This window comes from Bos javanicus, chromosome 9, assembly GCF_032452875.1.
Source record: "Bos javanicus breed banteng chromosome 9, ARS-OSU_banteng_1.0, whole genome shotgun sequence".
Lineage (NCBI taxonomy): Eukaryota > Metazoa > Chordata > Mammalia > Artiodactyla > Bovidae > Bos > Bos javanicus.
Genome location: NC_083876.1, coordinates 56,698,344 through 56,986,701, shown reverse-complemented (window position 1 = coordinate 56,986,701; position 288,358 = coordinate 56,698,344). Strand labels below are relative to the sequence as shown.

The following is a 288,358-nucleotide window of genomic DNA, read 5'->3' as shown; positions in this document are numbered from 1 at the left end:
CAAATATATAGATAGCCTATTATCACTACTTTAAATGTCGCTAAGTTGTGTCTGAAAGATGATGCTGTGAAAGTGCTGCACTCAATATGCCAGCAAATTTGGAAAACTCAGCAGTGGCCACAGGACTGGAAAAGGTCCGTTTTCATTCCAATCCCAAAGAAAGGCAATGCCAAAGAATGCTCAAACTGCTGCACAATTGCACTCATCTCACACTCTAGTAAAGTAATGCTCAAAATTTTCCAAGCCGGAAAGCTTGGAAAGGCTTCAGCAATACATGAACTGTGAACTTCCAGATGTTTAAGCTGGTTTTAGAAAAGGCAGAGGAACCAGAGATCAAATTGCCAACATCCACTGGATCATCGAAAAAGCAAGAGAGTTCCAGAAAAACATCTATTTCTGCTTTATTGACTATGCCAAAGCCTTTGACTGTGTAGATCACAATAAACTGTGGAAAATTCTGAAAGAGATGGGAATACCAGATCATCTGACCTGCCTCTTGAGAAACCTATATGCAGGTCAGGAAGCGACAGCTAAAACTGGACATGGAAGAACAGACTGGTTCCAAATAGGAAAAGGAGTACGTCAAGGCTGTATATTGTCACCCTGCTTATTTAACTTCTATGCAGAGTACATCATGAGAAACTCTGGGCTGGAAGAAGCACAAGCTGGAATCAAGATTGCCAGGAGAAATATCAATAACCTCAGATATGCAGATGACACCATCCTTATGGCAGAAAGTGAAGAGGAACTAAAAAGCCTCTTGATGAAAGTGAAAGAGGAGAGTGAAAAAGTTGGCTTAAAGCTCAACATTCAGAAAACGAATATCATGGCATCTGGTCCCATCACTTCATGGGAGATAGACAGGGAAACAGTGGAAACAGTGTCAGATTTTATTTTTTAAGCTCCAAAATCACTGCAGATGGTGACTGCAGCCATGAAATTAAAAGATGCTTACTCCTTGGAAGGAAAGTTATGACCAACCTAGGTAGCATATTAAAAAGCAGAGATATTACTTTGCCAACAAAGGTTCGTCTAGTCAAGGCTATGGTTTTTCCAGTGGTCATGTATGGATGTGAGAGTTGGACTGTGAAGAAGGCTGAGCGCTGAAGAATTGATGCTTTTGAACTGTGGTGTTGGAGAAGACTCTTGAGAGTCCCTTGGACTGCAAGGAGGTCCAACTAGTCCATCCTAAAGGAGATCAGTCCTGGGTGTTCATTGGAAGGACTGATGTTGAAGCTGAAACTCAAAAACTTTGACCACCTCATGCGAAGAGTTGACTCCTTGGGAAAGACCCTGATGCTGGGAGGGATTTGGGGCAGGAGGAGAAGGGGACAACAGAAGATGAGATGCCTGGATGGCATCACCGACTTGATGGACATGAGTTTGATTGAACTCCGGGAGTTGGTTATGGACAGGGAGGCCTGGCGTGCTGTGCTTCGTGGGGTCGCAAAGAGTCGGACATGACTGCGTGACTGAAGTGAACTGAACTGAACTGAACTGAGGTTGTGTCTGACTCTTTAAGATCACATGAACTGTAGCCTAGGTGGCTCCTCTGTCCATGGGATTTCCCAGCAAGATTACTTGAGTGGATTCCCATTTCCTTCTCTTGGGGTTTTCCGACCCAGTTATCAAACCCAAGTTGATGTTTCCTGCATTGGCCGATGGGTTCTTTACCACTAGTGCCACCTGGGAAGCCCACACACATTCCTTAATGCTACTTAATTTTTTTTTTTTTTTGAGTCATAGCCAAATGAGGCAACAGATAATGTTATTTCTAAAATCATAGTAATCTCAACTTCCCACTCACAGCGTCATTTACGTGTGCCACTAAGTGGAGAGAGGTTTTGCTTTTGTCCTTGAACTTCATTCCAGGTATAGAGACGTGAACAATGTGACAGCTCTATTTAATTATTGTTATGTGTTTCCACAAAGAGCAGTAAGCTCTAGGACCGTAGATTCCAGTAAAACGTGTATGAAAGTTCATAGTGCAGTCTGTTGGTCCTTGAAGAATTTGAACTTGATATGGTTAAATGGGAGAGAAATAAACAAAATAATCCCCCCCCCAAAAATGACTATTTCAAAAGGAATGTGACAGGTGATAAATATAAAACAAGCAATGAAGTTTATTATTTGGCTGGTGACTTAAAGTACATACTAATAAATTAAATCTTACATAAAATTTGATTTGTTAAAATCAAAACTATTGAGTTTCTGGAATGGCATGGATCTACTAGTCCAGGTTTCTTTTCTTATCTGTTTTTTTGTTTTTGTTTTTTTAATTCTGGTACTTTAGAGAAAAAGGTAAGAAAGTTTCTAAGCGAACATTTAGGATACCTTGCAGAAGCAAGTCTTTTAAGAGAAGAAGCTTTCATATATGAGAGAAAAATGAGCATTTCATTTTCAATTTGAAATACAGACACTCACCTCACATTTTTATAGAAGAATCAAGGAGCCGTTTGAGAAGCCACCCACATATATGCTGTACCCAGAAATACACCCAGAGGAAAAGAATTGTAGAAGTTATAAATTCAGATATTTTTCTTTTCCATCATTTCTGCCATCAGCAATTGCTTAGGGAGAAAGTCTTTAACTAGGATTAAAAATATCAAATGTTCTATTAGGTGACATTAAGTGTAATGGAATCTCAAGGTTGAATTAATTTTGTAGCTTCCCTTATCACTCCAAAGATTACTATCTCAATAACTGGCATCAACAGTGAACACAGGAAGAGTTGAATAATTGGTGATCAATCTTGACAACCAGGTGACTGCATCCTCCCCAAACCTTAAAACCTTAGAGATCTTATTTAGAAAGGAGTGAAGAGACAAACATAGCTATGTTCAGTATGAATTTAATTCGCCTGTTTAAAAGTATGGTCTAACCTTGCATTTCAAATTTTCATTATACTATGCTAATAAGCACATGAGAATTTTATGGGCTTGGTAGTTACTCATTTAGGAATGTTTCATATCACTGAAAGTAATACATTTAACTACTAGTCAAACAACCTCATAAAATTCTCAGAGATAAGATTTCATAAAACTTGGACAGCAGTAAGGGATGAAAAAATTTTTCAACTTAATGCAGTTCCAAGACAGGCATCATATTTCTATGTGAAATAGTTTCCCATAGAAGACACTTCACATGGAAGAATCTAAATGAGGGTGGGTGCATCTTGGGCCAGAAGTCCACCATTGAGAGGGGTTTCAACAAATGCTCTTCTCAAGACCAACCCTCAATGAAAATAAAAATATTTACACATCTATTTAGTCAGTGACAAACAGAGGGGAAACCATCTGGCCATTTGAATCAGTGCAAATTGCCCAACCACTCTTGTGAAAAGAGGAAGCTAGTCAAATTAAACGCTTATTTTGTTTGGGAGCTAAACAATTGTCCTAAACTGTAATCATAAAATCCACATTTGCAGTATCAAATAAACAAAAGCAAATCAGCACAGAAAACTTGTTTTTGTGTAGTAATTGGCAGGAGGATTAGTATTTCACTGGATCCGATTTCCTAAACCTCCTCATTCCTGATAACAGCTTCAGCAGTGAGGTGACACACCAAAAAGCATAAATTATCTAAAGCTGGAGATAAGCAGAGGCCATTTGGGGGTTCTGAGTGCAATATAAATAGATTCAAAACAGTAGGAGAACGGGCCCATCCAAACCCTCAAAGGATTAACTGTGTGAGCTCTGACTCCTCTGCCCATTGTGAGCTGTGATTTATCATCAGACAGTAACGGAGACTCAGCCTTATCTGTGATAATTCAATGGCTTAATGGCAGTGCCTTTATCTGGAGGTCATAATTAAGCTTGTTTGATCAGCCTGAGAACAAGCACCTATGCTGTGCCTAAGCCCATACAATTGCTTTTGGTGTCAGGGGTATAACATAATAAGAACATCGTTGGATATGGCATTAGTAATTTTGTTCAAGTGCTGTGGCAAGTTATTGTACATCTATAAAACAAAACCCCCCAAATGGGAGGAAGAACAACACGTTCCAAATTTAGAAACTTCTGTATCATTTGGAGTTTAAGAATACTAGGTATTTTTGGTCTCAGATGAGTGAACTTAAAACCAATTTGAATAGAAAACTGAAAATGAAGAAATACTGTAACATTATCTTTGACTAATAAAATGAAATGCTTATTAAAAGGAAAATGAACATTTATTGCATCCTACAATTGAAACATCTTAACAAACCCCAGCATCTCTTCAAAAGTAACAGAAATTATAGACATTCATTCAAATAGGTGTAATAAAACCTCATTAATTTAAAATTACTGAATGGAAGTTTCATTTGATTTTGAAAAATGTCTGAGCTATTAAATATTTTCCAATGAATTATATTTTATTACTTTAAAGTACTTAGCATAATTTGAACTAGTTGTTATAGGTTTCCAAAAGAAGATCATGTCAGGCCTAAATTTAATAAAATGTATTGAATTTAGCAGTGCCATTTGGTGGCAAATGAGTATGTTTAAATACACACAAAGAGTTCCTTTAACTTTGTTAAAGATATCACTTATGGTTATTTTACATACAATGCTCTTTTCTTCAAAATGTGCACAGGTAAATTTTATCTAGCTTAGGTATAATTAATTACAAATTCTGAATTAAGGTATTATAAATCTGTGGTATCTTTCAGTATTTGAGTTCAGGTTTATGTCACTGTTGAGTATTTTATAAAATTCAATAAAAACTCCTTTATAAAGTATTTTCACATAAAACTGAATTTGTTTGATAAATACTTGGTCCCATCTCTTTTTATAGGTATTACTGAGCTTTTTCAAATTTCTCTTCTACTGATGTTTAACAAATTCCTATAGACTATAGATTCATGGCAAAGTCAGATCTTTTGGGTTCAAACCACACTTTGTCATACCCTAGGTGATCTTGGGCAAATTATTTAATTTTCTGAGTTTCATCTTCCTCGTGTAAAAGGAAGATAATAGTAACAGTGATGGAGGAGTTGTAAGGTTCTAATAAAAAATTGTTGTGAAGTTCTTTGCAAATGCCCACCACAGTATAATTCACATTGAAAGCTCTCTCTGGTTAGTCTCCCTCCTCCTCTTCCTGCCTCTTTTCTTCAACTAGCCAAGAACTTGAGGTTACTGTCTTTAAAAATGAGGAAACTGGGAAGTTTAAGTAAACTAGATATTGCTGTTGTTCACTTGCTGTCATGTCCCACTCTGCAACCCCATGAAGTGCAGAACCCCAGACTTCCCTGTCCTTCACCATCTCCCAGAGCTTGCTTAGACTCATGTCCATTGAGTGAGGGATGCCGTTCAACCATCATCCTCTGTCACACCCTCCTCCTCCTGACTTCAATCTTTGCAGCATCAGGGTCTTTTCTAACGAGTCAGCTCTTCACATCACGTAGCCAAAGTATTGGAGCTTCAGCTTCAGCATCCGTCCTCCCAGTGAATATTTAGGATTGATTTCCTGTAGGATTGACTGGTTTGACTAGATATTCTGGAGAAGGAAATGGCAACCTACTCCAGTACTCTTGACTGGAAAATCCCATGGATGGAGAATCCTGGTAGGCTACAGTCCATGGGGTCGCAAAGAGTCGGGCATGACTGAGCGACTGATTGATCAAATAGATGAAGGAGTCAAGATAGTCAAGAGACTTTCCTTGTGGACCAGTGGTTAAGACTCTGCCCTTCCAATATAGGGGCACGAGTTCAATCCCTGGTTGGGAAATAAGATCCCACATGCCATGTGGTGTGACCAAAAAAATCTTTTTAATTATATTTCTTTGTTTACTTATTTATTATTTGACTGTGCTGGGTCTTAACTGAAGCAACGAACTCTGAGTTGCAGCATGCAAACCCTTAGTTGCAGCATGTGGGGTCTATTTCCCTGACCAGGGAATGAACCTGAGCCCCCTGCATTGGGAGCATGGAGTCTTAGCCACTGGACCACCAGGGAAGTCCCCCCTAATTTTTTTTTTAAAGATGATAATCAAATCGACAGTTTCACTGCCTACTGATTCATAACTCATTTCAAAAGCTTGAGTATTTTTTTTTTTGGTAGTCAAAGATACCTTATTTTCTTTCTGCTGCCCATAATTATATTTATAAACACCTGGAGTAAATTATCATCAGGAAAGGGATATGTACAGAGCATTATACATATATTAATATACATGCACATATGTGGACCAAATGTAATCTTTTTTTTCACTAAGTATTATAAGGAATTTTCCATGTTCTTAGTAGGAAAATCATTATTCATATAATCATTGAAATATATATGTGTGTGTGTATATATATATAATACAATGGGCTGTTTGAATGATGGCATATGCTTACTTGCCTCGAAACCTCTGTTCTTGCCAGACCCCAAGTAAATGTTACAGCATATAGGATCAGAAAATTTAGTCATCTTTGTTCTTAGCAAATAATTGAAGCATCAGAAATGTAGGGCTTTTTAAACTGCATATTGCCAAACCTCAGGCCTGTAGGAGGATGTGCTACAATGTTCCAAAGCACCTGAAATAACTAAATGACAGAGGGACCGCTAAGTGCCTGAGCTCTAAAGCAGAAGTGTGGCGTAGTCCACAAGCTGAAGGAAAATCTCCACTCATTCCCAAGATGGAAAGTATGTGGTTAAATGCACCCTGAATGGTATATTCCTATTCTCCAAGTCCATAGTTGGAGAGATCAAGAAAACCATGTAGAAACAAGCAATGAATGCACAACCAGATTCTGAATATGATGTGTTTTGTTTTTGTTTGTTTGTTTGTTTGTTTTTTCAGGAGAAAGCCTTAGTCAGGAATTCTTAGAGTAAAAAAGAAAAAAAGGTGAAACGGAAGATTCAGTTTGAACTGCTAGCAGCTGTCCTAGTATCACATTTTCACAGGTCATTGTAAGGTCATCTATTCCATCTATCAATCTAATAGCCTGAATTTTTCTCTACAAACTGTACCAAGTTACGTGCTTTAATATTTCCACTAACATGTGGCTTTCTATATCATGAAACAGGTCATTCCTTCTTTGGACGCTATTTCCCAAAGTTTTTCCCAATGTGTCTCTGCTTACCCCATTTATTAATAATTGTCTTCCTTTAGATTCGCAATAGGCAATCTAATCTTCCTCTTAATAGTCCTTTGGACATAATACATTTTATAGCACATCGCACATGATATTTCTCTACAAGGTGAAATCATAGGCATGCATGTGAAAGTCTATTTCAAATAAATCAGAATGTTGGGGTGGGAACCAGGCACTAGGGTGCTTCAAAGACCCCAGGTGATTTCCATGTGCAGCAATGTTTGAGAATCAGTACCTTATAGCTTTGCCAACACATTAATAATGTCAGAATTTATAGCTTTTGGTGATCTGATAGGTGAAAATATGTTCTTAAAATTAGTATCTCTAAATATTAGTGAGGTTGACAATAGTTTCATGTGCTTATTGGCATTCTAATGTCTTCTGCAACTGGCTCTTTATATCATTTGACCATATTTCTAACAGATTGCTTTCTTTTTCTTATTTAAGTTTTATATTGTATTGATATTGACTCTTTGTGTTGTCTGTGTTACAGATAATTTCTACTTGTCACTTATCTTTAGATTTTTATTTTAAATGGGGCATTTTGTTTAGTATGGTAGAATAAATGAAGATTTTTTTCATTACTTGTACTACTGTGGCTTGTTTTAAAAAGCTTTCCCTACTTCCAAAAAAATTCACTTCTTCTGATGTTAAATTGGCCAGTTTATGAACATAATGTAATTCTCCATTTCTTCAGGCCTTATATAATGTGTTTTAATAGAATTTTGTTAGATTAAATGTCACATGTTTATTGTACCTTTTCTATTATATTATCTGCTTATTGCTGATGTAGGAGGATATTGCTGACTTTGGGTTACTTTGTTAATTCAAATATTGGTCTTGAAGAATCTTATTGGTTTTAATAGCTTTTCTGTTTATTATCTTTGGTTTCTAGATAAAACCACCAAATTTTCTAGAAATAATAACAACATAATCTTTTCTGTTCTATATGGGTTATCATACAACCTTCTGTCGAGACCTTCCACAATATATTGTAAAATAGGGGCAATAGCAAGGATCCATTTATTCTCCCAAACCTTAGATAATATTTCTAAAATTCCTTGTCCATATTTTTGGATTTTGGAAATACAACTTCTACCAAGTTAAGTAATTTTTGGCCTGTTCTTTCTTTCTATAAGCCTAATTTCTACAGGCACAAATAAGTGCAGAAAAGTTTCAAATGACTTTTTCATGTATGAAAAAGTATATGATTTTCTTTTCCCATTAATGTGTTGAAAAATACTGGGAATTACTCTGCTAGTTAATTACCCTTGCATTTCCAAGAAAAAAATATACTTAATTATAATGTATATCAGCTAGTTTTAAATTAGAATTTTTGTATCTATTAGATTATTGCAAAGTAATTTTGGTTTTGCATTGTTGAACTTCACCATTTGATATTGGAATATATTCTTAAATGTGGTTTTGTTGTACATCATTTCAATGCACATTTCTTGCTTTATGTTTTTGCTAATGAATTATTATTTGCTGTTTATTTTATATGTATTTTAGACTAGGGAAATGATTTTAAAAAGCAAATTTGAGCAATTTTCTTATTTTAGTTCAAAATGGGTCATAAGACAGCAGAGAAAACTCACAGCAATGCATTTTGCCCAGGAACTGCTAATGAAAGTACAGTGCAGTGGTGATTCTAGAAGTTTTGCAAAGGAGACTGCTGCTGCTAAGTCACTTCAGTCATGTCCTACTCTGTGCGACCCCATAGACGGCAGCCCACCAGGCTCAGCCATCCCTGGGACTCTCTAGGCAAGAATACTGGAGTGGGTTGCCATTTCCTTCTCCAATGCATGAAAGTGAAAAGTCAAAGGGAAGTCTCTCAGTCGTGTCCGACTCTTAGCGACCCCATGGACTGCAGCCTACCAGGCTCCTCCATCCATGGGATTTTCCAGGCAAGAGTATTGGAGTGGGGTGCCATTGCCTTCTCCAGCAAAGGAGACTAAAGCCTTGAAAATGAGGAGCACAGTGACTGGCCGTTGGAAGTTGATAAGGACCAACTGAGTGAATCATTGGATCTGATCCTCTTACAACTACATGAGAGGTTGTGCAAGAATTCAGTGTTGACTATTCTGCAGTAATTTGGCATTTGAAGCAAATTGGAAAGGTGAAAAAGCTCAATAAGTGGGTGCCTCATGAAAGTGACAGTCACTTAGTCATGTCCAACTCTGCAACCCCATAGACTATACAGTCCATGGAATTCTCCAGGCCAGAATATGGGAGTGAATAGCCGTTCCCTTCTCCAGGGGATCTTCCTAACCCAGGGATTGAACCCTGGTCTCCCATATTGCAGGTGGGTTCTTTACCAGCTGTGCCACCCAGGAAGCCCTAGAATACTGGACTGGGTAGCCTATCGCTCCTTGAGTGGATCTTCCTGACCCAGGAATCTACCGGGGTCTCCTCCATTGCAGGTGGATTCTTTACCAGCTAAGCTACCAGGGAAGCCTCATGAGTTTATCACAAATCAAAAAAAATAGTTTTGAAGTGTCATCTTCTCTTATTCTATACAACAACAGTGAACAGTTTCTTGATCAGATTATGAAGTGTGATGAAAATTGGATTTTATACAACAACCTGCAATGACCAGCTCAGTGGCTGGACTGAGAAAAAGCTCCAAAGCACTTCCCAAGGCCAAACTTGCACCCTAAAAAAGGGTCATGGTCACTGGTTGTCTGCAGCTGCTCTGATCCACTACAGCTTTCTGAGTCCCAGGGAAACCATTATATCTGAGAAGCATGCTCAGCAAATCAATGAAATACACTGAAAACCGCAACTCCTGCAACCCCAGTATTGGTCCATGGAAAGGTCTCATTTCTCCACAGTAAAACCTGATCACAGGTCACACAATGTGCTGTGCTGTGCTAAGTTACTTCAGTCATGTCCAACTCTTTGCAACCCCATGGACTGTAGCCTGCAAAGCTCTTTTGTCCATGGGATTCTCCAGGCAAGGATACTGGAGTGGGTTGCCATTTCCTCCTGCAGGGGATCTTCCAGACCCAAGGATCAAACCTGCATCTCTTAAGTCTCCTACATTGGCAGGCAGGTTTATCACTAGTACCAAATGTCACATATAAAATACTTCAAAAGTTGAATGAATTGGGCCACAAAGTTTTGCCTTATTTTCTATATTCACCTGAGTTCTAGCCACCTCAACAACTTTTTGCAGGGAAAGTGTTTCCACAACCAGAAGGACACAGAAAATCTTCCTAAGAGTTCACTGAATTCTGAAATATGGATTTTTGTGTGTGCTAAGTCACTTCAGTTATGTCTGACTCTGTGCAACCCTATGGACTGTAGTCCATCAGGCTCCTCTGTCCATGGGATTCTCCAGGCAAGAATACTGGAGTGGGTTGCTGCGCCCTTCTCCAAGGAATATTTCTGACCCAGGGATCAAACCCCCATCTCTTATGTATGCTGCATTAGCAGGCGGGTTCTTTACCACTAGCACCACCTGGGAAGCTACGGATTTTTATGCTATATGAATAAACAAACATTTCTCATTGGCAGATTTGTGTTGATTGTGTAATAGTTCCTATTTTGATTAATAAAGAAGTGTTTGAGCCTAGTTTAAATGATTTAAAATCAGGGTACCAAACCATAATTACTTTTGTACCAGTCTATTTTGAAATTTGTCTATAATTTTGTTTTCTTAGTTTAGTATCAAGGTTAAACATACATAATTAAAATAATTGGACATTTTGCCCAACTTAATATATGTTGCCCAACAGAAGCATGTTGAGAAAGACATAAAATCTACTTATTGACATTTTGACAGTGTTTACCTGTAATATTCTCTATGCCTAGAACTATTTGAGGCATATGACTTTTTATTACATTCAAATTTCTTTATTTTAAGCCTATTCATATTTAATATTTTTTTCTTGCACCAGCTTGAACATTGTATTATTTCTCCAAAATTTACCCGTATTTTTAACTTTGACATATAATTCTACATATTTTTGTATTTTATATATCTTTCTTACCTAAGATATTTCTCCTTTTTATTCAGTATTTAGCCTATTAAGTCTGTTTAATGAGGTGCTTAGCATATTAACTCTGCTTCATAGGGCATTCCATGGAATTTTTAATGTCTTTTTCATGATATTGACCTTCTTTGTGAGGCTGATGATTCTTGATTATGGGCTAATGTTCTGCAATAGCCTAATCTTATCCTGGCCTTTGGCCAACTCATAAACGGCACATGAAGGAGCACCCACCACCTAGGACTGGAATTCCTTGCTTTGACAGCTAGTTCTGAGGAACCATGCAAAAAGTGCTTTTATCTGCTTTATCAAAAGCCAGGAAAAGTGCTTAAAACAGAAGAGATACTAAATATTTGTTGAGAGCATAAAGCATCACTTTATGTTCTCTAACTACACTAAATTCTGATTTCAAATGAGATGGCTGAAAATTTAACCTCAGTCAGGTAGCATTTTTTTTTCACTAGATTTGTGTCAGGGGCTGGAAGCAAGACAAATTCAAGACATAAATATCTATGCTGAGCCATGGCATAGACTTTGAGCTAAACTAACATAATAATGATTTTCAGACATGCACACTTCAAAATGGAACCCAAACAAAGATGAATATTTGTCAAGTTAAAATCTAGAATGTCTCTCCCTTCTACATCTGGGTTCATAGAGGAGTGTGTTGCAAATAGATAAAGAACCTTGGTGGAGTCTTCATGGATGAGATGTTAAAAATGGAGAGGTCTTGTTCCCACCCCTATTGAATGGGACAGGGTGGCCTTCTCTATGTAGGCTGGCATGGTGTGCGTGTGTGCTAAGTCACTTCAGTTGTGTCCAGTTCTTAGCAACTCTATGGACTCTGGCCCATCAGGCTCCTCTGTCCATAGGATTCTCCAGACAAGAATACTGGAGTGGGTTGCCATGGCTTTCTCTAGGGGATCTTCCCAATCCAGAGATTGAACTTGCATCTCTTATGTCTCCTGCATTGGAAGATGGGTTCTTTACCACTAGTGCCATCTGGAAATCCCCAGGCTGGCCTGGATCACTACATAATTACTGTACTAGGAATGAGCTTATCATACAGATGGTTATATATGATTTTACAAATATTTGTCTATTTCTTTCTAATAGGCAGAACAAAGAAATTCACGTAGTAGTAACTGTTCCTTGAATTTGAAGGACACAGTCCTTACCCAGTGAAAGTCAAAGAAGGTGATTTATGACAGCTCTTTTTCTTCATGGCAAAATTTAGAAAGAAATAAGAACAAAGTGCTCTGACACCTCTGAGAGAATCAAACACCCGCAATTTACAAAATAAGTGCTTTAAGTGACCTATGACCAAACTGACAGCCTCTTTAAAAGCAGATATAACTTGCCAAGATAGACAGAGAAGTTACGACCTGTTTAGAAGGATACCGGTCTCTAGCAGGAGGGGGTGAAGTTTTTGACACCAGCAACATCAAAGTATCACCCTAAAAAAAGACCAATTAGTTCTCTGGAATATATCTAAATGCAAGTGCAATGACTGATTGGCATCAGACCACTTATTTTACACCCAGCAGTCTCTGAAATTGCATGGGTCAAAAATTGGAAATGTAAAGGTTGGACTATGTGATTGAGGTATTCCTGGGGACACTGAGCTCGAGGATGCTCTCTCCAAAGGTTTCTTTGAAAGAATGTTTAGAGATGTTTTTCACTGATGCCTATTCTTTAGTACAGTTAACAGGAAAATCCATTCTATGCATTCTGATTCGGTAACTAAATGAACAAAAAGTACCATTTGAAAATATAGAAGGGAAAAAAGGAGAAGCAGGAGGAAGTGGAGGGGAAGAAAAGAAGAGGAAGATAAAGGGAAAAAGAGGAAGAGGGACTGGAGGTGGTACAGGAGACTATCATGATCACAATCAACATTAGAGCCTGAATCCCTCTTGTGAATATCAAAAGTAGAAGATGAGCTCTTATTTTGAGGGGGTCAATCTAGACAAATTAATTGCAATGATAATATAAAATAAAACCTAGTTAATGAATCTCCCTCTTTTATATTGTTGGTTTAGATCTTTTCATGTGAATGGTTGCAAAAAAGGAAATACAGTAATTATATTTGCTCTCTAGTTTTTTAAAGAAGACTAATTGCAAATGGTAAAACTGCTTCTTTGTACAGGCAAATTAGACTTTTAAAGAAAATTTTAATCATGAGAATATTATTTCATTATTCTCTTTAAACAAACAAATTGCAGTTAGGATTTGAGTCCTCATTTTTTCATCTGGTTATTATCATGCTCTTTGAGACCTGGCTTAAAGAAGAATCCGTCTCTTGACCAATGACTCTGAAACTGAAACTGAAGTCGCTCAGTTGTCTCCGACTCTCTGAGACCCCATGGACTGTAACCTACCATACTCCTCCATCCATGGGATTTTCCAGGCAAGAATATTGGAGTGGGTTGCCATTTCCTTCTCCAGAGGATCTTCCCAACCCAGGGATCGAACCCGGGTCTCCTGCATTGTAGGCAGATGCTTTACCATCTGAGCCACCAGGGAAGCTCTGTGTTTGTCAATTTATACTTTAAACTTCCACAAATAATATCAGTATTATTTTTCATTATTTGTTATTTTTATACTAGATACACATTTGTGCATTTTTGTTTAAAAGTCTTGATCAATATAGAAATAATAATAATAAAATATAAATGTCCCATTCATTTCACTAGTACTGATTCCCTATTCTCTCATCAGAGATCATACTATCAAAAGAGTAAGTACTGAATGAACTTATTTACAAACAGAAATAGACTCACAGACATAGAGGACAAACTCATGGTTACCAAAAGGGGAAGGGAGGTGAGGATAAATTAGGAGTTTTGGATTAGTAGATATAAATTGCTATATATAAAATAAAGAGTAGGTTCCTACTGTACAGCACCGGGAACTATATTCAATGTTCTGTAATAAACATAATGGAAAAGAATATATATAACAGAATCACTTTGCTGTACGCAAGAAAATACACAACAGCATAAATCAACTATACTTCACTGAAAATGTAAAAGGTAAAATAAAATTTGAATAGAGTAAGTACCATCTTCTAGCCCCTATTCCTATGCACTCACACACACACACACACACACACACACACACACACACACTTACTTTCATATGTCCATTGTCCTTTTACTTATATTATTGGAAGTATACAGTACCAAGGCTTTATTTATTTTCTAAGCTGTCTTGAGATCTCACCAAGTCAATATTTATAGGCTCATCTCCTTATTGTTTACTGTTACATATAATTCCATTGTATAGATGTACTGTAACTTATATAACCACTCCCTTAAAAGCACAATTTTATTTTATTTGTCCAATTTCAAACAGTGCTGTAAAAAGCATTCTTTTACATTTATCTTTATGGGGCCATCATTCTGCAGTTAAGATTCACAGAAAGAGAAACCAAAGACATAGATAGTCATGAGAACATGGTTAGATATGCTTTCTATTTTCATTTTATGAGAAAATGTAGGTAATGTAAAAGAATGAGTTGGTTTTTTATTTTCTCTCATCAAAAAGCATAAATATTAATTGTTAAATGTGACTAAGCTATTTTTGTTTCAAAATAAGTATATAGCCAACATTCAAAATATAAACAACATTATATAGTATAATATATGGAGAGTGGTTCCACTTCTCCATATAATATATGGAGAGTGGTTTTTAAGCTAATAGAACACCAAATATTAACAAAGTTAGAATCATAGTATGCATATATTTTGCTTTAGTTATGGTGATATCCAAGCATGAACAGGATGAAAAGTAAACATTATGTTTTGAGCCAGGGAGCAAGAGATCAGAGTGATATTTATGGAGTTTCTATTTTGTAACAAACATGTCCACCTTTAATCCTCATATAAACTTTTGAAGTAAATGTTTTTATTTCATTTCGTACCTATACCTATGGTTCACAAATATTCTAATAATCCTTTTTTAGGTCAAGAGTCCCTGTTACATTACAGGAAAGTATATTTATATCAACTGAAATTCTAAATCTCCTTCCAACTTGATATCAACCCTTTAAATCTAGATTCTTATAGAGTATTTACTCAGCCAGTCCAAACCCTTCTAACCAACCCTCAAAGTGGTATGAAACAGCTAAGAAATGTCTTATGGAAATCAAGATATAATTTTCACATAAAATTCTCCTGATTTACCTGTCTAAAAACTCAATGACGCAGTGAAGCAAGGCTGTTCACATGACTTCATATAGCTGGGTGCACGGTAATTCCTTTTTCTTGTGTTAAGGACTCAAATTTATTTTCTAATTTTATCCAAGGTTGCCATTGGCACAGAGTTTCTGAAATCTGCTTCTGCCATTTCTTTGAATATTAAGAAAGAATTTGGCAAACCTGTCAACTGGCAGTTTCTTGTTCCCTATGACATTTCACAGAGTTAAGATAAGGTTTTTGCAATCACAATTACAAATAAGAGCACTTAGAGGAAAGGATCTTTGTCTCTTTTTTCTTCCAGCTCCATGAACATATGCAGAGAACAGTGCTGGCACTTGGTAGGCGCTCAATAAATATTTCTGGAATCAATGAGTGATTTGTTACAACTAAACTGGAATTTAATTTGTTTCTGCCTAAAGACATGAATTTAAAATATTTAAGTGCTGTCTTACCATCATGCATAATATTTTTCTTTCCTGTTCTGAATTTCAATTTACTCTTAACACGGCCTGTTTTACTCTTTCAAGTTTGATGATTCTCTTTTGTAGAAAAGTCTTGACACAGATATTAAGACAGAAATGAAATCATGTGAGAGCTTTCAGGATGACAACCCTGTTCGCCTTCTCAGGTGTTCCTCCCAGGAAAGGTTTCTTGACACCTTAGCTGCCTGTGACTGCTCATTTTAAGTAGGTTTTTATCCCTGCTGAGTTCAGTGTCAGAGACCAGGCCAGGGCCATTTATTTCACAGACTGTCAGCAAAGTGCAAAGTTACACTTCCCCTGCTGACTCTTGCCTTTACCTTTAAACTAAAGAGTTCCTGCAGCCATGAACACAGGTGCACCTCTCCCAGGTAGGGTGATCTTAGGGGGAAATATGCAGTGGTCTTTCGGGACTCCTGCCTTCCTGTCATGCCCCATAGAAATACTTCCTGTCACTCCAGATTTCCAGTCCTTGAAAAATGCCTTCAGAACCACATGGAAGGATTGGAAGGCATCCAGTGAGGGGAAAAAAAAAAAAAGTTTAAATCTGGGAGAGATCTTCCCAATCAAGAAACTAGAATCAGACAGACTTTTTATGTGTCTAATTACAAGTGGTTAATTAAGTTTGCTACTCTTCTAAACTTAAGGTATCAGTTCAGTTCAGTTCAGTCGCTCAGTCGTGTCCGACTCTCTGTGACCCCATGAATCGCAGCACGCCAGGCCTCCCTGTCCGTCACCAACTCCCAGAGTTCACTCAAACTCATGTCCATTGAGTCGGTGATGCCATCCAGCCATCTCATCCTCTGTCGTCCCCTTCTCCTCCTGCCCCTAGCATCAGAGTCTTTTCAAGGTATAGGATACATAAAAATTTGAGAAGACATATTCATAAATTTTTTCTCACAAACTTATGAACATTCACACATATACACACAGCACTTTATGAGGAGATTTCTGTTTTTACTTCTTTTGAAGGCAGGTCTTTTTAATCTGTATCAATGAGGCAGCAGAGAGAATTTTGAAAGAAGACTGGAAATTCTTTATTTATTTACATTAGAAAGGCAGACACATCAAACATCGTAGGTGGGGAAAGAAAGAGAAGATCCTGCTCAGTCTGGGTCTGCGGATGGTTCCAGGGCAGAATTTGTGCTGGGGGTTGGTGTTCAGCCAAAGGGGGACTTCAAGGAGGCAAGTCAGTAATAAATGGAGTTCCATGTCTGGTTCCTCCCAGATTTCTCTTAACATGCTCAAAATGTTTTAAAACTCTCTTTTAAACGTTGGGTAATACTAAGGTTTATATTTATGTATTTTCTTAGTTAAAAACAGATAAATGACAATCTGCCTGCACTGGATAGAGGTGGGCATTGTATTCTAAATTGTAAAAGAAAATGTGAAGACTTCCACTCAGGTCCATATGGAACAGCAGGGAACAGATTTATGTTTCTACTGAAGCAAACGCCCCAGTGGAAAAATGTATGAAACAATGGATTTCAAGACACTGGACATCAGGCCACAAAGAACAGTGATCTATAAGAGATGGAAATAATGATCATGCCACTTCCTTCTAGCCTACAGGTTTCCCAGTTTTCTGGTTTAGAAAGTTGCAGGCTACTGCCCAAGAAAGGGGGATGCAGGCAGAGCCTGGCAGACTTTCTGAGATGGAGAGATCAAGCTGAGAGTTTGGAGACCAGCATGTCAGACAGAGTTGGTAAATGAGAGAATGCCTCACAAGGGAGAATTCTGGAGATCTAAACAGGGCATCCTTACTTACTCAACATGGTGTTAATACACTACCTGAGTAAGGAAACTACTCAATACCAGAGAAAGAAACACATAAAAAGGTTAAAGAGCACAGGACCCAGTGCTCAGGCAAACTTGATTTTGTCTTTTAATCTTCTATTAGATTTATAAATGGTTGATCACCACCTGCCTGCCAATGCAGAAGACACGTGAGACTTCAGTTTGATCCCCGGGTCAGGAAAATCCCCTGGAGGTTGGCATGACAACCCACTCCAGTATTTTTGCCTGCAGAATCCCAGGGACAGAGGAGCCTGGAGGGCCACAGTGCATAGTGTTGCAAAGAATCGGACACAACTGAAATGACTTAGCATGCAGTATCTTTAATGTATATTTGCCTTTACTTAGGATATTTTTCCTTTGGTAGCTCTCATAGTTTTTGTTGTAGAGTTTTCTTTTCCACTTAGAGAATTCACTTAAACATTTCTTGTAAAGCTGGTTTGGTGGTGCTGAACTCTGAGCTTTCACTTGTCTGTAAAACATTTGATCTTTCCTTCTAATCTGCATGAGATCCTTGCCAGGTAGAGTATTCTCGGTTGTTGGTTTTTCCTTTTCATCACTTTAAAATGATCATGCCAATCCTTTCTGGCCTAAAGATTTTCTGCTGAAAAGTCAGCAGACAATATTATGAGAGTTGTCTTATATGCAACTTGTAGATTTTCCTTTGCTGCTTTTACTATTTGTTCTTTTTTGCCATATTAATTACACTGTATCTTGGTGTGGGCCTCTTAGGGTTGATCCTTTCTGGAGTGCTCTGTGCTTCCTGGATTTGGATGTCTATTTCCTTTTCTAAGTTAGGAAAGTTTTCAGCCATTATGTATTCAAATTTGTCCTCTGCCCCTTTCTCTGTCCTGGGATTCTGTAATGCAAACATTAGTACACTTGATGGTAGTGTCTGATGGCTGACTGCTGGACCCTGAAGGTCCCGGAGCTAGTATTGGTCCCCTGGATGGTGCAGCCAGGTCCTGGGCCCTCTTGTGGGTGGGGCTATGTCCCAGGGCGAATAGTTTTGGGGGGTCCTGTGGCATCCTACCTGCAGGTGGATGGAACTGTGTGCCAGCCCAGGTGGCCACTTGACCTGGGATGTCCCAGGACCAGTGAAGACTAGCTGGTGAGCAGAACTGAGTCCAGGCACCATAACCTAAAGGGAGGATTCCAAAATGGTACTTGCCAACACCACTATCTTCATGGTAGGATGAGTTCCCTGAAGTGGCTGCTCCCAAAGTCTGGGTCCTCAGAGTTAGTCCCAGTTGCCTCCTGCTTCCCAGGGAAACATTCCAACATTCCATTCAGCAAGGGAGTCTGACTCAGGCTTTGTTCAAATCACTGCTTTTGCCTTGGGTCTTGGAAAGTGTGAAATTTTGTATGAGCTCTTACACAATAGAAGTCTCTATTTCTCAAGGTCTCTGGCTCTCTTCAAAATAAGCACCACTGGACTTCAGCAACAAACATTCTAGGCTTTCATCATCCTGATGCAGGATTCCTGGTCTGGGAAGCCCAGTGTGGAACTCAGACCTTTTACTCTTTGCAGAGAACATCAGCAATTGTAATTATTCTCCTGTTTGGGGGTTGCTTACCTAAGGGCATAGGTTTTGACTATACTGCATCTCCACCACTTCTACCCATTTCATTGTGGTTTCTTCTTTTAAAAAAAATTTTTTATTTGTTTATTTTTGGTTATGCTGGGTCTTTGTTGCTGCATGGACTTTTCTCTAGTTGCTGTGAGTGGGGGCTACTCTTCATTGCATTGCTCAGGCTTCTTATTGCAGTGGCTTCTTTTGTGGCAGAGAGCAGGCTCCGGGGCATGGAGCTTCAGTAGTTGTGGCGTGTGGGCTCAATAGTTGCAGTGCCTGGGCTCTAGAGCACAGGCTCAATAATTGTGGCCAACAGGCTGAGTTACTCCATGGCAGGTGGGATCTTCCTGGATTAGGGATCTAACTCGAGTCTCCTGCATTGGTGGGTCAATTCTTTACCACTGAGCCACCAAGGAAAGCCATGTTCTTCCTTCTTTATATCTTTAGTTGTAGAAGATCTTTTCTGCTAGTCATCACATTGTTCTCATCTATAGTTGCTCTGTAAATGGTTATACTGTAGGTTTGCCCCTGGGGTGAGGGACACTCAATGTATTTATTCTAATACCACCTTGGCTGCCATTATATGTTTCCTTTTTGATGCAATTCTAGAAAATGCAAACTAATCATAGTAACATCAGATCAGTATTTGCCTGGGATGGGAGGAGAGGTGGGGTTTTGGAGGGATTACAAAGGTACAAGGGGGAAAGTTTAGAGTAATGTGATATTTATTATTTTTTTGTGGTAATGGTTTCATGAATGTATACATCTACCAAATTTTTCACATTTTATACCTTAAATAAGTACAAATTATTGTATGTAAATTATGCATTAAATCAACTATTTTTAAAGAAACATTTTAAAATATTACAAGATAGGAGAAGAGAAGGGGCAGAAGAAGAAGACCTTAAAAAAAAAAGACTCTTAACTCAGTAAGATAAAGGGTAGAATGTCTGGCATTATGGGCTTCCCAGGTGGCTCAGTGGTGAAGAATCCACTTGCCAGGGTAGGAGACACAGGAGATGCGGGTTTGATCCCTGGGTCGAGCTAGAGAAGGAAATGGTAACTCACTCCAGTATTCTTGCCTTTTTGAAAAGTTCTATGGACAGAGGAGCCTGGCAGGCACGAGTCCATAGGGTCTCAAAGAGTCGGACATGACTGAGTGACTGAGCACACACACACATACATGTCTGGCATTATGCTTTCCAGATCCCAGATGGTCTCTACTTATACTATACAACAGAGCTATCTGATCCATTGTTCCTATGCAAGCTACTAAATTCTCTATGAAATTTTACTCCCTAAAATTATAATAGCCTGGTCTTTTACTGGACCAGGCAAAGTTACGTTTGCTTTTCAGGTGGTGCACATCAGCCTAGCATTTTTGTATATAAATTATTCTTTCTAATGGAGGCTAAGATAAAGAAGCAGATTCCAATCAACATACCTTACATATTCTTATTTTCTTTAGATTACACCTAAAGAAATTCAGTTTTCAGAAGAAAGTAGCCCAGACGAATATTAAGTTTTGGGACTAGCGAATGTAAAATAAGGAAAATCATATGTATTATTTGGGCTTCCCTGGTGGCTCAGTGGTAAAGAATCTGCCTGTCAATGCAGGAGAAATGGGTTCAATCCCTGGGTCAGGACTATCCCCTGGAGAAGGAAATGGCAACTCACTCCAGTATTCTTACCTGGCAAATCTTATGGACAGAGGAGCCTAGCAGGCTACAGTTCATGGAGTTGCAAAAGAGTCAGACACAACTTACCAACTAAACAGCAACAACAAATATATATTATCTAGATACTGGGGCAAGTATAAATTAATCTTGATCAATGGAAAAAAGACAACAGTTTACACATATTTTCTTTCATTCTTTGAAAGCTATGAAATGTTATAAAAATATTATAGTTGAAACAGAGGGAAGTTAGTTTATTTGTGTCCACTGCATAGTAACATCCTCTTCAAGTCCAAAACTGTATTTTGCTTCTATGGAAAATTTGTATCATTGTTTAAATAAATTATTCTTCAGATCAGAAGTTGAGAAAAAGTAAAAAGCAGGATGTGAAGTTATAATAAAATATGTAGATATATGCTAAATATTGTGCATTTCACAGATTCCTTGGCAATCTTCTGATTGTTAAAATTTCTTCAGAAATAAATGCAGATGCCAAGTTTTATCAAAGAATTTGTACATTTCCCTTTTCATACAGAAGTTTGTAAATACTGTTTTACATATTACAGTAACACTGCATATATCTAAGGTCAAGAAAAGACATGGTCTCATCTCATTTAAACTGATATTTCTTGTGTTTCTTGATGTTTCATCACATTTGGGAGGAATTGCAGATGAACAAGTATTTGATAGAGCATAGAACCTACTTTTAACACGAAATTGTATTATTAAAAAATACAGTTTTAAGTACAATAAAATGTTTCTGTGACATGAAAGTTTCCACGCAACTAGTTTTCATGCAAATAGGGGTACTGCTGCTGCTGCTGCTAAGTCACTTCAGTCGTGTCCGACTCTGTGCAACCGCATAGACGGCAGCCCACCAGGCTCCCCCGTCCCTGGGATTCTCCAGGCAAGAACACTGGAGTGGGTTGCCATTTCCTTCTCCAATGCCTGAGAGTGAAAAGTGAAAGTGAAGTCGCTCAGTCGTGTCTGACTCTTAGCAACCCCATGGACTGCAGCCTACCAGGCTCCTCTGTCCATGGGATTTTCCAGGCAAGAGTACTGGAGTGGGGTGCCATTGCCTTCTCCAAAATAGGGGTAAGATAGCATCAATTTTTCAGTATGGCATTGAGCAGGGTAAAAAGTGGAAGAATATGACCACAAAGTGTGATGGAGTGCAGTTTTGGTAGGAACAGCAAAGAAAGTGGCAGACTGTACTTTCAAACATGCCCACAGTCTATAAACCCACGTGCTCTTCTGCAATGACACCTTGACATTGCACACCAAAAAGTAGAGACTGTTTCTCCACTTCATAGAACACGGTGTGCCCTGTTACTTCTTTAACAAACACAAATAATTGCAGAAATAATGACGTGCCAATTCCAGGCTTTGACCTCACCTGGGGATCTCCTGCTTCCTTTCTCTTAGAAGCCATGCACCATGTAATAAGTGGCACTACCAAAGAGCACCATGCTGTAAAACTCCCAAATCAGACAACCCAAGAGTGGGAAAACATATTTTCTAATGATGAGACTGACAAGGAATTAGTCTCTAAAATTTACGAACAGCTCCTATAACTTAATATCAAAAACCCAAATAACCCAATCATGGGCAGAAGACCTAAAGAGACATTTCTCCAAAGAGGATATAATGATGGCCAAGAGGCACATGAAAAGATGCTCAACATCACTGATTATGAGAAATGCAAACCAAAACCAAAATGAGTTATCACCTCACACCAGTCAGAATGGCCATCCTCAAAACATCTACAAACAATAAATGCTAGAAATGATGTGGAAAAAGGGGAACCCTCCTACACTGTTTTTGGGAATGTAAATTGGTACAGCCACTATGGAAAACTAAAAATAGAGCTATGATATGATCCAGCAATCCCATTCCTAGGCATATATCCATAGAAAAACATGGTTCAAAAGGATATGTGCACTCCAGTATTCATTGCAGCACTGTTTACAATAGCTAAGACATAGAAGCAACCTAAATGTCTATCAACAGATGAAAGGATAAAGAAGATATATAGTGGAATATTACTCAGCCGTATAAAAGAATGAAATAATGCCATTTTCAACAACATAGATGGCCCTGGAGATTATCAAACTAAGTGAAGAAAGCCAGGCAAAGACAAATATCGTACCATACCACTTATATGTGGAATCTAAACAAATGTGATACAAATGAACTTATTTACAAAACAGAAACAGACTCAAAGAACAAATTTATGGTTATTGTGGGGACAGTTGGGGGGAGGGATAGATTGAAGTTTGGGATTGACGTGTACTATATTTAAAATAGAGAAGTAACAAAGACCTATTGTATACCACAGGGAATTCTGCTCAATATTCTGTAATAACCTAAACAGGAAAAGAATAGACACATGTGTATGTATAACTGAATTACTTTGCTGTCCGCCTGAAAGTAGTGCCACATTGTTAAGCGACTATGTGTTTAATCACTCAGTCATGTCTGACTCTTTGTGACCCCATGAACTGTAGCCGGCCAGGCTCCTCTATCCATGGAATTCTTTAGGCAAGAATACTGGAGTGGTTATTCTCTTCTCCAGGGGGATCTTCCTGACCTAGGGATCGAACCCAAGCCTCCTGAATTGCAGGTAGATACATGACTGTCTGAGCCCACCATGGAAGCCCACAATTATGCTCCAATGTAAAATGATTTTTTTTTAACAAAAGCCCAAGTCAGGTGGTTAAGACCCTTAAGGGTGAGGAACCACATGGAGAGGGAGAAAGAGAACAAGAAGCACTGAGATACTAGATGCATGTGGGGAAAACTTACTTGATGCACATCTTTTAGCCCAGCTACCTGAGATAACATTATGTGGATCAAAAACCAACCTCCAACTAAGTTCTTTCCAAGGTCCTATGTACAAAGTTGTGAGCAAAGTAAAATGGCTGTTTTAAATCACTAAACTCTGAAGTAATGTTTTTCGCAGCAATAAATAATGGAAAGAAATTATGTCTTGAAATGAGGTTCTGAAACAAATAGCATTTTCATTGAGACTATAAAACAGGCAGAAGATAAAAGAGCCTTGAGAAGACTGTTAGTAAAGAATGAAGACATTGTTATCACAGCTGGAGGAAAGACACCCTCTGTTAGAAATACCCTCTGTCATAATAATATTCCAATACTATGGATGAATATTTGGCAACACTGTCACCTCTGACAACGTGGAAAATAGAATTATACCTACTTGCCACGCTTTGCTAAGGAGATTTCCAGGCAGAATGATGAAAGCACCAACATTTTTTGGAGTCATGATAGAGAAGTGAGTTTAAAATGGAATTATAGAGGCTTCAAGACAGTCTTTTTAGCCAGGGAAAAGATTATCAAAATGAGAAATGGCCTCAGGGTAATGATAAAGTTTAGGATACAATGGTTACCGAAGAGTAGGGGCAAGAGAAGGGATAAATTAGGAGTCTGAGATTAACATATACACATTACTATATATAAAATAAATAACCAACAAGGACCTATTGTATAGCACAGGGAACTATACCCATATTTTATAATAACCTAGATAGGAAAAGAATCAGAAAAAAAAGACATGTGTAGGTATAACTGAATCACTTTGCTGTATACCTAAAAGTAACACAACACTGTAAATCAACTATACTTCAATTAAAAAAAATAAAATAAAAAGTAAAATGCTTGGACCACAAAAAAAAAATGATATAACAGTAAGACCCTTTGTTGAGAATTCAGGAAGATTTAAGGGTCTGCTCAAAGATTCTCTAGAAATAAACAATGAGGCCCTTAAGAATCTTGAGGATATGGTTTGTATATGCTCAGCTAGACAAAAGAATTTTTATGGATCCTAATGGCATTGTCCAACAGCACCCTGATTCTTGGAATAGAGGAACTTGAATCTAACAGATGGACAGATCTTACTTTTGTCTAATAAAGTGAACCCCAATGTTGTTTTTAAGCAACTCATAGTTTGTAAGAGAATTTTACTTGTTAGTTTGGATTGAAAAATACAGTTCAATTTAAAAAAAAAAAAGAAAGAAAGAAAGACCTCTGGGTCCTGTCTTCCAGGGCTGGAAGTATGCTGAGAAAACCACACAACTGCAAACACAGAGCAAAAAGTCCAGAGAGCAGAGTCTATCCATATCCACAGAGAATGTTTCTCAGGGAGTGGAATCAGAGCCTGTGTCAGGAAAAAGCCAACATGTGCCTGGTTAATTCTCAGAAATGCTTTAGGACAATGATGCTACATACATCTCATTTCACACCCCTCCACTTAGGGCTCTGGACCATTATTACTTTATCCTACTCTTGTATCAGCATTGTATGTTGGATGTGAGGAAGGGAGATAACTGCTCTCCAGTTCACAGTCTCAAGTTGAGAGTAACTACACTTGGGAAACCTCTACCACATTTGGACATGATTTAGATGGCGAGCTCCTGGACTTTGAGCAGCTGTCATGTTGGAAAGGGAACCCTGGGCTTTGAGGTGGCAAGAGTGTGTTTTACATGTGGGAGAGATATGAATCGTAATGACCAGGGGACAGACTGGTAGGTAGATTCCCTTCATGAACACAGGCTGCTGTTCATATAAAGAGGTGGAGTCTAATTCCCTGCTCCTCAAATATGATGGCCTAGTCCCAGTGGCTTAATTGGCTAATAGAGAATAGTTGAAATGATTATAGAGCTTCTGAGGTTATAATAGAAGAAGCCTTTTAGTGCTACTTGAGCTTCTTGGAATCAACCCCACGTGGCATCATATGGTTCATGGACAAACGTCCCACCTAAGTTCTTCCTAAATTCTTGACATAAAAAGTTTGGAGTCAAGGAAAATGATTGTTAGAATATACTATATAATATATGAAATGATATAATCATATATAATGTATACCATAGATAACCATCATAAATTATATGTAATGGTTAAAATCCCTTCAAGAACTTAAGTGCTATGCTACTGGGATCCCCAAAGCTACATCAAATGTCCATGTATATGTGTTCCTGTCAAGACCCGGGAGGATCTCTCAGCCCACAGCCAGCCTAAATCTGAGAGATGTGAGGGAACCATCTTGGATATTCAACCCAGTTGAGACTTCATTTGACTAAGGAACCAAATCCTTTGCGGTATGGAAAACAACACTTACACAGGTTGCAAAAAGAAAGAAAGAAAAACTGAATTATTCACATGACTCATGGTCTGAGTAGCACACATGTTTGCATATTCAATACTCCTAGAAATAGCAATAATATATTTTAAGGTTATTTTCCTTGGTTTTTATTTTAAAGTGAGACATATATAGAAAACACATGGGGAAAATATTTTCAGGATAAGGTGTTGGAAAGGCAAATATTTTAATGCACACCTTTTAAAAGAAACACTTTCCATTTCTCTTTTTGAAATCCAGTAGGTTTTAGGATTTGTCCCACTGATGTTTCCAGCCTATGAAAACTCTCCCAGGATAACTGCAGTTCTTTAGGACTGAAACCAAAGCAGCCCAAGGTAAACCACTTATTTGTGGTCTTTGGGATTCTTAGCAATGCTCTTGCTCCTAAAACTCCTGCTGCATTGGCAGTGCTCACATCCACCCCACATCCTGTTATCATCGTTCCTGGCATTTGCCATGTATGCCCAACTACACAGCTCTTCCTTCAGGCCACTGAACGATGAGGAACCTACTTCTTTGTATTCCTCCCAGAACCTGGCCCAGTGATGCGTTCAAAATAGCTGTTCAGACAGCAGCTGAATGAGAGTGTATCTTCAAAATACAGAGAATGGAAAGTCACACTGCATTTTCTTTCTACCTTGGGCAAGTGTTCTTTACATGTGCTTTCCTGTTAGTCTCTGTTCCCAGAGAAGGGTGGCACATTAGCAAGAATCATTGCTTCCAAAGAAAATTTCCAGCATTCAGGATATCATTCCACCAAAAATATACAAATGAAGGTTAGGAAAGGAGAAGTGACAGGAAGGTGGTTGTTCAAGGAAAAGTTGGCTTTGGTCACTCAGCTTCAAATCACAAAATGTCATGAAAAGGCCTGGGGGATCCTTGAAAGTGAAGATTGTGGAAGCAGAGGTCAGATTATTAAGAAACATGTGGGACTAAGTTTAGAGAAAGCAGGAAGACAAAGACTGGAGGATCAGCAAGAGCCAGAGGAGACATAAATGGCAACAGAGAACCAGTAATAGGTGGATGAGGAAAAGAGCCAGGTGAGCGGTGAATGCCAAGCTAGCAGAGGAGACACTTATGTACATCTGCAAGGGTTCCCAGGCAGTTCTGGAGGTAGTCTGTCACGTGGGTAATTCCAATTCACCATCCAGCACAGATAAAAAGCTCTTCCTTCAGCCTATCTATTCATAAAAATAATTATATATCAACTGCCTATGGTGAACTCAGCTTCCAGATGGCTCAGTAGCAAAGAATATACCTGCCAAGCAGGAGACATGGGTTCAATCCTTGGGTTGGGAAGATTCCCTGGAGGAGAAAATGGCAACCCATTCCAGTATTCCTGCCTGGGAAATCCATGGACAGAGGAGCCTGGCGGGCTGCAGTCCCTGGGGTCACAAAAGAGTCGGACACAGCTTAGAGACTAAACAACATGATGAAGTCATCACCAGGGTGCTCTGAATAGAGACATAGGTAGACAGACCTAGTCATTCCTTTCACATAACTTACATTCTAGAGCAGATATACTGAGTTGCATGCCAATCACCAGCCACACAGACTTGTACAGATACTGAAGGGTGGGCAGAGAGAGTTCTTCTGGGGCTGTGACAGTTGCCCCCAATGCAGGGGGCCATTCCACCTGCCTTTGTCTCATCTCAAGATGCCCACCCATTCCCAATGGGTGGTGGAAGAATCCTCACCCACTGTAGAAGCACACCAAGAAGCCAGTGGAGGCCAGCCTAAGATCCCTGTTCCCTGAGAGCTCTCACTGCATGGCCTTGAGAAATCACACATCTCAGCATAAGAAGATCCCCACCAGCAGGTGGGGAGCGAGCGCTGCTCTGGGTCCGGCCCCCTGGCCCCTCAGTGAAGACTGAGCTGTTAGCTGCTCTTATCAGGGTGTCAAAGCAGAACTTTCTCCAGGGATTTCTGAACATGGAACAGGAACATGAACATGGCCTGCTGCGTAATTTTGTCAAGAATAAAGAGACCAGGGCTTGTTGCCCTCCATGAAAGGTCAACTGTGCCCCTGCCTGATTCAGAGCCTGGCTCTGTGGACCTGATATGCTCCCTAAATCTCTTCTAAGCTCTCTACTCTGGTTTCAACCTAACCAGACACTCCCATTTCTCACGGCAGGTTACTATGCAGGCAGAGGTTGCTTCTAAATGATTCCTTTAAAAAAAAAAAAAAAGGAAAGAAAGAAAGAAAGAAAAGCCTACAAGCAACCGGTATTGACTGGCATTTCTCATAAGTTCAGTGTATAATGACAGCCTTCTTCCATCATGTGCATTGTTTGGTAGCTTCTTCTTATTGTCACCTGAATACTAATGAGAAACCTGTTCTCAATATCACAGCAATCGAGAGATTTTGAAATATAAATAGGGCCTAAAGAGAGGACCTGCCCATCACAGGCAAGATCTAAAGTAATGAGGTAGGAAAAAAATCTCCAAACAAAGGAAAATACATGCATCTTTCCTCATATGCAATCTATGGATGAAAAGTAATACTCTTCTTTTTTTTTTTTTTTTAACATAATAGTTTAGTAAGCCGTGTAAGTTCTCATTCTGAGAAATAATTAGTGGGTAGAATTTGAAATTTGGAATCTCTGCTTCATTTGTATCTCAGCTCTGTCACATGGTAGGTAGCTGTGTGAATTTGCATGAGATATTTAATCACTTTTTTCTATCTCAATTTTATCATCTACAAAATGGAGGAAATAATCTTACTATGGGGCTTCCCTGGTGGCTCTATCTGTCTGCAGTGCAGGAGATCCAGGTTTGATCCCTGGGTTGGGAAGATCCCCTGGAAAAGGGAAAGGCTACCCATTCCAGTATTCTTGCCTGGAGGATTCCATGGACAGAGGAGCCTGGCTGGCTACAGTCCATGAGTTCACAAAGATTAGGACACGACTGAGTGACTAACATTTTCACTTTTCAGCCCTACTATATTTGAAGCCAAAATAATATAGAAGAGGTTTCTGACATGCACTGAGCCCTCAAAAACTGCTAGTTAAACTGTCATATGAACAGTCACCTGAGCCAGGGATAAAGGTAGCTTCTGATCTGTGCTCATTCCCTCTGGTATCAGTAGCCAACGGGTGCAGGGAGCAAAACCCTTCACAGAATCCTGCCTTCCCAAGGCCTATTCATTCTCTTCCACATCCTCTGCATCTCCTCATTACATGTTATAGATAGCTCCCACTCTCCAAATGGGCACTGGAAGGAAATAAAATTTCCCATTGCAGGAGTGTGCATCTTAATAAATAAGACAGAGACAAAGAAAATAGGCTCTGTTGATATCCATACAGTCTTGAACCAACACCCTCACTCATATAATGTGAGAGTGTAACCTAGCAGGACCTTATGGGCCCTTCCCGAACTAACCCCTCAACGCCACGTCCTCCACCTGCCTCTTGTCTGTAGAAAAATTTTAGCCTCTTAGGCTAAAATAGGGAGACAGATAAGTCTAACTGCTGTTAAAACTGCTAATGACAGCACAAGAGAACAACCAAAGTTCTGGGTAAGAGACCTCTACTGTGAGTCCCCTGGAAGGCCACCCAGTGTGCCATCAGGGCTGCTGCTGCCTGTCAGAGTGGTGAGCATGGAGCACCTCTCTGGTCTCCTCTCAAGGAAGAGCTTGTATTGAGACTGCAAGGAGCTAACAGCCCCCAGACATTCCTCCAGCAAGGTCTGCTGCTCTTCTCCTCCAGGGGCCCAGCAATAACAGAGTACTGGCAGAGGATAGGGCCTGGCTATTTCTGCCCAATGCAATCTGTCTCCAAGGGCAATCCCTGCTCTGGTGTGCCCGCTAGGAGAGAGACACTTTCAGATGTACAACTTGGTCAGAGGTGCCCCCTGCTCAATCCTCCTTCTCCCAACCTCCATCCCCCCACCTACTCCTTCCCTGTCCCAGGAGTCAGCCTGGCACTGCTGCATTGAGGTCTGAAGGATTTTTTGCTGTCTTGCTTCATTCTTCTCCTACCTTTCACAAGCCTTACCTCCCAAAAGCTTGTGAACTCCTAACTTCAGCTCAGCCTCTGCTTCCTGGAAAACTCAAATGACACAGAAGGAGTCTCCTGGATCTGGAAATTGGGTTTTGCTTCTCGGTGGCTCAGCTATAAAGAATCCACATGTAATGCAGGAGACTGCCTGTCTCCAGTATTATTGCCTGGGAAATCCCATGGTCAATGCAGACTGGGGTAGGCTACAGTCCATAGTGTCACAAGTTGGACATAGCTGAGGGACTAAACCACTCCCACAGAAACTGAATGAACTGGGTATCTATTCTTCTTTTGTTTTTATATATACTTATTTAGTTGTCTATTTTTTGTTTCCTTGTATCTTTAATCATCAACATCCCACTTATTTTCTGCAGATTTCTCATTGCTTATATCAGAATTGTTTTCATGTTATTGTTCACATAGAATCTTTGTCCATCATATCTTTACAATTCTTCCCTAACTTATCATCACACTAAACTGCTTTTCAAAAGATAAAGAACATGGAGTTATTTAAATGGCACCCCACTCGAGTACTCTTGCCTGGAAAACCCATGGACGGAGGAGCCTGGTAGGCTGCAGTCCATGGAGTCGCTAAGAGTCGGATACGACTGAGCGACTTCACTTTCACTTTTCACTTTCATGCATTGGAGAAGGAAATGGCAACCCACTCCAGTGTTCTTGCCAGGAAAATCCCAGGGACGGGGGAGCCTGGTGGGCTGCCGTCTATGGGGTCGCACAGAGTCGGACACGACTGAAGCGACTTAGCAGCAGCAGCAGCAGTATTGATTTTTTTACTCTGTATCAGGTACTGCTAAGGTACCAAGGTATCTGCCTTGAGACTGACAGCCCAAATGTCCTACATCTGTGACATTTAGAGTTTCATGAGGGAGGAGCTAGATCACATAGCAAACCAACTGCCATCCTCAAGCACTGCTTGAACCTTCCCCAGGCTTTGTCCTTCACTTTATTCTCTGCTGGTGGGCTGCCATCTATGGGGTTGCACAGAGTCAGACATGACTGAAGAGACTTAGCAGCAGCAGCAGCAGCAATGTAACCTTACAGAGGTCCTCTATGCACATTCCAAGCAAACAGCTCTTTTCCTTTATCTGTCTGAGTCTTTCTTTCTTGCACTTGTTGCATCATCATATAGAATCTGGAAAGATGGTACTGATGAACTTATTTGCAGGGCAGCAATGAAGATGCAGACAGGAGAACAGAGTTGTGGACACAGTGGAGGAAGGAGAAGGTGGTCTGAATGGAGAAAGTATCATGGAAACATATACACTACCATATGGAAAATAGACAGCCGGTGGGAATTTGCTGTATGAACACAGGGAGCTCAATCTAGGGCTCTCTGATGACCTAGAGGGGTGGAAAGGGGTGGCAGATATGAGGGAAGCTCAAGAGCGAGGGGACATACGTATACCTATAGTTGATTCATGTTTATGTATGGCAGAGACCAACACAATATTGTAAAGCAATTATCTTCCAATTAAAAACAAATAAATTTTTAAAAATTTTAGAAAAATAAATAAATTAAAAACCACAGTTGACCCTTGAACATCAGTTTGAACTTCATGAGTTCACTTATATGCAGACTTATTCCAATAGGAAATACTACAGTACCACATAATCTGGGGTTGTTTGAATCCACAGATATGGAACCAAGGATACTGAAGAACCACATATACAAGGGGGCCCGCTGACAACAACATATACTCAGAATTTTGACTCTGCTGAGTGTCAGTGCCCCTAACCCACATATTGTTCAAGGGTCGACTGTATATATATTTGTTTATTGTTTAATCTGTATTCCTGCTAGAAAGTAAGCTTCATGAAGCCAGAAATTTTGTTCAAATCTCCAATTACTAAAGCAGTGACTTTCCCCTAGAGCAGGACTCCATCCACACTGTGACATGAAAATAATAACAATTTATTTGCTTCCCTGGAATAAAAGAACAAGATTATCTGAAATATAAAATTATATTCATCATTGACATGACAGATCTCCTCTTACATGCATATTACTCTGAAAACTTAAATAACGATAGTATGAAACCATGAAAAAGAGAAAACATTTTGAAAACTGCAATATTTTAATAATTACTTCACATAAGTTTTTAAACTATCCACTATTATGTTTCAGATGTCTCAATTTATCAGTCAATAAAAGTATTATATAATATGTATAAAATTCATAATATGTACATGTATATAAATATGAAATGTTTGCTTGTATATAGGTATGTGTTGAAAACATTTTTTCTGATAGATTATGCACTCAAATATATTTAATAACCATTGATCTAGACGTGAGTTTTAAATTGTCTAGTACAATAGAAAATGTTAAGAGCTATATTGAATCTTCCTTTCACTGATATGTTGAATTCTTAACCTCCAGCACCTCAGATATGACTGTTTGGTTAAATGATATTTAAAGAGGTAATTAAGGTGACCAATGTGAGGCGCAGGTGGCTGCGACGGGCGCGCCATAGCGCCCGAGAGGAGTTACCCCACGTCCGAGGTCAGGGGCAGCGGCCGAGAGTACCAGACTGCAACGCGCAGGAACACTGAGAGGAGCTACTCCGCGTCCGAGGTCAGGGGCGGCGGCTGGGAGGAGATAACCCACGCCCCTAAGCCCAAGGCCAAGGGCGGCGGCGGGGAGGAGCAACCCCACGTCCAAGGAGCCATGACTGCGCGGGCGCAGGAGGGCCCAGAGGAGCTATCCCACATTGAAGGTCAGGAAGGGTGGCGGTGAGGAGATACCCCTCGTCCAAGGTAAGGAGCAATGGCTGCGCTTTGCTGGATCAGCCATGAAGAGATACCCCACGCCCAAGGTAAGAGAAAACCAAGTAAGATGGTAGGTGTTGCAAGAGGGCATCAGAGGACAAACACACTGAAGCCATACTCACAGAAAACAAGTCAATCTAATCACACTAGGACCACAGCCTTGTCTAACTCAATGAAACTAAGCCATGCCCGTGGGGCAACCCAAGATGGGCGGGTCATGGTGGAGAGATTTGACAGAATGTGGTCCACTGGAGAAGGGAATGGCAAACCACTTCAGTATTCTTGCCTTGAGAACCCCATGAACAGTATGAAAAGGCAAAATGATAGGATACTGAAAGAGAAACTCCCCAGGTCAGTAGGTGTCCAATATACTACTGGAGATCAGTGGAGAAATCACTCCAGAAAGAATGATGGGATGGAGCCAAAGCAAAAACAATACCCAGCTGTGGATGTGACTGGTGATAGAAGCAAGGTCCGATGCTGTAAAGAGCAGTATTGCATAGGAACCTGGAATGTCAGGTCCATGAATCAAGGCAAATTGGAAGTGGTCAAACAAGAGATGGCAAGAGTGAATGTCAACATTCTAGGAATCAGCGAACTGAAATGGACTGGAATGGGTGAATTTAACTCAGATGACCATTATATCTACTACTGTGGGCAGGAATCCCTCAGAAGAAATGGAGTGGCCATCATGGTCAACAAAAGAGTCCAAAATGCAGTACTTGGATGCAATCTCAAAAACGACAGAATGATCTCCTTTCATTTCCAAGGCAAACCATTCAATATCACAGTAATCCAAGTCTATGCCCCAACCAGTAGCACTGAAGAAGCTGAAGTTGAACGGTTCTATGAAGACCTACAAGACCTTTTAGAATTAACACCCAAAAAAGATGTCCTTTTCATTATAGGGGACTGGAAAGCAAAAGTAGGAAGTCAAGAAACACCTGGAGTAACAGGCAAATTTGGCCTTGGAATATGGAATGACTAATAGAGTTTTGCCAAGAAAATGCACTGGTCATAACAAACACCCTCTTCCAACAACACAAGAGAAGACTCTACACATGGACATTACCAGATGGTCAACACCGAAATCAGATTGATTATATTCTTTGCAGCCAAAGATAGAGAAGCTCTATACAGTCAGCAAAAACAAGACCAGGAGCTGACTGTGGCTCAGACCATGAACTCCTTATTGCCAAATTCAGACTTAAGTTGAAGAAAGTAGGGAAAACCACTACACCATTCTGGTATGACCTAAATCAAATCCCTTATGATTATACAGTGGAAGTGAGAAATAGATTTAAGGGCCTAGATCTGATAGATAGAGTGCCTGATAAACTATAGAATGAGGTTCGTGACACTGTACAGGAGACAGGGATCAAGACCATTCCCATAGAAAAGAAATGCAAAAAAGCAAAATGGCTGTCTGGGGAGGCCTTACCAATAGCTGTGAAAAGAAGAGAAGCAAAAAGCAAAGGAGAAAAGGAAAGATATAAACATCTGAATGCAGAGTTCCAAAGAATAGCAAGAAGAGATAAGAAAGCCTTCTTCAGCGATCAATGCAAAGAAATAGAGGAAAACAACAGAATGGGAAAGACTAGGGATCTCTTCAAGAAAATCAGAGATACCAAAGGAACATTTCATGCAAAGATGAGCTCGATAAAGGACAGAAATGGTATGGACCTAACAGAAGCAGAAGATATTAAGAAGAGATGGCAAGAATACACAGAAGAACTGTACAAAAAAGATCTCCTCGATCCAGATAATCACGATGGTGTGATCACTGACCTAGAGCCAGACATCCTGGAATGTGAAGTCAAGTGGGCCTTAGAAAGCATCACTACGAACAAAGCTGGTGGAGGTGATGGAATTCCAGTTGAGCTATTCCAAATCCTGAAAGATGATGCTGTGAAAGTGCTGCACTCAATATGCCAGCACATTTGGAAAACTCAGCAGTGGCCACAGGACTGGAAAAGGTCAGTTTTCATTCCAATCCCTAAGAAAGGCAATGCCAAAGAATGCTCAAACCACCGCACAATTGCACTCATCTCACACGCTAGTAAAGTAATGCTCAAAATTCTCCAAGCCAGGCTTCAGCAATACGTGAACCGTGAATTTCCTGATGTTCAAGCTGGTTTTAGAAAAGGCAGAGGAACCAGAGATCAAATCGCCAACATCTGCTGGATCATCGAAAAAGCAAGAGAGTTCCAGAAAAACATCTATTTCTGCTTTATTGACTATGCCAAAGCCTTTGACTGTGTGGATCACAATAAACTGTGGAAAATTCTGAAAGAGATGGGAATACCAGAACACCTGACCTGCTTCTTGAGAAATTTGTATGCAGGCCAGGAAGCAACAGTTAGAACTGGACATGGAACAACAGACTGGTTCCAAATAAGAAAAGGAGTTCGTCAAGGCTGTATATTGTCACCCTGTTTATTTAACTTATATGCAGAGTACATCATGAGAAACTTTGGACTGGAAGAAGCACAAACTGAAATCAAGATTGCCAGGAGAAATATCAATAACCTTAAATATGCAGATGACACCACCCTTATGGCAGAAAGTGAAGAGGAACGAAAAAGCCTCTTGATGAAAGTGAAAGTGGAGAGTGAAAAAGTTGGCTTAAAGCTCAACATTCAGAAAACGAAGATCATGGCATCCAGTCCCATCACTTCATGGCAAATAGATGGGGAACAGTGGAAACAGTGTCAGACTTTATTTTTCTGGGCTCCAAAATCACTACAGATGGTGACTGCAGCCATGAAATTAAAAGACGCTTACTCCTTGGAAGAAAAGTTATGACCAACCTAGATAGCATATTCAAAAGCAGAGACATTACTTTGCCAACAACGGTTCGTCTAGTCAAGGCTATGGTTTTTCCTGTGGTCATGTATGGATGTGAGAGGTGGACTGTGAAGAAGGCTGAGTGCCGAAGAATTGATGCTTTTGAACTGTGGTATTGGAGAAGACTCTTGAGAGTCCCTCGGACTGTAAGGAGATCCAACCAGTCCATTCTGAAGGAGACCAGCCCTGGGATTTCTTTGGAAGGAATGATGGGAAAGCTGAAACTCCAGTACTTTGGCCACCTCATGCAAAGAGTTGACTCATTGGAAAAGACTCTGATGCTAGGAGGGATTGGGGGCAGGAGGAGAAGGGGATGACAGGATGAGATGGCTGGATGGCATCACTGACTCGATGGACATGAGTCTCAGTGAAGTCTGGGAGTTGGTGATGGACAGGGAGGCCTGGCATGCTGCGATTCATGGGGTCACAAAGAGTCGGACACGACTGAGTGACTGATCTCTGATCTGATCTGACCAATTTGACTGATGTCCTTTTAAGAAGAGAATATTGATATGCAGAAGTAAGACCACATGAAGACACACAGAGAAGGTGATTATCTATAAGTGAAGGAGGGAATCCATAGAAGAAACCAATTCTGCCAACAGCTTCATCTCAAGACTGCTGGCTTCCAAGACTGTAGGGAAATAATTTCTGTAGTATGGTATTTGTTATAGAAGTTCTAGCAAACTAATAGAGAAGGTTATACAGATTTAGGTAAAATTCTACATTCTGTCCTTACTCTTCTCATAATAGTAATTTTTTAAAATAATTATGTTATACTTGGGATTCCTTGGTGGCACATATGCTAAACAATCCACGTGCAGTGGGGGAGACCTGGGTTCAGTCTCTGGGTTGGGACGATCCCCTGGAGGAAGACATGGCAACCCACTCCAGTATTCTTGCCTGGAGAATCCCTATGGATAGAGGAGCCTGGTGGGTTACAATTCATGGGATTGCAAAGAATCAGACATGACTAAGTGAATAACACTCATGGACTTGCTCATGTATGATACATATATATAAATTATCTATACTTGCATTTAGAATTCCCTAGAAATAACAGAGATATCACACAGTTTGAGATTACCAAATACCTATATTTTAAAATACCTTTGTTGAAATTCTTACAACCTATATAATTATAATTTTGTCTGCCCTTACTAATTATTTAAAGTGGAAAACTTTAATGCTTAACCATAACAGTTTAGGTACAAAGTAAATATTCATCCTCAAGTTGTAGGTTTGTTTTGTGTTTATTATTGAAACCCATCTGTTTGTTTGGAAATTAAAACCCAGTAGATTGCTACTTGGACACATTGCTGAGAAGAGCTGGCCTTTCCTGGTCTATCTGGTGATACACTGGGTTCAGGCCCATGAATGTGTGTTATCACAGTGCCTCAGCCTCAGCCACAACTCAACATCAAGCATCTTGTAGATGCTATGGAAATACTGGCATTGCCAAATGAAACTGATACCTCAAAACAAAGAAAAAGATTGGATTTTATTCTACTTTCTGTGACAAACCAGTCACAAAATCTGTAAAACAATACAGCTCCAAAACTGATGGATTCTAGCCAGAATTTAATAAGAAATATATACATACATCTGGTTAGAAATGCTCCAGCTAGATTATTTTCAAATTCCTGGGTAAAAATCAATCTTACAACAGATATAGAGATGAGCCAAGCTAGCACTAATACTGAAGAAAAAATAAACCAGCTAAGGAATGTTCTTTTTTACCCACCAATATCCTTAGGACCCAGTCCAAGGTATTGGTTGACATTTTGACTCACAGATTAGAAGGTTATTTAATGGTGTGAATCAAGGAGTAGATTCTCATTTGAAAGGATAACATTATTAATAATTTTATTGCATACCATACATCTCAGTAATCACAGTAGACAAAAAGGCACAGATGTTTCATTAGAAGCTAGAAAGGAATTTATTAAATTAATTGTCATGTAAATTTTACATTTAGTTAAGTGTCTAAAAGCAAGTAAATCTTTCCAAAAAGATTAAGCTGGACCTTTCAAGGGGGAAGCCTAACATCAATGACTATCAACAGTTTCTCTTCTTTCATTCTCCCCTGAATCTATACCAATAAACATTTTACCATGCACCCCAAATCTCAAACATCTAAGTGGAAATCAACCCTAAATATTCATTGGAAGGACTGATGCTGAAAGTGAAACTCCAGTACTTTGACCCACCTAATGTGAAGAGCTAATTCATTGGAAAAGATTCTGATGCTGGGAAAGATTGAGGACTAGAATAAAAGGAGGTGAAAGAGGATGAGATGGTTGGATGGCATCAGTGACAAAATGGACATGAGTTTAAGCAAACCCCGAGAGATAGTGAAGGACAGGGAAGATTGGCATGCTGTAGTTTACGGTATCACAAAGAGTTGGACATGACTTAGCAACTTAACAACAACTATGAAACTAGTACAATATTGATCATTATTACTTACACTGATTCTGTCAAACAGCTCTTATCAAGTCCACTCCTGGTCAATTTCCAGTTCTCATTATTACATGACTCATCAATGACTTGGACAGAGTTGTTAACTCCTTCCTGTGTGGAGCCCCCTTTCCCCCATCTCCTAGGAAACACCACCTTCTTCCTACTCTTTGATCTCCTTGGGTGGTTCTTCATTTCTCTGGACTCAGAATTGCCCCAGGTTTGTCTTTGGTCCATTTCTTTATCTCCATTCATTCCTGATGATCTCATCTGGTTTCTTGGCTTAGCCTGTCATCTGCATGCTGCACCTCCAAACTTAAATCCCAGCCTCTGTGTGCTCTAAACCACAGATCCATTGATCAAACTACTAGCCACCACCACTTGGATATCTAAAGATATCTAATAGCCCCAAGGGTTAACGTCTCCCAAAACTAACTGATTTTTACCTAGCCCCAAACAGACTCCTCTTCCAATATTAGTATCCCTGCCTGTTAATAGGGCGTTCCTATTTTTCAACTGCTCCACCTTTCAAGCCATTCTTTCCTGCTCTGCCTCCTTATCTCACACCTTACTTCTATTCAGTGTAAATAGTGTTGCCTATATCTTTCAAATATATCCATAATCTGATTCTCCTTACCAACTGCATCACTGTGAACTGCTCTATACTACCACCATCTCTCTCCTAAGTACTTGTAGGTTGTTAGGGTGCAGATAAGGTCAAAAGGCAGATAAGTGACAACAAGGGAAAAAGTCAATGCATGGCTTGAGGTCATTGAGAAGTAAGCTAGTTGTGTGGGTTCTTTGGATTGGCAGACCACTAGGATCACAGGAAGTAGACAGGCGGCAGTTCCCCCAAGGAAGATTGTGGGCAGTAGGAAGACATAAGTCATTTGTCTACTGTCACCTAATTTATCAGGTTGTTGTTCAGTCTCTAAGTTGTGTCCAACTCTTTGTGACTTCGTGGACTTATAGCATGCTAAGCTTCCCTTTCCTTCAGCATCTCCCAGGGTTTGCTCAAACTCATGTCCGTTGAGTCGGTGATGCCATCCAACCATCTCATCCTCTGTCCTCCCCTTCTTCTCCTCCCCACACTCTTTCCAAGCATTGGAATCTTCTCCAGTGAGTCAGCTCTTCATATCAGGTGCCCAAAGTATTGGAGCTTCAGCTTCAGCATCAGTCCTTCCAATGAGTATTCAAATATTCAAGGTTGATTTCCTTTAGGATTGACTGGTTTGATCTCCTTGCAGTCCAAGGGATTCTTAAGAGTCTTCTTCCTACACTACATTTAAAAGCATAAATTCTTTGGTGCTCAGGTGGTCATGGTGTAATACATATATTTATTTAAATTTTGATAAATACCAAAATAATAACAGATTCATAATTAGGCCTTTGAGATATTGGGTTCATGGGTTCTTATTACAGTATTAAGTTATTTAAGTAACTATATGTATAGAGGTGGACCATGCTTAGATCAATGAAAAAGTCAAAGACCATTAATGCTAACCTGTGTACCTAAAATATAAGATAAGATGAAAAAGTTTAAGTAAATAGGGCCTTCCTCTTGGAAATAGAATGCCAGGAGGATGAAGCAATTAACAAATACTCAACAAGGAAGGATATTATCCTCAGGAGGGATATCAGAGCATTTTTGGACAAAACTTGAAGTGTGTAAATGTTGAATTCTTGCCTTCTTTGTCCCAAGCCTGTGTATACTCTGTCATCATGCTTTCTCTCTTGGCCATCTCTCTACGAAAAACTTCTCAGGGAAAGACTCTAAGGCCACAGGTACGTGTGTGGTTATTAGCTCAGTGTTATATTCCCAAAGTGCTTAGAATCATAAACCTTATATGAAGCTGGGACTGAATGTCCATCACTCTTAAATTAACTGCTAGAATATTCATGAAAGTATAGAATGGAAATATTTTCAGATATGAAGTTTTCCCTAGTATAAGAAAAGTCACAAAATCATGTATCTGTACACATATGCATGCATTTATGACTAGATTTACCTTTGTTATGCTGATAAAGAAAAGTGAAAGTGACGTCGCTCAGTCGTGTCCAACTCTTTGCGACCCCATAGACTGTAGCCTAGCAGGCTCCTCTGTCCATGGGATTTTCAGGCAATAGTACTGGAGTGGATTGCCATTTCCTTCTCCAAGGGATCTTCCCAACCCAGGGCTTGAACCCGGGTCTCCTGCATTGTAGACAGACGCTTTACCGTCTGAGCCACCAGGGAAGTCCAGAGATAATAATTCTCTAACTAGTACAGTTCAAACATGAAGGGGAATCTGCAAAGGGTTTTAAATTAGAAGATCCACTCAGTCAATTACTGCCACTCTCTATGATAATCTTTATAATCAAGCCCTACTGTGTTTTTCTTAATAATTTGTTGTTCAGTCACTGAGTCATGTCTGATTCTTTGCAACCCCATGGACTGCAGCATGCCAAGCCTCTCTGTCTTTCACTATCTGCTGGAGTTTGCTCAAATTCATGTCCATTGAGTCATTCATTATTCATATCCATTATTCTTAATAATAAACAACATCTGTTTATTGTGCTCTATGCAGATAACTTATAAACCTTAATTTTAATTCCTTGTGTAGCAGGTATTATTACCTCCTTTTTTCAGATAAGAAAACTTTGACTCATAAGTGCTAAATGAATTTCTCGATCACAGAGCTAGTTTGTGGTAGAGCTGAGAATTGAACTAGTTAGTTCGAAAAACCCTATTTAAATGCCTGTAAGAGAAGAACAAAATGTCCTGGGAGCTGTTGACAGGAGGTAGGGGGCTGTCCAGTTAAGAAGGAAGAAGTGCTTTTGCAGGACCAGAATGGTCAGGATGTGTATGACAACCACAAAGGGAATGGGAGCATTCTAGTCCAGGGGCCCTTTGCAGGAAACATGTTTAGCTGAAGCATGGGCTGTGCCCAGAGGTGATATTTAGCCTGATTATAGAGAACTTTCATCACAAATAAGTTTATATACCTAATTGGATAAGCATGGTAATTGGCCTCACTTATTAAACATTTGCTCCATGCCAGGCAATTACTGTGTTTTTACTCATGTGATGATAATCTAATAGGAGTATATCCTGACACTGAGCAACATGAGTGGAACTGTCATTACCCTTGACTCTTTGCAATTTGTGCCACCATTCTGAGGTCAGAACCTATTTATCCCCTCCTCCAAAACTATCACAGTGTGTCTGAAATCACCAGCAATCAGTTTTTACTTTTCATTTTTCATTATTTATTAGAATGTTATTTATAATCAGGAATTCTACCAAATTACCAGCAGCAGACAATTATGGCAAAGGCCAGATGGAAACCAACGGACACCAAACTTTAAGAATAAATGTCCAAGTCAGCACTCAGGAGCCTGAGTAGAGTACAGCAATATAAAATCAAGTACAAGGGCAACATAAAGACTGGTTGAGGGCACAAGGCTTTCTTACTTTCTAACTTCCTGGGAGGGTGGTACCCCTCCCACTCAGCCCTTCTGACAGAGCCAGCCCAGGATATGGGGCTGCACAAGCAAAATCTCATAACTGCCTCAGAATATTAAGAGATAAAAAGACTCTTCCCCTGATGAGACAGTATCTTAAATTATACCTGTGTTCCTCATGTAGAAATAAGATGGTCTAAATTCAGACATCAACAATTTGTGTGAATTGATTGTAAAAAGGGCAAAATGCAATGTAATATTTTCATGTTGACCTATACATGTGCAAAAGGTAATTTGGATCTGCTGTAAGCAAACTGACCAGAGCATCCTGAACTCTGCAGCTGCCATGAGAAAGGAACACTCCTGGTATGTAGGTCTGCCCTTGGATTTCTCTTCTGGCTCCTTGCTGACAATTATTTGCTAAGTATTGCAGTACAAGCCGGGTGACAAGAGAGCGGCTGAGATATCAGGCAACTATATAACCTTGTCCCAGCCTCATGACTGCTAAAGAGCTCTTGTTGAACTTGTCTTTTTGAAAGGGGAAAAAAAAGCATTATGGAACTGATATGTATACCCAGAACTCATATCAAAGCTGACACATCAGATACACATTCAAACTACTATGCTGGGCTGTGACGATAATTATTCTGACGGTTGGTATCATTGTGTTCACACTATTACCCAGAAAAATTGCACCTTGAGATTGTTGTGTTGATTCAGATTTGAATCTATTCATATCTAGAGCATAGAGAGATACCAAAATAATTTCAAAATCCTTCCTCGGTAGAAGATATAATATCAGGCACATCTCTAAAACAAGATTGAACTAAAGCATAATTTAGTGACCCAGGAGAAAAGAACTTGAGTTAAATCTGAGAGTTTTTCACTAGCAAGCTTTTGAGGAAGTTAACTTCTCTTTCTTCGTATCTGTTAAAATGTCAATAATAAGAACAATAGACAAAAGAGAATAGATTAGGTACAGTGTAGATTTCATTCTCCTTAAAAAAAAAAAGGTTAGAAAATGCTATGAAGCAAATGAGTGTCCAGGATAAGGATGTGTCTATTTTATTATTTATGTATAGAAATGTGAAAAGGTCAAGATTAAAATATTGTTGAAGGAAATTCGGGGGAAATATTTTGAAATCTTCCCATAGAAAAGTCAGAATGTTAGACATAATAGAGAACTTAGACGCCATCCAATTCATTGGTTCCCAAAATATGGTCCCTAAACCAGCATCATCAGTATCATTTCAGAACTGCCTGCTAATGAATTTGCCTGTAATGCAAGAGACACAGGAGACTCGGGTTCTACCCCTGGGTGGGGAAGATCCCCTGAAGGAGGAAATGGCAACCTACTCCAGTATTCTTACCTGGTAAATCCTGTGGACAGAGGAGCCTGGAGGACTATGGTCCATAGGGTCGCAAAGAGTCAAGACATAGCTGAGCACCCAAATGCATGAACAAATTCATGATTATATGTATTAATATAGTCTTTTTTACTTTCTAAAGTTTTAAGTTGCTTATAATTTTTCTCATACTTTATGCCATTTATACCTGTTTCTCAAATGCAATAAAGCATCATGCCTCCCGGCATCTGAAAGACTAAGTCCAGATGGTTTTTAGAACATATACTAAGAAGATAAAATCATTTTTCTTAATTTTGTTGCTTTTCAAAATATTTCATGGTGCTCACTGAATTTTATTGAATCTTCTTTCAGAATTTTAAAGTTATACTTCTAATTTGAGAACTGTAACCTTTACTTATCGTTGGAAATGGAAAAAAAATAAATCCATGACTAAATAAGCCTGAAGTAAGGGTCATTTAGAATAAAATAATTTTTTTAACGTAACAGTCTTTTCAACCATATAACAGAGAATGTAAGATAATTATATTCTATGATTCTGGAAAATATTTATGGCAAGATTCTATAGATATATACCTGGATTTCTCTCCTCTTCAGGCAAGGGGCCATTTAGAACCAGGAAAGCAAAAGAAAAAAGAAAAGCAATTAATTTCAGTTAGTGTGGTATTTTCCTGGAGAAGGAAATGGCAACCTATGCCAGTACTCTTGACTGGATAATCCCATGGATAGAGGAGCCTGGCAGACTATAGTCTATGGTGCTGCAAAGAGTCAGACACAACTGAGTGACTGACTCACACACACACACACACACACTATGTGGTATTTAGGAAAGTGTCAGATGTTTCAGAGTCAAAGATAGCCACAAAGGCTGTAAAACATTGGCTATGTTGCTCAGTTGCTCTGGAAGTTGTCTTTCCCATTTCTGGACTGAGGATGATAGTAATATCTGCTTCATAGAATTACCATAATGAATAAAAAGACACCACATACTGAGTCTAGCAATGTCGTCCATATCGATAGCTATTATGTACAGACTTCAACAGTAAATATCCATTCAAGTTTAGCTATTAGATTCAAATGCTTTTTTATTCTTATCAAAAGACTACATAACCCTACATGAGTGTTCCTAACATATATGAATGTGTATACATGTAGGTGTATGTGTGTTTGTGTGTGTGCATGTTTTTGTATTTTCAGCACCCTTGACTATCCCCTCTTTTTCTCTGATTTGGGGACAGTTTTTATCCTTGTAATTTTGTTTATATTTATTAATATTTCCAATATGTTTTTCAAACTGTATCCAAATTGCCATATATTCACTTTTAAATGGTAACTCATCTTCTTAGAATTTATAGACAGTTTATGAGACATTCCATCTAAAAAGTATGCCAGTTTTCTATCTGAAATTATGTAATGACAGTTATTTACAAGCGAATTGTTCAATTTTAGGTATTGCTTTAGCACATCAGAACACTTATCACCTTGTGAATGTAGCTACTAGGAAAACCTAAGTGTTGTTTGGGGGTATTTATGGGATGTCTTTGAAAGAAAACAGTTACGGCCTAAGCTATTTGAACTTGATGTTATAAAGAGCCTGACCCTTGGTAATAGTGTGATTGTAAGTTAGAAGATAAAGGATGGATATAATGTTTATACTCAAAATAAGCAATGAGTATCTCCTTATTTTTAACTTATTCAACATTTTTAAGAAAAGAAAGCCTCATTAATTAATATCCAGATGGTGGTAATTCACATAGTCTTTCATATTCAAACATTGATACACTTATTCTGAAAACACTTTGGATTTCGCTAATTGTAAATCCATTTATGTAAAAAGAAAGATGCATGTAAATGGCACCAAGTTTTTGGTTAAAAATAAAATCAATATGCATTCATGTTTCTAAATATCTGGATAGCACATCACTTTGGCCAATAACTACTGCCTGGCTTTTAAACTTTTCTTCTGGATGTTTAAATGTCACACACTTGGCTAAACTCTGGTGTTAATTTTGTTACATTATAATGAGCATGGATTCTGGAGATAATCAACCTAAGTGTGAATCCTAGCTCTCACAGTTTATGCTCTGTGTAACTGAAGGAAATCCATTTAGCCTCGGCAACCCCATTTCCACATCTAGGAAGTAAGGATAACAAAATTCTCACCTTACTGAGCTTCAGAAGACTTAATTAAAATAATTCCATACCATGTTTAGTATATTTCTGGCAAACTGTTACCTGTTATTATTACTAACAGTACTTTAACTATTATTTTTATTATTAAGTATTTAAATACATTTAGAAAAATGTTTAAGAATATTTAAAGAAAGAATAACAAGCTCTAGAGTTCCTGATGTAGCCAATAAATTAAATTTGCAACATTGATTATGTATATCTAAAGAAGATTTCTAATACTGAAAATATCAGAAGTCACTAACCAACATCAGCGCTATGAAATCTCTGGAAATACCTCTTGCCTAGTTTTAGCCCATGGAAAAGGGCCCTGAATATATTTACTTAATGCACAGGTGTCCAATAAGAATCAATCAAACTTCATAAGCATTTTCTAAATTTTTCTTGTAAATATATTACAAAGCACTATTATTACCTGTTTGAAAATTACCACTTATTTTAAAGTCTTGCTGAAGAGATATAGCCGAAAATATTTTCCATGTAGAGGCAAAACCATGATGACTATTATAGAGTTAAATTGGTGTACTCATACTGAATAACTGAGAACTCTGAAATAATAGCATTTGAAAAAATAAAAAGCAAAGTCACAGCCTTTAGTATTCTACATGGTATAGAGTGACCCACAGGGAAATATAGTGCATTTCATGAATCTTTTACGAACCCAAAGGATGTATTCAAATTACCTCCAAACAATTTTAAGGCAATGATAAACATATCTCTGTTGATCCAGAGGGATGATCTCAACTTTCCATTTCTTGGCTAAGGAGGATTAACATAATCAAGATGAATATCCTTTCCTGTACATTTCCCTATTGTAGACATGTCTAAAGCTTTATGAAAAATCATGAGATAGAGGCAACCATTTCATTTTTCCTGGGGTTATGAGGGATGGCGGTGGGAAGGAGACTTGTGAGCAATTATCATTTATAAAAAAAAAATTAAGTGAGCAAAGAGCTAGAAGAGTATTATTTGGGCCCATCTTAAAGTGTATAAAAGCTACAGGGCAAGTCAGTGACCCTCAGAGTTGCTGCACAATTAAATCACCTGGACTTAAGAAAAGAAAGATTGTGATCTACAGCTTGTACCCCAGACTAATTATATCAAAATGTTACAGGTGGGAGCAAGGCATCAGTATTTCTAAAAGATTTCCAGCATATTCTTCTGTGTGTCCAAGTTTAAACTGACCACTGATTTAAGTGTGAGCTTACAGACCTCTGCCCTAGACTCTGCCCTCTTTTCTTATATATAACATCAATTTGCTAACTAAAGATTTTTACACTAAAGCAAATATTTAGGCAAAACCATCTGGGATTGGCTCATGTCCATGAATTTTGGCTATTCTATGAAGTAATACTTAAGTAAAGTGGGGATTTTTTAAAAAGATACCAGTATATCTGGCAAGATTTCAAACTTTGTGAGTGACACGAGCCGGACTGCTGCAAAGGAGGTGGGGTGCCAGCAATGATGGGACCAGAAAGATCATTAAAAGAGGGAGTTTAGATTGTGCCTTACACTGATAGTCACGTAAAATAATTTTAACATATCTTATTAAGCAATGGAAATGTTATTTCCAAATATGCACAAAAAACTATTCCATTCAGAATTCTCTGAAGCAAAATGTTTTCTTGTTTTACATTCCAGTGTCCCTCAAGGTTTTTGACAAATGATACCCAATCTGATGAGACTGTGTGAGAAAGTGCTACTTAATAGAGAAGTTTCTGTTTTTGTTTTGTTTTTAATTAGAGTACAATTATTTTACAATGTTGTGTTACTACTGCTCTACAACAACCTGAACCAGCTATGTGGATACATATATCCCCTTCCTTTGGAGCCTCCCTCCCACCACTCATCAGAGAAGTTTGGATCTATCATGTTTCTACTTATTTCTAAAGACTGATAAGCAATTTGCCATGAAAATTATGTGAGGTAAAATGGAAATTGTACTTCTCTCAAGATAATCTTAGGTTATCATCCATTGTGTGTGTGTGCTCAAGTGCTCAGTCTTGCAACCCCATGGACTATAGCCCACCAGGCTTCTCTGTCCATGGAATTCTACAGGCAAGAATACTGGAGTGGGTTGGCATTTCCTTCTCCAGAGGATCTTCCCAACCCAAGGATCCAACCCACATCTCTTGTGTCTCTTGCATTGGCAGTTCAGTTCAGTCGCTCAGTCATGTCCGACTCTTTGTGACCCCATGGACTGCAGCACGCCAGGCTTTCCTGTCCATCACCGATTCCGGAGCTTGCTCAAACGCATATCCATTGAGTCAGTGGCAGGTGGATTCTCTACCACTGAGCCACTTGGGAAGCCCCTTAGGTTATCTAATACTATGTAATTTAATTGTTGTGTGTGAATTTTTTTTAATTAAAACTACAAGACTAGCTCTTCTTTCTTTTTCATTTTTAAGATCCCTACAGCTAAATTAGAATGAACATTCCCTGAGAAATATTTAAGACACTGACAGTTTTATAAAAATAAATTATTTAAATAAATCATTTCAAGCAAACCTCAATGACTACCCTCCAAATTAAAGAAAAGAATTAGATAACACACTGTAATGAAAGTTTGATAAATAAGTAAAGTGAAGTGAAAGTCATTCAGTCATGTTCAACACTTTGTGACCCCATGGACTATACAGTCCATGGAATTCTCCAGGCCAGAATACTGGAGTGGGTAACCTTTTCCTTCTCCAGAGGATCTTCCCAACACAGGGGTTGAATGCAGGTCTCCTGCATTGCAGGTGGATTCTTTACCAGCTGAGCCACAGAGGAAGCCCCAAAATACTAGAGTGGGTGGCCTATCCCTTCTCCAGTGGATCTTTCCAACCCAGGAATCTAACTGGGGTCCCCTGCATTGCAGGTGGATTCTTTACCAACTAAGCTATCATGCTTCCAAATAGGAACTCCCTTTTGGAATTCTACAATATGGAAGTCATGACAACACTTTGTATCATATTACATAGTAAAAGCTGAGAAGGCCAACTATTGGAAGTTGAAAAACAAACTTTAAGCTTTTTCACAATATTTTGCCCAGTACAACATGAGCTTGGCTAGGATTATAACTTTAATGACTCTTGTGATCAGACTAGAAGTATACGTGCTCCCATTTTAAAACATTCATAAAAGGATGGGATATAGATACTTTCTTGACTTGCATTTTATTGCTTAGCTGTAGCTCTTTGCATAGTTATTCAAATAGATTGCCTTTTATATGCTGAACTGTGCATGAAGGCAAGATATTATTTTTCCCACCGGTGACACAATATAGAATGCATATCAAGATAAAATAGAAGATTGTGTTTTTCTATAATTTTCATGATTCTGCCTGCAGCTATTTAGAAAATAGGAAAGAAATGGGTTTTGTAAACCTATGCAGTTTTAGAAAGGTAGGCTGCTAGAACACTTTCTTAAAAATAAAATAACTTTCAGCAGGTTGTGGAAGTGAATGGGAAGGGAATTTGGGTAAAAAAGGAAATTAAGTTTATGAAAATAAAAAAGATTAGTTATTTCTCTTTCTTTGGCTTACATTTTTTTACTATTAAATACTCTCAAGTTTTGAGAGATAGTTAAACTATCTTATCCACACTATCTGTGGATCAGTTTATGACTGTAAGCACGGGGCTATCATGTGCACCCACAAATGCTCCATTCAATGAGGATTTCTTGTGTGAGTGTGTGTATGTGTCCAGTATGTACCTCTGTTTCAACAACCAATTAGCTTTTTAATATTTCACCTTGACTGGTTTTTTTTTTTTTTTCCTTCTTCTCTTTTTCTACACAGATTCCATACATTTGTGGTTTGTGGTGTTAACTGAGTATTAAAATACACTGTTTGTTAGTGTTTGGTTGCTAAGTAGTGTCCAGCTCCTTTGCAAGTCCATGGACTGTAGCCCCCCAGGCTCCTCTGTCTCTTGGATTTCCCAGGCAAGAATACTGGAGTGGGCTGCCATTTCCTCCTCCAGGGGATCTTCCCACACCAGGGATCCAACCTGTGCCTCCTGCATTGTCAGGTGGATTCTTTACCACTGAGCCACCAGGGAAGCACTACAGTAGTGTTAATTCCAAATAATTCAAATATTTCTGCTACATCATTAAAATTTTGGTAGCCTGATTATACCTTGGATTTGGGAGCCTTTGGTGCGGACTGGATGTTTTGTTTCCACTTCTCTCCATGAAGATTTCTGCTAGCCAAAACAAAAGTCAAGCATGGTAATTATAAGAGATTTTGCCTGTATCACACCTTGGCCACTCCTTAACTAGGAGGGCTAATTTGGGTAGAGACAAATCACAAACATTTGATCCTTCATTTTCCTTGGGAAAAAGAGATTAGCCAGAGTTTCTGCACTGTGAAGACAGAGTCACTACCACAACTTCCTGGGCTACCAGCATTTTACCCTTGGGGACAGCCACTTGGTAGACCAAGGAAAAGGCATACTTTCTATTTCAGTGTGTTCTAGTGAGCCCGTGGCATGGTCAAGCAAAGGGTCAAGCAAAGGGAATTGTCCTATATTATCAGACAGTGTGCCGTTTTTTTTTTTTTTTTTGCTTTTTTCCTCAAAGCAGTACTTTTATGCAAGTATTTTATTTTTTCTTGAAGTAGAGCTGATTTACAATATTATATTAGTTTCAGGTATACAGCGTAGTATTCAATATTTTTATAGATTATATTCCACTTAAAGTTGTTTCAAAGTAAGGACTGTGTTTCCCTGTGCTATGCAGTTTTTTTTTTTTTTTGATGCTTATGTATTTTATACATAGTAGTTTGTGTCCCTTAATCCCTCTCTCTCACCCTTATCTCCCCTCTCCTCTCCCCACTGGTAACCCTTAAATCTAGAGAGTATTAGGCCCTCTAAGTGAAATAAGTCAAAAACAAATATTGTATGATATCTTATAGGTGGAATCTAAAAAATACAACAAACAAATGTATATAACAAAACAGAATTAGACTCACAGGTACGAAGCAAGTATTTAGTTTCATTTGACTAGTGATGAAACATATTCAAAAAGTTTGAGAGGTTTCCTCAAAGTCACAATTAGTGAGCAGCCAAGTCAGCATTGCAAGGAAAATGTGTCTTGCTCCCACATCTGTGGAACTGTCTCATTTGCAACTGATTAGGAAGGGATTTAAGAAATCCACAGTCCACTTTTGTGCCCTAAGGCAGATCCTAAACTGGTTTTCTCCCATTCTTTCTGGAGTCCTTGCTTTACTCTGGAAATCTGTGTATTCAGGTATAGATCTTTCTTTCAAAACTGTTCTAAAGCTGTTTCGAGTTCTTTACATTTTCTCTTCTATAGTCCTGGGTTTCAGAGGGCTAGCAAAATGCTTGGTATTTAAATGGCTTTCAACAAATCTTTTTATTTTTTCTTACTCTATCTTCCATCTGTTCTGCTACAGGTGCTCTTTATTGTTCAGAGAATCTTCTTAGAAGTTCAAAATGAGGTAGATCATCCTCCAATGGGCTCCTGCCACTTAACTGACAAACACTGAGGGGTCTTTCATCACAGAACTTAATGACTGAAATAATAATAGCCAGGTGCTCTTCTAAGATCTTTACATATTGGTTTGGTTGACCAAAACATAAGATGTTATGGAAAAAAAACCCGAAAGAACTTTTGGCCAACACAATGTATAAATTTATTTAATTCTAAGTACAACCTGATGAAACAGGTACTATTTATCATTCCCACTCAAAAAAACAGAAAATGAGGCAAAATGCTGTTAACTAACCCAAGGTCACACCACTAGTAATTGGTAGAACTGAGATTTTAAGGAAGGAACAAACATTACTCACCTTTTCCTCCAGCCGAGTTCTAGTATTTGTAGATACCTACCTTGCTCAAACTTGTAGTTTTCCTAAGGATAAAAGAGACTTAGCTGTTGTACATTGGAATAGCAGGAAGGTAACAACTTTGCACATCTCTTCTGAAATGGAAATGGGGAATACTCTTACCATTTGCCATCAGATTTTGAAAAGTTAAATTGATAAAAGATGCTGAAACTTGATAACAAAAGGTGTGAGTTTGGGGAACTGAATTACAGGTGATTTGGGAAACAGTAAAATGCAAATCAAGACACAATGTGTCATATATTATAAAAAAAATTATATGAATTTACACATGATAGCAGCTGTAATTTTATTGTCAAAGGTGGAGAAAGTCAGAGTTTATTTCAGTAACTCTTTGAAATGTATTTCTTTAGTCTCAATAGCAGTTATATATTAATTTATTCAGTCATAATAGTTTTGAAGTGGTTAGCTTTAAAGCATTGCTATTTATACATATGCATACATATTTCTACCTGTATGAAATACATTAAAATCAGAAAATACTAATGCAATCTATTTGATTTTAAAGGGAGTGACTCATTTAAAAATCCAAAGAATTGTTGCACAGCAAAATTAACATGTTAAATCAATTATACTGCAATAAAATTTTTTTAAATCCTAAGAACAAAAAAACAGTCTCCAAAATGCCAGTCATCTTCTTATCTGTTTTTCAAATCACCTGAAACCTGGTGAGAAAATTCCTATCTTCCTTGAGTCCATTGTGAATATTTACATCCAACACATAAATCTCTAAAATTACACAGACCCTAACAGCAATGCTGACCCAACCTTAGTCATGTTATTTCAACTCTAGGCCTCTGGCTGACATTCCAAGATGAGTAAACCCTGGATAATAACATTACCCAACACTCTCTACACAGAGCTAAACCAACAAGTGTAATTAGACATGCGTACAAACAAGATTAAAATAAAGAAATCAAAATTTACTATACCCTGGAGCACTACAGAATGAGCAAGCAGCATTTATTCATGCAGAAGCTGCAGGCCTTTAATTCAGGCAGCTTACTCCTGTGCTGAGTAACACCCACCACTTGTAACCTAGGGGCCAACATAGAGAATTCACGATGGCCATGAAACTCCAGGTGGGGCTGTAAGAGCAGAAAAATGGTATGTAGTTTAGATGGTAGGAGATGTGATTTAGAGTTTATAGGATTAAGAGGCCTTGCAGGTTACATGATGCAAGATTGAAGGAAGCTTTAGAAGTTACAAAGAAAAACTTGAATTTGACATTGTGCCTGACTGCAGGCCACAGAAGTAAAAGTAAATCAAAAAGGCAAATTCTTGGACTACGGGCCATGAAGCTTGAAAAACTACAAGGGAGGAACTTCCCTGGCAGTCTGGTGGTTAAGACTTTGGCTTCCAACACAGAGGGTACAGGTTCAATCCCTATTTGGGGAGCTAAGATCCTACATAACTTGTGGCCAAAAAAACAAAACATAACACAGAAGCAAGGTTGTAACAAATTCAATACTTTTAAAATGGTCCACATTAAAAAAAAAATGATAAGGAAGTTAGAAAATATCGGATCAGATCAGAAGCATGTATCCCATAATCACTAAAAATAAGAAGGCATCAAATCCTTCCCTACGTGCCTATATTTGAATTTTACCAAGTTAAACTGAAGCTATGGAAAAGCATTTGGCAAGAAGATGAATGAAATCTGCAATTTCATTTCAAAGAAAAATAGTTTACATAATGTTATTTAACATTTGTTCTATATTTTTTAAAGTTCATTTGTCTGTTTAATTTCATGTGCTCTTCTTAAAGTTACTGTTTATAAAAAGCAAAACAGATATTCCCAATCTGATGAACCAGAAAACTGAATTTCACAGAGTTAACTTGCTTTCCCAATGTCAAGGAATTAGTAAATGGTGGAACCAGGACTAACACTTCTATAACTGAGAACTTCTAATACTGAGAGCTTCTAACTCTTCCCTCTACCTTAGTTATTTGTATTCTTTTTAAGTGTAAAGATTTTTCTTTGATAGTAAATACATATGGCGATATCCATGATGGTTGTTAAAACTCTGTAGTCAAAACTGAGTCCCTTGTATATGAAAGATTGTATTTCAGTTATCTCTGAAATATATTTTTTTAGCTTCAATTGCAGGCACAGTTATTCATTCAGTCAAACTTATAGATTATGTGCCTACCATATGTAAGCCAGCCCAAATGCAGTGTCAGAAAATATATGGAAAGGAAAATTCCTTACAATAACTCCATGGCCATAGCTCATGCATAGAGAACATTTGTACTGCTATAATGGAAAATTGAATATTCATGTAAGGAAAGAAAGTAAAAAACATGATGATATGTTTTCTACTGAATGATGGAAAAATGTATGTCTTTTAACACAGATTTTGGCTCCTATTGTTAACACACTGAATGTGTGAGGGCTGGGTAACTGAAAGTGGGGTCCAGCTATTTGGCACTCACATGCCATTAAAGCAATGAGGTTGGTAGAAAGGAAAGTTTGCTTTACTCTGGATGCCTACATCGGTGCACGTTGGGGAGGCAGACTTCTGCCAAAGACTGACTATACCCCACCCCGTACCACAACCAGTGGGCAAGAGCTTTTACACATGAAGTGAGGAGGCTACATGCAGAAACATATAGTCATCTCTGACAGTTATCTTGAAATTGGTTATGTGGAGGTCTGAGCAGTGTCATCTTGCTTGTTTTAAGTACAATTAATCTTCAGTTCTAGAGTGGTTTGTTCCCATTTACTTCAAGCCAGTTCTTGGAATTGTGGCAGCTTATGTCACAGCTATTGCCTGGTCATCATGTAGTTAACTTCTTCCACCTTTTATAGATTTCAGAATATATAAGACAGCCCACAGGTTATGGCTCAGAATATTATTTATAGTCCTTAGGAAGAAATTGAAAGTCTTTGACTATGCTTAAGGACTAAACTATTATTATTTGGTTTCCTTTTTCTGTTATCCTTCGTTTCTCTGTTTTCTCACTTCTCTGATTAAACTTATTTTTTCACCAAAGTTTTCCCACAGACAAAAGGCAGGTGGAGGACATGAGGTGGGCAAGGACTACAAGGTCTTGCTCCATTTCAGCAATAGATAGGAACCCTCTTCAGCCCTCTTTTCAAACACATTACCCAGGCAGGGAGCAAGGTCTGCCGCTGCTCTGCTGCTCTGGAAGCAGAGAATAGAGGCAGAGTGAGAATTCTAGGACAGAAATGGTATGGACCTAACACAAGTAGAAGATATTAAGAAGAGGTGGCAAGAATGAGGTGGTACAGAAAAACTACACAAAAAAGATCTTCATGACCAAATAATCACAATGCTATAATCACTCACCTTGAGCCAGATATCCTGGAATGCAAAGTCAAGTGGGCCTTAGGAAGCATCACTATGAACACAGATAGTGGAGGTGATGAAATTCCAGTTGAGCTATTTCAAATCCTAAAAGATGATGCTGTGAAAGTGTTGTATTCAATATGCCAGCTAATCTGGAAAACTCAGCAGAGGCCGCAGGACCAGAAAAGGTCAATTTTTATTCCAGTCTCAAAGAAAGGCAATGACAAACAATGTTCAAACTACCACACAATTGCGCTCATCTCACATGCTAGTAAGGTAATGCTCAAGATTCTATAAGCCAGGCTTCAACAGTACATGAACCATGAACTTCCAGATGTTCAAGCTGGTTTTAGAAAAGGCAGAGGAACCAGAGATCAAATTGATAACATTCTCTGGATTATCGAAAAAGCAAGAGAGTTCCAGAAAAACATCTACTTATGTTTTATTGACTATGCCAAAGCCTTTGAATGTGTGGATCACAACAAACTGTGGAAAATTCTGTAAGAGATGGGAATACCAGACCACCTGACCTGCCTCCTGAGAAATCTGTATGCAGGTCAAGAAGCAACAGTTAGAACTGGACATGAAATAACAGACTGGTTCCAAATTGGGAAAAGGGTACGTCAAGGCTGTATATTGTCACCCTGAGTATTTAACTTATATGCAGAGTACATCCAGAGGAATGCTGAATGGGATGAAGCACAACCTGGAATCAAGATTGCCAGGAGAAATATCAATAACCTTAGATATGCAGATGACACCACCCTTAGGGCAGAAAGTGAAGAGCGACTAAAGAGCCTCTTGATGAAAGTGAAGGAGGAGAGTGAAAAAGTTGGCTTAAAGCTCAACATTCAGAAAACTAAGATCATGGCATCTGGTCCCATCACTTTATGGGAAATAGATGGGGAAACAATGGAAACAGTGGGAGACTTTATTTTCTTGGGCTCCAAAATCACTGCAGATGGTGATTGCAGCCATGAAATTAAAAGACGCTTACTCCTTGGAAGGAAAGTTATGATCAACGTAGGCAGCATATTCAAAAGCAGAGACATTATTTTGCCAACAAAGTTCCATCTAGTCAAAGCTATGGTTTTTACAGTAGTCATGTATCATATGAGAGTTGGACTATAAGGAGAGCTGAGTGCTGAAGAATTGATGCTTTTGAACTGTGAGGTTGGAGAAGACTTGAGAGTCCCATGAATAGCAAGGAGATCAAACCAGTCGATTCTAAAAGAAATCGTCCTGAATGTTCATTGGATGGACTCATGCTGAAGCTGAAACTCCAATACTTTAGTCACCTGATGTGAAGAACTGACTCATTTGAAAAGACCCTGATGCTGGGGAAAATTGAAGGCAGGTGGAGAAGGGGACAACAGAGAATGAGATGGTTGGATGGCATCACTGACACAGTGGACATGAGTTTAAGTAAGCTCCAGGAGTTGGCGATGCACAGGGAAGCCTGGTGTTCTGCAGTCCATGGGGTTGCAAAGAGTTGGACGTGACTGAATGACTGAACTGAGAATTCCAGAGGGATGTGTTTAACTTACTTAACTTAGTATACCCGCATAAACAAATGATAAAGCATGAAGGTATGCATTTTAAGAATGTTAACGTCAAACACAGCATTGTAAAGCAACTATACTCCAATAAAAATCAATTAAAAAAATGTTAAAGTCAAGGAATCGGGCTAAATACTAAGTATGATATCACCTTGTGCTAAGGTCATATAGACTTCTTGCTAAAGGAAAGGAGTAGCTATAAGGCTAGGAACATATGTAAAATTTTTAGCTCAATTATTTGGAAAAAGGTGGGGAGAAGGGATGTATGACAGTGGCGATATTTTAAATAATCAGACTGGTGTTTCGAAATGATGAAGTTACAATTCCATGTCTGTTTCAGTCAAAGAACTTTGTGAGCAGTTAGTGGAATATAAATATGATGTTTTCTCCAATCAGAAATTAAGTTGTGCGCATCAGTTGCTGATGTCATTTGGAGTACGTGCTGGGCAAGGGGTGGAGATCATTGTGATACTGTGGACTGAAATCTTCAGGTGGGGTTACGTATATGTCTTAGGTCAATGAAGATGAAGACTGCATGAGGCACGTCATAGCACAGCATCTGGAAACATCTGTGACATTGAAAAGAGACACTTCAATTGAAGCAGAGTGATTCAGTTTGGTAGAGTGGTCTTCATGGCTTAGGTTAAGACATACTGCTAATACACTAGATTTTTTTGAGGCAATGAAGAGCTTGAGAATCATGTGACTCTCAACCACTCAACACACACCTGTTAGGAATCTGAAAGTTGCTAGGAACTGTGCCAGGCTTTGGAATAGAAATGTGAATTACACAAAAATTCTGGTTCCTATATGTGAGGCAATGTCACTGACAGATAAAGAAACAACAGTATAAAATATTATATAACATCAGTGGGTAATGATAGCAAGGAGAAAAGGTTTTCTGACTCCTTGATCAGATGGCAAAATAAAGTCATGTGGACTGCTCCTCACCACTTCTCTAAAAAGCAGCAATGAAAGATAAAATTTAAAGCACATATTTAAATAAGAGAAAATGTAAATTTTGATATAAACACATAGATATATAACTTTCTATTATAATTCAGAAGGCATTGCTTATTAACAACATAATTTGTTTTGTAGATTCTAGATGTGTGTTTTGTAGTCTCTAGATGTGTTTTCTGGTCATTAAAGAAGGTGAATAAAAAGTGATAAAATTACATTGTGATATCAATTGTGAATTGAGGGAGTTTGTGTATTTTTCCTCAAATTTCCATTTTTGCCCAGGATTTGTTTTAAAGATACAGGCATCGAAGCTACCATCAGCTTTTAAATCTGTGCTGGGCTCAATAGATACTAAGAGGAATGAAACACATTCAGTTGCTTCCCTCAGAAAACTCATAATGACAGGGAGTATGAAAGAATTTTGTATGTCAAAATCACAAGTGGTTTATGAAATCCAGCAGGAGGGATAATGGTGAAGATCAAAAAGGCAGGATCCCAACTGTTGGTGTTATGTTATATAGCTGAGTTCACTTCTCTGATCAAGGAGGGGCCATTAAAGTGTTTTAAACTGGGGGAAAACATGATCAGATACGTGTTAGAGAAATGACTCTGAAGGTCGTAATTAAAAAGGATTAGAGAAAGAAAAACACACTGGAGGATGTAACATTAGTGTAGGTGAGAGATGATGAAAAAGTAATTTAGGGCAGTGTCTGTGAAAATGATGCTAGATTCCAGTGATAACAGAAAGCTAAAATCTGTTGGAGGTAATGAATAATTGTCTATGGCCAGATGAGTGAAGTTTGACTCTCTGAGTACTGATTTGAGAGATATGATCAGTAGTCACCTTTTTGAAAACTGAGAAAAAAGATAAGGATAAAATTTGGGAGGAAAGTATAAAATTAAATTCTAAAATTTATTTGTAAGTGAATTGTTTCAGCATTCACAATGGTGTGTTTGTATGTGTGTTAAACAGACAGAAATGTAGACAAAAATACTTCCCAGGGAAATAATAAGAGCTAAATTGTACTGAGCACTTATTCTTGTGATAAGTACTTTCCAGCTCTAGAAGTGGGACATATTAATGTTTAGTACCATTTTACGGGTAACATAGAAGACAGGAAACATAGAAATTAAATTGTGTCCTTTGCATTACCCACAGAGTGATAGAATTAGTCCCAAGTGGCCTGTATTCAAACCCTCTGCCATCACCCACCACACTCTGCTGCCTCTTCCAGCTGTAAATGGTAAGTAGACTCACATTGTTGGCCCACAAAATCCCACTTTATTCTATTTTTATTTAACTATAGAATTACTGAGATAGTCTGGATTTTGAGAGCTGGAGTGGTGGACTTTTCCATTCTAGAAGAAGAAAAATCTTCTTTTCCCCTTGTCTAGGTCTAATCTTAAAATGTCACAATCACAGCTCCTATCTTTCTGCAGATTACTGTTCCTTAAAAAACATTCTCACCATGTCTTTGCCTCGTCTAACCAGGTATTGGTAAATAGCCCTTCCTCGTTTCTCACATCAAGTCCAATTTCTTCTACTTGATTTCAAATTCTTCCTTAATCTTTCTCGGTTATTATAACCGGTGATATCTCCGACTCTTTTCAGCATCAGGAAGGTGCTGCTGTTTGGCCTTGTTTGCTAATTATCTCGTCCCTGCCTCCCCATTTCACCTGGGTCCCCATGGCTGTGCCCTGTTGCTCTGTCTCCTGGGCGTTCCTGCTGCCCTAGCCTATCACAGAAGCATCCATCCGTGCTCAGCAATTAGTTTTCTCCCTCAACACCCGTCTTACTACTACCTTCACTGTACCCCATTTATCCTTCAGAGCACCTGATCCACACTACCTTTTAAGAAAAAAAAAAAAACAATTTGAATTAATTTGCACTTCAAGGATTCTAAAATATTTATAAAGTGTCTACCAAGTGCCAGAAACAGCTGAGTCCCAAAGGACACAAAACAAAGATTTCCATTTGGCTTCTGCCCTCCAAGAGCACTTGATCTAGTGGGAGAGACACACACATACAGAATCTGACAGAACACAGTCGGGAAGTTGCAGCACCACCAGCAGAAGCAAAACACAGAAGATAGAATTCTGGCCGTTGGGTGTTCAGTGAAGGCTTGGAAGAAAACAGCTTCCGAGTTGTGTGTTGAAAAGAGGGAATTCTCCCATGTAGGAAAGTGGAGAGAGAATGTGAGAAAGGAGCACAAAGCTATGGAAGCAAAGATGTCGATTCTATTGCTCTGACTCAGAAAGAGAGCATAATTAATTCATCCTTCAAGCATCATGGCCAGGTGTTGGTTCTATAAACTCCATTCCCACCACATCCTTTTTTTCTGGTCAGAACTGCCAATAGCTCTTTATTGCCTCTTCCATTAGACTCAGCTTCTCTGAGCTTACTCTCCAGGTTTCCTGCAGTTCATCCCTATTTTTTTCTTTTTCTTGTTTAAAGTGAACCATTTTAAAAGTCTTTATTGAATTTGTTACAATATTTGCTTTTGTTTTATATTTCGGGTTTTGGGCCATGAGGTGTGTGGAATCTTAGCTCCCTGATCGGGGATCAGATTCGCTCCCCCTGCATTGGAAGGTGAAGACTTAACCACACAGGACTTCCAGGGAAGTTCTCATCCCTGCATTTATATATATCATAATACACAATATTACTGGTTCCTTTGCAAATCTGAAGGATGATATTCTTTGGTGTTTGCTGGTTTTTGTTTTTCAGTTAGATCAGAAGAGGTTTAATTGCTTCTGTCTGCTGGCCCTGCATCACACCTAAGCTCACAGGTATTTGCTCCTTTAGGAAGAGTGCAGCCATTGAAATAGCCACAGGAGCCCATGATTACCTCCTGCCTATTTCTCAGGTCAAGCTAAGTAGGTTTGTTTGTAGAGTCAGATTCCTGTGGTTTCTGTTAAGTTGGGTTCCAGTGAATACACCTGGAGCTCAGCGTGCAGGTGGTGACTATTTAAGTGGAAACACGAAATTACAGTAACACATGACCAGCAGATACCCGGCCCAGTAGATCCCTAAAACACTCCGTGCAAATATCAGAGCTGAAGAAAGATGTGGGTCTCTTTTGTATGGAAAGAGGACATTTTAGCCTCATATTCCATCCGGTTTTCTCTTAACAGTGCTTATTTCTAGCTAATTGACAGAGACACACCAGATTAACTTTAGAATTTTCTCTTGTAATTTGCTATAGGTCTTACCATCTGTGTAATAAGTATCTGCAAATTCACGTCACTTTAAAAAAGTGTGAGTTGTTTGTCTCTTTTCTGTGAATTGCAAAATGTAGAAACTATGATGTGTATGAATGCTAGTTCTACATAAGAAGCTTATTTATCTCTATTTGTTTTTCTCGAGTTTGTTTTCCAGTCATTCACTTTATTTAGTTTTGGTTCCATAGTGAAATGGTGAGACTTGAACAGTGAGTGTTTGTCTTCTGTTAAACTAGAATCAGCATTACTTAAAAACAAATGCTTCCTTTGTTTTTTCTTCTGAGCATCTTTAATTAAGATCTATGATCAATCATTCATTAAAAACATACTGTGTTTCTTTAGTTATATATAAAGTCTACAAATATACTTAAAGTCCCTGAACTTAAAAGGGAAAACAAAGATAATCTTCAGTAGTAAAAACCTGGGATATCTAAAATAGAAATATATGTTGTAGTGTACATCTTATGGAGCTTTGTTATTCGTGGAAGTTTGGAATAGACAACACCTCACTTGTTACTCTCCCCAAATCATCAAATGTCTGCAATTTGAGAATCCCTACTACTGTTCCACACCTAAGGGATTTCTAGTGCTGTCACAGAGCCATGGAATACTAGACTAGAGCTACTTTATTGCCACTTACCAACCTTTGTGAAATAGGCCCAATTAAATTAGATCAATTAATTACATTTATTTTAACCTCAAGGTCAATCAGAAGAGGTCTTTTATTATTTAATTATACATTTAATTACATTCAATCACTGAACTTGAAAAAAAAAAAAAAACCCTTACAGCACTTCACTCTAATGAGACTTACAGAAGCATCCTACTGAAATATTTTCTTCTCCTGTTCATAGTCTTCAAGCTGTGCTGTGATGCATTAGACAATAGAGCAGTTGTGTCGGGGCTACTGAAGGGCCATGGCCATAAAGCCGAGAACATGCTGTTCCCTTCAGAGCAGCTTGTATGTTTGCAGTCACCATGCACTGTCTTTTATCATTTATTAATATCAGTAAATATAATCTTTTGGATTGAATTTAAGAATTTGATCACCTCTTTGATTTCTCTCAGAAATTCCTCTCGAAATTGGTATTGAGTTTTCATTGCAGCTAACATGAAACAAAGGGTAACAGTAGGAGATAAAAATACTCCAAGAAAAAAATTGTTACTGATTATTGAAAGTATTACAATCTGATTTTTATTTAGCAATAGAACTTGTACATTCATCATAATGGCTTTATTCTTTTGGAGGAAAAGAAGAGTGTTGGTAGAATAGTGTATTTTTGTATCCCTTATGGATCCAGGACTTTAAGAGATCATTTGACTGCCGGTCAACGTTTCAGGCTATGTTATCATCACTGTGTGAACTTAGCAAGTGCATCCTTGCTTGTTGGAGAGTTGGGATAGCCAAGACCTCACGATTATCTTTCAATTTCAGCGTCGCCTACCCTGAGCCTCAACATCAGGAGCGTGATAACTAGTGATAGCATGTCACCTGGTATCTGCCTAGTCTCATTTTTTGAAATATGTTTGGATATTTGTTCAATGTTTGTAGACCTTACAACGGTAATGCTGGAGAAAAAGGGATGATTTAGTTTTCTTCATTTCATGTGCAAGCTGGTCTGATCACTGTCAGCGTCATTGATAAATAATCAGACAACCAGATTGATTACTTTTCCCATTTTCTCTGGACTCTGTGTGTTTGTTTCCTGCAGCACCTTAAATGCAGAGACTCTCCAAGTTGCTGCATGATACTAAATGTATAAGATATTTGTCAGGGTCCCATGACCCTGACATTACCTTTCCCATGCAAATATTCTTGTTAGCACCATGCCATTGTAGATTCAATAAGGAACAAAAGAGCTTTAATTAAAATATTTGATAGTATGGCTCTTTGACGACATAGTCTTGTTATTCTGTAATAATTACAGTGGATTTAAGTCTGTGTGCAGAAGGAGGCGATGCAAAGGATATTAATTTCTTTGTATTCTGATTAGCCCCCTGAAATATTTCAATAAAACCTTTACTCTAAACATCTCCTTTCATGATACTGTGTAAAAAAATAAAGAATGCATAAGGGACATAAAGGAATCCACCAATGATTGGAGACAGGATTTTCTTTACATTGTCTAATAGACTCGTTTATTATTGTAAGCTGGTAAAAAGAGACTTATGATTCGTGTTGAAGAAAGAGTTATTTGTGCTTGATACATTGAAGACACTGTTCAAAAGCAGTTTGTCCTTATAAAAGGATGACCCCTGTAGTAATTCTTAGGCAAGGAGGGACAAATTCAACCAACAAAAAGCACATCTCGCCCCGAGTTCCCCATGATTTCTCTACATATAGCAAAAAAATACACATCAGTAATTTATTTGAACATGCACATCAGTGAGTAGCACAGTTCTAGGCTACTCAGGAAACAAAAGGGAGAATATCAGCATTACCTAAATAAAAAAGAGAGGTGAATTACACCATTTTAATTGTCTTTAAAACACGGATAGGAGGAGCAATTAAAATAGCGTCCTAAATAGTACTAGCTAATGTAGATTACATAAGTATACAATATGATTCAACTCAGAGTGCTCTGACAAGCATAAACCACCAGTCCTAGAAAACAAGGCCCAGATCAACTGCTGAGAAAATGTTAGATCCAGATGTAATAAAAGTTACTTTTATTTCAGTCCTGAATGCAAAACACAAGTCACATGTGAAGACAGCATTCTAAAAAAGGTGGCTCTGTTAAAGCAAGGAGGCCGTTTCCTTTTGCATTTTTATAACGTTTGAGTTCTCTTGCCAACATTTGCTTTCTCTACCCTTCCTCCCCTGAGCACTAATTTATCAAAAAAATAAAAAAAGAAGAAGAAGATTTCAAGGTGCAAGTTGTACATTCTTATCATTATACCGTTTCATCTCTTTCTGGAAGACAGTATTACAATCAGTATTACAAGGTTAATTACTTTTCTCTGAATATCTGGTTCACATACATGTATTTCAAAATCAAAATGTTGATTGGGAAAAGAAACCTACCAACGAGAGAGTGATGCATCATACCCTTCCTATTGTGCTGTGTGTCTTTCCCATCCCTTCTCCCTTTCCCTGTAAAGAGCTGTAAAAAATTTAAGGCAGATGAGGTATATTGCTGAAGGAAAAAGTTATTTTTGAAAAAAAAACTCAAAAAAACTTTTATTCTGCCCTTCTACTCAAGAAAGACTACTCAACTATAAATCTAGTGCTAGAAAAAAGCAGGAAAGACACCGTTTGCATGTACCCTACTATGTCTTCTATTTCTAGAATGGCTTTTTGTTAATTTAATAGAAAAAATAAGCACCTTAAGCTATGAACAAGAAAAGAACTTCATTATTAGTGAGTCTAGAATCCAAATGGAATTAAGAACACTCACTCAAACTCTTTCACTCATTCTCACAAAGGCCAATGCTACTGATTAGAATTGTAAAGTGCTGTACTTAGTATAAACACTTGTATACACTGCAGACACTGAAAAATAACCCTCAAGCACATTGTGTTATAGTTCCAAAAATATATTTACAGTCTATTACAAAGATTACAAATGGAAGTGTCTAGGTGACTGTATTATGCTAATTAAAATTATTTTACAGATTATTTTTCCTTAGGGACAAAAAACATTTTAGTGAAATTAAAATGATTTTTTCTAGTCAATCAAAAAATAAATTAAAATATCAAATAACACTGTACAGTGATTTAAAAGGAAAAAAAAGGGGGTGGGGAGGGGCTTGGGAAGCAATCAGTTTGAGTTTTTCTATAGCCATCTTTGGTCCTAAATGTGGGAAAACACATTATGTAGCACTGAAAATACCTGTTCTTTTGTGATGCTCTGCAAGTAAAATAGAAAAATATAGTGCATTTTCAATGTATCCAGAGCCCACTACAGAGAAATGTGTGTACAAAACAAGACAGTATAAATAAAATTTACAAGTTTTACAAAGGAACATTTACAGGTTTTGTTTCTGTTGTTTGTTTGTTTGTGGGTGCCCACATTATCAAACAAGACCAATTATGACCGATCCCTGGGATCTTTCTCTATTAAAATAATTATTATAAACAGCCCAATTCTCTTTGGAAATACAACAGTTCAATTCTGGGGTAGTTCATGATTTTCCTAACTTTTGAAAGCATTACTCACAATAGGTATACATTCCTGAAATAGCTATAAAGACACATTTAATTATTGCTTATGAAATTCTAACACAGTAATCAAATAACATGGTTTAATAAATAAAGCTTTAAAAAAAAGCCAGATCCTTCACCTCTTCCTGACATGGTAAAAAGAGTTCTTTCAACTTCTCACATCAGTGTTCACAAATAAAAATACTTTTTTTTTTTTTAAACTGCAATGGTGATATTCTGTGCAGCAACTTTGTTTTTGAAAGGTGAAAATTGTGAACTGCCCCTTTTATCATGCTTCAGAGTTCTAACATAAATCTTAATTCTTCCCTTTAATGTTTGGACTGCATTAAACAGAATAGGATATAAAATATATGCCAACTATTTCTCCTAAATTTCCTAAATGTTTTGATATTGAAAAAATTGTGATGTGCTCAGATTAAATTTTAGATAACACTGGATAGTTCTTGCTTTCAGAGATTTGCCTTCACCAACATTCTTTAGATGAAGTGCCTTATCTTTTTTTTATATAATCATAAACCTACAATTTGAGTGTTTATTAAATTCTGTCTAGTAAAATCACTCTATAAACAATCTGTTAAAAGTGCCTTATAGTATTTATGGATCATTATTGCTATTTTCATTGAAAAGATAGTGTTGTCAGATCTTTACAAAAAAATTTCTTTTTAAAAAATATCAGAGAGCTTGGCAACTTGCATTTTCTCAACTACCTGCCAATTAGCAAACAATATCAAAACAGCACTGATTAAACAAAATCAAATGACATAAAAGGGATACCAATGTTCTGACAGAGATATATCTTCAATCATGCTATTTCTTTTTAAATTTGAGATTCTTTCAAAGGTACCCAGTGTAGTAATGTGTCATAGATTAACACTACAAAGGTCCAAGCTATAAACAATTTTCTAAAAGAAAGTCCTTATGAAGAATAAACACAAATGATTTTAAAAAGGAATAGTCTGAAATCACATATTTAAGGAAAATATTTCATTGATTTTAACAATAAGATCATGATTTTATTTGACAAATATATTCTTTCTTAAATTCTTTATGTACATTTTAAAAAGTCTATCAGATAAAAAGGAGGTTAGAGAGCTCAAGGTGTTTGGATGTTTTCAGGTAGTACTTTGTTTATTGTCACTGCTGTTTGCCTGGCCACCGGTGGTGGATCCTCAATTCCCTTTTTATATATTCTGGTGGCACTTAGGAGTTCAAGTCTATAGGTGCTTCTTAAATCTTCAGTTCACTGTAGGAAGGACCCAGGACATCAACTGTCTGCTAGCAGCATTCTATGCATATACTGAAGGCCAGTACTGTTCTCTTGTGGTCCATAATCTCCCTCATAAGGGAGAAACGCTTATCACACTTGGATGCCAGTTCCATGTAAATGGAGCATTTGCGCTCTCATAGTCTGAATGCTGCTCATGATTTTCTTCTGATGGCCCACCAGTGTGATCCCTAAACTCATCACATCCCTGAAAAAGACAAATGCATTTTATTGTTAGTTATCGTACAAACATTTTATTTCATACTCAACTGTCATTAACTTTTTAATTAATCTGTTTATCTTAGGGGAACAGGATCTTATCTTAGAGTTCTTGGATATTAGGATTCTATTCCTTCACTGAGTTGGATTGGCAACCTGCATCTACATTCTCCTTTGTAAAAATCTACTGCTCAGGCTCTCAATGTGTCAGTGACAAGTTATTTTTAAACTGATTTGACCTTTTATATAAGAAAGTATCTTCTAACAGTTTTAATTCTGTTTTTTTTTTTTTTTTTTTTTTTACTACAAGTCTGTTGTACTTTTTGGAATAAAAGAGAACAAAATTAAAAAAAAAAAACAACAACAAGCAGTGTCATTCTAATTAAATAGATATTCCCTAAGTTTCTGACTGTGGATGTCTCAGATACAAGGTGATTCAACATCAGTAAAATCAAATTGATGACAGAAAAGTAGAATTTTACAATTCTTGAACTGAAAGAAACTTAGGGACCATAAAGTTCAACCGTTCACTTTCAATATAAGGAAACTCAGGTCCCACAACAAGTTCAAGGTAGAGCTGGGACAAGAACATTTTCCTAAATTCCCTGTCCTTATTTCAAGTCTTTATAGAAGCAAAAGTTTCATTTCTAGTATCCTATATTCCATTTCCCAGAGCCTCTTGGGATGGTATCTTTGTCTGTGTGTGTGTTTCTGTGTGTGTGTATATATATATATATATATATATATATATACATTTTTTCTTGTTGTACATAAGCATATATGTATGCACACTTAATATTGTACACAAATAGGGCCATATTGTGTAAATTGTTCTGTAACTTGTGGTTTTCACATTACAACATATTTTGGCAGCTTTCAAAAGAAAAGAGAGTATCAAAGTCCGAAAGTTATTATTAACTTAAGGTAAAGTTATATATATGTGTGTGCTCAGTCGTGTCACTCAGTTGCAACCCCATGGACTGTAGCCTGCCAGGCTCCTCTGTCCATGGGATTTTCCAAGCAAGAATACTGGAGTGGGTTGTCATTTCCTACTCCAGGGTATCTTCCTGACCCAGGGAACCCACGTCTCCTACATTTCCTGTATTTCAGGCAGATTCTTTACTGCTGAGCCATAAGGTAAGGTTAGGAAATATTATTTGCAATGTAGTATTCTTAAGTCTATGTGAAGTTTAAAATGTTTAATTGTTAAAATAGGATACAGTATGAATGGAAACATTTTTTGGCTCTAGCAGATCAAGAATCATCAAGGATCAAGCAAAGTATTATCTGAGTTTAATTAGCATGTTGTAATTCTGAGCATATTATTGCTTATGTTCTTACTTTAGTTCAATCATTTGACTACATTTTGGGAAAAAATATTCCTTAAAGTGTACAATACCTGTGTTTGATAGTTTGAAAGTGAAAGTGAAATCGCTCAGTCTTGTCCGACTCTTTGCGACCCCATAGACTGTAGCCTACAAGTCTCCTCTGTCCATGGGATTTTCCAGGCAATACCACTGGAGTGGATTGCCATTTCCTTCTCCAGGGATCTTCCCAACCCAGGGCTTGAACCCGGGTCTCCCTCATTGTAGACAGACGCTTTACCGTCTGAGCCACCAGGGTAGTATTTGATAGTTTAAATTTGCCATAAGTCAGCTGTATCTGTGTATGGACTGTGCTACAGACCTCTCCTAGTGGGCCAAATGACTGAGCTTAGGTATCTACAAGTAGTTCAAATATAGCAACAGTAGAGTACTGCAGTATTTCCTAGCTGTGGTCTAATAAGACTTTGAGAAGCACAGTTTTTCAGGAGAGTAGACTGCTTTGGAGAGACAGGTGTAAATACATCAGCTCTACCCACGTGGTGCTTAGCAGAAAACCAACTAAGAGAGCAGGCACATGCCAAAATTCACATATGTGCCATTTCCTAACATGCCAGGAAAGACTACATGATTGCCAGCTTTCTTTTTATGTGAAAAAATGTGAAACACTTCTCACAACAGTACATAAATAGCATCCCGCTAATAGAACCTTCATAACTGTTTCCCATTTTCAAACACCCTGACTGAGAGGAACTGCGTTGCCCACAAGAGCTATGCTGCAGCTAAGGTAGCTGAGGTCCAGAGATACTAAATGTATTTCTACATAATCAGTGATGGGGCTGGAAAGAAAAATTTAGTTCTTTATACTCCCACTTCATAGCAATTTCAGTTTTTTTAAAATCAGGTCATTCTTCAGGTTAAACAAATGAGTCAATCAATCACATAACTTTCAAAGCTTAAGTTAAATTCTTATTATGGTTAATTGAATTAAGCTTTCTTGAACTTCTCAGAAAGTGATCATACTGAATTTCATAATGTACTTAGATAATGAAACTTTGAAATTTTTTTAACGTTTGATACAAACATGATGAAAAAAAATTCTCTTTTGCAATGGAGAAAATTTCCCCAGTGACTAGGAATCTAAATAATAAAAGAGGAAGTCTCACTGGTTGATGTGCAGAATACTGACTGTGGAGAGAAATTAGACACCACTTACTACTGAGACAGTTTAGGGCAAATATTTAAATTCTCTGAGCCTTAGCCTTGTTGTGTGTAAAACTATTGACCATTGACTTAAGAAAATTATTGCCATGAAGGTTGAAAAAGATATCATGTGTTCAGAAGTTTATTAGCAAAATGCCTGGGACATGGTACACACTTAGATAATTTTCTTCCTGCTTTTGGGGTTCATATGTCTTTAATAGATGGAAGATGACCTAATGTATAATGCTTGACTTGACCTGATATATTCACAAGTATAATTTTAGAAGTTGAAGCTTACTCAATAGTCATCCTGGCCACTGATTCAAGGGAGTTGTAGCCGGCTGCTGTGAAGTTATCTTTATATCTTTCCATCTTAATAGCTTGTAGCCATTCTCCAACTGAACAGAAGGTAGTGAAGTCAGGAGTGTTTTGATCCAAAAGAGGGCTTATTGGCCTGGGTGAGAATAAAACAGGAAAGCAAATTTTTCCTTGAACTACTAAAGAAAGCATGTCTTGGCCCCCAGAAAAATAAGGATATATGAAATAAAATTACATATTTTAATTGATGTTATAGTAACAAATAAACAGATATGCTAATAAAAATCTAATGTGTAAAGGTTGGCCAATAACTACAAACTCCAAATGGATAAGCAACAAAGTCCTAGTGTGTAGCACAAGGAACTATATTCAATATCCTGTGATAAATCATAATGGAAAGGAATATGAAAAAGAATGTACATACATGTATAACTGAGTCACTTTGCTATAAGGCAGAAATGAACACAACACTGTGAATGAACTATACTTAAATGAAATAAATTAAAAAAAAAAAAACTACTAACTCCAAAATTTCTATTTTATTTAGATATGATGAGTATCTTCCATGTATTTTTCAAAGTACAGCCAATGATATTTGTAACCAGTAAATATTTGTTAATCTGCTTCTCTGAAACTAACTGGGAGTAAAGAAAACACAGACTTTCTCAGAGGGTGCTTTTGAGAACATAATGCACCCACTGTACTAATGGGACTCTTATAAGCATCTTGTGAGTTCATGCTTCTTCATAAGGGCCTGACTATACTACAGATACAGTGCAACAGGTTTACCTGACAACTGGAGCTGAATAACTACTAATCTACATTATCATGGAGCAAGCCAAGTGTAAAACATAAATGGGGTGGTTAGGCTCTTTTTAATGAGCATACCTCTTAAATCATGTATTGAATTACCTTTATAAACTTTAACTTCATGGAATCATTTTACTATTAAACTTGAAACCAAACAATCCAACAGAGAGTATGGATATAATAATAATAATAATGATAATAAAAAACTAAGGCAACAGCAATAAAAATACATGTAATAGCAATGGTTTGAAAATATAAAATGCCACTAAATCACACACATCCAGTTCAGAAATTTTTCTAAAATGATGACCAGTGATATTGATTCTAAATATTTCAAAAAGCAATAATAATTAATAAGTCTCTTTTAAATTGATTTAACTAAGTTAAGCCATCTGAAAAGAAAAAAAAATTAACTTCTATTAAAATAACAAATTTATTATGAACTTGAATAATTTAACACAAATGTCAACATGCTGTTGGGGTGGAGCTGTGGAAATAAATGATTCATGTGAATGTTTGAATTTCTCCCAGATTTCATTTCCTTAGCTATTTCTTACCTACTACATGTTCCCAGGGGTGTCTTCAGACTATTTGGGTTTCGAATCATTTTGTCTAGAATTCCAACTATCTGTTCAAACTTTGGCCTTTCAGCACGTTCCTTTTGCCAACAATCCAGCATCAGCTGGTGAAGACCAGCTGGGCAGTCCATGGGTGCTGGCAGACGATAACCTTCTTCTATTGCCTTTATAACCTAATAGCCAAAGGATATTAAAATATTACTGACTGAGGTTCAACTAGAATAAAATCAACTGCCCAGGAGGCAGAGTGATTTATCCACATAAGAGTAAAGCACACTGCTATGTGAAAGACTTACTTTTTTTCCCCCAAAACATCCATGAATAGTAAGCATGTTATTAAGGGATACATGAAGTTCAGGGTATGATGACATTTCCTAGTTAATTCAGCAATAGGGAACAGCAATTAAGTTCACCCAGGGTGCAACAGATGGAAAATTTTTTAATGTCATCCCAGAGGTTTTCAAAAGGGAAGATGTTATGGAATGATTTTATTGTATATAGCTGTGCATGTACATATCTTTCTGTACATTTATGAATTCCTCAAGTTGTAAAAAGAAGTTTTGAGTTACCCAGAAGTAGTCCTGCCCTGAAAGTTTCACTTTCTGCAGAGTTCAAATGATATTATTTCAACAAGACATCCAACTATGTGAATGTACTATGACGGAAAATGCTCCAAGCACACTATTGTTTTAAATAACATGAAGCGCATGTGCCTATGGAGTGTATAGTGTTACAAGATACAGTTTTGTTCTAGAACTGATTTGTATTGTTCAGAAAGCTATTGGATCGTTTCTCAACTCTGAGTCCAGTGACCTCAAACAGGCAGATTGAAACCACCCTCGGGGCACGGAGTAGAGAAAGGATTATACCAGGAAATAGGGAAAGGTTACAAATCAGAGTTTGCCCACTCAGAGCGCCTGGCTGTTCAACTTCATCAGCACATTACTGTCTATTTACTGTCTATTACTACCTAATAACAACCTAAGAAGCTTTGAATGGTAGTACAAAATAAGCCTTCATAAACACTGTGCATGGAAATTAGCCCCCAAATTATTTATTTAGACGGGTTTTTTGTTTACGTGGAAAGCAAAAGTAGATTTTATTTTATTTTTTCTTTTGCAGCGCTTTTATTGATCTGTGTAGATATACAATTATCTTAAGTTACAATTATATAACTTTTAGTAATTAACTGGACTACAGGAAAAATCATACAGAAAGTTTGTACCACAAAATCATGTCCCGAAGGGATTAGGCTTCTCAGTAACAGAGAAATATAGAAGCTCAAAAGGGTCAGCAACCTCTCATAACTAGAGAGAGGAGAACACAATCTGCTATATGTGGAAATGAGACTTCATAAAAGTCTCTTTCAAATATCCCCTATTACAAAAGGGAATGCCTATTAAAATGTCATTATTTATTCTATATAAAACAACCTTTCTATCACTTCAAAAACTTTTTTTTTTGGCTTCAAAATTAAAAAAAAAAAAAGGCCAGTCCTTTAGATAGATTTTGTGAAAATTATGTCAATACAATATCCAAAGATTTCCATTATCTACTGTCCTTACTCAAAATCACCTGCATGTACCAGGTGCAATTTTGTAAACTTCACCACTGATGAGCCTATTCCAAAGCAGAATTTTTCAGCAATACAGAAGACACAGTCCTCACAGTTATGCTTTAAAATAGATATATTCAAAATATAAATAATCTCTCCAGACTATTATTTTTCCTAATGACTAAACTCTAAATTTAAAAAAACAAAATGGAGGTTTTCAAACCAATGATGTATGCAGCCCATTCTCATGACACAGTCATTTAAACTTCTCATAAAATCAGAAATTGTTACAAATCTAAGCAGCAGAGGGAAAATAATAGGAAGGCAAAAAGAAAAATAAAAACAAAATAAGGACTTGTAAAAAATCAAAATATTATTCAAGGGGGATTAACAAATCTTTCGATGCTAACATAAGAGTAGTAGAAATGTAGGGAAAAAAATGACTCTGAAAAAAAAAAAAAAGAGGTAACCCTGAGTTTTTGAAGAAAATAGGACTAAAGTAGGCAGACAAAAGCTGTCTTTAAGAAATGTTGATGAACTTATTGTTTTCAGGGAAATATAGCCTTGCTTGCTGACTTTAAAAAATAGCACATTTAAATATAAGAGGTTGTAAGATCGAATACTTGGAAAAGACTGTGATGCTGGGAGGGATTGGGGGCAGGAAGAGAAGGGGACGACAGAGGATGAGATGGCTGGATGGCATCACTGACTCGATGGATGTGAGTCTCAGTGAACTCCGGGAGTTGGTGATGGACAGGGAGGCCTGGCGTGCTGCGATTCATGGGGTCGCAAAGAGTCGGACACTATTAAGCGACTGAACTGAACTGAACTGAAGATGGAATAAGCAAAGTAGCTAGCATCAACAATTTTTCAAGAAAATCCTTAGTATAAGAACCACAGTGTTCACTTTTCTTTAAGGGAAATTTATACATGCAAACTGATAAAGTTTAAAAGTTAAAGAGATAAACTTAACTACAGTAATTTTTGAAAGTTTTCATAAATATAAAATCCTCAGCCCAAATTCTCCCCTGATCACTAGGTGGTAGGTCCATCAGTTTACCAGACATCTTCCCTTGGACTTTCCATAGTAACCTCATACTTTATTTAAAATTGATTTTTTTTTTTACCGTTTCCCCAAAGCTCTTAGTCTTTCAATTAACGACACTTCCAGTCATCCCAGTCCGAAAAGCTGAAGTGAGAACAATCTAGACTTTCTTATATGTATAGCCAATTAGTGACCACTTTCTGATGATATTACTTCCTAAATACAATATATTCAAATGATAGAAGCATTTTTTCATATATGTATATGGATCTCTCTGCAACATTTTGGGGGTTCCTTGGTGGCTCAGTGGTTAAGAGTTTGCCTGCAGGAGACATAGGTTTGATCCCTGGGTTGGGAAGATCCTCTGGAGAAGGAAATGGCAACCCACTCCATTTCTCTTGCCTGGAGAAGAATCCCACGGACAGAGGAGCCTGGTGGCCCACAGTCCATGGAGTCTCAAAGAGCCGGACACTACTTGGCAACTAAACAACAACAATATGGATCTCGTACAGTGCTGTAATTGGAAATGGCTTTATTCTGAAAATTAGGTTAGTGGGTTAGTGTAAATTAATTCTGCTTATGTATTTTTGCTTTAAATATGATTTACCCTAAAGATTATTATTAATTTTGCAAACAGCAACTTTTAAAATGTTAGCTTATATTTGTTTCATTAAATTGGTATTGGAGGGATAGGAAGAAGTATTGTAGAAAATACCACAAATGTATTAGATTAAAATAGAACACACAGAAAAAATATACATATATATATATGTGTGTGTATATACAATGGAGCTGTTTTCCCGTAGTTATGTGGTGGTCTTTACAAAATCACACATTATGGGATTTTTCCGTCAGTGCTTTATTTTGAATAAAAGCTATGGAAAAAACACCTTGGCCTTTAGTCACTTTAATCAATATTGATACTGAATGCTAATGAAAGTCATATGACTGAATTAAAAAATTTTTCCTATTTATGACTTATAACTACAAATGCTGGATATCATTGCAAAAATTCCTGTAAAATATCCTTTTAAAAAGCACACTAGAAAACATACACACATGGGAACTCCACAAAGATCACAAATATTTAACTGCAGGAGGAATTCAATTAAAAAAAAAAAAACTTTTAAATGCAAAGAATTTCATGTCGCTTTGTATAAGACTCCAGGGACATCACTGTTCTAGGATTCAAAACTGCTCTATGTTAAACAAGTTAGATAAAAGTCAAAATAATGTGCTTTGGAAAGCTGGATTAAGTTATTTAAACAGAGGTTCAAGTTGTGAATAAGTAAATAACTAGCAAAACTTTATATACTTAAAATGACCAAATAACAAACAACTGTGGGGGGGGCATTTTTTTTTAACTGGGAAGAGTGGCTTTCCTCATATTTAGGTTGTTTGTATTTGAATATATACAGTATTTTTCTGAATTCTCAGGACTTTATCCCCAGACTCATAAGATTAGGGCAGTGTTTATCATTTTCTACCACCTCCTATTTCCCACTTGTAGATTTTTCTCAGAAGTCCTGAAAAGAACAAAGCAAGTAGAAAAATCTTTCCTTTCTCATTTCCCTCTAAATAATCTTTTAAAAGTACATCTAAACTTTGCCATGATTCTCCTAACATAATACTCTTCAATAGCTCTCCAATTAGAATTCTTTGGCTTTGAGCACAATATAGTCTTAAAATCTTTGTGCCAATGAATCATGTAGAGTACTATTAAATAACTCTACAGGAATGAAAGAGTTAATGAGCTTCTGTAGATATCCTACTGCATTACAGAAATTTGACAATGCCTATTATTATAACAGAGAACATTTATCAATACAAAATGAAACTTCTAGCTCTCAAAAACACAGTGGTTTACACATTTTTAAAGGAGCAGAAGCAAAATAGAACATTTAAAATAAGAGATGTTCTCAACTGGCAATAGTTTTAGGGACCCTAAAGTTCCCATTAACAATCATGCTCCTACCTACAGAGGCACCAGAGATGTGTGCTGGGAACCTTGGCCTCTATACAGCATGTTGTTGCTGTCCAGTCAGTAAGTTGGATCTGACTCTTTTGAGACCCCACGGACTGTAGCCTGCCAAGCTTTTCTGTCTATGGGACTTCCACCACAGGAATACTGGATTGGGTTGCCATTGCCATGTCCTTCTCCAGGGCATTTTCCTGACTCAGAGATCGAACTCACGTCTCCTGCATTGGAAGGCAGATTCTTTAAGGCTGAACCAGTGGGAAGACAGCTTTGTCATAATTCAAGGCAAGCCTGTTGAAGATAAACCCACCTCATGGGATGATGATTCAGACAGGACTGAGGCTTTGAGGCTCTGCAGCTTTTATTTGGTTAGCCTGCTAGAAAAACAACTTATCTTTTAAGGATACAAGAATCATAGTAAATCTTTATTGAATACTTGCTATATGATTGAAAAGAAAGTGAAAGTGAAGTCGCTCAGTCGTGTCTGACTCTTTGCGACCCCTTGGACTGTAGCCCACCAGGCTCCTCTGTCCATGGGATTCTCCAGGCAAGAATACTGGAGTGGGCTGCCATTTCCTTCTCCATATGCTATATGATTAGCACTGTTTTAATTATCTCATTCAATCTTTACAGAAACCTTATTAGGCAAGTATTACTATACTGATTCCAGAGACAAAGAATTAGAGGCGCTGAGAAGTTAAGCACGGAAAACATCATAGAGCTCTTAGTAGAAGGGACAGAATTTGACGTAGGCTGTCTGACCAGAGCTGATGCTGTTAAGAGCTGCTTATATTTCCAACTGGGAAAACAAAAAGTGCACTGTTGCAAACAGTTACATATTCTCAGAAACAGCAAAAAACACACACTAAGATCCCTGATCCTACACTTCTTAAAGCATTACGTAATTATCCATGGAATTCACTGAAACAACTTTTTTGTAAAATTACTAGAACCCCCTTGGATTTCTGTGTCTAGATCTTGTCTTAGTACTCTAATAAGAGTCAAATAACAAAAGAAGCACATTGACAGAAATTTCTAATTCTAGATCATTCCTAGAAGAATATGAAGTGACCAGGGTAAATGACATTGTAAGGGAACACTTACTTATCCATCAGGGGATACTTCTTTACTACAGAAGTAAAGAAATACTTGGAAAACAAACTCATTTGCTTGCCGAGATGTATTTCAGTATTATTACTAAAATTATCCCAAATAGGAAAAGGAGTACGTCAAGGCTGTATATTGTCACCCTGCTCATTTAACTTATATGCAGAGTACATCATGAGAAACGCTGGGCTGGAAGAAGCACAAGCTGGAATCAAGATTGCTGGGAGAAATATCAATAACCTCAGATATGCAGATGACACCACTCTTATGGCAGAAAGTGAAGAGGAACTAAAAAGTCTCCTGATGAAAGTGAAAGAGGAGAGTGAAAAAGTTGGCTTAAAACTCAACATTCAGAAAACGAAGATCATGGCATCTGGTCCCATCACTTCCTGGGAGATAGATGGGGAAACAGTGGAAACAGTGTCAGATTTTATTGTTTTAGGCTCCAGAATCACTGCAGATGGTGACTGCAGCCATGAAATTAAAAGACTCTTACTCCTTGGAAGGAAAGTTATGACCAACCTAGATAGCATATTCAAAAGCAGACACATTACTTAGCCAACAAAGTTCCATCTAGTCAAGGCTATGGTTTTCCAGTGGTCATGTATGGATGTGAGAGTTGGACTGTGAAGAAGGCTGAGTGCCGAAGAATTGATGCTTTTGAACTGCGGTGTTGGAGAAGACTCTTGAGAGTCCCTTGGACTGGAAGGAGATCCAACCAGTCCATTCTAAAGGAGATTAGTCCTGGGTGTTTTTTGGAAGGAATGATGCTAAAGCTGAAACTCCAATACTTTGGCCACCTCATGCAAAGAGTTGACTCATTGGAAAAGACTCTGATGCTGGGAGGGATTGGGGGCAGAAGGAGAAGGGGAAGACAGAGGATGAGATGGCTGGATGGCATCACTGACTCGATGGATGTGAGTTTGAGTGAACTCCGGGAGTTAGTGATGGACAGGGAGGCCTGGCGTGCTGCAATTCATGGGGTCGCAAAGAGTCAGACATGACTGAGCGACTGAACTGAACTGACTAAAATATAACCATTGTAATTAAGGCAAAAAGGAGCATGAAGAGACCCCATGATAATAGGCATATAATAACTCAAAATATGATATAACATGATTGGCTTCTGTTCTCCTGTTGTGCCAATTTTTATCTCATTAACTTCATAGGAACATGACCCATATTTTATGCAATTAAATATCTGGACCTCAATACAGAACTATGACAAAGTTTTACCAAAAAATCTACACTTCTTTTCTATCATAATATAAAACAAATCAAAGTAATAAATCAGTCATAACTTTTAAAAGGAAAAGTTGAGGGCTCACAATTTAGTTGAGAATAAATTCAGTTTTAAGCATATTATGTTTTCAAAGCTTTTAAGTGTCTTTTCATGGACCATTTTAAGGAATTACCTTTATGTCTCCTATCTTTATGAAAGTTTAATCTTTTATTATCCTTATGACTCCTACTAGTAAAACTAATGATGTATTGGCCTACCTTGAAATAAGAAGAAACAACTTTGTGGAATATGATAAATAGAAAAAAAAAGTAATCCATAGAATAAGAATTTTAAAATTTCATAATTTGACTATGAAAATTACATTTGAACTAAGACATAAAAGTGAAGTGAAAGTCGCTCAGTCGTGTCCAACTCTTTGCGACCCCATGGACAATACAGTCCATGAAATTCTCCAGGCCAGAATACTGGAGTGGGTAGCCATTCCCTTCTCCAGGGGAGAAGGATCTCCTCCTGCAGGAGGACCAAGATCTCCTGCATTTCAGGCAAAGTCTTTACCAGCTAAGCTAGCAGGGAAACCCAAGAACTGGAGTGGGTAGCCCATCCCTTCTTCAGCTGATCTTCCTGACACAGGAATCGAACTGGGGTCTCCTGCATTGCAGGTGGATTCTTTACCAGCTGAGCTACCAGGGAAGCCCATGTGAATTGAGATATAAATTCAATTAAAAGCTTCTGTGAATACCAAGTGTAAGTATTTCCAATTTGAGTATTACTTTTTATATTTGACTCCATTTATACACATACGGTTGCTCTTTGAAAAGTCATTAATGAAAAGGGCTAACCACCTACAGATTATAAAGAAGAATGAAAGCTGGAGATATATGGGAAAGCCTACTCTCTTGGCTTTAATTGCAAATGCTTAGATTCTAACTGTTTCTATTGCAGTTAAAACTCATGGACGTTATGCGCACATGAAAAAAATTTGGGTGTCAGTTCAGTTCAGTTGCTCAGTCGTGTCCAACTCTTTGCATCCCCATGAATTGCAGCATGCCATGCCTCCCTGTCCATCACTGACTCCCGGAGTTCACTCAAATGCATGTCCATAAAGTCGGTGATGCCAACCAGCCATCTCATCTTCTGTCGTCCCCTTCTCCTCCTGCCCCCAATCCCTCCCAGCCTCAGAGTCTTTTCCAATGAGTCAGCTCTTCGCATGAGGTGGCCAAAGTATTGGAGTTTCAGCTTTAGCATCAGTCCAATGAACACCCAGTACTGATCTCTTTTAGGATGGACTGGTTGCATCTCCTTGCAGTGCAAGGGACTCTCAAGAGTCTTCTCCAACACCGCAGTTCAAAAGCATCAATTCTTCGGCACTCAGCCTTCTTCACAGTCCAACTCTCACATCCATACATGACCACTGGAAAACCATAGCCTTGACTAGATGGAACTTTGTTGGCAAAGTAATGTGTCTGCTTTTGAAAATGCTATCTAGGTTGGTCATAACTTTCCTTCCAAGGAGTAAGAGTCTTTTAATTTCATGGCTGCAGTCACCATCTGCTGTGATTTTGGAGCCTAAAACAATAAAATCTGACACTGTTTCCACTGTTTCCCCATCTATTTACCATGAAGTGATGGGACCAGATGCCATGATCTTCGTTTTCTGAATGTTGAGCTTTAAGCCAACTTTTTCACTCTCCTCTTTCACTTTCATCAAGAGGCTTTTTAGTTCCTCTTCACTTTCTGCCATAAGGGTGGTGTCATCTGCATATCTGAGGTTATTGATATTTCTCCCAGCAATCTTGATTCCAGCTTGTGCTTCTTCCAGCCCAGCGTTTCTCATGATGTACACTGCATATAAGTTAAATGAGCAGGGTGACGATATACAGCCTTGACGTACTCCTTTTCCTACTTGGAACCATTTGGGTGTAAGTATCTTCATACATAAGCATATCATTTTTTCCTGACATGGTCTTGTTCATTCCTCTGTTAGATTGTGGCCAAAGCCCCCTGGCAACTGTCTACCTCACTGATTTTACAATACTTCCATATCCTGAGACTTTGCATCTTCAGATTCTGCATCCATGGGTAAAAATACTCAAAAAGAAAAAGGAAAATCAGAACATTCCAGAAAGCACAACTTGAATCTGCCACATGCCAGTTACTATTTATACAGCATTTCCATTGTATTTATACCTATTTACATAATATCTATATTGTATTAGGCATTGTAAGTAATCTGAAGATAATTTAAAGTATACAGGAGGGTGTTCACAAGTTTAGTGCAAAAACAATGTCATTTTATATAAGGGACTTGAGTATTCACAGATTTTAGTGTCTGCCAGGGTCCTGGATCCAATATTCTATGGATACTAAGGGACTTCGTGCTCAGTCACTTTATTTATGTCGGACTCTGCGACCCCATGGACTGTAGCCTGCCAGGCTCTTCTGCCCGCACACATGCCCTCCTCCAGGAGATCTTCCCGACCCAGGGATCGAACCCATATCTCTTGCATCTCCTGTATTGGCAGGTGGATTCTTTACCACTAGTGTCACCCAGGAAGCCCCCTACTAATAAGGAGCACCCCCTTTTTTATTTCTTCAGAGTAACCACAGAAACCTCACTTTATTTAGTTTTCAGCCCAGAGTTTGTGGCGTTCCTGACAAACCTGATTATCAAATTAGGTCTTAAGTTATCTTGTTTCACATGTCTTAAGAAAATTCTCTTATAATCTAAGGTATTTGAAAATTTGAGGGTTTTATAAAATCCTTGACAAATTTCTAGCACTAAATTTAAATCATATAAAGTGATTTCTTTCAATCTAATATTTTAAATATTAATATCTCTGAAGAATAGATAAAAGCATAATTTTCAGAAAAATAAAATATAGTCACATAAACAGGATTTCCAGAGACATCAAGGAGCTGGTAGATCATTTAAGTCTCTCCACAGTCTCCTACCTGGAGACTCCAAGTAAAAAAGCTTTCTCTAGAGAATCATTTTTACTATAGTGGAATTCATTATTTAAATTCAAGTTTGTTCCACTATTTGTATATTGAAAATGAAATATATAATTGATCAAATAGCAGTTTAACAGAAGTATAAAATAATGAATATTATCCTTTAGGAAGAATGTTAATATCAATGTCACTATAAAACCTGAACTGTGTAGGTAATCTCTTGCATTTAAATTTAATAATATAATTCAGACCTCTGCAATTGAAAAAAAAGAGAAAGATGGTGTTTAACGTTCTAGGTCACAATTAAACACTGTGCTCTTAAAACTTCATTTGATCAGTAAAAATATTAAAACTTGAAAGGCAAAATATATATTATGATATTTAATTTTTAATAAAAACAAATGGGAATTTTAAATCTAAAATAGAAGATTTTTTTTTTCTTAACCATTTCTATTATTTGTTTTTAGAAGTTAAGTGAACTTTAAATTTAAAGTTATCTTATATTCCTGTCATTCCTTTATGTTTGAATCTAGTACAGAAGGAAGGTGTCAAAAGAAATGAAACTCTACTGAGTGTCTAGGGAATGTAAATATTTCTCTTTCTCTGCCCCAAGGATTTGTTTGCCCACATTTTGACAGTCCATGAAATCTTTGACACTGAGACCTGTCAAATATTAACAACTTTGCCTCTGCCAAACGGACTCATCATTCAGATTTTTATCTTCAAAAAACCAAAACCAAAAATAAAGAAACCCCCATTAAAAAAGTTTTATGTCATTATTCAACTCAAAATAGTAAATGATTTTTTCAAACCTCTCCTTCTTTTCGCTGTGAATTTTGTAATCAATGCTGAAATTTGTTTAAAGAAGTACTGAAAATCACCTTCCAACAAACAGTCTGATTTTAGTTGTCTGAAAATAACTTACTAGTTTTAAGAAACATAGGAACTTGATAGGGAAAATTAAAAAAAAAACAACTAATTTTATATAACAATGATTATGATCTATTTTTGAAAAATAACTCAGTTTTAACCTTAGTCAGCTTCTGTTGGAGAAGGCAATGGCACCCCATTCCAGTACTCTTGCCTGGAAAATCCCATCGACGGAGGAGCCTGGTAGGCTGCAATCCATGGGGTCGCTAAGAGTCGGGCACAACTGAACGACTTCACTTTCGCTTTTCCCTTTCATGCATTGGAGGAGGAAATGGCAACCCACTCCAGTGTTCTTGCCTGGAGAATCCCAGGGACGAGGGAGCCTGGTGGGCTGCCGTCTCTGGGGTCGCACAGAGTCGGACACGACTAAAGCGACTCAGCAGCAGCTTCTGTTGTTACACAGGTTTATAATATCTCAAGAATTCAGTACTTCAAACTGGTTTGCTTGTCACATGCTTTTTCTCAATGGTAATATAGACTTTCTTCAAGCACCACTTATTTTTGTTTTTTTACTCTATTCTTCAAGAGCATGCATGCTTATCATTTCCAAACTCCTTAAAACACTTTTTTTGTCAATTTACCCCAACCTAATCTTCATTTCAGGGGCTTCCCAGGTGGTGCTCAAGGTAAAGAACCTGCCTTTTGCAGGACACTTGAGAGACATGGGTTCAATCTCTGGATTGGGAAGATCCCCTGGAGGAGGGCATGGCAACACACTCTGGTATTCTTGCCTGGAGAATCCCATGGACAGAGTTCATAGGGTCGCAGAGTTGGACATGACTGAAGTGACTTAGCACATGCATACAATCTTCATTTCAGATCACTAATAATATACGTATCTCTGTTATAGGAGAGTGACTCTAGTTAGTTGATCCACATACACTTCACTAAGCCTTTGTTTCTGCACTTTCCAAAGTGTTCCCTTGGTGAATTCTCTCCTCTGCTATGAACCAAGGTCTTCTCCATATTTCTAGTTTAATGTAGGGTACCTTCCTAGATTTTACATTTATTCTACTTTTATCTAAATTTCACTCACATTTTCAATAAAGGCATATGAATCTGACAGTATTTGTAAGTTTCTGCCTTACAAAAATGTTAATTTTATTAAATTCAACTTATAGAAGTAAATATTTAGTTGTACTTATGCTACTGTTGCAGTGTTAATCACTCAGTCATGTCCGACTCTTTGTGACCCCATGGACTGTAGCCTGCCAGGCTCCTGTGTCCCTGGGATTCTCAAGGCAAGAATACTGGAGTGGGTTGCCATTTTCTTCATCAACGGATTTTCCTGACTCAGGGATTGAACCCAGGTCTACCTGCATTGCAGGCAGATTCTTTACCATCTGAGCCACCAGGGAAGCCGTTATGCTATATTGTTTTATAAATAGTCTCTTGGAGTGAGATGTACACACCCGAGAACTATCATCAGTTTCTTTTCTCAAAGGTTAACAATGTACTTGTTGCCTTAGCAACAGGATACACATTTAATAAGTTTTATTTTTAAAAGATATTCCCATTGTGATTATATTCTAAAATATTTCTATGAAACACATATTGGTTGTTAAATTTATGTTGTCTCATGAAATTAAAACTTAACTAAATCAACCAACAACATAATTTAAACAGATTTTTTCAGGAAATTAAAAGCAAAAGAAAGATAAGCTTCAAAGACAAAATAATACACAGCCTTCCTTCTCTCCCCTCCATAAATGAATCTTTTACTCAGGTGACTCTCCCACTAAAGCTGTGCAAGCTCAGCATCATTACTTTTATTAAAGAAATATCCTTTTCCAGCCTCTATTAGGTCCAGAGAATTTAAATGAAAAAGAAAAAGCAATTCTTCAAAATGAAGACAAAAGAAAATTAGTTGAACCACTGCTGCTGCTGCTGCTAAGTCACATCAGTCATGTCCGACTCTGTGTGACCCATAGACAGCAGCCCACCAGGCTCCCCCATCCCTGGGATTTTCCTGGCAAGAACACTGGAGTGGGTTGCCATTTCCTTCTCCAATGCATGAAAGTGAAAAGTGAAAGTGAAGTCGCTCAGTCATGTCCGACTCTTAGCGACCCCATGGACTGCAGACTATCAGGCTCCTCCATCCATGGGATTTTCCAGGCAAGAGTACTGGAGTGGGGTGCCATTGCCAGTAATTATTGTGGTAATTTGTGGTAATAATCGTGAAAACTCAGCAACCATGTTTTTTAGAACTGTAAAAGTTTCTTCTTATGAGCCATTACCTACATGTTCCCATAAAATGAATATTAATGTATTAAATCCTTTTTGTTTAAGTAGTATAACACCTACATCTTGATTTGACATGTCCCAATAAGGTCTCTCTCCATAAGACATAACTTCCCACATGACTATTCCATAGCTCCATACGTCGCTGGCTGATGTGAATTTCCGGTATTGGATGGCTTCAGGTGCTGTCCACCTTACTGGAATTTTTCCACCCTGTATTAAAAGAAATTGACATTTTAGATATATATAATGACATATAAATCATTTATAGTAGAACTATAAGGCTAAGCTAAATGCCTGTGTATTTGGTTGACAACTCAGCAGTATCAGGTCTATTCATCTTGAATTTCTCCAAGTGTATTTAAAGTTACTAACTTGCTTTTTAAATGTCATGGTTAAGTTTTAAATTCTAAGGCAAATCAATTATAAACTTATGTGGTTGTATGGCCAGAGTCTAGTCAAAAAGATAATGACAAATGAGGTAAAATAACTACTAAAATGGAAGGAAATATTGGAATAATAGTATACAAGTCAATCCCCATATATTTTCCTTTTTTCTAATCTTGCAAACTTACAAGAATTAGCATAGTCAATATTTTCTTAAAATCTTGATTAAAATGTGGGATTATAGTTTTCTGCTACAACTATGACCACTACTAACCAAATGCTGTAATGTATATTATATATATAAGCATCCCAATATGAAATAAGCTATTGACATTCTTATCATTACTTCTCCTCTTAGTCTATATAAAGACTGTAAAAGCGATGATGATTCTTCCAAAAGGAAAAAAAAGTCACAACTAACAAAGGTACAGATCAATTTGCCTCTTTTCTCCTGTTTCGTTTTGTATTATTAAGCCCTGCTTTCTCGGTAGGAAAATTGGCAGGAATATGAAGAGGTGCAATAATAGACTTTTTCTTACAGTCGTTGTATAGACAGCTTCAGGATCGTCCTCTATAACCCGGGACAGGCCAAAATCTGACACTTTACAAACAAGATTGCTGTTGACAAGAATATTGCGAGCTGCAAGGTCCCTGTGAACATATCCCATATCAGCCAAATATCTCATTCCAGCAGCAATTCCTCTCAGCATTCCTACTAACTGAATGACTGTAAATTGCCCATCGTGTTTCTACAGGAAGACAAAAATGAAAGTCCAGTTAACCATACTTTGCAAAGAGAAAAAAATTACCATGAAAAATGTCTGCACACAAGTGATTTTCTGTCATATAAGAGGAATTACTACTTAATTTTCTACATAATACAGACATCTGTGAAAAACAACAGGTGCTGATTTAACTTGAAAGTCAAATAATATAAAATAGAGTTCTAGTAATCATTTATTTATATTGATATGTAACTGGTATTAATTAATAGCTTCAAAGCACGCAAATCCAAAAGTATATGCTAATTTTTAAGTCAAAGTTAGGGAAAGTGAAAGTGAAAGTCACTCAGTCCTGTCCAACTCTTTGTGACCCCACAGACTATACAGTCTATGGAATTCTCCAGGCCACGATACCGGAGTGGGTAGCCTTTCCCTTCTCCAGAGGATCTTCCGAACCCAAGGATTGAATCCAGGTCTCCCACATTGCAGGCAGATTCTTTACCAGCTGAGCCACAAGTGAAGCCCAAGAATACTGGAGTGGGTAGCCTATCTCTTCTTCAGCAGAAACCCAGGAATCGAACCAGGGTTTCCTGCATTGCAGACAGATTCTTTACCAACTGGGCTGTCAGGGAAGCCCCAAAATAAAAGCACAGATCATCAGGAAGTTAGGGAATGAAATATTAAAAAAATAGCCCTGACAGCTAAGCATTTTACCCACTTGCTAAAAATTTACATAAATAGTCTAAACATATATAAAAAGGATGAAGACATATATATTAGATTTTTTTATCCAAATGGTAAAAAAAAGGAAGGGTGAAAAAATCTTTGAGTAAAAATGGAGAGAAATTAAGAGGTAGAAAGGGATTGTACCAGCTGATTGTTTTCATCTTCTACTTTTCATTGTGCTGTAGGTAGTAATATTACTTGCAACAAAGATTCCCTGAGGTAGATGTGCTAATAAATGGAATTGAGAACTCTTTGCAACCAACTGGCCACCATATATTTCTAACTTATTTTTAACCCACAGCTTTCTCCAGTTGAATTCCAAATACGATGCAAGCTGACAGCGGTTTGTATAGACGAATTTGCTAAGTGATGCTTTCTTCTAGAAAGTTGACAGCTATGCATATTAACAAGACACAGCATGTCAAAATCCCCTTAATGCTTATTAATCTGGATTGAATGTTCCATTCTAGATCATGTATGATCTCTGCATGTTCTCTTCCTCTTATTATTTTCTCTTCGCCCTTTGAAAAAAGGTTAACACCTCTTCATGTTCTTAGATGAAAAGTCTGAACATAAAAATATGTATGTTTTACATTCAGAACTTATTATTTATTAAAAATAACATACTTTAACATGTCAATAATTCTTTATTTTAAGCTTGATGTTCATATAACACTATTAGTAGAAATGGTTCCATAGAGTAGAGTCCTACCAACATTGAATGGTTATCTCACTTTTTCTCTGTATTACCTCTGTATTTCATTTATAATTGTAAATTTGAAAAAGTAAAATGCTACTCTGCAGCAAGTATTCCAATTACAGGGCTTCCAGTATCCTCAGTATTTGTGGTAATATATCAATGGAAACTATTTTTAAATGACATTATATCGCTTAAATGCTCAAAAAATCTTCCTCAATCCAGTCTTAAGACTTTTTAAAGCTGCTTTTCAAAGACAATTTTGTGACCTGTTCAAGTTTCTACTGTTCACATTTTATACTGCAAAGAAAAGTTCAGAAAATTACATTGGTAACAGGTATAGTATATTTAGAATGGGAGAATAATTTTGTTACCTACCCTGAGAAATGCATCTAGGGCTCCATTTTCCATGAATTCTATTACAATCATGACTGGCTTCCCTAAAATTAAAAAAATAAATATATATATCTATCTATATATAATTAAAAAAAAAAAGTTGTAATGTAAACTTCCGATTTATTCTGTTTCTCACCCCAGATAAAATATCTAGTGCTCTTTTGAAAGACTGACTGGATGAGTGGTGAGTATTTCTAACATTTCTAGTGCTGCTGCTAAACACAGAATCATTAACTGTCTGTTTGGAACATAGTCATGATTGATAAAATTAAACAATAAAAGTCAATGTGTTCTTCTGACTCCCGTTTTGTGAACAAAACTCAGAGAAAATGACACTTTACAGAAAATGGAAAGACTAAACTGTACTACATTTATGACTTTTGAAGATAAATGAAAATATCTGTCACTCCATCTATCTATCAAATTTATTCTTTAATTCTCAACCCTCATTCATTTATCCACTTTTTGTCTGAGATGGTAGCACAAAAGAAAATTATTTTAGTCAGTTACACATCCAAAGAAAAACTCATGAAAAATATGCAGTGTATTTACAATTTGATTTTTTAGTATCTGTGAAATAACACTGATTTCTGACAGTCCATTTGGTAAATGAAATATACTGTCAATATGTACCTCTTGTAACAACCCCTTCCAAATGGACAACATTTGGGTGGTCAAATTGCCCCATGATGCTGGCTTCACATAAAAAGTCTCTCCTTTGCTTTTCCGTGTAACCAACTTTCAGGGTTTTTATGGCTACTGCAACATCTCTTTTCCCTGGGAGTTTCAAACGACCACTGCAGACTTCTCCAAATTCTCCTAAAGTAACAGAACAGGCAGGTGTATTTTAATTACAGAAATATCTCCTCTCTCAGAGTAACTGCATTAAATTCTTTAAAAGCACTTTTAAACTTTTTTAAACTGTTACACAAACTACTATTTTTTTAACTGGCTTAACAAAAACTCTTTCAGAAACACCATTTAGGTTTGAAATACACTGCAAAATGTACACTGTTTACTGGAGTATAAGGGCACATTAGCAAATTATACATATTGCTATTGTTTTCATGACTTGAAACACCAATACTTCTGAAAGATTTAAAAATCTGGAATTCATATGTACCTAAGTTTGCTAGATGTAAAGGATTTCATCCAAAAATGTACAATTACTATGAAGATACATTGTACACATAGAAAATAATTTTCCTTTTAAATAATTAATACATATTAATTTTCTACATGAAATTAAACAGTACAACAGCTACAAATATAACAAAAAATAATAAAAATGAACACAGCAGGAAGATGATAAATCAAGTCAGTGGATGTATATTCCAGCAATATTCACAACATTCTAATTATTTTAAATATAAATTCATTTATTGGATGGGCCAGAACTATTATGAAATAGCTTACAATAGAACAATATCTTAAAAATCTGACAAGAGACAAAAGATACACAATTCTCTGCACCACATGCTTCTTTTTCACTTTTTTTTTGTAAGATTTCATAAACAAGTACAGGCTCATTGCTTCCAACATTTCAGGTAAATGCAAAGGTTCTATACTTGAGGTATAATTATTTGCCTGTCATTATGATGTATGACTTTCGATCTTGGCTAAATGGAACAGCTGAACAAGGAAGCTACAACAGCCTTACCTGCGCCAATCACACGCTCAATTTTAATACAGGAGGCATCTAGCTCCTTGGCGAATTGATGGACAGCTCTATTTGGGTCCTCATAGGTTTCAGGGTCAATGTAGGTTTTGGTGCCTGGAAATTTAACTGTAATGATGTAAGAAAGCATGACTGTGATGAAGCAAAGCACTTATTGTGCAGTCAGCCCAGGAATTTCATTATGCAGAGTGCTCCTTGGAACAGTGAACTTGCTTCCACATCACCTGATTCACAGCAGTTTTAACAGACTACTTCAGTCTGCAGGCGTATAGGTATTATCTGCAAGCTTCTATAGGTAACATAGGATCCAGCTCATAGGTGACTAACTGAATTGCTTTTCCAGTAAATCAACAAAAGACAGCACCAAAATTCTCTGACATGACTCTTATCAGACTGGAGATTTAATTAAATTCATTGCTATCATGGCATAGTTCAAGCCATATTGAGGTTTGTAATGGACTTGGAAACACATTTGTAAATCTATCAGTCAGTCAATCAATCAAATTAATACACTGGGAAAAGAAGACATTTCATTTACAGGTAGCCTACTACACTGACAGTAATATTAAAAACATTTAGACATCTTACTTATTCTTTTGATTTATTTTTTTAAAGACCAACCACCGTTGACATATACATAAAATTAATACAAGCTGTGAGGGACTGCTATCACAAAACCAGAGAGAAATCTACTAAAGACACAGTTTCTTCTTCACCTTGAAGGGCAATAGAAGCCAAATGTACAAAGTGCAGAATAAAGTTAGAAAATTTACAATATTCCTGGGATCTGCTAACCATGTATGACAGCAATTTGAAAGAGGAATGGTTTATATGAACTTTCAATTATAAGGCTCTGGAAGTTCTTAACTGCTATGAGGAGGTAGCCAATACACCTCAGAAAAGGTAGTCAAGATTCAAACAACATAGAATCATCTTAAAAGTTAAAATTGTCTTAAAACGCACCCAGAAGCATGCAGGTAACAGATAATGCTATGTCAACTTTAAATCAATTACAATAATGTATTCCAAATCTAATCATTTGGTTAAAGACAAAGATAAGATAGATAGGCATATATTTGGTTATATTAATGCAATGAAAATAATTACACTATATCCTCAAAAAAAACTTTATTGTTTTTTAACAAAGCCACTGAACAATCTTTTCATTAAATCTTACTATTTGGAGAACAATATATTTCTTTATGTATTACACTGTAGCCTAACTGTGCTTATGTCATCACATCAACTTGAAATTATATTTTTAAAATAAACACATAACAAACAAAAAGAAGCAGAATGTATAAAGGAAAAATGGGGTTTAAAAATCTTGATTTATTCTGTTGTAGTTGATTGTTTATCCAAAATTGATTGTCTTAAACAATTACTGTTGCAGTTTATAAAACTGACAGATGCTCATTTGTTACTAAAGCTGAACATGAGAAAAAAAACACAAGAAGAAAAGAGAGAGGGGATAGAAAGAGAAAAGAGAGAAAAAGGAGTACAGGGAAGAGAGGGGGAAGAGAAAAAGAGAGAAGGGAAGAAAACAATAGGTTAACCTCCTAGATTGGCAGGCAGATGGAGAATGAGCCATCTTCTCCTTTTTATTTTTTATTTCATTTTTTTTTTTTTGGTTTGATTTTGCTATAAGGGAGCTAGATTGGAGGTAACCTTCTGCATCTCAAACGGGTCTCTAATGGTTCTTTATTCAAGTTGTCACAAAACATTTTGACAGGCCAGAGCAATTCTGGCATAAAAACATGAAATACTGCCCAGCTTGGATTCGAAGACATTGTTAGAAGAAATGGTAGGAGGAAACAAAACATAAATTGGAATTGGTTCACTAAACTCCTCCACTGTGTTTATATCTTTAAATGTAGCACTTGGGGCCATGGAGAGTGGAGGGCACCTGGTACAAATGACTGGACATTCTATTAAATTCAGTGCTCTAAAAGCTAGTTAAACGGTTGCTTTCATGTTTCTGTAAAAATTCAATCCGGTGGCTTAGCACCTAAGAAAATTGTCTGTATACTAAAGGAATAAAAGGACACCAACTTGTAAATAGCTGGTGACCATAGTGTTGTACTTTATGTACTATAAATACAGTCATAAAATCAAATAAAATGCCTGGTTCTCATCAAATGACAAGAAAAGATATCCTTGTAAAAAGGGTGATTCAAAAATATCAAGGATTTACCAAGATAGGATATCTTAAGTGTATTTCTTTCATTATTCGTTTAAAAATGGATGTTTTAAAATAAGAACAATTTTGACACAGTTTCTGAATATTTTGGTTTGTTGCTTATCTTGATTTAAGAGTGTAAGCTTTTTGTGTTGTAATATCTCATTTACATCTCTCATGAATGTTAAATATCTTAAAACCACCACTGATATTTTGCTCTAGAGATGAAAACTTTATATACACAAGTTCCAGTTTATGTTAGCAGGTAAAACATGCAGCTTTATTTTTTCTAATTACAAACTGGATGTCAAATGTGAAAAAAGGGAATGACATCAAAATATTAAAAGTGAATGATGACAGTTAGGCAGAAAGCTATACAACATGTCTCAGGTAAGCCATGTTTTAATTTACCTTCAGCATTAACTTGCAAGCTAAAAGCAAATTAACTAAGAGGCAGCGTTTGATCATTTGGGGATGTCTTGGATATCTTCAATAAGCAAAGAAAAGTGACATACTGATTAAGGTATTATTAAATGATTCTTCCATCAAATTATTCACATATGGGTAGAATCTGGGATTCCAGGAACTATAGTCTTATGTTACTCTCTTCTATATATGTTTACTGTCATCTATATACAAACTTGACACAAAAATTAAGGCATTCAAGTTTTGATCCTCTCCTTCCTGTCTGGGGAAGTGTTAAAAGTATTCTCTCATGTCATGAAAGAGAAAAAAATATAACTTTCACTTTTTCTGCATATCCTCTAGCTATAAACAGCCTATGGTACTCTCATCACTGGGACTTGTTACAAAATCACTGCCAGTTAGCAAGAGGAAGCACCAGCATTAGGAGTATGTCAATAATCCCAGGAGAGGAGTCATAGAATCATGTGTGTTCAGCAATAATCAGGGGCAGATTTAAGTTTAGTGAGGCTTAAACCTTCTGCAATTTGGGATATTCTCTTTAAGGAAAAAGATTCTACACCCTAACTTGTTAGGACCCTTCCAGGGCCTTGAAAGGAGTCTGCGAAAACCAGGGGCCCTGAAACTTAATCATCATGATAAAGCCCCCTCTGGTCATAACTTTTACTATAATTTCTAGAGTCCTAATACCCTCCCTGCCTTCAGTGGTTCAAATTCTACAATTTCATCATTGATTTGAATATGTATTATATAAAGACACTTCTCTTTTGAAAACTAAAGTCAAGGGAACTGTTGGTTCAACAATTAATAACATGCTGAAGAAACTTAGGGATGATAATAATGGTGTTCACATTGTGTTTTTTCAACCACACACTTCCTTGATTGATGCTACATCTTCCCATGACTTAAGAATCGGGACATGACAATATCTTCTTAGATAATGACACAAGAATTTGATGAGTAACACAAAAATAGATGTCATTCTTATGCCATTTATAGAAAATTTATCTACCTATGAGAAATTTTAGTAAAGAGTATGGTTACTAAGAAAAATTATACATAAAATTACTTTCAATGTTTTCAAGGATTAAAAATAGGAATACTAGATTTGGATAAGAGCATCATCCATTGGATTTTACTTTGGGTGCAAAAAGTCAACATTTACTCTCAAAGCTCTCAGGGTTTTACTTGCCATCCATGTGCAACAACAATAAGATTAATGCAGTTGAACATCTATTTTTTTGGTTCCCTGAGCTATGTTCTGATATAATTTCTAAAATGAACTTTAAGAATCAGGTAGCTCAAATCCACAGGAAAACATCAGAGTACTGAATCCTATTATTACACTATTTGTGTCTCAAAATATCTACCTGTGATGGCCAGTTTATAGTAGATGGACAGAGAGAGGCTCCTTAGTCTAGTTTTTCATTATAGCATCACTCACTGGGTAGAAAAAAGGGCCTGTCCTTCTAACTTGAAATGAATTCCTGAGCTAGAACATGGGCGCATGCAACATTTAATGAATCATTATTAGCATGATATGAAACACTTGGGCAAAGATTGCAAAAGGAACAATTGTGACATAAAAGCTGCTGAATATCCTTTCAGTTATATTAAAATTTCTTATGAGAGATTACATTTCTGAATATATTTTTAAAGAATTCACATAATGTTTTCATTCTACATATTTGTTCAAATGCTTTAAAGCAACATTTTGAGCTCATGGTATATTTTCAAGCCTGATGCATCAGGAATTTATTCATGCCAATACTGACAATCAGATTTCTGTATTAACTGGGGTAAATAAATAAAGAAAAGCCAAACACTTACAATGAAAGTAAAGCTCTTCATCCCCTTCTTGGTCAGCTTTGCTATAACCACAGTGCCTGGAAAAAAATAAAATTTTGATGATCTCAATCAATAATCTAGTTTTGTGTATTTAAAATTCAGTATGATATATCTTAATTACTTAAGAACTTGCTAGTTAGAGCTATGAACAAAATACATAAACTTTATGTCCATAGTTCTGAACTCAATAATAATATAGCAATTCACATGATTTGAAAAATGCAAAGAATATAAAGTGTGAGACAGTGTGGAAGGGACTTATTTAACAGATTTATATTTACCAATGAGTGAATATTTGTTTATATTTTTTCCTGAAAAACAGCAACAACAGATTTTAAATGGCTTCCAGAAACCATTAACTAAAAGAGTAAATCTTTCCCCAGGTATCTCCTACATTTATTATAAAAATCGAACTCTAAAAATAACTAATAATGAGTCACCCAATAGAAATGACACTACTCATTCCTCTCCTGACCTTGGGAGAATGAAAATTTATTGACCTTTAGTGTTTCATATGAGACAAAGAATAACTGCATTTACTAGTTAACATTCTAAACTAAACAATAAGTAATAGGCTGACATAATTCTGAAAAATCAATACATTTTATGTTAGAGATTAGAACGAATTTGTGTTCTACCTTCTTCCAATGATGAAGCCAAAGACCATGAACACCAAAATGATAGTCCCGGCCACTGCAACCACAGCAATTATAATAACAGGATTCTGTTCACTTGAGACTGCTGTAGCTGTAAACAAACAAACAAAAAAGGCTCAATAAAATACTCAGTACTATTCAACTTGAAAGATTAGGCAAAATCTTTTAAGCAAGATATCTATGCTATTAAATTCACCTTTAACTTAAATAAATGTATTCTATTGTAACAAATTTAAATAAACCTTTATTTTTTACATTTTAAGTAAGTGGTAAGAACAATACTTTCATCTATTTTATATTCTTCAGCTAGGAAAGATCCCTGAAAAATGCCTTGTTGAATGGCAATCCCCTGCTTAATTGTTGGAAACTTAGTTATGATCCAAGAGATAAAGATTTTTCATTTACAATTGCTAGTAAATCCCCATTTTTCCCCTCCGTAAGGTACTTGATCCCACTGTGTCTGTTTCCTGGTGTGTGAAAAAAACAAACAAACAAACAAACCCAAATAACATACTCTCAGCATTTTTCAAAGTACCTTAAATGATTTATCTCTCACATCATCAATATAGAATAAGAATCATGATGTAATCATAGCAAATCATTATGAATTTATAATTCACCTTAATTCAGGAAAATAAACAGAATTACTTATATTAATTTGACAAAGTATGCAATGCACACATTTGAGAGTTTAAGATTACAGAGGAGCTAGGCTGTTTATGGAAGAGCCAACTTTCTGCAAGTACTGTAAAAAACATTTTAGCATTATCCAATTGTAGACACTTCCTGTACAAGACTAAGTGATTCTTCTATGCTTGTTAAGGCAAACCCGGCTGAATCTTTCTGAGAGTCTCTCTGGGAGCAGTATATGTTTACATGTCCTTTAAAGCAGCCTCTGATTCTTATTCTTCAAGTCACATGGCCTTCTCACTTGTATTTTTCCAAATTAGTGAAGTTTTACTTATCTGGCAATTCACAATTGTCATATTTTCCCCAGAATATTCTATTTTCAATACTAGTATAAACTAATAAAATAACCAAATGGATACAAAACAGTGAAAATGTATATTCCAATAGATGATTCAGTTACAGATTAATATCTAATATAATGAAAACTAATACAGTTTGTTTATTTCTGAAACAATCAACATCTGTAAACTTTAAGGTAGGATGGAAAATACGACTCATTCTTAGTGGTGGCAAGGGACTTGGTCTCCAGAGCAGTAAATTAAATGTAGGCAGAATGTGTCTTGCCACAATAGGCAACATAAAGGTGTTTTGTTTTTTTTTTAATTGGTCTTTCTCTCTCTATCTATGTTTCCCTCCTTTTCACAACTCGTCTCTTAATTTTGTATACTTATGCTAACTATAGATAGCTCTTATGTTGAAAAGACAGTAAAAATAGCTCCAGTGAAATAAATTTCTGAAAAGAGATATTATATACACTCCCTAAGTCAGGACCTGCTGATTTGTTCCCTGAGAGAATGAAACAAGGGAAAAGGAAAAAGAAGAAAAAGAAAACAACTTTAAAGCTTTAATTTCTGAATTACAGCCTATTATGATTCAACAGAGAAAAGATGACTTCAAGTAATTTTGTTGGTCTGGTTTGGTTGTTTTTTGTTTTTATCTTTCTTTTAATATATATTTAGAGAGGAAAAATAATGGAGTAGTTTTGTTCACAAGGAAGGAAAAAATTAAACATGTATGTGTTGAAATTATTTCCATTCAGTTTGTCCCGTGGGTCTAATTCTTTGCTTGTCTTAGACTCCCTTCTGCCCTTAGCTTCAGAAACACAACTCCAATGAGACAACTGAAGTCAGGTGAATGGTGAATTAGAAGTTGTGAATATTTACTTATATGTTTTTATATATAGTTAGGATCACACTTTAATCTTACGGTAGTCACTATTTATGATTCATATTTTCATCTATTTCATGGATAACACATTTAAAAATAATTTATATGTCATAATCACTACACCACAGTTTAAAAATTGTAAAATTGGTAGCAGTGGTTCTGTGTAGAAGGGGATTTTAGGATATATGTAAAATGGAATAATATGTTTAAATTCCCTTTCCAATCAGTGCTCAAGTAACTTCTTTTGGGTGGATCATCTTCCTAGCCCTCCTTCCTAGCACGAGAGTCACTGTTTCCTGACACTATGATAGCAGTGGGCCGTGCACTCTACCAGTGCTTAACTGTATGGCCAGAACTTGTGAGCAAGTCTCTCTCACTAAGTGAGCACATCAAATGTGCTTGTGTGTTTCTGTGCATCCCTAATCCCTAGCACAGTAACCTGTGTGCTAAATCAGTAGTTCTTAAAGCATGTCTGGGAAACCTCAGAAGCTTTCCAAGGAATCTGCAAGGTCAACTATTTTCACATAATAAAATGTTATTTCCCTCTTTCACTTACTCTCACATGCTCACAAGTGCACAGTTGAGTTTTCCAGAACTTAGATGACAAGTGATAATGTCATCATTCTGCTGGCTAATGAAATGTGTCTTGTGAATACTTGTGTTTTAAAAATTTCTCATTTTAATTTCTAAAATGGTGAATATCAAATAATGTAACCCAAATAATCAAAATCTATTTGGGGATCTTCAATATTTTTTAATAGCTTGTAAGGCTTCCCATGGAGAAGGCGATGGCACCCCACTCCAGTACTCTTGCCTGGAAAATCCCATGGATGGAGAAGCCTGGTAGGCTGCAGTCCATGGGGTCATGAAGAGTCTGGCACGACTGAGCGACTTCCCTTTCACTTTTCACTTTCATGCATTGGAAAAGGAAATGGAAACCCACTCCAGTGTTCTTGCCTGGAGAATCCCAGGGATGGGGGAGCCTGGTGGGCTGCCGTCTATGGGGTCGCACAGAGTCGGACGTGACTGAAGCGACTTAGCAGCAGCAGCAGCAGCAAGGCTTCCCAAGACCAAAACACTTGAGAATGGTTGTATTAAATAATGAAAGCTGACACTCAAAGCCGTCTGTGTGCTAGGCACTTTGTGTACATTAACTTATTCAATCCTCACAATCGCTCTGAGAGTTGGGTATCACTCTCTTAGCAACTTGGGCACAGAGAAATAGCTCATCCAAAGTCCCACAGCCAGACATGGCAGAGCTGAAATGTGAAACCAAGGACATTTCTACTAGCTTCAGCTGATACTGATAACTTGTTTTTTTGATTAATGTGAGGTATTCATTTCTTGCTTACTTGATGAGTGTCTTCTATGTGTCAAGCACTATATTAGGCACTTGTAAGACTAAAGTAAATGGGAGATATGGATTGTTCTTTCATCAAACTTCACCTTCCAGTGGAGAGAATATTCTGATGATAAAAATCACCAAATCCTTGCTAATGCAAAATGCATTTTTAGCATTAGTTTCATGTGCTCATTTGGGTTCTACTACTTCATGTCAATCTCTATGATTGTTAGTTATTTCATTTTTAAATAACGAAATAAGATCTATGAATTTCTGCTGCTGCTGCTGCTAAGTCGCTTCAGTAGTGTCCAACTCTGTGCGACCCCATACACGGCAGCCTACTAGGCTCCTCCGTCCCTGGGATTCAGTAGGTAATAAATAATAGTTTGGCCCAATATTCTTAATTTACAAAGTCAGGAAAATACACAAACTAATTTTTTAAAGATTTTAAACTCAAGCTTTAACTGATAAAGAATGTTTGGGTAAGTATAACTGACTGATGTTTCTTTAAGTTTGAACTAATCAGTAGAATATGAAAAAATCATTTAAATTGTTTAATTATATTAGAAACTACAAAGTAAAATATCAGAAGATCAGTCTAAGTGGAAAACTACTTAGAATACATTTAACAGAAGACCACTCAAATGTTTAAATGTTGATAGAGTAAAAGACTGTAATGTTTTGGAGGCAAGGTAATAAAGAATACTAAGTTTATCACACCAAGTTATAAGAAATCTTTTTCAATGGATGACTTTTGTGTTTATAATTCTATATAACTGATTTACATTTAAAATATATTTCAACATATGTTTTATTATTTGAGGTTGCCAGAGTTACTGCTCAATTTAAAAATATAACAAAATATTTTGAAAAAAAGACTACTGTTAGAAACTTACTAAGCGTGAACTAATGTAAAAGAATACCAATTTATTCTAACTTTTAGAATATCTAGAAAAATATTCTCCCCAAATCAAACTCTTTAATCAAAGTTGCATTGATTTAATTTATTTTAAAAACTTCCTATTAAAAATTGAAAAAAGGAAATCATATACTATTTTAAGCTAATTTTTGTGTAGAATTCCATGAAAAATTAGATTGGCAAGGAGAGAAGGAGGTAACAGCTGGGTGAACCTTGTATGTGAATAACATTGAGAGAAATAAAAAACTTTCAAAATACAGAAACATACCCTAAGGCTTCAACCTAGCTGAAGAACAGCCAGCAGTGGTACTCAAGCTGTTCTAAACTTGTCCTCTTACAGTAAACCGGGACGTGCAGCCTAAGATACATCCGTTTATTTGTGATACACTCTAGTTACATGTATTTTTTGTTATGATCCTATGTTGCATTATAAAACACCAAATGGTAAAGGAGACGAGATTTTGGTGACGTTCTATTTTTAAGCTTGAGTGGAATATACAGAGATATTTAATTATTCTTCTTAATATTTCATATATTCTTTAAATACATTATTTACTATGCTTGAAATATTTCATAAAACTGAAAAAAACAGATGACAAAAGTAAAAATAAATACAAAGTCTTCCTCCTGAATGGCAAGTTTCGAAATCATTGCTAAAATTCAAGTAGCTTCAATTAACCCTGATTTTTATAAATTATCTTTCTGTGGCCCATCTTGGTATACTTTCTGGCTTCATTTAGGGGTGTCTATGAAGTGGCAGCTTTGCCTGACAACTAGAAGATCATTTGAGGGTCTATGAAGACAGCTTGTGTAAATACACTTTTGAGCAAGCTTTGCTTCTGCTTCTGACTTAATCTTCTCAAAATAAACCCAGTACGTATTAAAGAAATTAGACAAAGTGTATAACATCACAAAATAGCAAGTTTTAAATTATTATTCTGAATAACCTTTACAAAGTATATAGATATATATTTATATGTGCACATACATTCAGGGCCTCCCTGATTAAGCTCACCTGTAAAGAATCTGCCTGCAATGTGGGAGACCTGGGTTCACTCCCTGGGTTGGAAAGATTCCCTGGAGGAGGGCATGGCAACCCACTCCAGTATTCCAGCCTGGGGAATCCCCATGGACAGAGGACCCTGGTGGGCTAAAATCCACGGGGTCGCAAAAAGCCCGACACCACGGAGAGATTAAGCACAGTACAGCACATACATTCACCTTTAAATGTAAAAATCACCTTGAACTAAATCATGACACTCAATATTGAAATAAAAATTACACCAGCGTTATAGAGATAAGAATCCAAACCAAAGGTGGTAATTACCTTCAAACATTTTACCTGTGGCTTCCTCTAGTGTAGCAACGTCAAGTCTGGGACTGTAATTTCCATAACCAGCAGCAGTAAAAGCCCGAATCTGGAAAACATACACTGTTCCTGGCTTCAAGTTATTAATGGAGGCTGAAGTGGACTTGGTTTTTAATGTCGAGTAGGTCCGTTCCCTTTGATCCTGGAAACAATATATACAGGGAATATTTAATTGTGATTACAACCAGACAATTTGACAGCCAATTCTTGCAATTTGTTTCAATTTGCTGCATTGTTTTTATAAAGGCTACATTGTACCCTGTGGAATATTGGAACACTGAGCCGTTTCTCAGATAATATAAAATGTAAATGTGACCACGTGCCTTTGTTCTACACATTTCAAAGAGAAATAATTTTGTTAAAACATTTATGATGTTTTGAGTCGTTGCTTTGTTGGTAGAGGGCACATTGGCAAGAACTATTAGTCATAAATATAATCAAATATCCTTTTGACCAAAATATAACTCCATTTGTAAAATCTATGGTTCAGTAGAAATCTTCACTTCATGATACAGTTCTCTTAATATCATTCCTGAATGTTATTCAGCAAGCAAACCATATGTTAAAAATTAACAAAGGTATTAAATCAAGAAATTTAGCTAACCACCACCAGCATAGTGAGACATCAATTGTTTTCATTAAAACCTACACTTCTCACAGAATAAAACCACTTTTGCTAAACAGCATTTAATGGAATATTTGAAGTTATCAATGTAAGACAATGTTTTAAATATAAAACAAAGAATTAGATACTTTATGATTCAGCAGTTTTTTAAATATCTTAGTTTCTCCATTTTTCAGATATGAAAACTGAGACTTGCAGACTTTAAAAATGTGTTTATCATGTTATATATGATAAGTAAGAATAATATAAAAATTCAAAGAATATAAAAACTCCATAAAACAATATTTAAATGAATAAAAATTTAAAAGTTGATATGATTCTAATGTGCTCTTTATAAAAAAAGTTATAAAAACTGCTCGGCAAAATATACGATTCTAGATAGGTTCTTACTTGTTCAATAATAAAACCTGCCCCCAACTGTGCCTGGTAATAAAAATATTCAGTGAAATTTAAAAATGTCAAACTGGTTGTTTGAATTATAATATTTGCAAAACTGTAAATAAATGTATATGTAAACTGGACTTAGTAAAGCTGATTTATACTGTCTGCATTATAATCATTTATAAAAGAGTTATATATAAATATATACAATATATAAAAATATTATCAATATATATTTATCTAAAATAAAAGAATGAGGAAAAACTGATATTAGATGACATAATTTTACATATATATATATCTCACAAGCTTACATATATTATAAAGCAATAGTATTACTTGTAATATTATTTTGTAATTTGCAAATTCAGTAAACAGATATTCTGTTTCTACCATGTAAAAAAGTAACTAATCAAATTTATTCCAGATTTGTAAAATATTGTGTTGCACTATAAGAAACTTTACTCTCACTTACCACCTAATATATTTTTAAAACACATTTCATTGTTTTTGAAATCTGATGAAATTTCAGAAGAAACTGTAACTGTCAGAGCTCACTGGAAAACAGACATAACAAAACCAAAACTAAAATCAAGGATCCCCTTAGAAATACATTTGATGGGATAAGAAGTATATCCTCTAGTACAAAAATGAAGTATTTAAAATATAACTTTGGCCATGGAAGTTATGTATTCATAAAGTAAATAATAAGTAAAAATATAGCAAACTTAAAAACTTTGTTTTTCCATTAAAGTGAAAAATAAGTATCCATTGCCAAGGGTTAGCACTGTATGCATTTAAGTGATTTAATCAAGTCAATTCAGTCCCCAAATATTTACAGAGCTTCATGTTTCTATTGTGAAATTCTATCTAAATGGTTAAAATGGTTATGTATATTAGAGCACTTTAGCTAATTAAGTCAATAATAATAATAATAATGCATTATTACTATTACTACTAGTAATAATAATAGTTCCATGTTTCAAACCTTGAATCAGGTTTTCTGTGAGACGGAGACTAGAATATTTGTGAACAGGGGTGTGTCAGTCTTTCTGTCTTTCTCTAGATGGGTCAGAAGTAAATAAACTCAAACATGGAGTTACATTACTATTTACTAAAATTTAGCCATTACAGGCGACTGAGGGAGCAGCACTTGAGTTTAGCCACACTACTTTTTCATGGAGAGAGGGGTGTAAAGAAATGATAGACATAAGTAGCATGATTAGTATAACTTCAGGAGGAATTTAACAGAGTGAAATATAATCACCTGACTACATATTTATTACAGAAAATAGTCTTATTTTTTTTCAAATTACTAAATTATTTGAGGCCACCATCATTATCAATGAAACCACATACATAAAATAAGTCATGAAGGGCTCAAATAGATAACCTGAAAGAAACATTTTCAGAAACACATTGGGCTCTGTGGTTTCTGTGGTACTAAACATCCTACATCTAATAATTAGGATATCAAAACTTGAATACCTAAACACACTACTAGTGGAATATTTTCACTGGTGTAATACAAAAACTTAATTCACAGAAACCATCATTATAATAATGAGCCAGAGATTCAGGGAGAGGGTTATTAAAATTGGCTAGCATCAACTATCCATTTTGAAGTAGCTCCAAGCAGTTGGTATTATAATGACTAGCTTTAGTCGACAGTGCAGTAGGATGACATGAGACACAGCGAGCATCATACGAGGTTGTACGTTTCAGAGGTTCTTAGCACTTACTTTCTCGTAATACTTGATTTCATATTCGGTGATGACTCCATTGGGATGTTCGGGTTCCTGCCAGGAAAGCTCCACACTCCGCTGCAGCACTCTCTCCTTCATTACTCCGCTCACTTGCGAGGGAGCTGTTTGGACAAGATGTGTCAATAAACAATGAGAAAATTCACTGGATGCCTCAAATCAAATGTCACAACTGATCAGTCCCATGCTGTGCCAGTTTCATTAAGGTAAAAGAAAGCACCTTTTCATAGCTCACAATTCAAAAGCTAATGAATATTCAAACAGGACCTTATTACTGTTCATAAACCTTAATAGAAATTTAAATTAAAGTGCAAACAGCAGAAGATAGCATTGTTCAAGTTAGTGAAAATGGAAACGATGGGGTTGAGAATGACAATTAAGCAAATAAATGCTAATTAAGGCTACAAAATATGATTTCAGATTAATCTCCAGTGATAAACTAAGTCCAAATATTTATTTCATATACAATGACAGTACACTTTTTAAAAGAAAAACTAATTTAACACTGTGCCAGGTAAAGTATATGGAATGGCTACTTTCATCTTTAATGAAAGGAATCACACTTGAAAAGAGATGGCTTTATGTTTGACATGCATGTGTCTGTGTGTGTGTGTGTGTTCCCAAGAATTCTAATTAACCTTGAAAAAAAATTTATACTTCATTAGGTCAAGATGCAAGAAAATGCCAAGGCTTCTGTTACTTAAATATCAATATGTATGTGTGAACACATATACACACACACACAAATGCTTGCACATGTAATTTATACCTATGTAACCTAGGCTTCAAGCTTTAATAGAAGTAATTCAAGCTATAATTTTGCTTTCTCTTTCTATACAGATAATAATATGCTTAGAATTCTTTCATCCTAATTAGTGGCATATACTCTTTTTGGTAGCTAAGACTGTGGAATGTAGGAAACTAATTTGCTCTGTCTAATTTGCTCAGTGATGATTAACTAGTTGTCTTCTCTGTCTAAATGAGTAGTCACACTGGCTTGGCTGAATTTCAGTGGGGTCATTATGTTTCATGTATCATGCTCTATCTCATTCCGTAAAATATTTTCAGGCTGTTAATTTAATTTTCAGATGTCCAAAATTGTTAATAATCCTGCTGACAGAAAAGCAATTAAATGGGGCTAAAGCTGTTTAAGCAAGCTTCTGATGTTTATCCCTTTGGCTTTATTTTGTTTCTTCTACTTCTTAATATTTTCTTATATCAATGTCGAGAAAAAACATTTGTCACAGCTTTCTGGCTTGGCGATTTTGAGGGAAGGACCTGGAAGATGCATGACTCCCATTTCCTCTCAGATTACTAACAAAAGCACAACTAGGGCAGATTAAGTGGAACAACTTTCCCTTTAGGGGCATGCAGCTGAAGTACTCAACATACTGTGTTTACAGACTAACTGTGTTTCTGATATGTTTCCAATAAAGCCAATTTCTAATAAAAAATCTTATTTTTTTCCATGACTTTTAAAACCTTAATATATGCAATGAAGAAATATTTGTTTCTAAAGTGATTTATCTCTCCACCCAAAACATTTTTAGCATCTCAGCAACTATGTGGTTCAAGAAGTTGCATCCCCAAACCACAGCCTTGGAAACACAAACCTCAACTAGTGGTGAGATAAGGTCTTATTGATACTTAGCCAGTAATCTCTAATAGTCTAATTTACTTAAAACCACTCATAAAATCTGTGCATGCTGCGTGCTAAATTGCTTCGGTCGTGTCTGACTCTTTGTGACCCTGTGGACTATAGCCCACCAGGCTCCTCTGTCCATGGAATGGTTGGGGCAAGAATACTGGATTGGCTTGCCATACCCTCCTCCAGGGGATCTTCTCGACCCAGGAGTCCCATTGCCATCTCTTGGTTCTTTTTACTTGGGAAGCCCCATAAAACCTGTATTTTATTTTCTATCAGTTAAAAAATAGAATGCAGCACAGGTGAGAATACTACAATAGTCAATACATAAATTACTCAGTAAGGCTGCTGGGCCTCCCATCAGGGTGTATGGCATGATGTGTGCCATTTGGAAATAGGTTAGATGGAAATTGGTTACAGCTAATTTCTAGGTCTCTTTTAGGAACACACATAGCTTCACGTGATTTGGAAGTGTAAGTCAAACTATAAAGCATTTTGCTTCGTTTCTATTACTAAACACTTAGCAGCAGCAGCAGCAGACACTGAATCCTGCAAGATACCGTGGAGACTTGAGGTATAAATGTACCTAACTTAGTTTCTGACATGTTGTAGCAAGATATAAGCACAGAATGAGACTTGATTTCTGCAAGTTATACATTAACATTATACTCATTATTTCATCCTGAAAAAGAATTTACCAATAAAATGATGATAATTGAGGATTGAAGGGAAAAGATGCCAAAAATACACTTGAAATATATAGTATTTTGAAGCTCATGGCACTTTTGTATGAGGAGTCATATCTGTCAGTGACTATACTCCTGATTTCCTGTGTATTTCTTATTTAAAAAAATGTATCCCTTGCTGATACTGTATCAAGTCACACATTTAAGAGTCAGAGACAGAAGTACTAGCATATAGCCCTTGAGAATAGATAAACTGCATGATAGGAAAAATCTTTCCCTATCTTATGTCCTTCAAATACAATACTTTGGTACATAAAAACTGATAATATTTTCCCTTGTGTTTCAAAATCTCAGGCATAGAGAATATACAACTCACAAGATGTACAGTTTATAAATAAAATTATCTCTAAGCTAATCAGATTCTAGCAGTCATTCTTTTCAGATAAAGTTATACACAGAAGTAAAATTGAAGGAAGAAATCTTAAAACACATTGATTTCTATGGTTAATATATTTTATCTGATAAATTAATCACACTGTGACAGTTTCACTAAGAATATGATCTTACACCAAAATAGTCAATTAACTACAATCTGAAGTTCATTTTGAAAAGAATATGCATACAACTAACCAAATTATATCCATACTTAAGAACCAAAATGGCATTATGACATTTACATTATAATTTTCAAAATAAAGTGAAATCAAATCTTTTGTAATTGGAATTAATGTGAAGCTAATAAATATTAAATAGCAATAATAAATTTCCTTCATTGGAAAATGTAGGAAAACAGGCAAGATTTTAAACATGACTTTGTAGTAGGATTTCTAAAAAATGATTAACAGATTAATTTCTCACCTAAGTTTCTAGAAATATTCAAATATAAAAATTCAACTGAAGGAACAGATGGAACATTTTGCCCTTAATTATTTTCAAGACTTATCGGGGACATATTTGGAGTCTATAAAATGACAGTGAATGATGATCTTGGAAAATACAGAAAATGGTTTCTGTGTTTTAAAGTGGCAGATCTCAACAGCATAAAAAGAAAGTCGATAAAGTTGATGCCACAGAAAAGCAAAAGTTGAATAACAAGCCAAAAGGTAAATTTGTGGGCAATGGGATCATTAGTATGAGTCTTTGAATCGAAAATAATCAGTAAGAATGGTGGGTTTATGTACAGACCTGAACCAATCAATATTTTAGAGATTTTGAGATGCAAGCACTCATGCATGATCTTTGATCTCAATTTTCAATTAAAATCCAAGTACTAAAAAATATATTTAAATTACAAGATGGAATGTACTTATAGGGTTTCCCAGGTGGCCCAGTGGTAAAGAATTTGCCTGCCAAGCAGGAGACTTGGGTTCAATACCCAAGACCGGGTTCAGAAGATCCCCTGGAAAAGAAAATGGAAACCCATTCCAGTGTTCTTGCCTGGAAAATCCCATGGACAGAGGAGCCTGGAGGGTTACAGTCTATGGATTTGCAAAGAGTCAGACCCAACTTAGCGACTAAACCATCACCATCTGTGTACTTAGAAGGGCTCCATTTTCCCCCCACCCCCACCAAAATATTAAGCTTACCTATACTTATGGAAACATTTCCTAGCACAAAGTGAGAAGAAAGACAATTTTAAAACATAATGTAGTCAGTCAATGGCACTCCAAAGTTCATACTCTATAATCTCTGGACTGTGTAAATTTGCAACATTACTAGGCAAAAGAGACACTACAGATATAATTAACGTTATAGACCATACAATAAAGATATTTTCTTGGATTTTTTTCCAACCTAATCACACTATCCTTTCTGAACAGAGAGATTTTTTCCACCCAGGGTTAGATAGATGTTGCAAAAGCTGAAGCCAAAGAGATGTGAAGAATGAGAAGGAATCAACCTGCCATCGCTGGAGGGGATACCTGGGAAACACAAGATATGAGGGCAATCTTTAAGGATCAAAGTCATGCCACAGGTGTTTAGAGGCAGAGAAATAGAAACCATGATAGAAGCACAAAGACTTGGAATTCTGACAACATCAATGAGACTGGGGGTAGATCTTCCCCAGAGTCTTTAGGTGAGCTCCCAACCCGTCTGATAACTTGATTTCTGTCCACTAGGCTGGCAGTTGAGGCTCCAGCTGAGCCCCACAGTCCCACTGTATGCAGACTTCTGACCCACAGAACGTGGGGATAAGAAATGAGTGTTGTTAAGTTTCTGTGGTAACTATGTATGGTAACAGTAGAAAATTAATAGACACAGTAAAGGAAAAATAGACTTACTGGATTTTAACAAAGTTGATGAAAAAAGTTTAGTGATAGGGTAGTTTATACTAGTGTGATGTATCAAAATTTACCCTGAAATAACATGGAGTCAAGGAATTTTGATCTTGATTAGGACTCAAAACGTATTTTATAGAAAAGAAATCTCCATTATACACCTGGAAGAAACTTTCTTTTTGTGATTAGAACTTCAATGAAGCTCATAAATTTGATTTTGGACTTAAAGAAGTAATTTATTGATACTTGTTATTTTCACTACATTCCAGCAAAGAATGGTGAGTGGAAAATAGTATTTGTATTTTAAACAACACAATCAGGTAAGATGGGTCAACAAGTACTTCAACAGATACGAAGTTGTGTAGAAATCTTTTACTACACAACTAAAGTTGTTGTATCTGTTGACATTTTTTAGATTCCCATTGCCTGCATGCATGCTCAGTCTTTTTAGTCTTGTCCGACTCTTTGTGACCCTGTGAACTGTGGCCTGCAGGCTCCTCTGACCACGGGGATTCTCCAGGCAAGAGCACTGGGGTGGATTGCCATGCCCTCTTCCAGGGGATATGCCTGACCCAGGGAAGGCCTCTCTTACGCCTCCTACATCGGCAGGCAGGTTCTTTACCATGAGCTCCACCTGGGAAGCCCATCAGCCAACTGAATAAAGTTAATATCATTCCAATGGGGTAATAAAACACTTCACAAGAACAACAAAAGTCACTCCTCAGCTAAAAAGAGCCTTGTTCTTTAAGCAACAGTCAACATCTTCGTAAAAATGATCTACTAATACATCTTTCTGGAAATAAATCTTTTTCTGTCATCAGCTGATTAGTAACCAATTATTTGGATGTTTAATTAACTACTGTAGGAATTAGTAAGCCTGATTACTAATTAAAATAGTAATTCTCTATTAAAATGCTTTAAGGGGCAAAGACCTGAGGTTTATCATGAAAGCTACTACGGCCATTAGTCCTAAACGTGAAACTGGACTCCTGCTCAACTGTGGTTAAGTGCTGCCTAAAATATTAATTGATGAGGAGTAACTCTAGGTGCATTTGTATTTTCATAGAATTATTATGTAATTGTAACTATTAACACAAATTAAACTACTGTAAAAATAGGTAGGTACAAATTAGGCAGCTGTCCAGAACTACGTGTACTATTCACACCAGTCCTACCTAGAAAAGAATAACTAAATTATAACCCAATATTGTTCAGCTGGTAAAGAATCTGCCTGCAATGCCGGAGACCTGGGTTCAATCCTTAGGTTGGGAAGATCCCCTGGAGAAGGAAAAGGCTACCCACTTCAGTATTCTGGCCTGGAGAATTCCATAGACTGTATACGCCATGGGGTCACAAACAGCTGGCCATAACTGAGCGACTTTCACTTTCAATCTGACAATTCAGCGAGTCTAAGGAGGTCTTGATATTGAGTCATACATGTCACCTATGTTTTCAAGCAACAGTTAATATTTTTTACTAGTTCAGTTTTAGTCAATAAATATGTGGCGTTTAGTCTATGCAGGGCATGGTAACATTTCTATATAAATTTACAGTTTGCTGTGCTATACTCTGCTGTACTTAGCGGTTCAGTTGTGTCTGACTCTTTGCGACACTATTGGCTGTGGCCTGCTAGGCTCCTCTGTCCATGGAATTCTCCAGGCAAGAATATTGGAGAGGGTTGCCATACCCTCCTCCAGGAGATCTCCCTAACCCTGGTATGAATCCACATGGCAGGTGGACTCTTTACTATCTGAGCCACCATATATCACCTCCTTTCTTCCCTACTATAACTGTGAAGGTAGGTACCATTGTTCTATTTTATTGATGGAAAAGCTGAGGGTTATGGAAATTAAGTAGCATCCACTCAGAAAGGGGAAGATTTTGGAATCAATCACATTTTAAAATTCTAATCCCATGCCTTTTTTCAACTACACTGCAACAATTCTAGGTGCTGGCACTTCCTGAGAGCAGGTACTAGAAGCAGAAAAGCTGTTAAGCCTCACACTTAACATTAGTTGAGAATCCAGGAGGGGCCATAATGATGAAGAGACCCTTAGGGGATGCATTTTAGAAGGCAGAGATGATATCATTTTAATAGTTCAAAATCTTGATAGTTTTCATTTGTGCTATATTTTATAACCTGTATCATTTAACACATACAGATACGCATTGCTCTTTAACCAGCAGTCTGTGGATGTACTATTGATATATTTGACCAGACACTTATAAATATAAGCATGTTCCCCTCCCATGTCTTTCTCTTATAAATTATGCTTCAATAAAACTGCTGGCAAATTGGTATTTAATATGGATCATCTAAGGAGGATAAAACATTTCAGAGTGGTTTAGTGCCTGCAGGTGAAAAAAGGTAGGTGAGGTTATATGGATTGAATAGGTAAAACATGCCATTATTAAAACTCACTTAGAATCATTGCTTTATCAAAGAAAATTGGGGCTAAATAAAGTTACTATTACTTAAAATGTTTCAGACAGTGACACTCAAAGTGCAGACTGGCTACTCCAATTGCAGAAGCAAATTTTTGGCCTATGAGGAGATGATGAAGTTATGTGAGAGGTACACCTAAGTCAGCAAGCATTTTTTTGTTCTTGCTCGGATAACATTTTTTTCTTAACAGAACTTTCTTAAAGAAGAAGCATTAAAAAAAAGAAAGAAGCATTTATTTTTCTTTACAGGCTCTTTGATCACGTTCTTTCTGGTGCAAGCTACTTGTCACATACTAGCATTTTTAGTAGCAATGACTTTTAAAAGTATATTAGCATTAGTCTGAAGTACACTTCACTGTTACACTGAAATGCCCAGAAGGTAATATCACTATAATATTTTTATTGATTTCTGATGTTTCATTAATTTTAAAATTTAACATGTAATTTTTTCACTACTGATTATCGTATAACCAAAGTATTGTATGGGCTTTACCATGCTGGTGGCTTAGATGGTAAAGAATCCACTTGAAATGCAGAAGACATAGGTTCTATCCCTGGGTTGGGAAGATTCCCTGGAAGAGGGCATGGCAATCCATTCGTATTCTTGCCTGGAGAATCTCCATGGACAGAGGAGCCTGGTGGGCTACAGTACATAGTGTCACAAAGAGTGGGACATGACTGAGCATTTAAGCATGGCACAAACTATTGTACAGACTACAAGGTTGACAAGACCCACCTTCAGGGAGATTTTAGTGTAAGAAACAATTTAGAACATGAATATGCAAAATTTGAATGCGCAACTTAGAGCATCGATGAAATATGAACCAAGTGCTAGCAAATTATCAGGAGGCAGTAAGGAGTAAAACACATAAAAACTTTCATTGTTGCAAAAAAACATCTGTAGTTCAGTGTTTGATTGGTGTAAGTCTCTGTATTCAGTTGCATCCGACTCTTTGCAACCCCATGGACTGTAGCCCACCAGGTTCCTCTGTCCAGAGAATTTTCCAGGCAAGAATACTGGAGCCATTTGCATTTTCTACTTTAGGGAATCTTCCTGACCAGGGATTGGACATGGGTCTCTTGCGTTCCCTGCATTGGCAGGCAGATTCTTTACCATTAGTGACACCTGGAAGGCCCATTTGACTGGTATAACTACATAAGTTAATTATCAAGAATGTTGATATTGTGTCTATAATCTGCATGAAATAACTTTCTATCGCAAATAGTAACAGAGCCAGGTTCAAGACTGGACCCAAGAATTTTTCTCTGGTGGCCTCTACAAATAAGTTACAATTCATTGAATCATTCTTCATCTGCTTCAGCTAGTAGAGATCTTTTTTTCTAAAACCCTATTTCCCTTGTGGATAGTACTACACAATGTAACAATTAATTTATAGCTATTTATCTCCTCAGTTATTCTGATGCTCCTTGAAGTCAGGAAATGTGGTGAAGCAGGAGAGTAAAGGAGTGAAGAGCACGGGATCATGAGTTAGTCTACCGGGTGTGCACCTGGTTTCCAGCACTTATTTGCAAATTATGCAATCGTGAACAATGAACCAAACTTCTTGAGCACTGGTTTTCTCAGCTTTAAAACAGCTATAATCAGAGTACATACTTTATAAACAGAACTGTCTTGGAAATCAGTACATGATTACATGTTAAATGTTTAAAACCATTCCTGCGACATGGTAAGAAATATATACATATATGTATATTATTATTCTACATTTATTTTGTTTGTGTTAGACTTACTGATGCCTGGGACCCATTCCAGAATACACTGATCTTGGGGTCAGATTCAGGCATAATTATTTCAAATGGTACTCAGATGAAGCTGATGAACAGCTAAGTTTGAGAACAATTGCTCTGAAGCTTTGGCAGGAAAATAAACTGTCAATTCAATGTGGAATTTCAGGATTGTCTATAATAAATGCTGGCAAATGTGAGGTTTTTCAATATTGACAGGTTTTATTCAATTTCAGTAATTTAGAAATGACCAATTTCTATAATTTATACTTTCTATTTTATATATGCCAGCTAAACAGAAAGACACTGAGGCTAAGTCATTTAGAAGGAACATATCACTGTAAAAAAATCAAACAACTACCAAAATGGAAAGAGGACAAACACATATTCTTTTCAAAATATTATATATTAAGTTGAGAGAAAAATACAAATGAAGCAATCTCTTCTATTTTATGTGATGGGGAAACTATTAATTTGATTACTTTTAAAAAATCCATATACTTTTGCTTGTGGTCTATCAAGTAATATGACTCCATCTCTAATTTTCTATGAATCCAGAGTTAAAAGCTACCTTATTTTATAAGGTCAACTATGTGACTACTCTTACTTTAATGATGAACTAGTTATAAAAATGATTTATAAGGAAGCATGGGATAGCTATAGCCTACAAGAGACCATTTCAATAATGAAAATAAATGCTTAAACAGAATAAAATATATGGGCATGTATGTATACACATTTGTTAGTGGCCAAAACCTCCTTTACAGGGCAACAGAATAACCTTTTCAGTTGTGTACATTTTCTTTGACCTTGGAACATGTTTTATTATAAATAGAGAATAACACTGTATTTTAATGACAGATATATTATAATGACAGTGATTTTTGAAACATTAATATACTACAAATCTTTGTGTTATGGGTATCTTTAATTATAATTTTCACATTCATCTATTTATATTTTTTATAACATGAATATACTTTCTTTTAGCTTATATTAAAAATAGACTTCTAAATTATTTTTTATTTCATATGCTGTAACTTTATTTCCTTACAATATGACAAAAATTATATATATAATGAAACTATATAAATTATTCTTAAGTTATGTAATAATATACACTAATATTTACATATATAATCATGTGGCTAAGTAAGCTCATTTGTTCCTCTTCCTAAATGGGTACATAATATTTAAAATATTGTTCTGTACATTACAATAACATTCTGGAAATCTGAAGATTCAGTTTACCTTCACAGGCATTGTAACATTTATTTAAATAACATGTAGGTTGTTTAAGAGGAACATTGTCAATAGAAAGAATATTAAATAAAGAGGAGATGTGAGATTTGCCTTAAAGCAGTGCATTAATAATACACATGCAGAATAAATCATATTTTTCCATTAGAATAAAATTTATATTACTGATGCCAACTGTGTGCTTACAATGTGACCACACTGAATTTTTAATCCCCAAATCCTTTTCCAGTACACCACCATTTCTCATTATTACAAAATGAGTATAATGTGTTACAACCAAAATTTCAAAAAATGAAACCATAAAAACTGAGTTCTCTACTTATCGTGATACAGTTTCATAAAATGTTTGTTTCACATATATGAGTGTTTATGTATGAATATTGTTGTTGTTTAGTTGCTAAGTTGTGTCTGACTCTTCTTGTAACACCATGGACTATAGTCTGCCAAGCTCCTCTGTCCATGGGATTCTCCAGGCAAGAATACTGGAGTGGGTTGCCATTTCCTACTCCAGGGAACTTTCCCAGCCTAGGGATAGGAACCATGTCTCCAGCATTAGCAGGCAGATTCTTTACCACTGAGATTCCAGGGAAGCCCATGTATAAATATATCAAAGTATAGATAAACAATGTGCATCTATGAATTACTTTTAATAAATACATTTAAAATATTTTAAAAATCATTTATACTTGAAATTCATATTTCTAATTGAGTGCAAATCTGTTTACAAAGAGGTATGCATGTGTTAAAGTGATACGATACAAAATAGAATACAGCAAAAGTAAGTATGACAGTTTCCTATTAAACACCATTCTTTTACTCTATCCCAAGTTCTTGATAATAGTTAAAAGCGAACAGCAAATGTCATTATATTCTGGCCACCATCAATTTCATACTTTTCCACCATACAGTTTATTTTTTCTGCCTGTGTCTTTTTAGGCCTAAAACTCACATGTATCCAAGTCAATATATTTTCTTAAATATTATCCAACAATATTGGTTTTGCAGCTATTGGTCCTCATTAGTGGTTTTGTCTGCCACTTTTTTTTACATTTTTTCCAGAAATCATCACTCTAGTGCTCCTTACAACTAATTCGATTTTAATTCTCCATTCAAAGTTTGATTATTCAAAAAGGAAAAGAAGAAAGGAAGAAGAAGAAAGTAAAAGGAAGAAGAGGAAGAGAAGATGGAGGGGCAGAAAAAGAAGGAAACCTAAAGTGTCTCGAAACTCACTAAAATTATCCCACCGAAAATGTGCAATTAAAAAATGTTATAATCCCAAATGCTCCAGGTGCTCTGAGTATATTTCATCTCCAAAGTGCATAAACTTAAGAGATTCATATTGCTTAATAATAAGTTCTCACCACCAGTCAAGATTTATTACTTTATTTCAAGAACCTACTACAAACTAAGCACTTAGTTTAATAGAGTCTGCTAAATACATTTCGACTAGCATTGTGGCTTGTATTTTAAAGTTGTTGCTGCTGCCTAGGAAGTTAGGCATAAATGAAAGCTGCGTTAAATATCCTAAACCTGTATAATGCCAATGGTGCCATGTGGCATTAATTTAGTAAATAACATTTTAGTACCAAAACAAAATTAATGCAGTTTCTTAAAGCAGCCAATTAATACTCAAAGAGTCACTTTTATGCACTGGGAGAATCTGGTTGATAATGAATAACTATATATAGGGAGATTTACCAATTTACGAATAAGTTTGGTTTCAAAGGTTAATTTGTAGTTTAGTTGTTTATAATTTAGGCTTCATTTTCCATAGAAATCAGTATCATAAATAGCATTTAAATTGCCAGGATAGCCAACAAACACCTTTGACCCAGAATGTTGCTAAAATATTGCACATTTGTATAGAAAACAAGTTAAAAACAATTCTGCTTTAATCTAGTGAATATGCAAAACAGAAAATGGGTTTGCCCATTTTTATCAAATGCCCATCTATATTCTGATTACTATTGAATACAGATACTTCAATATAGGAATCAAAATCTTCCAGAATCCTCCTAAAATACTGATGTCTCTTAGCCAGAAACAGAAACTGATCAATGTTTGCTTAGCTTCTGCCCCTGCCCTCATCTTTCATATATGGAGATTTGACTTTATTTCTAAATAGTCTCCTGCCACTATTCCTTCTCAATGACTAACTAGAACTCAAGCACAGGACAATAATGTCCCAGCTTCACCCTCTTATCAGTTAGAGCAGGAGTCTATGGCCCCGGGCCAAATCTGGCTAGTTACCTGTTTTTACAAGTAAAATTTCACTAGAACACAGCTGCGTCTATGGTTTATGGGTGCTATTTGTGCTAAAAGACAAGAGGTTTGGAATGAGAAAATATGGCCTATAAAGCATGAAATTTTTATTATCTGGTCCTATTCAGAAAGTTTGCTCACTTCTAAGTTAGAGCTTGTTTGGTTGCAAGTAAGAAAACCCACACAAATAGTGGTTTGTTTGTTTTTTTTCTTTTCTTTATTTCTCTCATTCAAAAATGAATATACTTCACAGATAGGCTGTTGCTATATTGGGTTCAGTGGCTCAAGGACGGAGAGAGATTCTCCTGGCCTTTCCCTCAATGTTGCAATGTGTTAAGGTTGCTGCTACTACAGCAATAACATCCACGTTGCAGGCATGCAATGAAAAGGCAGTGTGGAATGCTCAAGGTCTACATAAGGAAAAGCAACTTTTTCAGCAAGCTCGAGCAATCTTTTGTTTATGTCTCATTCATCTTCTTTCCTAAGTTGGACATGGATTTCTATAATTTAAGCAGGGTATATTGCTGTTCTAAAAAAAGGATAGTAAATAAGAAGAAAGGACTTGATAATAGGGAGGAAACTAGAGGTGTCTGCCAGCCTTGTCTTCCCCACAGCAAGAGAAAGGGAGATCAATCACTTAACTTGATTCCTATCCTTCCAGCCTCCTCAATTAAGTTCTCTTCTGAATATAGAACAGAACAGATCAAGGAAAGTGATTCAGATTCCTAATTGAAGGCATTAGATGATGCATAAAAAAAGACGGTTATGTAAACTGGGACTTAAGAGAGATATTTGCTAGCTGCTGCTAAATCGCTTCAGTCGTGTCCGACTCTGTGCGACCCCATAGACGGCAGCCCACCAGGCTCCCCTGTCCCTGGGATTCAATATATCAGTAAGATAAATTTTAATACCAATACATTCAAACTATTTATTCAAATAAGCATAATTTTGCTTATGGTATTATGAGTGTTATTTTATTTTATTAAAATATTTCCAGTGCAATCAAGTTCCCTCATTATGTCTTGTTCTGTGTGTCTGCACAGGATTAGGAAGATATATATATAAAGTTATAGGATATACAAAATTTTGGTTATATATAATATACTTGTTAATAAAACAAAGCCATCAAAATATTAGCTTCAATTCCCCCAATTTTTATTTCAATGGTCATTATCATGAAGGATTTTAGTTAATACCTGTTATCCTGGCCTTAAACTATTTGAGATAAAAAAGCAAAATGTTCTCAAATTATAAAAGAACAAATTATTTTTATTCAAATTGATACATATTTATATAATATATAAAATATATTAATATTCTAAGTAATTGTTCATCTAAGAAAATAATATAGTTCTTCCTCTACAGTATCTAATAAAGTCATGTATCTTATAAATGAACATGTGATACATATACAGATATATATAACTATATTCATATATAAACTTTTCATATCTGTAATTAAAAACACTTTATGACCAATATGTTGATAATTTTATTGCTACTTATTTGCAAATGTACTAACCACAGAATAGTATTTTGAAATAAATGACTCATACATTAAAGATATTTCTCATTGCTTTATGGCAATCTCAGAAATTTTATTGGTGTATATTTTCTTAAAAATAAGCTCCATATTTAATAAAGGCATGCAATTGATAACTCTTCAGTTTCTAGTCAAACAAACGCCAGTACGAGAGAAATAGTATTAGATGTCTCTTCAACTCTGAGAGTCAATTTGTCAGGTCTAATTTTGAGAGACTAATGTCCTCATAGTTCATTTTGCTTACAAAACTCTGATCTAAAATTTTCCTCTGAAACAGAAAAAAATTATTTATTCTTTTCTTTCTCTCCCCTCCCTTTCTTAGTTTTAGGTTAGTTACTCAGTTTTAGATAAATTTGCCTTAAATCAATAGATTACCCACACATATAGATTACCCAGGTTACCTCGTGAAGGACAGGGAAGCCTGGCATGCTGCAGTCATGGGGTCGCAAAGAGTCGGACACCACTGAACAATGAAACAACAACAAACCCACAAACCAGCACCAAGGCTCAACATCAACTTCTGTTTCCTGAGAAGTGAAGCAATGCAGAGTTCTGAGCACCTTCCATTACACATTCACATAGCAGTCTTACCTCACTCAGTGCCAGAGCAAGGCTCTTCAGAATGTTCAGTGACCTGGTATATTATGATTAGGAAAATCATATGAATAATCCATTTAAGGTAATTCTGCTGCTAAGTCACTTCAGTCGGGTCCAACTCTGTGCGACCCCATAGACGGCAGCCCACCAGGCTGCCCCGTCCCTGGGATTCTCCAGGCAAGAACACTGGAGTGGGTTGCCATTTCCTTCTCCGATGCATGAAAGTGAAAAGTGAAAGTCAAGTCGCTCAGTCATGTCCGACCCTCAGCGACCCCATGGACTGCAGCCTTCCAGGCTCCTCCATCCATGGGATTTTCCAGGCAAAAGTACTGGAGTGGGGTGCCATTGCCTTCTCCAAAGGTAATTCTACTTCCTGGTTAATACAAATCTGATTTTTCCTCATCATAAAACAAAAGAAAACAAAAAATACAACTGCACGCAATTAATATAATATTGAAATGTCTTCTAATTGTCTTTGTGGCAAGTATTAACCTGCTGATGTTCACTTAATATTTGCAATTCACTGAGCAACAAATGCTTAATTGCTCTTTAAAATGAGAACATTTCTCTTTTGTCCAGTAATAAAATCTGACCAGTGGTATACTTCTCTGGAAAACTCCTTTATATTTCTGAACACATCCTTTAATTCTGCTGTAAATTGGCTTGGATGACAAACAAAAGCAATTGTGTAACATATTTTGTGTTACATATCAATGAAAAATGAAAGGTGGATTCTGTACAGTTTGCACTTATTAAGAATTCATTTTGAATGGGAAGTTCCTTCTACAGTATTTTAAAATAAGAATATTTGAATCAAACAGAGTTCTGGTGTCTTTTTTTTTTTAAGTTAAAGACAAAAAAGAATTACCATTAAGCATCTAACAACATGGCCAAATAAAGTATTTGCAGAATAGATTAATTCACCACTAAATAACAGACAAGGAATCATTTTCTGGTATCAGATTACCAAATTATGTGTTCAAGGAACAAGAAGCCATTTGTTAGCAGCTGACCATTAATCCATTGGAAAAACTGTAGATTATTCCTTAGGTAAGGTGCAAAAGTACACCTGGAAACTGAGGACATACATACACATAATTAAACATACACAAACACACACACACACACACACACACACACACACAGCATGTAAATTCATTATGCCCCAGAGTTAGAAGGAAAAATATTTTCAAATCAGTCTGAATTTGATTTCTCATGCTTTAAATTAACTCCCACCCTCACCAAACATATGATTGGGCATTGTTCTGTTTTTATAAATGGGTAATTAGGATAAGTGGAAAATATATTAATAAAGATGTGCCCCTTACTCAACTTTCACAAGCTTTGAAGTTACACAGAAAATATTTGATCCAAGCTCTGTTATGTTATTTTGGTCAAATTGCTAAACTGCTCCAAAGCACATAATTTTTCATCTGCAAAACTGAAATGGTAAGGGTACTGCAGAGATTTTAATAGATAATAAATGTGAATCACATACACAATGTTTAGCAACTAGCAATCATCCAAGAAATGTTAATATTAAGAAAGAAATTAAAGAAAAAATAAACATGCCAAATTGACTTTACAAAATGGCATGAGTAGAAATATTTCTATTTAGTTCATTGACATTATTTTCTTCTAATGCAAACTGGCATCTTGTAATGTAAATATTCCAAATTCAATATATTTGAAACCTTGAGTATTTTACTTTGGATCCACAGGGATATACTATATTCAGGTCTCAGGTGCAGAGATATACTAACTTACTCAATTTTTATATCCCGTTTCTTTTTGTTATTTGTGTTAATAGAGAACGTGACTTGATAAATGCTCTATATAATGTGAAACAATTCATGCAAATTCTAATGTAAGAATGATATTTACTAGATAAATCTAGTAAATCTAGTAAAACATGTTAAGTTTTAGATATTAATTGTAATGTTTTCTGATAAGAGAAAATTGTCTTTGTCAATATACTGGTTCGCTATTCTTTTAAATTATTTGAAAGGATGGCCTTAACATCTCTTTATAACACCTACTGTAACCTTTGATTTTATTTCAGTGTGCCTCAGTTTTCTCATCTGTCCAAAGGAATAATGTCATTTTAAGGAGGCACTGGAAAAAAAAAAAAAAAAAGGAGGCACTAAAAGCATTAAATGAGAAAAGATAAGAAGTGCTTAGCAAACTGAGTATAGAAAAAATGATAGCTGTCTTAAAATGAGCACAGTATACAAGGTCTGTCCTCGTTGACCTCTGTTTACTTCTGCAGCATCACTTACCTGTCCTTTCATTCTCATATATATCTGTCAGGATTGCAAGATGCCTTTAAATTAGTTTAACAGGGAAATCTCTGCCGTATTTAACAGTTCATGCTATTTCATGAGTCCATAGTTATGATTGTTCAATTTGTTCTGTATGGAAACCCTTATTTTAGCCTGCTGGTAGGCTCCAGTCCACGACTTAAGACAACTGAAAGCTCAGCTTCTCTGTATTTTGTATGGTGGTTCAGAAGATAAAAAAATCTGCTTGCAATGCAGGAAACCCAGGTTGGATCTCTGGATCAGGAAGATCCCCTGAAGAAGGGAATGGCTACCCACTCCAGTATTCTTGCCTAGAGAATACCATAGACAGAGGAGCCTGGCAGGCTACATTCCACAGGGTCATAAGGAGTCAGACACGACTGAGCAACTCACACTTTCTTGGAGGGGAATTATCTGTTTATATGCCTTCTACCCTTACAGAATATGAGCTTCACTGGGGTAGTGACTGTATTTGTTCATGGTTATATCCTGTGACTCCTGCACAGGAACAAACACAAAGCAGGAACTTCATACGTTTGTGGAACAAATTGAAAGGTTTTTTTGACATTTGGACAAGCAATGCATCTGCTTAAAGAAGTTTTAAAAATAAACTGGCAACAGTATCCACATCTCTATTTTCCATCCTGCCTAATATTGTTGATATTACCTTAGTATTTTCAGTATCTATGTCCAGACCAATACACTCAATAGATAAAAATAAGAGATATACTTGTTATTGGAAAACTGCTGACTTAAGAAAAGGCAGGTAAAATGCCTTACTTGTGTTGAAAGGTTTTTCTTTTTTTCTTTGGTTAAGTTGCCAAATGACAAAGTTGACCCTGATAGAGAGTTATGGAGTACTACAGTATTACGCTATAAATACCTATTGCTTTAGATCAATATCCAAGTAATTCCCCACTGTGTTTACAAGACCAGAATACTAAAGTAGGCATACATAAATCATTTATTTTATACTAACAATAAACTATGGAGAAGTTACTTCACTCAAACTTTCATTTTGCAGTACAAAAATAACAGAAATGCTGACAATTTCTTTAAACACTAGATATATAGGCAAACAACCCTTTGAACCACAGGTGATAGGAGCTGATAATGGAGAGGTATTCAAGTTAAATCTATGCTCTGCAATTGCTCCACTTCTAATCTTTTGCTTTTATTTTAGAAGAAATAAACTTTATATTTGTGCTGATTTGTGGGAGCAAAGTGAATGATGAAGTTGTTATCCTTTAAAGTTAGATTATATTTGTAAAATACAAAGTGAAAGAAATAATTCTGGATCTTGCAAAACTCAAAGAAATGATAAATTCTTTGTTCTTAAAAGCAAGTTGTAGATTTTTAAAACTGTTGATGAAATTTTATACACTAAAGAGTTATTAAAATGTCAGGTAATATGTAGAAAAGACTGTCAAAACCATACATGATGCATAAATAATGATTTTTGTTTTTTATAATTTAGTTGGTAAAATATTTGCTCTGTTATTTATTTGAACTTGTGGTTATATTTTTTAATAAAATTTTGGTGATAATTTGAGAATGGTTTTTTAGAATATTTACATATTTTAACACCAAGAGATTATTAATAAATTATAAAATACTTTTTCTTTTGTTTTAAAATATAAGTATTTCACAATATGAGATAAGATTCAGAAAGAAATGTAAAATTAAATAAGCCATTTAGGAAAATTAGATATAAAGGTTTATCTGTCATATATTTACAGTTAGTGCTTTTCTCCCAAGATCATCTTTATGAAATCCTGTTTCTTTCTTTTACATTTGAAAGAAAACATTGTTATTCCTATGTCTTTTTAAAACCAATCTGTCGACACTGGTATCAGACAACTTTGAACTGATGTTGAGTTGTGTAACAAGTGACAATATCAACTCCCAAGACAGCCGAAATGCTTGCTTCATGAATGCATTTGACAGGTCAGACACCAACCTGATATTTACAAATGCGTAGCGGCAATACGTGAGTATCACAAATAGCCAAGAAATGCTTCTATTTTCTTGGGAAGACAAGTTTATATGCTCTGGAAAAACGTTATATATTAATTATCGTTCCTTTGTTCTTATCTGCACTGTGATTCAGCTCAGGAATTGTATTTTTCAGTTGCAAAATATTTGCCACCTGCTTGTGGATAAAAACTCTGGCCCGTAGGTACTGCTGTTTGTAAATGACTCCCAAAGGCAACAAGACATCGTTTTCCCAGGTGGGCTACTCATTTACTTTCTGTTTTCTTTCTCACACTATTCATCTGTGGTGACAAGTGTCAATTATGGACAGGAGATTTATGGGACGGGAAAGATAAAGCCCAATTTACAAATCATTTCCTGCGCAAGCAGACAGGTGCAATGACAGAGCCGGCTTGCTGTAATTGAATTTCTTGCTGCTATCTACTCAGTCACAAGAAGATGTCAACCTCAAGGATGCCAGCTGTGGAAAAAGTCTTAATACACTATGATTTTGAATGTGGAAATGACAATATAGTCTGGGTTTTAACTTTGGACTCTAAATAGAATATACTAAGTTTTTCCCCATGTAATTATAAGGATTTTCCTTACCCTCTTAAATGGTCAATGCATCAGGAACAATGCACTAATGTAGGCTAACTTTAAATCAAATGGCTACTATAGGTAAGAAAATAAACTCCACTCTGATGTATCAGAAATTAATTTATATATATCTATCAATATTGAATAAGAATGTGTGTTGTAGAAATGTATATTTTTTCATAAGTAACTAGTTTGACTTTTATTATTAAGAGGACTGTTTTCCAACATATACGAACTTTTAAAAATAAAATTTTGATGTTTTAAATTTAAATGTTGCTTTGTTTCAAAGAATATATAAATATAATGTATATCATCTTGGGACACCATCTATGATTATATTAATTACAGTTTCCCAGCTCTGAAAAACTTATATACCTCTAACAATTATTTGTACATGCTTAGTTTAAATCCAACTTTGCAAGGTGTATGTTAATAGGTGACACTGAAAATAAATGAAAGTTTTGGAGGTCTACAGAAACTAGAATACAAACATATCTTTGTTTACACATATTTTATTGAATTTTACCTGAAAAATTTCAAACGCCTTTGGTTAATTTGATGGTCTTTTCTAACTGTAAGATTTAAAATTTTTTTTAATTACTTTTTTTGTGGGGAAAAAAGCTTCCAAATAAGTGTAATTCCTTTCAGAAATTGAGAGACAGAGACAGAAAGATGAAACAAACTTTGGACAAAATTTGATTACATTATTTTTAAATCCCACAAATTCTAAAAGTAGAAAAAATGTTATTCAACAGCCATTATTTCCTACTAGACATTAAGTTAATGTCCATTTTTGTTTGTAATTAATTACTGACAATAATACAGTGAACCATTTTGAACTTCTGTGTGTACTAAAATTTCAAAAATAAGATAATTTTCATTTTGATAAATATTGCTATGTTACTTTAATCAGTTTTATAAATTTCTATTTCTACTAGGAATTTATCAAATTTTCCATTTTGTATATCTTATGGAACATAATATTCTGTTATATTTTAATTAATATCTTATTCTACTTATGTATCAAATGTTCTATTGCTGTTCACTTTTGCATTTCTCTAATTGACTTATGAACCATTTCTGATTCTTCAGTTTCATATTTTTGATTAGGTTGCTTTATTATTATTTTGCAATTTTTCTTTTTTAAAAATAAACATGGGATACTATCCCTTTTTCAGATATATATAACATTTCCTTTCACTGTGTGGCTTGTATTTTCACTTTTCTAGTAATTTTATCAGTCTCTTGTTTATGGACTGAGCTTACTGGAAATTCCTTTGCTAACCAAGGGTCATAAAGACAGCAATCTATATTTTCTTCAAAATTGTCTGTTATATTCTTCTCTTCACAATTGCCTTTATTCTATGGAAATATTTATTATTTACAGTACAATAAATGTTTTGATAGCACTATTTACTTAATCATATCACTACTGTTAAATATTTTTGTATATGTCTGAAATATTTGTTCTATTTTATTAGGCTACTTAGTCTTTTGCTGATAGCATATTTTTAAATTCCATAGCTTTATATCTCCACATCTTTTCTTCAAAATTGTTCTATTCTATTCCTATTCATTTCTACTTTAGTTCAGAAATTTGATTAACAGATTGTTTTACACACACAAACATGCACACACTCTATTGGAAATTTGATTATAATCACATTGAATATAAAAATTCATTTAACAAATCTTTATATTGTTATGTCATGAAGACTTCCAAATGATAAATATTGTTGGCCTTTTCTATACTTTGAAGTCTTTTCCATCTCATTTGAAAATGTTTTGTAGTTTTCTCTATAAAACCTTTCATTACACATGGTCACATACAGATTTTTGTGTTTGTTTTTACAACTGTCAATAACATTTTTTAAATTATGCTTTTATTGGATTTAGTCACACAGTAATGATATCATGTTTTAAATTTTTATTTTATACTGCTGCTGCTGCTGCTGCTAAGTCGCTTCAGTCGTGTCCGACTCTATGCGACCCCATAGACGGTAGCCCACCAGGCTCCCCCATCCCTGGGATTTTCCAGACAAAAGTACTAGAGTGGGGTGCCATTGCCTTCTCCAATTTTATACTGCAGTAGAGTTGATTAACATTGTTGTGTTAGTTTCATGTGTACAGCAAAGTGCTTCAGTTATATATATTTGTTCTTTTTCAAGTTCTTTTCTTATTTAGACTATTTCAGAGAATTGGGCAGAGTTCCCTGTGCTATACAGAAAGTCCTCGTTGATTGTCTATTTTAAATAAAGCAGTGTGTACATGTCAATCCCATACTCCAAATCTACCCTTCTTCTTCACCCTTCCCCCTTGGTAACCATAAATTTGTTCTCTAAATCTGTAAATCTGTTTCTGTTTTGTAAATGTTTGTATAATTGTTTTTAGATTTCACGTGAAATATGCACTCTTACATGGCAATTTTCTTTCTCTGTCTGACTTATTTCACTTAGTATGATAATCTCTAGGTCCATCCATATCGCTGCAAATAAAAATAAAATTCTGCTTTCTTACTGGCCATTATTTATTTCCCAACTACTGTAGGCTCTTCACTGAAACAGGTGTGCTATATAGTTACCTAATTTAATCATGAAAAGTCCTTGCAGAAGGCTTTTTCACCATTTTACAGATAGAAAGTAGATTTTTTAAAATTTAAGTAATTTTCCCAAGGTCACTAAACCTACAACACTCAGAGCTGACAACTACAATATAGATTCTACATGAACTAGGTCTAACTAATTTTTTTTTCCTGAGGAAACTGAGCCTAATTATTTGCAGGTTATTGAATATGGATCTTAAGAAAAGCATTTTATTCCATGTGGCCATAAAGACCACAAACCATATTTTATAAGAACAAGCCTTGGTGCTCTGTTTCTACTCAAAAATCTCCTTTTCTTTGATGTCCCATTTGTTCTTATGTTAATACTTGGTTTAGGTCTACTATTCCTGAGGTGATTGCAATCTGTATAGCTATCCTGAACCAAAGAAGGGTTTTGAGAAATGGAAGGTTCTTTCTAAGTGCAAAGCTGCCACTGGTTATTAAAATAAAAGCTTTCTCGTATACAACCTTGTCAGCAATAGCACTTAGTGACCTACAGGGCAACTATTTACTAAAAACAGAAACTCAGTAATTGAGGCCCCTATATACTGTATCTCCAAATCTACACCAAAACATACTATGAAGGTTTGAACTAAATGCCTTTTAAGCCACTAAATTTTCTACTTCAGCATATGTCCCTGCCAAAAATACCCTGGTTGACCCTTATTTCCATTATGATATTTCATATCCAATTTCTCATTCATTAGAATTGTAATTATCTTTAGTTTGGATGGGAACAAAATTAGCTTTAGCTTTTAAATCTGTGTCATTTCAGAAATTCTCCTTCCAGGAAGTGTTTGGTAGATCAGCATGTTGTTAAACAGAAAAGCTGCTTCTGTGACTTATGCATCCTGTTTTTGACCTACTGTGATCTTTACATTGACCTCAACCTAATATAATTCACAGGTGAAGAAAAGTTCCAATTTCAGAGTATGTTGAACAGGGACAAAAATTAAGATTTGTTGAGCAGAGTTTTTTTAAGGCTTTATATTAAAATTTTTCCATATATTATTTCATTCTCTCCACAAAATAAACCACTGAGGTGGCTATTACTGTAGTCTAAGAATGAGCATTTTGACATTTTGAAAGGAAATGTTGAGGAAGCTGGTCCATAGACAAATGCAGAAGCTGGTTGAACTGAATTTAAATAAAAATATGCAGGTTATAAGGCTAGTATATTACAGGATTGTATTTCCTGAGCTTCTTGGGTTTGGTGATAGTCAATAGAGAGTTTACTGTACAGTTGTTTCTTGGTAGCCACGGGCAACTGATTTCAGGATCCCCAAGGATACCAAAATCTGCAATGATCAAGTCCCTTATATAAAATGAGATAGTATTTCATATAACTTACACATATCATATACTTTTAATCATTTTTACATTACCTATAAAAACCTAGTACAATGTAAATGCAATATAATTGTTTTATATATATATATATATATATATATATATATATATCAGTTCAGTTCATTTGCTTAGTCATGTCCGACTCTTTGCAACCCCATGAACTCCAACATACCAGGCCTCCTTGTCCAGCACCAACTCCCGGAGTTTACCCAAGCTCATGTCCATCAAGTTGATGATGCCATTGAGCCGTCTCATCCTCTGTCGTCCCCTTCTCTTCCTGTCCCCAATACCTCCCAGCATCAGGGTCTTTTCCAGCGAGTCAACTCTTTGCATGAGGTGGCCAAAATATTGGAGTTTCAGCTTCAGCATCAGTCCTTCCAATGAACACCCAGGACTGATCTCATTTACGATGGGCTGGTTGGATCTCCTTGCAGTGCAAGGGACTCTCAAGAGTCTTCTCCAACACCACAGTTCAAAAGCATCAATTCTTTGGCACTCAGCTTTCTTCACAGTCCAACTCTCACATCTATACATGACCACAGGAAAAACCATAGCCTTGACTAGATGGACCTTTGTTGGCAAAGTAATGTCTCTGCTTTTTAATATGCTATCTAGGTTGGTCATAACTTTCCTTCCAATATATATATAGCTATAATAAAATGTAAATGCTATACAAATAGTTGCCCGCATGTTGCAAATTCAAGTTTTGCCAGCTGAATTCCTGGATGTGGAACCTGTGGATACAGAGGGTCAACTGTACTTGAATTCCAGTGGCTATATCTTTCTTGATTATAAGTTAAAGTTTAGTTCTCCCCCAGAACTCATCCCAGTTTGTTCTATAGACACAGAGAGCATTAGAATTAGAACTGTTATGGCAACTCACTCCAATACTCTTGCCTGGAAAATCCCATGGACGGAGGAGCCTGGTGGGCTGCAGTCCGTGGGGTCGCTAAGAGTTGGACACGACTGAGCGACTTCACTTTCACTTTTCACTTTCATGCATTGGAGAAGGAAATGGCAACCCACTCCAGTGTTCTTGCCTGGAGAATCCTGTGGACAGAGGAGCCTGGTGGGCTGCTGTCTATGGGGTCACACAGAGTCAGACCCGACTGAAGTGACTTAGCATGCATGCATGCGTTGGAGAAGGAAATGGCAACCCACTCCAGTATTCTTGCCTGAAGAATACCAGGGACAGAGGAGCCTGGTGGGCTGCCATCTATGGGGTCGCACAGAGTCAGACATGACTGAAGCGACTTAGCAGCAGCAGATTCACAAGAATATGATTTCTATGGCGTCAGGGACTTTGCTTTATTCACTGAAGCAGAGCCAGAAAGCAAAACAGTAGTAGGGTGTCAATGGGAACACAATCAAATTACAGTATCGTTTCCAGTTCAGTTCTTGAATTTTATAGCTGAGGACACTGAAACTCCAACAAGTGAAGTGACGTGTTAAAGATAAATGGTAATTTAGCAGATCAGTAGATTAGAATTCAGTTTTTCTTGTATTATGATCAGTGGGTTTTCCAGTAAGTCAAATAGTTGCTAACTGGGCAGCCATAAGACAATACTTCTCTCATCTATATCTTAGAACCACAAAGAACAGAAACAAAGATCATTCCCACTTTTAGGTACCGTTTTGCTACAGAATTTAAAGAGGTGGGTCACTGGGTATGGTGTGAGGCACTTTCTAGAAATGCTCAGTTGAGGGAATTGACTGAGTGCATAATCAATTATTCATAGTGTACTGTTTCATAACCTTCAAAATGCAGCACATATTTATAAATTTGATGAATTGAAACATTGTTTTTCTTATTGTAGACTTAGTCTTACAACTCTGAAAGTCAACAGCAATTTTATTTTCCTTCAGGAATAAAAATTCATTAAGAATAATCACCTAGGAATAAACCTAAGAAGTCAACAGAACTTATATGAAGAAAATAATAATCCTTTACTCAGCTACACAGATATATATGTAATTAAATAAAGGAACAGAATATGTTCTTGAGATAGGAAGACCCAGTGTTAAGTAGATCTTCATTTTATTCAAATTAATTCACAAATTCAATAAAATGAAAACTAAGTGAAAACTCTAAGAGGCTTTAAAAACTAAAATTTAGGTGGACAAGTATCAATAAATACTTTATAATGAATAAAATTAAGATAGTTATAATTAAGTGGCATGAATTACATAATATAAAAATCTAAATACTTACATAATAATAATCTAAATAATTACATAATATAAAAATCTAAATATTAAGTAAAATAATGTCATATTAGCCAACAAAATAAATAATAAAGAAGTAAATAAGATTAGGAAGTCCAGAACAGACCCTAGGGTCTACATGACCTTCGTATAAAATTTTAAAACCCTGTGAGAAGGATGAATTTTACAGTAAATAATATCAAAGCAAGTGAAAAGATTAATGGGAGGAGAAAGTTTAAAAACACCTTTACTACTAAGGATTTGCTCAGTTGTGTCCGACTCTTTGCGACCCTGTGGACTGTAGCCTACCAGGCTCCTCCGTCCATGGGATTCTCCAGGCAAGAGTACTGGAGTGGGTTGCCACTTCCTGCTCCAGGGAAAAAACACCTTTACATTGCATATAAAATACAGTCTTGATAGTTTAGAATTTTAATATTAATATAAAATCAAAGCCATTTAATAAAAGAATAGTAAAGAAGTATTTTTGTAAATTTGTTATGGATAAGGTTTTTCAAAGCATAATAATAGTGATATAAACCATTAAGCATGGGGAAGGCAATGGCACCCCACTCCAGTACTCCTGCCTGGAAAATCTCATGGACGGAGGAGCCTGGAAGGCTGCAGTCCATGGGGTCGCAAAGAGTTGGATACGACTGAGCGACTTCACTTTCACTTTTCACTTTCATGCCTAGGAGAAGGAAATGGCAACCCACTCCAGTGTTCTTGCCTGGAGAATCCCAGGGATGGAGAAGCCTGGTGGGCTGCTGTCTATGGGGTTGTACAGAGTCTGATACGACTGAAGTGACTTAGCAGCAGCAGCAGCAGCAAACCATTAAGCAAAAGATAGACTTATAAAAAGGTAAACTTCTCTGTGTCAAAGAGTGGTATATGTAAAACCAGAACACAACTGGAAACAATTGGTGTGTGTATATACAAAATATATGTATACATATACATCAAATTATATATATAATTTTTAATTACAATTATTTCATTCACTCAGCAAATATTGTAGTGTCTAATGTATTTTAGGCACTCTTTTAAGTTCTGTTTATTAAGCAATGAATAAAATAGATCATAAAACTATATACACCTATATTTCCAAGGAGTTTATATCCTAATACGGGTGGGATGCAGATATATAGGAAACAACATAAGTAAAATATATACAAGTATATATATGATAACAGTGAGAAGTGCTAAGAAGGAAAAATAAGGCAGGGTAGAAAGACGAGAAATATTGCCGATGGCTGCAATTTTAGATCCAGCATACAGATCACCTTGAGTAGCAAAACCTGATCATTTATTCCTTTTTAAGAAACAAAATGGAAGTAAATGGGGGCAAATGCATATACATAATGATATGAATCAGCAGAGTATCTACTTTGCATTTTAAAATGAAATTAAATAAGCTTTTACTGGAGATTTTTAATATTATCAGTAGATATCTGATTTCTGATTCTGTAAAGATGGGAGAGGAAGCTGCATTTCTGAAGTATGAAAAAGCAAGGCAAAGGACCACTCTTTATTCTGTGAATGTCTACAGGAACTCCACCTATCTTCTCTGTCACTTTCTTTCCATGAATCGTTCCTCCTGATTTTCTTTGATTGAATTGTCAGGCATTATCTGTGGAAACCTTTCTACTACTACCTAACCACCACTTAATATGCTTCTCACATGCTGCAAGACATAAATGTCTGAGAAATGAATAGGAGAAAGATGGTTCTGCATCTGTTGCTAAAGACAGCCTTCACTGCACTCAAAGGAAAAGAACACTGGAAAAATTTCTGATTAAATCACAGGATCCACTAAGAAAAAGGTATAAAGACTTAATAGGCATTATAAGATGGAGGGGTTGTTATATGTAAGTCCTAAATTGTGGATACTTGCTCAAATTACGTGTTTTGAAGGGAAATATAGAGGTACCCTGAGGGTCTGTAATTTGTGTTCTAGATTGAAGATAGAAAAATAGTTTTTATTGGACTGCTTGTATTTACAAGGTAAACTAACAAATCTGCGTAGAAAAGATTTTCAGGGCTTCCACTGCTTGTTGTAATGATTATTTTATCTGTTCTGCTCCAGCTTTCCAAATCAGATCAATGCCAAATCACTTACTGACTGCCACTATACTATCTGGGGCTTCCCCAGTATCTCAGTGGGTAAAAGAATCCACCTGCAATACAGGAGATGCAGGTTTGATCCCTAGGTTGGGAAGATCCCCTGGAGAAGAGCATGGTAACTCATGCCAGTCTTCTTGCCTGGAGAAGCCCATGGACAGAGGAGCCTGGTGGGCTAAAGTTCAAGGGTTGCAAAGAGTCTGACATGACTTAGTAACTGAGCACATACACATGTATAACTTAGATAACTAATGAGAAACTACTGTATAGCACAGGAAACTCTACTTAATGCTCTGTAGTAACCTGAATGAGAAGGAAATTCAAAAAAGAAAATACATATGGATATACATATACATAGCTGATTCACTTCACTGTACAGCAGAAAGAATACAGCATTTCAAAGCAAATGCACCCCAATAAAAACATACATAAAAAATAAAACGCTAATTCAGCTTTTGTCACTCTTCTGCTGAAATTCTCCAGTGCTTTCCCAGTTTCATCAGTAAAAACAGCTCAAGTGTTTAGAGTAACTAGGTAACTTCACTGCCTACTACTTTCTCCCTTGCTTTTTAGTTATAGTCTTGTGACCAGAATTCACCAGGCATGTTCCAGCTTCATGGCCTCACATATGGTGTTCCATCTGTCTGGAACATTCTTCCTGCCCATGGTTTGCTCCCTTTCCTCCTTCATATTATTAATGTTACCCTAATTGTTTTTAAACTTGTTAATCAACCTCTGCCTTACCACCCATTCCTACTCCCTATTCCAATTTATTACCATCTAAATCACCATATAGTTTATTAATTTTCTTAGTTATCTCCCCTCTATGTCTCTAGAAGCATAAAATAAATTTTAAAATTTTATTTTAAAACATATTTAAAACATAAACTGCAGCTCCAATGAGGGTTTCAATTTTTGCATTTTTTCACAACTATTTCTATAGTTTCCGTTTCTATACTATTTCTATTATTTCTTGATATAAAATCTATATGTATGGACTCAGTGAACAACTGAAAGAGTTTAGGAAGAAAAGCATAAGCTGGACCTTAAGTATGGGAGAAGATTTGATTAAGGAGGGAAAAAGAAATGTAAGTGTGATGATAGTGAAAAGAGAAATCATTTAAGTAAATGTTCAAGGAATCATACGAGAGGTTGAAGCAGTTCATGCTGTACAGAATTTAGTGGATTGAAATCTCCTAAAAATAATCCCATGATGCCCTGTGATGGTTACAAATCACTTTTTGTAAGGAATATTTCCTCCTTCAATTTCTCTATAACCATCAAAAGCCACATGTATGATTCCAAACTAAAATGTCCATGTAAGAGAGAAATACTTCTATGGCAAAATAAAGAAATAAATAAAAATAAAAGAGCATAATACACAATACCAAGCAATTAAGTGACCAATAACTACTGATTCTGAAAGTGGCTTTCCTTCTAATTCTTCATAAATTTTAATGTTAATTTGGACTTATTAGACATATTTAAGCTACTGGTGAAAAATACAGACTGTAAACTGCCAAGGCAGATGAAAGTCAAAGTCATTCATTTATTCTGTTTCTTATGGGAATAAATACTGGAAACCAAATAAATCTCTTTCTCCCTGTTGTCAATATCTCAAATAGTGTCATCTTTGCAAACTTGCAGAAAGATTTAAAAAAATATACTGCTCCCATATACCCTGAATGTTCACACAGATGTAATGGTATTTTAAACAGTCACCATTACACACATTAACAGATATCCAAAGAAAACTATGTGGTAATCACTATTTATGCTAGAATCATACTTATTTCAACTAAATAAGTTCAAACTTCTCTCTAACTTTAATAGAACTTTTAAAAACATGATTTGACTAGAGAATTGTGGAGGCAGCCTACAGTTCTTCTCTACTCTCATAAATTCTTCCAGGAATCCCAGTTGGAAGACTCTTTATTTTGCTGACATGCTAGAAATTGAAAACTTTATATTTCATCTCATTTAATGGGATAATGAAACTTTAAATGTTTGCTTTTGTCAGAATGAAAATATAAAAAATGCCTTCAGAGTTTGCCAAGTATTAGGTTCCTACAAAGTACCTCAAAGCTTTAGGAATATATTTCTCAACTACTCAAATGAATTTAATTAAAATAAATAGTAATTCCCGATGATATATCCAACGCCCTAAAAGTATGCATGGCACAGAACTATGATCTTAAAAATTATAAAACTAGAGACATTAGAGTAAAACAGATACCTAAAGCTAACCTATGTTATACTGAACTGAATGTAGTCTTTTTCTGTGAAATTAATTCTAATGTTTAATAACGCTCAGTGTTAAATAAGTTGCCTTTTATTTCCCTGATTCCTAAGGTAAATTCCATGTACAGCTCAAGTCAGTTCACATATTCATGAAATATGTAAATAACACAGACTCCCTATAAGTCTAACTGCATTTTCTAAAGCACGAGAGCATCAGCCCTTGGTTTATTTCCAGATAGGATAAAAGTTGCACAGAATTCTATGAACAACAGTGGAAATCCTAGGTTTTAGTTCATCACATGAGAGAAATCAATTCCTTCTTGAAGGAATGAATAAAGCAAAACATTTAACTCTTTTTGTAGCAATTATTATTTTAACTGGAATACAATTGTTTTACAATGCTGTGTTAACTTCTGCTGTACAAAATGTGAATCAGCTACATGTATACATATATCCACTCTATCTTGAGACTTAACAGAAAATATCATAGTGGATCAACATGCTTAGAACTGTTCATATCTCAATTTAACCTTAAAAGAATAATATAGTATATGCTTCTTTTTAAGCATAATGATAAATAATATATTTGAACACAGGACTTTAATGGAACTGATAGAAAAACTAAATTGGACTATAAATTATTAAGCCTATCTAAATTGTATCTCCTTACAAAGAAAATACTTGATGACACTACCATTGTACCAACCAAATGTTATAATTCTCTGTATTTTCCATGTTAGAAAACCAAACACTGTGAAAATATGTAGTATAGAAAAAAAATTCACCATGATGGTAAGTTTAGTTCAGTCACTCAGTCCCGTCCGACTCTTTGGGACCCATGAACCACAGCACGCCAGGGCTCCCTGTCCATCACCAACTTCCAGAGTCTACCTAAACCCATGTCCATTGAGTCAGTCATGCCATCCAGCCATTTCATCCTCTGTCATCCCCTTCTCCTCCTGCCTTCAATCTTACCCAGCATCAGAGACTTCTTCAATGAGTCAGCTCTGCACATCAGGTGGCCAAAGTATTGGAGTTTCAGCTTCAACATCAGTCCTTTCAATGAATACCCAGGACTGATCTCCTTTAGTTGGTTGGAAATCCTTGCAGTCCAAGAAAATCTCAAGAGTCTTCTCCATCACCACAGTTCAAAAGCATCAATTCTTCGGCGCTCAGCTTTCTTCATAGTCCAACTCTCACATCCATACATGACTACTGGAAAAACCCTAGCCTTGACTAGACGGACCTTTGTTGGCAAAGTAATGTCTCTGCTTTTTAATATGCTGTCTGCTGCTAAGTCGTTTCAGTTGTGTCCAAATCTGTGTGACCCCACAGAGGGCAGGCCACCAGGCTCCCCTGTTCCTGGGATTCTCCAGGCAAGAACACTGGAGTGGGTTGCCATTTCCTTCTCCAAATATGCTGTCTAGGTTGGTCATAACTTTCCTTCCAAGGAGTAAGCGTCTTTTAATTTCATGGCTGCAGTCACCATCTGCAGTGATTTTGGAGCCCTAAAAACTAAAGTCAGCCACTGTTCCCACTGTTTCCCCATCTATTTCCCATGAAGTGATGGGACCGGATGCCATGAACTTCGTTTTCTGAATGTTGAGCGTTAAGCCAACTTTTTCACTCTCCTCTTCACTTTCATCAAGATGCTCTTTAGTTCTTCTTCACTTTCTGCCATAAGGGTGGTGTCATCTGCATATCTGAGGTTATTGATATTTCTCCCGGCAATCTTGATTCCAGCTTGTGCTTCTTCCAGCCCAGCATTTCTCATGATGTACTCTGCATAGAAGTTAAATAAGCAGGGTGACAATATACAGTCTTGACGTACTCCTTTTCCTATTTGGAACCAGTCTGTTGTTCCATATCCAGTTCTAACTGTTGCTTCCTGACCTGTATACAGGTTTCTCAAGAGGCAGATCAGGTGGTCTGGTATTCCCATCTCTTTCAGAATTTTCCACAGTTGATTGTGATCCACACAGTCAAAGGCTTTGGCATAGTCAAGAAAGCAGAAATAGATGTTTTTCTGGAACTCTCTTGCTTTTTCGATGATCCAGCAAATGTTGGCAATTTGATCTCTGGTTCCTCTGCCTTTTTTAAAACCAGCTTGAACATCAGGAAGTTCGCGGTTAACATATTGCTGAAGCCTGGCTTGGAGAATTTTGCTCATTACTTTACTACAGTGTGAGATGAGTGCAACTGTGCGGTAGTTTGAGCACTCTTTGGCATTGCCTTTCTTTGGGATTGGAATGAAAACTGACCTTTTCTAGTCTTGTGGCCACCGCTGAGTTTTCCAAATTTGCAGACATATTGAGTGTAGCACTTTCACAGCATCATCTTTTAGGATTTGAAATAGCTCAGCTGGAATTCCATCACCTCCACTAGCTTTGTTTGTAGTGATGCTTCCTAAGGCCCACTTGACCTCATTTTCCAGGATATCTGGCTCTAGGTGAGCGTGAATGATTACACCATCGTGATTATCTGGGTTGTGAAGATATTTTTTGTACAGTTCTTCTGTGTATTCTAGCCACCTATCTTAATATCTTCTGCTTCTGTTAGGTCCATACCATTTCTGTCCCTTATTGAGCCCATCTTTGCATGAAATGTTCCCTTGGTATCTCTAATTTTCTTGAAGAGATATCTAGTCTTTCCCATTCTATTGTTTTCCTCTATTTCTTTACATTGATTGGTGAGGAATGCTTTCTTATCTCTCCTAGCTATTCTTTGGAACTCTGCATTCAAATGGTATATCTTTCCTTTTCTCCTTTGCTTTTCACTTCTCTTCTTTGCACAGCTATTTGTAAGGCCTCCTCAGACAGCCATTTTGCTTTTTTGCATTTCTTTTTCTTGGGGATGGTCTTGATCCCTGTGTCCTGTACAATGTCACGAACCTCCGTCCATAGTTCATCAGGCACTCTGTCGATGAGATCTAGTCCCTTAAATCTATTTCTCACTTCCACTGTACAGTCATGATGATAAACATAAGCACAAATTCCCAGTTAAAACAATCTCTATTCCATATAATAGAAAACGTGAAAATAATAAACTTTAAATCTATTCAGCTAATGAATGAATTGTTCTGATTCTGATAACAAATTTTAAGTAACTGTTTTTTTGCTGTCACCTTCAGCTCTGCTTCCCTGGTGGCTAGATTGTAAAGAGTCTGCCTACAATGTGGGAGACCCAGGTTTGATCCCTGGGTTGGGAAGGTCCCGTGGAGAAGGAAATGGCAACCCACTTCAGTATTCTTGCCCGGAAAATCCCATGGATGGAGGAGCCTGGTAGGCTATAGTCCATAGGGTCGCAAAAAGAGTCAGACATGACTGAATGACTTCACTTTCTTTCTTTCAGCTCTGTCTGGACTAAATTACATCCACAATACCATGCCAAATAGGTATTATGGAAGGAATGGTACTTAGCCTCACCATTTTTTTTTCTTCCTAAAATAGAAAGTTTTAAGGAGCTGAATGTTTTTAATGAAAGTTAAAAAATTATTTTTAAATTTCATGCTGTAAAGTATACAATATTTGAATCAAGCTTGTTTGTACTCCCCTTAGTCTGATTAGTACAAACTGAATTTCACAGCATTCAGATCAAGCAGTTAGCAGACAGTGGAAAAGTAAGAACAATTATGGTAAAATATGTGTGCACTTATGCTACATTTTAATACAGACCAGTCTTTATAACTGTGTTGCTTATCCCCTGAGGACCGTGTAATTCCATCTTGTCCTCTTCATTCTAGGGAAAGCTCTCATCCAGGCTTCAAGTCTGGATGAAACCAGGAAGCTTTACTAATAACAAAAGCACCTTCTATGGTAACCTGAAAGTAGGGAAAGTAGTAAATAATTTCTACTTAGTTCTCAAATATCAATATTTCTTTATGATGGATATGGATGTGGGCATTTTTGTTTGGATGTCAGCACTCTCAGAATAGAGAAAGAACATTATCCTGAATTCTCACACTGGCAGTGTTCTCGGTAAAGCGTGTAGGGCGGGAGAGATGTGTTGGAGCAGAATAAGCTAACAGTATCAGAGTCACAGAAACCTGAAGCTATCCAAAGAGAAAGCTATTCTTTGAATCTCATGAAATGCTGGCCATTTTTAATCTTTTGAGTTTTAATCACTAATGAGTGGTATGCTACATGATAACTCTGTCTCAGGCTCTAATCATCCACTTGCTCAGGATGCTAGAATCTTTTCTCTGGGGTTCAATAAGCTGAGCCCACAAGCCCTTCAACACCTGCTCTTGCTACCACAGAACAGATTTCAATACATAAGAGGAAAAAGACTTTATTTTTTCTTTTTTTTTTTTTTGCTGCTATAATTAGTAGAATCAATGCACTATTGATTAAGATAATAAAATATATAGTTAGTTGATATTTACATGTGGATTTTTAAAACCCAATTAATATGGCAATTTTTACACATAATTAAACTATCTTTCAATTTCAGAGATCTCCTTTCCTTGAAGGGTACAAAATGGAATAATCTTAATTTATGTAATTCTGTTTGAAATGATGGCTACTTTAAAAAGTGAAATGAAGTGAAAGTCGCTCAGTCATGTCCGACTCTCTGTGATCGCATGAACTATACATCCATGGAATTCTCCAGGCCAGAACACTGGAGTGAGTAGCCGTTCATTTCTCCAGGGGATCTTCCCGACCCAGAGATTGAACCCAGGTCTCCTGTATTGCAGGTGGATTCTTTTTAGCAGCTGAGACACCAGGGAAGCCCACTTTAAAAAGTGTTGTATATCAAATACTTTACCATATAAAATGCCAATAATAAGAAATCATCAGATCAGATCAGATCAGTCCCTCAGTCGTGCCAGACTCTTTGCGACCCCATGAATCACAGCACGCCAGGCCTGCCATTCCATCACCAACTCCCGGAGTTCACTCAGACTCATGTCCATCGAGTCAGTGATGCCATCCAGCCATCTCATCCTCTGTTGTCCCCTTCTCCTCTTGCCCCCAATCCCTCCCAGCATCAGAGTCTTTTCCAATGAGTCAACTCTTTGCATGAGGTGGCCAAAGTACTGGAGTTTCAGCTTTAGCATCATTCCTTTGTAAAATGTTTCTAGGTAAAACTTTTTTCCAGCATTCACCACATAAAATTTTAACTGAAAGGCAATATTGATTTATAGAATAATGAATTGTAAAGAAATTATCACTTATACTGAAACAATGCCAAAAATTCCTGGTGCCCAATAAGGCTAATCAAAGATGTTCTTATTATATATGCCATTCAAATAAAATCCATTTTTCAAATTTCATAAATTATAGTCATATAATTTATTTAATCAAACAAAAGTATATGAGAAAATGAATACAAACCTACCCAAGTATCATTATCAGTTCAATTCAGTTCAGTCCAGTCACTCAGTTGTGTCCGACTCTTTGCAACCCCATGAACCGCAGCACACCAGGCCTCCCTGTCCATCACCAACACCCGGAGTCCATCCAAACCCATGTCCATTGAATCAGTGATGCCATCCAGCCATCTTATCCTCTGTTGTCCCCTCCTCCTGCCTTCAATCTTTCCCAGCATCAGGGTCTTTTCCAATGAGTCAGCTCTTTGCATCAGGTGGCCAAAGTACTGGAGTTTCAGCTTCAACATCAGTCCTTCCAATGAACACCCAGGACTGATCTCCTTTAGAATGGACTGGTTGGATCTCCTTGCAGTCCAAGGGACTCTCAAGAGTCTTCTCCAATACCACAGTTCAAAAGCATCAATTCTTCTGCACTCAGCTTTCTTTATAGTCCAACTCTCACATCCATACATGACTACAGGAAAAACCATAGCCTTGACTAGATGGATCTTTGTGGACAAAGTAATGTCTGTGCTTTTTAATATGCTGTCTAAGTTGGTCATAACTTTCCTTCCAAGGAGTAAGCGTCTTTTAATTTCATGGCTGCAATCACCATCTGCAGTGATTTTGGAGCCCAGAAAAATAAAGTCAGCCACTGTTTCCACATCTATTTGCCATGAAGTGATGGGACCGGATGCCCATCACTATACAATTAAAATATAAGATAGTTTATTCTTGAGCAGATGTAAGTAAAGAACAAAATAAATGTTTATGTAGAGACTAGAAAGTAAAATTAGCATTAATGTAACTTCTGATGTTGATCAATATGAGTAGTTGCACAATTAAATAAACAATGTAGATAGAAGTTTTGTTTAATCCTCACTTACATCAGAAAATAACATCCCTCAGTTCTTACTTTTTAAAAGGCAAATAAAGTGAGGTCAGGAGTATGGGAAGCAAGTTTTTAAGAGGTGAATTTTAACCATTTTAGTTACTTTGTACTTGGTTGACAGTCCTTGACAGCTTTATTGCTTTATCAGGCAGCTAACAAGTACATTTAAAAAGACTAAAAAGGGGTATGTTTTTGAATAGTGTTCAATGAGATGAATGATTATAGTTAATTTGCATTTTCATGGTGCTGAGTTTTGGAATAAATTACTTGGCCTATGATATGAATCAAGTTAATATAAATTTTGGTTATGGCTTCAGTGGAGAAAATTATATCTTCAAACCCCCAAGTAACTTTTCAGTTTCATTGTGGAAGACACGGAAAACTGAATGAAAATCAGCAAGAGAAACCCCCTCAGTAGATGACAACTAGTTCTCTCCTATATTGTTATACACTGAAATAACCCCTTTGTAAAACAATTTAACAACAAGTATAACATCTTCGACTAACTAATCTTATTTCTGTAAATGTATCCTAAATAGATGCTAAAAGGTATACTTTTAGAAAAATAGGAAAGGATTATCAATAGTGGTGAAGATTTAAAAACAATCTATTGAATATTTTCCATATATTAATATTATAAAGCCACTAAATGTAATGTTTTTAAGAAATATTTCATTTCAAAAGAAAATGGTACTATATGGTATTGAAGAAAAAGTAGAATATAGAATCCAATTAACACTATTAATGAAAATTTGGGAAAATTTTAACAGTTGGTGATCATTTCCTTTCCTGTTTGAATGCTGTACATATCTGAACCTCCTATTCTCCATAATAAACACATGTAGCTTTTATAGCCAGAAACAATAAACGTTATTATGAAAGAGTCTCATATAGTAAAAGATTCTTATTTGGTATACTCAAATATATAAAAATAAAATTTAATATACATACATTAACAGAATAAAATGTATTCTTTAATTTTTTTAATTGCAAAGTCAAACACAAGATATTTCTCATATGTTTCCCATTTTAAGACACAAAATTAAAAAAAAGATATTAATCATCAGAGTTAAATATTCCTTAAATAGATGTTGTACAGCAGTATAAAGACTCAATCAGACATGGATGGACCTAGAGAATGTCATACAGAGTGAAATAAGTCAGAACAAGAAAAACAAATACTGTATATTAATGTATATATGTGGAATCTGGAGAAATAGTACAGATGATCTTATCTGCAAAGCAGAAATTGAGACACAGAAATAGAGAACAAACATATGGACATCAAGAGGGGAAAAGACAGGTGAGAAGAATTGGGAGATTGGGATTGGCACACATACATTACTGAAACTGTGCATAAAAAAGATAACTAATGAGAACTCTACTCAATGCTCTGGGGTGGCCTAAATGGGAAGGAAATCCAAAAGAGGGATGCATGTATGTATATGTGTGTGTATGTCAGTATATGTATATATACTGACATCCTGGAATGTGAAGTCAAGTGGGCCTTAGAAAGCATCACTATGAACAAAGCTAGTGGAGGTGATAGAATTCCAGTTGAGCTATTCCAAATCCTGAAAGATGATGCTGTGAAAGTGCTGCACTCAATATGCCAGCAAATTTGGAAAACTCAGCAGTGGCCACAGGACTGGAAAAGGTCAGTTTTCATTCCAATCCCAAAGAAAGGCAATGCCAAAGAATGCTCAAACAACCGCACAATTGCACTCATCTCACATGCTAGTAAAGTAATGCGCAAAATTCTCCAAGCTAGGCTTCAGCAATACATGAACCATGAACTTCCTGATGTTCAAGCTGGTTTTAGAAAAGGCAGAGGAACCAGAGACTAAATTGCCAACATCCGCTTGATCATGGAAAAAGCAAGAGAGTTCCAGAAAAACATCTATTTCTGCTTTATTGACTATGCCAAAGCCTTTGACTGTTGGATCACAATCAACTGTGGAAAATTCTGAAAGAGATGGGAATATCAGACCACCTGATCTGCCTCTTGAGAAATTTGTATGAATGTCAGGAAGCAACAGTTAGAACTGGACATGGAACAACAGACTGGTTCCAAATAGGAAAAGGAGTACATCAGGCTGTATATTGTCACCCTGTTTATTTAACTTCTATGCAGAGTACATCATGAGAAACGCTGGGCTGGAAGGAGTACAAGCTGGAATCAAGATTGCTGGGAGAAATATCAATAACCTCAGATATGCAGATGACACCACCCTTATGGCAGAAAGTGAAGAGGAACTCAAAAGCCTCTTGATGAAAGTGAAAGTGGAGAGTGAAAAAGTTGGCTTAAAGCTCAACATTCAGAAAACGAAGATCATGGCATCCGGTCTCATCACTTCATGAAAAATAGATGGGGAAACAGTGGAAACATTGTCAGACTTTATTTTCCTGGGCTCCAAAATCACTGCAGATGGTGACTGCAGCCATGAAATTAAAAGACGCTTACTCCTTGGAAGGAAAGTTATGACCTACCTAGATAGCATATTCAAAAGCAGAGACATTACTTTGCCAACAAAGATCCATCTAGTCAAGGCTATGGTTTTTCCTGTGGTCATGTATGGATGTGAGAGTTGGACTGTGAAGAAGGCTGAGCGCTGAAGAACTGATGTTTTTGAACTGTGGTGTTGGAGAAGACTCTTGAGAGTCCCTTGGACTGCAAGGAGATCCAACCAGTCCATTCTGGTTGGATCAGCCCTGGGATTTCTTTGGAAGGAATGATGCTAAAGCTGAAACTCCAGTACTTTGGCCACCTCATGTGAAGAGGTGACTCATTGGAAAAGACTCTGATGCTGGGAGGGATTAGGGGCAAGAGGAGAAGGGGATGACAGAGGATGAGATAGCTGGATGGCATCACTGATTCGATGGAGATGAGTCTCAGTGAACTCTGGGAGCTGGTGATGGACAGGGAAGCCTCGCGTGCTGTACTTCATGGGGTCGCAAAGAGTTGGACATGACTGAGCAACTGATCTGATCTGATCTGATACATTCTGCAATATATATATACACATATACACATATATGCAGACATATATATATATACACACACACACACACACACACAGACACACATGCTGCATGCATACCAAATAACTTCAGTCATGTCTGACTGTTTATGACCCAATGGACTGTAGCCCTCCAGGCTCCTCTGTCCATGGGATTCTTTAGGCAAGAATACTAGAGTGGGTTGCCATTTCCTCCTCCAGGGTATCTTCCCGATTCAGGGACCAAACTCCTGTTTCTTATGTCTCCTGATTGGCAGGTGGGTTCTTTACCACTAGCACCACCTGGGAAGCCCATATATACATGTGTGCTGTGCTGTGCCCAATTGCTTTAGTTGTGTCCAACTTTTTGTAACCCCATGGACCATAGCCTACCAGGCTCCTCCACCCATGGAATTCCCCAGGCAAGACTGGAGTGGGTTGCCATTCCCTTATCCAGGGGATCTTCCCAACCCAGGGATCGAACCTGGGTCTCCTACATTGCATGCAGATTCTCTGCCATCTGCGCCACCAGGGAAGCCCATGTACACGTATACATACAGCTGAGTCACTTTGCTGTGCAGTAAAAACTAACACAACATTGTAAAGCAACTATATTGTTGATGTTGTTCAGTTATGAAGTCATGTCCAACTCTTTGTGACCTCATGGACTGTAGCCTGTCAGCTTCCTCTGACCATGAGATTTCCCAGGCAAGAATACTGGAGTGGGTTGCCTTTCCTTCTCCAGGGCATCTTTCCGGATTAGGCATTGAATCCATGTCCACTCCAATAAAAATTATTAAAAAAAAATTCAGGCAGAGATTTCCTTGCCCTGTATAAAGTAATGGTCAAGGAAGAGAACCAGACTAAGGAAGATGGTCTCAGTCTGGGAAAATGGGAGCTTTGAGGCAACAGCACCATTCTTACTACCAACTGGCAGCCAGACACAGATTGTAGCAAATACATTAGGAAAAATGAAGACTTTAGGGATGGCCTTTCTCTTCATGTTTTCTATCCTTCCTGTGTTGTATGTTATATTCCTAGTCCTTTTATCTCTCTTTTCAGTTCTTCTGCTTCTGTATTGTAGTCTATACTTTTTTCTCCATTATTTTCTATTCCATCAACTACCTTATCCCTACCTGCATTTACTTATTCCATTGTCTGGTTTCTATAAAACATAAGTTCCATTTGACAACAGCTGTCTCAATATGTACAGTAGAGCCTATTTATAATGTCTTGAAAATTAGTAATAAAAATAGTCATATTGAAACAATCTTTTTGGGTTCACATTGAGGCTAAACAAACACATTGAGGCTAAACAAATATTTCATAGGAAATATTTCTTTTCATTAAGGGAAATACCTAAAGTACAATAGTTTTTAATTTTTTGCTTATATTGTAACACAGTTGATTAACAATGTGTTAGTTATAGGTGTACAGCAGTGATTCAGTTACAGATAAATGTCTATTGACTTCGCTTTCAATTTTCACTTTTGTGCATTAGAGGAGGAGATGGCAACCCACTCCAGTGTTCTTGCCTGGAGAATCCCAGGGACGGGGGAGCCTAGTGGGTTGCTGTCTCTGGGGTCGCACAGAGTCGGACACGACTGAAGCGACTTAGCAGCAGCATTCTTCTTCAAATTCTTTTCTAGTTTAGGTTATTATAAAATACATAATTTTTAAAATACGGTGAATAAAAATAAATTACATCAAAAAATGTTGAGAAGTTTCTGTTATATGAGTAAGTTGCTTTATTTTTAAGAAGCCTTAATACGGGAAAAAATCCTATATAATACACCCATTACTACTACTCCTATTACGTTTTCTAATATTAATTATCAATTATTTAATTGGCACAATAATCATCCTAATAACTGCTGTGGTGATTCAATTTTGGAGATGAAGAATTTTAGAGCTGGGGAACTTTTAACAATGTAGCATAAAAAGACATCTGAGTGCAAAGGGCCAGAGGCACTTCCAGAGACCTGCCCAGCTCTCTCATATGTCCTAACTTACTTCACAATTATTAATGATAACATGCATCTACTGAGCATTTAGCTATCTTCATTCAACTAGCAGAGTAACAAGTCCAACTTACAGACATGTCCTACGACCATACCAAGCACTAGAAACACAACCTTAAAATCATGTTGGTGAGCATTATTCAAAAGAATACAGGTGCCACTTTTTAAACAGCAACAGCTTGAGCATCTGCTGGTCTTTCTTTGCTCAGCTTTTTACTACACAGCACTAAGCTTTTGTCTCATCAGGAATTGATTTCTAAAAATCTTTTCTATTTAATGTTGAATATGCAGCACATTATCTATATTTAAGACCAAGAATATAACAGACCCTTTCTAGCTTCCTAAATAATGTGACACTAAATCCTTATAAGTTTTTCATTATCTGAATGTGTCAAGTAGCTCATAACATTAGAAGTTACTCTTAGAGAATCAACTTGAAATATTTAGGGCTTTTCTCTGTGGAGCTACAGATATCTTTAGAGACTTTGAAAGCTATAGTTTGCCTTTAAGTATGTATTACATTCACAGAATTTCTAGGTTATATGTGAAAAAATTTAATTGCAAACATCTGCATATTTTAAATAGTATCTTCTCTTTTAAATGACTACTTATCAGGCCTCAAGTCACTTTTTTATATGAAATTAATAATTTACACATTTGTAATAGCTATGACAAAACTCTACAGCATATAAAAAAGCACAGATGTTACTTTTCCAGCAAAGGTCTATATAGTCAAAGCTACGGTTTTTCCAGTAGTCATGTATGTATGTGAGAGTTGGACCATAAAGAAAGCTGAGCATCAAAAAATTGATGCTTTTGAACTGTGGTGTTGGAGAAGACTCTTGAGAGTCCCTTGGGCTGCAAGGAGATCCAACCAGTCCATCCTAAAGATCAGTCCTGGGTGTTCATTGGAAGGACTGATGCTGAAGCTGAAACTCCAATACTTTGGCCATCTGATGTGGAGGGCTGACTCAATTGAAAAGACTCTGATGCCAGGAAAGATTGAAAGCAGTAAGAGAAGATGGATAACAGAAGACGAGATGGTTGGATGGCATCACCAACTCAATGGACATGAGTTTGAGCAAGCTCCGGGAGATGGTGAAGGACAGGGAAGCCTGGCGTGCTGCAGTCCATGGGGTCACAAAGAGTAAAACAGGACTGAGCGACTGAACAATAACAACAACACATAAACTACTAATTGAGTTAAGTTATTATTTTCTATGTCAGTTGGTAAAAATGACTAAGTAAACCTAAGACATATATTTTTTCACTTCGCTTCTAAAGCAGAATCATACGTTTTCAGAAATTTCTTGTTGATTATTGAGTTTCTACATTATATAAACCAATGGTGGTGATTTCAAGATTCTCTGGATATATTTCTTAGGTGTGGCTTCTAAATTTGTAAGCAATGTAGCGATAAGAACAAATATTGAAATCATTTAGAAATCAGAAAGAAAACAATACTTGGCCTTGACAAGAGAATACTAAACTACAACCTTAAGATGGAATGTATGTGCATGCATGTGGGTTCAGCTGTGTCCCATTCTTTGAGGCTCCATGGACTGCAGCATGCCAGGCTCTTCTACCCATGGGATCTTCCAGTTAAGAGTACTAGAGTGGGTTGCCATTTCTTTCTCCAGGGGATCTTCCTGATCCAGGGATTGAACCTACATCTCCTGTTTCTTCGGTATTGGCAAGCAGATTCTTTACAACTTTGGAAGCCCAAGATGGAATGTAGTAATTTCATATTGTGCATTTAGTAACACTACCTGCTGTATTTACTAAGGGTCATTTCTCCCGAGCTCGTCTTTGCCAAACATATTGGACACTTCGAATTTCCTCTCTTCTCTCCTTTCTTATGCTATGATGAAAGCAGGTATAAAGGCAGATGTCCTTGGGGGCTTTATTCTCTACTGTGTAAGTTGTATGTTCCCCTGGGTAGTTATAAAACAATCTTACAGAAAACCTATAACCTTCTGGCTTTGGACTTTATTATAGGGATTTAAAGAAGATTTACTAATTCAATTATATTTTAAATAAGCTAATATGGCAATGTCTCTGGCAAAGGTGTGGGTCAGTGGTGGCCTGCTCCAGGGTCAGGGGCACTGAGTGCAACAGTGCTTGCATTGGACATATTGAAGGAGGTTGCCATTATCTTCATTACTTCCAACATAGTTTGGCCTCAGGTCAAGCAAGAGGGAAGGAACACAGCACAGACCATCAGAAGAAAATTGGATTAAAGATTTACTGAACATGGTCCCACCCATCAAAACAAGATCCAGTTTCCCCCTCAGTCAGTCTCTCCCATCAGGAAGCTTCCATAAGCTCTTATCCTTATCCATCAGAGGGCAGACAGAATGAAAACCACAATCACAGAAAACTAATCAAACTGATCATGTGGACCACAGCCTTGTCTATCTCAATGAAACTATGAGCCATGCCATGTAGGGTCACCCAAGACGGATGGGTCATGGCAGAGAGTTCTGACAAAACGTGGTCCACTGGAGAAGAGAATGGCAAACCACTTCAGTATTCTTGCCTTGAGAATCCCATGAAAAGGCAAAAAGGTATGACGCTGAAAGATGAACTCCCCAGGTCGGTAGTTGCCCAATATGCTACTGGAGAAGAGTGAGGAAATAATTCCAGAAAGAATGAGGAGACAGAGCCAAAGCAAAAATAACACCCAGTTGTGGATGTGACAGGTGATAGAAGTAAAGTCCAATGCTGAAAAGAGCAATATTGCATAGGAACCTGGAATGTTAGGTCCATGATCAAGGTAAATTGGAAGTGGTCACACAGGAGATGGTAAGAGTGAACATCCATATTTTAGGCATTAGTGAACTAAAATGGACTGGAATGGGTGAATTTAACTCAGATGATGATTATATCTACTACTGTGGGCAAAAATTCCTTAGAAGAAATGGAGTAGCCATCATAGTCAACAAAAGAATCTGAAATGCATTACTTACATGCAATCTCAAAAATGACAGAATGATCTCTGTTCGTTGCCAAGGAAAATCATTCAATATTACAGTAATCCTAGTCTATGTCCCAACCAGTAATGCTGAAGAAGCTGAAGTTGAACGGTTCTATGAAGACCTACAAGACTTTCTAGAATTAACACCCAAAAATGATGTTCTCTTCATTATAGGGGATGGAACCCGAAGTAGGGAGTCAAGAGGTACCTAGAGTAACAGGCAAATTTAGCTATGGAGTACAAAACAAAGCAGGTCAAAGGCTAAGACAGTTTAGCCAAGAGAATGCACTCGTCATAGCAAACCCCTCTTCCAACATCACAAGAGAAGACTTGACACATGGACATCACCAGATGGTCTATACCAAAATCAGATTGGTTATATTCTTTGCAGCCAAAGATGGAGAAGCTCTATACTGTCAGCAAAAACAAGACTGGGAGCTGATTGTGGCTCAGATCATGAAGTCCTTATTGCCAAATTCAGACTTAAACTGAAGAAAGTAGGGAAAGCCACTAGACCATTCAGGTATGTCCTAAATCAAATCCCTTATGATTATACAGTGGAAGTGAGAAATAGATTCAAGGGATTAGATCTGATAGACAAAGTGCCTGAAAAACTATGGATGGAGGTTCATCACATTGTACAGGAGGCAGTGATCAAGAACATATCCAAGAAAAAGAAATGCAAAAAAGGCAAAATGGTTGTCTGATGAGGTCTTACACATAGGTGAGAAAAGAAGAGAAGCTAAAGATAAAAGAGAAAAGAAAAGATACACAAGTGAATGCAGAGTTCCAAAGAATGGCAAGGAGAGATAAGAAAGCCTTCCTCAGCAATCAATGCAAATAATAGAGGAAAACAACAGAATGGGAAAGACTAGAGATCTCTTCAAGAAAATTAGAGATACCAAGGGAAATTTTCATGCAAAGATGAGCACAATAAAGGACAGAAATGGTATGAAACTAAAAGAAGCAGATGATATTAAGAGATGGCAAGAATACACAGAAGAACTATACAAAAAAGATCTTCATGACCCAGATAACCACCTAGAGCCAGACATCCTGGAATGTAAAGTCAATGGGGCCTTAAGAAGTGTCACTACAAAGCCAGTGGAGGTGATGGGATTCCAGTTGAGCTATTTTAAATCCTAAAAGATGATGCTGTGAAAGTGCTGCACTCAATATGCCAGCAAATTTGGAAAACTTAGCAGTGGCCACAGGACTGGAAAAGGTCAGTTTTCATTCCAATCCCAAAGAAAGGCAATGTCAAACAATGTTTAAACTATCACACAATTTTACTCACATCACACACTAGTAAAGTAATACTCAAAATTCTCCAAGCCAGGCTTCAACAGTACGTGATCCATGAACTTCCAGATGTTTAAGCTGGATTTAGAAAAGGCAGAGGAACCAGAGATTAAATTGCCAACATCCACTGGATTATCAAAAGAGGAAGAGAGTTCCAGGAAAACATCTACTTTTGCTTTATTCACTATGCCTAAGTCTTTGACAGTATGCATCATAAGAAACTGTGGAAAATCCTTAAAGAGATGTGAATACCAGATCACCTCTCCTGCCTCCTGAGAAATCTGTATGCAGGTCAAGAAGCAACAGTTAGAACTGGACATGGAACAACAGACAGGTTCCAAACTGCGAAAGGAGTACATCAAGGCTTTATAACTTATATGCAGAGTATATATAAGTATATAACTTATATGCAAGGCTTATTTAACTTATATGCAGAGTACATCATGAGAAATGCTGGGCTGGAGGAAGCACAAACTGGAATCAAGATTGCCAGGAGAAAATATCAATAACCTCAGATATGCAGATGAGACCACGCTTTTGGCAGAAAGCGAAGAAGAACTAAAGAGCCTCTTGATGAAAGTGAAAGAGGACAGTGGAAAAGTTGGCTCAAAACTCAACATTCAGAAAACTAAGATCATGGCATCTGGTCCCATCACTTCATGGCAAATACATGGGGAAACAATGGAAACAGTGACAGACTGTATTTTGGGGGCTCCAAAATCACTGCAGATGGTGACTGCAGCCAAGAAATGCAAAGACACTCGCTCCTTGTAAGAAAAGGTATGACCAATCTAGACAAATTACTAAAAAGCAGAAACATGACTTCAGCAACAAACGTCCATCTAGTCAAAGCTATGGTTTTTCTAGTAACCTTCGAGGTGAGACTTGGACTATTAAGAAAGCTGAGCACCAAAGAATTGATGGTTTTAAACTGTGTTGGAGAAGACTTTTGAGAGTCCCTTGGACTGCAAGGAGATCCAACCAGTCCATCCTAAAGGAAATCAGTCCTGAATATTCATTGGAAAGACTGATGCTGAAGCTGAAACTCCAATACTTTGGCCACCTGATGCAAAGAACTGACTCATTGGAAAAGACCATGATGATGAGAAAGATTGAGGGTGGGAGAAGAAGGGGACAACAGAGGATAAGGTGGTTGGATGACATCACTGACATGATGGACATGAGTTTGAGTAGGCTGCGGGAGTTGGTGATGGACAGGGAAGCCTGGCATGCTGCAGTCCATGGAGTTGTAAAGATTCTGACACGACTGAACTGAATGTGGAAATAAATTGACATTTTCCATGCATGATACTTGGAGGCATGCCCCAGGAATGCATGGTATAAAAAGCAGTAGTCAAGAAACAAAGGTGTGCAATAAAGAAGGTTACCAACTTGAGAGGATCATTTATTTAAGACCCAGCTTTGTGCTCGTTTGATTCGTACTTTTTACGTATGAATTATGGACCATAGTTGATCCCCAGACATTTTTCAGGATATTCTATTTTAACCCTAGCAAAGCAATAAATCCAACTATGAACTTTCTTTTAATAAGGTCTTGGCCTATGAAGGCTTAATACTGGAAGCATTTGTACTCTATCAGAGTTATACAGAATGGCAAGTATAAATATCAGTTGCTTGGGCATAACTAACTTTGCAAGAATAAAACAAGTAAGTGATGTCCTTCCTTCATATCAACCCAAGTCACCCCCTAACTCCTTCAGCTGTTATGAAAGCAGACATCTTGACCCTGTCTAGCACCTCAATTTGTGAAACCGGCTCCTGCTGCCATCACAGCTGGCTTAAGAACCCCTTGGAGAGTCATTAGTTACAGAAAGTAATGAAATAGTTTATCCAATGAGGTTACAATATGAACTGGAACTCTTCACCCTCCTTCACTTCAGCTATCCAATAACCACAGCTCTTATTCTCACCTCTATACCTTCTTCATAATCTTTTCTGTATCTGGAATTCTCTACTGTTTCCTTTTGATCAAAATAGTACACTTCATGAAGAGCTAAGCGAATTATGGCATTATCCTTCTTAGAAGAAAAATGTTATATTTATAAACATATCATACTCCTATGTGCTAATATCTCTCTCTTGCTAATTCTGGATTTCTTAAATGAAATCCACATACATGTATGAAAACACTAACATAGTGCTTGGTATATAATATGGCTCTCAAAAGTGTTAGTTTCTTTCTCTTGCTTTTGTTTTGCCTACAAATTCGAGCACAGTTTTCAGTGCATGGCAGAATAAATTGGCCTGTATGTCTCCATAGCTTGCCACTATGCTGCCATCTGCTTGGTGAGAAAGTGAAAGAAACATGTAGAAAGAAACTATTTGGAATCAGTCATTTTGAAGGCAACAAGTTCACTGATTCACAGTATCTCATTGGAGGGTTGTGGACCAGTGCTATTCCTTAGGTAGTTTACATTAAAAATGAGAAAAAGACAAATAATGCTAAAAATTAATGGAATTTAAGTTATGACAAGTTCATTTAATCTAAAAGATGTCCTTAATCATGAAATTTTATGTTCTGCTAATACGGTTTTTAAACACAATTGTTTTTAAGAAATAGTGGAGATAAAACTATACAGGATTTTATTTTTGTTTTATTTTCTTGCTTTGTTGTCTATGTTATTATCTTTATGGTGATGATATTCTAATAAGATTAGCTATTAAAGCTGCATGAGGTCTTCCTTGTCTGTCAGTATTTTTATTTGAAAAAAAAATTTTTTTTAATTTTCCCAGAATTCTAGAACCAGGAAACTATTACTGTGGCTGACAGAAAAACTGGTGGTCTTTTCTGATCAATACAGCTAATTTTTCTGGTGTTTCAACCTCTCAATCTTTGCTGTCATTTATACTCCAATTCTTAACACATAAATAATCTGTAACACATTTAACACATAATGTGTGTTTAATAGTTCACTTTCTTACTACAGTCACAATTCAATTCAATTTAACAAATATTTACTAAGAGTTTACTATGTTCACACATTTCTTTGTGTTACAGGAATAAGATCTCTACCACACTGAAGCTTACATTCTCCAGAAGAAAGACAATAAATCAACAACTAAAAAATTATATAAGATGAAAGGTGAAAAGTGTTCTGACAAAAAGACACAGAAGAGCAGGGTCAGTATGTTAGGTGCTAAGAATTTAAAAGCTGTCACATTTCATAGGTTGTCAGAATAGATCTCATTGAGAAGGTAGGCTCTGAACAAGGATTTGTGGGAGACAAATTAGTTAGCCAAACCAATATCCAGGTTAAGATAATTCTAAGGTAGTGAGAATACCACAAACAAAGGTCCAAAGTTGGGAGCATTTCTGGTGTGTTTTAGAACCAGCAACAAAACTGACATGGCTGGAATAAGTGAGTGAGGGGGCAATCACAGAAGATGAGACCAGGGTAGTTAAGGAGGTGGGGAGGAAGCAGAGCACAGAAGGCCTGGTAGACTTTTGCTCTGACTGAGATAGAGTGTTATGACAGTTTTCTGGGCAGAGGAATAAAATCGTATATGCTTTAAAAAGAATCTAGTTATGTGTTGAAAACTGTTACAAGAGACATGTTGGTAAGTTTTGTTGTCATCCAGGTAAGAAATGCTTGTGGTCTGGAATAGCTGAACAGCCATGGAAGTGAAGAAAGTGGTCAGATTCTACATACATATTTTCTAAACATATAAATATGTTGAGGATAGAGTCAACAGGATTTCCTGAGACTGCATATATTAATAATCAAATAATCAAGTATTATCATACTTTTATAATATCATACATAATCAGTTTCTTTAGTAACCAATAACTGATAATTATTAACTCACATAGAAAATAAAATTCTTAATGCAATGAAATAGTTCATTTTACATTTTTTTTTCAACTCATGTGGTAAGCTGAAAAATAAATTTTCTAGGATGAGGATCTCTTTTAATAATATATTTTTACTAGATATTTAGATGATGGACTGTGTGTAAAATTGGGTAAAATGTTACAATAAGTAAGTATGTTAGATAATTAAAGATGTGACCTACTGGTAAAATCTATAGCACACATTGTGTGCTAGTATTAATAGGTTACTTACTGAAGGAAGAGAAATCACTGATCCATTTCATTGATTAATTAACCTTCTTGTGAAACTGAAGAAATTTTATCCAATATTATACTGTCAAGCTTGGTTTTATTTTTCTCCTACGTGCTTTAATAAATGTTGTATTATAATACTAAGAAGCTTCAGCATGTTGGAATATTCTGAAGATTCAACAAAAGCTTAGTGAAGTATTTTGATACATAAGTAAAATTCAAATAAAGATTCAGTAAATTAGTTATTTCATTCCAAAAGAGAATTCTTTAAAATTAACATTATATTGCAGTGATAGGAAAAGTGATTAGAGACTGAATATGCTTGGCTATTTTAAAAGAATACAATCATTAGCACAAAATGATTTGTAGAGCAATTTTACTTCACTAGGGAGAAAAACAACTCCCTTTCATATTTAGTAAATATATTTAAGAATGTAGCTAGCAAAATCAGGTTCGGTGGAAGTATAATGCTTACTTTCCCCTTCAATGGTTTTAGAAAGATGATAGTAGACACAGGTCAGATGTGCAATTACAACTGAGGAAAATATATATATTTTATAATAAAAATGTGTTGCATTTTTTATAATAAATGAAATTTTATAAGCATTAGTCAGAAAACATAATTTAGAAAATTATATTTAAAGCTTACACAGCTTTACTAGTACTTAATGCTTTAGAGACAAGATGGCCCAACACAATTAGCCAAGTCCTAAGGCAGCATTAAAATGCTGAAATACAGGATTGTGGGAGCTTACCAAGTCAGAAGTTTTCCAGAATAATTTTGATTAGTTGAAACATAATTTCACTCATAAAATGTTTCATGTTTACAAAAGAATTTGTATATTTGTATGTATTTTATTCTCATCTAATAATTTATAAATAAAATAGCAGTTGCTTTGCTTACTTGTCCTAAGCCCTATGAGGAAGGCTTACAAAGACACAACTTACACCTGAAGAAGATATCAAATTTGCATTTATATGTCTCTCTTTTAAATCAGTGTATCTCAACCTGCTATAGAAACATCTGGCATTTGTATTTAAATTATAAAGAATCGGCTGCATACAGTAAACAGGCACATGACTAGACTCCAACCCAGTTACCTACAGAATCAGGACTTCTGAAGTTTAGGTACCAGTGTCTGCACTTATAACAAGTACCTGACATGAAGTTTAGGAACAAAATTTTGTGAAGCTAAGAATGGGCAACATCAATACACTGTTATTTGATTACATATATATAAATACATACAAATATATGAGAGTGGCTGAGGGTATGGTCCATAAAGAGTCATAGAAAAAGGGAGGCTTGAGAAGGTCTTTAAAGATGGATAGAATTTGAATTTGTAGAGATGAAAAGTAGGCATTTCTGGTGAAGGGTCTATATTATAAGGGAATACTTTGTGTTTTTGTTGTTGTTGTTGTTGTTGTTGTTTTTACTTTGAAAACAGTTATTGGATTACTTAGATGGTTAAAGTGGCCAGGGCTAGACTGTGGTTAGCAGGCTGCCATATCTGCTGTGGTGTACTACCCAGGCCCACAACTCCTCTTCTTTAGTACTAAGTATGTTAAGCTAACCTGACAGCTTATGGTTGAGTGGCCCTCTGAAAACTTTTCTAGTCTAATGAGAGCTTCATCAGCATCAAGATGGCAGAGTAGAAGGATATGCATTCATCTTCTCCTGAGAGAACATCAAAATTACAACTAGTTGCTAAACATTCATCAACAAGAAGACATTGAAACCCACCAAAATAAGATACCTCACAGCTAAGGACAAAGGGGAAGCCATAATGAGATGGTGCTATGTGCTAAGTCGCTTCAGTCGTGTCCGACTCTGTGCGACCCCATAGACGGCAGCCCACCAGGCTTCCCCATCCCTGGGATTCTCCAGGCAAATGCAATGGTAGGAGGGGTGTAATCACTTTAAAATCAAATCCCATACCTACTGGGTGGGTGAACCACAAACTTGGGAACAATACTACCAAAGAAGTTCTCACAGTGTTGTGAAGGTACTAGGCCCCACATCAGACTTCCCAACCTGGGGATCTGACAAAGGGACTGGGAATCCCCAGGGAATCTGGTTTTGAAGGCCAGCAGGATTTGATTATAGACTGGGGAAAACAGAGATTCATGGAGGGCACAAACAAAAGCTTGTCTGCACCAGGACACAGGGAAAAGGAGAACTGACCCCACAAGAGACTGAGTTAGATCTGCCTGTGAGTGTTTGCAGGTCTCCTGCAGAGGTGTGAATCGACAAGTGGCCTGCTGAGGGGACAGCGGCATTGGTAGCAGCAGTCCTGGGAGCTGTGTGTTAACAATAAGACTCTTGGAAGTCACCATTAGCCCTACCAAAGAGCCTGTACAAGCCAGAACTGGGTTATCTCAGGCAAAACAACTAACTGGGAGGGAACACAGCCCCACCTATCACCATACAATTGGAGTAAAGAGTTACTGAGCATGGCTCTGCATCCAGAGCAAGACTAATTTTCCCCACCTACTTTTCCCCACAGCTAGCCCCTCCCATCAAGAAGCTTGCACAAGCCACTTATTCTCATTCATCAGAGGGTAGACAGAAGAAGCAAGTACTACCATCTCACAGGCTTCAGAATGAAAACCACAATCACAGAAAGCTAACCAAAATGATCTCATGATTCACAGCCTTGTATAACTCAGTGAAGGTAGGAGCCATGCCATGTAGGGTCACCAAAGATGGATGGGTCATGTTGGAGAGTTCTGACAAAGCATGGTATGCTGGAGAAGGGAATGGCACACCACTCCCAGTACTCTTGCCTTGAGGATCCCATGAACAGTATGGAAAGGCAAAAAGTTATAACACCTGAAGATGAGCCCCCCAGGTCAGTATGTGTCCAATATGCTATGGGGGAAGAGCAGAGAAATAGGTCCAGAAAGAATGAAGAGGCTGGGCCAAAGCAGAAACGAGGCCCAGTTGTGGGTAAGTCGGGTGCTGAACGTAAAGTATGATGCTATAAAGAAAAATGTTGCATAGGAACCTGGAATGTTAGATCCAGATAAATTGGATGTGGTCAAGCAAGAGATGGCAAGACATTTTAGTAATCAGTGAATTAAAATGGAGGAAATGGCCAAATTAAATTAAGATGACATTATATCTACTACTGTGGGCAAAAATCCATTACAAGAATTTGTCAACAAAAGAGTCCGAAATGTAGTGCTTGGGTGAAATGTCAAAAATGATAGGATGATTTCAGTTTATTTCCAAGGCAAATCATTCAATGTCACAGTAATCCAAGTCTATGCTGCAACCACTAATGCCAAAGAAGCTGAAGTTGAATGGTTCTATGAAGACTTACAAAACCTTCTAGTGAAGGTGAAAGTGTTAGTTACTCAGTTGCCTCTGACTCTTTGCGACCTCATGGACTATAGCCCACTAGGCTCCTCTGCCCGTGGGATTCTCAGGCAAGAATAATGAAGTGAGTTGCCATCCCCTTCTCCAGGGTATCTTCCTGACCCAGAGATCAAACGTGGGTCTTCCACATTGCAGGCAGATTCTTTACCATCTGCACCACCAGAAAGCCCAAAATCTTCCAGAACTAACACCAAAAAAGATGCCCTTACCATCGTAGGTGATTGGAACACAAAAATAGGAAGTCAAGGATTATCTGGAGTAACAGGCAAGTTTGGCCTTGAAGTACAAAATGAAGCAGGGCAAAGGCGAACAAGAGTTTTGCCAAGAGAACGCACTGGTCCTAGCACACACCTCTTCCAACAACACAAGAGAAGACTGTACACATGGATATCACCAGATGGTCAATACTGAAATTAGACTGATTATATTCTTTGCAGTTAAAGATGGAGAAGCTCTATACAGTCAGCAAAAACAAGACCAGGAGCTCACTGTGGCTCAGATCGTGATCTCCTTATAGCTAAATTCAGGCTTTAATTTAAGAAAATAAGGAAAAACACTAGGCCATTGGGGTATGACCTAAATCAAATCCCTTATGTTTATACAGCAGAAGTGATGAATAGATTCAAGGGATTAGATCTGATAGAGTGCCTCAAGAACTATGGACAGAGGTTGGTAATACTGTACAGGAGATGGTGATAAAAATTAACCAAAGAAAAAGAAATTCAGGAAGGCCAAGTGGTTGTCTGAGGAGGCCTTACAAATAGCTGTGAAAAGAAGGTAAGTGAAAGGCAAGTGAAAAAGGGAAAGATATACCCAAATGAATGCAGAGTTCCAGAAAATAGCAAGGAGAGAAAAGAAAGCCTTCATAAGAGAACAATGCAAAGAAACAGGAAAACAACAGAATGGGAAAGACTAGAGATCTCGTCAAGACAATTGGAGATACCAAGGGCGCATTTCATGCAAAGATGGGCACAATAAAGGACAGAAATGGCAAGGACCTAACAGAAGTAGAAGAGATTAAGAATAGGTGGCAAGAATACCCAAGAGAATATACAAAAAAGCTCTTAATGACCTGGGTAACCACAATGCTGTGGTCACTCAGATGTCCAGCAGACATCCTGGAGGGTGAAGTTAAGTGGGCCTTAGGAAGCATTACTATGAATAAAAGCTAGTGTAGGTTATGGAATTACAGCTAAGCTATTTCAAATCCTAAAAGATGATGCTGTTAAAATGCTTCACTCAATAAACACAGCAGTGGTCAGCAGTGGACTGGAAAACCAGGTCAGTTTGCATTCCAGTCTCAAAGAAGGGCAACACTAAAGAATGTACAAACTACCATACAGTTGTGCTCATTTTGCATGCTAATAAGATTATACTCAAAGTCCTTCAAGCTAGGCTTCTGCAGTACATAAATCTAGAACTTCTAGATGGACAAGATGGATTTAGAGAAAGCAGAGGAACCAGAGATGCATTGCCAACATTCACTGGATCACAGAAAAAGCAAGGGAATTCCAGGAAAACATCTACTTCTGCTTTATTGATTACACTAAAGTCTTTGTGTAGATCACAACAAACTGTGGAAAATTCTTAAAGAGATGGGAATACCAGTCCACCTTACCTGTCTCCTGAGAAACCTGTATGTAGGTCAAGAAACAACAGAACCCAACATGGAACAATGAACTAATCCAAAAGTGGGAAAGGAGTACATCAAGGCTATATATTGTCACCCTGCTTATTTAACTTACATGCAGAGTACACCAGGTGAAATGCCAGGCAGGATGAATCACAACCTGGAATCAAGATTTCCTGGAGAAATATCAACAACTTCTGCTATGTAGATGATACCACACTAATGGCAGAAAGCCAAGAGTAACTAAAGAGCCTCTTGATGAGGGTGAAAAAGGAGAGTTAAAAAGCTGGCTTGAAACTCAACATTAATAAAAGTTAAGATCTTGGCATCTGGTCCCATCACTTCATGGCAGATAGATGAAAAAAAAGTGGAAACAGTGACATATTTTATTTTCTTGGATTCCATGATCACTGCTGACAGTGAGTGCAGCCACAAAATTAAAAGACACTTGCTCCTTGAAAGAAAAGCTATGACAAACATAGTGTATTAAAAAGTAGAGACATCACTTTGTTGACAAAGGTACACATAGTCAAAGCTATGGTTTTTCCACTAGTCATGTATAGATGTGACAGTTGGACCATAAAGAAGACTGAGTGCCAAAGAACTGATGCTTTCAAACTGTGGCGCTGGAGAAGACTTGAGAGTCCTTTTGGCCAGCAAACAGGTCAAACCAGTCAACGCTAAAGGAAATCAACCCTGAATGTTCATTGGAAGGCTGATGCTGAAGCTGAAGCTCTAATACTTTGGCCACCTGATGCAGAGAGCTGACTCATCAGAAAAAATTGATGCTGGGAAAGATTGAAGGAAGGAAGATGGGGGGCAAGAGAAGATGAGAGGGTTGGATCGCATTACTGACTCAGTGGACTTATGTTCGAGCAAACTCTGAGAGATAGTGAAGGACAGGGAAGCCTGGCATGGTGCAGTCCATGGGCTCACTCAGAGTCTGACACAACTTGGGGGCTGAACAATAAACAAAGAGTCTCATGGCACAAGCTTACACCCCTAAGCAGGAGCATATCCAATGACCACTTAACGGCAGAAGGGAGGACAGAAGGCATAAAGCCCTGGTTCCTTTCCCTAACCAGGACAACTCTACAGTGCCTATCCAGTGCCAAAGTGCTCTGTGGGATTGGCTACTGCTACTGCTGTAGTTGTATCAATGGTTGCTCTTTGAATACCTGTGTTCAGTCCTGCTACTGCTGCACTCTAGAGGTGTTGATCTCAAGAAAAGTCCCCAAGAAACTTCGTGTATACACATTTTTGTCTCAGATTCTGTTTACCATTAGAATTAAACCTGCCTCTCCTTATAGTTGAGTATTTCACAGTTGAGAAATTAATGCACTCTCCTTTCCTTCTTATTTTTTTAACCCAGTGAGCATATTGCTTATTTTAAAATGAAATTATTACACACAAATTGTAAAATATTAAGATTTCACTTGAAAGAATCTAGGTTTCTGGCTTGCCTTACGGAATTAAGATGTGGCCTCCCTGGAAATGTGTGGATCATCAGCAAGAAGTGGGAAGCACTGCTCTCTAGAGACAGACATTCCCTCTGCAGACCCCTGTGGTCTATGCAACTCCATGGGGACCACAACATTAATTGATCAACATTAATAGGTTAACAGTTTGGGAATTTCTTTAAAGGAATTTGTCGGTTACTCAGATATCTAAACTATGCCCTTTAAGACTTAATCTGTACTTTTAAAAGGACTAGAAAATTAACACAGAGCCTAAGGCATAGTGATAAACACCATGGTTTGGGGTTAGATTCCTGCCTTTATACAACTTTGAGTTACTCAAACTTTCTACACCTGTATTTTCTCATCTGTAAAATGGCAAAATTAACTTATAGGGTACTATTAGAACTCATTGAAATAGTGATGCAAAGAACCTAACAAAACTCAGTATAAAGTAAAAGAAGCAATCAGGTTTTCATACCACACTGATGAACACACTCACATATTTTATTTATATATAATACATACATACATACATATATATACACACATATATACATACATAATTTACACTATAAGTTATATATTATATGTGCTCAGTTGCTCAGTTGTGTAAGACTCTTTGTGACCCCAAAGACTGTAAGACTGTAGCCCACTAGGCTCCTCTGTCTGTGGGATCTTCCTGGCAAAAATACTGGAGTGGATTTACATTTCCTCCTCCAGAGAACCTTCCTGATTCAGGGATCAAAATTGCATCTCTTGTGTCTCATGCACTTTAGGCAGATTTTTTACCTCTGTACCATGGATGAAGCCCTTAATACATTACATACATACATATAATTCATACTATAAAAAATTATTTAAACAAGTAAAGTGTGAGATGAATATCTGAAAGAGATGAAAGTTTTACATTAACATTTTTTAAAATTTAGGAAGAAATGTTGTGATAAAGCGGAGAAGGCAATGGCACCCCACTCCAGTACTTTTGCCTGGAAAATCCCATGGATGGAGGAGGCTGGTAGGCTGCAGTCATGGGGTCGCTAAGAGTCGGATACGACTGAGCTACTTCACTTTCACTTTTCGCTTTCGTGCACTGGAGAAGGAAATGGCAACCCACTCCAGTGTTCTTGCCTGGAGAATCTCAGGGATGGGGGAGCCTGTCTATGGGGTCGCACAGAGTCGGACATGACTGAAGTGACTTACTAGTAGTTGTGATAAAGAATTACATAGAAATAAAAAGCAAATATCTTTTATAATCTATTCAAAGTAACTGTACTTTTTGGGTCTTGTTTTATAAAATATGAAGCTCCCTGAAGAGGCCAAAATATTTTTTATTTCACAGAGGTGTGCTTTTCTGATAAATACACTAGCATTATATAGATACACAAGCTTCCTTAAACAATTTCTAAATCTGAGCTAACTAAATCATGCTAAAGGTGTTTGGTAAGGGGACATTTTAAAGCAGTGAAGTGAATTCTTATTATCCAATGGCAGAATCAAGGATGCATATTAGTGACTATCTTATTCTGATTTTATACTTATAAATCATGGAAACCAATTTTATGAGTTCATTAAATCAAATTAGGATCTAAAATTTTCTTTGGAGTCAGTAATTAATTTAAATTTTTACAGTAAACCTTCCAAAAGTCACCTGCAGATATTTGAACTCACTGTGGTATGCAGTTTTAAGTATTTAGGGGACATCCCACCCCCTACTTCTGTGTGCACATACTTATGTGTGTATTAATAGTTCTATAAATAAATATATTAACTGATGCTATGTAGGTCTCACATAAAACAACAATCAAATTTGTGATTTTCAGTGAATTTTAAATTTGAATATCTATTTTACTAACAGTATCAAAAGGAGAACCAAACAAAAAATAGGATGTGAAATTTTTTATTAACTACAATTATGACATTTGTACATTTCTCTTGATTCAAATGATTTCAAATGTGCACTACAGAACTTCTTGAATACATGTACATATTGACAAAATAATTTATTTCTAAAAATTCATCTCTTTGAGAAAGAAATGAATAAGTAGACTATATTAAGCAACCAAATGCATATGTTACAAAACTTAGGAGTAAACATATTATTATTCCTTACTAAGCTGGCCTTTTTATCCACTGCAATGTGGGCTTAAATACTGCTATCCCATAGGGTAAAATGTTTTCAAATATATTTAGGGCTCCTGTCATTATTCTCCAAATGCTTTATATCTTCCTTTTACTTTTCTACTCATTATCCTCTGCCACTTCTTACAGTTTAGCTCATGAAGCCAAAATAATGACTTTAAGTATACAGAATATAAAATTCTGGGAAGAGTGTATGATTTTGTATGCTTATAGATATATACTATTCATTAGATAACAAATTTCAACACACAAAGCATGTGTTTCCTGGCCTACTGTAATCATGATTTTGGAAAGGCAGATGTTTGACAATTTTATTTACATCTTCTCAGACTTTATTTTTGAAATTGAAAATTCCATCTGGATTACAATACATCCCTACAAGGTTAGAAAATCAAAACTGAGGGAATGCTACCCCTAACTGATCCTACTGGCTTTCATACAGTGCTGCTCTTTAGCATCTTTTGGTTTGATATCATTTTTGGATGTAGCTAAATGCCAGATACCCTGACAAACATATACTCTACCAGCTGGATCTCCATCTGCTCAACTAAACATTTTCACACCAAATCTGTATAAAAAGCTATGTTTTCAAAGAGAGTTATCTACAACTGAAATATTAAAATCTTAACTCCAGGAGTCCTTCCATTTATATATTTCACATTCATTTAATCACAAGTACAAAACTACCTCCAAGTATTATCAGTGGTCTGCTTTATGTTGCCAAAAGTTATCTAAAAGCATCCTTGAAGGGGGAGACAGACTTTTTGAGTACAAGGAATATTTTTGAGATTTTTTAATAGAAATGTTGCTACTATTTTTTTTTATCTGTTTGCTTAGAAAAAGCTACAACATTAATGTTAATGGATAGAATAATTTTTTTGATGTTGTTGTTTTCAAATCTGCATTAGGTTTGCCCTGGGGTAACTTTATTTACCTACATATGAAATTTATTAACAAGAAATATTCTTATGATTAATTCCTTATAATATTTATCAGAATCTTTTTCACTGGACCTCAGTTATATAGAGTGATCAGTGAAATCTCAAGGAATTTTTTAAAGTTTCTAATTGAAAATGAAATTAAGATGGTGCTAAATAATATTCCATAAACTTCAGTGGCTATTAGGTTTTTTTAGTTTGGTAAAGGGAAGCCTACAAACCACTATTAGATTTTGGGAAACCCAAGAGCAAATGAAAGGCCTGAAATACAAAATATAGCAGGATCATCAATAAGGAAAAACTGGGATCACAGAATTCATACACTTAATATATTAGTGAATAAAATGAAAAGTTTGGAAATAGGAAATTGTATATTCTCAGAACTGTGTACATTACTTCTAGATAAAATTGACAGCTGTGCTTTAAAAATATATCTGCAAGTATGTTGGGGTAAATAAGAAGGATCCATTCTTTGACTTTGAGAAACATCATCAGGAAAAGAATAGATTCATGTTAGCAATATTTATAGTCATTAATATATGTAAGTCAAATCATTATGCTGCACATCTTAAACTTACACAAACGCATTTTCCTATTCTCTACTTATTAATAATAATCATGAAAAAATCATTCTTTCCCATCAATACACCTTTTCTAGGATTGAGGTTATGTAGGCTAAAAAAATGGGTATGGACGGAAGGAGAGTGAGATGAAAAGAGGAGTATGCAGAAAGGGAGATTTTCTTCAGACAAGAATATTATCAGAAAAACTCTGTTTAGCCTCTATCTCTGCACTTTCCCAAGTGAAAAGAAAGTGCAAGAAAAAAAAAAAAACAGTCCAAATCACAATGCAAATAAATACCTATGGTATAGACTAAAATTCCTTTTAACAGTCTACCAGGGGCAAAAAAAATTAGGATTGCCAAGAGTCATATATGAACACAGGGAAATATCTGTATAAAATATAGTTAACATTTAATTCTAAGTTCAAAGCAGAGGACCAATGGAATTTAAAAGGATTAGACCTGCTTGGTTTTTATTTCACAGATTTTTCAATATTATCTCACTTCTTCTACTTCCTTTTAATCATCAAAACTCTTTAAGTAAGAAACTTCTTACTTTATCCTTCTAAAAGAGATAGCATGCCCCTTCTTCAAAACAACTGCCAGGCCCATTCAGCTGCACAAAAATATGGGCCAAACCAGTGATGTGTAACTGACTCACAGGAAGCATCTGCTAGGATGGGTTGTCTAAAATTTTCCATAATTTCAAGCTTTGGTTAAACTGGTAGAAAAGTCTACAACCTGCTACTATTTTCTGCTGCTTTCTACCCTCTACACCTGCTCCTGCTACACACATGTACCTAGGACACTCAGCAGAGAAAAAAAAGATAAAATAAGCAAAGGGAATTTTTAAAAATATTCCAACCAAATGAATGACCACTTTAATACTGAAAACAGGTGTACACTGAACCAACTTTGCTTGCAGTAGAAAGACTGTTTTACACATACTGGTGTACTTTTAATAGTTTATATTTACTCAGACACACTTTGAAGACACTGAATATATTTAATTGGCTGAAAAAAGGACTTTGAATCATAGAAATACCAATGAAGAAAACTTGCTCAATTCAAGCATTTGCCAAGAAAAATGGTTATCATCAAACACATGAGATTAAATAATTATCTGTTTTCTTTGCTGGCTCAGATGTAAAGAGATGGCTACGCTTACTGGGAAAAAAAAGAAAATCACATAACATCATCAAAGATTCAGGAACAATACTTTTAGACTTATAAACTGCCTGGTATATTCACCAAACATTAACCATATAGCAGATAATTCTATTAATAGACTGCTGTTGCTAAGTCACTTCAGTCGTGTCCGACTCTGTGTGACCCCATAGACGGCAGCCCACCAGGCTCCCCCGTCTCTGGGATTCTCCAGGCAAGAACACTGGAGTGGGTTGCCATTTCCTTCTCCAATGCATGAAAGTGAAAAGTGAAAGTGAAGTCGCTCAGTCGTGTTCGACTCTTAGCGACTCCATGGACTGCAGCCTACCAGGCTCCTCCGTCCGTGGGATTTTCCAGGCAAGAGTACTGGAGTGGGGTGCCATTGCCTTCTCTAATAGACTGCTGCTAAGTCGCTTCAGTTGTGTCCGACTCTGTGCGACCCCATAGACAGCAGTCTACTAGGCTCCTCTGTCCCTGGGATTCTCCAGGCAAGAACACTGGAGTGGGTTGTTATTTCCCTCTCCAATGCATGAAAGTGAAAAGTGAAAGGGAAGTCGCTCAGTCATGCCCGACTCTTATCGACACCATGGACTGCAGCCTACTAGGCTCCTCTGTCCATGGGATTTTCCAGGCAAAAGTACTGGAGTGGGGTGCCACTGCCTTCTCCGGATTAATAGACTAGGACTCATTAATGAAAATAATGGGCTTCCAAGGTGGTGGAGTGGAAAAAAAAAAAAAATCTTCCTGCCAATGCAGGAGACACAGGAGATCTGTGTTCTATTTATTGGTCGGGAAGATCCCCTAGAGATGGAAATGGCAACCCACTATAGTATACTTGTCTGGAAAATTCCAGGGAAAGAAAAGCCTGGAAGGCTACAGTCCATGGGGTTGCAAAGAGTCAGACATGACTGAGCAACTGAGCACTTAGATGAAACTCTCATAACACTCAAGAACAATGTTAAGAGGAATGTGGAAGCAGTAAAGGACAGAGACTAGTACCTATCTCCCTCAGTAATCTAGGTTCCAGGGGACACTACGCCCATTTTACCACAGAATCCCCAGCGCTCAGCAAAAATACCTGACATACAGTAAATTCTCAATGAATATTTGTTCCACAAACGAGTAAAAATACAACCCAAATCACAACACAACATTGCCAAGACATTCAGTGTAATTTAAACAGGTATAAGAAATGATTTTAAATGAACTTAACATGAGTATTAAATGTTTAATGAATAGCACAGCTAGAACTTCCTTAGAAGAAAGACTGACTAGCATGTGCTCTAAAACCATCATATGTGATGATTTTCTGTAATTCACTGGATAGTATAAGCAGAAGCAAGTAAAAAAAAAGCAATTTTTAAAACCAAGAAATCATTTGTTCCTTGAATTTTTAGTGTAAGATTATACTTCCTCTTCCCTTTTCAGTTTTAGGGAGTTTCCTACTAATGCAGAATATACACAGAGCTGGAACCTCATCAAGGTACATCACAGTTTTGGACTAAAATTCTTCAGACAATCTACTTCAGAAACAGGGATCTTCCCTTCATTGCTCACTACCTGATCTCTAGTGGTCAGCGGTGTTTGACACACCATAGCATTTAATATTTAATGAATAAATGAATGAATAGGATGAAACAACAAAAAGACAAATTATAAACTAAATATTAGAAAAACATTTTCTTAGATACAAAGATTCATAGTTTTTGAATATTACCATGGTATCATCCTCTGTTTTCTCCAAGTTAGTCAAATCCATTTTTTTGAGTCATATTCATATTACAGGCTTGTGAGCTGCATCATATCTAGACACAATACACTCGGTTGGAGGTGGCTAGTGTAGAGTAAAGCAGAATGTCAGCCAGCCACCCTTAGACGATAGATTAGTGCAATCGAAGACATATGAGATGTTCTGATGGCCACTAGACTCATGCTGAGTTGATTATATCCAAAGTTCAGTTCTCACTGTTCACCTTGCAGGGCTATTAACATTTGACACAGATCACTGCCTTCTCCTTGAAACACTTTCTTTGCTTTCAGAGCATTAAACTCTGAATTTTCCTCCTAACCTCACTGGCCACTCATTCTCTGTCATTTCTGACTGTTCCTCATCACCCATTGCCCTGGCACTTAGATCTGAACCCTCTTTGTGATTTTAGCTATATTCATTCCATTTATTATCCTATTTAGTTTCATTACTTTAAATTTCACATTTTGCTGATAATTCCAGATTTATATCACTAACACAGACCTCAGATATGAACTCCAGATTTGTAATATCCAATCACAGGCATTTTAAGCTTAGCATATCCAAAACCGAGTTCCTAATTTTCTCCTTTATACCTGTCCCTCTCATAATCTCCTGCATCTGAATTACTAGCAATTTCATCTTTCCAGTTGCTTAGGTAAAAATGCTCAGAATCATTCCATATGCTTAGTCCCTAAGCTTAGTCATGTCCAACTCTTTGTGACCACATGGACTTGAGCTCGTCAGGCTCCTCTGTCCATGGGGATTCTTCAGGCACAAATACTGGACTGGGTTGCCATGCCCTTCTCTAGGGGATCTTTTCAACCCAGGGATTGACCCCAGATCTCCTGCACTGCAGATTCTTTATCCTCTTGAGCCACCAGGGAAGCAAAGAAACCACCCTTAGTCTTTCTCTTTTTCTCATAGGCCACCTTCTAACAGTTCATCTGTGGATTCTATATTCAAAATGTATCCAGACTCTGACCACCAGTCCTTACCATTCCATTTCTAATAGTCAAACACAAGCCAATGCCATCTCCTTTCTAGATTACTGCAATAGCCTCCAGAACCTCCTGCTTCCACCCTTGAGCCCTTCTTATCCATTCGTAACATTACACTGTTAAAGTGCAAGTAGGCTGACATCACTCTATTGTTGGAATTCTCCAATGGTATTCCATCTCCATCTAAAGCCAGTGGTTTAAATGATCTGTAAGGACCAATACAATATCCTCCAATCCCATTAAAGTTCTGGCATCCACTCTACTCTCTTCTATTCATCCACATCTTCTATTACTCTCCTCCCCAGTTGAACATGCCCAGCCTACTCTTCCCTCAGGGCCTCACACAGATGGTTCTGACTGAAACATTCTTCTTGCCTCTGATTTTGCTTCTATACTTTACTCAGACTTTTACTCAAATATCATCTCTTAAGAAGCTTTTTCAGTTAACCCCTCTGAAATTCTGTTCATGCCTTTCCTACACTAATTGGATGTGCATGCTCAGTTACTAAGTCATGTCCGACTCTTTGTGACCCCATGGACTGTAACCCACCAGGCTCCTCTGTCCAGGGGGATTTTTCAGGCAAGAATACTGGAGTGGATTGCCATTTCCTCCTCCTGGAGATCTTCCTGACCCAGTGATTGAACCCATGTCTTCTGCATCGGCAGGTGGTTCTTTACCACTGAGCCACTGACACTAATTGGACAGGATCATTTAATTTTTAAATATGGCACACATTTAATTGATTTCTGTTTCACTCTTCATCTCACTCTTACGAGAAGTTTCTAACAGCAGATTTTCTTTTTGTCTATTTCTTTCTCCTAGTACCTAGAAATATGTGTTAAATTTATGTTGTTCGTCTGCTAAGTCACATGTGACTCTTTGCAGCCCCATGGACTTCAGCATGCAAGGCTCCTCTCTCCTTCACTATCTCCCAGAGTTTGCTCAGATTCATGTCCTTTGAGTCAGTGATACCATCTAACCATGTTATCTTCTGTTGTCCCCTTCTCCTTTTGCCTTCAATCTTTTCCAGCATCAGGGTCTTTTCCACTGAGTCGGTTTTTCCCATCAGGTGCAATTTATGATATTCTGAATTTGTGATATGGTGAATATAGACTTTTGCATACTAAAATAAATGAAAGGGTTTTCTCTGGCCACATCATATGGTTGCAGGATCTTAGTTCCTCAACCAGGGATTAAACCCGGCCATGGCAGCGAAAGTACTGAGTCGTAACCATTGGACCACCAGGGAATTCCATGAATGAATGTTTTAAGTGAAAGTATGTCACCAGTGAATTTTCAACAATCAGCCAACTGAGAAGAGTTCTGGTGTGATAGAATCCTCACCTCCCTAGAAGTGTACCATACATCACACTACTGACTTTTTCTAACTCAAAATAGAGATAAGCTGTTCTTACCTGACTTTATTATCTTTGGATGCCAAGATTTCTCCTAGGACATTGGTTTCTGAGTTTTAGCAAATGAAGCGGATTATAGGATCACTATTCACTCTGGGTATTAATTCATTCTCATTAGAGAACTCCCATGAAAGCTCCACATAATCAATGTGTCCCTCAAAGCACAAAACTTAAATAACAGGAGAAAGATTCACTGGAGGATTTAGGGAGAAAGACAGTGTGGTCTCCCTAAGCAAACTACATACACATCATGAACAAAACAATACTCTGACTTAACAATAAAGAATCTGTCTGCCAAAGAAGGAGATGTGGATTTGATACCTGGGTCAAAAGATCCCTGAGAGTAGGAAATGGCAACCTACTCCAGTATTCTTGCCTGAAAATTCCCATGGACAGAGGAGCCTGGAGCGCTATAGTCCATGGGGTCACAAAGTCAGACATGGCTGAGTGATTGAGCAGGAGTATGTAACAAAATAGACAAAGTTATAGGTTCCTAATTTAAAGATAAAATTAAAAAAGGAAAATAAAGGAAATATTTTGGAAAGCAAGTCACTGAAGCTGCATTATAAAATCCATGTTCAAAACCATCTTTCATGATCAAAATTAACTTGTAATCATGAAATTGCTCAGTCATACCTGACTCTTTGCGACCTATATACAAAGGACTCTGTACAGTTCATGGAATTCTCCAGGCTAGAAATTTGGAGTGGGTAGACGTTCCCTTCTCGAGGGGATCTTCCCAATCCAGGGATCGCACCCAGGTCTCCTGCATTACAGGCGGATTCTTTACCATCCGAGTCACTGGGGAAGCCCCAGTGATGATGCTACAACAGTGGAAGTCTCATCATTTTACTGCATGCAGGTAAGTAACTCCTCATGAAAACAGGATTAATGAAGTTAGGTAGTTTATTTTTATTACCATGAACTTGCAACATTTGTCTTCCATCAGAAATTTCATATTTTAGTGTCAGATTGAACAAATATCTTTCTTCAAATCTATATTGTAATGATATAACTTAAATATGCTTAATTATGCCTAAGATAAATAACTATAGAGCTTGTCCCTCAAGTTCTGAAGGAGATATTGGTCAATAAACAATTACCATTTATCTTTTAAGCAGGAATAACTGTAATTTTTAATAGCCAATTATCAGTAGTTTTAATTTTAGACAGAAAAGTTTGAAAGGTTTTGTCAATTAACATCCAAGCTAGACCATAAGCAATAGTAACATAACTATGGAATTAAATTGTCATTTTTAGACACTGACTTTTAACACTGACTCAATGGACACGAGTTTGAGCAAGCTCAGGGAGTTGCTGATGGGCAGGGAAGCCTGGCATGCTGCAGTCCAGGAGGTAGCAGAGTCAGACATGACTGAGCAACTGAACTGATCTGAACTGAACACAGCAACAGCATATGGTCCAAGAGCTCTTGCAAGAATTTTACTCTACACCTAATAAAGAATGTGAGCACTGAATTATTAATTATGAATCCTGATATATTTGATTTTTCAAGTACTTTTGCAATATACTTGTTCTTTGTAAACTTTTGAAAATAAGCAGACATTTCCCAACATGTACATTCCATACTCTAGAAAGCATGACTGAGGTTAAATAAACTTAGGACTTCTTGGATTTTCTCAAATATTTTTTAGTAATTTTCTCAAGAACTTTTGATAATGTTATGTATGAAATAATCCTGCTCTATGCATTATCTACTTCACACAATAGTAATGTGGCAGAACTGGAAAGTAAAATCATGTCTCTCTTCCTTGAGGGCTCCATCTTGTTTTTTCCCACTACACTCCACAGTTGAAGTGAAATCAAAAACAAATATCTCATCTTGTAATGATATAAGCAATTTATATTGTTGAATTAAGTCATCGGTAATGTAAACTCTCTCATTTTACAATGGCCAAAAGAAAAGCTATATTTTGGAGGGGATGGAGAAGAATGTCACAATCAGTGGGATAAGGGGATGTGATTGCTAAGGGAAGCCTGAATAATCATTATATACAATGCTAAACACAGTAATTAAATTATTTTCCAAATAATGCATAAGCTGGTAATCATGGATAAACTGTTTATCCAAGGCAATCAACAGTATGTTCTTCAGGGGCAAAAAAAAAAAAAAAATATATATATATATATATATATATATATATATATATATATATTATTCTCTCTCTTCTTCATTAGCTTGGGTATTAAGTGTCAAACATTTATTGACTTCTCATCCTGGAAGTGATCTTAGGACTTTTCTTTATGAACAAAAACACTTAACCACAATGTTGAACATTTCTTAAATGGTTTTACCTTAGAAGATTTCTCTGAACATATTCACATTTAAGAGTGGGCATAAAGATCAAACATTTCAATAAAGCATGGCTATTTGAAGAAAAGCCTGTAATATTGAAAAGTAAATAGCAACACAGGTATGCAGTAAAACTATAACATCTTCAGTTCAGTTCAATTTAGTCGCTCAGTCATATCCGACTCTGAGACCCCATGAATTGCAGCATGCCAGGCGTCCCTGTCCATCACCAACTCCCAGAGTTCACTCAAACTCATGTCCATCAAGTCCATGATGCCATCCAGCCACCTCATCCTCTGTCATCCCCTTCTCCTACTGCCCCCAATCCCTCCCAAAATCAGAGTCTTTCCCAATGAGTCAACTCTTCACATGAGGTGGCCAAAGTATTGTAGTTTCAGCTTTAGCATCAGTCCTTCCAAAGAACACCCAGGACTAATCTCCTTTAGAATGCACTGGTTGGATCTCCTTGCAGTCCCAGGGACTCTCAAGAGTCTTCTCCAACACCACAGTTAAGAATATATATCTTTTGGCAAAGAATGAATAAATCAGAATACTACAAATAAGGAATTTCACTGTACTTTAGGAGAAGTAAACAGAGATGGCCTAGTAATTTTTCCTCTAGTTTTATTTCTCATGCAGCACAGTCACATCACTATAATAAAACCATGCTATCTAAGATTTTCATGGATATCCATCTAGCTATTGGGTTGGCCAAAAAGTTCATCTGGCCAACCCAATAAGTCCAAATGACTTACTTAGTTTTCTCCACCCATAAACACGTTCTGAATTCTGCAACTCTTTAATATGTTCCTTCCTGAAATATAAAGATTACATCTTTTGCTAAAAATGAATATAAAATGCATGCCCTGGAACTCCTTCAAATCATAGACGTAAGTCTCTTTCTTTTAGAACTTACTTTGAAAAAGAATTTCCTTCTGGAATGTATATGAGATTCGTTTATGTTTGCACATAAACATTTTTCAAAGAAATGATCATGAAGAGCTAAAGAAATAATCTGTATAACTAAGAAAAAATTATTTTTTCATTTGAAATATACAAACAATTAAGTCAACTGTGCTTTTTCACCCAATAAATTTCTCAATATAATTTGTATATCTGTGACAAATATCAGCAACTTCTTTATACACTTGTTTAGTTTGTAGATTAATGATTTCTGCACAGGTATATATTTTCCACTTTTCAGCTGCTACTGTAAACCACTACGTCTTTTGTTGGTTCCAAAGTATCCGCAAGTGGCTACTGAATAAAGAGGATTTCATTAAATCAGCTCTCTCTTTTAAGGGAAACATAGACAGCTCTAAGTCATATTTATTCACACAGTTCAATTAAATAGAAATAATGTATTAAAATCTAATTAGTGATATCTATTTTAATATACAAATAAAATAGAAAAATCTATCAGGTTGGCCAAAATGTTCAGATTTTTCCATAACATCTTCAGGAAAAATCAATGAGTTTTTACCCAACCCAATATTTTATCAGTGAAAAATGAGGGAAATTAAGAGGTACAAACTTCCAATTACAAAATGAATGAGTCACAGAAATGAAATGCACAGGGTGGAGAACATAGTAAAAAATAACATGGTATCTTTGTATGGTGAGGAAGGTGGTTGGTTCAATGATGCAAACTTTTGGTTACAAGATAAATAAGCACTACAAGTAAATAAGCATGTACAACATGATAAGTATAGTTAACACAGCTGTATGTTATATATAAAAGTAAAGAGTAAATCTTAATAGTTCTCATTATAGAGAAAATTTTCTTTTTATTTTGTATCTTTATTATGTATCTAAAGAATTGTTTTCTTTTGACTTTGTATCTATAGTGAATAATCACTAAACTTACTGTGGCAATCATTTTATGATGTATATAAGTCAAATCATTAAGCTGCCGTATACCCTAAAATCATACAGTTCTGCATGCCAATTATATCTCAATAAAACTGGAAGAAAGTAAATCTGCTTTCTCAAGAAGTATGTGTTTTTCATTTACTACATGCCTTACACTTTTAGATGCATGACCATAGAAAATGTGTTGAATAAGAGTTCTTAAGAATATTCTCACAGAACTAGACTCACAGAATCTTTACAGTGAAGTTCAGTGGACGTGGTGGGAGCTGAGGAGTGAAAACAAATAAAGCAAAAACTAAAAATTAATGAATAAAAATCTCCTTGGAAAATTAATAAATTAGTGATAATGTTCATAAAATATATACTTAACTAGATATTATGACTCCTCTTACCCTCATTGGCAAGTTCCATTTTTGCTAACTGGCTCTGACTATAAAGAGAATGAATGAATGGCTATTTACAGGGGAGCCTTGGCAATCTTTTGTCTGATATGAACTTTTATAAATACTGCAAATTCCATTTCTTTCTTTATAATATAAGCTAAGTGGCTTATATTTTTATTATATGCAGTGTTTACACAGGAATTCAATTATACTGTAACTTTGATGAAGTTAAATTTTTGTGCCACAGTGTAATATTCTTGTTCATGGCAAAAAGTAAGCACGTTCATAAATACATTAGTATTGTTTATGTGCACATTCTATTAATACACTTCCTGAAGGCAAAAGAGATGTTCCAGAAAAATGCCTTAAATTTTCAATACACTTAAGTAAAAAAAATTATTTACATTATTTTTGAATTTCAAACAAACAGATGCGATCAACAATGTGATCTGGCAAAGATTTAAAGCAATCAAACTATGTAAAGTTTTAATTTAAACATAAAATATCCTAGTTTAAGATTATCAAAATAACAGAAACCAATTTTATATTTCTACTTATATAAATTTTATATTTCTAGAGATAAGTCTTTGACCTGCATACATAACAGCTACAATTTGAAACGCAGGAGACCTGGGCTAGGTTCCTGGGTCAGGAAGATCCCCTGGAGAAGGCAATGGCAAACCACTCCAGTATTCTTGCCTGGAGAATCCCTGGACAGAAGAGCCTGGCGGATTACAGTCCATGGGATCACAGAGTAGGACACGACTGAGCCACTAACACACACACAATTTGAAACACTTTCCAATTACTAGAGAGCAAATTTAACACATAATGTTGGAAAAAATGTCCAAAGAAGTATGTTAAATGTTACTGTGGCTATTACTCTGGGTAGAAATCTGTATCCTTGTGGGTTTTCCATGCATTATAACTAGGATATACTGAATCAAATTCACAAATATTAAGGTTAAAAGTGTAACGCAAATCCATTTCAGTCCCTGGATTCCATGAATGTATTTGCATGTTATATACCTTTACAATTAATCTAAAAGTAGCATACATATTGTGATGTGTAAACTCTATTTAGAAAATTTCCAGTGTGTCTATGCATCATGTTTATTAGGATGGACTTTTTCTCTAGAAATAAAGCAACACAACCTCAAAACTCAAGAACAGGAAGGAATAATATAACCTAGGAGGTAAGAGGATGGGCCATAGTCTGACCTCAGTGGTCATCTCATTCAAACACATCATCTGGGGCCTTATTACCTGGGGCAATTTGCTTAATTTTCCCCGGCATTCTGAATAATAACACATTCCTCAGAAAACTAGGGAGTCAATAAAATGTTAGCAGGCAGGACTGAATCCCTAAATACCTTTCACGTAACTCCAGTCTTACTTTTTCTATGTCTCAAAATATAAGGGGGGGGGGGTACTCAAGCAATATTATAAAAATTCTGTCCACGTCTGTTTTTAGTATTAGAATGAAGTGAGGCTTTTCATCCAAAGTAAAGGATAATCATTTACATGTGTGATATATTATCTGTCTAGGATTGTAATATAAGCTTTTTGGTCTCACCAAACCTGGAACATGAATTCTATTTAAGATTTTACAATTTCATTGGTATTTACATTCCAATTTCAAAGGATTAGTTAAGGTTTTGGGTGTCATTAGGAACATAAGGAATTACTTAAACAAAAGCAATGAAATAATTACACTTAAAAACGCACCTGTGTTTTGTGACAGAGCCCACCAGAAAAGATACAGAGTACTAAGAAAAAGGGGGGAAAAGGAAAAAAAAATTGTTGGACCCATAAGTTCACCCATAATTTAGTGATCTTATGATAATTATCCACAGTTTTTATTTTTTAGGAGAGGTGGAAACTAGTTATAGTTTCTCAATTCATATTACAATAATTTCTTACTGAAATATGAGTCACTATAAATTACGTAATTTTCCTTTGCATTTGGTGAAAACTTAGAAACTATTTAGCCATCTAATAATTTAAAAGAGATTATTAAGATTCGAAGCACTCGGGAAAACCCTCTTAGTCATCTCTTCATAGTCTAAAGATTTGGTAGTATGGAGATCTGAACATTATCTATTCAAGACATGAAAGATGAATGATGCAGCTTTTTCTCTATAACCTAGAAAAGAGGCACTGTATTATCTTTGCTACCCAATATGAACTGAATAAAGTCTAATTGTGATTTATCTATTTTAAAAAGTGGACTTAAAGTAGTAACAAATAAAGGAAAAAACTTTAAAAGTTTATTTAGTGTACTGAGTACCAAAACACTCAAGCCTTTCAACCACTATAAGCCTTTTAACATAAGAGAGAAAACTACAGCCACTGCATAACTTCATTTCCAACACTGCTCTTGATTCTTAAGATGGCTCAGAGAATACTCCTTGCACTCCCCTCCATGATTTTAGCTTCAGTAAACCATGCAAGTGCAAACAAACCTGAAAGTTTCAGATCCTACTCATATGCTGCACATTACAAACTATCTGATACAGTGTTCCTACCACTTTGAAAGCCTAGTGGCGAGTCAAATGGACAGTTATACAAAACCTTTTACACCTTGTAAGAACAGGAAAAATAGTTTCCCTCGTCACCAGCTCCAATAGCAACTATCCATCAAGCAGCCAAGATTAATCTCTTGCTTTGCATTGCATCATTCTTCCAATTTAAAAATTTTACCATAAATCTGAAGGGTGCTTAGAGTTATATAAATTAAATCCTCTCTAAAAAACATTATAGAAAAGGAAGGGAAAAAAACAGAGAAGCTTCTATCAGCTAACTTCTTCCTTTGTTAGGCATCCATAGGGCTAGGAGTGGTTATGAAAAAGGTATGAGTGAACTAACTTTAAAGGAGTAATTAAAAGTGACTGATGATGTGGTTTTGCTGTATTTGACTGAAGGCACATTAGCTACAGTGAGAATCTTCACAGAAAAGTACATTACACAACAGAAGAGTGTACTGCTGCTTTGCTTTCAAATCTACAATGTCAAATCTCCCTTTTCTCCCCTGGGAGACTGACCCAGAACATTTAAGAAAGATCCTCAAGGATAAGATTGCTTAATAATGTCAAAGATTACTCGTGATCAAAAGCAAGGTTCCAGTGACTGCACACCATTTCCAAAAGGTCAGAATCACAAGATCTTATAGTGAGTGTATTTACACATTGGCTGAATAAGGCTGTAACAAAAGACTATTTTTATTCTTTAGAATATAGATTAGAAATGAGACCTACTTTTCTGTGTGTAGTTCTCTGACCAATTCCCCCCTTAGAAAAAGTTACTCTTAAAATATAAAATCAGTCTGGACGTACTGATGCTTTTTATTTAAGAGAATTTTGAAGTAGCGGAAGGAAAGAAAATCTTGCCTTGAAAAGTCTCAAACACCTACTTTTAAAAACCACTCATGCATATTTGTATAAATGTAGTCAGTCGATAATTGAAAAATTTCTGTCACGGATAGCTAGCAGGAAAAGAAAATATCCCAATATTTTTCCATATCAAACAGGACAGTATCACAGACAAGTCTGTTGTTTTCCTCACCACTGATCTCAGACCTGCAGCTCTCAAGTCAGATGTATGTAAGAAAGAGAAGTAAATATCACAGGATGGGAAAAAAACAGCAGCATCCTGGAGGCAAAGAAATGAATTCTCAGGGAACAACCTGTTCTTTGTTCGCCATTTATACGACTCTTGTGACATTGGGATCGCGGTTTCATATCGTAGCCTTTTTTTTCTTTCTTCTGTACCTAGCTACTACTGCTCACCACCAAATCAAACAGTAGCAGGAAAGACAGGAAGGAGAGAGAAAAAGGCAAAGGGACAGGGTGTATGGAAAAGAAGAGAAAAAAGAAAAAAAGAGATGCCATGTCAAACAGTATAAAACTCCAGGCCAGGAAGCCCAAGAATATTGTCATGTTGCTAGAAATACCCATCAACAGCCCCTGGAGGTAGAAATATAAAAGGTAGACAAGGACTTTCTGGGGTAAAGGTCAGCCTGGAACTTCTGTCATATAATTCCTAAGTTAGAATGCATGTGCAAAGTCATGTCCTCCTTCCTCTTTCTTTTTTTCTCTTGTATTTTACATTTTTTTTAGCTTTCTAATTCTTTCATTGCCCCCCGCCCAGGTAGTCTTCAGTAATCTAATCGAGGGGTGTGCACAAGAATGTGTATTTAGGGGCCCATGGTTTAGCCAAAAGAGAAGGAACCACTGGAAAAATAGAAATCAATCAAATATAGCAAATAGAACTATTTTCAGGTACTTAGAAATTCTATACCATATCTGAAGCACTGAAATTCAGCTTTCTCTCTAAGTGATATTTCTCCTATTCCAGTTTGCCATAAATGAGCTTAAACTTCAAATACAGATGTGCCCAGGTATTTAAAAGTTCTTCAAAGCTTTCAACCATATCTGAATATTAAATAATCAAAACAAAAATAAGTCATTTTAATTCTCCTATCATTTTATGAAGATGGATACTAATATCTTTAAAAAATATAACTAAGATTATTGATCTTTAGAATACTTTCAATTTGTTTCTATAAAATCATTCTCTTCTAGCTTTATATTATCTTACCCTCAAAATACAATATAAATTGAGCCTAAAAGTAGAAATCTCTATATTCTGATGGAGTAGTAAATTATGTATAGTTATAATATCTCTATATATCCAGAAAATTAAATTTCATAAACATATTCAATTTTAACACTGAAGCTGCTGCTGCTAGGTCACTTTAGTCAGTCTGACTGTGACCCTATGGACCGTATCCCTCCAAGCTCCTCTGTCCATGGTATTCTCCAGGCAAGAATACTGGAGTGGGTTGCCATCCTCTCTTCCAGGGGATCTTCCTGACCCAGGGATCGAACTTGCACGTCCAGAGGCTCCTGGCTCCTGCATTGCAGGCAGATTCTTTACCACTGAGCCACTAGGGAAGACTTTTAACACTGATACCAAACATCATGTTCTAAAAGTAAAATAATATGAAAACTCACAATAAAAATAGGTTTTTAATTTTTTGTGAGACAATATATTATAAATTCAAAGCTCATTTTATGAAATCGATTATATCTAATACACCTCTTATTAATTCCTTGAATTTTCTTAACTATGATGATTTTTCCCAGAAACAGGTTTTTAAAATCTTTTCTTTTGTAGGTCTGACTACTGAGAGGACTATATATTGGGAGAATAAAGTCAACATTAATTTGTATTATAATCAGCATTATTTTGCTAATTTTTTATAAGACTGTGCTTTGCTACAGTTAAATTTACTGCACAGTGTTCCATTCTAGTATATCAAAAGCACCAAATGACAACTGCAGTGTTTTAATTTTATAAAACTTTTTCACACAATGCTTCACATAATACTTGTTTAACTAATAAGATAAAGAGATTGCATTAATTGCACAAAGTCAAAAAGCAACTTGTATAGTATGGAGTTAAACATTCAGATTCTAAATCTATCATTTTAAATCAAACTAATCTGATGTCTTTTAAGTGTATCTCTACATGCACTATTATATAGAAACTCATTTTACTTTGATATCTTTATTGACTCTGTAAACAGCCTAAGCAATAAATATTTTTGGCAAATCAATATACTGAAAAAGATCAACATCTAAGACTACACAGAAGAAAAGCAAATAACTCTGATAGAATGATTCAGTTAACAAATTATTCCTAAATTCTAAGCCAGATTCTATTGATTTACTATATGATGCTATATAAGCAGTCTTTCTCATTTAAGTCTCACTTCCTTTATCTGTGAGTATTAATTATGTTTGTTATATTCTAGTTCAAAATGCTGCTACATGGAACAATAATAATTACTGAAAAATAAAATAGTAAAGAATCCACCTGCAACTCAGTAGACCTGGGTTTGATCCTTGGGTTGGGAAGATCCCCTGGAGGAGGGCATGGTAACCCACTCCAGTATTCCTCTCTGGAGAATCTCCATGGACAGAGTCCATGGACAGAGACTAGTGGGCTAGAGTCCATGGGGTCACAAAAAGTCGGACACAGCTGAGCATCTAAGCACATGCACACACACAAACCATCTTGAATCAAAAATGCCAAAAAGAAAATAAATGTAAGGAGAGATGTTAAAAAGCCATGAGCTCTTTGGTTAGCTATTAATATTTAAGAGGAAATATAGCTACTAAGGGACACTATATACCTAATTATCAGGGGCATATATGTTAATAGTATATTCATAAAGGGCATAATTTCTTTTAAAATGTCTAATATGAATTCATACATATTCATATTACATATTATGTACATATATGGGTATGCACGTGTGTGTGTGTGTGTATATATATATATATAGATAGATATATAGATAGATAGATGTGCACACACATACACACTCTACTGAGGAACTCACAATAGTGAACCATTCAGTAGCAAATATCCCTGCCAATTTAAATTCTGAGTTAAGCTCTCTTGTATCTTATAAGCATAATTATGAACATCAGATCAGATCAGATCAGTCGCTCAGTCGTGTCCGACTCTTTGAGACCCCATGAATTATGAACATATATAACTGAAATAGCTTAAACTGAATTATTTGGTAAAATGGTAAAATGTTTTGGTAAAATGTTACTATATGGTAAATGATAAAATGTTTCTATATACTCTTACAATTGAAACAAATAGAAGGCATTTCTAGATGACAAGGGCAACTGATACTTGGATAAAAAAATACTATGCGATTCTTACAAAGTGATGTTAAATGCTTTAGAAATCCATTATGATATGTATTCCATTAAAATGTGTTCAACTATCTGTCTCAAGAACAAAGGGTCAGATTAAAGTTACGTATTACGAATAGTTACATATTAAAAAATAGGTTTCTTTTCTGTGGAGTTTGGCTTGATGGCAAAATACTTACAAATTCAGCCATAACTATAGTCTTGAGATACATGGTATGAATTTGTGAGAGGGGTCAGGGTAAGTGGCAGAGGTGTATACAATTAACCATATAGAGGTGACAGTAGAAGTTGGAGAGGTACTCATCCTTTTTCCCCCCTATCATCAGTCTATAGTTTCCAAAATATCTCACTGTGTAAATATTATAACCTATTTAGTCTACAAAAGATTGAACAGCCTTCTCTTCTACTAATCAGGCAATCTAAGAAAAAATTGTCAGATATTTACATCAGTTTCAAATAGGCAGCTGATCTATTTACACTATATTTTAATTAATTTTCAAGAAGCTCCCAGTGTTTTTTGTAATGTCTTCAGAGGAGAGAAGCAAAAAGCTGTATTTCCTATAAACATAATTTCCAAATTAGAAAATCATAAAGCACATTGAAAAATTTTGCACTAGATTTAAAATAAGACTATTAACTGAAAGGCAAATAATATATTTCAGAATTATTACACATATGTATATAGCTAACTTGGTAAAATCATTGAACTCTGGCATTAACTGATATAAGTAATTAAGGAATGAAGCTCATCAAAATCAAAAGATAGGGAAAACATAAAAGATGAGTTATTTTTTAATTCAAAATAAAGAAAACTGTTGAAAAGTATATGACTAAAATAAAGCAGGGTAATTGTGATTCTAATTTTGATTTAATCATCTTTTAACTAAATATTCACCTAAATTCATATAAACCGTAAATTCAGAACTAAAAGAACACGCTTAAGTTTAGGTGGTAACTGTGGCAAATTTATATCAGCAGATTGATACAGATGTTAGCTATAGTTAACAGTTTAGTACAGCTCCACCACATACAAAATGACATGCAGATTGGCTACACCTAAAAGTGAAGGCTTTCATGATTATAGTAATATATAGGCCTCATTAAATATGGAAGTGTACTTTTGATGTCAAATATAATTTAATCACAATATCTAAGGGGAAAAAAAAAAAAAAATCTTTCTGAGACACGGTTCCAGGATTTGGAAGGCTCCAGATCTCTTTCAGGGTCTGCCTGGTTAAAAAGACCCAAGACCCATTCAAGCACACATAATTCAAGAGGCCTGCCTGCCAGCAATAAAGGCCGAAATTGGATACTTGGTGAGATTAATTACCTAGATAGGGCTTGATAATGCAAGTCAAATGGGAATGTAATTAAAGTGCACCTTCCATGAAAATTATTCATTGCTGATGGATCAGGTGACAGATAAATCAAAAGGCATTTTAAAAAAGCCTACAGGTTAACTTGAAGCAAGTCTTTCCTCTTTATAAAACTGTAATCACAGGTGTGGAATTCATTCTTGCTGGCCTATCCTCATCATGATACCATAAGACAAAAAGGGAGATTGTAGTGCAACCTATTAGAAACAGAAGCCAATAGAAAAACCATTAGGATTATAGTTACAAACAAAAGGTCAGCTAGATTGGAGCTGGTTGGCTGGCAGCTTTCAGAAGAGAGTATTATTCTATGTTCCTACTATAATGGGGATGCAACCATAAAAGAACAAGCGATGAATGAATAAGCTGACTAGTCCCCAGGGTGCAATTCCCACAGATGAAAGGCATGCTGGGGTAATCAAACAGAGTTATAAATTAGATAAATAGAATGGCATAAGATGTATTTTACATCATCATTATTAAATAAAGTCTTTCTGGATGTGTTGTTAATGCTTTACTGTCGATACATTTATTAACAGTCTAAGAACAATAAAAAAAAAAAGACTGTTTTATAACAACAATCAGGGTAATTTCAGTTACATAGAGGGATTATTAAATCTAATTTCTACTTTGACTTCTTTTAAGTATGTTTATTACATACCTAAAAGAAGATAGATGAAGCAAAATGTCAATTAAATGATAGTTACTGAAAAATATGGTTTTACATGTTACTCATTTGTTTAACTAATGAACACATTTTGCATTTATTGACCTGTATAAAGAAACTGCATGATAGTTTTCTTGTCTACAACAACAAACATAAAGCTGAACAAGAAACCATGTTATCTAGTAGAATGCACATGCAATTTACAAAAACAATCAATTGCTCTCAGAAAAAAGAATAGCATAAATGTTGAAAGACTTTGGTGTATGAAATCTTTAAATAACAATGTAAATATTGATTTACTATTATAAATCCTGAAATAATTGTGTAGCTTCCCCCAAATTTTCACTTTCTATTTTATTTGAACTTGAAAAAAGACAGAATTTGAATTCAAATTCTCCTCAAAAATCCATCCATTCCATTATCACATAAAAATATCCGTCAAATTAAAAGACAGTTAAAATTTTTTTTAAAAAATGATTTTTTTTTAATGATTTTGCACTATTACCTTCAGGAAATTAAAAGACTCCTCATAAATACTTTAACCTAATTCTAAGAAAGTACTATATCTAAAGTTGCTTTAAATAAAAACAAATATTACATAGTAGCTCTTTCTACATGGTGAAAAACTGGAAGGAAGAAAATTCATAGGCAAAGACACAATAAGATTTTAGATATGTAAATCTGATACACAGGGCCTGTTTTTGTTTGAAGTGCTATAAGTGAATGTATAAAAATACATCTGTTGGAGAATTATCTGTTTATAGTTCTCCATTCCTAAAGGTTACTGATTAAAATTGAAAACAGGCATGGCAAACATCCAAAGCGTTTTATCAGGAGACACTGTTCTTTATGTTCCCTGCAGGTTCCAGTTAGTAACTTAATCCCAACCACACTATAAAGTAAACTGTTCATGATTTGTCAGATTAGCTGATGCTTGTCCAGAAAAATGATCTGAAAAAAGAGTCACCAGGACACTATAATTAAGATCCATTCATCCATTTCATCCCTGGATAGAAGAAAATAATGAAACATCAAAGTAGTCACAAGACAGTGTAAAAGAGGTCAGTTGCTATCTTTTCAAACCTAACACCAGTATTTAATGCAGCAGATGCAGAAGAAGATACTTACAAATTATAATACCCAAAGTTTGGTGAAAGAGCATCATGGATTTCTGTTTGTTGCCTATGTAATTTTTAAAGATAAAGGAAATGTGACTCAAAATAAAAGGTGAGAGATTCGTATTATCTTACAGAAAAATAGAAAAATAAAGTTTCCAAACTTTTTAGGTGGTTTTCTCACATTTTTATAGATGAGCCACACCCAGGTCTGCTGCACCCAGAGCCCCACCCCTGTGGCCAGCCATTGCAGCAGACTTGGGTTTGGCATAAGCCTTTTTGGAAGAGGTCACCATTAACCCCACTATGGAGCCACCAGAACTTACACAGGACTGGAGAAACGGACCCTTGGAGGGCACAAAAAAAACCTTGTGCACACCAGGACCCAGGGGAAAGGAGCAGTGACCCCACAAGAGACTAAGCCAGACTTGCCTGTGAGTGTCCAGGACTCTGGCGGAGGCCTGGGTAGGCAGGGGAGGGGCCCTGAAGGCAGCAGTGAGTCCACATCACCTTCACTGCCTCCACCATAGTTTGGTCTCAGGTCAAACAACAGGGAGAGAACACAGTCCCACCCATCAACAGAAAACTGGATTAAAGATTTACTGAGCAATGGCCCCACCCATCAGAACAAGTCCCAGTTTCACCCTGTCAGTCTCTCCCATCAGGAAGCTTCCATAAGCCTCTTATCTTTATCCTTCAGAGGGCAGAATGAAAACCACAATCACAGAAAATGAATCAAACTGATCACATGGACCACAGCCTTCTCTAACTCAATGAAACTATGAACCATGACCTATAGGGCCACCCAAGATAGACAGGTCATGGTGGAGACTTCAGACAAAACATGGTCCACTGGAAAAAGGAATGGCAAACCACTTCAGTATTCTTGCCTTGAGAACCCCATGAACAGCATGAAAGGCAAAAAGATAAGACACTGAAAGATGAACTCCTCAGGTCGGTAGGTGCCCAATATGCTACTGGAGAAGAGTGGAGAATTAACACCAGAAAGAATGAATACACACAGCCAAAGTAAAAACAACACCCAGTTGTATATGTGACAGGTGATGGAAGTCAACTCCAATGCTATTAAAAAAAATATTGCATGGAAGCTGGAATGTTAGGTCCATGAATCAGGGTACATTGGAAGAGGTCAAAAAGGAGATGGCAAGAGTGAAAATCATCATTTTAAGAATCAGTGAACTAAAATGGATGGGAATGGGAGAATTTAATTTAAGTAACTATTATATCTACTACTGTGGGCAACAATCCTTTAGAAGAAATGGAATAGCCCTCATAGTCAACAAAAGAGTCTGAAATGCAGTACTTGGGAGCAATTTCAAAAATGACAGAAGGATCTCTGTTCATTTCCAAACCATTCAATATGGTTTGGAAGGCAAACCATTCAATATCACACTAATCCAAGTCTATGCCCCAATCAGTAATGCTGAAGAAATTGAAGTTGAATCGTTCTATGAAGACCCACAAGACCTTCTAGAACTAACACCAAAAAAAGATGTCCTTTTCATTATAGGGGACTGGAATGCAAAAGAAGGAAGTCAAGAGGTACCTGGAGTAACAGGCAAATTTGGTCTTGAGTACAAAATGAAGTCGGGCAAAGGCTAACAGAGTTTTGCTAAGAGAATGCATTGGTCATGGCAAACACCCGCTTCCAACAACACAAGAGAAGACTCGACACATGAACATCCCCAGATGTTCAATACTGAAATCACACTGATTATATTCTTTGCAGCCAAAGATGGAAAAGCTCTATACTGTCAGCAAAAACAAGACTGGGAGCTGATTGTGGCTCAGATCATGAACTCCTTATTGCGAAATTCAGAGTTAAATTGAAGAAAGTAGGGAAAACCACTAGACTATTCAGGTATGACCTAAATCAAATCCTTTATGAATATACAGTGGAAGTGACAAATAGATTCAAGGAATTAGATCTGATAGAGTGCCTGAAGAACTAGGAAGAGAAGTTCGTGATGTTGTATAGGAGGCAGGGATCAAGACCAGCCCCAAGAAAAAGAAATGCAAAAAGGCAAAATGGTTGTCTGATGAGGTCTTACAAATAGCTGAGAAAAGAAGAGAAGCTGATGGCGAAGGAGAAAAGGAAAGATATACTCATCTGAATGCAGAGTTCCAAAGAATAGCAAGGAGAGATAAGAAAGCCTTCCTCAGTGATCAGTGCAAAGAAATAGAGGAAAACAACAGAATGGGAAAGACTAGGGATCTCTTCAAGAAAATCAGAGATACCAAGGGAACATTTCATGCGAAGATGGGCATACTAAAGGACAGAAAAGATACGGACCTAATAGAAGCAGAAGATATTAAGAAGAGGTGACAAGAATACACAGAAGAACTATACAGAAAAGATTTTTATGACCCAGATAATTACTATGGTATGGTCACTCAACTAGACCCAAACATCCTGGAATGTGAAGTCAAGTGGGCCATAAGAAGTATCATTACAAACAAAACTAGTGGAGGTGATGTAATTCCAGTTGAGCTATTTCAAATCCTAAAAGATGATGCTGTGAAAGTGCTGCACTAAATATGTCAGTAAATTTGGAAAACACAGCCATGGCCACAAGACTGGAAAAGGTCAGTTTTCATTCCAATCCCAAAGAAAGGGAGTGCCAAACAATGTTCAAACTACCATAGAATTGCACTCATATCACACACTAGCAAAGTAATGCTCAAAATTCTCCAAGCCAAGCTTTAACAGTATGTGACCCATGACTTCCAGATGTTCAAGCTGGATTTAGAAAAGGCAGAGGAACCAGAGATCAAATTGCCAACATCCGCTGGATTATCAAAAAAGCAATAGAATTCCAGAAAAACATCTACTGCTTTATTGACTACGCCAAATCCTTTGACTGTGTGGATCACAATACACTGTGGAAAATTCTTTAAGAGATGAGAATACCAAACTACTAACCTGCGTCCTATATACAGAGAAATCTGTATGCAGGTCAAGAAGCAACAGTTAGAACCAGACCTGGAACAACAGACCGGTTCAAAAATCGAGAAAGGAGTTACATCAAGGCTGTATATTGTCATTCTGCTTATTTAACTTATATTCAGAGTACATCATGTGAAATGCCTGGCTGGATGAAGCATAAGCTGGAATCAAGATTGCCAGGAGAAATATCAATAACCTCAGATACGCAGATGACACCACCCTTATGACAGATAGTAAGAACTAAAGAGCTTCTTAATGAAAGTGAAAAAGGAGAGTGAAAAAGTTGGCTTAAAACTCAACATTCAGAAAACTAAGATCATGACATCTGGTCCCTTCACTTCACAACAAATAGATAGGAAAACAATGGAAATAGTGAGAGACTTTATTATTGTGGGTTCCAAAATGACTGCAGATGCTGACTGCAGCCATGAAATTAAAAGACATTTGCTCCTTGGAAGAAAAGTTATGACCAACCTAGACCACATATTAAAAAGCATAGACATTACTTTGCCAACAAAAGTCCATCTAGTCACATCTAGTATGGACGTGAGAGTTGGACTATAAAGAAACCTTAGCATTGAAGAATGATGCTTTTGAACTGTGGTGTTGGAGAAGATTCTTGAGAGTCCCTTGGACTGCAAAGAGATTAAAGCAGTCAATCCTAAAGGAAATCAGTCCTGAATATGCATTGGAAGGACTGATGCTGAAGCTGAAGCTCCAATACTTTGCCCACCTGATGTGAAGAACTAATTCACTGAAAAAGACTCTGATGCTAGGAAAGATTGAAGGCAGGAAGAGAAGAGAACAACAGAAGATGAAGTGGCTGGGTGGCATCACCAACTCGACGGACATGAGTTTGAGCAAGCACTGGGAGATGAAGATGGACAGGGAAGACTGGCATGTTGTATTCCAAAGGGTCTCAAAGAGTTGGACACAACTGGGCGACTGAACTAAACTATAGATGAGCACATGATATGGAGCATGATTTTAAATCTCTGAGGAAAGCGAAGAAACTAGGGAGAAAAAGAACTACAAAAACCAAAACATAAAATATAGCTATACATATACAGTTATATATACTTTATGCAAAGGAAACATAGAAAGTGAAATTGTTAGTTGCTCAGTTGTGTCCAACTCTTTGCGACCCCCTGGACTGTAGCCTGCCAGGCTCTTCTGTCCATGTAATTCTCCAGGCACCAATACTGGAATAGGTAGTCATTCCCTTCTCCAGGGGATCTTCTACACCCAGGGACTGAACCTGGGTCTCCTGCATTGCAGGCAGATTCTTTATCATCTGAGCCACCAAGGAAGCCCCCAAATAAAAAAATATATTAGATTTATAATTAAGAATTATTCTCTATTAAGAATGATAATAAATACATGAGAAAGTGAAATTGTCAGTTGCTTAGTCAGTCTGACTCTTTGCAACCCCATAGTCTGTCCATGGAATTTTTTAAGCAAGAACACTGAAGTGGGTTGCCATTCCCTTCTCCAGATGATCTTCTGACCCAGGTATTGAACCAGGGTCTCCTGCATTGCAGGCTAATTTTTTTTTTTTTTTTACTATCTGAGCTGTTAGGGAAGCCCAACAAATATATAGTGAAGTCGCTCAGTCGTGTCCGACTCTGCGACCTGTGGACTATAGCCCACCAAGCTCCTCTGTCCATGGGATTCTCCAGGCAAGAATACTGGAGTGGGTTGCCATTTCCTTCTCCAGGGGATCTTCCCGACCCAGGGATTGAACGAAGGTCTCCCACATTGCAGGCAGATGCTTTAACCTCTGCGCCACCAGGGAAGCCCTTAAATACAAGAATATAGTCTCTCAGAACACCTCCTATAGAGACACAGAACTTCAGATCTAAGTACTAAAATCAAAGATTTCAAGGGAGGAAAGGAAGCCAGGTTGAAAGAAGAAGGGGGAGGAGGCGGGAGAGGGGGGCGAAAGGGGTGGCCTTACAGACGTCTCCGGCCACCTGCAGATATCCAGGGGTTATGGGACTTTACCCTGGGCCTCCAGAGAAGGGAGGACTGGAACTCGGCCCTACCAGAAATCAGACCAGACCAGAACCAGAATTCGAGTTCTCTGCCAAGAGGAGGTGATCAGTCTCCAATCCTCAGCTCAGGCTGAGGGCCCTTCGACCAGATTCCTGCGTCCAGGACCGGGGGACTAGAAAAACGGGGAAGGATAGGAAGCGTTAAGGAGAGGAAAGAGAGAGGGAAAGGGAGACAGGTCAGTAAAGTCTCTTGTTCCTTACTGGTCGGGGCACTCTGGCCAGTTGTCCATGTCAGGAGGAGACCAGGGACAAAAGGGTCCCAGTTGTGGCTGCTGGGTCTGGTCCACTAGCAGGCAATCTGGCCCCTGAGTACCCCGAGTGGTCAGGATGTCAGTCTCAGCGAAGAAGAGTCCCCGCCAGAGTCGCCATTTGTTGCAGGAAGGCGGACCCCTTCCAGGGCCCGAAACTGGGCTATTGTCTAACACTCAGAAATGACTTGTCCAAGGAGACACATGTGCTGACAAAGCAAGAGATTTTATTGGGAAAGGGCACCCGGGTGGAGAGCAGTAGGGTAAGGGAACCCAGGAGAACAAATATATGAGAGACCCATAAATGCATAGTTTATCTTAACAGAATTAACACCTTTTCTTTTATGACCTCTGTTTTTGAGATTATCAGGTTCTCAAAGATGAAATTTCTGTGAGGCTATATTTGGGTTCTTAGTGATGTCAGGGATGTGTGAAAATAGGCTGAAGTGACAAAACAAGGAGAAAACAAGGTTATTATAATGTATTAGAAGAGAACAAAGGCAGTCCTTTTCTCCAACAAAATTCAGACTCATAATCTATTTTAGAGTCTTTACCAGTCTGATAAATGTTGTATGAAATCAGCATAAAAAGTAATCTATTACATTTCAATTCAGCCAGCGCTGAGCACTTACATCACATATGTCATAGTGTAAGGCTTTGTTCTGAACCATGACAAATACGATTATGACATTCTCTACCCCAAGTTGTCTATCAGAATTGTGTCTCACGGCTGGAAATTGTTAAATCCTTGGACTTTATTCTTGCCTCCATTCTGTTGACCTCCTGTGACATTTAATTCTATGATCAACTGACTCAGGAAATTTTCCTTCTTTGGTTACTGTGACAGCCTCCTATTCAACTGGCCTAGGTACTCCTTTTTGATTTTCATCATGTGTTTTTGATATTGTACCAGTTCTCTCCCAAACTTTTAAATTCTAGCTCTACCCCCACTTTCCCACCAAAGGCCATTCATTAACTCATCAACTATAGGTTTACGACTCCCAAATCTATAACATTTTTCACCGACATTTGAACATCCATTTGCTTAGGAATGTATATGTGCTCACAAAATGTATTAAATTAAAACATACATATAGTTATAACTTCATATACATGGCTATAAATACAGTAGATCACATGTGACATAGCCTGATGTAACAGGAGCTAAGGGTGTTGTGTTTAAGAGTATTAGCAGCATTTCAATAAACTATGCAATAGGGATATGGCTTAATCAGCATCTTTGCATTTGTCATCATGCATATTCACCATTATGAATGCTATACTCAGACAATGTTCTACATCTTTTTTTAAAAATTTTTTATTATTTTTAATATAAATTTATTTATTTTAATTGGAGGTTAATTACTTTACAATATTGTATTGGTTTTGCCATACATCAACATGAATCTGCCACAGGTATACACTTCATCTTTCTATATGCTGAAGTTAACGATCAAATATTATTAAAATTCAGGACACTAATTATCTGATATCAACATGCTATGGATAATTAAGAACTGCCTGTGTTAAAGCTAAGCTAATTGTTTTTCACAGATCTCCTCTGGTCCTTGCGTCATTAAAAGGCAAGCAACCACAGGACTGCATGCACATCTCTACACAGTACTTTGTCTCAGAAGGTATATCATCCATCCTGCCTTCTCCCTGATTAATTTTTGTTAAGTTGCAGCATTACCTCTCCCTTTGTGACTGACTCCTTTGTAAATGGAGTGCAAGAAATTTGGATAATTTTTTCTGGGTTTTTACCTCTTAATTATTTCTTGCTTACAAGAGCATTTGCTAAGTTGTTTGAGTCATGTCTGACTCTTTGAGACCCTGTGGACTGTAGCCTGCCAGGCTCCTCTGCCCATGGGAATCTCCAGGCAAGAAAATGGGAGAAGGTTCCCATGTCCTCCTCCAGGGGATATTTCTGACCCAGGGATTGACCCTGGGTCTCTTCTCCTGCATTGGCAGGCAGGTTCATTACCACTAGTGCCTGCTGCTGCTGCTGCTGCGTTGCTTCAGCCGTATCCGACTCTGTGCGACCCCATAGACGGCAGCCCATCAGGCTCCCCTGTCCCTGGGATTCTCCAGGCAAGAATACTGGAGTGGGTTGCCATTTCCTTCTCCAATGCATGAAAGTGAAAAGTGAAAGTGAAGTCGTTCATTCATGTCCGACCCTTAGCGACCCCATGGACTGCAGCCCACCAGGCTCCTCTGTTCATGGGATTTTCCAGGCAAGAGTACTGGAGTGGGGTGCCATCGCCTTCTCCACTAGTGCCACCTAGGAGGAGGCCCTTTACAACAGCATAAAGGAAACCAAAGTCATAAAACAGTTTGAATTGAAACAAGCAGCAACCAGGCTTTCATAGTACTAATTGACAGATCTGAAAAGCAAGATCTCCATAGTGTTCTCTCCTTTACCTTATAACTTAGGTCAGTTGGTTAATGATCCTCTTGGATCAATGTCTTTTCTATATAGCTCTAATTTACCACATTGCTTGATTAGTACAGATGTTTTTGTGGATGGTTCTGCATCATTCCACCAGGTAGCTTGTTTGAATCAAATTTGCTTCAATTCATCATCACCAATGAAGCAAAGAATAAAATAATCAACATTTACTCTCTTAAAACCAATACTGAAAACAGAACAACCAAATGCTATTTGCAAAGCAGAAACAGAGACACAGACAACAGAACTAGAGAACAAACAACAAATGGAAAAAGGCGGGGATGGGATGAATTGGGAGATTGGGATACATCTATGCTACTATGTATAAAATAGATAACTAATGAGAACCTACTCTATAGCAGAGAGAATTCTACTCTGTGTTCTGTGGTGATTATATGGGAAGGAAATTAAAAAACAAGGGGATATATGTATACATATGGCAGATTCACTTTGCTGTACAGCAAAAACTGACACAGTATGTAAAGCAATTATACACCAATAATTTTTTAAACAAATAATTAAATAAAAAATAAAAACTATCTCTTACCTGTCTCATGTCCCTCAGGTCATCCAGGGCTTAAAATGATGTGTGTGGTGGGGTGTAGCAGTGCAGGAAATGAAACTGGGGAGAAAACCTAAATATGTACTTCAAGTTTATAGGTAGAAGTTTTTGCTTTTTTAATTGAGGTATAATTGACATATAACATTATATTAGTTTCTTCAGATGTTCATCATCAACATCGTCATCATCATCACCATTACCAATTAACATTATATGTACTTGTCTATATATGAATAATGTATGAAATTACCATCCATTGGCTTTTCATTCTCTGAAATGCAGCCTATTGATTTCCTGCTCTTAAATGAAGTTTTTCTGAAGCTGTGTCTGTCTTCATTATGCTATTCCTTTGGGATAATGGTTATGATAGTTTGCCCTATAACAACTAAGCAAACAACTCACAGATCAAAGCCTTTTTGTACTGTGGAACAATACCAAGTAAATTAGGTAACTGGTTTTGGTCAACTAAGGATCAACCAAAAATCACTTCTTGGTTCAATTTATATTGAAAATCTTTTACCAATATGTTAGTTTATATTCTCAGCAGAACAATCTTATTACGTTACATATATTTTTCTATTTATTATTTATGATTATATAATACCTCCAAAAAAAGAGACTGAATTCAATATATATTGACTCAGGATTGTAACCTGAAAAAAATTTGCACATTTTACATTACTCCCTGCTGTAACTTGTTTTATCATCTTTTTCTCCCTAAAAGTAAAGAGTAGGTGGTTTGGTTAGTCATATTTCAGTTAAAATAGATTTTTTATATCTCACTTGAACACTTTTGACTTTTAAAGAAAAGTAACTGTTTCTTTATAAATAATATTCTAGTGGATATATTTTCAATTTTCTATAATCACTAATCTACAAACTGACAGTAGCAAAATGAAGGATTTTCTATTAAAGACAATGCATACAATAAGAATTACTTTACATAATTCCATCATTATGGAGTATTCCAGGATAATGAACCTAACGGGCAGTCATATTTTTTGCAGAGTCTGTTTAGAGGAAGCTCAAATTTAACAAGTTACAAATTTAAATATCCAAAACATAGAGTTATAATTTTTTTTTCCACTAGAGAATCCTGAAATAGCACTCACTTCTTAATCATGTAGAAATTGCTAGTTTAAAATTGCCAAGAATATGACAAACTTGCTCAAGCTTGAAAATCAGGGACAAAATTCATAAGTTATTTCATATTGAATGTTCTGCTACCATCAATGTAGCACTTTCTATAATTTATGAGATAATGAATTTGCTCTGTTAAAAAAAAACTATCTTGAATGTTAAAAGGAAAATATTACTATTGGTCCTTCCAGTACTTACTTTAATGCATCACACTAAATTAATTTAGTACTTTTTGATGAGGAGAAATCACAGAAATGCATAAAATGTCTACAACTCCCACTCCTTGACCTAGCCACAAAATTGTGTTCACACCTTAACTGTTGTCATTCATATGGAAAATAAATTCAGTTCAGTTCAGTTACTCAGTTGTGTCCGACTCTTTGCAACCCCATGGACTGCAGCACACCAGGCCTCCCTGTCCATCACCAACTCCCAGAGTTTACCCAAACTCATATCTATTGAGTCAGAGATGCCATCCAATCATCTCATCCTCTGTCATCCCCTTCTCCTTCTGCCTTCAATCTTTCCTAGCACCAGGGCTTTTCAAATGAGTCAGCTCTTTGCATCAGGTGGCCAAAGTATTGGCGTTTCAGCTTCAACATCAGTCCTTCCAATGAACACTCAGGACTGCTCTCCTTTAGGATGGACTGCTTGGATCTCCTTGCAGTCCAGTAATTTTCTTCAAATGATAGGATGGAACTATATTATCTCAGGAATGGGTATTTGTATTAGTCTACTCAGTCTACCATCAATTTGCTATCTTAAAAAAGCAAATTAATTTTCCCAAAGTTCTGGAAGCTGGAAGTCCCAGATTAATGTCCAGTAGGGTTCAGGTTTGCATGAGGCTTCTCTTTCTGGCTTGTAGATCAAGCCAGATGTTGTGGTGATGTACTCATTGACCTTTCCTCATTGCAAGTGTATGGAGAGAGAGCCAGTTCTCTTGTGCTGTTTATGGTAAGGACACTAATCTTATGGGATTAGGGCCCCAACCTTTTGACCTCATTTAACCTTAATTACCTCCTTTCAGTCCCTGCCTTCAAATATACTGTGGTCACGTTGAGGATAATGCTTCAACATAAAAATTTGGGGAAAGACATAACTCAGTCCACAGCAGTATTATATCTGAGTTATTGCACATATAAAGTTCTTTCCTCAGACACATAAACATTATTATCACAAAACAACAATTTTGAGATTAAAGAATTTAAGAAAAGATCAAGATGTATTGAAATAAAAACATGACTCTTAAAACATACTAGGTTTCTTTCAAATGTTAACAGAGTTCTTTCATTCAATAGTACATAGATCAACTTACAGTCCTAACAATATAAGTGTAAATAGTTCATTACAAATATTTATAAAATCAGAAAAAGGTGGATTTGACAATTTACAAAGATACTGAGACTAGAAGGTGGGACTACGATGAAGGTATGGGGTGTAAACACAGGTGCTTATAGACATTTCCTTACACATATTTTAATTAAGAAATATCATAGAACTGCTATGTGCTATAGTCTTAAACAGTTATAAAACTACACAAATGAAAAAATATTAAAAATAAGCTATAAAAAGTTGATAACATGTGCTTAAAATAGTAGTCTTAAGCACTGATGAAAAATCTCCAATGTTGGTCTCTGTTCATGCTTTTACTACATTTGATATCATTTAAAAAGAAATCAACTCCATTTTCAGTAAGTTTTCAAAATATGGAGCAGTATGTATGTGTACTAAATCACTTCAGTCATGTCTGACTCTTTGCAACCCTGTAGACTGTAGATTTCCAGGCTCTTGTGTCCATGGGATTCTCCAGCCAAGAATATTGTAGTGGGTTGCCATGCCCTGCTCTAGTGAATATTCCTGACCCAGGGATCGAATTCACATCTCTTATGTCTCCTGCATTGGCAGGCAGGTTCTTTACCACTAGAGCTCCATGGGAAGCCCATGGAGAAGTAAGTATACAAGATTTCAAAGTTAAATGGGACTTGTATCTTAATATTTCATAATAAGGTTCCTTCAAGCTTTTGTTCTCAATCTCTACTAAATACTAACATATGGATGAAAACTCATTTTAAGATTTTAAATATATTTATAGCTTCAAGACAAAATCACGAAAATTTTATACTTCAAATCATTATCTTAGTCACTGCATAATTTAAATAAAAATTTATTAAATTTGAACTAAGCTAACCCTTTATATATTAATCTTGATAATCTTAGAAAGTCTCTTTACATGAAAATAGATAACTAATTTACGGATTTAATTCAACAAGTTTACTAAGCATGTACTTTGGGCCCTATACATAGTAGAGGCTAGAGAATAATACCAAAGATGGCACTGTTTCTTTACACTATGAATTCTAACAGGAAAGACAAATATTTCACAGATATTATGAGAAAATGCATGAGATCCTTACTGTAAGATCATATCACAAAAAGACATAACTGTTTCCCAAATTTTTGTTGTGAATTTGGGATGTGAAGATGCTATGTAGGCATATGGGTCTTTACGTTTAAAGTGATTAGCACACACTAAGTACTCAGTAGTGTTCAGTTCAGTCACTCAGTCGTGTCCGACTCTTTGCGACCCCATGGACTGCAGCCGGCCAAGCTTCCCTGTCCATCACCAACTCCCGGAGCTTGCTCAAACTATAGTTGTCAGTATTAATACCACATGGCCGTATTTCTTATAATGAAAATTTTACTAAAATAGTATTCAAAAAATCTTCTTTTATACAGATGTCTTAATTACTGATATATATTGATGAAAAACTGTAAATGGATCTAAATGTACACTTTTAAATCAAAGATGTCACAAAAATACTCAAAATAAAGCATTAAATTTCTCTAACATAGTCTAAATCTCCTACTTGTTAAGCAAAGCATATAAATTTCTGAAATGTCATGCCCTCCAGTAAAAATTAGCATGACTGAATCCTGCTATGCCATTCAGATACATCAGGTTTATCAAATAACTAGAAACAGAAATGCACATTTTGAATGGGTTACTGTTAAAGGAATCTCACTCAGTTGATTCTTCTGCTGCAGACTGCATAAGCATGTATATTTTATAAGCGTGTATATTCTTCTGCTGCAGACTGCATAAGTAATGTATATTTTAACAACATTAACACTATTTCTAAAAAAATTTTTGTTGTCACTGTTTTTTTGTTTTTTTTTTCATTTATATCCTGTTTCACCTTATGGCAATTGCGGCATTTAATAATATTCAGTAAATCTCTCAAACAAGAAACTATATTTTCTTAACATTATGTTCCCTTAAAATATAAGTTAAGCTTATAGATTTCTAAGAAATCTCAACATACATAAACTTATATGGAATTAGTTGCTTTTACTTAAAGGATATATAACTTGATGCCCTACTTTTTAAAATCATTGAAAAGAGATGATCTGAATTAATTTATCAATATGAGAAAAATCATCACAGTTGAGTTACATTAATGAATGGGAGTGAAGATATTTCTGACAAATACAGAAAATGATTTTTGGTTCTCTTTTTTTTTGTAGAATTTTACTCACCTGTAATGTTATATAATATGACTCTATGGTTATATTTCATTTGGAACATTATGTAAAGTTCAAAAATCTAAGTAAAGGGAATACTGAAGCAAAGCTTAATTTTAACAGAGAAATAGATCTGGGCATTTGAAAACACAAGGGAAATTAGTCAAGATATGAAGGGATGTCTCTGAAGTTTCTTAAAGGGGGGTAATAAAATCATAGCTGTTGCTATTCAATCACTAATTCATTTCTGACTCTGTGACCCCATGGACTTTAACCCACTAGGCTCCTCCGTCCATGGAATTTCCCAGGCAAGAATACTGGAGTGGGTTGTCACCTCCTTCTCTGAGGGATCTCCCCAGGGGAGATCTAGGGATCAATCCACCTCTATTTCTTAGCAGGCGGATTCTTTACCACTGAGCCAGATGGGAAGCGCATAAAATCATAGATAGGAGGCAAATAATACAGTTACCAATACTTCCTTCTCAGAGACTATATGTGTTATTAATATTTTCAGGAAACAAAACTTCATAGGAGTCACCCTTTCAATGATTGAGGAATACTCTATCACCAAACCATTGAATCACTCTCCAAATTCCCATGTAAAGGATTGTAGAGCTAAATTCTTTAAGGTAGTAGCCATGACAAGATTACATAATATAATAATTTTGAGGTAAGCAGTATACTTGATTACAATACTCTGGGTCACCACTTTATAATTGCCATGTGACATTACTATGTCTAAGTTGCAACATTTTACCTGTAATTGGTATTGATACCTGTCTTACTAACTTTACAAATTTACTTCAAATTTTAATGATACAGTATGTATATAAGTGCCATAAAAATCATTCATTCATATACAACAAAACTGAAGATAAGAAAAAGAAAATAGTTATTTTTTTGATAGAGATTCTCTGAGATAGCTTTGTAGAGAAATTACGGGTCTCTACCTTGACATGTCAGCTTTGCCGATACTTTCTCATACTTTCTGAAAATGTTTTCTACATATCTGCTTTCCAAAGGAATGCAATGGCAACCCACTCCAGTACTCTTGCCTGGAAAACCCATGGACGGAGGAGCCTGGTAGGCTGCAGTCCATGGGGTCGCGAAGAGTCGGACATGACTGAGTGACTTCACTTTCACTTTTCACTTTCATGCATTGGAGAAGGAAATGGCAACCCACTTCAGTGCCTGGAGAATCCCAGGGATGGGGGAGCCTGGTGGGCTGCTGTCTGTGGGGTCACACAGAGTCGGACACGACTGAAGCGACTTAGCAGCAACAGCAGCAGCAAAGGAATTAAGGCTAAGCAGGGTATTTAAAAACCATAAAAACTGCTATATGGAATACATCAAATGTTCTGTGAAGATACACAAAAAATATAAACCAGGGTTAGTTATGTAACTTGCCTATTCAAAACATCCTGTTCCCACTATTCCCTCCTCCAATTAGAAAGGTCTTCTTTCTTAAAAATAAACTTTCCCATTAGTTCTTCCCAAAAAGCTCTATTCATCCAGTTTATACCACTTATTCTCTAAACACACTCTAAACTTTGCCCCTTGTATTCTTTGACATGATTTAGTTATATGTAATGTATGTTATGAGAGATGGCCCCATTCCCTTTGGTGAAGGAATGAAAAAAGAATTTGCTAGCTGCTGAGACAGCTGCTCGAAAACAGACCTCAGTTCCCTGTCCCCTTTTAGAATTTCCTTGTCTCAAAAATGACACCTTCCTAGAGGAGCCTGCAGTCAATGCCTGTGTGACAAAGAGGTATAAAAGCTTGCTACTCTCTTTTCAAATTGGGATAATCTGATGATCCCTTACAGGTGGAGAATTCCCATGGAGTTGACAGAGGATTCAAATGAGACTGTATCATGGCTCAACTTCTCTTCTGCTCAGTTCCACTCCCTTCTTTCTCTTCAGATACTGCTGATTCCAATTACAAACCCTAACACAATTCCTGCAAGAATCTCTGTCACACTGTCTGCTTCCTAGAGAGCCCAATTTGGGAAATTAATCCTCTTTTAAGAGGTTATAGCTTTCATCCTTAATTAAGCATTGTAAGTCATAGATCTCATTAAAAATGATAGTATCTGTACACATATTACTCAGCTATCAATAATCAGCAGTCAACCTTGCACTGTGCAAGGTACAGTTTGTACTCTATTATGATTGTCCATTTAATTATGGACACAAGATGAGCTCTTTGAGGTATTCTGTCTCAGACCTCTCTCCTTTACTATGGAGGACTACACGAGTCCAAAGACATTAAGTGATTCAACATGATACTCTTTTTGTGTACCTTTTACATTTAAAAAGTACCAGAAAATATATTGTGTTTACTCACTAGTAATTCTTATCATTCAGTTCAGTTCAGTTGCTCATGTCTGATTCTTTGCAATCCCATGGACTGCAGCACACCAGGCTTCCCTGTTCATCGCCAACTCCCAGAGCTTGCTCAAACTCATGTCCATTGAGTTAGTGATGCCATCCAACCATCTCATCCTCTGTCATCCCCTTCTCCTCCTTCCTTCAATCTTTCCCAGCATCAGGGTCTTTTCCAATGAGTAAGTTCTTCCCAATTATTATAATTGTTGTAGTGTAATAACACATTCATTTTACTCTAATAAATGTTACAGGTATTAAGTTAAAAGCTAATTTTTCTAATAATATGAGGAGTTAAGTAGCATGATCCCATCTATTTAGGAGAAAATTCAAGTTAAAGAGGTAAAATATCTTATCTAATGTGAAGTAATCATGTCATCAAATATCAAATCCTATGCCTTTTCCATTCATGTCTGAATGTTTTCACTCATAAAATCACTTAACTTTTCTTGCATGTGACTAGCTTCCTCATTGGAATTAACTGCACAACATGAGTAATACAGAAAGAACTGTGCTAGATGGTAAAGACCCAAACATAACATAATTATTGACCTGAAGAATAATTGCTAAGTCTCTTACATCTCTTGGCGGGAAACCACATATTATAATTTTATGTTTTCTAACAAAGCTAAAAATTATCTGATTGTCTAAGGGATCCCACAGTGAATCAAGGTATTACAGACAGAGACAGTAATTTTAGGGTGAGCTGTTTTTACTAACTTTTCTGCAGCCCATTTTGGTGTGTTAATGCAGTTGATCTGTGTGAGGAAGGTAGTAGCGATTATTGTTTTCATGGGGCAAGTCCTCCTGACAGCTCAGAAAATGAATTACTCATCCTCTTTCTGGCAAAATCATATTCATTCTAAAGTTCTAGATTGATTGGCATCTTTTCTGTGATGACTCCCTTTCTTTCCACAGAAGAAAATGATTCCTTCTTTGAGGTTCTAGATTTTGTTCCTAATCTTGTTCTACAGCATGTATCACATTATATTCAGGTACCCTCTCGTTAGTTGTATAAGTTAATATACATTGGCTACAGTAATGGCTCCTCATAAGGACAGGACCATTCTTTGCTCTCCTGTTCTCAGGATCCCACACAGTGCTAGACATAAATTGACTTATATTGACAATACTACTCAGAACAGTTGTCTGAATTAATGTTCTGAAAAGTAGCAATTAAATAGTTACCTCTTCAGAACACTTATGCAATTATCAAGACCATATCTGTTCCAGAGAGTCTTCCACTGTAAGGAAGAATGAGAATCATAACATCATAAATCAAATGCATGTGCTTTCCCCCTTACACACACACACATACACATCTCCAATGTACAAGTTTGATCTGTGTGACTTCACCCTAATAGATCAATATCCTCTGAACAAAACAACAACAAAAAAGAATACATTTTAGCCAGCTTGTGTAGGTCATATGTTCCTGATAAGCAAACACAAAAACTCTCTAAATATAAAATCATATATTATGTTTCTCTGAACTTCCTGATGTTCAAGCTGGTTTTAGAAAAGGCAGAGGAACCAGAGATCAAATTGCCAACATCCGTTGGATCGTCGAAAGAGCAAGAGAGTTTCAGAAAAACATCTATTTCTGCTTTATTGACTATGCCAAAGCCTTTGACTGTGTGGATCACAATAAACTGTGGAAAATTCTGAAAGAGATGGGAATACCAGACCACCTGATCTGCCTCTTGAGAAATTTGTATGCAGGTCAGGAAGCAACAGTTAGAACTGGACATGGAACAACAGACTGGTTCCAAAGAGGAAAAGGAGTTCGTCAAGGCTGTATACTGTCACCCTGTTTATTTAACTTATATGCAGAGTACATCATGAGAAACGCTGGACTGGAAGAAACACAAACTGGAATCAAGATTGCCGGGAGAAATATCAATAACCTCAGATATGCAGCTGGCACCACCCTTATGGCAGAAAGTGAAGAGGAACTAAAAAGCCTCTTGATGAAAGTGAAAGTGGAGAGTGAAAAAGTTGGCTTAAAGCTCAACATTCAGAAAACAAAGATCATGGCATCCGGTCCCATCACTTCAAGGGAAATAGATGGGGAAACAGTGGAAACAGTGTCAGACTTTATTTTTCTGGGCTCCAAAATCACTGCAGATGGTGACTGCAGCCATGAAATTAAAAGACGCTTACTCCTTGGAAGAAAAGTTATGACCAACCTAGATAGCATATTCAAAAGCAGAGACATTACTTTGCCAACAAAGGTTCATCTAGTCAAGGCTATGGTTTTTCCTGTGGTCATGTATGGATGTGAGAGTTGGACTGTGAAGAAGGCTGAGTGCTGAAGAATTGATGCTTTTGAATTGTGGTGTTGGAGAAGACTCTTGAGAGTCCTTTGGACTACAAGGAGATCCAACCAGTCCATTCTAAAGGAGATCAGCCCTGGGATTCCTTTCAAAGGAATGATGCTAAAGCTGAAACTCCAGTACTTTGGCCACCTCATGCGAAGAGTTGACTCATTGGAAAAGACTCTGATGCTGGGAGGGATTGGGGGCAAGAGAAGGGGATGACAGAGGATGAGATGGCTGGATGGCATCACTGACTTGATGGACATGAGTCTGAGTGAACTCCAGGAGTTGGTGATGGACAGGGAGGCCTGCCGTGCTGCAATTCATGGGGTCGCAAAGAGTCGGACATGACTGAGCGACTGATCTGATCTGATACATGTCTCATCTTAAAGTTAATTATTTTTTAAAATAAGAATCTGTCTTAAGATAACCTGTGACTGAAAAAAATTAATTTCTCCCTCCTGCCATGCTATAACACACAGTTGCCAATTCTGGGCCTCGATTATATGCCCCACCTCAGACACATGACAGTGGATAATGATTATAGTCTGCTTTGCCTTGGCAGGTCCACAAAGTGTTGCATAAAAGAGGATTAATCAGCAATCATTATGCTCCTCACTGAAATAACACTTTTATGACAATAAAGAGTTTAAAATTTTCTCCAGCATCTCGTTAACAGGATAATACAGGAGCACACACACCATTTTATCTCCATTTTACTCACGTAGAACCTCTGTGGTCCACCCAAAAGTATTTACCTCGTAAGTGGCAACAGGGGCTAGTATACAGGTCCTTAAAGACCTATAACCCTACTACTATCCTGAGGAAAGGACAAAGGGTCTTCAGTGCACTTCCATTTCCACAAATGCTGCTATGGAGGGTCCTGAGCTTCAGACTTCAAATTTAATAGAAAAAGAACTACAAAGTATACACACAGTCTTTCAAACACTGCCTGATGATTTTCCATTCTTACTCTCTCATCTTGCCCAAACACATGCAGATTCTTTTTGTCCCAGTGGGTTGCTGATGAGTGTAATAACTGACCAGAGACCCTTAAATTCATTATTGAAGTGACTGCAGCATATACTAGGTGGGAGGTAATGCAGTTTGGTTAATGTAGAATGAGAATTTTAAGGATCATTGTAGGTTTCCATGGATGATCATAAATATGGGCAAAGTTTCAAATCATTCTTCTCTTAGAAAAAGGAAAAATATTGATGATGTGGGGAGGAGGGAGTGGGTATCAATTTAACTGAACAATAATCACTAATATATTTTATATTTAATGCTAAAATATATATAATAACTTTAAAAATTACCACAGCTTGCTGCCTTATTAATGTACTTCTTATTGAAAGCAGAAAAAGCTAAAAGTATATATTCGTGGGTTTTTAGCATTTGAGATGTATGTAGTTGGGACTAGGCAATTGTGAAATAATATTTTAACATAAAAGTACAAACCTAGTTTTTTTTTTTAAGCTGTATTGTATTTATTCTTTTTAAAATGTTAATAGCTTTTTTGAGATATAATTTTCATTCCATAAAATTTATGCATTTTAAGTACAAAATTCAACATTTTTAAGTATATTTACAGAGCTGTATAACCACAGCAATCTAATTTTTATACATTTAAATTACTCCCCAAAGCAAACAAACCTAGTTTACTCTTAACCAGGGTAAACACGGGATAAAGCCATTTTACTTAACTACTATAAGGTAGTTGATTCAGGAATTTATGGAAAATCTACGACCTATTTAGGCTGTGAATTGTTAGCTTGAAAAATTAAATAATAGTCATTTAAAGAGCAAGAAAACAGATTCCCAAAGTGGTCTCTCTGACAAACTCAACTTGTGGTATCAGTTCACTATCTTTAGGTTGAATTCAAAAATAAATAAAAACATCCCTTCTTATACTTGTTATCAGCAGGAATAGAGCAGTTTTTCTAGCTCAGCAGACCTAAGAGTTTTTATTAATGATTCCAAAGATAGCTTTAGGGTCACAAACAAGAACCCAAAATGTTTCAGAATCACTTACTGTAATGTTATGATGACAAATTTCAATATAAAGCAACACAAGTAAAAATATCTAGCGACAACAGCATTTTAAAAGAATGGTAAATGAAGTGAGGCTAAATAAAATGAGTCAATACAAGTATTAGTTAAATCAGTTACTTCTTTTGTCCAATTTTTGAAGATTTAAAAGTTTCTATGCTGTTTTACCTCCAGATGTCAGCTTTTACATTAAGAAATCTGATTTGCAATAGCCTTTTAAACAAACATCAAAACGAAGCCTTTAAAATAGGAACTCATTAATCTGTTCAAAATGGTAAGCATAAGACTTATGCATAGGTTTCATTGTACAGATATGATTTAAATAGATAACATTTTATTAAAATTGGTATAGATATGAAGAATAGATTAGTTTATGTCCAGGAATCTGTAATAATAATGTCTGTTGACAGCTAGCCAAAGAGTAAGAATACCTTGTTATAACCTTATTATGATGCTTACACAACTCAGTACTCCGGTACAGGTCTAATTTTATTAATGACAATGACATAGCACTTGGCTACATTGACTGCATAGCATCATCTTTCAGCAGCAAGAATTTTCAAAAGTTTGAAAAAGCCCTCAATTTCTGGAACTTCCCTCAGTCATAAGATTTTTCTGAAGGTTTAGAAAATCCCCAATTTCTGAAGCTACCTTCCCAATTTATATTTTCTAAAACCAACTTAAACACAGCAAAGAATGAACAAGTAGGGCATCTTAAATGCCAGTAAGAAGACAAGCCAAAACTGCTTTTAGGCTAAGCTACCAGTTCACAACCATCATATTTATTATATTTCTTCATTCATTTATTTTTAAATCTTCAGTAGATCTTGTAAATACTTTTTCCAATATTATAGACATTAACATGACATGATCACAAATCTAGGGAGGAATGTAAATTCCTTCAAGCAATTTTTAAGGCAGATTTGCCATCTATTACAAATATCATATTTTATGTGGTTGTCACTACTTGAGACGTTGAAGCCAACTCCTTCATTATTCCTAGTTATGTAAATTTTGATCACGAGCACTTAACACATAGCACACCAAAAGATAAAAAATGCAAGAAATATCCCACATCTTATTTTGTCCATTTTCCCTGTCCTCCCCTTAAGCTTAACAGAATTGCTTCTCTTAGAGCAACTTTAACTGGTTTACAATTTATCCCCTTTTATTTCTCCTGCCAGATCTCTGCAGGAGATGTTAATGAGTCTAGTAATGATTTAACAGACAACAGAAGAAATAACAAAGAAAAGCTAACAGTGTGAATACTCAACAAGCTGGAGTAATCAAGTTCTGTACGGCTGAGTTAAGGAAATATTCAAGCGCGAGATTTCACTTACTTTTCACTCAGTGAAGACAAACAGGAAAACATACCTGCTTGACCTGTGGTGACACTGACAGCCGCAAAGAGCCTCTGGGATCGACTTAAGTCAGAAACTCCATTTACAGCTTCAACTTCAAAAGTATAATTAGCGTGGGCCAGCAGGTCCATGACAGTGACATAGTTATCCTCTAATCCAGTTTGCTGGGGCATGTAGCCAATGTTACTCCCACAGGGAACGCATTCGCCCTGCTCCCAGCTGCATCGCTTACACAGTATTCTATAGGTCACATCATTTCTTCCCCCATTGTCTGCAGGGGGACTCCATTCCAAGCTCACTGTGGTTTGGTTGATATTGAAAATGAGGTTCTGTGGTGCAGATGGAGGCCCTTAGGAAACCAAAAATAAGTAAATGAATAAATAAAAATAGCCAAAAACAAACAAACAAACAAATGAAAGGATCCACGAGGGGCATTAAGCTAGTGGCCCAATTACCACACAGAAAACTGGTTGAAATGCTTTCTTTCACATAAACATTTCATTACCTTTCCTAGAGAAACCTTATAAAAGCCTTCCTGAATTCACTTGGCAAGAGGCTTTATTTATTTTCCATTTAATATGTCAAAATGAAAACAGGATAACGACTGTCTTTGTAGTTTTGCCACGGTCTTTAGCTATTTTTCTTCCGAGCAATTAAAAAAGAATAGTTAATGCACCTAAAAAAACAGTTGTGCAGTTGTTTAAAATTAGTTTTCCTTTTAACCATATAAGAGAGAATACATCTATTCATTCTTAATGTGCTCAAGAATGATTTATAGTAATGTCTGGAATTGGCTTTGGATTTGAGTCTCTCAAACATTCATTCATTGAAGCATCAAGATGTGAGATTTGCTCTATTTAGTGGTGGAATTTTAATTCAGAAACCATTACTTTTTAATTACATTTAAAGCCATGCAAGACACAAATAACTTTTACATTTTATTTGTTATTCCTATTGGATACATGTGTAAAATATGTTTAAAATGCAAGATCTGGGAGACATGAAAACTACACTGTTCATGATGTAAGGCATATCTATTTTATATTATTGTTTAGCCTTATTGGTTTATGGAAAGTTTTTAAGTATTTAATAATAATTAAGAATGTATTCAGAAATTTCAGGCTTATCTCAATGATGTCACAATTCTACAAACAAATGGAAGGGATCTGAAAGTCTTTATTTTACAATTATGAACTTACTTGTGCAGGCCACATACGGTGGGTCAGATGGAGCCCTGTAGTACCCATCCTCACAGTCACACCTTGAGGAGCCTTCTTTATCAGAAAAACTGTGAGTTGGACAACGAGAGCACTGAAGATCTTGAGAGGAAGATTTGTAGAACCCACGGCCACAGGCTGAGAATACAAAAGTAAAAATAGAAACATGAGAACAAGCAGACCCTTTCTGAATTTTAGTAATTTTTAGCAAACAATAAAATATGAAATCTGATTTCCAAATGTGCTATCATCAGACTCAATAGAAACCTGGATTCTAATAAGAAATTTCTAACATTCTTTTTATATCTGTAGCCATGTTTCCTGACAACTATCACTAACTATAAGCTGTAAGTCTCTAAGTAAACAGGAAAAAAAAAAGGGAAGAACATGCCCTTTATGGTATAAGTCTATAATTCTATTTAGTGTATATCAGTAAACCTATTTTACAATACTACATTTTAAAATAAAATAATAAAATCCAAATGATACAGCAAACTTGGACCTGTAGTTGGCATCAGTCCAAAATCTAGAGCCCAAAACTAAACACAAACATAATTTATTTAGACAAAATCTCAGCATGGTTAATTCAGGGGAACTTTGATTTCAGTAATAATTAACTTGCTTGTTGATTTGCATTAACACACTTCAAAGTTCTGTTTTCTTAATCTAATACAGCTGTAAATTAAGTCTTTATGTGTGAATATGGTTCTTAGTGAAAAATATTAAAATCATTTTATGACCTGACTAGAAATAACAGTGATGCAAAAATTTTTATCTTAAAATGATAGAAATGTATTCCCCCTACCAATTTTCAGAAAACTTCAAGATATAATTTCAACCAATTTAAGTTCTAAGGCAGTCTGTTTTCCACTAAGCAAACTTCCCTGTTACTAAAAATAATGAAATCCTATGGATAGGAGAAACCTATTCTATCAGAAATAAGGAGAAAGCCATTAACTACAAACAGGTGATGACTCTTTCTCCTCTACTGGGAAAAGTTAGGATAGTCAGGGTAACACAGCTCAGCAATGAACAGACAGGCACCCAAGACACCTATCACCTTCCAGTGAGTTTCCCTTACTCACTTAGACTACATGTTGTAAAATCAGGTAACCTGGAAGCATTTCCTATCCCCAGACATTTTACATATTTATCTTCAATTAAAATTTAGCAAATTCAATTTTCATTATTTCAACATTTTTAAATTAATTGATGGTACCATACATTGAATATATTAAAGAGATTCAATTTGCCCTCCATATTTATTAAATGAATATCTCTTTAAGTTTCAGTGACCTTCAAATTTAGTGGAAATTAATAAATCATATCTATAAAGAAAAATTACTGAATATTTAACATGAATTCAATTATAACTTGTATGTATTATATTCAAGTTTATTTAATATTCTCAACTTGGGCATTATTCAGCAGCATAATCACATTTTCACTCATGGGTGGGAAAAACAATCCTATCTTATTAAGAAAATCCTATCTTATTCTCCAGAAAAAAAAAGTTAAGTCATTCTATACTTTTGCTCACATGCTGAATATTTAATACATAATTTGGTGCAATTAAGAAATCCACATTATGTTTTAAGCTTAAAGAAAAAACAAGGCTGTTTTATATGAACAAGATAGGTATTTTAGATAACTTAAAAACTTAAAGATAGATTATATTGTGATAGACAAGTTAAAGATTTGTGAACAGAACTACCATCATCTCTATGTAAAGATATGATCCACTTTTGCTCTCAGAAGCCAGTCTGCCTTTAGTTGGCCTCCTCAATTCCCACAAGAGGGAAACACTGGCAAACATATTAGGCCAGTAGATGAATGCATCTTCACATGTTCTTGTAGCAATTACAACAAATCTAAGACACAGAACAGTGAGATCATTATGAAATAATATCAAAAAACACTTTAAAATGTTTCTAAAGATATGACCTTGCCACATAAAAGAAAGGTTAACTGGTAGGATAAAGGATTTAGCATGGATTTCCCAGGCTGGAAATTCCTGTAAGTATGCACTGTATCTTGCTCCATGTATTATCTGTAATTCAGTGATTAGATAGAACATCCATAATATAGAGACTGCAATGCTTTATTCACAACCTGCAGCTTGATAACACAAAGTCCCAGAGAATTAAAAAAGAAAAAAAGATAAAGACAGAGAGAAGAGGTGTATGCTGATAGTCTTTGATGATATTATGTGTATTTATTTACTTTTTACAGGGATAGGAACTTAGGGAACAAGGAAATGGACACAATGGCAACACGATTTAATATCTACTAGGTAAGATCAACATTTAACATCTACTGGGTAAGCTTTTTTCTTTTCTTTTCATTTAAATTTTGTTTCTATTCCCAGGTCGTGCTAGTGGTAAAGAACCTACCTGCCAATGTGGGAGACTTGAGAGCCTCTGGTCAGGAAGATCCCCTGGTCAAGGAAATGGCAACCCACTCCAGTATTCTTACCTGGAGAATCCCATGGACAGAGGAGCCCATAGGGTCACAGAGAGTTGGACACAACTGATGCGACTTAGTATGCAGGTAAGATCAAACAAGATTCTACTAGGTAGCCTGCTATCTATCAATTCTGGAAGCCTTACCTTGTTGTTGTTGTTCAGTCACTAAGTCGTGTCTGACCCTTTGCAACCCCATGGCTATAGCCCACTAGGCTCCCCTGTCCATGGAATTCTCCAGGCAAGAATACTGGAGTGGGTAGCCATTCCTTTCTCCAGAGGATCTTCCCAACCCAGGGATCGAACCCGGGTCTCCTGCATTACAGGCATATTCTTTACTGTCTGAGCCACCAGGGAAACCCAAGATCAAACCAGTCAATCCTAAACAAAATCAATCCTGAATATTCATTGGAAGGACTGAAGCTGAAGTTCCAATACTTTGGCCACCTGACGCAAACAGCCGACTCATTGGAAAAGACCCTGATGCTTGGAAAGATTGAAGGCAAAAAGAGAAGAGGGCAGCAGAGGATAAGATTGTTAGATAGCATCACTAACTCAAGGGATGTGAATCTGAGCAAACACCAGGAGACAGTGAAGGACAGGGAAGGCTGGCAGGCTGCAGTCCACAGGGTCACAAAGCGTCAGAGTTGACTGAGCAACTGAACAACGACAACCAGGTAACACTTCCAGAACTGGTAGGCAGCAAACTACCTAGTGGGATCTCTTGCAATTCTCATCCTTCTGTTGCAAATAAAGGCTTCTAACTAAAGGCTTACTCCCACTTTTCTCACAAATAGGGAGGACCATTTCTTGCTCCACTTCCATGATTTGTAGAATACCTATGGTACCTAATGTAGAGAAATTTAAAACCCTTATCACTCAACTTTCAAATTACATTAAATTCTGTTACCATTTTAGCAGATGGGAAAACAGATTTGAAGCAAAGTTAACATGAGTTCCTCAAATAATTCCATTGTCTAGGTTAAAACTGGATTTAAAACACAGGACTGCTGATACTTAACCATATGCTATTGCTTCAGCCTTGACTGCTGAATGAGCCAAAGTCTGGCATCTATTCAATGTGTCTTGAAGCTTTAGCATCCCCCAAATGAATTTTCAGTGGGTACCTACTGTATTTTAGTATACCCTTTGACTATTTAAAGCTATTACTTTAATTTAGAAAATGGTGAAATAATATCCTAGCTAGCACACCTTACAGAAGAGGTGTATTAAATAGATCTCTTCAATTTCACTATGAATTTTGGCACTGAGGATGCCTGCAAAATGATGGAGTACATGCATGGCCATCATTAAATAGATAATGAGAGAAGCAATCCCAGAAAAACGTGCTCATAAAAGTCTTAACACTTTTTTTTTGAAGTACTATTCTGTTTCAGTTCAGTTAATATTGAAAATAATAAGTTGTAACAAGACGGTTTTCACTCATCCTCTAAGGAAGCCATTAATTTAAATTTATTAAAAATAAGTATAAAATCTTGGGAGCTGCAGTATGAAGAGGAAAGCCAAGAACACAAGAAGACATAAGCTGTATCTCTTAGGATAGTAGTTTGAGCAATTGGGTGGTAAAAGTTTAGGAAAGAAGAAACAGATGCTCATAAAAGTAAAATTTAGATAAGATATCTAGATGAAATAGCTTGAGTAAAATACTCAGGAAGAGAAACTGGGGTGAAGTGATATACCTGAGATTTAACCACTTAAGGAAGACTTAAATGAGCTCTCCAACTGCTCCCAAAAGCCTACATAGAAATAAAGGCAATTTCTCCTTTCTTATAAATGCAGCTTGTTTTCCAAAAAGGTACTAGTAAAAAAGTTTTTCATGGTAAATGCCTTCTGAAGCCTCAAAGATAAATTCCCTTCATACATAATGGTGAAGTATATAAGAATAACTTTCTAGGAATTGTGATACAGTGGTTTTACAGCTTTTTTCTTATTGTGCTTCAATTCTCAATTTGTTCAACAGCATTTGAACTCAAAGCAGACTAATTAATATAGTGTATACACTATTGTAAAATTATTTACAGTAAGAAACATACCATTTTAGTTTCCTGCCTTTCAATAAGTTTGCTTTTTAACTGAACATTGTTTTAAGGTAATGTTTCACTGTATTGATGAAGACTAGAAATATGTATAAAATTTGTTTTCAATATTCAATTACTTTTTTAAAAGTAATACTTCACCAATTATTTTAGTTACAGTATTTTTCCATGTCACCACAAATACCTGCCTGGGACTGATTCTTTGCACTGTTTTTTCCCAAGCAGTAATGAATGCGCCTTAGTGAATAAAATAACATAAGTTCTTTAATCCTAGAGCTAAGAACCATAATCTTGTCAGATTTCATACACTAAGCAAGTTTTTGCTTAGCCAGTTGTTTAAATGGAAAACCACCAAAGAAAATCTAAGAAGTACATGAAACTTCTGTTTACTAGACAGTAACAAGATTATCTACTGCAATATATATATATATATATATACTAAATTACATTACAGAATATACTATATTTCAAGATCTGCTTTATTGTTTCCAGTAATGAAATAACTGTAACATTATACTTCAATTATTTTTAATATGAGAATTATTTTTATATTTAAATGAGAATATCATCTTATATAACACAATTGGTTCAAATATTATTTGGGATTTAAATTCTTAAAAAAACACACAAACTTTATAAGTAAATTACTTAAGAGCAATAAAATTCTGAACACAAAGATATAAGAGAGTTTATACAAAAGACTTGTATTCTGATACTTAAACTCTCCTAACAACAGCACACTACATAGTTGTCTTCAATGGATTGCAACTGTTTAAGCAATGGGGTGCCAGGCCTTTGAATATACACTTACATGAGGCAGTTTGTGCAACAATCAGGGCACTGGTATAAACAACTGTTTGTTCTCAATGAACCATCCTAAAGACCATTGTAAAAGCCACAAACAAATTCCCGCTCTTTAGGTGGAATTAGGTGAAGTAGAATACTTTTTTTTTTTTTTCTGATCAAGGGTGCAGATACTCAGACTTGCCCTGGTGCATCACCTACAAGCATAAGTTTGGGGGATATCCTAAATGATTATACTTCTAAGGACATTCTCCCACAAAATGATTATTCTAGAAAATCCACATACTTTTAGATTTCTACAGCCAAGAATGATTCCCTTGACCTTAATGGGCACATTTTTTGGAAATCTTAAACTCCACCTTTAATTTCAGACATAGCTGACCCCATCCTAAACCTTAAGGCACTGAAAGTCTATGCCTTAGTAGGCTGTCTTCTATGACTGAGCATGAGGTGTGCTTTGAAAAGAAACTAGTCTTGGCATTATTAAAAATAACTGAATCATTATTAAGGCTTAGATATTTCTATATTATAAAAACTTTCCAGGTGCTTAGAATCATCATGCTGGAGGTTCTATGTCTTTTCAAAGACTATCAAAGTCTGGAAAGAATGTATGTTAATAAGATATTCCCACCATAAAATTGATGAGGGAAATAAGATTAGATATTGTTGAAAGTATAATAAGTTGAAATTTTAAAATAATTAAAACTTGACATTCATTAATAAGCCAATCAAAAATTAGGTAAAGAATCTGAACAGATATTTCTCTATGGAACATATATAAGTGGTCAATAAACACACAAAGTGATCCTCAAGATTATTAGTCATCAGGGAAAAGGAAATCAAAACTATACTGATAAACCACTTATACCCAATAGGAAGACTATAATCAATAAGACAGCTAAAGGAAGTCTAGTAAGGATATAGAGGAATTAGAACTCCTATATACTGCTATTGGGAATCTAAAACGGTACAGCCACTTTGAAGAAAACTGGCAAGTCCTCAACAGTTTAAACATACTTATCATGTTACTCAACAACTCCACTCCTAGGTATGTACCCAAGAGAAATGAAAACATTTACTGACACAAAAACTTGAATATAATTAAATGTTTATAGCAGAATTATTCATCATAGCCCAAAATGTGGAAACAATCCAAATGTTCATCAACTAATAAATGAATACACACAATGGAATACTATTCAGCAATAAAAGAAGTTAAATTTTGATACATTCTGGTATGACTGAACTTTGAAAACATTATGCCATGTGGAAGAATTCCGTCACATAGATCCAGTCACAGCAGCAATGTGTGTGTGTTCAGTCCTGTCCGACTCTTTGTGACTCCATGGACTGCAACCTGCTAAGCTCCTCTGTCCATGGAATTTTCCAGGCAAGAATACTGGAGTGGGTTGCCGTTTCCTCCTCCAGTGGATCGTCCTGACACAGGGCCTGAACCCGCATCTCCTGCATCTCCAGGATTGTCAAGTGGATTCTTTACTGCTGAGCCACCTGGGAATCCCAGTCACAAAAGACCATATACTATGTAATTCTGTTTACATGAAATATCCAGAATAGGCAAGTCTATAGAGACAGAAAGTAGATTAGTGGTTGCTAAAAGCTGGGACATTGAGAGGAATAGAAAGTGACTGTTACTGGGTGCAGGGTTTCTTTCTGGGACGATGAAAATGTTCAAAAATTGATTTGTAGCAATGGCTGCACAACTCTGTAATTATACTAGGACTTCCCTGGTGGTCAGAAGGTAAAGGATCCGCCTACAGTGTGGGAGACCTGGGTTCAATCCCTGGGTTGGGAAGCTCCCCTGGAGGAGGACATGGCAACCCACTCCAGTATTCTTGCCTGGAGAATCCCATGGACAGAAGAGCCTGGTGGGCTGCCAGGGGTCGCAAAGAGTTGGACATGCTGAGCGACTAAGCACACCCATAACTATATTAACAACTGTTAACTGCAACGGGTGAGTTGTATGGTATGTACATTTTATCTAGTAAAGTTGTTTTGCATAATAAAATCCATTGATAATGCAATTTTAAACTGAACATTTAAGTAAGCCAACATTAAGAAAAAATACCAAATTTTATCTGTCAAAAATATGTTAGTTTGCCTTTCTAACCCATATGTTCTGTATTCATCTATTTTTATACAGCTATATTTGGGTGTAAAAAATTAAGCCAAAAATTCAAAAAGATGGAAAATATATAATCAATATATTTTACCCATTTGCTAACTTTAGGGTTTTATAAAAATTTATCTTTTATCTGAAGACTAGCAATTTTATCTGAATAATTTTATAATTTCGATACCTATCAATATGAAGTTATATGTAGGGGGGTTATATACAAAGTTAGTTTTGAGTGAATATATGAATAGATTTAAACATTCTTATTTTTTACCCACATTCACTGCGCCAGACAAGGGCTGGTTTCCTTTTCACTTCCCATCTCCTTCTCCCAAGAGCTAACTGAACACAACTAGACTCAGCTTCCTCAGTTCTTACTCTGTTTCCAGACCTATGATTTTAAGCACAATTAAACTTTTTCTGAAGGAATTATATGTATGTGTCTGTGTGTAAAATATGAGGCTTTGCAGATGTTTCCGGCCACAGTTATACAGCTGCAAAGAGTTTATTAATTATGAACTATAAGTGGATTGTTCTGTAATTGAAACTTTCTGGTTCTTAATATTATTGTAGAGTCTACATATGTACATAGGGATTCTAATGAATGCTGTTATTTTATTTATTGCAGATGGACATTTAATTTAGGAAAAGCTAGCCTGTTTCCATAGGAGCTTTCAAATATTTGTGTCATATTCATGTCTATGCTTCTCCATGCAGAGGAGTGCACAGCTTGCAGAAATAGTACTCCCACTGCTCAAAGTGCTGACCTCATCCGGGATGGACAGATCCAGAATTTGTATTTTAATCCTATTGACAGTGCCTCAGTGGGAATAATTACAAAAGTCTGTCTGAAAGCCAGACCGCCTGTCATTGACATGCTATGATTTTTCACATTGAGAATGAACAGTGGGCAGGGAGTATAAAAGCAACATGATGTAACAAGTATATTACAGTTTGTGAATCACCATCCATATCACCTCACAACTAACTTGTAAGAATTTAGAAAAGAAATGATGTAGAAAAATAAAGTTTGATATTAAGTGCTCAAGTGTTGAAAATAATTTTGGGGTTTTTTAAAACTAATTTGGGGAAATTATAAATATATATGTTATTTATTTGTGTTATTTGAGTAATTAATGTTTTATTGATTCAATATAGTAAAAAGGAAATATAAAATAAAAACCACTTAAAGATTTTATTTTAAGATTTAGACTGTAAGAGAAATAAAATTAAACACTATGTAAATAGCTTTTTCCTTTATTAAATTTTCAGTTTGAAATATGCTAGGAATTTTGCTGAAGTCTGGTATTAAAATACTCTCTACTACACCAGAATCTCACCCTAATTCTGACCTCATTACCAAATGATTTTTAAAAAGAGCAAAAAAAAAATGTCAAGTTAGAATATTAAAAATGTTTTTTCTTAATCCCTATTCTCAAAAGAGAAATGGATTTTAACTTAAAGAACTTATGTTCAAATCCACTCCACCATTTACTGGCATGTGATTTAGACAAAGCCATTTTACATTCTCAGCTTCGATGTCCTCGTTTCCTTATTCTTAATTATTAACAGCTATAGACAATAGTTTTTTTTTGTTTTTTTCCAGTTTTCAAAAGGTTGTTTTAACAACACACTATTTGGTTATCTAGCTGTTAAACACTAGTGCAAGTGTTTTCATTGAAATGCTATCTGTAAAAACACATATATTTCTACCACCGTCACCACCCCAAAACCACACGTGCTAAATCACACCCACTTAGTCTTTCAGGGGTGCCTCAGCAAGAGAGTGAAAGTCGGGTCCTAGAAGGGTTGTCATGCCTCTGCATGCATCCCAGACAGGCAGCAGCAGGCACTGTGTCCAGGATTTCTCCTCTCAGCCATTCACCTCCAGTTCTCCCTGTGCCATTGCTGCCAAACCCTGTGTGTGCTCCCAGAGACATGCACATTCATTTTGGTTCCTGCCAGTAAGGATCCAGCAGTGGAATTTTTAATTATGTAAATTACTTAACAGTCAACTCCCATAAAAAGAAAGATTCAAAATGAAATCAGATCCTTCTGGATCTCACTCAGTATTGTCCTCAAAGGTCCACTGAGAGATCCACCTACAGATAAAAAGCACAAATTAATTGTGAAGTCTCAGGATTTAGTAACCCCACTGGAAATGAAGTAAAATAATCCTAACCTTAATTCACATCTAAAGCAAAACAGTGTAATTATGGAATTCCCATGGGGGAAAAACACTTAAATTAGGGGAGGCCAGCTACCCAAACATTATATTAGTTATTTGTAGTAACTAAAAAATATATAGCCTATTTATGACACAGTTATTACTGTATTCTACTAAAAGATTTCCTTGAGGGCATGTCATTAAGAACAAGAGGCTGCAATAAGTTCTCAAACAGCAATTGGTGTTAGGAAGATTCAGACAGGGGATACAATTTACTCTAACATTTATGCCACTGTAAAGCTTATTTTCAAATATTTCTCTTATAGTTATTATGATATCATACTTTTTATAATTTGTTTTTATTATTCATTCCTTTTATGCTAAATTACTCCTCACAGTTTTGAAAATAGCAAGAAAAGTCAGGTAATGTAAGTTCTCTACGTGAAACATAATGTAAAGTATATAAGTAAGAATTCCTCTTTTGAAAGATCAATTTTAACACATGAATGCAGGATAAGTCGCTTCAGTCATGTCCAACTCCTTGAGACCTTATGGACCATAACCTGCCAGGCATCTCTGTCCATGGGATTCCCCAGGCAAGAATCCTGGATTGGGTTGCCATGCCCTCCACCAAGGGCTCTTCCTGATCCAGGGATCAAACCAGCATTTCTTAAGTCTTCTGCATTGGCAGGCAGGTACTTTATCACTAGTGTCACCTGGGAAGCCCTGTTTTAGCACAATCATATTTAAAAAAAAAACATTGTTTAAAAGATAAAGTTAATATTCTGAAAGACAGGCACTGTCAATTTCATCATATAAGTCTCATTCCAACAGTCTTGAAAAAGCAATACTACTTGTTCTTTATATAAATTATGAATCTGACTTCCTTCTAGCATGTACTAGCTGTGTGACCTTTTTCAATTTGCTTAAGTTCTCTGAACCTAGATTTTCCATATCTAAAACAACAAATCTAATAAGACTACTTCCAAAGATTGTTGTGAATTAAAGTTCAAGATTCATGTGAAGAACTTAGCACAATGTCTGGTAGAGAATAAGCACTCAATAAATAGTAAACTATTATAGTTATTTCACAATGTCAATTTCCATGTGAAGTTTTTTTTTTCCCCAAAACAGACTGTTTGTATTTCATGTGAAGTTTTGATCCCACTCTGGTTTCTACCACTGATAAACACTGAGCTACTTCCCCATGACCAGATGTATATGCAAGTAAGAAACACGAATTAATTGTTAGGCAAATATAGCCCTAGTATGCATTTATTCTCTAACAAAATAATTATTGTTTGCCTACTCTTTGCATTGTGTCAGGTAATGGACAAAAGTTATATATGCTAAAAGACAAATATGATGATCTCTCAATACAATATTCCTTTTTGAACCACCATCAAATGGCATGAATAATTATGTTAATTATGTGTTTAAGCTAATTACATTTCTGATTTTTCATAGGAAATTACCTATGTAAATTATAAATATTGTACCTTAATTTTTATCTTTGACAATGTACTTAATTATCTTCTATTTCCATGCTGAACACAGACTCAAAAGTCACCTTTCCTGCCAGAGCTGTAGCATTTCATCAATGTGAAGGGAAAAAACTACTCAGTGTATGTAGACATGCAGGAAATGTGTGTAAGTACATATTATTGACCAATTATATTTAAACTGGAGAGCTATTTGTGGCAGTTATTGGCTTTTTTTTCAATGAGGCTAATAGCGATCTGGCAATATAAGAATACTCTGTAAGGACAGGTTATTTCACGTTAAAAAAACTTCAGGTGGACAAGAAATATGTATATACATACAAATGTTTGTGATTAATTATATTTAACAAAATGAACATTTTTACTTTAATTCAAAGAATTAAAATTAGATTATTTTGTGAGCAATTCATCAATAATTGATCTTTCTCCTACAATCTATTTAAAACTACAAATATGTAGAAACAGTTTGCAAGATCCATAGGCAAAATGAAAAGAATTAATTTCATCTTGACTTCTAAAAATAAAGAACAGACCTTCCATTTCAAGCAGCCTAAGATATGGGCTTTGAACCATCCGTTTTCTGCAATAATTTCAATCATGATTAAAACAAAATCATCAGTTAAGGCAATCTTTCTAGCTATTTCACGGAGACTCTTTTTTTTCTTATTTAGTCAGTTATAAAATGTGGATCAATACTAAGTCTTGTGAAACAAATTACCCTAAAGCAGTTTAAGGCAATTTAAACATGTGGGGAAATAAATAATTTCTATTATGTCAGTGGAAAATTTTCTGAAGATCATAAAGAAATCAGTTAACCCTGAAGCAGGACATTTTAAAAAGATGCATCAGGACATGAGGAGATTCAGTCAATTCTTAATTCTCAGAAATAAAATAATAGCAGAATAAGTCCTTACAACAAATAATTTTGAGCTCAATCCTTTTCTCAAAACAGGAGCTAGCTATACATACACACAAAAAGCAAATAGACACATACATATACATATATATGATATACACAGAATTGTCAGATAAACAGAATGGTTAGAAAGAAACAAAACAGTAAGAATTTTCTAACTGGATCCCCTTAAAACTTCTTAATAATAGAAAACTAGTCGCTAATTTTTATATCCACACCAAGCAAAGAATCTAACGTAGTTCTCTAGTGTCCTATCTACTTTGCATCCACAGTATTTTGCAAAAAGATAATGTTGGTACTACTAGAATATTACTTAATGTTTCTTAATAAAGTCTTTAGAAAAAGCTGTGTTAGATGTGTAAAAATACATTCTAACTACTTCAGTTCCTTTTTGAAGAATAAGTAACTCATCTTTTATGAATCAATTAAAAGCTTTACTTCCTCCGTATTTCCTGACCTCCTAAAGCTATGTAGCAGGCAGTACAAACTGGTCACAATTGTGGTATTAACACTGCCATAATTATTTCTTTCTGTGTGTCTCCTCCAGCCCACTGTGAGCATCTCAAGGACAGAGATTATATTATCCATGGATCCCAAAACCACAGCACATTGCCTAACACATAGCAGGAGGTTAACCTACATTCATTGAAAGAAAGAATCTTTATTCATCCTATAGCAGTATGCATCTGGTAATAGTCATCCCACTTACCAAAGGTTAATTCACAGACACCAGTTAGTAAATTTTTCATAGCAATCAGACCACTGGAAATGACATGATACATTCTTAGTTGAATGTGGTACAGTCTTGACTATATCACTTAAAGGAGACATTTCATGGACTTGCACTCCTAAGTTCCCTATTTACTGTACAGGGAAACAATTGCACATGTTTAGATTAATGCAGTAGATGATTTCTAAAATGATTCTATGAGCATCCTTAACATAGTAATATGAGTAAATGTATGAATTAGGTGCAACATATTTATTTATTTTTTATTTTTTGGTGGCTCTGGGTCTTCATTGCTGCTTGCAGGCTTTCTCTAGTTGCGGTGAGCAGGAGCTACTCCTCATTGCAATGCACATCCTTATTGTGGCGGCTTATCTTGTGGTGGAGCAAAGGCTCTAGGTGCACGGATTTAGTAGTTGCAGCATGCAGGTTCACCAGTTGTGGCTCACAGGCCCGAAAATGTTCAGGTTTCAGGAGTTGTGACACACTGGCTTAGTTACCCACGGCATGTGCAATCTTCCTGGACCAGGGATTGAACCCAAGTACCCTGCACTGGCAGGAAGATTCTTATCACACTGTACCACCAAGGAAGTCCAAGATGTAATATATTTCATAAGAGTATAATCAAAAGCATTTTCTTTGAATATGGGAGAGGGAAAGTCCAAGGAAGAGAAACTACTAAGTACTAAATTATAAATCATGACAAAACTTTCAATGTAGGGCAATTTTCCAAGACCAAACTCTAAAGAAAATAGTCCCCTTCATATTCTTAAAGAATAACACTTTTCTTTAAATATATGATCTATTCAAACTCAAAACCAAGAATATTCTTGTTTTAGATAATCTAGAATTGCCATGTTCTAAAGAGTACACAAATGCGTTCACTTCTGCAAGTAACTTTGAATTAGACAGGCCATCTTTAAAATAAATTCTTGTAATTAACGTTTTTATTGGAAAACAAGAAATACCACTGATGCCTTACATTATGAAAAATGATTTCAATTTATTTCCAACTGGCTCTTTTAAATTTAAAAAACAATTACTGTAGAGTAAACAAAAAGCTAATTTAAATACAATGGGATATTATATTTTTTGTTTTATTATGAGTGCAAACACATATATACATTCACCTAACCTTCTATACATTTGTGTTATTCCATTTAATTTCATATATCTCAGATTAATTGTTTTGCTTATGACCTATGAGAAGAGTGGCATGATAAAACTAAGGGTTAAAGCCTATTTACATGTACATATAATATCTCACTTTTTTCAAGTCTAAACTTAATCCTAACAGAAAAACTGGATAAAATCATAAAGTACCTTAACATTAAAGTGATTTCAGGGAATGTAATGTCAATACTACAAAGGATCAAACAACATATATATGCCTGCACATGTCAACCTGAAATAACTGAGAACTTTAGAAGTGAAATACTGTTTTCTCATAGAAAAGGATAATATTGTAAATGAAATATCTGTGGAAAGTTCTTACAAAGAAAAGAATAAAAAAGAATATAATGATTGATTCTACTGCTATACTAATGGCACTATGATATTACATGCATGTGTGTGTTCAGTGTGTTCAAGTCCTTGTGACCCCATGGACTGCAGTTCACCAGGCTCCTCTGTCCATGGGACTTGTCAGGCAAGAATACTGGAGCGGGATGCCATGGTTGGGATCCTCCCAACCCAGGAATCGAATCTCCATCTCTTGCATTTCCTGCATTGGCAGATGGATTTCTTCACCACTGTGTCACCTGGGAAGCCTATATATAATATTATATACTGAGAGCTAATAATACATTAAATCTTCTTAATTAATTAGAATCAAATCATCTCAAAACCTACATACAGGTGTGGAAATATCAATCTATACTCATCTTAATTCAGATAATAAGGAAGGAAAAAAAATCAGTTCAAAGATTATACCCAAGTCAAATGGTAAAGAACATACAAAATAAAAGCAAGTGACAGACTGTGAAAATATACTGTCAGAGATGGAAACCAGGTGGACTAGGTCAGACAATATTTTTAGAATAATTGTTTTCAATATTTAAGTTGAATTATCTTTTGAGTAAGTGTTTAACAAAAGGCTGATAAGAATAGTAGTTGTATGTATGTTTAAATTAAACAAAATATCTAAAAGCTAAGGTGTGACTGACTCAGTCCTATGTAATTTAGGGATAATTAAAGGTATGACTTTAATTGCAGGTGGTTAAGAATCAGCCTGCAATGAGGGAGACACGGGTTCAATCCCTGGGTTGGGAATATCCCCAGAGAAGGGCATGGCAACCCACTGCAGTATTCTTGCCTGGAGAATCCCCATGAACAGAGGAGCCTGGCAGGCTACAGTCCATGGGGTCCCACAGAGTCGGACACAACTGAAGTGACTAAGCAACAGAAGCAGCAGCAGCAAAGTTATGACTTAAACACCTTTGTGAGTAGATGTATGCCAATGGGAAAATGATGGCTACAAATTTTCATGTGTTTCTATTTCCTGTCACTGTAATTAACATACAACCTATGACATGAATAGGGGACTTCCCTGGTGTCTCAGTGATAAGGAATCCTCTTGCCAATGCAGGAACAAGGGTTCCATCCCTAGAAGATCCCATGGTGAAGAAAATGCCAACCAACTCCAGTATTCTTACCCAGGAAATCCCATGGACAGAGGAGCCTGGCAGGCTACAGCCCATGTCATAAAAGAGTCAGATATGACTTAGTGACTAAATAAAAACAATATGACATGACTGGATCAAAGGTGATCCTTGCCAAATGTAAACAATTACAAAAGGAGAGAGTCCAAACCCAGTAAGGAATAATCCTTTTGCTATTTTTGAAAAAGGTTATTTTGTAGTTTAACTTAGTAGTCTTTTAAGAGTCTAAAAGGTGAAGTTTTTCAAGCTACAGATGTTGAAGGATATTCTAGCTCACAGTGTCAGTAAAGTTCTAGGATTTTCCCAAAATGAAATTCTTCTCTTATCAATTGTCTCTTATGAATTTGGTATAACACTGATTTCTCAGCTGTTTATCAACACATATTATTCCACAGTATTATTTTATAGAGATAGTTTAATTAGTGAGCTTGAATGACAGTATCAAAATTAGAGTTATGCTTAGCTCTCAGGATTCACCAATGTCTCCAAAGTCATTTCTCTAGAAACACAAAGTTTTAAGCTATATCTGTTACTCTCCCTGTTCTTTTGGTGCAGTCCTTTCTGAAGGATCACGAGTTTAGCATAAGCACACCATTTATTAATGGATTAATATACTGTTGCATGTGGATTTGTGAAAGGTTAAAAAAAATTACTCCAAATTTCATTTTATATATTAGACTAACATATGAAGGAATAAATCCTTTACAGTACACCTTGGTGTTTTATTAGTACTCCCACTATTAACTTCTAAAGAGAAACAGCATAACTATTAGTAAAGAAAACCTTATCAAATGTCAGAAGAAATAATAAGATGGTAGACTATTGGATTCCTAATAGAAAGAAAGCACATGAAGTCTCACAGAAGTATTAAAATAGAACATTACTTCTTTTTTAAGATTCATGCTCAAATTTAGAGATAGTTATATAATGGAGTAAGGTATGTGGTGCTGAACTTCTGAAAGGACATTCATTACAAATATATTTGCTAAATTTTCAAACCACACCTGCTTCAGATCAGATCAGATCAGATCAGTCACTCAGTCATGTCCAACTCTTTGTGACCCCATGAATCGCAGCACGCCAGGCCTCCCTGTCCATCACCAACTCCCAGAGTTCACTGAGACTCACGTCCATCGAGTCAGTGATGCCATCCAGCCATCTCATCCTCTGTCGTTCCCTTCTCCTCCTGCCCCCAATCCCTCCCAGCATCAGAGTCTTTTCCAATGAGTCAACTCTTCGCATGAGGTGGCCAAAGTACTGGAGTTTCAGCTTTAGCATCATTCCCTCCAAAGAAATCCCAGGGCTGATCTCCTTCAGAATGGACTTGTTGGATCTCCTTGCAGTCCAAGGGACTCTCAAGAGTCTTCTCCAACACCACAGTTCAAAAGCATCAATTCTTCAGCGCTCAGCCTTCTTCACAGTCCAACTCTCACATACATACATGACCACAGGAAAAACTATAGCCTTGACTAGATGAACCTTTGTTGGCAAAGTAATGTCTCTGCTTTTGAACACCTGCTTAGTGATACCATATTTGACCTCTGGTTACTGGGCTTCCCTGGTGGCTCAGACAGTAAAGAATCTGCCTGCAATGTTGGAGACCCGAGTTCAATCTCTGGGTTGGGAAGAACCACTAGAGAAGAAAATGGCAACACACCCCAGTATTCTTGCTTGAGAAATCCCATGGGCAGAGGAGCCTGGTGGGCTACAGGCCACGGGGTCACAAATAGTCAGACACGACCGAGCAACTGACACTTAGGCAACTAAGTCCCTCTTCTCTTTTCCCCTTCCTGTAATTAAGCACTTACAGATTCAAGATCTCCATCTTTATATCTATCCCTATCTGTCCATTTACCTATTTTTCTCATCTATCTACACATCTAATTCATTTTAGGTACATTATACTGTCACCACAATCTTACAAGATGGTTATCAAATTCTTCCTAGTAAATGTAACAATGTTAACTTCATTTCCTTTATATTTCACAGGAATTTGGTCCTTTGAAGCTTTCTTTCCTAGTGTCATGAAATACTAAGCAAGTTTTTATTACCACCCAAGATATGTTGCTGTTTTAAGTATATTTATATAGGTTGCAATTTTATTGCCAAAATAGAAAATATTTGTATATGTGGATATGTACTGATGGCTAAGGAAAAGTTTATAGAACAGTAGAAGATAGCCTTTAAAACTGCATGCTATGGAGCCAAACACCTTGAATTCAAACCCTAGGTTCAAATGCCAGAGCTATCAGTAGACCACTGGACCAAAGTGCCTAGAAATAATAAAAAAATTTTTTCCTAATATGAGTGCTGTGTTGGTTAAACTAAAGAACTTATGACAGTATTTAACACATAGTTGGTACTTTGCAAACATCAGTTAATTTAATTATCATTATGCTAACATAGTAAAGACAACTATCTTTTTTAAATTAAGATAATTTTGCTTCCACTAAAACATACAAAAACTTTTGGAATATTCTCCAACATTTTTGCAAACAATCTATTTAAATGCATCACTTTATAAATCCCATAGCTTAATGTGTAAAAGTTTCAACTTAGTAATTTCTTTAACAGTTTCAACAGTTAAAGAAAACATGTATATCAGATTCTTTAAAATAACATTTTTCTAAAAAAGATCTTCATCTGAAAATTAACGTATTTCCCCTTCTGCTCTTTTGGTCTGGATAAACTTACTTGGTTTAATATGCTATTTAGGTGGAGACAGATCTCTGCCATATATTTGACAATGAAAGGAAATATACCAAACACACATTTCAATCTGTATAACCTTCCATGTAATAAAATAAAACAACATAAGACCGTCTGATAAAAACTGAGATTTGAAGTCAAGAAACGTTCTGATATCTTACAGGAAGATATTGTAGATGAAATATCCATTGAGAAAAAAGGGGGGTAGTAATGAAAAAAGAATAGATTTCTATAATCATATAACATATTTTTTCAGGTCAGGTTAAGCTTTTTATTTTCTACCTTTAACAGGGATGTAAGCATCCATATACAATTTGATATCAAACAGCTTTCCGTCCGCATCTTCCAAGCCTGCCAATGTTTTTTAAAGACAACAAAGAAAAATGAAAGCTAGCATTTTCTTCCTTCATGACTCCAAAACAAAACAAACAAACATAAAAAAAAAGAACAGTATTTTAGAATTTCTGTTGCTTTATTTCTTAGCCACTATGCCTAATAGAACTTTCATCGTAAGAGATTCACGATCTATGGATATAGGGCAAGTTGGACAGAAAGAGGTGCAGCTTTCTCCTAATTAACAAGTCTGAAGATAACAAGAGAAAAGAGAAAGAGAGAGCACACAGTGCAGAAGCATGCTTTACTGTCATGAGGTAATCAAGTGACAAACTGTGGTGTCATTTTCACATAATGACACAATATCGGTAGTCTGCAGCCAAACAACTGACATGATATCTTTGAGAAAACACAACTGATCAATGATGTATGAGAACAGAAGGCTGGAGATGCTCCTCCCACCTATAGGAACATATGTGGCTGATTTTTGGAAAAATCATGTCCTTCCGTTATAAGATAAATATTCACTGTCTTCCATACCCATGCCTTTGAATAAACAAAGACTTATTTACATAAGTGTACATACACCCTTGTAACCCAATGCTTGCTATGGGCCCCAAGTCAAAGACTCAGGCAGACATACATTCTCTCCTTCCACCTTCGAGGAAGATCCTCAAAATGTAAATTAATTTCCTTCCCCTTCTTACATTCCCATTCTTATTCTACTCCTTTGGTGTCTTTGCTCTCTGAGATAAGTAGCTACAGTCCTCACCACTCGACATTACTAGCAATATCTGGGAGTAGTGACCTTGGTCCTTTGCATTTTGCTAATAATCACCAAATAAAGATCTAGAAATAATTTACCAGGGAATTACAAGACTCCAATATATTACAAGGTTTTCCTATCTATGGCATAGGGAAATAATTTTTAATTCTCCAGTGAAATACTTCCCAAGTGGGGGTGATTATGATCCTGGGGAACATTATGCAATGTGTGCAGGTATGTTTTTATTACGATAACTATAAAGGGGTGGTGCTGTTACCAGCACATAGTAAACAGACATCAGAGATGCTCCTAAACCTCCTACAGGGCTTTCCAAAACAAAAGATTATCTGGCATGAAACTAAAATAATGTTGCTGTTGAGAAACCTTGCATTACTACAAACAGCTATCTGTCAGTTTCACTCTAAGTCCTAGGCATCTCCTTATTAATGAAGCTTAGTCCTAACTAGGCAAAATAAAAAAGGACCATGGGTAGAGTTTTTCATATTTATACAAAAAGAAAACAATTGTGTTATAAAAGTTAGGTTTATCTGATTTATCTTTCATAAATTTAATTTTTCTTCAAAGTTCTCCAGCTAAAGTTCTAGATGATTTGCTTAGAAATTAACCTCATTTGAAATTTATATAAAAAAAAGTTAGAAAACTCAAAAAAAAGTGCCATATGGATTGAGGTTGACAGAACTATTGTTATTACCACTATCTCTCTGCTCACAGGGTGCCCTCTATTTCAAATTTCCAGCTACATAATAGTGTCTTTACTTATAAAGCCTACCCAAACCTAAAATTCAAAAGGGAAAAACAGAACAAAACAAACCCTGAACTTGTCATTCCATCAACAGCAGGAAGTTTGGCAGTTTCTACTTTCCACTACTTCTCATATCAAGTTAATTCCTGTCCATATTCTTTTGATACTCTGAACACAGCAAGCCTGTGTCAAATGTTTATCACAGTTCATCTTGTTTACTGCACTATCTTCCTATAATAGCCATTCACTTATTCATTCATTCAACAAATATTTTCACTTTTCTATATATACTTAATGTAAAGAACTGTAGGCATTGTGGGAAGAAAGACAGACAAATCCCTCCCCTCACAGAGCTCTCGTCCAGCAGACCAATAATTAAACAAGCAATTATCATAAAGCATGATGTGTTCAGAAAGAGTATTGCTGTTAAGAACAAAGATAAATGACAGCTCTTCTGTTATAAGTGAAACCTGCAGAATCAGGAAGAAATATTCAGAGAAGAGTAGAAAGAAATTATTCAAAAGAAAGAAAGAGCAGAAAGGAAAAGGATGATGGACAGAATGTCAAAGGGCTGAAATGTAGAATAGAAGTGGAAGCAAGTAATGAAACTGGAAAAAAGAAGCAGGGGCAGGAGTTAATAATTATTATTATTTTATTCTAAGAGGAATAGAAAGCCATTGAAGGATTTTAAGAAGAGTGTTCTGCTAAGGCCTGCACTTAGAAAGATCACCCTGGCTACAATGGATTTAGAGGGTACAGAAAAAGAGAACAGAGAAACGGCTGCTACAGTAATACAGGTGAAAGAAGATGGCCTGGAAGAGGATACGTGAGTTTGCTTATAGAGACTTGGACATTCAGTAGATACTTGGGAGGTAGAATCAGGAGATTTTTTTTTTTTTTCGCCAGATATTCCCCAGTCTCTACATTTACACTTTCCAATTACCTAGCTTATGCCAGCAGAGTTGATATTAAAATATTGGAAATTAAAATGCAGTTTGATTTAGAATAAGTAAGAGGTTCCTCACAACATCATATAAGTAGGCAAGCAAATCTCCTTCATAGGACATGAGATGCAAAGTTCAGAGAGATTAAGCAACATAGGAACATCCTAATTTATAATATTGCTGCTGCTGCTGCTGCTAAGTCACTTCAGTCGTGTCCGACTCTGTGCAACCCCATAGACAGCAACCCACCAGGCTCCCCTGTCCCTGGGATTCTCCAGGCAAGAACACTGGAGTGGGTTGCCATTTCCTTCTCCAATACATGAAAGTGAAAGTGAAGTCACTCAGTCATGTTCGACCCTCAGCGACCCCATGGACTGCAGCCTTCCAGGCTCCTCCGTCCATGGGATATTACCAAAGAGTAAAAGTGGGCTTAGAACACAGCCATCAGTTTCTGAATCCAGTTCTGTTTCTAGTAGAGTGTTTTTCCTGGATCTAGATTTCTGTCAAAGTTCTGTGCTCTTTTGTATATACTATTCATTCTGGCATATGATTACTGCCAAGTATTTTCTAATAATTTAATTTGTGTATATGTATATTCATTAACCATTATACATATAAATGAAAATAAGAGCAAAAACCCTTATTATATGGAGTATAACAAGATGAATAAAATCATAAATGAACATTTATATTAATATGAATCATATGAGAAGAAGAGATCTATTATCATTATCTAGAGTAAACTTATGTTTCACATGGGTTAGGTAGCATGATCAGAACATAAATATTTAATGAATTTCAAAAATCAAATTTACCCTCATGCAAGTTCACTTAAAACACACATTGATTGCAGAGAAGCAAAAAAAAAAAAAAAAAAAAACTTGAACTGCCTCTTTCTCCAAAACAATTTTTCTTTCCATTTAGTTGCTTTTCACAAGTAATCCTATAAGATGCTCCACATTTTCAGCTCTAAATTTGACTCCAAAAACTATAATTAGTCAGTTTATATCATGAAATATGAAGACTTGAGTCATAATTTAATAACTTAATGTTAGGGCATTATAATTACTTTTCTTAGTGGATATAACTACCAGTTATACATATATAAATTTTATTTTGGATATAGTAGGCACTAAGAACTTTATGTTTTTAAAAGCTAAAACATACAAAAATATATTTTTAAATGTGATTATTTTAGAAACACATAAAATGTATGAAAAGGATGAAGCTAAAAACTTTATATGGAAGGTGACTATATAATTTATCCTCCAAACCAGGGCCTTTTCAAGAGTGAAAAAGGAGCTATTAATAATAACAACAGAATGAGTGTCACCTTAATCACTAGAATGAGATAACAACAAAGGAAAATGGATTTTCTAAGAGTTCCTAAAATTACAGTGATGAGCTCCTCAGTAAAATTCACTTTCACATACAAATAAAATAATTAAATAACCTAGACATACATCAAGGTTCAGAAATCTGGAAAGTTTGGAAATTATACCAATATTTTTAGAAGTAAGTTAGGATCAATATATTTCACAGTAACAACTTGCTTAACATTGAATTGGAAACTGTAAAATCTTTTGTTGCTGTTTAACATTCCTGCACAGTAAAGTATCTTTTTTAGTGCTAAGAACCTGAATACTTTGCCATAGTTACCAAACAGATTTCAATCTCCATAACATTTTACAAATCTATAATTATTTCCACTTAAATCTTTTCAATCTATAGGAACAATACCCAATTAACTTTGAAAAATCAAGCTTCAATGCCAAACTAATCAAACCCTATTATACCTTTGCATACCTTGCACTTCAGTTCCAAACTGTCACAGGACAAAGCAAATATTTTGGTAGGAGCCAAAAAAAAAAAAAACCTTTAACTCAAACCATTAAGGTGTGAGCTGTGAACAATAACCACTTACAATATATAATACAAAAGCAATTGCTACTACAAAAGCGTTCTTCCACGGATACCAGACATTTTAATCCAGCTCTGCAGAGAACTGGGGGTATTAAAGAGTTGAAACAGAAACAGAATTTTTTAAGATGCCTGGAGAAAGAAATATCCATTAGTAAGCAGCATTCTCACTGGGATTGCATTTCTTGAATATTCTCCACCAAGGGGATGAGAATATCAGTTTTTACACTTTAGCCCAGGAAAGTGATAGTCTGAAATTAGAGCTGCTAAAAACAGGCAGGTACTGTGAAATTCAAGGAAATGCTGCATCAAGAAGCTAAAGGAATGAAAAAAGGATAAAATTCTCTTTATCCTTACAAAATTGGCACATTATTCCAAGTGAGGTAAAAGGCAGAACCTCACAGCAGATTAAAAGGAATTTGAGGACAAATGTTTCATTCAGTAGGCCTTTTTCTATATAGCAGATAAGTTTCCACCCAGTAAAGAAAAACCCTGTCTTTTATTAACTCCATTTGAAGGTTTGTGTTACTATATAAAACCCCTCTTTTTTCACTTATTCACGAACGTATTGGCAAATACTGCTGCATCATTCATACTTATAAAATTCAACATGGCAGGTGGTCTTTAATTTTTCACTGTAACTATTAAAAGCTCTGCAGAAGGTGACTGCCTTGTTTCCATTTGCTTTTCATGTGTTTCAGTTAACATTAAGCATTGCCTCCTGAACATTTTTCAGAGTATTCTCTTAAATATAATGAAATCCTTTTCAGCAAAAAAAATATAGCCATTTTTTTCCCTGGATTATTTAGTGTTTTACTCATGACTATATTCATTTCAAAGGATCATACTTTTTATTTACAAATTCATCTCCTTACAGTGCTTCATGCACAACTGTCCTTGAACACAATTACAAACTGAGAAAATTCTAAGGTGATAAATTTTCATTGAAAAGGAAAATAAGCAATAAAAGTAAATTATTACATTAAGATATTAGATAGGTAAGTGATACATTTCTCTTTCACAAATCAAGAACTGAACAGAAGTGGTGGCGAACACTAGTAAGATCAGATGTAAAAAAAAAAAAAAAAAAAAAGATCAGATGTAATATGTCTTTAAAAGATCATAAGTTTTCCTACTTTCTCTGAAACAAACTAAAGATTTCTATTTTAGAAAATCCTTTTTATTGCAAAATATGTCTTTAAAAGGTAGGATAAGAAAGCTGTGGTACATATACACAATGGAGTATTACTCAGCCATTAAAAAGAATACATTTGAATCAGTTCTAATGAGGTGGATGAAACTGGAGCCTATTATACAGAGTGAAGTAAGCCAGAAGGAAAAACATAAATACAGTATTCTAACGCATATATATGGAATTTAGAAAGATGGTAACAATAACCCTGTGTACGAGACAGCAAAAGAGACACTGATGTATAGAACAGTCTTATGGACTCTGTGGGAGAGGGAGAGGGTGGGAAGATTTGGGAGAATGACATTGTAACATGTAAAATATCATGTAAGAAATGAGTTGCCAGTCCAGCTTCGATGCACGATACTGGATGCTTGGGGCTAGTGCACTGGGACGACCCAGAGGGATGGTATGGGGAGGGAGGAGGGAGGAGGGTTCAGGATGGGGAACACATGTATACCTGTGGTGGATTCATTTTGATGTTTGGCAAAACTAATACAATTATGTAAAGTTTAAAAATAAAATAAAATTTAAAAAAAAAAAGAAACATGTAATAGTTAATAAATGTCCATTATTTACTCTCAAAAAAAAAAAAAACAAAAACAAACAAAAAAAAAAAAGGTAGGACCTTTCAGTTTGATTTATAGGGCAAACAAAGCAGCTTCCTTTGGTATTGTGAATATTAACACATGTATTTAGTAATTCTAACAACTGGTTAACAAACATTAGCAAATTAATTACCAATTAAATTAATCACAAGTTAAATCACAAATTAAAAAGCTTAGAAACTTTATATCAAAGGTCATTAGAACCAATGAGCTAATAAGTCAGGAGAAAAGATTATTACATTCTGAAATTCCAAGACAGAGTTCTGCATCCCTTCCCCACCCCAACCACCACCGCACCACACCGCACCCTCGCCTCTGTCCTTTTATTCTTATACCCTGTGATCCTCTCTTTCCAATTCTGCTCCAGCTTTTGGAGGGATAAACTTATAGAATCTCTCCTTCTGTCAACAAGCACAGTCATGCTTAAGTTATCATCATCAATCAAATGTTTTTCATTTCCCAGTCACAAACTCGGAAATTCCCCACTTTGATCTCAGCTTTGAATCTCCTTCCTTTCTTCGTTCTCTGCCCTTCTCCTTCAAGGACTATAGATTATCTTCCACTGCATTTGGAAATGCTGCTCCAAATATTACTATGAATTATTACTACACAAAAAGGATTTATCTTAAAGTCAACTTTGCACATTCTATCAAATAATTTTAGGAAACTTTGAATAAAATGTCTTGAATACCAACTCCTTAAAGTTTTTGTCTACCATCATTAACTCTCCAACAGAGAATAAGAACCCCTTTTAATGTGGACCATCCAAATAACTAAATAGATAAACTTTTATCCATCCTGCTAACAAGTTTACTTTGTCTTAGTTTTCTTTTCTTCATGACAAGCACCATTTTCTCACTTGACCATTCATTTCTTGGCTCACTTGAATATGGTTTTTGCCCTTACCACTATCGAGATGATAGACTGAGACGCTACTTACCCCTGTATGATTCATCCTGAGAAACTATGCCAGCTAGATTAAATCTAACTTGTCTTCCCACCTTTTGCTACAACTACTATCATTTTCACAAATATCTCTGACAAGGTCTTAGATTATTCAAGTTATGTGTATGGGGTATGGCTAACACTGTATGCAGCGACCATCTATAGCCACATTCATTTTCAAGGAGAAGCCCATATTGCCAGGTTTTCTGACCTGAACAAGGATGTTGTTGCTGTTATTCACTAGCTAAGTCTTGACCAAGGATGAGATTTTAGCAAAACTGGGTATTGGAAACTATCCTTTCTTCTTTGTCCATTGCACTTAATCAAAGTCTTTATCTGATTTTAAGAGCCTCACATTAAGAGTGCTCAATCTGATTGGCCCAACATTTTATGGGAGACCTTTATTCCCCACTGCTTTAAAGCTTTTAAGCAGTTCCCATCAATTCACACACCATCTATAGCTAAACCAAATTTCAGTTCAGTTCAGTCGTTCAGTTGTGTCCGACTCTTCGCAACCCCATGAACCACAGCACGCCAGGCCTTCCTGTCCATCACGACCTGCCAGAGTCCACCCAAACCCATGTCCATTGAGTCAGTGATGCCATCCAACTATCTCATCCTCTGTTGTCCCCTTCTCCTCCAGCCTTCAATCTTTCCCACCATCAAGGTCTTTTCAAAGGAGTCAGCTCTTCACATTAGGTGCCCAAAGTATTGGAGTTTCAGCTTCAACATCAGTCCTTCCAATGAACACTCAGGACTGATCTCCTTTAGGATGGACTGGCTGGATCTCCTTGCAGTCCAAGGGGACTCTCAAGAGTCTTCTCCAACACCATAGTTCAAAAGCATCAATTCTTCAGCGCTCAGCTTTCTTTATAGTCCAACTCTCACATTCATACATAACCACTGGAAAAACCATAGCCTTGACTAGATAGACCTTTGTTGACAAATGTCTCTGCTTTTTAATATGTTGTTTAGGTTAATCATAACTTTCCTTCCAAGGAGTAAGCGTCTTTTAATTTCATGGCTGCAATCACCATCTGCAGTGATTTTGGAGCCCAGAAAAACAAAGCCATCCACTGTTTCCACGGTTTCCCCATTTATTTGCACTTAAGTCATGGGACCAGATGCCATGATCTTCATTTTCTGAATGTTGAGCTTTAAGTCAACTTTTTCACTCTCCTGTTTCACTTTCATCAAGAGGCTCTTTAGTTCTTCTTCACTTTCTGCCATAACAGTGGTGTCATCTACATATCTGAGGATATTGATATTTCTCCCAGCAATCTTGATTCCAGCTTGTGCTTCCTCCAGTCCAGCATTTCTCATGATGTACTCTGCATATAAGTTAAATAAGCAGGATGACAATATACAGACTTGAGGTACTTCTTTTCCTATTTGGAACCAGTCTCTTGTTCCATGTCCAGTTCTAACTGTTGCTTCCTGACCTGCACACAGGTTTCTCAACAGACAGTTCAGGTGGTCTGGTATTCCCATCTTTTTCAGAATTTTCCACAGTTTATTGTGATCCACACAGTCAAAGGCTTTGGCATAGTCAAAAAGCAGAAATAGATGTTTTTCCGGAACTCTCTTGCTTTTTCCATGATCCAGCAGATGTTGGCAATTTGATCTCTGGTTCCTCTGCCTTTTCTAAAACCAGTTTGAACATCTGGAAGTTCACAGTTCACGTATTGCTGAAATCTGGCTTGGAGAATTTTGAGTATTACTTTGCTAGTGTGTGAGACGAATGCAACTGTGAGATAGTTTGAGCATTCTTTGGCATTGCCGTTCTTTGAGATTGGAATGAAAACTGACCTTTTCCAGTCCTGTGGCCACTGCTGAGTTTTCCAAATTTGTTGGCATATTGAGTGCAGCACTTTCACAGCATCATCTTTCAGGATTTGGAATAGCTCAACTGGAATTCCATCACCTCCACTAGCTTTGTTCGTAGTGATGCTTTCTAAGGCCCACTTGACTTCACATTCCAGGATGTCTGGCTCTAGGTCAGTGATCACACCATCGTGATTATCTGGATCGAGGAGATCTTTTTTGTACAGTTCTTCTGTGTATTCTTGCCATCTCTTCTTAATATCTTCTGCTTCTGTTAGGTCCATACCATTTCTGTCCTTTATTGAGCCCATCTTTGCATGAAATGTTCCTCTGGTATCTCTGATTTTCTTGAAGAGATCCCTAGTCTTTCCCATTCTGTTGTTTTCCTCTATTTCTTTGCATGGATCACTGAGGAAGGCTTTCTTATCTCTTCTTGCTATTCTTTGGAACTCTGCATTCAAATGGGCATATCTTTCCTTTTCTCCTTTGCTTTTCACTTCTCTTCTTTTCACAGCTATTTGTAAGGCCTCCTCAGACAGCCTTTTTCCTTTTTTGAAGTTCTTTTTCTTGGGGATGGTCTTGATTCCTGTCTCCTGTACAGTGTCACAAACCTCTGTCCATAGTTCATCAGGCACTCTATCAGATCTAGTCCCTTAAATCTGTTTCTCATTTTCACTGTATAGTCATAAGGGATTTGATTTAGGTCATACCTGAATGTTCTAGTGGTTTTCTCCACTTTCTTCAATTTCAGTCTGAATTTGGCAATAAGGAGTTCACGATCTGAGCCACAGTCAGCTCCCAGTCTTGTTTTTGCTGACTGTATAGAGCTTCTCCATACTAAATTTACCAAACATTTATTTTGTTCCTGGTATGTCATTCAGTAATATATATACACCATACAATTTATTCTTAATAATAATATCAGATATCACTTGGATTCCATGGATTCGACCATGAATCCATAATTTATGATGAGGAAACATTATGTGAGATTAAGTAATTTGCACAAAGTTAAGACTAGTGAAGCAGTAGAATAAGAATTTGACTTCAAAGCTCTTGCTCTTTACCAGTGAAATGTGTTATCTTAGACAGTAATATATTTTTCATAAAAATACAAAAATAAAATATCCTGGGATTTCAGGAGGCAAGAAATTTGTTTAGACCATGAAAATCACAGAGGGCTGCTGGGGGTAGTTAAACTTGAGTGTTTGAACGGCATACAATATATGCATGTTTCATGTGGAATGGAGGAAAAGGAGTATCAGGAATCTGAAACAAGCATGACAGAAAACACTGAAACCAAAAATTAAGGACTACATTTAGGAAATATTGACAAATAAAGTTAGACTGAAGCTAAGTGTGCTTAAACAGGACAGTAATAAAAGATAAGCTCAAAACTCTAATGTCATATGTCACCCTTAACAGCTTGCTGTTTTTCTGAGCATTAGTTTTGTCTCTTATGTGTCCCAACACCCCTCTCCCTTCCCATTCTCAGTAACAGGGTCTTCCTTCAGAGATTTTTTTCTAGTCACTCAAATAGGTGTTACTTTCAGTTTCTCTCATCTCTAATCCAGTCTCCAACCTCCCTTCGAGTTATCACTACAGCACAACTTTTGATTATATACCCTACTTAACAAATTTGTGATGGTTTCTTCATAAATACAAAAGTACAATTTCCTTACTACAACATAGAAAGCCCCTTGAGACCCAATACAAGTTATCTTCTGTTTTCCTAACTTTCTCACTATATTCCTTTCCACACTCACCCCAGCAATCTGATTAACAAACATGACCTGTAACTTCATACATACACCATCTTTGTTCATCATTCTCACCAGGCCTGGAAGTGTCTTTATATGATTTCACATCCGTCTGTTCCCTGGTGGCTGAGATGGTAAAGAATCTGCCTGCAATGCAGGAGACCTGGGTTCAAACCCTAGGTCAGGAAGATCCCCTGGAGAAGGAAATGGCAACCCATTCCAGTATTTTTCCCTAGAGAATTCCATGGGCTGAGAAGACTGCAGGCTACATTCCACAAGGTAGCAAAGAGTCGGACACAACTAAGTGACTAACATTTTCAATACACATACCATCACCTAAAAGCCTTTTTTCTCTAGTTGAAATTTCTTTCCACCCTTAATTAGAATTTATATACAATTTACCATTTTCTGATCCCTCAGAAGAAATGGAGTGGCCATCATAGCCAACAAGAGTCTGAAATGCAGTACTTGGATAAAATCTCAAAAACGACAGAATGATCTCTGTTCGTTCCAAGGCAAACCATTCACTATCACAGTAATCCAAGTCTATGCCCCAACACGTAATGCTGAAGAAGCTGAAGTTGAACGGTTCTATGAAGCCCTACAAGACCATTTAGAACTAACACCCAAAAAAGATGTCCTTTTCATTATAGGGGACTGGAATGCAAAAGTAGGAAGTCAAGAAACACCTGGAGTAACAGGCAAATTTGGCCTTGGAATACGGAATGAAGCAGGGCAAAGACTAATAGAGTTTTGCCAAGAAAATGCACTGGTCATAACAAACACCTTCTTCCAACAACACAAGAGAAGACTGTATACATGGACATCACCAGATGGTCAACACCGAAATCAGATTGATTATATTCTTTGCAGCCAAAGATGGAGAAGCTCTATACTGTCAGCAAAAACAAGACCAGGGGCTGACTGGCTCAGACCATGAACTCCTTATTACCAAATTCAGACTGAAATTGAAGAAAGTAGGGAAAACCACTAGACCATTCAGGTATGACCTAAATCAAATCCCTTATGATTATACAGTGGAAGTGAGAAATAGATTTAAGAGCCTAGATCTGATAGATAGAGTGCCTGATGAACTACGGAATGAGGTTCATGACATTGTACAGGAGACAGGGATCAAGACCATCCCCATGGAAAAGAAATGCAAAAAAGCAAAATGGCTGTCTGGGGAGGCCTTACAAATAGCTGTGAAAAGAAGAGAAGTGAAAAGCAAAGGAGAAAAGGCAAGATATAAACATCTGAATGCAGAGTTCCAAAGAATAGCAAGAAGAGATAAGAAAGCCTTCCTTAGCGATCAATGCAAAGAAATAGAGGAAAACAACAGAATGGGAAAGACTAGGGATCTCTTCAAGAAAATCAGAGATACCAGAGGAACATTTCATGCAAGGATGGGCTTGATAAAGGACAGAAATGGTATGGACCTAACAGAAGCAGAAGATATTAAGAAGAGGTAGCAAGAATACATAGAAGAACTGTACAAAAAAGATCTTCATGACCCAGATAATCATGATGGTGTGATCACTGACCTAGAGCCAGACATCCTGGAATGTGAAGTCAAGTGGGCCTTAGAAAGCATCACTACGAACAAAGCTAGTGGAGGTGATGGAATTCCAGTTGAGCTATTCCAAATCCTGAAAGATGATGCTGTGAAAGTGCTGCACTCAATATGCCAGCAAATTTGGAAAATTCAGCAGTGGCCACAGGACTGGAAAAGGTCAGTTTTCATTCCAATCCCAAAGAAAGGCAATGCCAAAGAATGCTCAAACTACCGCACAATTGCACTCATCTCACACGCTAGTAAAGTAATGCTCAAAATTCTCCAAGCCAGGCTTCAGCAATATGTGAACTGTGAATTTCCAGATGTTCAAGCTGGTTTTAGAAAAGGCAGAGGAACCAGAGATCAAATTGCCAACATCCGCTGGATCATGGAAAAAGCAAGAGAGTTCCAGAAAAACATCTATTTCTGCTTTCTTGACTATGCCAAAGCCTTTGACTGTGTGGAACACAATCAACTGTGGAAAATTGTGAAAGAGATGGGAATACCAGACGACCTGATCTGCCTCTTGAGAAATTTGTATGCAGGTCAGGAAGCAACAGTTAGAACTGGACATGGAAGAACAGACTGGTTCCAAAGAGGAAAAGGAGTTCGTCAAGGCTGTATATTGTCACCCTGTTTATTTAACTTATATGCAGAGTACATCATGAGAAACTCTGGACTGGAAGAAACACAAGCTGGAATGCAGATGACACCACCCTTATGGCAGAAAGTGAAGAGGAACTCAAAAGCCTCTTGATGAAAGTGAAAATGGAGAGTGAAAAAGTTGGCTTAAAGCTCAACATTCAGAGAACGAAGATCACGGCATCCGGTCCCATCACTTCATGGGAAATAGATGGGGAAACAGTGGAAACAGTGTCAGACTTTATTTTTCTGGGCTCCAAAATCACTGCAGATGGTGATTACAGCCATGAAATTAAAAGACGCTTACTCCTTGGAAGCAAAGTTATGACCAACCTAGATGGCATATTCAAAAGCAGAGACGTTACTTTGCCAACAAAGGTTTGTCTAGTCAAGGCTATGGTTTTTCCAGTGGTCATGTATGGATGTGAGAGTTGGACTGTGAAGAAGGCTGAGCGCCGAAGAATTGATGCTTTGGAACTGTGGTGTTGGAGACGACTCGAGAGTCCCTTGGACTGCAAAGAGATCCAACCAGTCCATTCTGAAGGACATCAGCCCTGGGATTTCTTTGGAATGAATGATGCTAAAGCTGAAACTCCAGTACTTTGGCCACCTCATGAGAAGAGTTGACTCATTGGAAAAGACTGTGATGCTGGGAGGGATTGGGGGCAGGAGGAGAAGACGACAGAGGATGAGATGGCTGGATGGCATCACTGACTCGATGGACGTGAGTCTCAGTGAACTCCAGGAGTTGGTGATGGACAGGGAGGCCTGGCGTGCTGCGATTCATGGGGTCACAAAGAGTCGGACATGACTGAGAGACTGATCTGATCTGATCTGATCTGATTTAAATATTTATCTTTTGATGAAAACAGAAAGTTTACCTACAATGTACAGAATAGATTTTCAGTACAGTTTTTTGCTTTGTTTGTCTGGTTTGTTTTTTCAACTAATGATAGGGAGATAATTTGGTAGGAAGCTGTCATCAGGGGCAGAAGTGTTCATGATCCAAGTTTTGAGCTAGGCAACAGTTTTTGTGGCAGGAAAACAAAAGTTGTGGGTAGCCTTTTCCATCTATTTTCCATCTACTAATCACAAGTTTCCTGGTGCTGCAGAAGCTTCTAAGATTGGGATTCTGACATGTTATTTTACTCCTAAATGTCTGAGTAGAAAAGGTTGATCTAGCCAAAATTATATAAGACTAAGCAGATCTAGAGGCCACAAGTTTACATACATCTTTAAAACACTCTTACAAATTATACTCTTGTCATGATTCCCAGAAGATTTATCACCCTAAAATATTGTCTGTAGTCTAATATGAAAATTAAAGTGGAGTCTTTAAAACAGACATACTGAATAGCACGAAAATTAAAAACTGTAGTTTCATTCAAACTAAGAAACCCAGAGTTTGAATATGCCATATCAGACAATCAAAAATCAGTTGCAGTACAAATATTAATGTACATGTAGTATACAGAACATGGCAAGATTCAATATGTTATTGAAGGTGATTGTTACTGTGTATTTACTTCCTTTTAGCACTTAAGTTTATAACTAATTTGGTTTCATTTTTTGTAATTAAATTGCAATTACATACCAATTTCTTCCTCACACAAAAAGACACATTTACTTTTGGGGAATTAATAAAATCTACTAGAACTATACTACCCATTTGTAGCTTATTCTATAAGTAATATTCAATGCCATAGAAGAATGCAAATGACTGCAAGTGTATAATACCTTCTTAATAACAGCTACAGCTCAAGGGCTAGTAATCGATAAGACTAAAATATATGTGTATATATCATGTATATGTATGTAATATATATTACATATATATGTGTGTGTATGTGTGTGTGAGAGAGAGAGAAAGGACAAGATACATACAGTGTGCTTAAATAATCTACTTCTCTGTGTCATCTAGTAATCAGAAAGAAATCATAAAAGTTAAAGACCATAACTTTTTAAATCCTCAAAAGTTCATTTTCCATATACACTTAACAGTGGTTCATTTACTAAATTGGTTTAGATAATTTATTTTATTTTACTTTTTTGGCCTTGCCATGTGGCTTGTCAGATCTTGGCTCCCCAACTAGGAGTCAAATTTGGGGAATTCTTTAATACTAAAATATTCTTGAAAATAAAGAAAAAAGTGAAAGTCGCTCAGTCGTGCTCAACTCTTTTCAACCCCATGGACTATACAGTCCATGGAATTCTCTAGGACTGGAGAGGGTAGCCTTTCCCTTCTCCAAGGTATCTTCCTGACCCAGGAATCCAACCGGGTCCCCTGCATTGCAGGGAGATTCTTTACCAACTGAGCTACCAGAGAAGCCCACCTATTAACTAGAATGGTGCCCCATAATATCAAACAGCAATAAAAAAAGAAAAAAAGCATTTGGAATGCAAGTGCTAAGAGTAAAAATCAAGGCAAGGATGAATTAATTTTGTCATTTGCAGCTCCCATGTTCCTTTTTTTCTTTGTAACATTACATATAGAGAGGTGAGATAGATTGATATATGTGTGTGAGCATGTTCTGTGGCTTCAGTTGTACCCAACTCTTTGTGACCCTATGGACTGTAGCCCACCAGGCTCCTTTGTCCATGGAATTCTCCAGGCAAGAATACTGGAGTGGGTTGCCATGCCCTCCTCCAGGGAATCTTCCTGACCCAGGGATTGAACCCACATCTCTTGTGTCTTCCATACTACAGGTGGATTCTTTACCCACTGAGCCACCTGGGAAGCCCCCAATAGATGCATATATGGACACATACATACATATTGTACATACATCCATGCAAAGTAACACATGATCAAGGAAGAAAACATAAAGAACATAGACTAATTCAAAGAAAACCAAATATAGCCTATATCCCCACTGGTCACAGATGATCCATGTTAGCAACTTTATGTATACTTTTCCAGTCTCTCCTAAAAATGATATTGTAAATACTACTCTGCATACTACTCTTAACCTAATATTGTGAACACTTCCCCATGTAAACTTTATAATTCAATATGATTTGAGACTCTACTTGACATCTTAAAGGGCTTCCCTGCTGGCTCAGTGGTAAAGAACCTGCCTGCCAATACAGGAGACATAGAGACACGGGTTGTATCTCTGGGTCAGGAAACTACCCTGGGGGAGGGCATGGCAATCCACTCCAGTATTCTTGCTGGGAGAATCAGATGGACAGAGGAACCTGGTGGGCTACAGTCCATGGGGTCAAAAAGAGTCGGACACAACTCAAGAGATTTTGCATGCATGCATGACATCTTAAATTAGGGATATTTCATAGTAGTTTTTGTCTCCTATTCTTGGACCTTTAAGGTTGTCATTTCCCTATTAAGAGTCAAAATTCTTTGTTTGTCTAGGAAGAGAATCTCTATTATCATCATAATTATCATCACCAAAATTACTTGTTGACACAACTGAATATTGGGTATGATATGTAATCTTTATGCCCTGCTATCCAAAAACAAGTTAATTAAACAATCATTTTATGTTTGATTCTTTAGGTAGGGTGCTAGTTGTGAAGAACATAAGGAAAAGCCATTACTTTGTAGTAACCTATAATCCCATGAGGTGCATACAGCAAAGCTGATGTACGTTGAATGCCTGCCTGGCCAGTGTGTCTATGCACTTGTGAAGAAGGAGGAAGAGAGGAGAGTGGAAGAAGATTAGAAAAGTCTTCAAAAAGAGATGGCCATCTAGGTAGAAAAGTACAATATATGAAAATCAGAAGGAGAAGTAAAGTATTTAGGATACCTCAAATTATTCAGTATAGTAGTGAAGTTGCTCAGTCGTGTGTGATTCTTTGCAATCCCATGGATTGTAGCTTACCAGGCTGCTCCGTCCAAGGAATTTTCCAGGCAAGAGTACTGGAGTGGGTTGCCGTTTCCTTCTACAGGGGAACTTTCTGACCTGGGGATCGCACCCGGGTCTCCCACATGGCAGGCAGACGCTTTACCCACTAAGCCAACAGGGAAGTGAGCAATGGGTAAACAGATATGTACAGTCAAGTTAAAAGGATTTTGAATAGGGTGTTAAAAAATAACTTGGAAACTATGTGAAGCAATTATACATTTTGAAGAAAGTTTTGAAATGACTGAATCTGCATTTTAAAAAAGCTCTTGAGGGTGAGTAGAAAATACAGAAGGCGAGTAAGAGCAAATACAAACAAATTAAAAGGCTACTGGTATTCTCTGAGTTAAACATGAAAAGACTTAAACTAAGATAGTGGCATTAGGATGGAGGAGTGTCCCTTGGAGAGATTTTACAGAGGTAGAATCAGTAAGACTCCTCGATCATTCCCAGGCACATTAACCAAAACAGAAACACAGATAGCAATTCTTGGAATAATAATAATTGTAGCTAAACATCTATGGGTTGCTTATCACGTGTTAGTGTGCTAAATGCTTTACAAGAATCACCCCATTTTTATGCACATTTATTCTCCACTTTCCTTGTGCAAGTGTTTTCTGTTTATTAGATCATTTGGTCTACAACACAACCTCTTGAAATAGACAGTATTTCCCTCTTTATATGTTAGAGACCAAGGTCTTAAAGAGATTAAGTAACTTGCCCATTTATACAGATAATTGGTGTTGGTTTCTGGACAGGCATCTCTGTGTATCTTTAGTATAGATGGGATATTTTTAAGCATTATTTAATTACTTTAATAGGGTTATGCTGCCAATCTGAAAGATGTATCAAAAAGTCTCTGAAAATAAAATATTTATTCATTCTGTCACAAAGGATGCACAACAAAAAAGATGCATTAAACTTCTCTGAGGGAAAATATGTAAAAAAATAATAGAATAAAAACTGGAAGACATGGGTAGAATTTAAATCCTAAAAAATATGAACAGTCATTAATTTAAATATTATTAATATTCAATTTATTTCTTCATTTAATAGAACTCATTCTTCTTCAAGTAGATACTCTCTTTAAAGAAGTATTTTATTAGATTCTATGAGTTCATAGCATTATTCAAAAAATAAAATTTGGGCCGAAGGAAGTAAAACTCTTTCTTATGGAATAAAACAAACTACCAAACATAAAAGAAATGAAAAAAATTGTGTAATTGACATTTTACAACTACCAATGTAATAAGTGATTTCGTGTAACAGTGGATGATTCCATGTGACAATAGATGATAAAACATGGGTGAAATATTGTCAAGGAATTAGAAAATCATAGCGTCTCCAAGTAGCCCTGCATAGATGACTGATTAATTTCAAAGAGAAGACAGTCTATTACAACAGAAGGATCTGAAATATATAACTTGAAACAAGTCATCACAAATAAGAGGAAAATGTGACATGATTTGATGCAGTGAAAAATAAACTGTATCAACTACACTATATACCTACCAAAAGTTTTAACTTGAAATAACTTTGGAAAGCTTTCTTACCACTCCTTGCTATTCTTTGGAACTCTGCATTTTCAGATGAATATATCTTTCCTTTTCTCCTTTGCCTTTTGCTTTTCTTCTTTTCTCAGCTATTTGTAAGGCCTCCTCAGACACCCATTTTGCCTTTTTGCATTTCTTTTTCTTGGACATGGTTTTGATCACTGCCTCCTACACAATGCTACGAACCTCTGTCCACAGTTCTTTAGGCACTCTGTCTATCAAATCTAATCCCTTGAACATATTTGTCACTTCCATTGTATAATCGTAAGGGGTTTGATTTAGGTCATACTTGAATGGACTAGTGGTTTTCCCTACCTTGTTCAATTTAAGTCTGAATTTTGCAATAAGGAGGTCATGATCTGAGCCACAATTATCTTCTGGTTTTGATTTTGCTGACTGCACAGAGCTTCTCCAACTTCAGCAGCAAATACAATCAACCTGATTTAAGTATTGACCATTTGGTGATGTACATGTGTAGAGTCATCTCTTGTGTTGTTGGAAAAGGGTGTTCACTATGACCAGTGCGTTCTCTTGGCAAAACTCTGTTAGCTTTTGCCCTGCTTCATTTTGTACTCCAAGGCCAAACTTGCCTGCTATTCCAGATACCTTTTGACTTTCTACTTTTGCATTCCATTCCCCTGTGATGAAAAAGACATCTTTATTGGTGTCAGTTCTACAAGATCTTGTAGGTCATCGTAGAACAATACAAATTCAGCTTCTTCGGCATTAGTGGTTGGGGCATAGACTTTTATTACTGTGATATTGAATGGCTTGTCTTGGAAACAAACAGAGATCATTCTATGATTTCTCTGATCTCAAAATGATATTTGCAGATTGCACTCAAGTACTGCATTTTGGAATCTTTTGTTGACCATGGGGGCTACTCCATTTCTTCCAAGGGATTCTTGCCCACAGTAGTGTAGTATGTGTGTGTATATATATATGTGTGTGTGTGTGTGTGTGTGTGTGTGTATATATATGAGTCATCTGAACAAAATTCGCCCATTCCAGTCCATTTTAGTTCACTGATTCCAAAATGTTGATGGTCATTCTTGCCATCTCCTGCTTAACCATTTCAAATTTACCTTGATTCATGGACCTAACATTCCAGGTTCCTAAGCAATATTATTTTTTACAACATTGGACCTTACTTTCATCACCAGTCACATACACAACTGACTGTTTTCTTTTTGGCTCTGACTCTTCATTCTTTCTGGAGCTATTTCTCCACTCTTCTCCAGTAGCATATTGAGCACCTACCGACTTAGGGAGTTCATCTTTCAATGTCATATCTCTTTGCCTTTTAATACTGTTCATGCTGTTCTCAAGGCAAGAATACTGAAGTGATTTGCCATTCCGATCTCCAGTGGACCACGTTTTTTCACAACTTTCCATCATTACCCATCCATCTTGGGTGGCCATACACAGCATGGCTCATAGCTACATGGAGTTAGACAAGGATGATACCAAAGTGATCAGTTTGGCTAGTTTTCTGTAATCGTGGTTTCCATTCTGTCTGCCCTCTGATGGATAAGGATTAGAGGCATATGGAAGCTTCCTCAGGGGAGGGACTGGCTATGGGGGCAGGGCCATGCTCAGTATAGTTCAGTTCAGTTGCTCAGTCCTGTCCCACTCTTTGCAATCCCATGGACTGCAGCACACCAGGCTTCCCTGTCTGTCATCAACTCCCAGAGCATGATCAAACTCATGTCTATCAAGTCAGTGATGCCATTCAACCATCTCATCCTCTGTTGTCCCCTTCTCCTCCTACCCTCAATCTTCCCAGCATCAGGGTCTTTTCCAAGGAGTTAGTTCTTCACATCAGGTGGTCAAAGTATTGGAGTTTCAGCTTCAGCAGGAGTCCTTCCAAAGAACATTCAGGACTGATTTTCTTTAAGATTGACTGGTTGGGTCTACTTGAAACCCAAGGGACTGTCAAGAGTTTTTTTTTTCCAACAGCACAGTTCAAAAGCATCAATTCTTCTGCACTCAGCTTTCTTTATAGTTCAACTCTCACATGCATACATGACTACTGGAAAAACAATAGCTTTGACTAGATGGATCTTTTTCATCAAAGTAATGTAATGCAAAAGCTTTCATCAAAGCTTTTTAATATATTGTCTAATGTTGGTCATAACTTTTCTTCCAAGGAGCAATCATCTTTTAATTTTATGGCTGCAGTCACCATCTGCAAGGATTTTGGAGCCCAAAATAATAATCTCTCACTGTTTCCACTGTTTCCCCATCAATTTGCCATGAAGTGATGGGACCAGATGCCTTGATCTTCATTTTATGAATGTTGAGCTTTAAGCCAGCTTTCTTACTCTCCTCTTTTACTTTCATCAAGTGGCTCTTTAGTTCTCCTTCACTTTCTGCCATAAGGGTGGTGTCATCTGCGTATCTGAGGTTATTGATATTTCTTCCAGCAATCTGAATTCCAGCTTGTGCTTCATTCAGCCTGGCATTTCGCATGATGTACTCTGCATATAAATTAAATAAACAGGGTGACAATATACAGCCTTGACGTACTCCTTTCCCAATTTGGAACCACCCTGTTCTATGTCCAATTCTAATTATTGTTTCTTGACCTGCTTAAGATTTCTCAGGAGGCAGATAATGCAGTCTGGTATTCCCATCTTTTGATGAATTTTCCACAGTTTGTTGTGATCCACACAAAGGCTTTGGCATAATCAATAAAGCAGAAGTAGATGTTTTTCTGGTATTCTCTTGCTTTTTTGATGATCAAACAGATGTTGGCAATTTGATATCTGGTTCCTCTGCCTTTTCTAAAACTAGCTTGAACATCTGGAAGTTCATGGTTCACGTACTGCGGAAGCCTGGCTTGGAGAATGTTGAGCATTACTTTGCTAGCATGTGCGATGAGTGCAATTGTGCAGTAGTTTGAGCATTCTTTGGCGTTGCCTTTCTTTGGGATTGGAATGAAAACTGACCTTTTCCAGTCCTGTAGCCACTGCTGAATTTTCCAAATTTGTTGGTATATTGAGTGCAGCACTTTCACAGCATCATATTTCAGGATTTGAAATAGCTCAGCTGAAATTCCATCACCTACACTAACTTTGTAGTGATGCTGCCTAAGGTCCACTTGTCTTCACACTCTAGGACGTCTGGCTCTAGGTGAGTGATCACACCATCATGGTTATTTGGGTCATGAAGATCTTTTTTGTACAGTTCCTCTGTGTATTCTTGCCATCTCTGCTTACTATGTTCTGTTTCTGTTAGGTCCATACCATTTCTGTCCTTTATTTTGCCCATGTTTGCAAGAAATGTTCTCTTCCTAATTTTCTAGAAGAGATCACTAGTCTTTCCCATTCTATTTTTTTCCTCTATTTGTTTTCATTGATCAGTGAGGAAGGCTTTCTTATATCTCCTTACTATTCTTTGGAACTCTGCATTCAAATGGGTATATCTTTCCTTTTCTCCTTTGCCTTTAGCTTCTCTTCTTTTCTCAGCTACTTGTAAGGCCTCCTCAGACAACCATGCTCAGTAAATCTTTATTACAGTTTTCTATTGATGGGTGGGGCTGTGTTCCCTCCCTGTAGTTTGGCCTAAAGACAAATGATGCTAGGGTTAATGGTGGTAATTGCAATCTCCTTCAAAAGGACTTATGCCAGCACTGTTGTATTCAGTGCCCCTGACTCCATGGCTGGCCACTGTCCACCCAAGCCTCTGCTAGAGCCTCCTGGACATTCACAGGCAAGTCTGCCTCAGTCTTTTGTGGTTCTTCTGGGTCCTGGTGTGCACAAAGTTTTGCTTGTGCCCTCCAAGTGTCTGTTTCCCCAGTCCTGTGGAAGTTCTATAATCAAAACCCACTGGCCTTCAAAGTCAAATTCCCTGGGGGGTTCTCAGTCCCTTTGCCAAATCCCTGGGTTAGGAAATCTGTTGTGGTCCCTAGAACTTTCACAACAGTGCAAGCACTTCTTTTGTATAATTGTTCTCCAGTTTGTGGGTTGTTTGTTCGGTGACTCTATGGTAGGGCTCACATGCCATGCTTCCCAGGTCTGCTGCACCCAGAGCCCCTGTCCCCCATGGCAGGCTACAGGTGACCCCCGCCTCCACAGAAGACACTCAAACACTAAAGGCAGGTCTCGCTCAGTCTCTTGTGGGGTCCTGGTGCACACAAGATTTTGTGCATCTCTGAGCCCTCTGAGCATCTCTGGCGGGTATAGTGTTTGATTCTAAATGTGATTTTTCCCTCCCACCATCTTGTTGGAGTTTTTTCTTTGCCCTTGGATGTGGGGTAACTTTTTGGTGGGATCCAACATTCTCCTGTTAATGGTTTTTCAGAGGTTAGTTGCAATTTTGGAGTTCTCATAGGAGAAAATGAGCACACGTCCTTTTACTCCACCATCTGGTGAATATTGAGTATTTTTGGCAATCTATAAACTCATGTAAGTTTATCTCTATAAGCTTATCATAGTTATCTATAAGTGAAAAGCATCCAAGAAATATTTATTGAACTCAACTGAATTGATTTTATATTCCAAACATTTTTCTCCAGCAGTCCTTTTCCCAGTGAATTCCTGTTAAGGCCAATATTTTTGTTTTGTTTGATCTTCTACTCTCCATGTACTGCTGAAGAATCCTTACTTCCCCTTTCTATTATATTCCTGTCAGTTTCATAAATTTCCTGCAATAAAAATGCATTAAATTGCAGCAATAATCTAAATTGTCAATACATATTTAAATATAGCCTACTAGTCCTTGCTGGAGAAGGCAATGGCACCCCACTCCAGTACTCTTGCCTGGAAAATCCCATGGATGGGGGAGCCTGGTGGGCTGCAGTCTATGGGGTCTCTAAGAGTAGGACACGACTGAGCAACTTCACTTTCACTTTTTCACTTTCATGCATTGGAGAAGGAAATGGCAACCCACTCCAGTGTTCTTGCCTGGAGAATCCCAGGGGCAGGAGAGCCTGGTGGGCTGCCGTCTATGGGGTCACAGAGAGTCGGACACGAAGTCCGACTGCAGCTGGACTGCAGTAGCAGTCCTTGCAGCCTTGTGCATGTGTGCATTCTCAGTTGCTTCAGTTGTGTCTGATTCTTTCTGACCCTGTGCACTGTAGCCCACCAGTTTCCTCTGTCCATGCAGATTCTCCATGCAAGAATATTCCAGTGGGTTGCCATGCACTCCTCCAGGGGATTTTCCCCACCCAGGGATCAAGCCTGTGTCTCCTATGTCTCCTGCATTGGTAGGCAGGCTCTTTACCACTAGTACCACATGGGTATATTCTAATGAAATCAATCCCTCTGGAATTTTATGCTGCACACTAGCCCTTCATGGGTTCAAACAGATGTAGAAATAAGCAACTTTACTTTGAGAGCAAGAAAGGTCATTACAGGTATAAAAATGTGAATGAAATCTTCAGTGTCATCTTCACTCAATAAACTCCCAATATGATATCACTGTCCAAGAAACAAACAGAAACAGAAAACTGATAATGGAGGAAAAGAAAATCAGAAAAAAATTTAGACTACTTAGTGCAATAATTATATTGTGTTGCTAAGATAAAAATATAGCACCTTGATCTTCTATGTTAATGTTCATGTCTTGGTAGAAAAGGTCAGAAGAGGGCCTAAAGGAAGTAGCATGAATAGGGAAAAACTCAAGTAATAATTTCTCCATCACAAAGGAAAAGATGTACATAAGAGGATTTACTGCAAGGCCTATTGACCTGGGAAATCTATCTGTATATTTATGAATATATTTATGTCATTATAAACTACTTATAGTATATTAATGATTACAAATAAATAACAGAAGGAAAGGGGAAAGCAGGATGGGAGAAGTGGAGGAAGAAGATGATTGGTTATTTAGTTAACTAGCTAAAAGATAAGGACAACAGAATAAAACAATCTATTTTTTTAACCTATTACTTATTCATTCAACTTTCAGCTACCTAAAAACAGAATAAAAGTTAAACTCTTCATGGTTTAGGAGCAGAAAATCTAAAACAAACAAACAAACAAAAAAAACACTAAGAACTAAATTGTAGTTGGATTTCAACTCATTATAATATTTGTACTTTGGAGCATATCAGTCAGAATTAAAAAGAATTTTCTTAACTATAAAATGGCATACTGTAAAATTTTGTTAAAGGTATATGGTCCAATCTAAATTTCTATAAATTATTTAGAAGTCTCCTGCTCTACAAAAGAAAGCAATTTTTACACTCAGCTCTTTCCATCTCAGGATTCTTTTACAACTGTCAAAAAAAGCCACAGCTATGCTGACAAAGCAGTGTAGAATAAACTCCAATCTACACATAACTTCAGAGACTTGCAGGTATAGAGAGTGAAAATCACCCACTTTTCCTGACAGCAAACATAGGTCAAGCTTCTCAAGAAATCCTTCACCCCTACAGCACCTTAAGAATCAGAAGGAAAATCAACCATGCCCTCAAAGGGATAGTTACCTTTTCAGTCACCATGTGTGCTTTTGCCCGGCTGCCTCCACAAGAAAAGATGGGAAATGTCAGACCAGGCATTGGAACTGCCAGTTTATTTTTCCCTCCAGATTGACACAAAGGAAAAAACACCTTCCATAGCTCTAAGTCAGAGATGTCACTATTCACCTGATGAGTCTCCAACCTATTATACTACATATCACCAGTCCCATTTTTTCCTTCACTTTTTGAATAGAAAAAATAAATAGTATTTGAAACTGAATACTATCCATTTACCTGATTACTCCATAAATTGTTCCTTGAAGATAAGCAATGATTAAGATATCTTAACACAGCATATAAAGTCTTACCATGGAAAAGACTGACTTCAGAGGAGAGGGGGTTTTGAATCTAGACCAATTTCATTCATATTTAAAAATATAAGCATATCAAGCCTGTCTTTTACACAATACAGCACCATTTATTATTTTTAAAACAATAATGTCTCTCTCTGTATATACATGTTTCCTAGGTAAAGTCTTAAAGTATAAAATGTAAAATTAAGAACGAATTTACTTGAAATATGTTTCCATTTTTCTTTGAAAATAAATAGAAACAAAAATTTTCTTGGGAATTAGTTTAAGATTTAAGTAAAAATACTTATTAAATGAATTATGGCAATCCTTACTTTAGAGAAAATCATGAAACCAGTACTAATTGGACAAAATATCTCATTTCATTTAATACTAATATATGACAATGACTATAAACAACTCTGGAAAAGGTTGCTTAGATTCTACAGTTTGATTGAATGCAAAGATCTTTGAAACTCATCTTAAGATCTGCTCTAGCAAATTATAACTCATACTAAAGAAGCATGATTTATTTAGGCATTTTTAATAACCCTCTATGGCATCTTTTCTCAAACCACAACAGTCAGCTATTACAGCTTTCTCACCAGAAACCAGGAATCACAATTATTTCAGGCATTCTTTGGATTCTAAAAATCTGAAATATAAATCAGTACTGTAATAAGTGAATTTGCTACATAGTATAATGCTGAATGATATAGCTCCATCAGTGACTGTTAAATTAGTATATGAAAGATGTTTAGGTACTTTCAATGTTCCCAAGTTTCCAATTCAAACAATGGCTGTGAGAAGAAGCCTAGCAGTCCTATGATATGATACCACCACGAGTTCACATGATTCAACAAGGAATCATTTTGGAAAGTTACCAGAAGTCTTTATGATACCATAATACACTGACCCACATGTTAAAAAATCTCTACTGAGCCAGCAGGATGGAACTGAGTGGAACTTTGTAAACTCTCAGGGCAAAAGAGCTGAGACTTACTTCGTAGCACAAAATGACACTTTGGTTTCTAAACTTCAGTGTTACTAATCCAATCTGACTTCTGCAAACCATAAAGTACAATTGGTCTTTTCAATGTAGATTCAAACACCTGGCTAAATCCATTAACGTGTGATTCCATGAAGCAAAATATACTTCCTTTTAATAAGTTTGCCCTTATTTCCTTCTATTATGAAAACCCTTCAAATGACATTTCTGAAGAAATCAACAAAATCTATGACAAAATAATGTAAAAAGTCTAAGCAAAATTATATCTGTACTTGCAGAGAGCTTTTCACAAATTTCTATCAATTGCTATCAATAAATTTATATCCAGAATAGTAGGCTCCTGTCAATTCTGGAGTAAATGTGCATATATTTATCTTAAAGATCCTTTGTACAAACAAATGCAATTCAAAATATATGAAAATCAGCTCAATTTAGTCTACTTCCTTTTCCTAACCCTAATTCTAACCCCTAACTCGCCCTCCCAGCCCTTAACACCACTAACAGCAAAGCTTATGAAGCTATTCTTTGTCAGAGCACTGCTTTGAAAATAATTGATTCACTGACCTAATTTACTAACCATATATGCAGATCCTATCACATATAATTCATAAACAAGCTGCAACTCTAATACTTTTGTTTTATATGGACATCATTGTTAAATCCTGTAGAAGATAAACAGCTGATGACAGACAAAGAGTTGTCCTTATTCAGTGAAGTTACTATCAACATGGATAATTTCTCTCTGGTTTTTGAGCATCATTTTTCTTAGAAGGGTGCTTATATTCACAGAAATGTGAGGGAAAAGAAATAAGAATTGACTAAACACATGTTTAGTGTCTTTATGTGATTAGATTCAAGAACACTGCCAGGAGAAAACTTTGTGTTTGATCTCATCTGATTTTAGTTACTTGTCAAAAAAGAAGAAAAAAATATCTTACGGATCAGATGCTGTCTTTTTAAGTTTGGTAGGAAAAAACATGTTCATTCATTTAATAAGTACAAATAAACAAGACTGATGAGGTGAACAAAAATCAATACACAGATCCCAAATATTTTACAACTGTTTATTTTCAGTTAAAAAATGATTGATGTCAATTAGATGCAGATCTGTCCTGGTGAGTCTCATGAAATCCACCATGTCAGATAAATCACCTTCCATAGAACTCTCTGAAAATTCAACCCCATGCTTTAACTCATCTTTCCCTTAAATCTTTGCATTCTTCACATTCTTTAGAATTTTTTCTTTATATTTAGTATGGCTATTTTTTCCATTTTTTTTTAGTGGTACTGTTTTACTTACAAAGCACACTGGCTACAAAGTATTGTTGATGTAATGGATATTTATGACTGGCGGTATATTTTAACACTCACTTTTGTGAGCATCTTTTTTAAGTACCATGAAAAACCTTGGTGAATGAGAAATTCACAAAATGCAATTTAACATATAATCCTTAGTAAGCATAATATATGAATATCTTGATTTAGAGACTAAGAAAGACTATTATATTGTAACAGGCATTACTAACTCGAAAGAGGTTTTAGACAATGCTTTAAAATGATAAACAAAACAGTCAAATTCTGTCTTGCTATACTATAATGAGACAAATACATTTTTCATAATCAGAAAGACATATATTCTAATTTATCATGTTTTGGATGTGAACTAGTAACTCAATTCTCTTTGAAAATTTTTTTATGAGCGAAACTGAGTCTTCTCTTTCTGTGACTAGGTATTGTATCAGATCTAAAGGAAGCCAAATGAGACTTTGTTCTGCAACACAGTGAATCCCTGCATGTAAAATTTCATGACATGAAGGTGAAAATAAAACAAAAGGTAAATCAGTGTCAATATGGTAAATCTGTGGCTATTGTGAAAATCAATTAAAAATACAGAGTGCTTAAGGAATACATATCTGTTGACTTGATCCACAAAAACAGACAGACATACACACACACAAAAACACATATACACACTGTCCATCACTCACTTTTTGAAGTGTCAGATAACATTATTTCTTAAGTGACACACAGAGCTTCATTTGCTATGCATAAGGTCAGTGAATATTAGCTTCATTTACACTTGGCTGAGAATTGGTTGGTGTCAACAGTAGAGGCTTAGTTCCTGTACAGAACAGGGTTAGACTCTGACAGAGAGCTGCCACTGCAGAAGATGGATGATCTTCCTCGCTGACCCTGCTCCCCTAAACTGTCATAGTTTGGGTCTCTTTCTAGCTCTACAACAAAAGACCCTCTCTGAGCTTCCCAGTGGCCTTCAGCTTTATTGGTGCTAACAGGTCCAGACATTTTCATCGATTGGATTCTCTACCTTTTAAACACAAGAGCTTGCCCTTTTTGGCTAGCTAAACCTTGGCACAGATGTCTTTTTTTGTAATTCCATCTCTGCTGTCTATTGGAAAGGATGCAATCGGACAGGCAAACATCATGTCAGCACAGAGAGCACTGAACTACTTATCTCCATTTCCCAAAGTAATTTTAATGAAAGAGATATGGCATTTGTCTGTAGAAATTAACCCTTAGATAATCTTAGTATATATCTAAATAGAAAATCAAAATCTTTTGTCATTTTGATGACTAACTAGTATGTAACATATGTTACACAGAACTATTCAGTCAGTAGGGGAAAAAAAGGTTCCCAGTCATTTTATATAAGCAGTTTTGACAACCATATTTTAGAACAAATGTACCTGAAAATATTCTACATAATTTTCAGAACTCTATTGTGACCTCTACCAGTGGTTGACACTGTGAAATATGGCCTTCTCTGACTAACAAATACATAAAAATATTTAATGCCTAACAAAGATGCTATTGATATAATAAATTACATGTTTCTTTGAGATCCTGACTGTGAGCTATTTTAATATGTTGGAGATTTGTTATTGATATTTGAATAATTTGATAGAAATTATCTAAATTCAAATTCAAATGTTTAAAACACATATGATAAAATGATGACAAGTTTTTACAAAGAGATTTACATGCAACACATTTTACAAAAAAATAACTATTTTGATTATGTATGTATTTATAACTCAAAGACTCCAAAATATTATTATACATAACTATCAACATTATTTATTCCATGCAAAATATAATTTAATATATTTGCATATCTGGAATTGCAGAGTTAGCTAGTAAATATATATATGTATATATTATTTCAATCTCAGTACTAAAAAAAAGAACTAAAAATAAAAATAAATTTCACAAAAATAAATGTGATGTCCCAATTTTAACTTATTAATCCTTTTATTAAGTTGCAGACAAAATACAATATGATGATTTTCCCGTAGTTTGAAATAAAAACCATTAATTCTGCATATTATTTTTAGTGCTGGTGCTTTCACTCAAATTGAGAAAATAAATTATGATTAAAAACAATCATCACTTAAAATCTTTGGAGCCAAACATTTTGTTCTAAATATATTAACAACTCTCTCTAAAGGAAGTGTACTTATTAGTGAGAGGAGTTCATTTAAAAATGTACAGTGCTGACAGATATTCAAGGAGAAATTTAAGAACACAGTTCTCTTTTATTTTATATATGGTACCTCAATGACTCTTAATTTTTACTCTCTTAAGAAAACAGTATCTCCCCAAAGAATTTCAATTATTTCAGGTATGCGTATGCAAAACAGCTATGAATTTTTAAAATTTATTTTATTGATTTTTCTTTCTATAAGACAGCATGAACAAAATTAAAATTCTTGCTCCAAAATGTGAGCCAGAAGAAGCACCAGCAGCCTGAATTATTTTTAAAATCAAATCAGTTAGTAGTCTTATTTTATAATTGTGGTACTAAAAACCTAGAACTAATCTTGAAAATCAAATGAATTCTGGATACGCTTTAAAAAAAAAAAAAAAAGATGCCTCATATCCAGTCTGGGTTTTATGTTGAACTGATCTAAAAAGTCTGTCCATACAGATTCTCAGGATCATGTCTATCAATCAATGTCAGCATTCTATCAGATTTCACTCTGACAGCAAGTGACAGTCAGTTATCTGTTGACATTAATGAATAATAAATAACCATGCCATTTAGGTTTACATGAATAAAATGTACATTATTTTTCAGTGCAGATTAGCCAATATGCAAAAGCAGACTTGGTTTTTGCATTTGTTTGCTGTGTTGTTTTTTTTTTTTTTTAAATCATGTATTAGGAAATGGTTTTTAAAAAGTAGCTGCAATAAAAGATGTGCTTAATGTGGTCTCTGGTATACATCAGTGTTTTGCTTTTCAAGAAATCAACCTTGTCTTAGCTTGTATCATATGAGCTTAAGTGAGCTGTATTCACAGCCTCCTGAATGTGTATGCTGTCTTTTACAGACCTAACACGTAGTTTGTTGTCTCTGTAATAGAGTATATAAGACAAAAGATCCTTAAAAAACTAAAGATCAGAAGAAGTTGTGTCAGTATCCTAATCTTGCACCTCTTCTGTTATGTACCCTTAATCTGCCTTCCTGGCAGGAAAACTTTTTAGATTATTACTACACTCTTAGTGTCTCCATCTCTCTTTCTCAGATTCAAGCATACCATAACAGTCATAGTTACAACTTTTTTAAAATATCAGGGTTGACAACTTTTAACTGATTAAGCATTCATATACACATCTTGACTGTTCCTTTGTGGTACTGATAATGGTAATTCTAGAGTTAGATACAGTATAAATGTTACAAAAGGGACAATAACCTTCAACATTGATCAAAAGTGTGGTTTATTTTCTTAGCTCAAAAAAAAAAAAAACAAAGTTAGAATACAAATTACGCCACATACTGTGATTTGTGGTTTTAATTTTTAATTTACCACTATACCTTTCCATTATAAAACATCTTTCTCTGATCAATAGTAAAAGCTTAATTTTATGTACGTTTGCAAAGAATTAACATTATCAATGATGGAAGAGATAAAAACTAGATTTCCTGTTACACATACTTAAGAATTCAACCAGAAATGTGAAAGGATAGATAATAGCTCAAAACAGAAAGATATACCATCATGAGACCAAAACTTTGCGATGAAAATGAGCAATAGTTATAAGGTCTAAATTTCTTTATTTAATATGAATGATGCTGAATTATAATGTATAGAATCACTGTCATGTTAGAAAGGTAAAAGGGCAAAATGTTTCAAGCTATATCTCATCAATAAAAACACAGAGGAGGGAAGGAAGATGTACTTTCAATACCTTCTAAAAAGTTTTAAACCCAGGAAGAGTGGAGAACCTTCTCAATGGTAAATGAAAAGCTATTTTCAAAGTCTATGCCACTATAGGAAAAGATGCGGGGAAAATAAAAGGGAAATCAGAGGGAGCTGGAATGGGAAAGAACATTCACTTTGCCACCTTGAATGATGACTGAAGAATATTAGAAAGAAGAGTGACTACACATACAGTGATGACCTGGTGAATAATCTTGAAAATCAACGGAGAGCTCTCTGAATTTGGAGTAAGTAGCAATGTCTTCTTATGGGAAAGATTTACAAAGGGGTAAAATGAACAAACCATTATGTTCTGCCTTGAAACACACAGTGCTCAAGTACATAATGTTTGTGCAGAATAAACATTAGACACAGCAAGAAACATGGTCGAAAAAGCAAATTTAAATTTTCCTGTCAGGTTTTCTTTGCAAACTCAAATACTGTCTCTATATACTAAACCTGGAGCCACGTGTTTTCCTAGCTTCAGATCACAAGCTGAATGTCTAAGGTTAGCATGTGCTAATTTTAGAGGTCAGTTTGAGAAACAGATTTTCATGAAGCCTGACTGTCCCCTGTCCTTGAAAAGACTGAGCGGCGGCTAAAGTCTATAGGTTTCTCAGAGGGAAATCTAGACAGAAACCATAAAGTTATACAGCAGAGTTTCTGCTGCATCCCAAATTCTAGATTTCTGGTAATGTAAGAGGTGTTCGCTGTTCTCATTTTAAAATATATTTACCCACAACAGTCACAATATCTGAAACACATTATTTGCAAAAATCCTCCTTCTTAGGATCTGGTAAAATACTACATGAATTAAGTAAGTTAAAAAAAAAAAAGTGAAATTTACTTTCACTCATAGTAGAGGAAATATAATCTACATGAAAATAAAGAAACAAAAATTTGTTTATAAATTGTTTACTTTGTGAAGCAAAATTTAAAGACATTACTGAGGCAGCTTTACTTTAGTTTTTTCTTTTTAAAATATGCAATAATCCAAGAATATCCTATATGAGTATTCAGCCTCTTTGTAACTGTCACCTGAGATTTCCACAGAGAAAAGAATCTTAATTATTCAGTACTTATAAATTAAGAGATTAGTGCACAGCAATTCAGAAATCTAAAAATGGGTCAAAGAGAACAATAATCTTATTTTTTTGTTTCATTATGTTCACTTACATGTTTTCTTCTTGGCAGGGGACGAGGTGGGCAATGTTTCTGTATATGCGTGTGTATGTATATATGTATTGTGTGTTTGTGATACTGAAGTGGAAAGAAGACTGGAAACAGTAAGTTCTGATTTTACCTTGAGACCTGTCATAAATAAACTGTTATAACTATAAATGAGGTTTTTAGTTGTCCCATTTATTACAATCCTCTCAAAAAAAAAAAAAAAAAAAACCTCTTCAATTTATCTTTGATAAATCTTTAAGGTACACTCAACCTTCAAGAATTTGTGATTCTAATTGTCTTGGAGGAGAGTATACCCTCAAGGAGTACAAGAATGTCCACAGAACATTTGTGCTATAATGAATTTATACATTTGAGTGGGTAAGATACATATCTCACATCTCTTTTCAAGGATAAAACTACTTTACAGCAAAATGTCAATTAAAATAAGAACACTATGTAGTATACTTTATTTCACCTTTTAAGACAGAAGATATAAAAAAACATTTTTGAAATCACTTAGGTTTATTTAGATCATCTACTAGTTAAATTAAGGTCATTAATTAATATCTTTTAGGTAAGTTAATACCATTAAGTGTCTTCTATATGGGAACTGTTTAGCTAAAATAATGAACTATTATTAAAATGAACATATATATGTTTATATATATCATTGGAACATATATATATCATTGGAAAACATAGATTAATATAGTGAATTAATAATTTATTTTTCTCAGAAAAAACTTTTATTATATCTAGTGATTTTTAGATTTATTCACATCTTTACACTCCCACCCTTAATTTCTCTTTTAAAAGAATGATCTTCTTAAAAAGTATAACAGGTAATATTAACATGACAAATTGTTAAGCAACTCTGAAAAGTGACAAAGATAAGATATGTAAATTATGTGATCAATATTGTATTTTATTAATAAAAGCATTGCAATGTTAATATCCTTCCTTGGATCTAGGTTTTCTTTGAAAGGCTCTTTCAGTGCTAATAGCTTCAGTGCAGGTCCGAGGCTGACACCAGCATAGTTAAGAGGTTAAATGAGATGTTAACTAGATGACACATGAAACAAAAAATAAACCACGGTTATGTGTCCTTTCAAAGCCTCTTAATTTTCTAATATATTGGAAGCAAGAGATAATATAATTATCAACAGTAAATAAGTGAATGAACTACATTTAAAAATTCAAAATACATAATACACAAAATGGAACTATTAAAAATTTTCAAACTATTATGCCCCAAACTGTATTTTCCCCTGTTTTCTACGTTACTGATTGACCCTAGACTAAACAAAAAACACTAAATAATAAACCTTCCTTACTTCTTAATAAGACCACAAAAGTTAAGAAAAATAATGTAAACTTATTTCAATTGATGTATTATTCTGGGTTCCTGTGAAATGCTATTATTACAGATTAATATATATCATGTGTACCCACAGATTTGGACTTCCCTGTTGGCTCAGTGGTAAAGAATCTGCCTGCCAATGCAGGAGCTGTGAGTTCTATCCCAGCGTCAGGAAGATCTGTGAAGAAGGAAATGGCAATCCACTCCAGTATTCTTGTCTTGTAAATCCCATTGAGAGAGGGGGTTGCAAAAGAGCTGGACACACCTTGGCAACTAAACAAAAACACAGGGATTCTAAACTTTTAATGAGATTGATATTATAGGCAGAAAACAAAAACTAACGACTTTATCTCATTAATCTGACCTAAACTTAAGGGTGAATTGTTTTTGTTATTGGATTTGTTGCCAATCCTCATATTACATGTGAATGTACTCTTCTACTTCCCACATATTATTACTATATGAATTAACATGTATTAGTACTATGTGAGGAGAAACCCCACTCCAGTACTCTTGCCTGGAAGATTCCATGGATGGAGGAGCCTGGTAGGTTGCAGTCCATGGGGTCGCTAAGAGTCGGACACGACTGAGTGACTTCACTTTCACTTTTCACTTTCATGCATTGGAGAAGGAAATGGCAACCCACTCCAGTGTTCTTGCCTGGAGAATCCCAGGGACAGGGAAGCCTCATGGGCTGCCGTCTATGGGATAGTACAGAGTTGGACATGACTGAAGCGACTTAGCAGCAGCAGTACTATGTGACTATCCTAGTGAAGACATGCTTTCATAAAAATGAATTTGTGTGATATTTTGCATAGGATGAGATAAATTAACTCTGAGGAAAATTTGGATAAAGGATTGTCTGAAGTTTTCCTCTCTGAATCCTGCATCAGATTTTTATGCTCATAGAGAAAAATAGTAAATAATGGCTAGGTTAAATTTATCCCGTTAAAATAATAGCATTATTTGCACAAAATAACTATATTATACATAATATTATTATGAATAAAATCTATTGTAGATTAGTGATAATTATCTTACAGAAAACAACTCAAGGTTCAATAAAAAAATCAAACTAATTGCAACATTTTAAGGTATCAATGATTTAAATTTTAACATTAGCTTCTAGAAACTGATGCCAATTTAAACTTCTACTAGAAATATAAAGGGGTATATGAAGATAGGATAATTAGAAATCATTTGATATCATATTCTGAGTTTCTAAATCATATGAAATTAAACTGCATATATTAATTTCATATTTCTTTCCTCTGATTAATTTTCCTCACTTTCATCAGATCTTCTTTCTTTCTGTCCTTCTTTATTTTTTGAATAGTTATCATTTCAATGAACTCTGGGTACATACAAAGATGACTAGAGATGAGTAAAAAACAGTATAATTTTAAATGAAGTCTACAGTGTTCTATAAGGAAATTGTACTATGATTCTTATTAAGTATCACAATGATCCTTCTCCATATTTTTAAAGAAATTGTTAACAAATATCTCTGCAAAGGACAGAAGAAACTGATTAACAGTAGTTGCTCCTGGGAAAAGCAAAATTTGGGACCGGAGCACACATGGATGGCACTTGTTCCAGATCTTGCAAATTACCTATTCAAAAAGCCTTTTAAAAAAGTACTACAAGGTTCTGAAAATTAATAATTTTAAGAAGAGTATAAAAATTATAACACAATATAGTTATGACTCAAATAGCAGAAATACATTTGGACATGAAACTGAATGTATGTTAACTTCCAATATATAGAGTGAAATGTTAGTTTAGGAATTGACTTCTTGTGTTTTGTTTCTTTGTATTATTTTTCATTTCTTTTGCAAATCAAGATAATATTTACAATATATAATTTGGAAGAAAACCAATATAATCTTAAAACAAACGCCACTTTGCCATGTAAGATAAACTTCAAGATCTTATTTTGGAAAATCTATCAGGCTCTTTTCTTAAGACATAGATAGTATGTTAGTATAAAGGGAGAAATGGCTTTCCTTTCATTAAAAGAGGGAGATGGAGAAGTTAAAAAGAAAAACATAAAGATAATGGACAAATAGAAAATAGCAATATCACAATGAATACATATAAGTAGTTACATTATCCTCATAGAAATAAATTCCTCATGTCTGGAGCAGACTCCTGTTCATGTTTGCTTATTCTTTGCATGTCAACTTGCTGTGTGCTATGAGCAAAATGAAATAGAATATATTTGCCTTTGGAGTAGGTAGCATATTTACCAAATTTCTCAAAGTCTTTAAGAAATCTGATAAACATTTACTGGAAGATTTGGGTGGTGCAAGGAACTGTGTCAGCTACTGTGAAATATAGGTAGCATACTATAAGTAGATTTTGGTTGTTAAGTTTTAGAATTTGTAAAAAGAAATTACAATGATAAAAATCAGACCATATATGATGATCTCCAGAGGTAAAGGGCAAAGCACTTATAGGAATCCACAAAGTGGGATCATCTAACAAGGTATGCTGCTGCTGCTGCTAAGTCACTTCAGCCGTGTCCGACTCTGTGTGACCCCATAGACGGCAGCCCACCAGGCTCCCCCGTCCCTGGGATTCTCCAGGCAAGAACACTGGAGTGGGTTGCCATTTCCTTCTCCAATGCAGGAAAGCGAAAAGTGAAAGTGAAGTCGCTCAGTCCTGTCCGACTTTTAGCGACCCCATGGACTGCAGCCCACCAGGCTCCTCCATTCATGGGATTTTCCAGCAAGAATACTGGAGTGGGGTACCATTGCCTGCTCTGCTAACAAGGTATAAATGTCATTTAATTTGAAATTGTAAGAAAGGGCATAATTTCAACCGTCTGATACAGGGCAGGTGGCATTGTGGGTTAGAAAAAAGGCAAGGTAAAAACCAGGGTAAGTACAGCCAGTTTCTAACATCAGAATTTGGAAGAGAGGTTGCTGAAACCGGGGATATGTGAGATTAAGATATAATAGGTAATTGTGAGAGGTCATGATGGTTTATTTGCATTTCTGTTTATTGGGGACCAAATGTTAAAAACATCTATAGATGTCTTCAGGTAGAACAAGAGACCAGTATCAAGCAGATGGAACACAGCTCTCAAGGATGATAAATTATGTGACTGAAAGAAAAGAATAAAATGCCACTGTAAAAAATGGGGAATTTTTATTGGTTATTAGAAACCTGAAGCTTTCTGAGTAATACTGTAACAATGTCTCTGTCGCATTTTACAAAGTGCATTCTTACTGTTCCATAAAAGAACTGGAATAGAAAATGGCAAAGCAGATGAAATATTTAGAATGTTTGGGAAAGACAGAGATACAAGTATTTTAAAATTATTATAAATTGAAGAAAATTTGTATCACCTTTTAAGACATCCTGAAAAAAATCTTATCTTTTTAAAAAATTTTTCTGATAGATAAATGCTCATCTATAAAGATATGATCCATTGTATTAGTTATGGGCAGGGATTCTGGAGTCAGATTACCTTGATTAAATGGCAGTTGGCCAGTCTATGTGCTGTGTGATTTTAGGTAGATAACCCACCCCTCACTGTGCTTTGGTTTTCTTACATAAAAATGTGTATAAATATAATTTATGTAAATCTAATTTAATATACAGAATGTATAACTTTTACATTTTAAATACTTCTAAGTATGTTTTTCTCCTTTAAACTAGGTAATAGAAGTGCCTACCCACCAGATTGAGTTAGGAATGCCTCTCTATAAGACTAAATGAATTAATAAAATGAAACACTTAAAACAGCTCTTGCCAGCTTTTTATAATTTAAAAACCAACAAAATCTATGACCTGCATTTACTAAATGCCTTTTGGTGAATCTCCCCTCTTTTAAATCATTTAAAAGATTTACTGCTGTTCTATTGCCTGAGCGATTTTATACAGATGTTAATTTAAAAACCCATATTTTGGAGATACATTTCAAGTTGTGTTTGAATAAGCTACCAGGTTACCTAAAACTTACATTGCTAGAAAATTTTAATCTCAAGATACTTTAAAAACACAGAGAAAAAAGATCACCCACCATTTCAGCAATCTGACACATTCACTGTGATATTTATGTTCTTATCTATTCTTTTTCATATGCATATTTTTCATAATTCTAAATATCAGTATATATAACATATTTTTCTTTGTTTTCCATTTAAAATTATTAATAAATGACAAAATTCCTACATCACACTGCTGATACTTTAAGTTCAATCAAGAGGATGCACTTAACTTTGGACAATTAGATTATTTTTAATATTTCAAATTATAAACAAGGCTGGTGGGAAGAAAGGTTATATAAAAAGTTATTTTCTTTCATTGATATATCTTCCTCAGCAAATGACCAGGGATGAGATTATTGACCTAAAGGATATTTAACTATCTGTGTCTTTGGAAACATGTTCATTTACCCAGTGCCATAAAATTTCTTTACTTAGACAACTCCTTGTTGCATTATTAATAATGAGACAACAGCAAGCATTCATTGATTATTTGCTATGTCCCAGATAGGGTTTCTACACGTATTATTTCTTTCACTTCTGACAAGAATTCTATGGAAACAGGTACTATTTTTATTAGCACCATTTTATACTTAAGGAAACTAAGGCTTAGAAGATTGTCCTAGTTTTTGCACCTGGTATGATGTTGAGCCAGAATTTAAAAGCTATAACTTCAGCATCTGAGCTATTAACTCTGTAGTGTACCTTATATTTCTGTTTATATACTATAAATACTATATATCATAAAGATATATGTTACTGTCAAATGTAAATGTCAAAGTAATGGTACAAATTGCTACTTTTCTGTGGAAAATACAGTTTTCAAAATCAACAACCAGATTTCAACTATTATTAATGCCATTAAATTGAATGAGTGTTTTAATTAATGAATGTTTTAATTCTTCAAGTAACATATAACATTTGTTCTATATCCATAAGTTATATGTTAATAAAATAATGGTATATAGAATATTAAGAAGCAACTATTAGGGAAATACTTTATAATAAAAACTAGAAAACCTATGATTATTTGAATTTTCCTTTATATGAAATCATCAAAAATTATTAAATCTTCATTTTAATTCAGGAAATTAAAATTAAGCAATATAAATAATGCAAGTAGTGCCAATGTATGTGCATGTAAACTGCATCACATCCTTGGATTTTTTACAATTAGGTTGACCATATATTTTATCAGCCAAATCAGAACATTTTTAAAAGCAAAAAGACACAGTGTAAAAAGTAAAACAATTATTTCCAGAAAAACTAGGTTTAGGGTCACCCTACCTAGAATAAAATTTCATTACTTCTTCAGTAACTAAAATCCAATGGTTGAAGTTCAGTATAAATTTTAGGAAGCGTTGTGATATATTAGGGAAATAAAGGACTTGAACTGATAAACAGGATCCTGGATTCTCAGCCAATTTTGTTATTTATTAATATCCCTAAGCTTCAGTTTCTTCCTAAATTGAAAGAGAAAAAAATACTTTCCACCTCTTAGCAGTGTAATACGGATTAAATGAGAAAAATGACCATGATTTTTCAGTGTGAGCTGCAAATTACTTATACAAATTTAAGTTATAATAACAAGTTCTACACTTTGAGAATACTTTTTAAATGAAATAAAATTGTAAAAAAACTTCTAAAAATTTCAAGCTATGTTTCAGAATACAATTTTACTAGTCTTCAAGAGATATTTGTATATGTAAAATAAAATCTGCTCTCATTCTTTTAAATTAATACACTTCTATCCAAATATACTGGCTAGTTTACACAGTAGTTGTGATGGAACTGATATGCTAAATATTTTCAAAAGGACTTTTTGATAATCAACATGTTATCTAGAATTATGTTTTTAAATGAGTGTAAAGATATTTTCATAAAAATACTATATAAAAATATTAGAAGTTCTCCATATACTAGTAGATTTGAGAAACATGTGGTTTTCAAAATTGAATTATGTTTTCCAAAATCACAAAGAAATAAAAGCTTTTACATCAACTGATGAAAACTGTAATCAGTTTTCATAATTGTCCATATTTCAAACTACACTGTTAACATACATCACAACAGGCTGCCATTCTAGAAAGTGCCCAGATAAACTTGCCTTTAAGTGACTAACTACCGTTATTTGGCTAGGGACTCACTACCATCCTCTCCCAAACTCTTTAGTTTTCCTCAATATGGGACTGAAATTTGTTTTCAAACTCTTAACAGGATCACTGAAAGGAAACAGGAGAAATACTTATAAAGGCAGGCCTGGATTGATTCCAGAGGCAAGTACTCTCACAGCAATGCGTTGGAATTATGCCAAGGAGGGAAATGTTTTTGCAAATGAACATAGTGCCATGGTTAAGTATAAGGTATTTAATTCCTTTGTCAACATCACTAAGGTTAAAAATTAAGAAAGTTACGTGGTAGACAAAACAGTGCACACATCCTCTTTTAGCTTGAACCATAAGAAGGAATCTTGAGTCCTTGAATCACATGTTTTTAATGAACTCTCACTATTAATGGGAGAAGGCAATGGCACCCCACTCCAGTACTCTTGCCTGGAAAATCCCATGGACAGAGGAGCCTGGTAGGCTGCAGTCCATGAGGTCGCTAAGAGTCGGACACGACTGAGTGACTTCACTTTCACTTTTCACTTTCATGCATTGGAGGAGGAAATGGCAACCCACTCCAGTGTTCTTGCCTGGAGAATCCCAGGGACGGCCGGGCCTGGTGGGCTGTCGTCTATGGGGTCGCACAGAGTCGGACACTACTGAAGCGACTTAGCAGCAGCGGTAGCAGCAACAGCACTATTAATACCTAATTTCACCTATTCCAATGCAGAATTAATGCAGAAGACAGTGAACTAATTTTAATTTATTTTTAAGCACCTTGGCACAGTTTGCAGGCGACAATAATTTGATACTCAAATGTGGTTCCAATGCTTGAAACCAAAATAAATGAATGTAAATAATCTTAATAGTACCACATTTAATGAGATGATTTTCGTCATTTCGAAGAAACTGGAGACTTCTCGGAAAATATATCTCTTCACTGCATTTAAAGACTGCTTTTCATACTAAATTCTATACTTAGAAGTACAGAAGTCAAACAATTCCTGGTTGATTTTCTTAGTAAGTAAATGTAGAGATCATTTGAGTTAAATTACACAAAATAAAACAAAAAAGATTATAATTTGCTTTAAAATTCTTTAAACCTTAAAAGAACAAGATCTTTAATGTTATTTCCCAGTTTCTTTTTAGACAAATTTAATTGTGCACTTTTATATGAATTTTTATGTGTTCCATTTTTAATTGTGCAAACATTTTAAATTCCAATTTCACATCAATCAAAATCTGCATACTACTGAAACCGGCTGCTTTCACAGCTGAAGTGTAACAGTGTGTCATTAAAATGTTCTTATAATAGTTATTGTTGAATCCTCCATCATTTTCAAGTACCTGTTGTTAATCTCAAGTCAATAAGAACATTCCATTTCACTGAATTGATGAATTCACTAAGAATATTTCTATACTTACCAGTGGAATAGCATTCTGCCTATTAGTAGTGATAAATCTCCATCAGTTTTTGATTTCCATACATATGCATCCTGCAGGATGTTCTACTTAATAAAAAATACTACTAGCGAGGGAAAGGAAAAGATGACAGTGGGTAGACAGGTTTGACTCCTTCACGGAATGGCCAGGGAGGCTGCTAAACTGGTCTAGGGGACAGGAATACATCATCTCTGTTTAGCTCAGAGCTCACTTTACAATGTTAGCTATGGCAGGAATGATAATTGAGTGCTGGGTCAGAGGCATTTTATATGCTAGCGACCATTCACATGAAGTATTTAACACTTCAATCAGGACAGAAAAAACATATTTATTCAGTTATTCCATCTAAATAGTGCATTTAGTAGAAATATAACACAAGCCACATATGCAATTTTTACATTTTTAGTAGCCACATTAAAAAAAGCAAAAAGAAATAACTGAAATACTTTTAATGTTATATTGATTTAACCCAATATTCCTAATGTATGAGTTTTTCAAAATCAAAGTAACATAAAAAATTACTGATGTTTGCCACATTTTTTTTTGTACCAAGACTTTGAAATTCAGTGTGTAAGTCATACTTACAGTATATCTTAACTTAGAATTGCCATTTTTTAAAACCTCAGATTCACATGTGGCCACAGGCTACCTTCCTAGACAACACAGATCTAAATATTTGCTTATTTCTTGAAACATTCTATGAGAATGAGAATTTTATAAGAAAGTAATGTGATTTACATATCAAACTAGAACCAAGGCATTTAAGTTCAGCAATGAAACAATAATACTTGCTATGATTCTTCCTGCTTTCTGATGGAAGCCAGAGCAACACTGTCGCTAAAAGTCCAGGCTCTGGAATCAGAACATTCTGAGTTCGAATCTAAGCTAGGACAATTACTTCTAAAGTAACTGCAAGCAATCTTTTACCCTTGACAGCCTCATTTTTTTTTTCTGTAAAATAGAGGTGATAATGTTATCTATCTCATTAAATGAACTCTTTTGTGTAAAGCACATGGAAGAGTATCTGCACATGGTAAATTAGCAAAAAACATTTAGTTACAATAATTATTTTTCACTACAATTCCCTCTAAATTAACTGGGAAGTACGAATATTAATATTATACAGCTGCCTTAGGGGTACAAAGAATATATAAAAGTTATTTCGGGTAATGTATTATGTTTTCTAGTTTATAAGAGACATAATATAACCTGATTATATTTTCAGGATATTCACAAACAGAAAAAATATCTATTGATTTTGAATATCCCTGGACATAGTTTTAAATAGGAAAAAAACTGGCCAATTATTATGACTACATAAAGCTATGTGAGAGAAAATTCAGTTTTATTACACAAAGGAAAAGGTCACAAATTCATATGCTATTATTATTTCAAAACAGAAAATGTCCAGCTGATATATTCTGATAACTAAAACTTTACTTTGGCCCACTTCCACAAAAATGTAGTCTACCTAAAACTTGACTTATCAGAGGAACACTCCTTTTATTATTTAGTCCTGGAAAGAAATACAGCTTTGGCAGAAGCAACCTCAGAGATTTAGCAAGTGAAATCTGATGATTTTTGCATAGAAATTTTAGTACTTATAAAAAATAATTCTAAGTGTGTAACTCTATTTGTATGTATCTTATCTGTTAGAAGAACTCTTGTTAGCAGCCCCCTCAATGCCCTTTTCCTGCTACCCATGAGTCCAGACAATATGGGTTTCAAAACAAGAGGAATCACACATCATTCAATCCTAATTAATGTCACCTCACTCTGCCCAATCTCCTTTCTTAAATCTCATAGCCCAAAGTGCAACTGTTGTCTTCCACGTCAAGCACAGGGTTAGTTAAATCTTAGGAAGGAATACCACTATCATCAATATTTACTGCAATACCTATTGCACACTTAGTGCAGAAATCGCTGTAGCGAATCATCAATAAGTTCAATAGTGACTTTGCTTAAAATCCACCAAATCGGATTGCTGGTACAAACTGACTCACCTGTTCAAATAATCATTATTACTTGAAATCTTTGACACTGAAACAGAAAAAAAGTGCAAAGAGAAATTTTAATAGCACATATTACTTACGTTCACAAGTGTCCCCTTTCTGCTGGAAGCCTGCTTTGCAGATACATTTTCCAATGGGCACTAACCATTCTCCTTCTGCGCTGCAGTGCATCCTGGGAGAGTTTTCCGCTTCTTCCTCTGCACTGCTGACACATGTCCCTCGGACCTCGACTAAAGAGGAAAATTCTGAACCAGTCACTGTATCTGGAAAGATAGCTAAGTTCTCAATAATGGACCAGCACTTCTTGTAGTACACTTTGACTGAAACCAAAGCTATGCAAGCCCCTACATCCTGAAAGGCAAGATAGAATCCCTTTTTGGACAAAGGTCCAATCTCTCTCACCTCAGTGTTAAGCTTCATCTTTCTTTCACCAAGGTCACCTTGGGTAAAACTTTCATCTGCAGCAATGGTGTCTATTTTGACATAGAGATTTTCTCTTATATTCCTGCCAGTGTCGTAGTCTGTTTCATAATAGTACAAATTAAAGGTTTCCTTGCAAGTTCCCAGGACTCCAGGAAGACTGTTACAATCCCTCAGGGTGAATTTCAATTCTACAAAAATCCTTTGTGCATTGCCTTTCGAAATCCAGTTAGTCCGCAGCCAGTTGTTTTGGTTGGGCTCCATGACCTGGCAAACCTGGTATGTTCGGATTGGGGTATAGTTCTCGTCCAAACCACTAATTTCTTCCCACTGTAAAATTTAGAAAAGGTCATCAGTCATTCATCAAATAATAAAATTAGGGTTTTGCAAGTGCCTGAGGACTCTTCAGTGTGGCACAAATGCATATCTTTGAAAAAGTGAGGTGAACTCCTACGGTGACAAACAATGTAACCTTTAGAATGAGTCTCTGTTCAGCTTCATCCTGGTGGCAGAACATCATTTAGGTTGCTTATATTTTTATGCATACAATAAATCTTTCATTTTGCTTAGTATCTGTTTGCTGGTGTATTAGTGTTGCTTTTTACATGTTTGCTTATGCCAATGTCTCCACTGAGCTTATGATTTTTATAGACTAAAGCACATAACGAAATGACTTAAATTACCATTTAATGCATATACATACAGCTACATGGCGGAATTTTTGATCACTCCGTTGACATTTTAAGTGTTGATGTTATATTTAAATTAAGAGAGTACCTAAAAACACAGGGAAGAAAATGCCAAGAGTACTCTGAAATGCAAGAGCATTTCACAACATGTTGATATTCATAATGGGGAATCTTTCACAATCTTTGCAAAATGAGATATAAAGGAGTAATGTTTTATAGAGCTATTTATTTACTGCAGTGTTGTATATAATATGGTCCATAATGCCACATAACTATAAATAATTATAAAAGTATGATTCAATGGACAATAAAATGTCCATGGCAAACCAGAACGTTGAATCACATTTAGGTAACAAGCTTTCTGACAGGAAAAATATCTGATGTTTAAAAATACCCATTCATATGCTGATATAATATATACTACAGCAAACTCATTTATTTTCACAAAAAAGGAAAATAATAAGCTCAGCTAAATTTGCAACAATTTAAAGCTTATTAAACCTTGCTAAATATTATTTATATTGCTCATTGGTTAATAAATTCATTTCACCTAAAAGCCTAAGGCAATTGTTGTTTATGTCCTTTCTTACCATTATTACAAAATTTCCAACTTTGTATTTATGATACCTTAATAGTGAAATTGTCACCTACTTGTATTCATTTCCCTAATAGGAAATGCCAAATATAAAATCCTATTAGTCTTCTAATCCAAAGTCACATAGCATGCAATATTTAAACTACTGCTTCAAGAAAAGCAAATGGGAAAAAATAAGCATGTGGTAATGAGTTTTATTTATAAAACTTGATCAGAAACATTGGTTTCCTTACATATTTTGTAAAATACTAATATCTACTTTTAAAAGTAGCTCTGAGAAAACTAACAAGACAAAGTAGCAATATCCTGAAATTCAGAAATTTCTTGTGATGACATATATTTGCTACAATTTTATTATACACACCATCAAAGGTCCTCAAAAGTAGCAAACAGCCCATTATCATGTTTAGCTTTTTACTCAACACAACTTAAGTGTGTGACTAGTTAATGCAGTGCATAGTTTTCCATTTTAGTTAGCTGCTTATAATCTTCTTGAATGGCTCTTAGCCAAATATAACCAAATTCATCCATTTGGATGAGCAGATTTTAGTCTCTTAATTAGGTTGAAATTATTAAAAGAAGTGAAACTAGTAATAGCATCTACCAAAAAGTGAAAAGCTCCAAGGATAAATGTGCTCTTTTTAACAATTCCCTAGTTAGAAGAAGCCAAGGCTAATTATTAGAAAGGAATACATCTGCAGAACTCTTTTTTCTAGCTCTAAGAACAATTATATTATTTTGTTCAATGCATGAAAAATCAATTTTACTACCAATGAAACTCAGTTAACTTTAATGCTTACTTAAAAATTTATTCCTGAAGGGAAACTTCAGATGGATTGAGACAAAATGAATGCATTTAATGCAACTTTTGGTTTACTATCTTACTAAGAGACTGCAGTGATTTCTACACTGGGAAAGAAGTCTTAGTTTGGCTAGTGTGCTTTTATAGTATGCTTATAAAATTATTTCTAGACACTTATATCAATAATATTTTATTTCCAGTTAGATATTTAACCACATGTAAGCCAACCCATTTTATACATGAAATACACTGTCAATCATCATTGTCTAATATTATCTGCTGATTCATAAGATATGTAGGGTTAAGTTCACTCAAGATATTTTGCACTGATAAAATGTCCATTTCAGTCCAAGATAACACAGAAAGTCATGGTTTATCATGTTAGGGATTGCATGGATGAAATATTAGAAACATATATCAGTTTACTTCTCCTTACGAGATAAAAACCATCCTCTATCTCTATTTGTTTTAACTGATGAAGGGTGGAAAATGGGCCACATCTATCATTGGCAAGAAAGGTGCTCAATTTTTTTGTGAATGCCTTCCTATAATGTATATTATTTTACTCACAGAAACCATTCAACTTTCAAGGTTAAGTATGACATTCATACTTCAAACTCAGCCTACTTTTTATATTTAATCTGTAAAATACTTGTCATTTTTTTCATAGCTCTTTCTGACCAATACAGATAACTGCAATATGATCTTAAGCATCTCAAATATTCATTTTAAAAACCTAATCTACTTTAAACAGATTTGCATTGTTCACATTTTACGTTTTTTAAACTAACTTCCAGCTTATGACATGTTCATTTCATGATGTTCTTAAACTCAAAAATCTCTTTCAGACTTTCATTCTTTGCAAACTTTTTATATCCTCACTTATACTTAGGGCTCTTTGACTCCAAACTTTTCATTGTACCAAAGATTAACTTAAGTAACAATGGGGATTACAATTCCCTTTCTTGGAGCCTTTTTACTTAGTAAGGGATGAAGTATGTACCCTCTTTCACAATTAAAATAATACCCAAAGACATTGACATCAAACTAAATTTAAGTAAATGATGTATCTTTCTGGATACATGACACTTAACAGAAGTTTTTTAGAATCTACTTATATTCTCATAAACTTTTATTGGACAGCTTTCACTCATTTGTTATAACAGATTTTTACTCTGATATGTGCTTGCTCTGCCATCACTTCTGATTAATAAGAACAGGTAGCACATAGTACAAATTTTGGAGAATCCAAATCATATTTCATAGCAAATTTTATGTTAAAATGTTGAGCATATTAGACTTTTAGTTATCCTTTCATGTATATTTTGAATAATGCTAAAACGTTTTTCAAAAGAGGAAAACAGATTACCTACTGTTTTTAAAGAACTACACACAACCTACCTGGTGATTATACTAAAGAAGTATAAAGTAACTAAAAAGATATGAGTTCATGAAAGGCATATTCTCTGTAATTAGTTAACATTTATAGCCTGGAAACTGACATATGGTCCCACTCACAGAAGAACTCAAAAGATTATGGTTAAAGAGATTTTTTTTTTAATCTATTTTTCAGAGTTCTAAGTATACCATCTCTACTCCAAGAATTCAATGTCTCATTATAAACCCAACAAAATATTGAACAAGATATGTGAAATCAAAACAATTTAAATGTGAAGAATCTGAATAACTCCACTGGGGAAGGGAAAGAGGTTTTATTTCTTACTTTAAAAAACAGAGGTTGGTATTTTATGAGGAGAAGCACTTACCCCATTGGGTGGAGAGGAAATCCATTCCAACTCTGTTTGTTGTGCTTTAGAATCCAGCAGTAGTACTGAAAAAGAAAGTTGCATTTCTAAATGTTAGATGAAAAGGGAAAATATGTTTGTAAAAGTTATTAAAGTCAATCTAATTTTTAAAACAATTATCACTTTATGATTTAAAATGTATAAACAGTTATTTATATTAGTGAATGATGAAATATAGACCCACCTGACAAAAATATTCCACTTTCTTAAGGGAAGAAAGACATTGAAAAACCAACTTACATTTTTTAATTGAAATGTTAAAATTAATTAGAAACTTGAAAGTATGAAAGCAAAAGTAAAAAAATGATATGTGATGCATACTGATTCAGTAGTAATTATATATTATAAAGAATTCTGTAAACCACTGAGTGCTCTAAATTTTGTCAAATGAAATAGCATTAACATAATAAAGCATAATTCCATATTACTCCTCAGTCACTGACTTGTACTATTCTTCAAAAACTATTTCCTTGTGCCTTTTGAGAATTGGAGTTTATTTTTTTAACTTTCCACACACAATGTCTTCTCTTAAGCCAAAATGACTATAATTAAAAATCATATTAAGCAGTGTTATTATGAGAAAAGTAAATTGCCTATCACTTACAAGATACATTTCTGGGTTATTCAAACATCTGTTTTTAATATTTCTACTTTTTAAATTTACAAATATTTCAAAGCATTAGCTAATTCTAAAAATGGGATATTCAAACTTTGACTTAACTTTTAAAAACAGTTATATTATGCTTTTACGCTACCATAAAGTATAATGCAATTAATATTTATATAAATGTAATAAATGCTCCGGATGCATTTACAATACAATATAATGCAAGGTAATGCATTCAAATGTCACACATTAATATATACCATGCTTCCAATTTGATATATTTTACTGCTTTTTAGGACAATTAATCTCCTAAAGCATTGACTCTTTGCTCAAACTAGTTTCAGAATTATGAGTTTGTATTCTTCAAAAATATTTCCATGATTCCATAGCATTTTAACAAATGAATCAATCTTTCCAGAAATAATGGTGAATATATTTTCAGGCATGTAAATATGCTTGCCATCAACCTCAAAAAATGTTAAAATTTGAACTTAAATGAAATACATGCTTAAATAAACTTTTCAATAACTATGAATAGAGTAAAACACTGTGGTGTTAAAGGTAATGAAAATTTTTTACTCTAAGAAAAGAGAGAAACAGTTGATAATGTGTTCGACTCCCTCACACTAGTCAAGGTTATTCCCTATAACTGAATATAGATATACAAACACTTTTTTCTCAAAATGTTTTATACTTAAGACTCTCAGGGAGACCATGATAGCACTCACCCTTTCGAATAATAATAATAATTTTAAAAGCCACGCTTTTAAAATACTAAGTTGTACTTCGAACTAGGAACATCAATAAATGTTTGGACTACTGAATTTATAGTAAATGATTTTTAAAGTTTATTTTGTTTTTGTCCTCAAATGCACAAACAATGTGGGTTCTATGTACTTTTCTTTAGAGATGATTTATTTTATTATTATTATTATTATTTCCGTCTTTCATAGTGACAAGTGAATTTTAAACCCAGGAGACTTTCTTGGGTCATTTTTGAAGGTGAAATAAGCACAGTGATGATTTACTGCTTTTCCGTTACCCCTCGGTACAGCCTGGGGTGAGAGCCAGGGACCCAGGTGGGGCGGTGATGGCAAACAAGTTAAGAGAGAAACACACGAGCAAATAAAAACAAAAGGGAAACCGGCCCCTGAGCGTTTAACTAGCTCTTAAAGATTCAGCCCGTCTCCCTTCCGCTGTCTGCTCTCTGGACCAGCCGGTAACTGCGCGCTTTTGCCTTCCCGCTCGGAGCACCAGCCTCTCTTCCCTCCCGCGGAGGCGTAGCCTGGCGGTCAATCGGGAACGCGGCGTGCGGTCCCGGGTTCCGGGACTCTGAGCCCTCGCCGCGCGGGCTGGGGTGGGGGATGCGGGGGGTGCGGGTGAGGAGCGAGATGCCGGGCGCGCCGGTGGAGCCGGCACCCGGCCGCGCGGGCAGCAGCGAGAGCCGGGGCGGGGCCGTCGGCGGGGCGGGGCAGGGGCTGCCAGACGGGCGCGCCTGCCGCGCGGAGCATCCATTACGCCTCCGCCAGACCTGGGCACTCCAGGGAACCGGTGGCGCCCTAGCTCCAGAGGGAGCCAGGAGGAGGAGAGAGGCTATCGGGAAGCGTCTCCTCAGAGGGGGCAGCGGCAGCGGCATTAATGGAGAGGAAATACAGCGTCTGCACTTCGCCTCCAAGCGTTAGACTGACTTATATGCGCGCTCCCAGTAGCGGGAACCGACCTCCCCGAGAGAACATGTGCGGGAAAAGTGGAGAAAGGAGGTCTCTCATCTTTCTCTAATCATTCCCATCCGCTCCAGAGAGCTAGGCACCTGCTCCAGGCACTTCCTGGCGCTCGCCCCTGGGTGCCCCGGCGTCGCCTCGGGGCTCGCTCGCTCCCAGAACGGCAGCCCTTGACCGCCGCGACTCGCCGGGTGAGTCGCCACCGAGAAGCGGAGCGCCTTCGCCACCCCCGCCCACCTTTTAAACAGCTCACTTCTGCATGTAAAGAATTCGGCCTCCTAGAATCAGAATCCTCTCCACGTATTTCGCACCCAGAAGAGAAACGCGGGCGAGCAAGCCATTCTGACTGCAGGAACCTCTCCCCCTAGTGATGCAGTTATTTATAGCTCAAACTCCAGCCGGGGTTTGCGCTAGCTCGCACGCGGGGTTTCGCCCCGGCGGTGCAAACTTTTCCTCGGGTCCCGAGATTCCTAAGCAATCAATATAAGTTTGCAGGATTCAATGTCCCTATTCTCTGATGTCACGCGAGTAGAAATGTGGATTTTGGTGTGTATGGCTGTGTGTTTCTAGCAGATGTCTGTTCATCTGCAAGAGCGAAACCGACAGCTGGAAGTTAAGGTTTGCTCTGAATGGGTTCAGCATCAACACAGGTTGCAGATGTGGAAACTGGGGTCAGAAGGTCAGGCTGGATCAAAGAGTAGGTGGTGGCGTTTGGTTGCGGGGGTGGGGAGAGAGGTTTCAGTGACCAAAGAAGGCCCCATGAAGAGAATCGTAAAAAGCAGCACTAAATCAGGAAGTTTTCAGACATAGATGAAGCGAGTACCGTTGCCTATCAACTCCCGACCCCAAGACCTATATCTGGTAACAGACCTATATCTGGTAACAGATTCCTCCATCCTCCACACTTTAGGGACAAGTAATTATTAGTATTCGGCTTTTCAATATCGGGAAATCAGCTTTAGACGTACAGCCTGCACGATAAGGAGGGGAGTGGGTAGACTGTGACACTGCTCAGAAGACGTTTCCATTGACAGGATTTATTTTTCCCCAGCTCCAACTACAGGCACCAAAAGGTATTTTTACCTTCTGTCAATGGTTCAAAGGAGAAGACGAGAGGAAAAAGCCATATACAGGCGTATCTAGCTGCCCCAAAGAATCTTGCTCTCATGAACCAGAACTAGCCCCGGGGTCCATGTCTTTTGCAAGGTTCGATCACTCGTATTCCTTAACTGCAGAACTGTGGGGGCAGAGGTTTGAGGACTTCTGGTCGCCCAGGCGGCATCTTTTTATCAACTGCACAGTCCCAGCCCTCCCTTTATCCCCCTCCCCTTGACCCCCACTCCCACCGCCCGCCCTTGGCCGGGCCGAGCCCGCTGGTCTGCCACTGTCCCCGCGGCCGCCGGGACCTGCGCGGCGCGCGCTGAATGGAGATGTCTCAGGCCGGCGGGGCGCGGGGAGCGCGCCGTCCGCTGCTTCACCTCCGCGGCGTTATTGTTCCGCGCCGGCGTCCGAGCGCCAACCGCAGGCCCGCGCCTGCTCCTCCGACGCAGTGAGCACTTCATTAGTAACCCGAGCGTTCGGAGCTCACACAAGTCACGGCCCCTCAGGGAAGGATCCAGCCGTTCGCCGGCGGGCTGGCCAGGGTTCTAGAGGCTGCACTCCCCGGTCTCCGACCAACTCTGGCCACAGCTTACTCCCAGTGAGACGAACGGCGAGACGAGGAAGAGCAGAGGGCTAGAGGAAGAGATCTGACCTGCCCCGGGTCCGGGAGAACGAGCTCGTCGGCGGTTCCCACACCCCCGAGCTCCCGCCCCCCCCCCCCCACCTCCGCCTTCCTTTGATGCTCACGCCCTCTGGACAGTCTGCGCCAGAAATCCCACTCTCGTCGGGCTAACGGCCCTGGGCGCGGGGCTGCAGGCGGCTCAGAGAGCCCGGCTAGCCACCGGCCAGCCTGGAGCGGCCGGAGCGGTGAGGGGGCGGGGAGCCGGCGGGGGAGGGTCGCCGGGCACCAGAGGCGCGGCCGGCAGCCCCGCGGACCAGCCGGCTCTTGCAGGTAGACAGCTAAATAAATAAGTCAGAACAAACTTTGCTTTCCCATCACCTTACCTTCCTTTGCAGCCTGCGCTTCTCCGGTGTGTGCAAAGTGGAGCAGCCAGATGTAGCATAAAATAATCCATGAAGGGTGCCGAGTTTGAAAAACCATGGTGCATGAGCAGGTTTTATCTTAGGTTTCAGTTGAGCCGTAGCTTTTTAAATGCTGTTTGCTCCGAAGTATATGGGCTTTTTATTTTTTATTGCGCTCCACGCATTGATTCCCCTTCTCGATCTCCGGCTGGCTGCTCCACGTTTAGCTTTTAAAAAATTTTTCCCCCCTCCTTTCGTTCACACTGTGTTTGCTGCCTGCAAGTCTCCGACTGCAGACCGGCCGCTTGCTCCACACTCCAATAATATCAATTAGGGGGGAGGGGGCGGGGCTCCGAGCCGAGAGCCTCCGCCACTCGGGTTGAGTGGCAGGCGTAGCCGGCCTCCCAGGCGGCGATTCCCAGGGCTTAGGGGCGGGTCCCAGCGAAACGGCCGCCCCAACCTTGGGGGTTGGGTTAGGGGCGCGGGCCAATCGGCGGCAAGCGGAGTCAGGTTGCGGATCCAGGATTCCCTCCAGGTTCTGAGCTCTCGGCTGGCTCTGGATGCTCCGAGGAGGACGTGGATGGCAGCCGAGGTGCGTGCTGCTGTGGGCGCTTGGCTTTTAGCAATCGCAGCTTTCGCGGAGCAAAATCAATCTTAAAATAACCCTCCTAATTTACAGTCGTGTTTATAGTAGTGCTCCTCGCGCTCATTTAGAAACCAGAGCGATGCAAGCTCTCTCAGCTACCAAGCACGGAGCCGGGACAGTGAAATGAGCTGTGCCTTTAAGTAAAGTGCCTTTCACTTTTTTGTTGTTGTTACTCACAACCTCCGCGGGTCGGGTAACTTTGTTCTTTTTCTTTCTTGAAGACTTACTACAAGACTCCAAAGACAGTTTTAGGCACCACCCAGCACAATCTCTGATAGAATAAAAGTAATCAAATGTATTATATTCAAACAATGTTTCCAAGAGTTTGCAACAAGCTCTGGCAAGAGAGCCAGAGGAAAAGGGAGTGGAGAAAGGAAGTCTTTTGTTTTATGTGCCCCCCTCACCCCCGCCCTATCGTTTACCGATAGTTGGTAGGACTAAATAGAACACTGCAAGAGAAACTTCTGAAAGTTCTGAAACGTTTTTCTTACATGCGTATCATTTTCCGAGATTTTCCTGGAATTCCCCCCACTTTGATCGTTTTCCACTTCGCTGCATAAATTACATTTAATTTTAAAGAATGTTACCATGCAATTAATTTAAATTAAGATCAAGACCTCTTTCGCACATATTGAGTACTTTTCAATAATTAGTCAATAATTACCTTTCAAAGGCAAACTAAGAATAAAAAATGTCACCAACAACGCCGGTTGATTTCGTCTAACTAAAATATTGAGGACGACTACCTAGAGGAATCCCATTCCCGTTAGGTAGTTTCAGACACTTTGCAATTCAAAAGATGGGTAATACAATAAGATGAAGAACTTAAAAACCTTAATTGCCAAATCATCAAATCCGAAGGTCAAGCCTAGTAACTTGATCACATGTCTAAGAGGAGCTTCATTTTCTTCCTGTCCTATATATATATTTCCTCCCTTTAAAAAAAAAAAAAAATTCTGTCATTCATGATTTGCCTCTATTTAAGAGAGGCAAAAAGTTTGACCTCGTCTAAGACTCCAAACTTTTCCTATCTTTTCAATCTGGATATGTAAAGTAAATTGAATTGTTTCTGGTATTTATAGCAAACACTTTTCAGAGATGACAGATCCCTAGATTTTAAAATTGTATTTTATGAAAAATTGTCTCCTGTAGTTTTTACTTGCCTAATGCAATTACGAAGAAAAGAGAAATGAGATTTCCTCCCCTCTAACCTATCTTTGGGTCTCTATTTTATTTCTTAAATATTACTTGTTCCTAGCCATTACCCCTATTAAACATTTTAAAAATTATAACTAAGAGCGTCTTTAGTGCCCTTTAGAAGATGCATGGAAAATGTAAATCACTTAATAGAGTAACCTTAGACAAAAAGATGTAGAGTGCACTTGTTACAGAGATTAAGCAGTGTTTACACAAACGGGTGCTTTAAGGAGTAAAAATTGTAAGGTAAAACACTAGAACTAAGAATGTAGATCCCCACATGTAGGCAATAAAACTGTTAATCTCACATACTCACAGATATTAAACCACTTCTAATAGTTAAAATAATTCTCCAGAATTTCAACACTTTCCCCAGGGTCTCATCCCTACTTCTTAGAATGACACCAAGGTAGCCTTTAAAGTTTAAAATATTCCTTTCATCTATTGAATGACTAATACTCAGTGATGTGAATACAAATACCTTTCCATTAGACCAGGAAACCAAAGAAGTAACATCCTTCACTCTGATGAGTGTAGGTGGTGTAAGGAATCTCCTTATTGTGTCCCTTCTATCAGACATAGAGGCATGTTCAGCCTCGCTTTCATTTTTAGAAACAAGAGACTTTGCATTAAATGCACACGTGCCAGACTGCTAACAGTTTTGCCTGCAGAGTTGCACAATGATACTCATTTTCAGGTTTACCAACCTTCTTTCTTTTGTATCTAGGTAAGTGATGAAAAAGTCATGGAATTTAACTTAAAGTAAATGACTTAGTCAAGGAAAGGATGATTGTTATACTGTTTTATACAGTATATATTTTAATATATAAAAACTGTATAAATTAGCAATAGACTCATTGACTAACAGCAAAGTCTATAAACCTCTTTGTACATGAAGCCATTGAAATAAAAAATAATTAGTTCACAAAACTGTCCTATTTTATAATAACTTAAAATAGTGAATTCCTTTATATCACTTTTAAAATGGTTTATTTTAGCATCTTATCTATTTGTGCATATTATTGCTAAGGCAAATTTTAGAAAAGCAAATGTATGTATGTTTGTAACATGTATTAGAAATCATTTTCCTGAACTATACCAAATGGCATATATATAACCAACACATGTGAGCCAAAGCAGAAATTCCAGAAAAATTGCTTTTTAATTTTTATATATTTGTTGGGAAATGCAGTTAATAGAATACCCTGCTTATATTTAGATAACTTTGGAAAAAAGAGACCAAAACTTTAATATTACATTTATAAACCCTCTTTCGAAACATCTGTCTTAACTGTATAGCAGAAAGATGACAAATGCATGTTTTCAGATTCAAAGAAAATATGCCCAATAGTTATGTGCTGTTATTTTTATCTATCTGATTACTGATAATCACACATAACTGTACATATATGGAAATAAATGTACAAATTCAGGAAACATTCCAAATGAGGGTACAGCTATTAACTTCATTTAACTTGCTTCAACACTAATATTTATTTTACCTCACTGTTAATCTCTGGGAGATATTTTCCAATTTTAAGAGAGGAATAGTTACTTAGGAGTACATTCTAATGACTTCAGGGAATAAGTTCCATAAATTTTCAAATAAAAGCCTTTGTGTGTGTGTGTGTGTGTGTAGTAAACAGGCCTTCAGAGGGGAAAGGAGAAACCTGAGACTTTAGTTACAAACCCAAGGCTGCCAAACTAAATAGTTAACAGTGACAACAAAATCAAAGGTCTGTTTCTGAACCTAGTAGTTTTGCACTTACTCTCTAAATGCATTCACAGCTGGTAAATGTGGAAATGCAAGTTCATCACAGAAAAGGGGTAATTTAAACTGAATTAGAAAAGGTCCTGTACAGAAGAAACTGATTATAAATAGAAAAAAAAAATTATGTCTCAGTTAATAGATATTACAGAAAATTGGGTTCTCTATTTGTGATTTCAGTCTAAATGTAAACAAATCTTTCCACTGTGCAGGAAAATCACTTACATGTTTACATTAGCATGATTTATGTAGTATATATAAAATATTTACTTGTAGTCCAGTGTAAAAAATGTACATAGGCAAAGCTCATAAATAGCAATGATTTTACTTATTCTTCAGATTTTCAGATTTATCTAGTAGTATAGGAAGTTAGAAGTCAGATATCAGAAGTCAAGGCTGTATTTTGTGCCTTTATAAAAGTTCATTCACTTTTGCATGGTTGGATAAATTGGTAACACTTAGAAGATTAAAATTATAATTCTTTAACTGCAATTACTGAGTTAATTCAAGAGAGCTTAACAAAAATAGTTTATCAAAATTATAAGTCCAATTGAATATTGCCGAGGTGTCACTCTGAAATTTTCTGATCACTTAAAATGTGTTCAATAAAATAGTGTTAAATAAAATAACTTTAATTATTTGATTATTATTAAAAGAATTAGTAAACATAGCAGAGAAATGTGACACATTATATTCAAATTCATTAACACATGCCCACTTGTGCTTAAGAATTTATTTTCCAAATTTGGTTTGCTGGAGGAGGCTCGTCCATTACTTATAGTTCTCTATTTCATAAATCACCAGCACTGAGAGGAAGAACTAGCTTAAATTATGCAAATTACTTCTACATGCTACATGGTTTTTCATCTTGCAACTTTTTAGTTCTTCAAACCCAGTGGATTTTCAGATGTCAAGGAGATCTGTGATAATTCAGTGACCACCAGGGGGCATCAGGATCTCTGGGTGTCCTGAGTAACCAAGCCCACAGTGAATAAGGATGAGGTAATTATAAAATTATTTACATACATAATTATGTGTATATACATATATGTGTGTGTGTGTATAACTTTATATATATGTATATATATAATAAATACATACTTGTTCCTTTGACACTTTTAAGTTTCTTATACTCTGTACCTATACCAGTGTACTAAACGCCTTTGTAAAAAATTGTGAGATGCTATATAACCTATTTCAAACTGTTCAGGCCATATTTAACTGAATAGATTCTGAAGGCACCTTAGAAGGTGAATTATATTGCAGAAAAGCTCTCTCCGATTCTTTTAAACCAAGCATCTGAGGAACTCTCAGTCTCCAGGTAGACCTCAGATACTCGCTTGCTTTCCACCCACTTTACTCCTAAAGTCTTTCACCCTCGAAACATGGCCAGGCTGGGATTGAGTGTTCCCTCAGACTTGATAGTACAGTTTTTAAGGATCCTGTGATATGCCCAGGACTCTCTTGCTTGAGGAACATTTTATAGGCCACTTCTACCCATGGTCTTCTGCCATGGTTAATACTAAAAATGAAATTTTGTCAAAATTTGCCTGCTTGATCTCAAGGAGGTCTAAGAAAAGGTCTGAACAATAGTAATCTTATGCATCAAAGTAATTTAGAAATAATATTTCTATGTTACAGGGAAAAGAATTTAGAAATAGTGTGCCCTAGCTATAAAATTATAAAGTTGAGGGTACTTTTTCCACTAAGTCTGCTCCCTGCTAGTTCAGACAGTAAAGACTTCTGTAATACTAGGAGAACTGGGTTCAATCCCTGGATGGGGAAGATCCCCTGGAGAAGGAAATAGCAACCCACTCCAGTGTTCTTGCCTGGAGAATTCCATGGAGAGGAGCCTAGTGGGCAAAAAGTCAAATACGACTGAGCGACTAACACTTTCACTTTCAAGTGTGGAATTCTGTACACTGCCAAAGGTGTTGCCTTCTGCTGCTGCTGCTGCTGCTAAGTCGCTTCAGTCGTGTCCGGCTCTGCGCGACCCCATAGACGGCAGCCCACCAGGCTCCCCTGTCCCTGGGATTCTCTAGGCAAGAACACTGGAGTGGGTTGCCATTTCCTTTTCCAATGCACGAAAGTGAAAAGTGAAAGGGAAGTCTCTCAGTCATGTCCGACTCTTCGCGACCATGGACAGCAGCCTACCAGGCTCCTCCATCCATGGGATTTTCCAGGCAAGAATACCGGAGTGGGGTGCCATCGCCTTCTCCGGTTGCCTTCTACTACCCCTTAACTAGGCCCACAGCGTATTCTCTGTGGAGAAAGTGGGCAAATTTCTGGGAGGAAAAGTGTGTTAAGTCCCTAATGCAGTCCCATTTGAATTTCAACAATATTAGAAGCTCTAAATACTAGAATGGCTCTGACCGAGACGTAAATACACCTAAAGACCTCAAAGAAGTCCTCATTGAGAGGGGAATGAAAATTCTGGGCTTAAAATTTGCTGGGTGAACCTACATGCCTGAGGCTCAGAAGCGCTCTGAACCCAGCCACCCAGGTATGATGTTTGTCCTAATTATCTAAGTCTGGACTAAAAGAGACATACCATTAGACCTCAAATGTTGAGTGACGGAGCAAGGTTTCACTGCAGTAATTCTGTGTAAAGCTAGGTTTCAAATGTTATACAGTGTGACAGTAAGGAAAATGAAGACATTAGCGGACTGAACAAATGAATCGTTGAGAAGAAATATGATCCCTTTGAACAGACTGTACTTCTAGAAGTTCTTAGACAATTGTGGAGAAAAGAAAACCTCAAGAAGGAGATGCTAGATTTCCCTTTCAGTTGAACTGAGCCAATTAAAATAGACAAATGACTATATACTTTTCCTTGATGATGCGGATCAAATAGATTACAGATTCACAATCTAAAACACATAATATTTCAGTAAAAGAATATTGACATAAACCTTGATTAAAATAGTATTTTCAAGTATTAAATATTTAGAAAGGCACAGGGGTCATATTCAGATGAACAAAGCATAGCCCAATACTCTCAAGACCTAACGCCATCAGGATTCCTTTGTGATTCATGTTTCCTTTTAGAAACAGGAAGATCATATGTTTAGAGAAATAGGTAACTAGCCAATTTTACTCAGTATTGATTTCAGCCATGAGAACGATGATGATATCTAACATAGTCACACTTTTAACCATAAATTGCAGTGATTCAATGCTACAATAAGGATCATCATCCGCCTTGTCCAAAGGTCTTTTCTTCTCCCCTCTCTGCACTCAGATCAGATAAAAAAAAAAAAAAAAAATCATGAACATTCATACTCCATCTCAAGATTCTGTGAGTATATTATTATCATTGCTTGGTTATGTAGATGCATATGCTTTAGCTAAAGCTACAAAGTTAAGCTAATACATTCTCTAGTTGATTTTAGATTGATGAAATGACTGAGGTCAATCTCAGTTTAATTAAGTATTTTAATATCTGATAGTCACTCTCTCGGCAGTCTTTTATGCAACAAGCTCTGGTGGCAAATTGTGTAAAACTAAAGATGTAAAAAACACTACAGAAATTTGCCTCATTTAAGGTAGATGATAATCAGAAAAGGCAAAACCAACTTTATCTACCTCACAAGTACAGGGAAAGGAAATTTAATCTGCATTCCAATAAAGAAGGACAAGACCCCTTATGAGAGTTCTTTCAAATCTCAACATGGATTTAATGTTTCTATGCAATCACATCTGTCTTTATTTTAACAATTTATCATATATTTACATGGTAACTTTGAGTTAAATTTTGAGGAACAATCACCTTCTAAGTTTGAATAAAGGTATACTATAATAAGTACAATATGGGAAACTGTCCAGTAGAGCATCACGTTTTAAATGGTAGTTATGTCCATTTTAGAGGATAACAGCTGTTATTCAATCTATTACACTTGTTCCCAAGGCTACACAACAGGATGGTGAAAGATACTAAATAAAAAAGTGTGGGGGGAAGCAGTCACAAATTTAGGATGAATATTATAGTTCTGTGTGTTCAAATATCGCAGAATATAATATTTTTAAAATTTGCTCTACAGTCACCCCTTTGATATTTCATTATATTTGCCCTGTTTTTATTTTCTGTTTATCTTTCCTCTCTTCAGCTCTGATTAATCTGCTACTTATTCCATCCAATAGAATTCTTATTTCCATGGCTTGTTTTTTATTTAGTTTTAGAAATTGTTTTTTATCTTGTTTTGTTTTTCTAATTTCCAGTTATTTTTTCACAGTATCTTATTCATTTAGGGTTACAGTATGAATCTTTTATGTCTTTAACCAATTTACAGGGATTTCTTTTATCAGTTATAGTTTTATTAAATTGTCTATTTCATGTAGGTCTTGATGTAATCCACCCATTTGTAGTATCTGCTGACTGTTGTTCATGGTGAGATCAGGGCATATTTTGGTGATGGTGGATCCTTTCTAACTTTGGGGTTTTGAGATATATACACACTTATATATATACATACACATACACACACATTTATATATATATATATACACTTGTATATACAAATATATATATATGCTCTTTTGGTTATGTTAAGGACATATTTACCTGTTGTCATTTTTGTTAAATGTGATTTTGGTTTTTAATCACAAAAGAATATTGATTTTTCACAAATACATTTTCAGGTCCTGTGGAGATGAACATGTAGTGTTCTTTTTAGATATCATTTCCTTAATGTTACTCCTGACTCAAACTTCACTTATCATCCTAGTTAAAACAAAATGTCCCCCTTTCCCAGCCTCCACCCCTTCCTCTATTTTATTATACCCTTAACACTTATAATCAGACACTGGCTGGCTGAATCCCAGGCTGTCTTATTTTGGACTGCTATAACAAGTACCATAGCCTCAATGGCATATAAACAACAGAAATTTGTTTCTCAGTTTTAGATGCTGAGAAGTCAAGATCAAGGTACATGCAGACTTGGTGTCTAATGAGGGCCTACTTTCTGGTTAATAGATAGTCATCTATTTGCTGTGTTCTCACACATCAAAAGGGGCAAAGGGGCTCTCTTAGGCCACTTTTACAAGCGCACTCATTCACAAGGGCTCTGCCTTCATGACCTAATCACTGCCCAAAGGTCCTACCTCCTAATAGCATCACCTTGCTGCTGCTGCTAAGTCACTTCAGTCGTGTCTGACTCTGTGCGACCCCATAGATGGAAGCCCACCAGGCTCCCCCGTCCCTGGGATTCTCCAGGCAAGAACACTGGAGTGGGTTGCCATTTCCTTTTCCAATGCATGAAAGTGGAAAGTGAAAGTGAAGTCGCTCAGTCATGTCCGACTCTTAGCGACCCCATGGACTGCAGCCTACCAGGCTCCTCCATCCATGGGATTTTCCAGGCAAGAGTACTGGAGCGGGGTGCCATTGCCTTCTCCGAATAGCATCACCTTAGAGGTTATGATTTCAACATATGAATTTGGGGAGGCACAAATATTCAGTCCCTGTGCATATGCATACTCACTCAGTTGTTTCCAACTCTTTGAGACCACATGGACTGCAATCCACCAGGCTTTTCTGTCCATAGGATTTTCCAGGTAGGAACATTGGAGTGGGTTTCCATTTCCTCTTCCAAGGGATCTTCCCCACCCAGGGATCGAACCCAAGTTTCCTGTGTCTCCTGCATCGGCAGGCAGATTCTTTACTTCTGTGCCACCTGGGATTCCTTCAGAGAAGTCATTTTCTTTCTCATCCAGAGCCCAGACTATAAAGTTTCCTTAATGATTAGAATGTTTTCTAGTCCAGGGGTCCTCAATCTCTGGGATCTAATACCTGATTGTATTGCTGATCCTGCTCACAGAATCAGTTTTCTCTCTGTGTCTCACTGTGTGCATGGTTTGCTGAACCCATGGTAGGCAAGGCATGAGCTAAGAGACTGGAAGAAAATGAAAGGAGCCAAAGGAACTGCAGACATGTTTATTGTCTCCTGGCTGGCACAGCAGCTGTAGCAGCAGACATAACACAACGTAATTGCACACAATCCTGACAGGCTCTTCCAGGTGAAGCTTATATATACTTACAGAACAAAAGTAGCCTGTGGCCAAGTGGGTACCTCATGACATGCATGTGCAATGCTATAAGTGATCTCAGCTATTACATAACCATGTAAAGTCATTGTTTACAGAACATGAGGTGAGACGACATGAGAGCATGGGGCAAGGAAGCTCAACTGGCACCATCTTATTAATTTTCCCACACTGATGATCTGAAGTTGAGCTGATATAATAACAATAGAAATAAAGTACACAATAAATCTAATGCGCTTGAATCATCCCCAAAATAACCCCCCTACCTGTATGTGGAAAATTGTCTTCCATGAAACTGGCCCCTGGTGCCAAAAAGGTTGGGGACTGCTGTATCTAGTCAACCTTCTATTAGGGGCACAATCCACCATCAGACGTGTGTGTGTGTGTGTGTGTGTGTGTGTGTGTGTGTGTCTCCACTGCAGATCTCTGCCTCCTCTCCCAGCAAAAGACAACTCATTCAGGCACCTGTCTCAATAGACCAATAAGAGAACCCCTACCCTGGCAGCTGAAATATTGGATGACAGCTTGCCCCTGGGTTTCCCTTCCCTCTTCACTCCCAGAGCCTTTCTCTCTCTTTCTTCTGAGCAAGGCCTGGCCATCACATGGCTGGACGTTTGCAGCACAAGGGCATTTGGACTATCTAGTCAACGTCTTGTCTGGACCAGGAGCTGTCACATCCCTACCAGTTGTAGTCTCCCTTGCTAACAATGAGAACATATCTAAGCCTCCAGCAAACAGTCATCTTGTAGATGGTTTTTTTTTTTCTTTCTATAAATAAAAAATAAATCTGATTCTCCATTTTTTTTTCCTTTAAAGTTTCTTTTAAAAATAAATTGTTTAAGAATTATGGGAAGATGGCAGCGGTTGTGGAAGCATAATTTGTGTCTTCCATGATTCCCACATAACACAGGGCCATTGAGATATTAAAATCAAAATCCACTAACAATATTTCAACAAGAGCAGGTGGTGCTAGTGGTAAGGAATCCAATTGCCAATGCAGGAGATGCCTGAGAAAAGGGTTGGATCCCTGGGTTGGGAAGATCCCCTGGAGGAGGGCATAGCAACCCACTCCAGTATCCCCCTGTATTCACAAAATACAAACCGGTGGACAATATCCACTTGACCTGCCTAGTTTCACCCTAAAAGTGGGGAAAGCAGAAAGAAGCAAGTGTCACCGGACACCAGAAGGCTGGGCACATTTTCATTAAAGCAGCACAGTGAGCCCAGCCCTACCCCTTTCCAGAAGAGCCCCACGCATGCTCTGTGCAGGCAATATGTAGGGCCCCACACCAGAGCTCAGAGCTTGAGTGGTGAAGGAGTCCAGCAAGGAGGTGCAGTTGAAGGCAGAGGATCTTGGCTAAACTCCACCAGTGAATGAGGCAGACATCTAAACTAACGCATGAAAGTCTTTATATCCTCACACTGAACTGTCAGGGTTCCACTGGGACTAGACTGCACAATGGACATCAATAATAAGGAGTGGAATCAAAATTAAGTTGGATGGGAACAGTAAAGACGAACGCCAGGGAAGCTCGAATTCAGGTCAGGAACCAGGAAAAGCAAAAAAGGCACTGGTGTCTGACACGAAACTCGAGGGGCTCCAAACAACTCAGAAATCAAAGTAAATGAAAATTTTAAGGCAATAATTCTTCAAAAAGGGAATTTAATGCCAAAAATCCTTGACGAGCAAAATCTCAAACTTTTAAAGATAGAATCATTAACAGTTTGATGCGGAGCCATTCTGGAGCCTAGAGGCAAAAGGAAAAATCAGTAGTGCTGATCCTGATTATACGACAGTGTTTCATGAAAATGTTCCAGGCGCCCTCCTTGAGAAGTTTACGAAAGAACCTGCTTCAGAAATAAAAATAACTGAAGAGTCATTGCAGTAAAGATTAGTGTGAAGATTAAAGGAAGGTTTAAAAAAAAATAGTATGTAATTGATACAGATTTGGGTCCTCAGACTCTATTTAATCAATTGAAATCTGCTGAGGAATTCAGACAGGGCTTTATTGGGACTCCTGTTGCACCAAGGGAGTGAAAGCAAGTAACAAGTGCCCTTGCTTGCTGTTGAAGGTGGGGAGGGGATTGTTTCCTTAAAGAGGTGAGGGTATGGTGTATCATTGGATGCTGGAGGGGTGGCTTTGGTGGTCTGCCCACCCCTTTGGTGCTGCTGTGTGCAGTGATCACACACAGTACCCTCCATTGATCCTAGCACTTCAGAAGTGGCAGTGGGTTTGTGGCCTTTTGGTATCTTATTGTTTGTAATTAACCAGACTTTGGGTGCCTGTGGTTAATTTTGGTCCTATATATTCTGCTGCTGGAGGAGACTTTTCTCCAGGTGCAAGCATTCAGGTAAAGGGGCCCAGGTTCCAGCCTATGTCATAATAGCTTTATATTCTGAAAATGCAGGTATGATACAAAAAATTGGGAAAAGGGAGGAGAGAATTGAAATCTGGTGTGAATGTCTATTTTCAGAAGTCACAACTAGTTCTTATATTTTTCCTAGCTTATCATAGTTTATGATTCTGAGGTATAGTTAACAATCAAACATTATGTTAATTTCAAATGTATAACATGATTCAACATTTCTGCATATAGTAAAATATCAACACACAAAAAATATTAATTTTAGTATGTGACAAATTCCCATCATTAATGTAAGTAACAGGTGGAGCTTTTTAAATGAGGTAGGTGCCCTGATGTATTCAGAGCAATAAGTCAGACTGGGGTGAACATCCTTGAAGCAACTGGCATTTCAGATTGGTTTTGGGTTTCAGGAATAGCTGGTCACATACAGCTGATGATTAACATTTCAGAGAGAAGAGATAGTATATAAAGAGCACAGCAGGGTATGCCCATGTTATAGAAGAACAGACACTTCCAAACATTTGAAGAAATGTAATTGGAATGATCTTGAAAGTAGATATTATGAAGACTAACCACAGGTGTGAGTTAGGAAGCAGAACCTCTGAGTTGATCCTTGAGATGAATATAATCCAGGTGGGCACCTGGACTGCTGCCTGTGGAAGACAAGACGCCGGCCCAGAGGGTCCAACCACGTTTACACGGAATTCTTAACCCACAGGAACTGGGAAAATAAACGGTGGTGGTTATGTTAAGCTGCTGACTTGGAGGCTAATTTATTGTGCAATTGTCCGAAACTAATACAGGAAGTTTCACAAACTTTTGTGGGTGTCTAATTTCCAAATTAATTTTCTCCAGCTTAAAATGCCTCTAAGTAGTCTTTTTCCTCATACATCAGAGCACTGAAGTATGGGGGTTCAGTTGCTCCATATATTTATTATTTTCCATATTTTTTTTACCATTCTGTGTGGTGATATATTGTGGTTTTAGTATTTATCTGATGAGTAATGAACTTGAATACATTTTTATACATTTATTGGCTATGTGAATATCATTTATAAGCATCTGATAAAAATTTTTCTCTTTGAGTTGTCTATTATAGATTATAGTGGTGGTTCATATATCTAGATATGCATTCTTTATCAGGTGTACTTTGTGTTTTGCCTTTTTACTCTGTTAATATAATCTTTGATACAAAGAAATTCTTGATTTTCTTCTGGGATTAGTAATGTTAATATCTTGTTCAAGCAATCTTTGCCTGATTTGGCGCCACAAAGATATTTCTTTGTGTTTTCCTCTGTCATCTGTATTGTTTTCTCTTTCATACTGGAATTTGCAATCCACCTAGAATTGTTTTTCGTTTATGATGGAAGGTAGAGATCAAGATGCAATTTTTCCCCCATGAAGTATATAATAGACCCAGCATCATTTCTTCAAAAGACCTACTTTTCTGCATTGTACTATAACAGAGCTTTGATCATAATCTGGTGGATGACTATGTGTGTGAAAGATTCTTCTAAGTGTTTGTGATATTCAGTTGTCGAAAAAGCCATACTAGTCAGAAAACCGGCATATTTACCTATTTATTTTTGAGTAAGGGGGGAATGTGCTATTTAAAATTCTGTGCCATTGCATGGCTTCACAGAGATCTCATTCTTGTTGATAGGACTTCAAAAACCTTTTGTTATAATTTGAGACAATGTCTAGTTATTGTTCATTTGAAGTTTATCCTGATCTTTGGAAAAATATATTGCTTACTTAAGACAAACCTACAGATGTTTCATCTGCCTTAATTCTTCCTGTTTCACTGGACAGGAAGCAGCATTCAGTGCCACAAGTGATGTTATGAATTATGGCAAGAATAAAGAAGCTTTTAAAGACATGTCCATCAATTTTTTCTGAGAGAGATAAGAGCCTTGAAGCCATGCGTTCCTACTGCTTCCTGTTCTTTGCCTTCCTCCCTTATCCCACATGGGACATAATACAGACTGAGAGTGATTATAAACAAAATGATTATAGAAATTTAGAACCTTAGGTAAAAATACAACATTTAAGTTTCAAGCATATCACCTGTTCCCTAGCATTTAAATGATTCTGTTAACCTGGGCTCTCTGCTTCCAGGATTGCGCATACTCTCAGTTCATTCTCAATAGTCTGCTAGAGCCAGGGTCCCCAGCCTTTTTGGCACCAGGGACCAGTTGGCTTTGGAAGACAATTTTTCCACCAACTGGGGTGGGGGATGATTTCAGGATGATTCAAGGACATTTTTGTGAACTTTATTTCTATTATTAGATCAGCTTCATGTCACATCATCAAGCATTAGATGCCAGAGGCTGGGGACCCCTGCGCTGGAGGGTTCTGTTTTCAACACAGAATACTTCACTCCTCCACTGGAAAGTCTCTAATGGTTGCCATCTCACTTTGTGGTGTGAATCAAGTTCATTAATGACTCAAGAAAGCCCACCAAACTGTGACCCCGTGACTGCCACCTCTCTTGTCTCTTTCCCCCTTTGTTTTTTCTATCACACTGATTTCTTGCTCTCCTAACAGCCCAGGGGAGCTTCTTCATCAAGTCATTCAGATTCCCTCTTCCTGGAATATAATGCCTCTAGACGTTTATATTTATGATTCCTTCACCTCCTTTAAGTTTACTCACTTGTCTCTTCTTACAAAGGTTTTCCTTGGATTTCTCTATCCCTTATTTTTTTCTTTCTCTACAGTTCTTATCACCATTCAATATGTGACGTCATTACTTAAGTTTATTATCTTTTCTTTCCAAACTAGAATGTAAGATGCATGAGAATGGGGAATATTTTCTTTCTTTGGTGCCTTGAACAGTGGTTACACACATACTACATACTTGATAGTTGAATATGTGAATGAATAGTTTTCAGTTAGTTTGACCATGTGTTTTATAATCAGCTGTGTGAAGTTATTTCTAGAGATGTGTTTCACAAGGACATTTCTTGTAGCCTAGATTTTCTGAAAGTGAGATTTTTGGCAGTGCCATTAATGACAAAAATTCACATTTTTGAAAAGCATTAGAGTGACTCATATATAAAATTGAAAAGAGGGAACAATACGTCAGAGGATGTATATTCATTTTTAAAGAGAGCTATACATAATAAAATATAGCAGATAATTATTGGGGAAATAAGACAGAATTAAGCAGGATATGTTCTCATTATACATGCTTAGTAAATTACAAAAATTATCTCTGAGCTCAAGATGGACAGCTCATCCTCAATCCAGTTTACCTGCTTAG

The 288,358-nt window shown here is 36.5% G+C and overlaps 1 protein-coding gene and 1 non-coding gene across 6 annotated transcripts; both read right to left on the bottom strand.

Annotated features, from left to right (window-relative positions):
• Positions 1 to 13,507: 13,507 nt before the first annotated feature.
• On the bottom strand, positions 13,508 to 13,579 carry TRNAC-ACA (transfer RNA cysteine (anticodon ACA)). Its single transcript has one exon. It is a non-coding gene; the product is annotated as a tRNA-Cys (tRNA).
• A 51,093-nt stretch (positions 13,580 to 64,672) lies between these two features.
• Positions 64,673 to 273,536, bottom strand: EPHA7 (EPH receptor A7). 5 transcript variants are annotated; one of them, XM_061427797.1, is made up of 17 exons: positions 273,062 to 273,536; positions 268,589 to 268,653; positions 264,397 to 265,066; positions 202,431 to 202,586; positions 201,245 to 201,580; positions 100,811 to 100,935; positions 98,036 to 98,204; positions 92,558 to 92,666; positions 91,902 to 91,957; positions 87,452 to 87,565; positions 86,425 to 86,610; positions 85,774 to 85,835; positions 83,790 to 83,999; positions 82,927 to 83,076; positions 69,792 to 69,985; positions 68,405 to 68,560; positions 64,673 to 65,570 (listed from the first exon to the last, which is right to left on the bottom strand). In XM_061427797.1, the coding sequence occupies exons 1-17, from the start codon at positions 273,156 to 273,158 to the stop codon at positions 65,456 to 65,458; spliced, it is 2,970 nt and encodes a 989-aa protein (XP_061283781.1). In that variant the 5' UTR covers positions 273,159 to 273,536; the 3' UTR covers positions 64,673 to 65,455. The 5 variants fall into 5 exon arrangements, with proteins under 5 accessions (XP_061283781.1, XP_061283779.1, XP_061283780.1 ...); XM_061427795.1 differs by having other exon boundaries at positions 98,021 to 98,204; positions 273,062 to 273,535; XM_061427796.1 differs by having other exon boundaries at positions 87,452 to 87,577; positions 273,062 to 273,535.
• Positions 273,537 to 288,358: the final 14,822 nt, after the last annotated feature.

Coding starts and splice junctions, on each gene's coding strand:
- EPHA7 (XM_061427794.1), bottom strand. CDS start 273,158: ATGGTTTTTCAAACTCGGCACCCTTCATGGATTATTTTATGCTACATC. Junction 265,067..268,588: donor TTTCCTCTCCACCCAATGGG/GTAAGTGCTTCT, acceptor TAAATTTTACAG/TGGGAAGAAATTAGTGGTTT. Junction 100,936..201,244: donor TGTCACCACAGGTCAAGCAG/GTATGTTTTCCT, acceptor TTGTCCAAACAG/CTCCCTCGCAAGTGAGCGGA.